The sequence below is a fragment of the Stenella coeruleoalba genome (genome assembly GCF_951394435.1).
Source record: "Stenella coeruleoalba genome assembly, chromosome: 14".
Taxonomy (NCBI): Eukaryota; Metazoa; Chordata; class Mammalia; order Artiodactyla; family Delphinidae; genus Stenella; species Stenella coeruleoalba.
This window is the reverse complement of record NC_137160.1, coordinates 1578234-1832151: the sequence shown is the minus strand read 5'-3', so window position 1 is coordinate 1832151 and position 253918 is coordinate 1578234. Positions and strand designations below refer to the sequence as shown.

The 253918-nt window shown below is 50.7% G+C and overlaps 1 long non-coding RNA gene across 2 annotated transcripts; it reads right to left on the bottom strand.

Annotated features, from left to right (window-relative positions):
- Positions 1-94194: 94194 nt before the first annotated feature.
- On the bottom strand, positions 94195-248835 carry LOC307197169. 2 transcript variants are annotated; one of them, XR_013831341.1, is made up of 5 exons: positions 248755-248835; positions 217216-217293; positions 189298-189499; positions 183620-183844; positions 94195-94491 (listed from the first exon to the last, which is right to left on the bottom strand). It is a non-coding gene; the product is annotated as an uncharacterized lncRNA (long non-coding RNA). The 2 variants fall into 2 exon arrangements; XR_013831342.1 differs by lacking the exon at positions 94195-94491 and adding an exon at positions 154294-155948.
- Between the last annotated feature and the right edge of the window lie 5083 nt (positions 248836-253918).

Below are 253918 nucleotides of genomic sequence, written 5' to 3'. Positions count from 1 at the left end.
GTTGGGACACCTGAACACACAGCTATTTTTCCTTTCCCTCTACTCTGGGCTGCCTCTGACCGTCTGTCTCTGCAACATTAAAACCCAGCAAGTCATTCTCACACAACCCTCAAGTCCAACAAAGAAGGCCACTCCTCTGGGGAAAGGGAGCCCCAGGCATCCCAGGATGGTCTCCTAGAGCCACAGCAGGTGGCAACACCAGGAGGCCAATGCAGCCAGCTGCTGCCCTGCTGTATTCATCTGGAAGAAAAGCTAGAAAAATAGGAATCCCTTTTTTGTTCACAAATTTTCAGAGAGTCCCAGAGAGGAATGAGAGAAGATGAGGGAGCACGAACACCTTCGCTTCATGGAGGGGGTGGCGTAACCTAAGCAGGTCCCGTCCAGGGATCAGCTGAGAGTGGAGTCCATCAGCCTGCCCGCCAGGTGCCCACCTCCCTCGAAATCACCTCCTCGTCACCCGCTGTGCGCCTTCATACACTCCGCTCAGAACGTCTGCGGTTGGACAGCAGCTACAGTGTACAGGGTGACGTGTGCAAATCCCCCCGCGCTCCACTTCCTTCCTTTCCCCTGCCACCACCAGCCCCTCCAGACATGCACACACACACGCACCACCAAACACACACACCAGATGCACACGCAAACACACATAAATACACACACAAAACACACACAAAACACACGAACGCACACACATTTAGCAGCTTCTCTAAAAAATGCGAAATATCTGTGTGGTTACCATCTCTGAACTTAGAGACCAGTAAGTTAAAAAAATGCATACGGATGAGGGCTATGCATTTTAATTTTGCCACTAAAGGAACTTTTCAAATACCATAGTTTCACACAGTTTTTATCTTCTTAATTTTTTCCAGCTTTACTGAGATATAATTGACAAATAAAAAATTATGCATATTTATGTGTACAACATGCTGTTTTGTGTATACATTCTGAAATGATTACCACAATGAACTAACACATTCATCACCTCACATAGTTACCATGCGTGTGTGTGTGTTGTAAGAACATTTAAGATCTACTCTCTTAGCAAATTTCAAGTACACTATACATTATTATTAACTACAATCACCATGCTATACATTATATTTCCAGAACTGAACCATAACTAAAAGTTTGTACCCTTTGACCAAGATCTAATATTAGTTTAAAATTAAATAGAATCATGACATCTACTTTGTCCTTGCCCCTCACTTTCTCTTCCCTGCTAAAATAAAAGGGTATTTGGATAATTAATTATTGCTCTGAAGCATAGAAGACCCTTTCTATCAATTACTATTTGTGTGTTTAAGTATGTGTATGTATATACAAAGATTAAGTAGATGATAGAGATCATAGATAGATAGATAATAGATGATAGATAGATAATAGATCGATAGACTGCTTCATAGCTGCGGCAGTAAATCTTCCTACACATTCATTTGACTTACAGTCTATAAAATGCCAAAGTTCTGGAAACTACTCAGGCAAAGAGAAATTCAAATGATAAACCAGTTTATTCTGAGCTGCACCTACCTTTTCCAGGCATATTCCAGTAAAAAGTTAATCTGACAATGGTGTGAAACACAGAAGAGAAATTGGCAAACAACATGAGTAATGGCTAACAAGCTGCAAATTAAACGCCAGGTCGATAGGCATCGTGTAGGAGAAGCAGAATACATCAACACTTGCTGGGCCGTATAGAACGGTGCTGTTAACACGTCACTGCCAGATTTCCTTTTGGAGGAGGTGACTTTGGTAAATGTGGATGTTTCTTCAGCCCAACTGTGCAAGTGCAGAGAGGCCCAGGAGCGCAGAATGCAATGTAGCAAGTATCCGCCACGCCTCCGCCCGCACGGTGACGGTGACGGGAGTCGGGAGCAGGTTGACGGGTCCTAACTCCGAGTCCGGGCAGCCTGGGAAGCAGGCTGTGATGGCTCAGAAGGAGAAAACGAGATCTATTCCTCTTAATTAAGTATAGATTAAACTAGAATCAGCAAGTCACCTTCTGGAAAATATGCTCATCTTGACACATAAGAGGTTAGCAACAAAGAGAGATGGTTTCAGCCTTTCTTTTTTTCCTTTTCTTTAAATTTCAAACTTGGTTTCAAAGCAAAAAAAGAAAAAAAAAAATCAACCAGAGTTTGTCTGTGTCCCAAAGCAAATGAAAAGCTATTTTCTTGGGGGAAAATGGTTAGCCTTTTACAGGGCTGAATTCTTCAAAGAGATTTGTGTTACTGAACAGACAGAAATTGCAAAAGTTTAGAAACATATCAATAGATAAAGCCTGTATTCTCTGGAAATGGATGGAAAAACTGAAACAGATTTCCAAGAAGAAATAAGATGAATAATAAGAAATATAATATGAATAGGATTATATGCCTATTTCAAATTTATTTCTACGAGTAGCAGAGTTAAAATTTAGGTTTAATTCTCAATTAAACGTTAACCTAACTCTCCTTATATCAAGACATACTTAATACCCACTTCTCAGGACTGTTCTCGGGGTTAAGTGACATAACACGTGTAAATCACCAAGATTAGAACCTGTTCCACAGCTGGTGACAATAAATGAAACTTCTGAAACTCTCAAATATAAACTAATGTGGTTTGAATTTAAGAAAGAACTGTGGGAAAGGCTTCAGTAGAGCTGGAGATTTCCTAAAAATGATAAATCGTGAATGATATCATTTACTGGAGACTAAGTTTCTTCTCTTAGTACACATTATGCTCTGTTAAAGCTTTCAGGCATCAGAGAAGTGCCGCCATGACTATCTGAGGACCACGGAGACACTGTCCCAGGTGAGTGAGCAGCTTGTGGTGCATCCACCTTTGCTCCACACAAAAATCCCGAGATAATCGTAACAGAGCACGTCACTAATGATGAGCCTGTTGGCAAACAGCATGTAACACCCGCTTCTCACCACACAGGAGTCCAGGCGGAAGGTCCTATGTGCACTTCTACATCCCCGTCCTGCTCAAAGCTAAGGCACGATGGATCCAACAGGCCATCAATCTCATTTCCTTGAGTTTATGTTCCTAAAACCTTCCAAACAAAAGTAAGCTGCAGAGAGACCCTCTTGACAGAGCTTCGAGAATTCTGGAAATATTCCATAATCTGTGTCATCAGAACCTGACGTCTACTTTCCAGCTAAACTAGAGAAGCCCTTACCCTGAAAATATTTCTGTGCTTACCAGCCCTCTTGGAGTCATTAACGATCTGTTAACATAGGAACCAATCCCAGTGCATCCTGAGGAGGTGAAATGCTGGGTCTAGATTACACTGTGGAGCATGTTTCCTTCGTAAAGGATGTAAACGTTTTGTCTGGTTTCTTCTCAGCACAGACCCGGTCCTACCATAGCCTTGGGTAGCAGACCAGCTTCCATTCTTCCTTTGCTCCACCCTTAACCTCTGGCAAATGTAAATCACTTCCTACTTTTTCCACAGCTATCTCTTTTTTCTTTTCTTTTCATATCACGTATTCAAAAGATAGCAGCATAGTATATGTACTTAAGGTTCTTTAAAGTATGACTTTGAATGTTTGAGCAGATGTATCTGGGTGTGCGTGCCCCTCTGTCCATCTGGGGCGCGCCCTGTGACAAGGCAGTCTGATTATGTCCTGGACTCACCTGGGCTCCCCATGGTAGTCAGCACCTCCCCATGGTGACCAGCCTGAGTCATGAGATTGACCCGGGGCCCTGGGCCTGCACCAGAGCTGGGGCTGGGCAGTGGGAGAAAGGATGTCGCATCTAGCTCAGCTGGGAATTCAAAGTCAGTCATGCAGTGTCCTCCTCGGGGGTCCTTCCACATCACTGCGAGATTCACTGTGTTTGTCAAAATGCTATTTATTAAGTTGTTTGTTTTATTAACCCAGACAGAATAGAAAACAGGTTCTTTATCTCCAGCTGTTGGAGACGGAGCCTGAATTGGTATGGATACTTCTCCTAACACATTGCAAAGGAACCTGTCTAGTGGGTCTGCCAGCATGAAGGTCATGACTTCTCCTTGTGCCCCTCTGGCAGCAGAGCATGTCCCACTGTACCTGAAAGATACCTGAGAGATGGTAACCACTCCTGGCTCACCCCCTGCTGGCCTGTGGGGGGTGACAACTTGGTACAAGCTTCCGGGGAGCAGGTGATAATGTCTGATGCAGGCTAATTCCAAAGAAAAGCATAGGATTGTTCAGTCTCAGAAGCTTGCTATTTCTACAGCACCGTTGACCTTCCAGTGTGGGGGAAGGAATCCTAAAGTAGGCAGGGGTAAGCGTGAGATGACGGCTACCAATGCAGAGCACAACGTGTCACCATCGTCTACAGATTTGTAATGACTTTATTCCCAACTACAAATAATGAGGAAAGGATGACTGACAAACTATTGGAGGGAAAAGAGTGCTTATAGGAAAGGGCTGAAGAAATGAACGATTGACTGGAATATACGTTGAACGCATTTATTTTCAATAGAAAAGGTGGTATAGACTCCAACCCCGTTAGGCTGACCTGAGTCACGCTTTGCTGTGTAGCCTGACGTACGGAAACTGCAGTGGGGGCTGCAAAGGCACCCCTTCCGAATAGATATTCCTGCAGGTGGTAACCCAGCAACACTGGGATTCCACCCTCATTGGACTGAGTGACTGCTCAGAGTCGTTCGTCAGAAATGACTATCTCTCTTATCAAAATGGAAAATTCACTGCTTCTCCCTATTTCCTTCTGCTTGTCTTTTTTTTTTTTTCTTGGAAAAGCACAGATAAATCCCAGTAGCATAATTAAAGCACTAGCTAAATATTACTTTGTTGGGCTTAACGATAGATTACAATGTGTGCATAATGACCCACTTCTAGTAATACCATCTGATTTAGTGAGGGAATCAGAGCCCGCCATATGTTCACCAACAAGGTCTCAGAGATGCTTCTTCCCCTTCGTGATGGATCAGCTATAACAGCTGCAAGGGTGACGCTGTTTGGTGCTGAAGCCTCATTTGATCACCAAGCGCATCAGAGTCTTAATCGTAACACGCATCTCATTGGACAACTTCCCGAAGAGCGCGGGACGCGAATTAACAACCTGTCATTGGCCTGTTGAAAGTCCCTTTACTGTCACGAACTGATTCATGCATCCTCTGTATATTTATTTACTAAACTGCATGCTGATTTAAAAAAAAAAAAAAACAGAAAAAAGATTCCAAAGTTGAACACAGAACTTTAAAAAATCAGAGGGCTTCCCTGGTGGCGCAGTGGTTGAGAGTCCGCCTGCCAAGGCAGGGGACGCAGGTTCGTGCCCCGGTCCGGGAAGATCCCACATGCCACGGAGCGGCTGGGCCCGTGAGCCATGGCCGCTGAGCCTGCGCGTCCGGAGCCTGTGCTCCGCAACGGGAGAGGCCGCAGCAGTGAGAGGCCCGCGTACCGCAAAAAAATAAAAAAATAAATAAATAATAAAAAATAAAAACTCAGAGCTCCAAAAACTGATTACAGTCCCTCCTTCATGTTAACGGAATGAGATGTGGTTGATAAAACAATCTTTTGCAGTTTTTAAATCAAAATTTAAATGTTGACTCTGGAAAGCTCAATTTCAGAGTAAATATAAATGAAAATTGTGTTACCAAGACACAATATCTATCTTAGCTTTGTTAGAATTTAATGAGACAAACTACTGATCCATTTAAGTCCGTATTCATGAAGAAATAAGAACAATTATTGATTTAATCAAATATTCTCAATAATATTATGTCATCATTATGCAAATTATTTCACATGCTTAGCCAAAATTGAAACAACGCACTTAGTTTCCACAAAAATGGAAAAAGTGCCTATAGTGTATTGTTGTTTGTCTAAGAAAACAGGTATATGTTAATAAATACTTTTATTCATAAAACAAAAATGGAAGGATGGACCACAAAATAGAAACAGTAAGGGGGATACACAGCAGACTCTTGAACACAATGGGTTTGAACTGTGTGGGTCCACTTCTAAGTGTTTTTTTCTCAGTGAATGTGCATGTGTACACGGCCCGCACTTGGTTGTATCTGCAGCTGCAGAACCGTAGACACGGAGGGCCAACCCCAAGTTCATATGTAGATTTTTGACCTTGAGGGTCAGCACCCCTAACCCTGGCTGGGTCGAGGAACTGTACTTTGAATTATCAATATTACTTTCGAACTGAGTGAATATTTTATATGATAATAAAACAAAATTTGATTTAAAATGTAAATCCCAAACTATTAAAAAATTTGAAAATCTGAAGCTAGAAGTGCGGAGCTGAGCTGTGGGCCACCACTGACTTCACAGTGAAAGGAGACCACCCAATGGATTGAAAAGTGGTTTTTAGTAAACTCTGTTTTTTAATTAGCCCAAGCATTTTTTAATTGAAGTAGAGTTGATTTTCAATATTATATTAATTTCAGGTGTACAGCATAGTGATTCATAGATTATGTTTACAGATTACGCTCCATTTAAAAAGCAACAAGGATATATTGTATAGCACAGGGAATTATGGCCCAAGCATTTTTTTAAACTTTTTTTATTTTATACTGGAGTATCGTTGATTAACAATGTTGTGAGAGCTTCAGGTATACAGCAAAGTGACTCAGTTATACATACACACGTATCTATTCTTTTTCAAATTCTTTTTGCATAATATTGAGTAGAGTTCCCTGGGCTATACAGTAGGTCCTTGCTTGTTATCCATTTCAAATACAGCAGTGTGTACATGTCAATCCCAAACTCCCTACTTATGCCTCCCCTCAACCTTTCCCCCCGTAACCATAAGTTCTTTCTCTAAGTCTGTGAATCTGTCTCTGTTTTGTAAGTACGTTCGTTTGTATAATTTCTTTTTAGATTCCACTTATAAGTGTCTTGGCCGGAGGCTGTAGTCACAGCTGCAGAGGGAAAAGGAAGTCTTTGCGTGGATCTCCACGTCATCAGCTTCTGCTGATTTCAGTGTTGATTGCTATCGACTCGGAAGAAATAGCCAAAGCGTGAAAATTATTTTCGATACTTAAAAAACTTTTTAGTTAGTAGACAGGGAGCATTTACTTAAGCCATTTCTTGGTTCTTCTAACCTGTAGCCTCTTAGCATAGGTGTCTCTCCTGGGTTTCACCCTTAAGCAAAGTGACGCAGCAAATCAGCTCTTGGGTTCTGTCCGGTGCCCATCCCACTGTCACTGGCTTCACCTAGTTTCCTTGGGCACTTGTCCAGTCACTGTTAAAGCTCGTGAACATCCTAGAAGAAGCTGGCTTGAGCTTGCTTTATATCGTGTGTGGGTGAGATGAGTATACATCGTCAGGTGTGTTCCTGGTTCTTGCAGTAACTATTCCGTAGGGACATATTTAGTCTAAAAAAACAAAAAACAAATAAATACTTTTCCTGCAGGATTTCTTGCAGTAATTCTTTTGAAGGATGAGATCAAACATATCCCCACAAAATACCTACTACAAGAAACAGAGCCCCCCCCCCTTTATTTTTTGCGTACGCGGGCCTCTCACTGCCGTGGCCTCTCCCATTGCGGAGCACAGGCTCCGGATGCGCAGGCTCAGCAGCCATGGCTCACGGGCCCAGCCACTCCACGGCATGTGGGATCCTCCCGGACCGGGGCACGAACCCGTGTCCCCTGCATCGGCAGGCGGACTCTCAACTGCTGTGCCAGCAGGGAAGCCCCCCAACATCATCTTTTGCCGTAGACTCCTAATTTGTCTCTCTGATTCTGCCCTTAACCCTCCTCAGACTATTCATAGCACCAAAACACCACAACCTGGAGAATTCTGTAATTTGTACCTCCCTTCACTCCTCTGCTCAAAACTGTCCAATAGGGCTTCCCTGGTGGCGCAGTGGTTGAGAGTCCGCCTGCTGATGCAGGGGACCCGGGTTCGTGCCCCGGTCCGGGAAGATCCCACATGCCGCGGAGCGGCTGGGCCCGTGAGCCATGGCCACTGAGCCTGCGTGTACGGAGCCTGTGCTCCGCAATGGGAGAGGCCACAACAGTGAGAGGCCGCGTATCGCAAAAAAAAAAAAAAAAAGAGCCAGTCCAGTGGCTTCTCACCCGAAATTCTTCAGACTCAGATGATGTGTCCTCTGAGATGGGATCAGCTGTCCCAGGTCCCCTGCCCTGGCACCACTAAGGGAGCCTGTGGTCGGCTTTCAAAGCAAGAAAAAAAAGTTTGAAAAAGCGTAAAAATGAATGTCAAAACACAAACGCTAGCGGTTTTTCTCTAAAAGTGCAGATACTGGCTGCTTCACTTCCAAATGAAAACCCCATGTGGCAGGACTTGGAAACGTTTTTGTTTCCTTATTTTGACACTGAGCTCTGAAATAATACTGTTAACTCTTAATTTTTTTTTTTTTTAGAAATTGTTTTTTAACACTAGACAGCTGGAAAATCCAAAAGGTTAGCCTAGATCTGATACATCCACTTCAGATACAAATGCCAAGTTTCCTTCAAGACTTTTCACAGGTCAATGAAGCAATTATCATAGGAACCCAAACTCTGTGATTTACTGAGATGGAGAACCACACAGAAGTTATAGGACAAGATGGGGCTTTTTTTGTATTACTCAAGGAGTTTATACCTAGAAACACCAGAAGATCCTTAATCCCAACAGCCCAGCTTGCAGGCAGGGTCCCAAGATCAGCCTGGGCTGCCCAGCACGTTCCTGGTGGTCACGACAGGAGCCAGGACCAGATGACCCAAGTTCACGGGCGGGGGTGGGGGCAGGGAAGGTGCTTCTCTAAATGGAGTCTGGCTCTACAAAAACAAGTCTGTTCATGGGGAAGCCTTTTCCAAGTTTGATAAACTGCACTGCGAGCTTGTGATTGTTCATCTGAGTGACTGCTAATCTAAAAAGAATTGTTTCGAGAAGATAAAACGCAAGTAAAATAAGGTCAGGTGATGGGAAAGGTGACCATCTATTATTAGCGAGCTGAGCACCGTCTAGCAACAGACAGTGTCTTCCTCGATTTTCTGCAAAGCCAAGCAAAGAATGGTTCTGCTGGAGAGTTTTGCTAAATTGAATATGAGGAGAGGGGGAGATGGAGGCGGTGGGAGACCCATCACAGCCAAGGAATTGGCAGCTCAGTTCAGCTTAGAGGAAATCTTTGACGGCTTGACAAAAAACTACCCCTTTTCAACATCCTTCCTTGTCCTCTCTGGCAGTGAAGCTTCTTATTTGTGTAATATGGAGTAGAGGACTTCCAGGGTTTATGTTGGAAAACAAGCTTCATGTTTTCAAGAAGTACAGTTTCCTCTGGGTTCAGGACACTGAGTAACAGATGATTTACCCGTTCAGCTCCTGGGGTTCCTCAGTTCCCTCCAAAGCTGAGCTGCAGGAAGCTTGACCAGAGCTGTTGTGTGCGAGGGGCCAGGGAAGCTGGACGGGGGGTGGGCAACTGGACCGTTGTCAGGGCTGGGACGAGGCCCCGCGTGTGGCTGCTTCTCATCTGAGCTGTCTCCGCTGGGGCCGTGCTTTGCACACTTAGGTTCGCGCCGTCGTTCTCTGGATATGAACACATGGCTGCATGTACTCCTCGCAATATGTTATAATATTCATTATGCCCCTGCGCTGTGCCAAGTTAAAACTAAGTGACGTAAATCTGTGCAACACACGTGTGTTTACAAACGTGTTCCTAGTGCCACCTCCATACCTTCCTTGGATCATGGGTTCTTGCTGGGAAAGTCTAGACAGAACAGTTGGGTGGCTTGTCCCCTCTGGTTCTTCCCCCTTGTGCTATAACCAGCAGACGTGCTCAATAACACAGACGTTTCCAGACGGGCGCCCGGGCCAGGTCGGGCTGTGAAGGGCACAGTGGTGGACCCTGAGGCAGGAGCAGGGGCATGAGACAAGTGTGGCCTCGGACTTCTGGGGAAACAGGAAAAAACCCTGAACAAAATCATCATCGTTTCTTATTTACAAACGAGCCGGGTAAAAAGCCAAGCCGTGGGAAAGTTATTAAAGATGATTTTGTGTCACCAGAGGTATATACTGTTCCCATTTTGAGCATTTTGTTGTATAGTCTTCAGATTTGTTTTCTATTTGCATGTAATGTGTAGGAGCTAGAGGATAGATAGAGAGATGATTGATAGACACATGGACAGATGCTCAGATGCATAGATACACAACGTACACACATACAGAGTGGATACTCTACACCTGACTTGTTTGTTCAGCAATATATGGTGCAGGTATTCCTGTGTCAATAAACAAACACTGGCCTCAGGTGTTTTTTTGTTTGTTTGTTTTTGCGGTACGCGGGCCTCTCACTGTTGTGGCCTCTCCCATTGCGGAGCACAGGCTCCGGACGCGCAGGCTCAGCGGCCATGGCTCACTGGCCCAGCCGCTCTGCGGCATGTGGGATCTTCCCAAACCGGGGCACGAACCCGTGTCCCCTGCATCGGCAGGACTCTCACCCACTGCGCCACCAGGGAAGCCCTCCCCCTCCTTTTCACATTGACCACTTGCCTAAGAAATAATCGTATTCATCAAAAAATATATTTATGAAATTGAGCCCTAATTTTCTAATTCTCCAATAGCTGAGAGCAATACATGTGAATCTGTACTTACTAAACTTAGAAAAATGCAGGAATTGCAGGGAAAGTAACTGCAGCACATTTATGGGTAGGGAAAGATTGATAAAGCCATAGTCTCTACTTCAACAGTCCCCGGTGTTTTACGAAGAGGCTAACGCAGCTACGAAAGGAAGAAATCCCAGCGCTATTTTGCATGAAGCGAGGAAGCTTGGAGTTTCCCCTCTGAGACGATTTCAAGTGTTATGGAAACTGATAACAGTTGGCTTTATTTTCTGAGTTACGCCTTTCCCTTTCAGGGATCAGCTATAATTCTGTTAATTTCATTCCCAATCCTTTGGGGAGAAAGTTGAACTGGACTGGAAAGTTTGGCTCAATGGTATTTCCAAACTTGCTCCTGACCTTGGGCATTAAAGTCAACTCCACGCGGCAGGACGCGAGCTTCTCCTGACCTACACGCAATCGGTTCCCACTGCAGTCAAGAAGGGACAAGTAAACGCCAGGAAGTTAAGAAGGGAGGCCCCCTGCATATCGAAGTAAACCAGGTCTGCAATTACGGTTCAGTGAGTTAGACCCAAGGAGATGAAATCACTGTGATGGTTTCCGCTCTCCCGAGATCACACAGAAATGAAGACAAGGGGAAGCTAGGGTCAGAAAGCCTGCGACAGACCCGCAATCAGTGTGGTGCAGGGGTGGTGGGCAGCACACAGTGGACCCCTGGCCGTTGCAGCAGCCCTTGAGCCCAGTCCCAGCTCTGCCAACGCTAAGGGCTTGGTCTGAAGGCATCTCCCTCCCCACACACACGGGGTGTGACTGCACCCCTGACCTTCATGGAGTCCGTTCAAGCGTCACCTCCAGCCTCCACTGGGCCCCAGCCCCGCCCCCTGCTGAACCCAGCCTCAGTTTGCCGTGGACCCGGGCATTGCCTCACTGCAGGGTCCTGGTGACTCTCTGTGGCTCTTTCTTCATGGTTCTTGACCACATTTAACCCCTAGATACAAATTCAAAGTCTTCATTTTCCCCACCCCTTAGGCACAAGTCAGATCCACCCAACTTCCCGTCCCTGGCTCTGGAAGACCCAGCCCAACCTAGCGCACTGCTGACCCTCTCGACCGGGATTGCCACTCAGTCTGAAGGTCATGGACGCACCGGGGGCAGGTGTTCCATCCCAGGGAAAGCCAGCATCACCCGTCACGTTCCCCACGTCACTGAGCTTTGGGGCTTCCTGCTAGGCAGTCACTCACACTTACACCGTTTTCCTTGTACAAGGCACTGATGCTAAGTGCATATCGCGACTTCAGTATCATAGGAAGTCACTGAGCTCATGGGGAACGCTTCTCTCTAGAATGAATGGCTCTTCTTTCCCATCCTTTTGAGAGGAAGCAAAAGGTCTTCCTCCCCCACCAAGTAAGTCCTATTATCCCTGCTCTTGGCTCCAACCGCAGAGGGACCGTCACTCACGGCCTCACACGATTTCTCTGGAACTCCCTACACCAGCGTCAAGCTGTGTGAAGGGGTACGTAAGTGTCATTACTCTCAGGGAGTCTACAGTGCTGGAGGGACACACAGTGGGGGCAGGGGGCACAGTAGAAAGTCCCCTGTGCACCTGGGAAACCGAGGACGGTCCTGGGTAGGGAGTGACTGGACGCCATTTGAAGGGTGGGTTAGCGTTGCTTGGAGAAACGCGAGGAGGCACACGTATAAAGGCATAGAGAAAGAGAGGTGATTAAGGACGTGTGCTGTGACTCCACAAAGATCTCAGATGTGCTGGTGTGAGAGGTACGGGGAGAAGGTGGAACAGGCGCCTGGACGAAGGGGGCTGGGACGTTGCATTCTAGGTAAGGACTTTCTGACTTTATCCATTGGGAATAGGGAAGAAGGGATGGGGAAGAACTGGGAATGAGTCTTAAACCTTGGGTCAGTGTCTTGGTGGGTCTGAGTGGGAATGACTGGGGCAGGGAGACCAGTTACTAAGTTGATTCCTTGGTCCGTGGATTCTCGTCCTAAAGCGCTTTCCCATCTCCATTAAAGCACATACCCTGTTTCTCCTCTTTGCTTCCTGACAAAAAGTTATCACAGAATATATCCATAGACATATTTTTTCCAACCTTTTCCTCCCTAAACTCTTGGAATTTTATTTCCAATTTGAACTTCGAAAGTGTAGTTTCTGTTGAAACCTAGTACACCATTCTGATGCTCACTCTACTTGGTGTGGCTGGTGTATTCAGCCAGTCCCCAACCCCTGAGGTCCTGTTGTCTTTGGACCACACTGCAGAGCACCGACCATCCAAGCTTCACCAGGAGTGTGGAATACACAGGCTTTGGAGTCAGACACGCATGGGCTTGTTACTAAACCTCTCGGAAAGTTGGTTTCTTTACTTGTCAGCACTAAGAGGATTACATGAGACCACACACACACACACACACACACACATACACACACACACAGATACACACAGACACACACACACACAGACACACACAGACACACACACACGGACACACACAGATACACACATACACACACACATACACACAGACACACACACATACACAGACACACACACACAGACACACACAGACACACACATACACACACAGACACACACAGACACACACAGACACACAGACACACACACAGACACACACAGACAGACACACACAGACACACACACACAGACACACACAGACACACACACACACACACACACACAGACACACACACACACCAAAGCTCCCAGCACAGACCAGTCGTTCGGCACACTGTGGATTCCTTCTCTCCACACTTATCAGGACGAATCACAAAGTAACTGTGTTGATCCTGAGATGCTGCAGCCAGCCCCTGACCAAGTTTTCACTGATCGTTAGAGACATAAGAACTATGAGAACAAAAATGTTTAAATGTTGTTTGTTTTTCAAAAGCTTGGTGATAATAGATCACATTTCTGTTTTCAATGTGTATCTAATGTTTTTCATCGAAAAGACTTGACAACTTGCTGAAACTACATCAATCTTTTTAAATTTTTTACTCTACTTCGTCATTAAATCCAAAACTTCGAGGGGGCAGGTGAGAATGACTCAACTCTCTGATCCACTGTTCTCAAAGTGTCCTTCAGCACCTTTGGAAGCTGGTTTTATTCTTTCAGGAAACTTGAATTATGCCAGAAAGACTGGAGTTCATTTCATTTCATTTAAAATTTCATTTAAAATTAAGTTCATTTCATTTAAAATTAGAAAGTATTCACAGGTATTTATCATCAGGTATTTATCATCAGTACTTCCTTTCCTAAAACTGTAAGTATACACTTAGAAACTGCGTAGGTATCTGTAGAGATTTACTCAAAATTCTACTTTCAAGCAAAAGTACAGAATGAGCCAGAAATCAGTCGACAGCATTATTGCCTCTGTGAGTCCTCCACTCTGTGACAAAAAGCAACGTGAGAAAACGACTGGAGAAGGATGGAGAACTGAATTCTTGTTTGATGTGTCCTGCTGTAAGTTCCCTACAGGACTCTTTGCGTGTTTACAACTCCAGTAATAGTTTTAAAAGATTTCTCTGTTAGGAACTATTTTAATATATTTTCTTTTACAATGTTCCCAGGAATTAAAAAGAACAGACAAGCACGTGGCTGTCACCAATAAGTCTATATTTCACGAAACAATCAGATCACTGTTCAAATTCCTGAGAACTGAAGTAAGGTCTATAGAACTAATCAGGCTCTTTCCTTCCATGTGTCAAATTTAGCCTTAGGATCTAGTCTGATAGGAAACCTGTAAGTCATTTTTGGACCCACGGAGTTGCTGTTTTGTCTCCACCATCTACCTTGCCAAAGGAATTACTTACTGGATGTAAATAGTGCCTAAAGGTGTCGTTTGACTACTGTACTGTCAAGCTGAATTATTCATTTCCATTTGTAAGAAACACCAAAAATGCAGTGAACAGATGTTTGCAGGGGACAAAAGAAAGCAGGGAAAATAGTAGGAAAGGTAAGAAGATACTTAACATACTGAGGAAGTTGCTATATATATATTTTTTGCTATTTGTGGGAAAAGAAATTCATTTGATGAATCAAAAATTATGGTGAATTATCACACATAATGTAGATGGATGACAATTTTTCAAAGAAATGTAACATCATAGATGTCAAGTTACATAACTGGTGAAGCACCATAGACATAAAGCTATGTATCACCAGAGATGTGATGTCAGCAGAGTAAACTATTGGCTATAATTTAATCATCTGCTGTTCACTGGTGTATGCACATAGAGAATGTCACTGAGGCAAAATTTTCATCGAGGTGTACTTTGGAAAGTGCCAGCTAGGAGAATTCCAGCTGGCAAAACTCCAGCTGGTAACAGAAATACAGCTTTAGAATAGACCCAGCCTAAATAGAACTGGCATCCAAATTAAACTATATTTGGTGCCAAGACTTTTCAAAAAGTCTACTTGGCTATAGACTGGCAAGTGAATTCAAAGCTGTCACCATTGCAGAGTCTGATAACAAATAATGTTTCATGGTAGGATGCAAGATTAGCTCATACGATCATATCAATTAAAGCAGAAAAAGCATCTGACAAAATCCAACACACATTCACGCTAAAAACTCTTAGAAAACAAGGACAAGAGGGGAATTTCCTCAACTTAGTAAGAAACAGGAACAAAAAACCCACAGTTAAGACAATTCGTAATGATTTCCCCCTAAGACTGGGCAGAAGGTAAGGATGTCCTCTCTCACCACAGCTGTTCAACATCACAGTGGAAGTCCTGGTCAGTGCAATAAGACAAGACAAAGAAATAAAAGGCATGTGTTGGGAAGGAAGAGACAAAGTTGCCTTTGCAGATGGCATGCATGTCTATGTAGAAAATCCCAAAGATGCAAAAACAAATCAAAACTCTTAGAACAAATAAACAAGAATAGCAAGGTAGAAAGCTGCCAGATCAATATGGTAAAGTCGAGTCTGTCACATAAACAAGCAAAAGGCACCTGGAAGTCACAACACTAAAACACCGTTTATAACAGCACCAAAACATCACTCCGGTGCCAATCAAGGTCCACATTGGCAGTGATAGGTCGTGTAGATAGGATCTGATGAGAAGGGAACTTTGCTCTGCTGGTCTTCCTCCCAAAACCCACAACCCCAGTCTAATCACGAGGAAGAACATGAGACAAACTCAAATTGAGGGATATACTACACACTTGACCACTGTTCTCAAAACTGTCAAGGTCACCAAAAATAAGGACATTCTGAGAAAACGTCACCGCCTCAAGGAGCCTAAGGAAACATGATAACTAAATATATTGTGATGTCCTGGATGGGATCCTGGAACTGAAAAGGGACACTAGGTAAAAACTGAGGAAATGTGACTACAAGCGTGGACTTTAGTTAATGACCACGTACCGATCTTGCCTCGTTTGTTGTTACACTAACATATAACACTACCGATAGGGGAGACACGTGCGGCGTATACGGGAACTCTATGAACTACCTCCACATACCCTTTTTTCCATAAATCTAAAATTAGTCTAAAACTAAAGTTTACTCAGAAATATTATTGAGACTTCTATGTGGAAAGCACTGAAATGGGCAGTCAGAAAAATATGTAAAGAGACGTTTATGGATGAGGGGAGATTTGAGATTTTTCTGCTCCGTTAGTTGCTTTTTTATTAAAAGGTAAAATGTAAAAGCAATTTTCATGATAAAACTTCATACTTTCCTCATTTAAGTAAATACCACTTTTTATATATTTTAGCTAAAGGCAATAATTATGCTTGGAAACTGAAAATTTCTTACTAGCCTAATATTTAGGTTTTAGAAATTATTAAGGTGACATAAAAGACACAAATTTAACTCAAAGTAAACTTCAGTTTAGACTAATGCACAAAGTCAGGAACAACCTCAGGCAAACATATTCAAATTACCTTTAATTTCTGTTCAAAAATAATAAATATTAAAATGCACACTTGAATATTAGAACTTTTCCTGCAAAATTTCTGGTCTTGGGTACTTAGGATAGAGCAGTGTCTGTGCTTACAGATTTGGTCTTTTCTTATTGAGAAACTCTCTCTGACAAAAGAAAGTAGAAGTCCTATTCTTTTCTTTGTTCTATTAACAGTGTTTTAAGTGTACAATGTAGTGAAAGATCGAGAAAATACAATTTGAGAGCAGGTTGTGGTTATTCTCCAGAAATGTCATCCCTGTAAATTCTTTTGAATAAATAAAATGTATCTTATATAAGCTACTCCACCTTATCTATGAGATGTAATTAAAATGTATAATTGTCTTGGTATAAACTGTTCCTTTCTAAATTATTAGTATTTAAGTGGGGCCCTGTTTTGCACTGTTCCCATCATATTGAAAAAGAATGAGTTCAGGTGAGTTCCTGCTGTTAAGAATGCAACTGGACATAACAGGGACTAATTACTTGCATTTTCTCTCTTTAAAAAAAAGGCAAAGGGACAGTTTCAGAGAAGAAATCAAAGGGTTTTTATTGTGTCGTATTGAGCGTGGAGCGTTGCATCCTTCTATGGACCGAAACGGTGCCCCTGGGCCCTGAGTCAGTCGGGTCTCCAGGCCCCGGACAGCTGCTGCATGTGTGGAAAGGAAGGTTTCAGAAGGCTCGCCGGGGAGCGGACACCTGAGTCACCAAACAAGTGGGGATCAGATCCTCTCCCGTTCACTGTGACAGCACAGACGGCACGTCCTCTGAGTTCTATTCTAGAACAGCAGGAGGACACTGGGAGAAAACTTCTAGTTGCTTCTGCCAGGTGCTTTCTGTTTCATGCCTGTGATGATTCCAGAAGGATGTATTTTCACGTCACCAAACAGGAGACGTGCAGCCCTTCAGAGGGTGGGGATTGGGTCCCTTTGCTTCCAGGAGAGAAGGGCCCCGATTCCCACGGCAGCAGACGCTCACAAGCATCTTCCCACGCAGAGATGAGAATTTAGCAAAATTATCCTTGACGGCATCGTGCCCCCATCCTCAGTGTGGCCCGTGCTCTGTCTCTAAGCTGACGTCCAGCTCTGTGACCCAGAGGGACCGACTAACCCAGCCGATGGGCTGCGCGGACCCGTGTCTCTCCCTCCCGCCCCGGCAGCGACCGCAGAATCTCCTCCTTCCCAGCCCACGTGCTCCAGGCTCCGCGGGGCCGGCCTCAGCCGGGGGCCGGGGCCAAGGGCGGGCAGGGCCAGCTGAGGGCGCGGTCGGGCCCCGCGAGGAGGCGCCTGTGTCAGAAGCGGCAAGAGGCGGAAACAGGCGGGACCGACCAAGACGATCATCCAGAACGTTCCAGCGTGACCCTGACGCCACTTCCTCTCCTCCCTGGAGAAACGGACTTTTGCAGTCAGTCCCTTAGAATTTTACTGCAATTACGACTTCATTTTCTGATATATTGTCGGGACCGTGGCGCATTTTTTACGTGAGTGAACATTGAAAAGCGTCGAACTGACAGGAGAAAACGAAACCCCTTAGCGACAGGATGGCAATTAAGAAATGTCCATTTATTGACAGGCACATTGAAGATGCATTTTCTATTTATTTATTTGGATATCTTATTTTTCATTTTCCTTTCATTTTTCATCTCCCTCGACTAAAAGCAAAAGCCCTGCTCCTCTCACTGACAAGTTTAGTGTGTAATTTTTCAACACATGAATGTGTATCTGAAGGGCATAGGGCATATTCCCAGTCATTTTTCTTCCTTTTTCTTTGTTTTTCAAAAAATGTTTCTGTGATGAATATAGAGTAGTTGTACTGAAAATAACTTACGTTAAGGATAATTAGTAAGTGGAAATTTCAACGTGAAACAGCAGAAAGGATAAGCGGAATCTAGACAACGAAAGAACACATGAACCCCGGACTCTGGCTGAGATTTTCACTTGTTTTTTTTTTTCACTATGATAAAGATCATTCAAATATTTTCTTAAACTTTAAAAAACCAAGTGAGGCAACTGTTTTGACGTGATAACTCAGCAGCTCCCACTTCCTGTGTATTTTTCTGGGAAAACGTTGCTTTATTTCTCCATGGCACCTTACCAGATATGCTGGATGCTGGGCGGTGGGTGCCCTGGGCCCCTGTCTCCTCACATCCGCAAAGCCCCCATACCCCCGCCCCTGCTGCCGGCCCCTCCCTCCCTGACTTCCCCCTGTGTCCAGGAGCCCCTGGGCTCACACTCTAACCCCAGCACACACCCTGCTGCCAGGGAAAATGGACTTGTTTTCACTTCCTTTTTGGATTCTCATGTTAATGTACAGAAATACAGATAATTTTGGTACATTGATCTTGTATCTGGCAACCTTGCTGAACCGTTTACTAGCTTTTATAGTTTTTGTGGATTCCTTAGGTTTTTCCATGTGCAAGAGGATGTCATCTGCAAATGGACATAGTTTACGTCTTTTTTCCCCAGTCCAGATGCCTTTTAGCTCCCTTGCAAGCTACCTGGCCTGGCCAGAACCCCAGCACGACGGAGAGAGATGCCCTTGCATTGTACCCGTTCTTCGTGGGAAAGCTTTCAGTCTCCCACCCACTGAGGTGTTTCCAGATGCCCTTTATCGGGTCGAGGGCTCCTCTTGCAGTTAATGAGGATTTTATCAAGAATGAGCTATGGATTTGTTAGGTGGTCCCGGAGCTGTGATTAGTATACAGGTAATGCTTCCCTGCATCTGAGGAAGACCCTTCTCAGAAGCCGAACTGAGGCCCCGATCTGTGACCTCTGCCAGCCCCGTGGGAGGTGTGACGTCACTCCTCAAACCCTCTCAGGTGGCTCTGTCTCCAGCCCCAGGGATCTCCAAGTGCACATGCTGATGCTGACGACCGCTGAGCTGACTACTCGTGGTCCTCTGGCCCTCGGAGAGCACCCTCGAGGGAGACCTCAGCTCCACCTGCAGCTCCAGCTCCTGTCTGGCTAGATGCCCAGCGCTGCCTCTTCCATCCAGGGTGACCACAGGGCCGTGCCTGGGTGTCCCCTCCCCGGGCAGTGGCTCCGAGACTTCCTCCAGGCAATAGACTGGGGTATCCCAGCGCCCACGTCTTTCATCTCCCATCTTTAAAGAATCACTGTCTTTGTTGCATGTCATCCAATGTCTTCAGTACCATTTTTTTCCACATATTTTGTCATTTTTTTTAGTTGTTTCAGCAAGAGGGAAAACCGGGTCCCTGGTATTCCATCTTGAATTTATTTATTTTTCAGGTAGAAAAGATGTGTTCATGTTTAATTGTTGGTGGGGGGGCTGGGGGAAAATACAGCAGAAAGGAAGAAATAAAGATAAAGGCAGAGAGAGGGGATGAGCTCCTGTGGAGATGGAGGGACTGGGTCGGGCTCAGACAGGAGCTCCTCTCCCAGAGGATGCAGGGGAGGACGGAGGGGAGGGTTGAGGGGAAGATGGAGGGGAGGGTGGGGGGGAATGCAGGGTAGGATTCAGGGGAGAATGCAGGGGAGGATGGAGGGTGCAGGGTGGGTGGAGGAGAGGGTGGAGGGGAGGGTGGAGGGGGGATCAGGGGGCATGCAGGGGAGGATGGAGGGGAGGGGGGAGGGGGATGCGGGGGGGATGCAGGGGAAGATGGAGGGGGGCACTGGGGCAGACGGAGTTCCTCAGTGCCGTGGGTTTGTGCCTCTGGAAGTTGGGTCCTTTCTGTCCTCTGTGTGAGGAGAGGTCGTGTCTGCACAGGTGACAATCGACCAGGCAGGCTCAGGTGTGAGGAGTGGGGTGAAGAGTGAAAGGTGGGAGGGAAGTGACTGGAGAAACATGGGAAGATTCCGGGTCACTTCCAGGGCCCACTGAACCGGGCAGCTGTGAACCCATCCTCAGTGTAGTTTTCACGATGCTCCCGGGGGCTCCTGCGCAGGTGTGGAGCAGGTAGACGAGCTGATCCGGGGGTGAGTCTTGTCGAGAGCTGCACCATGGCAGGACTGGTCTGAGTGCTGCAATCTTGGTGCAGTTTGAAGGGGACTGAAGGCCACAGAGACAAAAATTTAAGGAGAAAGTAAAGGAATCTGGGACATAGAGGCCCAGGAAAGTTGAAGAACAAGTGAGTGGGAGAAGTGATAGTAATACTCGCTGTTATTTATTAAAGACTTACCATAGTCGTATCTATTATCTGTGCTGTAAGCACCTTAGAGGCATGGCCTGCTGTGTCCTTCACAACTGATTAGATAACGACTGCTACTGTCCCTAGTTTACAGTTGGAGAAATGAGTCAGAGAATATTAACAAGACAGCCGAAGGTCGAATCATGAGTCAATAGAACGGTCAAGATGCAAACCCAGCTCTCTCACCCTCCAGTGTGTCAGGACCTGGGCTCTCAGGCCAGACACTTGGTCGTCAAGTTCTAACTCTGAACCTCCCGCCCCAGATCCCGTTTCTCATTTACTCTCAGGCAGCTTGCTGTCTCTATCACCTAGTACACTGCCTGGAAAAATAGAACTCCATGTGTACTTTTTTTTAAAAAAGGATGGATTTCGATGCGCTATTGTATACCGCTAGGCACCAAGATCTAAGGCTGCATCGTGTGGGCTGGGAAGCAAGGCGGCAGAACATTCCTAATAGATGCACCACTGGACTTTCTGAGTCAACTTCCATAAATGGAAGAAGAAATCATTAGCAGCATATTCTCTCAGAAGGAAGGTTTTGCAGTTCTCGGAAATGCTGATCTGTACATTATTACGCTATTCCCCAGAGCGGGACGTGAGGGTTGCCCCTCTGTCCCAGATCTGGTTCCCACCAGATTAAGAGCAAGACGCTTTCCTTTCGTGGCCTTGCAGGGTGACCATGTAAAGCGTTACCTCCGTCATGACATTTTTGAGAGTGAATGGCGTTCTATTAGTAATTGCACCAGAACAGCAGGTGTAAGGCTGGGCTCTGGGCGAGCAGGACATGAGATCCCCCTATTCACAGGTGTCCCGGCCATATTTCCAGGACTAGAAGGACTTGCAAGGGTCTCAGGCTATGGGACACTGGTGTCAGATAGGGGTCGACAGGGGCTGAACTGGCACTGGGTTACTAGGAGCTGGAGGTGCTCAACCTGACCATATCTGTGGTCCCATGCCCACCTGCTCTCTTCTCGAAAACACAGCATCATTTCTTTGATGTGCAGGAGAGGAAACATTCTCCGTGGATATATGTCCAATTTGCTCTTCTTACACTTGGACCATGGCCCTTGATCTGGAGAACCAAGTGTCCAGGTCTTTTTCTGGTTCTAAAGGGGCTGGTCTATGTCTTCCTGTCTGGGTGGGAGGGAGTAGACTCTCAGGGAGGGGGGACATTCTCTAGGCAGTAAAATAATTCAGGTAAATACTTCAAAACAGCACCATATATCTAAAAATACACCTTTATACCATTATATGATACCGACAAACTTCATTATATTTGGGTAATTCTTTAGAACTAGACCAACCCCATCCTCAGGATGAAAATAAATGTACGACTCACATGACAGACAAATGAATAACATATTTAGGCGTCATCTGTAAGCACACAGGAGCACACGGGTCACCAAACACTCTGGTCCCCAACACCACTTTAATATCCAAGCGAACTTGGCCGGCGCCCCATCTGATGTGCTCCAGCTTCTGGGAGGCTGGGCCCCGAGAAAATCCCTCTTCACATCCCATTCGTCTCCATCTCCATTCCAACACTTCTCCATCGGTCCCTCATCTAAGCATCTCTGCCGCCCCACCTGTGTCCACGCCCTGCTGTCTCTCCACACCGACATGTCTCTGATTAAACTTCTACCTTCCAAGCTTGCCCCTCTTCAACCCAACTTCCCAAGAGACTCTGGCATAATTTTGACTTACATATAAATCTGGGCTTGTCACTCTGAAGCTTTAAACCTTTCAAGGGTTCCCTGACAATTAAACCCCTCACTGTGACCACAAAGCCTTTGTGACCCTTTTCCCCAAACACCGCAGGCCACTATCCCGCCACACCCGAGAGCAGCCACCTCCTTGCCCTTCAGGTCTTTCTACCTGAGGCGCCTACACCACTTCCTGAACCCGTGGTCCCCCTGCTGGTCCTTCCCATCCTCCGAGTCTCCGAGAACATCCATCTGAAGTATTATTCTTCCTTATAAACGCTGGCTTGTAGAGCTCGTATCACAATTCATGGCTCCACATTCATGTGCCTGGTATGTGGTACCTGCATCCCCACAAGACAGCAAACTCTATGAGGGCAGGGAAGTGTCTGTTCTGTGCCCGACTGTATCTGACATCCTGCAGGGTCCCCGAACCTGCTTAGGCTGAGACCCCTGTAGACTTACATGCAGCTGCAATAACAGCACAGAGAGATTCTGAATATACTTCACACAGCTTCCCCTGTGGTGACTCCTTACAAAACCACAGACCAAATTCCCAAACAGCATGCAGACATGGTCCAGACACAGAGCATCCTTCCCCCTCATGGCTCCGTGGCCCCTCTCCATCCCTCCCCGGCCCACCCCCTGACCTGACCCAGCCACCGCTGGTCAGTCTCCGTCTCGGTACCCCTGTCATCCCAAGGACGGTGTGTAGACGGAATCACTTCCACGCATGTAACCTTTGGGAGATGCCTCTTCCACGCATCAGGTTCCCTGGGATCCGCCCAGGCTGATGCTGTGTTTGCCCCTCTTTACCGCCACGTAGTTTCGTGGTGAGGATGCCCCAAGGTCTGCCTAACTGTTCACCTGCAGGAGATAACCTAACCTCTCTGTCAGACTAGCAGGGCTGTTCATTACAGGCCCTGGGTGTGCTGGGTGACTTTTGATTGAACGCTGACAGATTTACAGTATTTGCAAATACTGGACCCTTACTGAGCCTGTGTTTCCAGCTGCCTCCCAGCCCGACTCAGCCTTCACGTGGAGGGACCACATCAAGCCACGTGCAGGTCAAGCCCGGCCCCAGCCCCCCTGAAGAGCCCCCCTCTTCGGTAACAGAGCAACATACACAGGGTAACCCGCGGCATCACAGCACATGAGTCATCAGGCGCTGCTCAGATCCATTGTGCGACAGATCACGTGTGCCCTGAATTTTAGGGTGTTATTATCTCTGTTGTGAAAATTCAAACCATACAGAGCAAAATACTTCTCCCTGTTTTCAGATTGGCTTCAGACACTCACAATGGTTTGTTCTGTAAAACCCGCACTCCAAAGGGATGCGAACCCAAACCCTGCGGGGGGCATTCTATCGCGACTCTTCCTAGATGTGTTTGCCCAACACGATGCGATCACACGCCTTGTCTAGTGAAACAGTCGCTGGACCCTCTTATAAGCCTCCATCCTTTCTGGATATGAGTCACTTCAGGTGGATTTTGCTTCCTATCATTGAGGGTGCATTTAAATTCCCATCATTTGTTTGTTTTCCAGTTTTGGCGAAAGGAACAGGAAACAGAAATAGAAGAGCTGCATGTGAATGCCATCCGATGACCTCTGAGAATGTTCCCCTTAGGTGCCAATGACCCAGACGTTCTTTGTAGTTAGAGAGACGGACACACGGAGACACGGAGACAGAGATGCAGCCAGCGAGGGAGACGCTCTGGGACCCCGCTCCCCTCCCCCACCCCCACCCCGCCCCCGCTCCTCTGCAGCCGCAGCGGTCGGGTGGCCAGCTTCTCCCTCCCAGCCGCGCGTGCGTGCACCACGAAGCTGTGAAGGTTTTGGCTGCCCTTTCACGGCTTCTGTTGTTTTCTTGGGGGCTCAGTGGGGTAGATAGGCTGTGCTGGGGCAAGACATGCCAACAAATTGCATCACTTCTGCCTCGGTGACCGAGGACAATGGCATGCCATATGCCAGCGGCAGGAAACGAATGGGGCTCATTTCCACTGGCACCGGCCCGCCAGCATCGGTCTTCAGAGGCTGCCCTGGCAAACGGGGAGGTGGCAGAGACGGGGGACCCTCCAGACCGCCGGCACCACAGCGGCCAGGGCTCTGGGCAGGTGAGGGGACACGGAGGAGGACACCCCTCCCAGCTGTGCTGTCAGCCTGGCAAGGTCAGAAAAGGAACCTGGAAGCATCACCATCCTCCGCTCCCCCTGCACCGCACGGAGAGAGGAAGGAAAAATTGTGCAGCGCGTTCCAGCTGCAAGGAGGAAACAAAAACCCAGTAGGTGTCACGCTGGTGCATTGAGAGCAGTTTGCACAGAGCGGCGGCCACAAAGGCCTGGCCCCGTGGCGACCCCGGCGCATCCACCCACCCGCAGCCACACGGCTCATGTTTGACCTCCGACCTCGCTGGCAGCACCGAGACAGATGAGAAGGTGGACGCAAAGATGGCGGAGCCACGTCCCGCTGACCGGGGATGGGGCGAGTCAGGGTGCCCACGTGGCGCACGGGCCCCTGGTCCCTGCGATTGTGTGAGGGCCCGTGCGGACAGGGAGGCAGCACACGCCCCTCTTCTTCAGAATCGCTGTGATTGGCACCCTAGTCAGAGTGGGGCGAGCTTGGGACACCTTCTTGGCAGAAAGGCTCACTTTATAAATAATAACGATAACGACTGGCATCTGAAGGGCCTTTTATCTGATTTTAGAGCACCCCAGGGAGAGTAATTAACTCAGTGATGCGACACACTGGACACGGCACCATGAGAGCCTCCGAGGCGAGGTGGCCAGGCGTCTGGTACAAGGTGACCTGTCCCAGGTCCTAGGGAGATGCATGGCTAGCTGTCCAGGGCAGCTTGACTCCAACTTAGTGAGCCCATGGCAAGCTGCGTGTCATCGACTGAGACCCAAAATATGATACAAGCGGTGCTGAAAAAAGATGGAGATGTGCTTGTGGTCCCCAGATGTCTGGACAGCTCCTTGGCTGTCCACCTCCACCCTCAGTCCCTCCAGCCAATCAGCTGACGCCTCTTGGTCCAGGACCCCGACTTGGAAAGAAACAGAAACTTAAAAGAAGGATGGTCGCTGTCCGGGACCCAGGCTCCACTTCTCCTTTCCAATTGGTTTTATAATGATGATAAGTAACGATTTCCCTGGTTTTGCCCTCATAATAAATGCTTTTTGAGCAAAATCACGTAATTTTCCTTCTAAGCCAGCATCTGTACTCAGTTAGAGGTGGGAGGAAACACATCCAAGGCCCCAAAGAGAGTTGCACCCCGACAAGCTCGCATCTGGATTTAACATGATGAATTGCTTTCCCATCTCTTTCTCGAGCAGCTAGAATTGTCTCACCCTCAGGCTCTTGCTGGCCCAGAGGCCACGTGGCTTCCCCTCTGCTCCTCGGGAAGCATCGTCGCTGTTTCTGCTGCTTCCACGCTGTGGGGCTGGCTCAGGGAAGAGCTGTTCCACTCTTTGTTGGGAACACTTTGTCCTCATCCAAATCTCAGAAGAAGCCTGCTTCCTCGAGGAGCGGGGACCAGGGGAGACTGGACGCATAATGCGATCCCTGAGTGGAAGCCCAGAGGTCCGGGCATGTGTGCACTGCGTGAGTAACCCTCCCAGCCCCTCATTAAGCCCTGAACCGCAGGCTGTACTCCATGACTCATGGCCCTGAGCAGTCGTGCACACCTGTGTGCATGTGTACACAGGGCTGCACATGTACTCATGCATGTGTGTTCAGGAGGACTCGTTTATTTGCAGCAGAATGAGTTTCTGGATATAAATCGATTTTCCAGATAGCTTAAATTTATTCCTTTAAGGGCTTATTTTCCCAAAGGTGCTTTGTGGAAGAATATCTAAAATGAGGTGTGTGCTTTCCTGCCTTCCGAAATAGGTGCTCCGGAACGTAGTTTAATTGTGCTGTTACGAAGTGATAACGTCAGTGAGCCTAGTCTTTGCAATCTACAGTTTTTGTCTGCCAGCTTTCATTTTTCTTTTTTTTTGGTGGGGGGGGGTGGGAGTGGTGTGGTGGAACAGGGGTTGGGGAGGCTACTGGTAATAACTAGTTCTCTAACACTAATACTTGCTGCTGTGCTAGTTCACTGCTTCCCCATCTCCTCTAGGCTGGTAAACAAGGTAACTAACCTGTTAAAAGACCACGAGAATTAACCTGCTTCTCCCAATGCGAGTCCTCCCTGGCTGTTGCCAGAAGGGTTTTTGTTTCATCTTCTTTCTGCATGATTTGCTGTGTCCTGGAGTTTTGCAAATGGAGGTGATGCACTGGCGTGAACGCCCCTCTCCTCTCCTGCTTGGTCGCACTGTCCTCACCTGCTCTGCAGCCTCCCTGGTCCTGCTTCCAGCCCTAGGACACCGACTATAAACCAATATATCTCATGAATATGGACATAAAAATCCTCATCATAATATTAGCAAATGGATTCAAATAATGCTTTAAAGAATTATTCACCATGATCTAATGGATATTATTGCAGATATTCCTGGCTTGTCTGAAATTTAAAAATCCACCATTTACGTTAGACACACTTACCCTCCTAGGGAATAGAGGGGAACTTCCCCAAGCTGATTAAGATCACCTAGAAAAACACCTACTGCTAACATCACACTGACAGTGACAGACTAAATTCTTCCCCTCAGACTGGGAACAAGACATGGATGTCCTGTGTCACCACTCCTAGTCAACATTGTATGATAAGTCCTGGCCAATGCAATAACACAAGAAAAAGGAAAAAGACATACGAATGGGAACGAAAGAATTACACCTGTCTTCATTTTCAGGGACATGATTGTTTACACACAGAAAAAGTCTCAAAGACACTGCAAGAAAATTCTGAGAACTAGCATGTGAGTTCAGCAAGCTCACAGGACATAGAAACAAGGTGAGCACTCAAAAGTCAATTGTACATTTGTAAACCAAAAGTGAGAACACAGACACTGCAATTCAAATACAATTGCTCCAAAAAAAAGGAAATACTTAGGCTTAAATCTAACACAACACACACAGTATTGATATCCTAATATTTAAAAAATGTTGATGAAGTAAACCAGAGACATACATAAAAAGACAGATGCTTTGTGTCCATGGGCTGAAAAAGTTAACACAGCAAAGATGTCAACTGCCCTAAGATTGATCTATATATTTAATGTCATCCCTTTAAAAATACCTGTGAGGTATTCTTATAGATAAGACATAGACAAGTATATTCTAAAATTTATATGGAAAGGGATAGAACCTAGAATAGACCAAACAATTTTTTTAAAAAGAAGCAAAGAGTGGGAAGAACACATTATCCATGTTCATCCTTGCTTTACGCTGAAGCAGAAGCAGAGACACATTGATTAGTGGAACAGAACAGAGAACCCAGATACTCCTGCATAAATAGACCAAGTGATTTTTGACAAAGGTGCAAAATGGCTTGAAGCAATTGAACAGTATGGACAAAAGCAAGTGAACCCCAATCTAAACCTCACACGTTATACAAAAATTAACTCAAAGTTTATTTCAGACTTACATGTAAGATGTAAAACTATAAAACTTTTAGGAAAAAAATAGAAGAAAATATTCTGGATCTATGGCTCGGCAAAGAGTTCTTTGACCCAACATCAAACACCATCTATCGAAGAGAAATTGAAGAATTGTGCATCATCAGAATGCGGAACCTAAAAAATGTCGAACTTGTAGAAACAGGAGAATGGTGGTTGTCAGGGCTGGGGGGTGGGGGAAACAGTTATTGGTCAAAGAATACAAACTTCCAGTTATAGGATAAATAAGTTCTGGGGACCTGATATACAACATGGAGATTACAGTTAACAATACTGTTTTATATACTTGAAAGCTGCTAAGAAAATACATCTTAAATGTTCTCACCACACACGCACACACAAAAGTAATTACATGAGGTGATTCAAGTGTTAACTGACCCTATTATGGTAATCATTTCACATTATATGCGTGTATCAAATCATCACACTGTACACCTTAAACTTACAAAATATTTTATCAATTATATCTCAATAAAGCTGGAAAAAATTAATTCTATCAGGATGTAAAAAAAAAAAATTGTAAACTTTTGCTCTTTGAAAGATCTTGTGAATAGGATGAAGACCAGCAGCAGACTGAGAGGAAATATTTGCAAACACTTGTCCGACAAATGTCCATACCTAGAATATTTTAAAATTCTCGAAGTGCAATAGTAAAAAACCAAACAACCCAATTAGAAAATGGGCAAAAGACATGAATAGCCATTTCACTGAAGAGGATATTCAGAGAGCAAATAAGCACGCGAAAAGATGTGCAATGTTGCTACCCATTAGGGAAACACAAATTAAAGCCACAATGCGACGTCCCTACAGACATGTTAAGAAAAAATAAAATAAAATCAATGACAGCATCAAATGCTGGTGGGATGTGAAAAAAACAGGATCACTATACATTGCTGGTGGGAATGTGAAATAGTGCAGCTACTCTTGAAAGCAATCCGGAAGTTCCTTAAAAATATGAAGCTGGACTTCCGCTATGCCCAGGAATTGTACTAACAGGTATTTACCACTGAGATATGAAAACTTATATTCACACAAAGTCTGTACACGGGGCTTCCCTGGTGGTGTAGAGGTTAAGAATCCTCCTGCCAATGCAGGGGACACGGGTTTGATCCCTGGTCCGGGAAGATCCCACATGCCGCGGAGCAGCTAAGCCCATGCGCGGCAACTACTTAGCCTGTGCTCTACAGCCCATGAGTCACAACTACTGAAGCCCGAGTGTCTACAGCCCGTGCTCTGCAACAAGAGAAGCCACCACAGTGAGAAGCCTACGCACCACAACAAAGATCCAATGCAGCCAAAAATAAATAAATAAATGAAATCTATTTTTTAAAAATCTGTACACGAATATTCATAGCACCTTCATTTGTAATAAGCAACAACTGGAAACTACCTAGATATCCTTCAAAGGGTGGATAGATTACAAATGGGGATCCATCCATACCACGGAACACTACTGACTGTTGATACACACGGCAACCTGGATGGCTCTCAAGGGAATCATGCTACACGGAAAAAGCCAATCTCAAGATAAGCATACGGTATAAGTCCACGTATTCATCATTTTGAAATGACAAGATCATAAAGATGTGTGAAAGATCAGTGGTCAGCAGTGTGGAGTGAGCTGTGCTGTGAAAGGGGACAAGCAAGGACCCTTGTGCTGGAAACTTTCTGTCTGTCCATTGCAGCAGTGGTCACACACGTCCGCACATGTGACAAAATTGCAGGGAACTCAATAAACACATGGTGTGTGTAAAAGTGGTGGAACCTAAGGTTGGTGGATTGCATCCACGACCATTTCCTGGCTGTTACACTGCTCTGTAATCATGCAAGATGTGACCATGGGGGTAACTGGAGTGCAGGGTACACCAGCCTCTCTGTAGTATTTTTTACAACTGCACAATTATCTCAAAATAACAAGTTTGCAAAGTAGTGCATTTTTTGTAAGTTGTGAATTAAAACCATCTTTAAGCTATAATTGATTAAATAATTACGTGTTATAGGCTTTTATTATAAAATTCCATTTGCTGGATGAGTCACAAAGATTTTAACATAATGAAACCTAACAACTGTGTATTTCTATAAAACACAAAACAGAGTTTTGACTGGGTGAATTATTTGCTGGGATTGAAGAAAGAAATGTCACCATTAAAGATGAAAAGGTTGAAGTATATGATTAAGTCTTTTTGTACAATGGCGCCAGATTTTACATAGATATTTACCTTTTAATATATGAGTATAAAGAATTATTACCTCTGCTTAAGGTTTGATATAATTTTGATAGGCATACAATTTCTATTTTTTGTTGAAAATAGAAGTTAGATAAGGTAATCGTTTTACCACTTCCAAAGACAGTCCTTCATTGCTTGCAGGTTAAAGACTGGACACCCGTTGCCCTCTGGGGACAACACCTCAAGGCATGGTAGGACTAGAGAGGGCTGAAAGAAAGGAAAAAACTCTAAAAAAGTCAAAAGTGGATTTTGAAGTTCTGAAATAGAAAGTGATTATAAAAACTAAAAATTATAAAAATATCATTATAAAGTGAGGTCCAATTTCAATAATAATGTCATACCATAAAGCCTGGATTTTATTTCATGTTAGAAAAATCAAGAACTAGAACATAACCAGAAACTTTCAACCCAGCTTCATTGCCACTTCCTGTTCACTTCTCAGAATGTGGTGAATCACAGGGCGTTAGCAGGGCACCAACCTTGAGAGAGTGATTTCTGTTTCTCCATGAAATATCTGTGGTGACGTGACCTTGGTCTAATCATTACCCAGCCTGAAAGTCTCCAGCAGCTTCAGTAGCTCTGACAGCTTCAACTATCATCATCAACATTTATCCCAGACAGAGATAATTCCAGGGACTCCAAGCTCAGTATTTGGTGACAAAGACAATACACCTCATTCAGATTTTTCAAAACGCATCTGCCGGTGCAGGTACAACTTCTGAGTAACAGCAAAGTCCCTCCCATAACCTGAGGCTAAGACTTTATCAGTACAGTGATATTCGGGACAAGACAGTCAGTGCAGGACGCGGCATATGCTAAGAAATCATCTTGAAATGGGTGAATAACTTTGGGAATTCCCAGATTCCCTGACCAGGGTAAGGTGTCTGGAGAGCAGGCTGCATGTGCCTGTCAAAAGCAATCGATAGGTTTGCGATCTAATTGGTTTGCGATCAGTGCCCTGCTAAAGAGATGATGTGCTGACCACAGGCTCTCCCAAAACAAGATTTAGCTCCTTTTTGCTGTGTGTCCCTGACAGCCACGTGAGCCTTGCTGACTTTTATCAACAAATATGCGTACGCAAACCCCTCAGAGATTACTCTTCTCCGTGCATAGCTTCTCACGGCGGAAACGGTCCAGTAGTGCTCCCACACTCAGAGTGTGGGATCCTCTGCGCTGTTGAGGGGTCCCCCGCTTCCCTCCCCTTTAGACGCGTGTGCACAGGTTTGCTCCCACCATCAGACTGAGTTTGGTGGTGATGCAGAGCATGTGGACCTGTGCATCTCACGGATTGATATTAACAGGCAGATAATAACTTGAAGTCAGAGACACCTGTTCCACACAAAACACTGCAGAGGAAGTGGCAGCTTAACTTGGACAACCAGGAACAGATAAACGTCAGAAGCACATAAAGCAAGTAACTGGCTTCTTTTCCGTGGCATAAGTCAACCCAATCCGCAAAGACCAGGTTCTGCAAGATATCGCATTCACACCTTTCCATCCAACCAGCGGCAAGGCCAGTAGTTAGTAAACCACGACAACCAAACAGAAAATTAAAGGGAGTTTGTGTTTCGTTCCACTCAAAACAGTAAGTAGTATCTGTTGAGAATGAACAGACTTTCCTTAAATGCTCCTGCCACTCAGTGAGGACTTTTTTCCTAATAAATGACTGATTTGCATCATGAAATCAGCTTGTAAGCAATGTTCCAGGGGACAGTGACTGGGGAACAGAGTCTGTCTTGGACTATTGGTGCATATATGAGTCACCCGAGCAGGGCCAGCATGCTGGCCCAGCACAAAGTCGGGTGGTCTGTCTCCTTTGTGGGTGGCCTCGGAGAACATAACTTGCAGGTAGGTATTTAATGCAATACAAGTTCAACAAACCCCAATACTTTTTGCAATTAACTCAAATTGTGCATCTGAAATTAATGCTTCCGCTCTCTTTTTTTCTCCAGTCAGCACATAAAAAGTCAAGACCTACAACTTAATACATGCTTTTAAAAAAACTGTAACATCATTAAAATCAATTACTGGAAGAATCTATATACCATTTGAAAAACTGTTATTAACTTACAATTCTATTTTCACTTCAAAATGGTTTAATATGTAGTGAAACAATAATAGAAGTCATGACAATAACATGGGAAATAGAAATGTAATGAACTGAATGTTAGCTGTTGGGGAACACATGTATTACTTGTTAATTACCTACCCCCATACCTCCTTCCTGCTGCCCTTGATCTGTGGCCACCGTGAGGCCATGCTCGACCACAATGCTGTACATGAATGTGGACAGAGCACGGGGTGTAGAAGAAGCCCAAGTCCCCTCTGGCCGTGCCCTGGGAGATTGTGTGACGGAGAAGGTTGTAACTGTGGCAGAAAGGACGTCTGCTATACTCTTGAGATTTTCATTCCCAAGGTCTCCGTAACCATAACTAGCCTAGGTTACTAACTCGTGATGTTTATCTACCATAGATGAGAGTTCCATAATTTTCATGAGAACTTCTCCCAAAACTGAGCTGCAGCAGCTACTGGCAAGCATGCATTTTTTAGAACAAAGGATGCATTTTCGGGTTGGAAAGAGATCACATGTATGTGCCGTAGGCTTCCTTGATAAGCAGTCCAGCAAGGGCATGCACCTGTTCAGGTGGTGCACCGCCAGGAAAATCCCCCAGCAAGTAACCGGCAGAGGCCCCACAAATGGGAGCCTGGTTCCAGGAACATCCCCTCCGCGGTCACTGACCGGCTCGGGCGGGTCACTCATCTCCCTGAGGCCAGTTCCCTCACCTGCAGGGAGGGGCCCACGCCCTTCCTTCCGGACTTTCAGGGGGCATTTAATGAGTTCCTGCATGTAGAGCACCGAGCAGACACCTGGTCTCAGTAATGTTAGCTGGGATTAGCCTTAAAATAATTTCCAACTAGCTTTTTAATGACAGCCTCTAGGAAATGGGAAGGGAATTGGTAGTGAGAGCTGAGTGGTGGATCTCAACTGTTCCTTTCAACCCATAGATGTTGTGACCCCAAGCAGATCAGAGGAGGACCAGCCTCCACCCGGAAGTTATCACCAACGCCCCATCATCAAAGAAAGATTCATCTACTCTGCTCACTTCACAGTTTTAATTCCTGGTGAAACGTCGATGTTTCTTCAATGGGTATTGTGCAAAGTACAGGATTTGGGGTCAGAAACAGCTCTACGTGGGTCCAGCTTCTTACCAGTCCTAACTGGGAGAGCACCAGCCAGTTGCTTAATCTCTACAAGCTACTTTCTTCCATTCCAAAATTTATAAAATGATGTACCTGAGTGTGAGTATCCTGGAATAACATACGCAAGGTACCAAGATTTAAGTGATAATTAGGGGCTCTATAAATGCACGATTCTTCACCCCCTGCTACAGCGCCCAGAAGGAGGAGAGAACTGGGAATGAATGAGCCACGCCCATCACTCCACGGAAAGCCTGTCTGCTTTGAGCAAAGTTGCAGAATATTGGTCCCAAAGATGTCCATGTCTGAATCTGTGGAACCTGTGAATAGGTTAGGTTGCAGAGCAAGGGGATTAAGCCTGCAGATGGAATTAAGCATCTCACCAGATGACCTTAAAATAGGGAGACAGCCTGGATTACCTGGGTGGCCCAACGCAATGGCAAAGGTCCCCCCTAATGTGGGAGGAGAGGAGGGAGAGTCATGGTCAGAGAGACGCCGGGTAACAAAGAGCCCCCCACCCACTGCTGGCTTCGCACATGGAGGAGGGGCCACGCAGCAAGGAACGTGGGCGCCCACCAGGGCTGGAAAGGGGAAGAAGATGGGTTCTCCTCCAGAGAAACCAGCCTGCAGACACCCTAACCACAGGCTAGCAAATCTCACTGGACGCTAATAAACCTGTGCTGTTTTAAAGCCACAAAATATGTGATATTTGTTACAGTAGCACAGGAAACAGTCAGCAAGTCAGGAGCCTGGGGAAAGACCCTTCCAGGCAGTGCTGTTGCTTTGGGGCAGCAGAGGAAACCTAAGCAGAGGAAAGAAGCCGGGACCAAAGCAAAACCGAGAGGGAAGACAGCTGAACCCAGGAGAAGAAGGAAGGCGATGCATGGAGAAGCTGGGGGGAGGGGCACAGGGCGGAGCCTGGGCGGGGCCCCGTGACACCGTCTCCACGGCGACAACACCGCCAGGCTCCCTTCTTACCCTCCAAACCCACCAAGCTGCGTCTGGAAACTTGACGCTGGACGTGAATCACTACCTCCGAAGTTGGAAACTTTACTTTGGAGGAAATTGTCCGCTGCCGTAGAAATGTGTATTTGCATTATATCTTAGGCAGAAATGACACATTTCTAAATCACAACATTGCATGAAATTCTGCCGTGTTCATAGCAAGTTAAGCACTAGAAATGTAGGCATGCCCCCCTTTCCCTTGTGACGTTTTATGTGGCGGTTCTACTTGTTGCAGAGCAGTTTTCAACTTCCCACCACCACCTGCCCCTGACCCCAGAACAGGCCTATGTGTGTTTATATGGTCTCTAAACTCTTTTCTTTTCTGCCTTTATGAACTGAGCAGGAGAAGAGGATGGGGGCTGTTAGAACAGGATACGGGCAGAGATACGGGCTCCTCTGTGGACCCCAGATCCGTGAGGAGCCAGGGAAGCAGACCTGTTCACCCCCAGCCGCCCGGCCCCTCCTCCTGGGCTCAGAGCTGGTGGGCTCAGCGCTGGTGGGCTCAGCGTGGGCTTCAGGTGGGCAGTGGCCACCCAGCCTCGCACGGCTGTCTTACCAGCTCCTGGCCAGACGGTCAGTCCTCAGAGCTTCAGGAGCAAAAGGCCTTGGAGCGCTTCACGGCCTCTTCAGGCCTGAACCTGGCCAGGCTGGGCGTCCAAGGGAGGAGCCCTAATGGCGCGGAGCACGAAGATGACTCCATAGACGTCGGACCCGGCCTTCTGGCTAAGTGTCGATGACGGCCTCGTGATTCCCGTGGACACCAGTGCTTCTGGTGGTGACCCGGCTGTGTCTGTGAGGCCTGGTCCAGTCAGTCAGGTAAGCAATCCGGTTGACCTTCCAGCTGCTCGTCACTGAATCACTTTGCAGAATGGCGCATGCGTAGCCACAGCCCCCACGGTCAGAAAGAACAGAGACAGTTCGAATAGGCGGCTCAGAAAGGGGAAGTGGGGAGTGGGGTCTGTGACGATCGCTGTCTCTGTTTGCTGAGACAGGCGCCGCCTCAGTAAAGTAAAATCAAGTGCTTTAAACACATAAAGGCTTCTGTCTGACCATTTGAAAGCAGTACATCAAAGATCAAAGCAAGAAGCTGCACGTTCGGAAGCACCTGTATTACCAGTGGTAAAGGGGCGAGGACGCTGTGAGCCCTGCCTGGGGAGGATGCCGCATCTCCGTACAGCGCTTCCTGGATGCCCTGAATTTTCTGTGCGTCACATTCAAAAACACGGCAGGAAGTGGGTGATCTTCTGTTATTGAAGGCAACAACCGCCGAGTGAAGCTATGCCGGTCTCCACAGCAGAGGGACCTTGTAAACACCGAGACCTCCACCCCGTCCTACCCCGTGAGCCCAGGACCCAGGTCCCTTCCCAGGAAGACCAGTCCCCTGGTGACAGTTCAGGAGGAGACTGAACGCTGACCCCAGTTCTGCATGTGGGAAGTTTGCACGTTTCCAGTCACAGGCTTCAGACCCCAGCAGCACCTGTAAACCGGCAGCATGGCCGAGGTGCGTGATGTACACGGCTGATTTTGGAGCCTCTGGAAGCAGTTCCGCTGGCTGGCGGTGGGTCAGAATCGGCGGCCCGGGTGAGTTTAGGCTCCTCTGCAGCTTGAGGGTGGCTGGTTTGTAGTGAAAGCGCCCGGCAGAGGGGGGTGCCCCACGTGGCTGCCCCCACCACTAGCCAACCCGGCTGGCTGTCCCGGGCTCTTCACAGCCTGCCCTGTGCTGTCTACTTGCAAAGTTATAAAGAGAAGGGCTTCCTGGCTGTCAGGACCTGGGAGCATCAACTTCATCCCCGGGCGTGGACCCCGTCCTCACCTGGCAGAGAGTAACCAACACGCGATGCCCCGGGTACCTCCTCAGCGTCCCTTTCATCAGAACCAACCGTCATGCGTCCAGCGGGAGAACTCCATCCTTTCCAGCAGGTTGATTTGTACAGATAGGAAATATTGTTAAAGAAGCTCTGAGAGACCAAACTTCCCTTTCCCTCAGTTGAAGCTGGGGTTGCCCTCCTACGGGGTCTGGTCCAAATAATATGTACAGAACCTTTGGTCCCGGGCACCCAGCGAGTGTTCAGTGTGGGTTGAATGAACCCATGCACCCTCTGCACCTTTGTCACATCAGACTTTTACTTATTTTCATTGCTGGGATATTACCCAGTGTCAGGAATATCATCTCTCCCTCCTTCTATTTCTACAAGACTTTCAATGAACTTCTAAATCCCCATTATTTGCTGCAAGGGGATCTCTGTTTTGAAGTTTAAATAGCATATTGACTGAGATTCCAAATTGAGCTTAATCATGAGACAATGAAAAAGCATATTATCTTCAACCTAAGGAATCGACGTGGGCGCTCAGTCCTGTTTGGTATTGTTCCACAATACACACCATCTTGGTGTAAACTTTCCAACGTCATCATCCACAAAACATCCGTTCCGTGTCACGGACTCGGGACGGTGCCAGGACGGGGTTGGCTCTGCCTGGCGTTGGTCTGCCGGGCACCTGCCTCTGCCCTGGCTCAGTGGCAAGAACCAGACTGGGTGGAGAGAAATCCTGCACCAGCTCTGGTCACTCGGAATCTCAGGTACAGAGGAATATGGGAGCAGTGATAGGCGATAATGTGACTGCCAAATATGGATTTGCTCTCTGTCCACAAACCCCCGTCCCTCTAACACGCAGTGTCCTCATCGGGGTGGAGTTCCTTGATGTTGACAGATGAGGGCTATAACTCTCAATTCATAAAGAAAAGAAAGGAGCAAAAATAATTAACTGGACTCCCACGTGAAATCAATAGTGTGGTGGCTCAGATGTCAACTTTGTTCCCTCAGAAATGCTCCTCCCATCAGGTCACCCATCACACACGGGAAACAGGCAAGAATAACGACGTGTGGGTCCTGAATCCTCCTCTTACTTACGGTGTGAACTTGGGGAAATCATCCCACCTTCCGGAGTCTTTTTCCTACTGTACAAATGGGGATAATGACCCCCAGATTGAAGTACTCCATGAAAGCCTGCTTTGTGAGTTCCAGGGAAGGCCCACCGAAGCCGGGGGGCCCTATGCATAGCTGCTGCTCAATAAACATTTAACTGAATTGCTGTTCAAGAGTCTGGCTTTATTCCCCTTCAATATGTGACTCTCATTTCATATCTAAGTTACATGTTTTCCCTCTGTGTTTAATTCCAAGGAGCCAAGTGGTCTAGGGTGGGTGGGTGCTTTTCATTTAAAAACAGTTGCTGGGACTTCCCTGGCGGTGCAGTGGTTAAGAATCCGTCTGCCAGTGCAGGGGACACATGTTCGAGCCCTGGTCCGGGAAGATCCCACATGCTGCAGAGCAACAAAGCCCGTGCACCACAACTACTGAGCCTGCGCTCTAGAGCCAGGGAGCCACAACTGCTGAATCCGTGCACCACAACTACTGAAGCCCACGCACTTAGAGCCCATGCTCTGCAACAAGAGAAGCCACCGCAATGAGAAGCTCGTGCACCGCAAGGAAGAGTAGCCCCCGCTCGCCTCGACTAGAGAAAGCCCACACGCAGCAACGAAGATCCAACACAGCCAAGAATAAGTTAGTTAATTTAAAAAATAAATAAATAAATAAAACAGTTGCTAATTTATTTCTCCTCTGACAGGGTTCTTTGTATTTTGTGGAAGTGGTCCAACAAATAGAAGTCCATAAATGCGGACGAGCATAACCATGTCCAGATAGAAAGCTTCAGCCCCACTGCCCCCAACAGGAAAGAGTCCTCAGCGCCGGCAGGGCTGCCTCTGTCTGCGTGGGGGCTGCGTCGTTTGTCACCGTGTCCCTGGTCCTCCCTTTCAGGGCCCCCCTGAGCGCCACCATCCCCACCTCCTCTGCTCAGTCCCATCACTGTAGCCCTGAACGTGGCTTTCATTTTTCTTTCCTCGCAGACTTGCCAAGATCTCATCTTTCTTTAGGATCCCTTCATATCTCGCTTCCACTCCCTTAACCCTGCTCCCCCGCCAGGCGGGGGTCCACGCACGTCCAGTGCAGCCTCTGCAGTGCCGCGTGGGGCTGGGATGCACCCAGCAGACGGTCCTGAACGTCTCTGGGGTGTGGCTGACCCCGGGGGGCTCCTGGAGTTTGCTCGGGGTCCACACGATGGCTAGTCACACCTGGAAGAGGCCGAGGGCAGGAAGGACAGGTTTCTGTGGGGGAAAGGCCTGGACTCCATGGCGTAGGGGGCCTTTCAGCACCCCTTGGAAGGAGGATTCTTCTCCCTCAACCGCAGATCAGAGCTCAGGACTTGAGATCAGCAGGTGGATCCCAAGGGTGGGAAGGGGTCCGAAACAGGACACAAAGCTCACAGAGGAGTAGAGCTGGGGGCAGGCGGGGCAAGAACAGGAGGGGGAGGCTTTGGGCATTTTCAGCAAACAGCTGGCACCCCTGGGTGGCCGATCAAACAACGAGTCACAGAGTGACCCGGGAGGAGCTGGCAAGGTACGTGGCGGCCGAGGTGAGCAGGGCGCAGTGGACTCGAAGGGGCCGGCTTTTCCCGAGGTGTCTGGACCAGCAGCGGGGTCCAGAGGCTGTGAGCGCTCCCAGCGCATACACGCCTCCTCTTGGGCCGGCACTCCTCCCCGCCCCTGTTTTCTAAGCTGACCAATGCCCGCAATTACACACTTTCCTAAAACAAGTGAATGTCTTCAATCTGCTTACAGCTCGGTTTTGCTCACTTAGAGCTATCCTGTCTCTTGAAGCGACCTTTGCAAATCTGGGATCCCGTGAGCAATGAGGAATCAACGTTGTGCACATTTAAGTTCAAAAGCCAACACTGCTCTCCTGATTTCCAGGATCTTAGACACACGTCATTGTCGTGACAGAGCCCCAAAAGTCACATACAGATACTGAAGGAGGAGGTATGGCAGGTGTCACGGGCGCCTCAGGAAAGAGGACAGCGCGCGGAGGGGAGAACCACGAGTCCATTTTCCCTCAAAGTCAAGGCCCCGCCCAGGACTCAGCGCCCGCAGGCGGGGGCGACGCAGCCCTCGGAGGCCAGAGGCAGATGATGGGGAAGGTCCTCCGTCCTTCCCCAGGCCCCTGGGGGGGGGGGGGGGTCTGCTGAGACCGCAGGAGGCGAGACCAGGGGTGAGCAGAAGAGTGCAGGCAGCGCAGGACAGCGGTCCCCGCAGAGGCTGGAGGAGGAAAGGCTCATACCTTCCAAACCCACAGGGCTGGGTGTTGAGGGGAAGACAAGGGGGGCACTGAAACGGTCTCTGCAGGCCCCATTCCTACAGGCTGTGTCCCTTGGCCACTCAGCAGTGACCACAGGGTGCCAGGGCTCACGCAGGACCGTCTAGGGACCCGGTCCTCGCTCGGCTGGTGGTCCGCTGGGTCGTGCCGACCGCAAAACAGATCCTGCAGCAAAACGCTCAAACCCGAGTAGGGCCGTGGGAGACGAAGGCGGGGGGAGCTTTGCCGGCCCCCGGGGACATCAGAGCCAGCCCAGGGCCGGCCAGGCTGCCATCCAGGCTGCTGGCACCTCCAGCCCTTCACCTGCTCACTTACGCCCACGCATGTGCCAGGCCGCGTCCCGGCTCAGAGGCCCCGGGGAGGCCTGGAAGCTGTGCTTCCATTTCCCGGAGCCTCCGGGGACGGGCTGTCGGGCCTCCTGCAGGGTGGAGGTGGGGAAGGTGTGTGCGCACGTGTGTATGTGTGAGCGTGCGTGAGTGTGAGTGAGCGTGTGTGCGCGTGAGACTCTGCAGGTGTACGTGTGTGTGTGCGCGCATGCGCACTCAGTGTGCGTGGCTGTGGGCATTGGGCCCCGGGGGACACGGGCGGGAGGCGCGCCCTCGCGGGGGGCCGGGGGTCTGCACCGGAGCCGGCACCGCTCGGGCCCCGCTGACCCCCTGCGGCAGCTCTGGCTGCAGCCCTGGCGGAGGATGGGGTGACCGAGGGTTGCCGAGACCAGAGGCCCCGTGCGGGGGGTTCAGAGGGTTGTGAACCCCAGGGCCTAGGCAGAGGGGTGGCCGGCGGTCTCTCCGGGAGATGAAAAGCCGGCTTCCGCTGCAGGCGCATCCGGCTGGGTGACAGGAGAGACGGGGGCAGGCTGTTGGTGGAGAGGGGCTTTGCGGGCAGCCCTGAGGTCCAGAGCCTGTCTCTCCTATGGGGACACTGCCGGCTTTGTCCCCGAGCCCCAGGTAAGCCGGGATTGAGGCCGCACTTTCTGTCCCCTGGGATCCCTCATCTCGGCTTCCAGCGGCTGCGTGGGGACAGTCCTGTTTCGACCCCAAGGGGCCCGCGTCCCCGGCCCCTACTGGAATAGCCGCGGTGCAGAGTGACACTGCTGGGCTGGGCTGAGGGGGGTGCATCGGGACTTACCCCCGCTGATGAGCCAGGGCACCCACTCTTGCGCAACGCGCGGGAGACCGATTTAAAGGGAGCCCGTCCCCGCTGCCCGCCTGTGTGAGCATCTCTGGCCGCGCTGGTCATTTACCACCAGCTTAGCTCCCCACGGCCCGAGAGGCCCTGAGCGGCGCTGCCCTGGGAGAGAGGAGGGTGGAGGCGGCGAGGGTGGCTGGTCAAGGGGCCGCGGGGGGGGAGCTCGGTAGGGGGGCGCACAGAAGGGGGGCGCGCGGTAGGGGGGCACCCACGTTGGGCCCCAGGGGTGGCCGCTTATCTCCCACGACCCTTTCTATTAAAGTCAGAGAGCTTTTCTAGGGCAGTAGGCCCGTGATCCGGGTGTGGGCTCAGGTCCCAGCAAGGCTGGGGGATGGGTGAGCCAAGGACGCTGGACTGAGAGGCCAGCCGAGGACACTGGGAATCTGGGGGTCTCAGCTGCTCAGCTGCAGGCAGAGAGTGCGTAGGAACAGGGGTGTACCCCTGAGGGAGGCCGGGAGGCAGAGGTAGGGGGTACCAGGCTGCTGAGCGAGATGGCCTCCTGCTATCTGCCCTCTTAAGTCAGGGTGCCAGCCAGTCGCTGGCGACAGAGACCAAGATTCAGCCCTGGGACGGGTGTTAATGAGGGCGCACGGGCATGGAGTCTGGGTGCAGGTTGGGCTGCAGAAACCAGTGCGTCCGGGAGAACAGACCGGGCAGTGTGGAGACCACGTGGATGCCCGAGGCTTCCGGAGCCAATCTCAGTCCCAGCCCAACTCATGGGGGGCGAGGGGGGCGGTGCCCAGGTCTTTGCAGGCCACGCCCACCACAGCTGGGAACCCACAGCTGAAGTCATCCTCAGACACTTGGTAACTATTCAGATACTCATTCTAGCCCGGACCTACGATGACCTTTTCTCCCTGGTGTTTACCTAAGAATTGACACTTGGAACAAGACGCCGATGGTCTCAGGCCCTCGGAGATGAAGACAAAGCCAGCGTGCAGTCTCCGTCTGGTTAGAGGAGGAGTCCCTGATGCTCCCTTCACACCCACACCCCCTTCCGAAGGGATCAGTGACATCGTAGCTGTGCGTCACTAAAGAGGAATTTAAAGGTGGCTCTTCAGGAACGAGGAGCAGTCTTCCCAGCTGCCTGACCTTTTCCTTCCCGCAGTGGGGCCCCCAGCTCTCCTCTGCACCCTGGTAGGCTCAGCCCGATCCTGGTTTCTGGGTCGTGCTCGGTCTTAAGGAGAATAAGTGCACTTGGTCAAGTGCAGTTCTGCGGCCCCTCAGGCGGGTCCAGTCTTCCACCAGCTCTGACTGTTGGATGTTGCATCGGGCATGCGACACTGGAATTCGATTTCTCAAGGACTGTCCATGTTGATAGACTCGTTGTTTCTTGGTGGTTGAGAGTTCCAGCACACTGGGAGGCCTGGTCGATGCGTCTCTGAAATCCCTCCCCGAAAGTAGCAAGTGCCCTCCTCTGTCTACACCTGTGTTCCTACCTGTAAAATGGAGACTGTGCCTGAGTGATGGTCTTGTGAGTAGAGAAGAATCAACAGGCAGAAGGGATGGGTGTCGTGCCCAGCGGACGGTTGCTGGTCCGGGGCATCCAGGGCACAGAAGTCCTCATGTCTCGGTGGACCCGGAGCAGGGCCCAAAGGGCTCAAATCCTAGGGTGACTCTGCAGGCTGGGAAACCTGTGGCACTTTTTCCTATTGTCCTTTCTAACGCTGCTTCTGAGCACAGTTTTACTGTAGCCTTAGCAATCTTCCAAATCAGACCCCAAAATAGCTATTTTGACTAAATACAGAGTTTTCAAATAAATGCTTAAAATGTAGGGTGCTTCATAAAGCTGTGCTTACAGTCACATAATTCTTGGTGAAAAATAATCCAAAACCTTCCTAAGCCTCTAATTTAAAAACTCACAATGAACTAAACTTCTACCCAAATGCCACGCGTCAAACAATAGACGACTGGGAACATGGAACATTCATACTCCGAGTATTCATGCAAGGCTCAGAGCTGTTCTGACAAATTGCACACACATTCAGAAAGTTGTTGGCGACAGTTCAAATCAGCTACAGCATAGCTTTCTGTTAGTAAACCCAGTGTGTTCTAGTTACCTGCCCCTACGTGAGACGCATGATTGCACTGGAGACACTTGCGGCCTGGTGCAAAATTTCACCCTTCATAATTTTGTAAGCACACATTGCTTTGACCATGAAAGAACCAATGAGTGTCTACATCTAAAAAACAAAGATTTCAAGAGCAAGTTGACACTAATTTTTTCCCCATTAAAAAGACGGCCGTTCTGAAATGCTTCAAGACCTATCTAAAAATCCACAAATTCTACTTGGATTACTGTTCTTACAGTAGACAAAAGTACAATTTTAAAAAACGTAGTGAGTTCAGTCGCTGACAGGGTTTTTGAGGTGTTCGTCCATTCTTCTGCCAGCGTTTACAGCTGTAGTGAACAGTTTGGTGCAGCTCTAATTTCTAATTATGACTTCCTGGGAATGGAGGAGATTGTCAGTTTTACTCGGCCCGTGGTGAGAAACAAAATGATTCTATTTTCTCCTGCCAGCCAAGTCATCCTATTCTTCAGCAAAGCTAAGAATAATCATCAAAATAACAAAAATCAACAGGAGTGATTAATGTTTTAGGACCGGCTGCTACTGACTTTTTCAAAGAGAGGCAGTCAGGGAACTCGCATTCAGAGAAGGTTTTCAGAAAAGTCTTCTGAACTTCCCGGGGCAGGACTTTCCCTCAAGCTCTGAAATACACGCGGCCCAGAGAGGAAGCCAGTTACCCTCATATACACGCCCTAATCCAACAGCACACAGACGCTAAAAGGCTTCTGGCCCCTTCTCCCCCCAGGATGGCTGAAATAAGGAAACCTGAACAAATTAGACCCTCGTTGAGTTATCTTTATTTTAAGGCTGGAGATTCTTCTAGTGTGGTGAGCAGGTGACACGTGGGGCCGAAAGGCTGCAGCAGATTTGTGAAGAGCAGGACCAGGAAATGCTATTGGGACCAGCAAGGGCTTCTCATTCCTTCAAAGCAGAAGAAAGAAAGGCCGCAATGCAGAAAGAACACCCCCGAGGTAGACCAGCTGTCCGCCTCTGGAGCCAGCAGTTCTGGCTTCTTTCCTCCTCTGTGCTGCCCTTAGCACTTGACTGGTGAGCTGGTTGGGTGCAAAGACCACCTGAGAGGTCTGGGACTATAGCAGCCTGGTCAGCTAACAATTGATCCCAGACACCAGGGATCAAATATCAGAGTGATATGCATTTCAATAACTCTGGGTTGATGCTTTAAAGAGGAAAGACATGTTCGCAGGAGGGTGACCAAAGCAGATTAAATATTTATGCTGAGAGCACCTGTGAGGGACTCTCCGTGACCTCGGTCACCAGCCTCTCGGGCAATTTCCCTTAGCCTAGCCTCTCACCTTTTTATCTCAGAAGGTTAAATACATATATTCTTCTCAAGAAGAGCGGTGGGAAGTCTTTTGTAGTAGCTGTGGAAGGATTTTCAGCCAGCATCTCTGAGGCCAGTGGGTACTGCTCACCACAGTCTGGTCCCACTGGGCTCCCATGGACTCTCCCCAGCCGGACACAGGACACAGAGCTCCCTGTGCCAGCGAATGAAGCAAACAATGACATTCCTGTGCTCCAATCAGACACACAAGCCAACACACTCCATTTCTTCTTTAAAGTGAAAAAAATCCAACATTTATGCGTGTTCTCAAATTAGCGACGTCCTATAAGAAAGATTTGGGAAGAATCTATAAGAATCTCATGAGAGAGATGTGCAAAGATTTATCGTGGTGCACATACGCCCGTTCTTTAGATGAAGATGCTTCGGGGTGATGTCTCCCCTGTAACCTTCCCTGAGTATGAATACGCAGAGTCGCTGTACCTATAAATACCTTTACCTTATTTTCACTGTCATAAGCGTTTACGAAGACCCCGTGGTAAATTTGCAACGAGATCTAAAACACACGCTTCCTTTTCATTAGTCACTTGTGTGCACCCTCTTCATGCCCAAGAAACCATTTGAAAATGGATTCCTTGCTTAGCTTTCAGGAATTTGTTAATTTGGGCGTTTTAACACAAGAGGATCAGGTTACGCTGAAGCATGACCTTACTTGGCAGGAAGCATCATAAAAGTTATACAAAAGGGCCCCATTCACAAGGATGCTGGTGGTGTCGCCAACCCGGATAATCAGAGTTTACTGAAAAGTAAGTGAACACAGAGCCAGTTCTTCTAGCCATTCATTCTAAAATTAGAGCCTTTCAACTGCTTTCTACAAGAGGCCACACAGTGTGGTCAGGTAATAAAAATAACAACCCAACATGGAAATAAACAAATAAAAGACGCATTAGGGAGGGAAGATTAATAGGATAATCTAAACAGTTACGTGGCTGTGGTGGCGTGTTATGAGAAATTATTTAAGTCATGATTTTCACCCGGGCCATGTTCCACCACAGTAAAAATTCTACATATGGTTAGAGCACAGGGATGCAGGTCTGTTATTCCTGCTATAAAGTTTACTTTCTTGTAAGAATGTAGTAGCTCGCATTGGGGCTAGACCTCATGTGTGTAGACATCTGAAGTTAAGAAAAGCATTTCCCTTTCAGGTAATAAGATTCCAAAGTCCCAAACCATATGAAGATTAGTAAATGAAACTACTAATATTTTTGTCATTTGTAATGGAAGCGATAAATGACCACTGCAGACCTTGATCCGACGTACAATCATTCTCACCAAATCCCTGTAGCATAAACCTGGGAGCGCAGGAAGTGAAATGAGAAAGCGGACCCACTCGGGTTGAACTTGCTGGTTTGAATGGGAGCCAGGCCAGCTCCAAAGGCTGTAGGGATGGTCCAGACCATCTCTCCCTTGTGGGTGGGGTCCCATGAAAGCAGACAGGAGTGAGAACTTCAAGCTTGTAGCAGTAAGTCACAGGGAGCCGGACCTGCTACTCATCACAGAAGAATTACGGTGCAGCTGTGGTTCATGCAGGAGACGGAAGCACAGGCACCGCTGGACCACGGCTCATGTCCTCAGGAGCTCCTCCTTCCACAAGCCTGGTCTCAGCCTTCTCTATGCTGCCTTCCTCCCAGACGGCACCTGCCCATTCCCTGGAAGCTTACATTTTTATCAGCTTAATGACTTAAGCAGAAAGAGCGTCTGTTTCCCAGGGGTTTTAACAAAGCCCGGGGCTAACTTGCTCCTTTAGGTTAAGTCGTGCTGTGTGGCCTCTTACTTCCTCTGAATGCATCGCTGTTAACCTGTGCCGTCTATGCTGGGTTGTGTGCTCCTTCCTGGAACTGGGGCGGCGGGGTCAGCCACACAAAAGCCACAAGGACCGGTGACATCAGGGAGGCTGGCAGATAAGGGCCCTTGAATCACATTACAAAAGTGCTCGATCTCCTAGTCATCATTTTCTTATCCACAAGTGAAAACACTAATCACATCTTATGATATTCATGTGTATTAAATCAGACAACACAAGGCACAGGCTTCTAGTAAATTCTCAATAAATGTTAGTTCTTCCGTGACCTCTGAAATAATAAAAGAGTGTTCAGTTAAGAAATGCAATGCAAACTATTATATACAGGATGGATAAACAACAAAGTCCTCCTGTATAGCACAGGGAACTATATTCAATACCCTGTGATAATGGAAAAGAATCTGAAAAAGAATGTATACCTATGTATAACTGAGTCACTTTGCTGTACAGAAACTCACACAACATTGTAAATCAACTATACTTGAATTTTTGAAAATTTTTTAAAAGAAATGCAAACTAGAGGGCAGGTGTGGGGGCTAATGGGACAGCTCTTCTAACACACCATGTCTGCGTTTTGATATCAAATGAAAGTGTATAGATAGATGTGATCGGGAAAAATGCGACTAAAAAATGACAAATGTTTATTGAGTTATGTACTGAGTACTTTAGCTTATCTCTTTTCCTTCCACAACCCTAGGAGGTAGATTCTATTAATAGCCCTGATTTTCAGATGAGGGCATTAATGCTCAAAGGAGCAAGTTCCATCTGTAGGATGAGCTGGTGAGTGAGCCCAGAGCTCTCGCACGGAACATTCCCTCAACTAAAAGATTAGAAAACAAACATTGAACTAGATGTGTGCCTTAAACCAACATCTCACCGCGTATCCTGAATGCATTGCGCCAGGCACGGGGTGGAGACGCCCGAGCCACCACTCCTGCGGCAGGGGACCGTCAGTCACCCGCGGACCCGCTCAGACAGAGCCCGGAGAAAGGCGCCTTCTCGCGGGGGGGCGGGGGGGGGGCATCTAAACAGCACATGTTGCTTCCTTGAGGATCCGGAAGGACACAAATTGAGGTCACCGCTGTTCGTTAGGAAGGGCGCTGGGAGGCATGTGCGCTGAGTCCTGACCCCTAATAAACACTCGGAAATCATGGTCTGTGCCAAGTGACGACGGCCAAGGGATGACTTTCCGCGAATCTACACGTCATGGGCTTCCTTTAGCAATCGACTCCTAAGGGTCGCTATGCAAGTCCCCTCCACTACCTAGAAGACTCTTCCCCTGTAAGGGGTGGGAGTCTAAGGTTTTACCTCCAATGGAATTCCCATAATACTTTTAAAAATCCAGTCATCAGGGCTTCCCTGGTGGCGCAGTGGTTGAGAGTCTGTCTGCCAATGCAGGGGACACGGGTTCGAGCCCTGGTCTGGGAAGGTCCCACATGCCGCGGAGCAACTGGCCCCGTGAGCCACAATTACTGAGCCTGCGCATCTGGAGCCTGTGCTCCACAACAGGAGAGGCCGCAATAGTGAGAGGCCCGCGCACCGCTATGAAGAGTGGCCCCCGCTCGCCGCAACTAGAGAAAGCCCTCACACAGAAACGAAGACCCAACACAGCCATAAATTAATTAATTAATTAATTAATAACAACAAAAAAAAAAAATCCAGTCATCAGCTTCTTGCTGACCAGTGACGGCAGTCCGCATGGCGTGTGTTTCCGGTGGCCGAGCATCACGGCCACAGCCTGGATGAGTCCTACGGATCAGCTCATCTGAGACCCGCTCCTGAGGAGCGCAAGCTGTCCCGTGCACGGCTCCGCTGTGGAGCTGAGCTGGGTTCCCAGGATGGGAGCGTGGCACCTGTCCATTCTCCCAAGGGTGCTGACCAGGGAGAGTGTCCCCTGGTTATGCGCACGTGGCAGGTGTTTCCACAGAGCTGATGAGGGGAACAAAGGAGAAAAGAGTGGCGTGGAAGAATACTACTGTATATATTCACTATCCCTCTCTCTTTAGACAAAGACAAAAAGACTTTGTATCGTTTCTAATGGGGACACGCTCTCTCGTTAACCAAGCCGGAGGAGTTAGTGGTGATAAGCACCTGTACTGGTTGCCAGCTGTCGGTTAAGTGACTTAATCTCTCCAAACCTGTTTCCTCCTCTGGAAAATGGGCATTGAATGTCTGGCACTCACAGTGATTCTAGGAGCTAAAATTCAAAGCAATAAATATTTTTTATCTTCCAGTGGGGCTCATTTCATCATAATAAGTTGCATAATCAGATCTCTTGTTCAGACTGTGTCTCAGTTTTCAAATTTAGAAACATGGAGATAATGTCTTCCTACCCTGGTTTCACTGCAGAAGTTGACACTTTCCACAAGGAAACTTTTTTTTAAACAGAAGCACCGTATAAGTGCACAGAGTAACGATAACTCATCACTGTAGCTGTACGTATTTTTTCCATGAAATGTTTTAAGTTTTTATATTTATCGTTAGCTTTTTTCAAGGATAAATATAAAGACATCATGGCAAGTGCTATATTTAAGGAGCTCCATGAAACAAAATTAGGAGGTGTTCCATGAGAGGAGAGCGCGAGAGAAGAAAAAACGAGAGAAAGAACTTCCGGTGTCTGTCAGGATTGAAGTTACAGAATTTGACAAAGCCACTGAGAAGTGAGTCAGAATCTTGGCATTTCTGCAAGATGCTTTTGTGAACAGGAGTGTTTAAATAGTTTATGATGTGATCACCGTGAACGCAGAGAATCTTCTGGTCTCAAAAAGAGAAAGGAAATTAAAAACGCAAATACTGAGAAAGTGTCCATACGTGCAGAGCCCGTGATTTAGTGATGCTCTTTTTACATTAAATGAGCCAGGAGATCACAGACTTGAAACACTTAAATATGATTTTTCACTTAATTATGCTTCACTCATAATAGTATTTAAATTGCATTTAAATTGCTTATTCATTCATTGGATTTGTCAGATAGAAAATGTATTTTTACCCCGGGTTGTGCTGAGCCTGGCCGTGAAAGCGCTCAGTGCGATCTCTGGGTTCCAGGATGAGTTTGCAAAGATATGCAGGAGGAGACTTAAGTGTGCAGGGCAGCCTCCGTCATTGGCGTGCTGGGGCGGGTTTTGAATTTTTAAACAATCTTGCTAAAAGTAATCGCACCATCACTCTCTCACCTTTGTATTTTGCTAAATAAATATATTGTAAACCTTAAGGTATCAAAAAATGTTAGGATAAAACAACTTTAAATAGAATTAGAAAATAGAGTTCAATCTCAACTGCAAGTCATAACCACTAGACAATCTACAGAAAATGTTCCCAAAGTTTAAGTAGAAGTTCAGACTTAAGAATTTTTTTCTGTATACGTTTAAGGGAAAAATTATGAAAACTACTGAAAAGGAAAGAAAATGTCATGTTGATTTGATGAAACGCCTTAAATATGGACCCATATGGGGGAGTCGTTTATGAAGAGATGGGAAAAGCCCTTCACCTGCTGCCCTCAGCCAGGAAAAGATAAATATGGCCCAGATAAACTTGCTCATTGAGAAGGGTCCTTATGCCGATAGAAGCTGGTCGTGGGTCACATTCCTTCCCACATCCTTACAGGTGGGAGGGTGGTGGCCGAGGTTCCCATGAACCTTGTGCCTTAAGGACAACCAGCCTGAGACTGTGTCTTTCCAAGGCTTCGATCTACGTTGCTCCTGAGATGATACGAAAGACACCGTCACTCCGAGGACATCAGCGAGCCACCCCTTTTCTGAAGGTTTTCTTGTGGCCAAGGCCCCCCTTTTCCACTTCTGGAGTCCAGATCCCACGGGTGGGGTCACACCTGCAGGGGTGGGGAAGTCAGAGAAGTCTCAGCTTCCCAGACACATGAAATGTCCCCAAATCCATACCAGCGCAGGTATGCGTCCACCGGAGGTGTGCTGCCCCCTGTACACTATTTGTTACCTGCACAGCTACACACACACACACACACACACACACACACACACACACACACCCCTACCTGCCCTAGAAACCTCCCCTCTTATCAATGCAGATCGTAGCATCTTCGTCACTGGGTTTCTTCTTCCAGGAGACGGAGCCCGCTTGGAGAGTAAGGACCATGTTCTCTTTATTTAAATTCACAAGGCCTAGAACACAGCCTTGCTGACAGTTGGAATGTTGCAAATATTTACTAAACAAATCAATGAACTGGAAACCAGAGTCCCGTCCCTCTGCTTCATTCCAACCCCCGGGTCCATCGCCAGAGCAACACAGAAAACGGAAGCAATGATGTTCATCTTTAAAGCTGCTGACAACAAAATCAGGTGAGGAGCAAAGTCTCCAGCTGCATCACCAGCGACAAAGAGCAGGATATGGGGCGGGAGGGGCCGAGACAGGATTCTCCCCGAAACTCGGGGACCAGGCGCACGGCCCAGCGTTCATCTGTACTGTACGCATCTTCTGGGATAAGAGGATCATTTCTAACGCTAAACTTTGTGAGGAGGGGAAGAAAAGCATCAGCAAGTTGGACTGTGACCCCCTCAAGCTATGGTAGGACCACGTCTTCAGGGCAGAGGAAACACTGGAAAAGAAGGTCTATCCAGGGAAGAGGGGAGACCAGAGAGGTTTCCTGCTCCCAGATCAGCCTGTGTTCTCCCCAGCATTTCCCCTTGGCCGCTTCTCCTCCCGACCGTCATCTGAAGTTAATTCCCCACGAGGAAGGATGCTTTCCCGTGTCCTGGACCAGGGCACATGGGGGCTGCGTAAGGGTTTAATCACGCTGATCATAGCACAATAGCCGTGTCTGCGGTGGGGATGAAGTTACTATGCTTAAGTGTTTGAACAGCTTATGTGAACCGCTCACCAAGAAATACAGGTCTCGGTACACTCGGTACAGGTTAAAATAACTTTCTTTTCCTTTGCCTTTTTTTTTTCAACCAGATTTGGGGCTTTAAGGTCTCATGATGTAACCTGAATATTTACAGAGCAGAAACTGAGAAAATGAGGAGGTGTATTCTTTCAAAACCCAGACTCCAGCCAACAGGAGGGAGCAGAGTGGAGAATGTCAAGACAGTACAAACACTAGGAACATGGCTTTGTTCCCTTCTTTCTCTGGGTTGGATTCTTCACTTTTTGATTTATGGGCTCCAACAAACGGAAGCGGAGACTAACGGAGGCCCTCTGAACACTTCTTCTGTGACTGAGAGAGTGAGAAAGTGAAAATAAAGCTTGAATCAAAATCTCCTCCCCTAAAACTCCAAGAAACCACTCATTGAGTATATTATCCTCAGCTTGGGTTGCTCACCCAGCAAACCTTGCCTCCTGAAGGGAGAACCTCGCTGGAGCTGTGTCAGTGCGTCTGTCCAGAGTGTCACCTCTGTGGACACGGGAACACCGATGCTGACACTTGCTAGGGATACCGCCTCCATCCAGCATCTCATCAGACCCCTGAACCTCGGGCCAAAGCAGGGTCATAGATGCAAACATGTCTAATTCCAGATACCACGTGTCCCAGACTCACAGGAAGACTCGAAACATGGATTTCCCAGAGCCTGCAGAGCCCGCCTCTCCATCCTGGGCCCACCCCTGTGACCACCCGGTGAGCGGAACACAGATGCGTTACCTCCAGCTGGGGCTGCTGTTAGTGAGCACACGTGAAACCTGCTGATAAATCTCACGTCTGGTATTTAGGCGACTGGAACTATTAGAGAAAACTCAGACCATCAGCACAGTTCACGAAGATGACGGCAGAGCCTGTGAAAGACCAGGGGTAGGTGTCGATCTCCTGGTCCATGCTGAGACAGTCTATCTCCAAAGTGCTTTGAGGCAATAATATTGATGAAGGTGGTGATGATGATGAAGATGGTGGAGATGATGACGATGGTGCTGATGGGTCATGACAGTCGTGGTGACGGTGATGCTGATGGTGATGAAGAAGATGGTGAAGGAGAAGGTCTCCCACAAGTCTGCTCAGAGCCTGCATCCCAGAGACGGGTCAGTCTGCGAGTGAGAAGCACGGGGACTGAAGGAAGAGAACAGCTGTGTTCAGCTCTCCAGAGGCCCGGAAGAAAGAAGGGGAACCCTGCCTTCAACCCCGAGCGCTCGGGGACCGTGTTAAAGAGCAGACAGGTCATTCTGGTTCCCAACGTGGACCTGCCGCTCACAGTCACGTGGCTGGACGTCACAGCTGCTGACCGTCCCATTAGCTCAAACCCCAACTCACCCAGAGGCTGCGCAGGACAAACGCAGCTCTGTGCCTAACAGGCTACAGAGAACCGAGCAGCTGGGCCCAGCAAAGGCCGGCTGACGACTCCGCCCACCCACGAGGCCGTGTCACGGTGGGATCCTCCAGACGCCACGTTCCCTCTTCCTGGTCACCCTGAGCCGTGGGCCCAGGCGATTGGAGCTGCCACGAGCATCGGTCAAGCAGGCCCTGGCTGTGCCGTCGCTCGGGGGCCCCGGGCCCTGGGCCCCTCTGCTCCCTCCTTTTCCCTGCTGGGGGGCCCCGGGCACTGGGCGCCTCTGCTCCCTCCTTTTCCCTGCTGGGGGGCCCCGGGCACTGGGCCCCTCTCTCCCTCCTTTTCCCTGCTGGGGGGCTCCAGGCACTGGGCGCCTCTGCTCCCTCCTTTTCCCTGCTGGGACGGAGGACGGCTGCCCTGGGCTCCTCGGGCCCCTGATCCGCTTCCCCACGTTGGTGAGGGAGTACCCGCAGGAGGGACGTTTGAGCCACAGGTCTGCCCAAGCTGCCCCGGCTCTGGGTCCCCTGTGCTCCCCCTGGCCCTCAGAGCCAGCACTCAGCTGCAGCACAGCTCTGCCGGGGCCGTTGCTGACAGAGGCCCCATCAGACGCAGTGAGCTGGCAAGGCTGCCGTCCTTGGCGGACAGAGAAACTCCCACTGCAAATCCCTGCTCAGGCGAATTCACGCCAGGACACTCCAACTAAAGCTCTGTCCGCCAAGCCAGTCAGCCTCCTGCAGACACGAGGCCTGCCCCACCGGACACCTAGATCTTCCAGGCTCGTCGCTGAGGCCTGGGGTGAGGGCACGTGCACGCACAGTCATGCACAGACACGCCACCACGCGTGCACAGAAATGATCCTGGATGTCCTCTCGTAGCACCACCGTTTACACGTCCCTCTCGAACAATCACAGTAAATATTCGTGTTTCCTTTGGCTGGTGAACTGGGCAGACAGCAAAGTGGCAAACGTCCCCCACACTGGGCGGCCTCACACTGCGCGCTGTCTTCTTCACACGCTCCCCTTGACACCGGCAAGGAGTCCTTACTGTCTTCCACAGCCCAACCCTCGAGGCCAGATTTTAGGGCGCAAGCCCCTGGGGCTCCAGAGGACCCTTAGGCCACGGAACCGGGGATCGCTGTCCCTGTGGTCCGCGTGGTGTCGGGGAGTTCCTACAGCCTCCCAGGTCTTCCCGATGCAGAGAAACGCTCTCTGGGGACCCTGCTCTCTTTCTGAAGCTGGCTAATAAATTTCTTTATGGAAACAAAGCCTATTTCTTAATGAAAATAAATTTCTTTGGCACAAGATTCTGTTACGATTTCCTCTTTTCAGGCTTCCTCTGCTCCCCACGCCACCTTGTACCCTGGTCAGTCCTCACTCTCTGGTGAAAGGCATCTTCATCCACCACTGGTCGTTTCTTTCCTGCTTCCACTACTCTAAGACGCTTGAAAAGTCTATTCTTAAATTTTCTTTTTCCAGTTTCACTTAAGACGCTCTTACATGTATGAACGTAAACAGACCATGTTCTCATGACGTTGGTGTCACTGAATATTATTGTTTTCATTCTTTTCTTATTTCTCTTTCCTTTGCTTTTAATGACCTCTATCTGTCACTACACTTAGCATGTTCTGACTGACACACAAAAGGCAAGGTTTACACACACACACCCACAGGTACGTGACATTACAGGCTTCTTTGTGTGGATTTGTCTCACATAATCATGACGTCTGCCATCACCGTTGACCTTCATAAAAGTTTTATGTCAATATTGGACTCTATAGTCCAATATAGGAAGGACTCACATTACCAATCAATCCACAAGTATTTGAGGACAGTCCACTCTACCCCTTGAATTCTACAAGGCATTGTAAGTTTCCTGGACTCAAAGAATTCTCTAGCATAGTGGAGAATCCCAACCTAACGTTTGTAACAAACAAGTGACAGCAAACTGCATGATCTCTTCTATAGAAATTCTAAGGAGGGATATATACACAGGGCGGGGAGGGCAGCCTTCACGGAAGAAGTAACTTCGGAGTTAGACCAGGAAGGATGAGAGGATGAGATTAATTTGGAGAGATGGACCCAGGCATCATGAGATTGAAGCAGGGCCAGGGGGTGGGGGAACAACCAGAGAAAAAGAGGAGACGGTACTGGTTTGTACTGGGGGGAGAAAGGATGCAAGGACAGCAGCCGGGCTCCAGTGATGGGGATGTGTTAGGATGGGGACCATTTGGTGTGAAGCTTCATCTTACCCAGATGTTTTCCCCGAGCCTTCGTGTAAAGCAAATTTCAGTTCTTACAGAGCCGACTGCACCTACAGGGATCGCAAAATACTTCCCTGCCACGACCCTTCCCGCCAAAACACACCAAAGCTGGTCTCCAGGAACGTCAGTGTTGACCATGATGAGATCAGACTCTGATTGCCCCACAGAGGGACCGAGTCCTGAAACCTACCGGCTTCTCTGACCGCACGTTGCCCTGGGGTCCTTCCCGCCGACATTTGCACACAGGAAGCTCACGCCCATGCTAATTGTGATTGATTTCTGAGCTCCGTGTCCATCACCCCAGCCCCAGCGAGCCCTGATGACCTTGCAAAGACCACTGCTCTGAGGACAGCCGTCTCCACGGCTCCGGAGGGCCGAACAGGGAAGGAGCAATTCCTAGTCATCTTCACAGAAGTGTAAAGATTGCCAAGAAACCCATGAAAAGCGTAAAACCGCCTCCTAATTAAGTCACTTCCTAGAAGACTAGGCTTTACTCGCTGCAACCGTTCCCTAAGGAGTGTTTCCGCGCCGAGAGGAACCAGGTGTGCCCATTTCCCAGGACATAGGGGAGGTCAGAGGTGCGGGAGGTTTGTGCTCCCCAACCTATCGAGAGCGCTGAAAGCGCTTAGAGCGCTAATCAGTAAGTCGCATTACCCGGACCTAGAGTGTTACCACCCACAGGAAAAGCAAACGTTGTGTTGCAAGGGGACTGCTTGGCAGACTGCGTTGAGGTTTTTCTCTGATGTTAAGCATGATGGTTCTATCTGGGGCTCTTTTAATTAAAAACAAACTCTGCAGAGCAACATTCTAGCTCCGCCTGCCCCGATTACACAACAAGATGCACAAATATCTGTATTTGTTTGAGCTTGATGCTAATTTACGTTTTATGTTATCCTGATCTGACCAGTTAAACAAAACATACCATTACATCCTAAAGGATATTCAATGATGAGCTTGGCTACTATTCTTTTCGGTGTCATCATTTATAAGGGGTATAATTTAAGGCATATAATTCATTCCACGATCTTTTATTTACAGCACACAGCGTGTCATGCTGGATGTTAAGATATACACAGAAGGAAATTGAAAATACATTTTGAGCACAACCAGTTTGCTGTGGATGTATCCAGTTCCTCATAACGTTCTCCTAGTGGTCGTAGCTTGTTCTCCACGCTGCTGGCATCCACCAGGAGGAAATGTAAAAAGCCAGATACTGGTAACGATGACCAATATTTCCAAAGTGTAGACGGATATGTAAGTATTCGTTACTGTCTACATATTTTAAAATAAAGTTGAATTTAGATAAGCCCGAATGGAAAATTCAAAACATACTGTTTTCATGGTTTTTGACTTAAAAAGGCCATGCATATTGTACTTTGTATCTTCCGCACAGGGAAGCCACAAAGCACATCCCTGTGTGTTTCCTCTGGTCCACTAGGACCTCAGGCCAGTTAGTTACTCAACGAGGCTGGCTCTTCACAGACCACCTTTTTTTTTTTTTTTTTTTGGCGGTACGCGGGCCTCTCACTGCCGTGGCCTCTCCCGTTGCGGAGCACAGGCTCCGGATGCGCAGGCTCAGCGGCCATGACTCACGCAAACACCCAGACAAACTAAAAACTATATTAAAAACTACACTCGGATGCGTTTGCTGCTGCTGCTGGGGGAATGGCTGGCATTCAATACCTAATAATTTAATTCATTTACAGCGACGGTAAATCCTACCACGTGAGTTGGGTGGGGACTAGTTGTTTTTCCCTATACTGTTTGTTTGGTCTTAATAGGCAGGCCCTCTCTTGCATTAATAAGGAGATTGTACTCCAGTCCGAATCTCAAGGGAGAGCCGGGGCTGTGTTCAGTGACAGTGACGTTCTCCGCCACGTCCCCGTGCGTCCTCACGGTGTGTCCTCTTCTGTCCACACACACGCGGACACACACATGTGCACACACACATGGACACACACGGACACGCATCATGTGGACACACACAGGCACGCACATGTGGGCACACACACACAATGGACACGCACATGCGGACACACACACACCCGTCATGACTGCCTAGGTTGGACAGTGGTTCAAAGCTGAAACAGACCCCGTAAAGCTACCTGGAAATGTGAAGTGTTCACTGACCTGCTTTAAGATCGCTTCTTCTCACAGTTCAGGGGTCCCAACCCCACCAGCAAGTCTCCGTCAGAATTTTGTTCCATGAAGCGTCTGGGGGTGTCTCCATATCACTTAATCCCCTCTTTCCCGAGGACGAACAGTCAGGGAGCTTTGAAGGACGTCCTAATCTGTGTGTTTATCTGAGCTGCGTCTTAGACGAGTCTCAAGACATCCGACTTGCAGGTGCAGCTTTTAGAAAACGTAACAGACAGAAGTGTCCCCATGGGCATAAGAGTTAGTGAAATATCATGGAGATGAGAGTTCACGGCTTTCGTAATTCAGTGACCCCTCTCCTCTCAGGCACAACTTCTATCAACTTTGGTACCAGGAAGAGCAGCATGTCCTCCTAACTGGACAATTAATGTGGTTCAGGCTGTGAAAGATGATCCCATAGTTCCAGATGCTTACATGTGGTCATTATGTTTAGATCTTACCTCCTAGGGAGCTAAAAACTTAAACTTATCTTGGAATAACTGAGCATAACAAAAGAAAAGGAAATTAAAATGCATTTGACAGAATGAGCTTGAAGTATCTTCTATGCACATGTTTGCTCATTAAATTTTTAATTGTTAGAGGCTTAGGAGTGATTTTTCCTTTGTAATGAGCTATGTAAGGAAGAGTCAGTCTCCCAGGTCGGGAAGGGGGCTGAAGGGTGACTCCAGATACAGCCAAGTTCCTGGCATTTAATCTAGAGCTAATCTAATTTGCATTAGAGACTTCCTTTGTTCAGCCTGGGAGGGGGTAGTTTGTTTAAGCAGCACTTTTATACTCTCACTTCATAATAGAAGATTTACAGGTATTAATCCAAACTGCAGTCAGTTTGATGCAAAAGAAGGGGTGAATTCCTGGGAAGGAGGAATTCACCTTCCCTCTGAACGCTGACAGGTCCCCCAGCTAGAGGGAGTGTTTCTGAGATCAGGAAAAGCTAACCCAGCCCTACTCCTTCTGGACAAAGTTATTTAAGCAGATCAAACTCATGAACAGTAGCTTAGCACCACGGAGGGAACTGACCAGGAGGTGGGTGAGGCTCAGATCAGGGCTTCGCCCCAAGAGGTGCCCTCTCTCCACTGTCCAGAGGAGGGACAGAGAAACGGTGTGTTCTCCCGAAACCCGTTCAGAAACAGATGCTTAAGTTAATTTGTCTTTTTCACATTTTGTCCTGTCTGTAGTCTTACTTCATAACCTAGTTGGGAGAACAACTTTTCTCAAAATCCAAATTCAATGGTAGGTACGCCGAACTACTCAGCTCCGGGTTGCAGAATCATTTCGTATTTGCGGCACCAAATTTACCCTTTATATGGGGCGACATTTGCTGTTCAAGTGAAATTCTTCTCTGTCCATCGCAGTGTAAGCTTCCTATGGGAAGGGCCCCATTACATTTCTGAGCCCTAACACAGGAGAGCACTTTGCATCACATTAACTCCAACCGGCGTTTTTATAGGCATGTGGGTCCAATATTCATTCAGTCTCTCAGAAACAACTGTGACATGACCAGCAAAGGAATTACCACAGCTCCTTTCCGTTGCAATAATATGTATTATTTCATTAAACCTTAGATTTAGAAATACCTTTAAGAAGGCATTCAACTCATTTCTCTACTTCTAAGTTGATATTGGAAAACATAAAATAATAGCTTCCGTATCTAGTAAGTCCTCTGTGCAGGCGTGGGCTAAGTGCCTTAGACTTTATTTCTAATCCCTAGACTAGCCCTACGGGTGGCTATTATAACCCCCACGTTACAGATCAGAAGACTGAGGCTGCGGAAGAAGTGAGAACACAGAACCACACAGCTGGTGGACGCAGACGTGGATTTGAACTCGGTCAGTCAATCTATGCTGACGTCTGCACTTTTAAAGCAAAATAACTTAACCTGTGACTTCACTGTTGGGCACACATAAAACCAAACATAGATGGTTCCCATTGCAGGCGTGTGTCACTTAAAATATATATAAGATGCATATTTATGTATACGTCATGCACGGATGCATGCACGCATATATTATATAAAATCATAGCTCTTGAAAACAGGCAAGCTTTCGAAGAGAATTCAGGATTTCTGCATGTAAGCAGTTTGCACTGGATTTAGACAAATATGATGAAGACGCGCAGAAGGCTGAATGACTTTCAGAGAAGCTGCGTCACATCTGAACGGTGCATAGTGAGCTTCGAATAAAAATGAATCACGTCACCTAAGCAGCAGTGAGCCTTGCACCAGACTTTCTATAGAGAAAAAGTCTCAACTAATACAGTCATTTTCTTGAAGATAACATATCCTGTAAGTAAGAAGCTGCAGTATTTTCTGGGTGACATTCTCCCGTTCCAATAACTGGAAACAGGTCTGAGGACATCGGCAGAGGACACCCCCTCACACTCTCATGATCACCCGAACCCCATGCCACGCAGGGCACGTCCCACCCGGGAAAGGTGCCCCTTCCCTTGGTTTTCCGGATTCACCTGAACGTAGCCGGTGTGTGGAGCCTTACTGTACACACTGTTTACATATATGAACTGGACAGTCTATCCAGGCTCTGTATCTGCTGTGTAAGATGTGTTTTCCATAAAAACTCATTTCAGCCCTCATCAGGGCGCGTCCGCTGCCTCGGCCACCAGACGTGAGGATGCCTGCCTGTACCTGGTGAGGCCTGAGCGGGGTCGTGACCGGCTCCCTGGCCACAGGACTCGGGCACGCAGCCCCTCCCCCTCGGTCCACCGTCCCCTGCCCGTGGCCGCCGCTCGGCAGGGCCGGGCGCACGCCTGTGCTCCTGGCTTCAAGTCTGGTGCCCTGTGCCGTGGTCTCCCCGTCCTCTGTCCTAAACTCACCCTCCCCCCACCTCCCCACCCTTTCGGGACATGCCAGTCAGAGCCCTCTGGGGACACAAGCCTCGAGCCCTGTGGGCTTCTGCCTGACCTCCAGAGGTGGCTGGGGTTTGATTTTCTTTCTCTGGCTCTCAGACCAAACGAATAGCAAGCCCTCCTATAACTTTCACAGCAGATCCTTCCTCTCCAAGATGCTCCTGTTTTCCTCCTGCTCTGTAGATGAGGAAACCGAAGCGGAATGATTTGCTCAAAACTTTCCAGCCCCTGAGGCGTAGACCCCAGGCATGTCCAGCTCCAGAGCTCACCCCCCAGAGCTCCCGTGGCCACAGCTGCACGTAAGGGCCTGAAGATGCATAACCCTGCCTCCCTCCCTGCCTCCCTCCCTCCCCAAAGCCTGTGCTTCTGACACATAAAGGGTGAAGACACTTATCACAGACAGGCGGTGCACGGGCAGCCCCTGCCCAAGAGTCACCACCGCTTTCCCTCATCCTCGAGTCCCCCAGACAAGAACAAGGAGGGAGAGGACTGCTGGTCACGTGAACGGGAAGGGGCAGAGGCAGCCTGGAAACCAGCACGAGGACGCGGCCGCCTGATCCCACGCCAAGCGTCAAGGCTCATTTCCGCGGCATCATCTCTCACCGGAACTTTTATAGAAGTCTGAGAAACTCCCTTTAAGCATGTATGTAATGTATGCTTTTATGGGACTGTCTCGGTGAAATTGTATCTCAGTCACAAATCTCTGCATCTGTAAATGTCAGACAGCATCAGTCCCCCGATACTCGGTAATGCCGGCATCCCAGCTCCATCCCATCTCCTCGAGGAGGACCGGCACCCGGAGCTTCCTGCTCCAAGCAACAGCACGGACTTCCCAGGAACGGGCAGAGCTGCAACCATGGGGGCCGACCACCGCTGGCCCCCTGCACCCCCTCTCCAGAACCTTCCATCTGCACGTGTGAGCTTCTGCGTCCCTATCCAGCTGGGTTTTGAAACGGCCCTGCTGCACCCATTCCGCCAGGGACACCACACGGCGGGAGCCCTGCCCGGAAGCGGAGCTCACCCACCGCTGGCTGGAGAACGTCCTGGCTTCCAGTGAACCGCTTGTCCAACGAGACCCAGGACACAGAACTCGGGGAAAGGGAGCGGTCCCGAGAGGGGTTTTAGGGTGTCAAGGTTACCCTGCGGCCCCTCTAGGCCCTGCTCACTGCAGAGGCGCCCAGACTCTGGGCAGATGGCTTGTCCATCCCTGGAGGAATTTTCCAGAAGTCCTGCACAGCCTCCCACACTTGCTGCAGAATATTTCAAGTGGATGAAAGAGCCCAACAGACATCTTTTCTGGATTCATATTACGGGCCTGAATTTAATTTGTTCAATATACCCCACACTAACGATGCCCATTTAAGACATCCTGTTAAAAGCTGATAACATTAATTTAATGGAAAAATGCCAATATCACTCCAAGAACTCTATTAGATTTTCTCCCTGCTAAATTAATGTTACTAACTTTTAATGGACGCTGTAATTAGATGTTATTATTAACGGGAATATTACCCAAATTAAAATCAGACCGTGCGAGAGACACAACGTACTTTTCTAAGGGCGTGAAGTGCGCTGTCTGGACGTCACACGTGCCCCTGTGGGTCCCACGGCCCGGGCCCTGCTCCTCGGACCCACGGCAGGACCAGGCCCGGGGCTGGGCACACAGGGCCTGAGTGGGGTCCGAGCCACTACCCTAGTTCCCACTTCGGAGGGGAAGCGATGGCCCGCACCCCCTGAGGTGCGGGGGAGCCCTCCCCCAACTTCACACGCAATTTAAAGGGTCGCTCTCCATCCAGCCTGATTGGGTTCGGCAGTTTGAAATTGATTGTTTGGGTTGTAAAGCTCGCCTGCCTTCCCAGCCAATTTAAAAGAGGCAGCTAAGCTGCTGGCTTATTACGAGCTGGACGGCAGAGCCAGGAGTGCCGTGAATTCAGAGTTGCGGGGTCTGACCCCGCCAGGCCCTATTACTCTTCAGAGGTGTCTCCTCAGGACCACCACCCAGCCCGGGATACAGAGGAAAACCTCCCTCGACACCCCCTACTGGTAGAGGCCACCAAGGGGCAGCTAAAGCTAGGACGCGGGGCGGGCGGAGGGGGGACAGAAAACCCACGTCTGCCAAAGCTTCTCTCCTATCAGCTCACCGTGAGGACCCGGGATCCCCCTGCAGAGCCAACCTGCGTCTGACAAAGCAGCCCTTGCCGCTCAAGGGCTTTGTTTCAGAGACCAAATAAGCACAGTTATCTGGGATACTGGCTCTCTGTCCCGCAGGTAATGTGAGGTCCCAGCGGAAAGCAAGGTCAAGACGAGGCTTGGGGTCCCTGGACGGAGACCACAGACCAATCAAGGCCACAGATTTTCTGAAAGCATCCAGCCAGCATTTTAACTCAGCGTCCAAGTGCTTCATTTGTATTTCAGCTTCTTGCATGCTTTCAGCCTATGTCTAGTAGGAATTTAATCATCAGGAAATAGAGAGCAGAGTAGGAGAATCAAAAGGATTTTAAAATCTGCAGATCGGGTGATGAGCCCAGAACAACTGCCCAGGTTTTCTCTCCTGGGAGACCTTTCCTCACCCCGGCTCTCCACCCAGAACTCCACGCTGAGAAATCATCTTTATGTTTACATCACACTGTACCTGACGTCCGTGTATCTCCATTTCCCAGGTTAATTATTTTTCAGCAATGATGTGAGTGTACGCCCATCCATCGGCTAGGACAGAAACTGTCTATATCTTATTGAATTTTCCCGTGCCTGGCATAATCCCTGGCACAGAGTGTGCATCTGATCACTTGAATACATGAACTTGTACAAAATGAGTAAGAAAAGTTGATTTTTACTGTAATGACAAAGGAGAGCAAAGGAAGTTTCTCATATCGTCGTAAATCTGAAGAGGGTCGTTAGGAAATGGATGGCCGAATTGTGATATTTTAGGAAGAGAGCGTGCGTCTTCTAAATTAGAATTCACCTAGCTATCCAAGGACTTGAGCACACTGCCCGAAAAGAGCAATGGCAGCGTGAAGAGGACGCCACACCCCGCAGGCCTGATCCTGGCTGCTTTCGAGAGTAGGGATCGTGAGAGAGTCCTGCTGAGGTGGTGTGGTCGTCGGGGGTCTTCTTGGCACTGACACGCCCCAGAGCACTGCACTTCCCTCCACTTGGGTGTTCTAGCTCGGGGGGCTTCTGTTGAGGCCACTATGGGTTTGGGTGGGATCGACTTCATCGCATTCCCAGAGCAGGCCCTTAGCTGGGCCATCCCAGCCCCTTTGTCTCAGTGAGGGGTCAGGGACTCGGAAGGCCCGCCTGGGGAAGAAGCAAACATACGTTGGGGGGGTTGAGAAAAGAGTGGTCAAGAGAGGCTGTTGGAGCCGTAAGAAACCACGTGTTAGACTGAGTACCACTGGGCTCGACACGTCCCACAAGCCAAGGACTTCCCTGCATGTTTTGAACCAGTTAGAGCTGGGTTTTTCTATAACTTGCCATTAAAAACAGTCTAATCATTCAGTCATATAAAATGAATAATGGGAAAATCATAAAATTCCCTATACGTTCTTTGGGGAAAAAGTCAAATCAACATTAAAATCATGATCTCAAAGTGACTGATTTCTTTAATGAATTAAAAACTTCCATACATGTTTGGATGTTATTTTTTAAATTGCATTTTCATTCCTAATTCCATTTTGTGCAACCAGGAAGAATTTGCTTCTAAATCAGAAGGAGACTCTGGCGGACGTGAAATTTTTAATTAACCACGAGCAACTGAAATTCATAACCCAGTGGGAAGTTAGTATACTTCTCACGTACCTGCTTCCCGAGCTAGTATTCATCTATCCATGGGTAGTTTCCTCTGTTTTACTGACTGCATTTGCCTAGTGTGTTAAACGGCGTGGGAGAGAGGGAGGCTACGACGGCAATGTCATAATATACTTACTGAAAAAGGACCCGTCCAGAATAGTGTTAGCAATGCAAGGATGGTTCAACATTCAAAAACTAATCAATGAATTATCAGGTTGACCAAAAAGTTCATTCGGGTTTTTCCATAAGATGTTATGGAAAACGCAAATGAACTTTTTGGCCAACCCAATATACCACATTTGTAGAATAAAAGTCAAAAAACACATGATCATCTTAATAGGCACAAAAAAGCATTTGACAAAATCTAACACCCTTTCATGATTTAAAAAAAAAATGCAACAAACTAGAGATTGAAGGGAATTTTCTCAATGTAATAAAGGCATCTGCAACACACCCACAGCTAACACCATCCTTAACGGTGAAAGAGTTTGTAACAAGACAAGGATGCCCACACTCACCACTTCTAATCAATATTGTACTAGTGGTTCTGGCCAGGGAAATAAGGCAGGAAAAAAATAAAAGCCACCCAGACTGGAAAGAAAAATAACTGTTAGAGTTAATAAGCAAGTTCAGCAAATTTCCAAGAAGCAATGGCAAAGTTTAGGTCTAGAAGTGGGGAGTGACAGCTAATGGAGCAGGGCTTCCTCGTGGGGTGATGAAAATATTCTGCCGTTAAACAGTGGCAATGGTTGCAAAACTCCGTAAATTCACTCAGATGTGTACCTTAAGTGTGTGAATTATATCTCAATCAAGAAAAATGTGCTAATAATATTCAGCATCTATTGAAGCTTGTCCATTTCCAGGCAGCAAACAACCAAGACAAAAAGCAAGGAAGACAGAAGGGGATTCACTCTGGGAGCCAACGTGTAACTTCTTCCCACAGACAAAATCTGATTCAAAACAAATCCTAGAAGCTCATCCTGGGCTAATAAGACCAAAAGATAATCCGCAAATTTTAACAAGTATTATTTGATTTTTCATAATCAATCTCTGTCAAAGTCAACTTTACAGAGGAGCATTCTCGTTTCCACCTTCTGTAACACATGATTTTACAGAATAATAGTTATTTCTCACTCTTCAAACATTCTGATCAGTCCGTGCAAGACTTTCCACTCGGGAAAAATACGTTTCATCCTTAACAATCATTTCTCGTTATTATTTTAATCACAGACACTAAACAAGCCCTCGGAAAATGCAAATCAAATAGTGCACTTGAACCAGCCCCAGGCAACAACAGACCTTACTCTGCATATGCGTTTTTCTATTCCCTTTCAAGGGCAAACTCCCAACAGTAAAAGATGCCTTCTTTTAAGTATTCAAGTTTGAAATGCTAAGTAAGAGAGTTTATCAAACTTACCTTCCACGTTTACTGTTGTGGACTTCTGAGTTTTTCCAAAATCAAGGTTTAGTCTGCAAGAAAAGAAAAAAAGGTGAGTTAAAACATAATATAAACGTGAGCGTGGTCTATGGGCTGTTTTCCTAATTCTTTTGCTCTTATCTAATTCCGTACAAACGCACCGGTTCGCTCTTTCACTCAGTCATGTTTCTCTGAGTGCACATAGTGACTGCAGGATCCGTAGCACTGCATCAAATAACTCTTGAATGAATGCAGGAAGGTACCCAAGCTCAGAATACAGGGACCCCTGAGGGGCATTTTAGGGGAGAAATAGGGGCCCCAATTTGGGCCCTCCATTCTGGTGCCCGTCACACAAGCTCTGGGGTGGCCAGGACAGGGGCTGGTCCTTCGGTCCACGTGTTGCTTAGAGCCCCTGGTGTGGGCGAGGCGTTCTGGTAGATGCTGACATGTGATACACACGTGTGCTGCACACAAGCTGACCCAGTTGTGTGCAGCGACACAGGCGTCAGTTCCCTGCCCATGGAGCTCCCAGAGCCCCGCAGTCCTGTTCAATCCCATCCCATCTTGTGATGGGTTGCTGGACTGTCCAGGCCTTCCCTGCTGGTGGTGGGCAGTGTGGCGACCACCCCTCACCCCCAGGGCTCCCCAGCGCCCAGGGCTGGCACTCAGGCGGCAGGTAATCCTCTGCTGCAGGTCCCTACTCGAGCCCTGCCACCCCAGCACAGAGTCTGGCCCCAGCAGCAGGGACCCTCCCCCCCTTCCTTCCACACGTCCCAGAGCTGATACGTGGCGCAGGTCTGGACTTTCTGTTGGGTGGCCACACTCGGCCCCAACTCCTCCTGTTTACCTCTCGCTGAGCACGCCAGCAGGACGCCTCACCCCCAGGCCACCCATCTCTTTGCTCCTGGGCCGTCATGTTCCATCGTCTCCCTGCAGGCAGACCCCTCGGCTGCCCCGACTTTCTTGAAGGTCATGGAAACCTGGACCCCTGGCTGGTAGCTCAGCACCGTCTGCTCTTAAGGCAGCCAGCACCCCAAGCTCTTCATCGCCCGGCTCTGGCGCCAGCCCCAGCTGCAAGGACAGCGTCCATTGACCACTCCGGCCGTGCGGGCTCCATCCCCAGCTGTGCACGCTTGTGACTCAGACTCGGCCTCGGGGAACGGGGGTCTCCGGCCCACCTATAGAGCACAGTCCGGGGGGTCTTCTGAGACCCGCTTCTGAGCACGCCCACTTCACAAGCATTATCCCTCCTCCCCCCGTCTGCAGGAGCCCAGGGCTCTCCCTTTCTCAGCCTGGTGCCCCCGGCTCCAGGCTTCTCCGAGCAGGCCGGCTCCAGCCCAGGTTCTGCGCTACGTGTCACACCCGGGAGTGTTGAGAAGCGCCTCGGGTCCCCCAACCCTCACTCATGCAGCCTGACATTCTCCCCGAGGCCGAGATTCCTACCTTTGTCTTATAGCCCATGTCTTCCCTGGTCACACGTGACCCTTTGTGCAAGTCCAAGTCCTCTCACTGCCTGAGGTATTTCTACCGCCCCTGCCCCAGGCTCAGGGCCGCCTGAGCCCCTGGTGCAGGTGTCCTCCGTGAGGGCCCGCGGCGCGCCCCTCCTCCCCCGACGCGCATTCCAGCGGCCGCCTCGTCTGTCTGCCCAAAGCGAGCCATCTCAGTGGGTCCCTGCGGGAGTGGACAGCATCACTCAGGACTAGGTGACCAGGTGGGTCGGACGGGACAGCAGGGCCCAGGCAGGTGCTCGTCCCCTCCCAGCCTTGACCCCTGCTCGACCTTGGACCCGGTGCCGCTCCAGGGCCGGGACAGGAGCCGCGAGTCCTCTGGTATTTCGCTTGCGCCATCGGTGAAAGAGAACATCCTTCTTCAAACACTCACACCCTCCCCACAGAACAGCAAGCAGCCCAGGCTCGCCTGTCCTGCTTTTCTGTGACGGTGAACGAGGTGCCAGCCCTGCCCTCAGGGGCGTCACCTGCGGGTCACCGTGTCACCCCAAGCACGTGCTGTGCGTTCTTAGCGGGTGATTGATGGGCGTGTCCGTGTTCGGTCATTGTATGTTCTTAAGTGAGTCTTCAGGAATTGCGTCCTCATCACCTCCGATAGCACGAATCAAAGGTCCGGAACCTCATACAAGTCTTGATGAAGGAAAGGAAGGAGACGGGACTCTCGCCCGGAGGTCTCAGCTCCCAGGGGACCCATTCGAGGAGGTGTCAGGCAGCAGGGTCTGGAGGACAGGAAGAGGGACTCGGTTTCCACCTCGGGGTCACTTTCCCAAGCAGCTTGGGGCGGGAACGCGCAGCCCTCCATCACAGCCTCTGACGCCCAAGGCCAGCAGCCACGGGGCTTAAGAGAAAGACCTAAACAGAAGCCTGCTTCTCACCCTGGGAACCAGTCTCCAGGGACAGCGACGCGGACCAAAGCCGACGTTTAACCAGGAAGGAAGGAGCAGCTCAGTTCGACTCAGCCCCTTCTTTATTTTTTAATTTTTACTTTATATTGGAGTATATTGGAATAAAAACGTTGTGTTAGTTTCAGGTGCACAGCACAGCGATTCAGTTATACAAACACACGTATCTATTCTTTTTCAAATTCTTTTCCCATTTAGGTTATTACAGAACATTGAGCAGCGCTCCCTGTGCTGTGCAGCGGGTCCTTGTTGGTTAGCTGTTTTATATATAGTAGTGTGTACATGTCGCTGCAGGACGTTTGCAAAATACTAAAATCCAGCCTCAGAGAAACACGTGGCCCCTTGTTAGGGGCCCAAGCCATGACAACACGGTAACTCAGGGGCATTTCCTGTCCAGCCCCGCGTCGCGGTGCCCACGCCAATTAACACCTCCCCCCCCCCACCCCCCGCCACCGACGGGGCTTGTTTAGCCCAGGATGCGGCCATCACCTCTGAAGGAAGCCCTGGCAGGCAGTCAGCACCACGTCGCGGGCCATTGGGCCGCCTGCTGACCCGCAGCACCTCGGCCTGCGCTCTGACGGCCACCAGGAGCCTCCCACCCTCAGCAACATCCCGTCCTCAGCAACATTTACAAGAGTACGACCCTTACCTAACGGGTCATGGGAAAGGACCCAGCATGTGGACCGCGGGCCGGGAGGGACAGGCCTGGAGGCGGGGTCTGCAGCTGCCATGGCTGTCGTCTTTTTCTCAGACGCTGGACTTCTGTGGTCGCCTTTCAGGTGCTAAAGAAAGATTTACGTGGAGTTTGGAGTAAACCTCGAAAATCCACTTAAACACGTTGAAGGACTCGGTTAGTCAGGCCTCTGAGAGCTCTGTGACCCCTGTGAGCAGCTAAAGCGAGCTGCGAGCCCTGGGGCCGGTCGCCTGGAGAAGGACCCGCAGGAAGCAGTGGCCGCTCGGGCTGCCCCCCAGGGAGGAGGCGACCCTCGACTGGCTCCACGGCCAGCACCCTGGTCCTGGGCAAACAGGGCCCCTCGAGTGGCAGAGACGTGATTCTGAGGAACTGCAGGTGAACAGAGCTCAGGAAGCAGCGCATCCCCAGCTGCGGTTACGCCAGACACAGGGCCCCGGGGGGAGGGACACAGGATCTGTCAGCCAAACAGTGAATACTCAGAGGATCCAAGTCTATCCCACGGGAAAGATGAGCGCAGGGCGTATCGTGGTGGGCAACGTTCCAGCAGCGAGACACGACCTCAGGGGTCAAGGCTCTCATCAAATCTAAGGCACCTGGTGGACGTCCGGTGCTGGGACCACGACTTGAAAAGACTGGAGGACAGTGAGCCCCACCCCACACCCTGCTGCTTTAGAGACAATGAATTCCACAAGCCGCCCTGGGTATTCGGGGATTCACCCGCCCGACTCTTTTGGCTTTGATTTGCTCTCTTTTCTTGCAGTCTTTGCTAGGATTTCTTTCAGTTTCTTTGCTGGCTTCACTCTGGGATTCGTCTGTGTCACTGCCCCTGCGGGGCCGTCCCTGGAAACAGGGGACACGCGTGGACACAGATGACAGGATGACATGTGGGCGCAGGGGGTGTGCCTTCAGCCATTCCGCTCACTACAGGCCGCACCCACCGTGGCAACGGAGCAGGGTGTGCCCAGGGCAGCCCGTACCCGGCCCAGGGGGAGAGGCAGTGTGGCCAAGTGAGGGAGGGCCGCCAAAGTGGCCTTTGGGGTGTGACCTTCGAGCTCAGGGTCCTCACGCCCATCGTGGTGACCTCTGTTTCCCTTGTGCCGCAATGAAACAGCTGAATTAGCACCCCCGACTGCAGGAGGATTAGGCCAACCAGCTGAGGAGACGGGCTTCACGCAGAGGATGCCCACTGCCCCGGATGGGGTGAGAAGGAAAGCAGAGCTCCCAGACTAAGCCCCTGGGAGCCATTCTTCACAGAGGGCCCCCCTGCAGAGGTCACCCGGGCTGACCTCACAGGAAAGAACTGTTGAGCGTGACTGTGTGTATTGGAAAAACATGCACTTGACAATATTGGTTCTTCCGATTACACAAGTTTCTGGGCCCCCAGCGGGATGCGCAGCGAGGCACGCGAGAAGCAGGCCTCAGCTCTGCAGCTGGACGGAAACAAGCATGTGGGGAGAGCCCTGGAGGGGCCCGAGACCCCGCACCACGTGTGCCGAGCATATGTCTGGAAACCTATTAAACGAGAGTGCGGGCAACTTGTCAGAAAGTTTCAGATCAGCCGCTCACTCTTCCCGAATATTTTTTAATTGGTCAATTAGTTCTGTTAAGTGTTTGGGGAAGGCATTTCTTCAAAGAGGCAGAGTGTACGGGTCTGTCTGAAATTATCTAAATTCTGAATGCCAATCCTGCCGGCTGGAGTCGGGCTGTGTCTACACACTCTGACTGATTCCACCGTTTGGACTAATTGGCTTGTCACCAGCCAGGTGTCTGACCAAAAAGGCCATCGATTCTGAGGAGGGCGTGGGTGGGGTCCGCCTGATGGCTAAACGGCTAGCTAGTGATTGGTCCACGGGTTGAGAAATGGGAACCACAGCAAGTACGGTGAACCACAATACGGATCTAGGCTAATACTTTTATTTGACTCTGTCCAGGGACACATTTTAAGCAGCTGTTTCTGTGATGAGGCCATGGCCACCCAGACTGAGGACGGCCATTGAGACACCGGTGGTACAGATGCTTCTGGAAATTCTTCACCCAACAACGTCTGCATCTTTATGCTAATTATTCGTGAGCAGATACTCTATCTGAACCATTGCAAACTGCTTCCCCTCATCTTTAATTGGATTTTATTAACTCGCATCTATTGTTAAACTGAGACAATAGCGTGGAAGGAGCGGAAGGGATCAGTGTGAATGGCAACCCCCTTGTGGGGAGTAATTTGAACAGGTGGGCAAATTGAAATATTTAGTGAGGTGCTTTGTTTTAGCTCGCATTGAAAAGTTTATAATGATCCAGTACTTGTTCAAAAATACACCCGTAAATGGAGTTTATCTGTAGATTTTACACAGCCAGGCCCGATGAAATAAGTAAACGCTACCGTCAGACAGAAGGCATTGAAGTGGTCGTATGTCTGTGGGCGAGGGAAGCAGAACTCCTGTTTCTGAAATAAGTGGGTGGACAGCCCCGGCGGAGAGTCTGCTCTGACTGCTGATGTGTCCCTGGAGGTGACTGCGTCAGTGCAGGTGGAGTGGAAGGGCCAGGATGCGTGCGACTAACACTCCCAGTGTTACAGGAAGAAGGGCCGGTCAGTGTTAAAATCCTCCCCAAGGCCCGTCTGGAAGGTCCACGAGCTGTGTCCCAGGGATGGGGACTCCCTCGGTTGGCATTCGAGGCCGCACTCTGCGCGCTGCCAGCTGGGAGAATCCCCGCCTGGTTCCCGCCCTGGGCGGCCACGTGACAAGGGGCCTCGGGAGAGGAGAGGACCGTCTGATGGAAGATGCCCAGGGAAGCATTGCAGATAAAGGGTCCAGGCAGGGCTTAAGGAAAGTGTCCCAGCTCTCGGAACAGACCGTGGGGAGGGCGTCCATCAGGACAGGGAGCCTCCTGAGCTTCACGGTCGCTTCTGGTGAAAAGTGATAGTGATAATCACCCTCACCTGTGTCCACACCTGCAGCCAGACCGAGGGCAAAGCTAGTATGGTGCTTCGTGTTTAACAGAGATTGGATCCAGCTGGGGACGCATCCTCGAGGACATGTGTCCTATTCCAGAACCATTGTGAACACCTACGTGCTATAAACACATTGGTTCGTGTGACTATCCACAAATTCTCCCCAAAGCTGCCACTCGCTCAAAGCTTACTTCTCCACTTTCTATTACAAAACAAAAAACCAACCAAAAAAAGAAAAACCAAAAAGAAACAAAAAGCAACAGCTTTTCCTAAAAAAGCTTACTTTTCTTTAGAGGAGTTGCTCCAGTTTCACCCATAAAAATTTCTGAAACTTTCCTCATCCCTATTTTCCACTCTTCTGTCTGCTACATGTCGATTCATCCTTCCCTTCTGCAGTGAACTTAGCCTCATCGTGGGACTGGTGTGTTTCCTCCTTCATCTAACTCAGTTTGGTCTACACGCTTGCAGCTCCACCACATAAACTTTCAGAGTTTTGTGCGTTACAGTCTGGTTAAATCCCAAGCGCCTAACACAGACCTTATGCAAGAGATGACAAGGGAGATGGTGACAAAGTGCTAGCACCCTTCTCTCCTCTGCAGGGTTCCCTAGGCCCTGAATTCCAGAGCGGCAGAGGTCACCTAAGCTGGTGAGAAACCCAACACAAGCGTAAACTACGCTGTCAGGGTGCTCAGAGCATCTCTGCGTACCCAGCAGATGCCCACAGTCCACACCAGACATTATTTTATTTTTATTTCTCCCTGAGATTATCAGGGTGCTCTGAGTTAGGAGCACACTGATTTCCTCTTTTCAATGCTAGAAAGAATGCTTTGCATCTTGATCAATTACACATTAATTTAAGATACTGCTCAATAACAATGATTTTCTGCTGTTAAGACTATATAACTGCTTTGAATCTCCCCCAAAGATACAGGTTAATGAAAACCAAATGACAAGCAGGGGAAGAAATGAAATGAAATGATAATTTTGTAATTCGAAGTTTTAAAAACTCTTAGAAGAAACTTGATCAGGGAAAATCACATGTATACACACAAATGATACTGTGTCAAAAATATATATATATTTTGGAACTTGTGTTTTATATATATTTATACATATGCAATAAAATAATACAACATATTATTAAAGGTTATATAACATAGGTTATAAAACCAAAGACGCTACTATCCTGAATTTTTCTTAGAGCACACAAAATATATGTATTTTTTAATTTCCAAATTGCTCACCTCCTACATAAACAAATAATGTAAATCACTGTGAATTAAATGTGAACATTTTCAATGACACCGTAGCGCTTAATGGTTAACAGTCACTGTCAACGATGCTAATTTTTATAATGAATTTTCCCCTCTGAAGATAAATCCACTTATCTTTAAGAAAAATAAAGACATCACGTTCTCAAGTAACTGTTTGGAACAGAAGGAAAACCACACGGAAGCTTCAGGTCCATCCCTCACATCCGGATGGACAGCCACACGCAGTGCGTTTTCATTCTCACCATAAATCAATTGGATAGTTTGCGCTGTAAGTGCAATATATGATTTTCCCACTTTTTAAAAGAAGCAGTTCAAAATGCCATATTTCTATGTATCCCGAGCAGTTTGAGCGACTTGATTTCAAAGTTACAGAAACTGCTATTCTCATGCTGTAATTTGAAAAAATGATTTTGACAAAAATAGCCGTTGAAATGAGTCAATTTAGCAGCGACAAAGAACGCTTTCGACTATAAATGCAGTGTTTAAGCAGTTATTTTAACAGTAGACTTGTCAAGTTGACAGAGCTGGGCATCATAAAAACTGTTTAAAACTGTAAATTTAACTGTTAAAATTAGCAGTTACACGGTTGGCTGCTAAACATGGTGAAACTAAAGCAAAAATGAATCCAAGCAACAGCAAAAAGTGTTTTCTTCTAATGTCATTTTCTGGTCGTTTATTTTTACTTTTCTGAGGTTTGATATAGGATAATATTTTGAAAGGGGAAGGAAATATTCTGGGAAATTTGCTAGCAACAGATGCTCAGTTAGCACAGAGGAAGGAAAGCAGATGGGGGGTTAGCTCCCGGAGGGGGCGTCCTCCAGCCATGGCCCCTGGGACACGCTTGCCCTGGTCCATCAGGCCACTGAATCTTCAACGCCCCGTGGGCAGCTTCCCATCTGAGAGATGAGCTGGTCACCTTCCACCTTCCGCGTGAGGACTGTCCTTCATGAGCAACAAAGGCTCATATTCGCATCAACGGCTCAACTCTGCAGCTGGGAAAACACACTTGGCGAGAAACGATATTCCAAGGAAACAGCAGAGTGTGACGCTGGAATTTGTACTGCTGGGGGTGGACACCCCGGAGGGTCTCCGGGAGCCTGGGATGAGGGGGGGAAAACTCAGTCACCCAGAGGTTCCCTCACCGGAACTTCTCCACATGCCTTGACCAGAGCTGGGACATCGTCAGTCAGGACCCTCTGACAGTGTCGAGCCCTGGTGTGCTGGTAACTGGTTAGAAACGAGTCCTCCACCTAGCATGCCAGACTAGTTAGGACCTAATCCCCCAGAGTCACACGTGCACAGACAAACTTATGTGTACTGTTTGCTGGTTCCCATGGTGGGACTATTCCCACGGTGGCCGATTTGGGTACAAATATGATGTCAGGTAGGATGGAGGTGGGAGTTGCCTCCAGTCCCCCAGGGATCATGGCTGAGGCAGCAAGAAAAACATCACCAGTCCCGAGCTTCCCTCGGTGACGGTCCTTGAAGGGGTCCGACGGCCATCAAGAAACCGCGTCCTTCATGCTGCAGCTGCCAGGCGTCCCAGGCCGGGTCCCAGCGGCGTCCCAGGCCGGCTGCCAGCGTGGGTCCGCTCCACCTGGGGGCCCAGGAGCCCCTCTTGCTCACCTAGACCTGCCCTCATCCGAGGATCACGTGAGGCCGTCGCCGTGGACACCACGTCCTCTGGAAGCCCCCACCTCACACTCTCACACGGGGATGCGCACCCTGGCACGTGTCCCACAGTTAGCCCTTCTGCTACAGACTTCAGCTGTCCTCACGCCTCCTTCCGAGCTGGGCTCGGTGAAACTGTCCAGGAGCTTGGGGAACAGTAAGGCCAGCCCCATTACACAAACTAGTTTAATTGGAGAATAATGGGAGATGCGTGCTGGTGAGCACTGAGGCCGGCTGTGGACGTCCTCAGACACCAGGCCCACTTTTTGTAGCAGTAGGGAGCCACGGAAGGTTCTTGAGCTGGAGCCTGACATGATTCAAGGGTGTTTCGGGGAAGCCGTGACCACAGTATACAGTCTAGAGTAGAAAACAAGCAGGTGGAAAGAAACTGAACTTTGGAGACGCCTAAACGAGGGGTGATGGGGACCAGGGCCGTGTCCTGAAGGTAAGAGGGAGGCGCCCACGCTGGACAGTTTGGAATCGACAAGGCAGCGGTGACGCTGGATTTTAACGCGGTCGTGGACCCAAGCCGGCACAGAGCTTCTGGGTTGTTGATTGAAGCTCTCGGACGGGAACAAGAGCCACAGCTGTCAAAGGGGAGCTGAGGACGGATGAGTCCAAGGGCATCCCAGGAAGCCTTCCGGAGACCCCAGACACTCTTAACAAGGAAGCAGTGAGAGGGAGCTCAAGGTCAGCAGGGTGTGAAGGGATCCTTCCATCGAGGACCGTGGTCCCTCAGGGGGCTGGAGCGCCTCGTGAGAAGATGCCCGGTGGGAGGGGTGCAGGGCACCAGCGCCAGGCATGAAGAGCCTCCAGGAGCTTGGGGACAGACATTGGGGGCACGCCGCGGCCACAGCACACGCCCCAAGGCAGGCGGAGCGGGCAGCCTGAGGCAGGGAGACCAGCTGTCCAGACTCGCAGTCATGCGGGTGGGCAGTGCCAGAGGTCGGGGCTCAGGCGAGCGTGGGCAGCAGACAGAGCAGGGGACAGAGGTGAAGCCGCACCGCGCAACGGAGGCGGCCCGGGGGCCAGGCTGCCCCACGGAGGGCCCGCCCGGGCTTCCGCCCACGCCCCTGGGGTCCTGTGGAGGGGGGCACGGTCCGTATAGTTGTCTATAGTGTTAAAAAAAAACAGGCTCTCAGACTGATCCTGGGGGTTCCTGAAACAATAAATAAAAATTGAAATCCTCTCTCCCTGGCGGAGGAAGACACTGACGGACACTGAGACGCAGACGCCACGTCGGCAGTTACAGGACTGATGACGCCCATTAGACGCTGATGAAGCTCGGGAAGTGTCGTGTCCGCCTTAACATTAGGAGCTGTTCCTGGCTGCCACCTGTCACAGGACAGCCTCTTACGACAGCACATCATCCCCGCGGCCTCGGCCACAGGGCCCGCCTCTGAGCAGGAATCAACACTGGTCTAACAGGAGCTTGAAAAATCCCATCTTTCTGGAAATAATGATACCACCACCTTGCCTCATATACCTCTTTGCTGTCAAAGACCTTACGGCATTTTCATGGGTATTTTTCCCCGCATACCCAAAAGTTTGTACCAAGGAGTCTGGCAAAGGGCGTTTTTGCTATTTATTCGTAACCACAGCACGTCCATTTCCATAGTAACTAAAAGGAAAATGAAGAAGCTGGGCTCAGAAAGACCAGGAGGCTTCTCGAAGGCCACAGGCGTTTGGAGGAACCTAAGCCAGTTCACAGCACTGACCACCAGCTCACAGCCACCAGCACTGCGGTCGTCACCAAATACACGGGACGTCTGAATTCTGCACCTTCCAGTAAAACAGAAATGCTGAGAAGTACAGGTATTTGCCGGTTTCATTGGGAGCCCATCAGATTAAGAAGCAGGCCTGGAGGCCCGGTCCACGCCTGTGTTTCCTGGGTCTGCGGGCCATCGGGGCCGCCCGTGAGATGGAGATCCAGGTCCACACCCCCAGGGACGGTGAGGGTCAAATCTGACCATGAATATTAAAGCCAGCAGCACTTTAAACAAACGTGTGTTATTAATCATCATCATATAGGAAACTATCGCATATGTTGGACTAAAATCAATGCAGGAAAAACGACCCTCCCTGGAAACGTCATTTGTCCTAATTCTTCCCTAAATATCAATTGGCTATATATACGTGCACAAGTGCGTTGACCATTTTGAACCCAATGAGTAATTACTAACCAATTATTAAGTAGTAAACATGTGGCCACAGCTTGGAGATTCTTTCTAATAAGATGGATGGAAATTGAATCCGTTCCCTGTGAACGTTTTCGATTATTTTTGCCATAATTCTAAAGCATTAAATATGCCGTTTTCTGTGCTGTGGAAATGCCGTAAGTCAGACCTGCACGTCATGGACGTACTTCTGGTTCTAGCACTGGGCCATGAATAGAATGGAACAGAAGAGAACAGAATAGAATAGAATTATTTAGTTTAAAGGAACTTGGACGTTGATTTAGTATCCAACTCCTTCTTTCTATACTTTAGGCAACTGAAGTCCACATAGCCTAACAGATTTTTCACAAATCATCCCATTATTTTATTCAAATGTATTGACCAAAACGTGTAATTTCTCTGTTGATGTGACGGAGTTTCTAGCAGCTCAAATTTGACATTCCCAACCATGATCAAACAGACTTACCTTTTTAGTGGACAATTATGCGAACCCTGGCCCTTCCTCAACCCAGGGGCAGGGCAGTGAAGTGGGAGCAGTAGGTGCCCACCCAGGTGAGGCTTAGGGGGTCTAGAGCCCCTTTTCCGGGAAAAGTCTGTATATGTACGTTTCTCCAGGGGCTGGAAGAGCTGTCCTCTCATCCCACCCTTCTTAACTCTCTCCCCAAAATCGACTTAAAATGCCAATAATAACATAAATGTCATTATTAAAATGCCCTAATTAAATGAGTGCATCCTTAAGTAAACCCTGGGACCTCGGAAGCACTGTTTTATTCTCTGGTCAGGTTAGGGAGGAAATTTCCACAGTTCAGTTTCTTGCCCTCACAAGTTCAGGCCACGTCCCAGAATGTTTGTCGTGTTCCTTCCCCGCCCCTGAAGGGCGAGACACTGGCCTTATCAGATTGTAAGACAGCAGATGAACGTTTTGTACATTTTACTGTTATATAAAAAGGAGCATTAGCCCTTTCATAAAAGGCTGACGGGAATGCTTGTAAATAAATGTTGGTAAAATAAAAAGTATTTTCCTTCATGTTTCTGCATCATCATATTCTGTGACCCAGGCTCCGTCATCCCGTCAAACGCCCAATCAGTGAACATTTGTGGGCACGGCCCGCACATCAGAGAGCTGGCTGGGAACGTGCGTCCCTCTCTGCAAAGGTCCCCACGGCAGGGACACGGGCGGCTCACAGGGAACCCGAGATGCAAACCAACCTTGGAGCGTCCAGTCAACACATAGCACTTACGGACGGGGGTCCGCACACTTCCCAGAGCCTCGAAAACCTGCCAGCGAACCACACGGGGGTCCAGGAAGCCCCGAATCCGGGGTCTCGGTCTGCAGCTCTGGCTCTGGTGCCCCAGGCGCAGGAGGGCAAGGTTTGCTGAGTGAAGCAGAAACGTCTCAGCTGCTGAAGGACTCCTCCACGCACAGCTATGACCCAACCCGCAGAACCCAGGGCTGCCACGACTCACTGTCCCAAACGCAGTGGACGGGGCTGGCGTGGGGCTTTGATAAAGTCGACACCCGTGTCTGACCAAGCCGACCACGTGTGCCTTCCACACTGTTACTGATTAAATCCTAGGACTTATTTTGTGTCGCAGCGTCCTGAAGTGGCCCTTAATTTGAAATAAGAAGCTGCTTTGTCCACAGGGAGCAGAGCCCTCGGTGCCCCGTCCGGGGTGGACCATGCCCACGTCTTCCTCCCTCGGGCCCGGAGCTGACCCACTGCAGCAGCGCCTGCGTGGACCCCAGAGCCCCGTGGAGGCCACATCCGCCCATATCCACGGGATCCCCGGACATCCATAAAGGAAGGAATGGCAGTTCAATTACTTTTTACAAACCTCATCTTTTTCCTGAACCAGAAGTGATGACTCTGTCCCTCCCGACGGTTTATCGACGTTCCAGGGAAGGTGAGGGCTTCCCTCCAAGCGGCAGCCTGTCCTTCCCAGTGATGGAGGCAACACCCCCAGCGGCGAGGGGGGGTGGGGGAACGGGAGGGGAGCTCTGTCCTCCCCGCTCCGCCCCGTCCACACTCGGCAAAGGCCGAGCGGCGGCAGAAAGATGCGCCCACCGCCCCCAGGCCCTGTGGTCCCCGGTGCCAGAGAAGCACTAAATCCTACGGGAATCCTGCGGCACCGACAGTCGGGGCCTCAGCACGGGGTGGAGAGGCCTCGCTCACTGGAAACCACAGAGCTGGCAGGCTTTGACACCTGAGGGAAACCCAGCTTAGGATTAAGTACTTGGAACATTTTAAGGAAAAGCTGTCTATAAAAGAATAAAGATTTTTTGAGGTCATAGCTTCTTTCTTGACATCACGATGCATCCTGGCTCTTTCCTCTGCATTCAGGGTTTCCTCCCTTTCACAGCTCAGACATCTCTGCTTGAGGCCCCCTAAGAAACAGCCTGCTGGGCCGTGCTGAATGGACTGGGGTCTGAGCGCGGCCTCCAGAAACCCTCACCAAGGAGCATCCCCACCGGCTCAGCGCCTGCGCACCTGCCCTTGGAGCAGCCCGTCTGGAGCACGGGCTACCCCAGCTCGGCGTCATGTCAGCAAGGCCTGAAACTCACAGCTCCCAGCGTAAGTGACTCTGCCCTCTGACCTCGTTGCGTCAGAGGTTAGCCCTGAAGGGACACGGACGCTGCGGATTTTTGTGTGAGGAAGGAGGAAGCCTGGAAAGTCGAGGTTATAACTGCACCACTACTTTCAGGTCATCGTACAGTTCCTTGGTCCCAAAGCAGACAATAAAGACTTGCGTGGCTTTTGTTTTCCCTTAATCTCTGAATCAACAGTTTCCCTCCCCCTTGCAGACCCCTGTTTCAGTTGTGGAATTTATGATTTCCTTCAAAACAACGACTTCTGCTGTTGGGTAAGCAAATCTCCTTCTGCTGGTTAAAGGTTCTGCTTAGGGCGACAGCTCACGCCCCACCTTGCTTGGCGCTTTGCTCCATTTCTGGTGGTGTTGAAGCTTCGGCTCCTGGCAGGGAGCTCGTCCTGCAAGGGCCAGCCCGGGAGCTCCAGGGGCCAGGGGGTCCCTGCCGGCCCCTCTCGCCGGCCAGCTGCCCTACTGCCTGGACGGGCAAACTGAACAAGTAAGAGGGAACATTGGAGCTACCTGGACAGCGCAGAGAGCAGGCGATGGGGTAAGATGGGTGACTGGAATTTCCCACCAATCACCAGGCAGCGCGTTGGCCGCGGCAGGGATTGATGAAGGGTTCGGTTGTCCATCTCACATCACGGCCTTGCTGCAAATGCCCACAGAGGGGCTGACACGGCCACCATGTCAACAGAAACTGGCCTGGCTCCAAAACATAAGGAGAGACCTCGAGTCCACAATTTGCCGTCTTACAAGGTGTTCAGTAATCACCCCGGATGGCCACTTAGCTCGCAAATGTTCCACGTCAAGTGTCGGTGCGCTTCGCCCCGACTTTGGGCCGGAGCTAAACTTACACGTCTTCACTGGGGGAAGGTTACCTTTTCCTTTAGGTTCAGTTGGTTTTTCCTAACTACCCTCAAATAGGAACTGCTACTTCAAGGGCTTTAAGAAAAGTCCCGTTGGGGTTCTTTTAAATGTATTTTAAGTGTCTACCGAGTGTCAGAAACGCGCTGTCTGTTAAAACATCCCCTTAGGAGGACAGTTAGCGAGAGCGCGGTCAGGGCCCCGGAATCGGGAACACGCTACGTGCCGAGGAAGAGGCAGCATGTTCCCCGCGTGTGGCCTCACGGACAACAGCCAAGAGGGCACCTGAAGTGAGAGAGGTCTGGGATCAGGATGAAAGGAACGTTCCTGTTCACCTGTGATTTCTCCCGTCCCAACACCCCGTGGGCACCAGACAGATAGCTGCTGAAAGAGCAGAGCGAAAGTGAACAAACTCATCTGCTCTGGAGGAGGCTGGACCCCGAGGTGCTCGCGGGGGTCCCTCAACCGAGCGGGGGCTACAGTAAGGCCTCTGGGAATCCCTTCCGAGTATGAGACGCAAGATCTCGGCGTCCCCAGACACGCGCCCACTTCGTCCTGCGGGCGGATAGAAACTCCCGGTGTCTGTATCTCCGTCAGGAAACTGAAGGGCTTACTGAGCAGGAGAATTTTTCCGAATCTGAGATGACGCCCAGCTACATTCTCTGCCCATCCTCTGCGGGGCGGGTCCCCTAGCTGAGTAACAGACCAGCTCTGGGCCCTCCGCCCCCGAGCACACGTGGCCAGCCCACACTGAAATCTGAAAGCAGATCTCACAGCAAACACCGGCCCAGCCAGGCCCGAGCTTGCAAGGGTATTTTGATTTCGCATTTCCTTTCTGAATCCATTAATATTTTATGAGACCACACAGAGGGCTCTTGCACTGCACGTTCCTCCTCTCTTTTTAATCATGTGACGTGCTGTAAGGCATGAGATATTGACAAAAGGAGGGGGACGGAAGGTGGTTTGGCTCTGGGAGGGGGAGCAGACGTGTTCTGAAGGGCTAGAGGGCCGTGCCCCTGCCTCCATCCAGTCACTGGGCTGGTCTTGACCAATGAGCCGCTTCTCCTCCGGTTCAAGTCTTGGAGTCGTGGACAAGCTCCTAGCTAGGGACACAGGCCACTTTCCAGGACACACGGGTCCAAGCAGCAGCCCCCACAAGCCGCCAGGAATGCTTTCCCTGACCCCTGCGTTCTCTCCGCCCTCATTCCCACCAGTCACCACCCCCCCCCCCCCGCTTCCGGCAGGCTTCCCAGGTTTGCTATGCAGACGCCCCTACAACTGTCACAGTCCACACTCCCTGCTTCAGTCCCCACTTTGCTGTGTCCGGAGGAAAATGGGAGGGATTACCTGCATGGTTCCAGAGAGTTCGACCCCCCCTGGGAGCTAGTTTACAGGAACATCCCTGCCATTGTCCTAGGTACCACCTCACCTGTGCGTCGGGGTGCATGGCTGCTGGGTAGTAAGGCAAGCCCTGCAGTGTAGACAGCTGACAAGGGTAATAGGGTGAGCTCTGCAGTGTAGACAGTTGACAAGAGTAATAGGGTGAGCTCTGCAGTGTAGACAGTTGGCAAGAGTAATAGGGTGAGCTCTGCAGTGTAGACAGTTGGCAAGAGTAATAGGGTGAGCTCTGCAGTGTAGACAGTTGGCAAGAGTAATAGGGTGAGCTCTGCAGTGTAGACAGTTGGCAAGAGTAATAGGGTGAGCTCTGCAGTGTAGACAGTTGGCAAGAGTAATAGGGTGAGCTCTGCAGTGTAGACAGTTGAGAACATTCAGACTCTATTTAAAAGACAGACCAAATCTCACTTCAGCATTTTTATTTTAAAATGAAAAAATGCAGTAGTCTCGCAGCGTTCATGGGTAAAACTTGATCGTTTCCAGTAGTCTTGAGCGATCCAAGCTTCTGGGTAGTGTCATTGTGGGTCACCCTGCGCATCAAATCTGGGGTGAGGTTGGCCTGTGAGAGGAAAGGCAGGCCGGGGCCACAGCAACTCAGCCTAAGAGGACTTTTCTTCTCTGCTCTTTGTCGCGGGGATGTTTTCCCAGTGAATTTATAAGCTACGGTGACGGTCGCAAAGGAGAGAATTCCAAAATGCTAAGGATCAAAAGCAAGATGATAGGAAGAATCGTGCGCACATGGTAACGGCAGAGCTCCAGGGCACAGGGAGGGTGCGGGTCAGTTCCGACCTCCTCAAGGCCCGCAACAAGCTGATGTTCACGACGTTCTCATGTCGTCTTCAGTGGAAGTGAGTTGTGCTGAATTCGGCACACCTCTCCTGGTCTTCGGAGGAGAGGAAGCCCTCTGATCTTCCAGGAGACGTGAGGGCCTCCTTTCACAGCGTCCTTTGTGATGGTCTCAATAAACTCACTTTGAAGAACCACACCGGCTCCTGCTCTGCATAGGATGCCTCCCCCAGTCGTTACAAGCATTTGCAAATCCATTTGGTTGATGTGTCTGTCCTGTCAGAAAATGCTCCCAATACCCATCTCCTCTTTCTCACCAGATTTCATTTGGAGTGGCAACATGCCCAGCCTTATATTTTATTTCCAGCCTCTCTTGCACCCAGGGAGGAATTTTCAATACGTAATTTGTGGTCATTGGGTAGAATTTCCAGAAAAGGAAACGACTCATGCCTCTTTTGCTTTTCTATACATCGTTCTTCTGAGCTAGGATATAAAAATAATGCCTAGAAATCAGCAGCCGTCTTGTGAGCATGAGGCAACTTGGAGAATGGAGGCACGCATGTGCTAAGAACAGCAGAACGGAAAGATAAATGGAGCATGGGACGTCATGGACCTACCACGCCAGCCCCGAGCTGCTTATCCCCAGAAAAACAAACCCCTAATTTCTCTAAGCCATGGTTATTTAGGGTCTCTACTGCTCTGCTATAGCCAAACAAAATTTCTAAATGACACACTGTAGTTTTTAATCTCAAGGAAGCAATGGATATAAACTTTCATATTCTGTCATCATCATCATAAAACTGTAGCAAAACCTAAGCTTCAAAGTCTCATGATCTCGGGGCTGTTTCATGCTAATGTAATGATGGATACCAGCGGACTAATCTATCGCTTCTACTAATTAGTCGTTATGTTTTTAAACAGGGTCTTCAGGAGTAACGGCTTTACCTACAGCAGTGAAATTTGATAACTTGGCAACCAATGAGAGAGTTGTGGGTCTGTTAATGATTAGGCCTCGTCCAACCATGGCGTGCAGGTGCCACCTTTGTTTTCTCTATGTTGTTCCAGCCTCCAAAGGGACAACCTTGCCCCCAAAATGATATACCCTGATTGAGCCGGACACCCAGATGTGACCTGAAGCAGGGCGACTGGCAGAAGTGTGGACAAGGCAGATATCACTGGAATTTGAGGAACTATATCATTTCTCATATTACCACTCTCTGTCCGAGAGCTTTGACCAGAAATAGAGTTTTGTTTTCTCTTTCTATTGTGATTAACAAGCACCGGACAGATAGACAGTTAGTCTATCTGTAGATAATGTGTCCGTTTCCATCAGGAAGACGGTACAGATGTGGAGGGGCTGGATTATAACAGGGTGACTAGTTGGGGAAGATGAACGCTAGAACAGAAGAGTAATTTTCTGCCATGCATGAAAAATCCATCTGGCGGATACTCACGGGGACTTGCCAAACCTACTTTCAGAGTTTGGACCGACCCTAAGTGTCACACAGATCTGACATTCACAGCAGCCACAGCAAGTGTTCCCAGTTCAGAATCCCTGAGAACCCTTCAAGTATCTGGCATCCATGTGTTAAACAAAATATGTCTCGTAGCTGAATTTGTTTATAAATTATGAGTGAGACATTAACAAAGTTTTCTGTTGACCACACAGCATTCATTAACCAATCACAAAGGTTTCAAAGGCGGTTTATGACCTTAGGAGCCATTGAAAAGTTGAAAGGGAAAACAGCGCTGATCTAAATGCTCAGCTTTCTTGCCCTTTGCAGAAACAGGTACTCTATCTCCTCTTAAACTGAAGCTTAGCCCGACGGACTCACCGCTGAAATGTGATGCTGGTATAAACAACGTAGCATCACAATCAGCGGAGCAAGGAAGCCCCCTGGAGAGGCTGCCTTTGAGGAGCTGGTCTTCCCACCTGAAGAAATGCAGGTTATGGACATGGAGTGACCACCAGGCTACCACACAGCAACCTCTGCGTCCACTGGTCACCTCGGAAAGAAACAGCAGGTACACCTCCCGTATCAAGAATCTGGCTCCCACCGCACTTGGCCACCTTCTTTCCATTAAATGACAAGATAACCAATTTCATAAATCACTGGTTAAAAGAAAAGCTACCTTTCAGAGGTGTATGAGCTGCAGAAATCATAGTGGGTGTTCTAATGGAATTTAGAAATACCAGGGAAGTTAGAATAAGAGAAAGTAGACATTCCACTAGTGAGTTTCTAGTTTTCTACTTGTCTGAAAGCAGGGATGATAACGACGGTAAAAAAGCATATTTGACCTTTTAGGACTGACAAAACAAGTGTGATGTTTGACAGTAATAGCTATTACATAATTCACTTTCCACTTAAGTTTTCAATAGCGCTCACAAGGTTAGTGCGAACTCGACGGCATGTGTATACACACGAAAGGAATGGAGGAAAGCAAACCCGCTTCTCAAATAGTTTACAGTGTTTTGATCGTTTAAGAAGACTTCAAGCATTATTTTCCTAGAAATTCTGACAAAATGATTCTATCAAATTAACTACTTGCTCCAAATTACATATTGTGTCATTAATCCCGAATATAGGTTATATTTACAGGCAATCAGCTTAGCCATCCTGTCATGTCGGAATCTTCTATTTCCAAAATTCTCGGGTAAGACATCTTGCAGAGGATCAATATTATCTCTGCTTCTAAATTTCTATTATCTTCATCCAATAAGTGTGAATGAATTAGATGCCTAGTGCCGCATGAATCTCAAAAATGAAAAATAATATCACCCTTTGTGTCCTAATTCAAGCTTCAAGTGTAAGAATTCATTGTTCCTCAAGGCAGGGCAGGCAAGGAAGAGCCAGGGGCAGGTGCCAGGACATGTGATGTCCCATCTCGGATGGGACAGATGCTGGGAAGTGGCGGGAGAGCCAAGGCTGACGATTAAGGAGAGGTGGGCGGCGGGGACGCATCAGCTGGGGAGCACTGGGCTCTGGGAGGGCTCTAGCCAGAGCAGCACATCATCATCATCTCTGTCACACATGATGCCGTGGACGTGGCTGCAGGCCTGTGGGCCCCCGTCTGTACCTGTCGAAGGGATGATGGAACATCGAATGGAGAGAGACATTGCCCATCCAGGCACCCAGGGGCGGAGTCCAGAGGACAGGACACAGGCATCCGGAGCCAGGAGCGCCGGCACCCTGACCCAGGCCTCGCAGGCTCGGCGCGAAGCCTGCTGGACAGGGGATTCGGGCTAAAATAAGTATTGAGTCTTCGTAGACTTTGGCCGCAGTCGCGCAGGCTGGGGGTCTGGGAGAAGAAGCAAAGATACGGGGGAAGTCCAACTCCAGAGTCCGTACATGCGCTGGAAATATGCCTGGCTTCAAACACTTTATATCTTCCTTGATAGCTGCCCTCCTTCCTGACTTGTCTCCATGCGCAGCATCAGAAAAACGAGTTTTTTCCCATAACAACTCGCCAGTTAGATGTGAAATCATAAACACACAAAATACTTTCTGATCCAATCCAGAGACCCACACTCTGGTTTGAAAACAAGGATTCCCAGAATGGTCGTGGGTCTGGGTGGGTCCAGGCGGCGTCCGGTTTCCTTTCCTCAAACAGAGCCAAATCCCAGTGCCCGGAGGCCCTGGGGACGCTGAGTGCCACTCCAGCCCCTGCCGCCACTCTGACCCCACCTGAGGTCGGTCCAAGGGCACGAGTTCTCCCCCTCCCTGCTCCCTCCTGAAGCCCCAACGCTCAGCCCCGCTTCCTGAACCTCCACTGAGAAAGCTGAATTCCTCGATCTATGTGCCGTCTTTCCCCACGTGCAAATTGAAACTTTGATCATAACTAGGAATGTTCTTTTGAAAGCTGTATGTTACATAACCCAGGGAAAACTCAGTCCAGAAGGAACTACTGTAAGTGAAGGTCAACGTCAACCTCAGTGGAAATAACTCATTTCAGCACCCGCAGCTGTGGAGTCATCAGGGAGTTGTCTGGCTACATGGTTTCTTCACATCTGTCAGTTAATTTAAAGAAATGAACGTACACTCTTTCATTAAAGCGAATCATGGAGATTTGCACCCCTCCCTTGAGTGCCTGGAGTCTATACTTGATAATATTACGTGGGGTCTGGAATATCATATTTTCAACTCTAATCAATAGACTTTACATACGATATAATCTGCGTTACGTAAGAGTGTAGATGATTTTTCAAATCAACAGTCTGACATTTAGGGACATTCTGGATGAATGAATTTAAATCCATACCCAAATTAAGATAATTAGCTTCTTTTATTTTGAGGAATGATGTTACTGTACAGGTAATATTCTTCTATATCATGAGTTTCGGACCAATAGCCAGCAATGGAAGTTGCCCAATAAAATGTGACCTTGCAGCATTTTGTAAGGCAAGGCAATTTTGAAGGATGACCCTAAACATCTTTGCTGAAATATATTTTGAGTCACCGATTTGAATTTGCTGAAGAGAATGACCTAGCTCATTCATTTTTGCCATGTTTTTTCTGCCCAGCACTTTCTCCTCCCAAATGGCTCTAGAGTTTAAAAGACTGAGCAGATCCAGCTAAGAAGATAAGGAACATTGCAAGTATTAACCAGTTTCAGTAGCTACTGAGCGTCCCGCACTCAAAACATGGCTGGAAGCCGGTGGTTCCCATCCCCGCAAAGCCTCAAGCTCCTTTCCGCTTGACATGTTGTTCTAATCAACACTCCGACACCTGGAGGCTCAACAGGCTGGAACCCAGGACAGGGACCCCAATTGCAGGGACCACCTCTGTCATTCTAAGTTTTATATATGGGTTAGCAAGGGTCCCCATCCTTCCCCGCAGCCCCTGCACGGGCGGCAGCTCAGGCTGCTCTGTCGTCCTCCATCACCTTGGCAGACTCTCTGGTGTGGCCTTGACCCTGACTCATCCCGGGCTCCCCCCCCAGAACAAGGGGGACTGAAGATGCCAGCTCGGCACCCCGAGAACTTCCCGGCATCATATGGAGGAACAGATGCACAGGACAGATAGATTTCTTTTTTAAAAATTTTTTATTGGGGAAGGACACTTTTTATTTGCTTGTTTGTTTCAAGAATGCTGAAATAAAAGAGCAGAGAATTCGACACCGGACGCCCAGCACTATGTCTCCATCTGTCCAGCCTGAACCAGGTTGGGGTCCCCAGGTGGAGGCAGAAGAGCTGGGGTCCAGGAGCTGTCACTCTGGAAAGGCTGAGAGCCCCGGCACATGGAACATTTCTGTGCCAATGGTGCTGAGCAGCTAACATCATCTCATGACGCCCCAGAGCTTGTTTCTCCCTTTAACCCCATCAGAGATAAGAAACACTTGAGGAAGGGGGTCGGCTAACTTGCCAAAGCCAGACACGTGTGTCAGCAGAGCCAAGAGTTGAGGCCAAGCTGTTCAACTTCAAAGCAGGAGCCCTTAGTCGCCACGGAGCCACCTAGGCTGAGTCTAAGGCACCTGGATCTTCAGTCGTCTGATCCGAGGTCGGGTGTATATTTACTGTGCTGTTGGGGGCCCAGCGATAGTGTGAGGTACACTGTTAAGGAAGGAGCCTTCTCTATTTAGGGGCTCAGCCACCACCCCGTTAGTTCCCTACAGATTGGCGGCTGGGGAGTTACTGGCCAACAGTACTTCTGGCGGGGGTGGGGAAAACAGTGGAAGGAAATATGTCTACACAAAGAAGGAAGAGGAGAATGTGGCTTCCTGGAGACCACAGCCACGGAGACCACAGCCATGATGACCACAGCCATGAAGACCATAGCCCTGGAGACCACAGCCCTGGAGACCACAGTCCCGAGGACCACAGCCCTGGAGAGCACAGCCCTGGAGACCATAGCCATGGAGAACACAGCCCTAGAGACCACAGCCCTGGAGACCACAGCCCTGGAGACCACAGCCATGAAGACCACAGTCCTGGAGACCACAGCCATGGAGACCACAGTCCTGGAGACCACAGCCATGGAGACCACAGTCCCGAGGACCACAGCCCTGGAGACCACAGTCCCGAGGACCACAGCCCTGGAGAACACAGCCCCTGAGGACCACAGTCCCGAGGACCACAGTCCCGAGGACCACAGCCCTGGAGAACACAGCCCTGGAGAACACAGCCCCTGAGGACCACAGTCCTGGAGAACACAGCCCTGGAGAACACAGCCCCTGAGGACCACAGTCCCGAGGACCACAGTCCCGAGGACCACAGCCCTGGAGACCACAGTCCCGAGGACCACAGCCCCTGAGGACCACAGTCCTGGAGAACACAGTCCTGAGGACCACAGCCCTGGAGACCACAGTCCTGAGGACCACAGCCCTGGAGACCACAGTCCTGAGGACCACAGCCCCTGAGGACCACAGTCCCGAGGACCACAGCCATGGGGACCACAAGTGTGGAGACGTCCCTTGGAAGCCCCAGTAGTAACTGGGAGAGAGACCTGGGGGTGGGGACTGAAGTCCTGGAATCACCAGGGATGTCTCAGGTGCCCCCCAAGCATTGTGCTCTTGTGACCACATTTATTCATGGACAGCAGGTAAGAGACACTTTTCACACCTGTCCTGTGTCACCTGGGCAATGAGGAAATTAAAAGACCCCATTGCTGGGCTTCCCTGGTGGCACAGTGGTTGAGAGTCCGCCTGCCGATGCAGGGGACACGGGTTCGTGCCCCGGTCCGGGAAGATCCCACATGCCGCGGAGCGGCTGGGCCCGTGAGCCATGGCCGCTGAGCCTGCGCGTCCAGAGCCTGTGCTCCGCAACGGGAGAGGCCACAGCGGTGAGAGGCCCGCGCACCGCAAAAAAAAAAAAAAAAAAAAAAAACAAACAAACCATTTCTGAGGTTACGGAGAAAAAGGGACTTTCATTCCTTGCTGATGGGAATATCAAAGAGTACAACTTCTTTGGAAAAGAGCTTGGCAGTATCCTCAGAAGTTAAAGGTGCAGCTGCCACATGCCCCGTCCTCTGCACCTTAGGTATTCACCCGAGAGCAGTGGAAGCACGTACAGACGAAGGCGTGTACACAAATGTTCTTTTCAGTTTTATCAGTAACAGCCAGCAAGTCCATCAGAAGGTGGAAAGATAAACTGGTGCATCCGCACGGTGGAAAGCCACTCCCAACGAAAGGCGTAAGTCTGGGTGCAGGTTACAGCACGACCAACCTAAATAACTCGCCAAATAAAGGGATCCAGGGCCAAAATGAAAAGTGCATACTTTCTGACTCCATTGATAGAAAATTCAAGGAAGTTAAAACTAGATTAGCAGCTGCCTGGGGACAGGAGTCGGGAACGTGGGGGGAGGTTCGGGGGAAAGGGATCGCAAAGAGACACAAGGGAACTCTGGGATGAATGAACACCCTCCCTGTCTTCACTGTGGTGATGACTTCACAGACAGACGATCAGATCAAATTGGCTCAGTTGCACATTTAAAATATGTGTAGTTGATTAATGTCAGTTACACCCCAGTAAAGCTGTTTTGCAAAGTTGCTCATCTGGTAGGAAAAAGGGCTTCACGGGTAAAAGAGGAGATACAAAGAGACTGAGGACTCTGCCCAGCTCAGAGCCGTTTCATCAATAAGTGGAGTCTGTGCTCTGCACGCGGGTCCCCCTTCCGACGGCCCCCGGCCTGGCCACGCTGCTGCGGACTCCGGCCTCTTACGGCGACCGTTAACCCTGAGTGACATCTGGTTATTTTCTGCACCAGCCCCTGATCTGCGCTTCGTGACGACAGCACCAGCTCCCTGGTAACAGACGGAAGAGCCGCGGCATTTCCCCTGGTTTCCTTGTGCTGATGGGAGAACGAGGTTCGAATGGCCGGCGTACACGGAACGCCCTCCTCGCCCACAGCTTATATTCACAGAGCTGGCCTTTCTGAGTGGCTGAACACGTGGGAAATGCCAGCTTCCTTTGCAGAGGGTGGCAGCTGGGGGAGAGAAAGCAGGAGGAGGAAAGAGAAGAGGGAAGGGGCCAGGCAACCTGTGCGAAGCTGCGGCCTCGGGGGGGCAGGGGGCACCCGCCACACGCCCCGGGCACACCCAGGACCCCACTGTGCTCAGCGTCGCGGAAGCAGACGACCAGCAGGTGGGAAAAGCGAGGGGCCCTTATGCAGGCACGGCCTGGCCCCAGGGCACCAGCGCCGCAGCAAGAGCGTTTCCATCTGGGCCAGGGCCGGGCCGGGCAGACACACCCCAGGGAAGGGACTCGCAACGTCACACGTCACCTAAGGGAGGCTGGACAGCAGGCTGAACGTCGAGGCTCAGCAGCTCGCCGTTCCTCAGCCTCAGAGCAAGCGTGTCCTCGTCCCACACGGGCAGAGAGCATCGCCCGGCTCTGTAGAAACGGTACCAAAACCAACCGTGCCCGTCTGCTCAGTCACTGAGAGAACAGGAAGTGAGGGCCACGCTGTACTCTTCACCCACAGACAGCAAGTCCTGAAGCCTGAGCTCTCAGCGTGCGAAGGGAGGGGCTCCGGGCAGGGGGCAGCGCCCGGCGTTACAAGCATGGGGCCTGGCGGGCTCCTCTGGACATCATGGGGAGGTCACTCTGTCCCTGTGGGTCTGTTGGCCTGGCTTCTCCAGCTCCCCCAGGCTGGAGGTTGGCCTGTGGACAGCTCATCATGTGTCCTGAGCCCGTTAGACTTTCTGAAGGGCACCGCCAGGACACCTGCACTCAGACTGCCCAGGGTGGACCACCCCCTCCCTCAGTGACCCTGGCAGACAGCCACGGGCTCCCCTGCCCAAGAGCCTGCCCACTGCCGCCGTCTGGCACAGTCCTCACGTGTGCCACCCTCCCCGGGAGTGGGACTGGTCCCTGGTCACCTGACGCCCGCAGGACTGGTCTGAACAGCAGTGGTCAGTGGCTGGAGAATGGGCTTCCCTCCCCAAGGGGGCACGAGTGCCGGGTCCTCCTGGGGCCAGGTGGTGGCACTGCTGCCTTTAGGCATCTACGGCCACGTCCTCGGGCCTCCTCTCAGGGCCGCTCCAGAAGCCAGTCCTCGGAGCCCACCAGGCCATACACACCGTGGGGATGGAGCACCCTGAACCCACAGGACCTCTAGAGGTGAGGCTGTCTCCTGACTCCACAGGGCTCCCCGTTTTGAAAATCAAACAGAGTGACTGGCGGTGGCCCAGGGGCACCTCTCTCAGCCTTAGCCCTCCCTACTCAGCGCAGGACAAAAGTACCCTCTGCATCTCACCCACGTCCTGGGGAAATTTTGTGGCAATTTAAAATGGTGCCTATTATGCAATTTATTTTTCCACTTCTCTTATGAGGAAAGTTTCCAAAAACCGTAACAGTGCCAGAGCTGATTGGAGGCCAGCAGAAGGTTTCTTTGTATTCTTGTCCTGCTTGCCTTTATTTACAATGCACTCCGTTCACTTGCCTGTTTCACATCAGGAACGCATCTTCCCATTTCTCTCTGTGAACGCCCACCCCGCTCCCAGAGAGGAGTCCCTTGGACCCAAGTCTTTCCCGTAGGTTTCCTTCTGCCCAGAGCAGCTCCGTCACCCTCCTTCACAGCCCCCAGCAGACACGTCTTCTGGAGCCAAGTGCGTTTTCACCACGACCAAGAAGGACCCATGAGGGTCCTTTTTAAAATGTCCTGTGCTTCTGTCAGCGTCACATATCTAAGCAATAATCATTTCCATTTGATTCTTTAATGTTATTTCTTATCAATTAAGTACACTGTGAGGTCATGTTGATCTATTATCTGTAAATTTAGAGGCTGGGACCACTGACAAAGAAGACACAGAGAAGTACACTTTAGACAAGATTTTATCTTAGGAGATGCAGAGGACGGTGAGGGAAGTCAGCACGGGGACTTCCACCAACGCTGAGCTGAGAGCTCACAGCATCCACGTCATGGGTCTGTGTGGATAATGTCCAAGATGCTGGTCCATTCAGAGCACACGCTGAGTTCACCAGAGAAAACGGGAATGGCAGATCCCTGCGAAAAATGCCCCACAATCACGGCAAATGGTGCAAAGAGCCCCGAACGCCACGTAACGCAAGTCAGGGAACATAGAACCCAGAGAAAGAGGAACGAGGTCACAGCGCCCTGTCCTCCAGCTCGAGACGGAAGATGCAGGCAGAGGCCTTCAGGGCTGCCCCTCCGCCTAAGCCCGGCCCAGCAGGGCCACAAGCAGAAGCTGCAGCATCCTTGCACAGAGAAATATCAAAGTCAGGGACCATGGATGTTCAACTAGGGGGCGGTGCAGCCCATCCCGTTCCGGCTGGAGCTGATAAAGGCCCAGGATTCCACAGAACTGGCCCTGAGCTCCCACCCCTGACTCGCCAAACCGACCCTGAGGCTGTAAGGTAGGTCCCCGGGGCAAGGTCTCCGGGACGACACGCACCCTTGTCCCACCTAGGAGACCATGAAGCCCAGGCCCCGAGTGCCAGGTGTGTTGACCCCCTGTCTGTCCTCTCCCGCCCCCAGTTCAAGTCCCATCTGAGAAGCTCGCGAGGGGGGACAGAGGCTGAGGCAGGAGTCAGGGGTCCTGGGTTCCCGGCCAGCCTCTCGCTGCCCTGTGATGTGGCCGCGGAAAAATCCCAGCGCTTCTGGGCCTTGCTTCTGCATCTGCAGAGCCAGAGAAATTATGTGCACGCGCACGCACGCTCGTGCACACACAGCGCTTAGAGCCGAGGGGTTGATAAGTGACGCTCCGGTTGGTGAGGACGGGGCCGAGGAGTGGGCGGGGCCTGCTGGGGTGGGCGGGGCCTGGAGAGGGGACGCGAGGGAAAACCAGGAGGAAAGTGTTTCGGGAAGGGGAGCAATCACCGCCTCCAGAGCTGCTGAAACACCAAGAGCATGAGGACAGACCTGGTGATGGCCCGGCAAGATGGGAACCTAGGGTTACGAACAACCAGAGCGAAAGGAATGTCACCTACCGTCGGGCGGAGGGGACGGCAGCTCCTTACCCGGCATCCGCAGTGAAGACCACACAGACAAGCCCCCGCACAGTGTCACTGGGCCACAGAGGCCTCCCAGCGGGAGAGAGAGAAAGGCCCTTCCAGGCAGGACGCACTTGCGGGGAGATGGGCTGGAGATGCCTTTCACCCGAGAAGTCAGAGATGTGATGAAGCTCCAATGGAGAGCCACTCGGGGCTGGGGAGGACTGAACCCCACCCCTCCACGAAAGCACCCCACTCCCACCCACCCCTCCACAAAGACCCCCTCCCCAGTCACCCTCCACGAAAGACCCCTCCCACCCTAGACTTCTCTGAGCAACCCACTGACTCATTTGCTCTCACAGTCTTTGCTGAGACTTTATTCCTACATTATTCTGCAAAATCCACTGCAAGACTCAGATCACGGGAAAAACCCTACCTGAAAATAGCTTTCCCGAGGCGTGATTTTCTATCAGGAGGGTCTGGGGCACGTCCAGGGCTCCAGACACGAAACTGCTCTGCGGTTCAGAGCCTCCTGACGCACGACGGTGGAAGACTTTTTGTCCAAGTTTTCAAGGGTCACTTTGCACATCTTTCCCCTTGTTCACCGAAGCCATATTTCTGGTGTCATTTTAATAGATTCTGTGTGCATTTTCAATATCTGTTCAATTCACAGTTTGATTAAAGGTATAACGAATCGTTTTTCTGTCACATTCAAAAAGAAATGCGTTCATGAACTCGCACACAATCTGACTTCCCATAAATTCTCTTCTTAGACATGCATTTGGTCAGATTCACGAGAGCTTAATGTCAGATTATTATTTCTGGCACTCACTCATCAGTACCTCCCCAAAAATCCACCTCAGGATGTGAGTCCCGGATCCTGCACCAGAAGTAATTGATCCTGTGACATTCCCTGGTTAATGGAGACTTTCCCGTTCTTTCAGCAGCACGTTCAGTCAGATCCGGGTACCAACTGTGTGATGACACGGCTGTGAGTGTTTCCACTGAGCTGGAAGTGTGTTCTCATCGAACAGGGGGAAGGAGTTCTCAGTTAAAGATATGAAGCTGACACCATCTTTTCCGCCTTCCAGTCTGTGCTCCGTAGATGCTTTTCCCAGTGTGACCTCCCCCTCCCCAATTCCAAACTGGTGCCTGTCCTCCTCACAGGGTCTATGCTGACCCCGCCTGGAACGGCATCAGATTAAAGGGTCGCGCACGACACAGCCCGGCATCCAGCACTTCTTCTCTCTGGGTTGTGTACTTTCCTGCAAGGCAGGAATCGCCGTGCTCTGCAGGAACGGCTATGACAACTTCCACATTAATCTCCTGGTTTTAAAGAATACAGGCTTTTCAGACTCTGTATCTTTTCCACTTTTCGTTTGAATTTAAATGCATTGATTTATGGTCATCTGAATGCAAAGCAGAACGCGTATTATATGAAAGAGGAGGCTTCACCTTGCCTCCTGGTGACCTCATCCCAGCCACACGCCCATCCCACCTCCATATAAAATGAAGACACAGAGCAGAGCAAAACACCAACTTGTCCTGTGTTTTCCCTTAAAATGCAAACTTTTCTTCACGTGTAAATTCCAGGAAGCGCTAAGCTAAGTGTAAAATAAAGGTGAGAGTCCTTTGGTTCAAAACCGCAGCCATCCTTCCCACCCAAGCAGCAGGCTCTGGGGCCCAGGCAGAATTGACAGCAGCAATGACAGTGCCATTTCCTGGAGGGGTCAGGAGCCCCCCAGGAGGCAGGGAGTTCCAAGATCCTCCCTGAGGGTGAAACGCAAACTCCGAAGGTTTTGTCAGCAGCCCCTGGAGACCCCACCCCTCCTTCCCGCCCTTAATCCCCGGAAACAGGGAGCTTCTAATTCACAAAATCCACTGCAGCCTGGACACACGCTTGCCCTGCCTCTGACTGTGGTCCGTTTATCAGCGCGGGACTTGGACATTAATTAGGGCTTTATTTGCTGCTGGGCCCCTTTTTCTACAAATATTTCCTCTGGGCCATGACAGCCACTTCCTGTCCTTTGATCTCGCCCCACAAGTAATTGAACCATTAGCCTCGTACCTGCAAGAAGCTGAATAGGGGCCCGTTCTGGGAAGGGCAGGACGGCTTCACACCAACACACATCCTGCTGGTCGGACGGAGCTCACGCCAGGAATCAAGGGTTGGACCCAGGTGAACATCGCTGAAAATAAAAGGAATAAAATATTAGAAAGTGTAAAAAATTAATTTTGCGTGCTGCCTGTTAGGGAAGCTTCAGGGTTTTCAGTTTTCAGTTTGGAAGACCTGAGTACCTGTAGTTAAGTAATAATAGTAAATTAAAGCAATAAGTAACACTAATGAAGTGTTTACTGGGTACTAGACACCATTCTACACTCCGATCCAAGACTCTCTGGCTGGGCCGTCCCCTGAGGGGACAGGAGTAGGGCCCCCAAAGCCACGCTGCCCTCAGAGGGAAGCAGGACACACAAGCAACACACGGAAAACCTGCAGACCACGTGAATCGAATGTGCATCCAACAGGATGGAGTCAAGTGTACAGCGTGTGGGCAGCCACGCCCAACACCGGGGACAGGCTCCATCCACGTGGGCAAAACGCGGAAGGGCCCCTGTTCCACTGCGGACCTTAGGGCCCCAGTACAGACTCTGGAAAACTGAAGGAAAAGAAAAAAGGGGTTTCTAACCTTTAAGTTTAAAATTTAGTTTCTCAAGCTGTCAGTACTCTAGATGTTTCCAAGAACACTGGCACAGGTTTCAGCCTCAATTCACACAAGTAAAGTCCATTTCAGATCGGATCAGATGTTCATTTCAGGTCAGTTAATTTATTAAACCGACCTTAAGAAGTGGAATAAAACTGGTGTCTCTAATTCTGAAGGCGCCCCACTCAGATGCAAGAAGAACGACTGAGATAGAGCAAGACGCACACCGTTTCTGTCTCTCGTGTGTTCTTACCCTGCTGCCAAAAGGTGGAGGAATTTGAAGAGGACATTGCTGATAATCGCTTTGCTCAAATGTTTGGGGTTGCAAAGACCGTCGCCTACCGAGAAAGAGCATGTTCTCACTCAAGTATATTAACAATTATTATTTCAGTGCGGAAACTTCCACAGGAAAACATACAGAATTTATTCCACGTTCGAGGAGGTGAACCGTCTCCATCTCCTCGGGTATGAGAATCTGTTTCTTTTCATCTTAGGAAGTAAAATCAGCCACATGTAGAGTCATGACGTTCAAGAACTTTCTTTCTGATACAATTCTGCCTGAGACGCTGAATTTGTGTATTTTTATACAAATGTAAAAGGTCTTTTTAGTGCAAAAGGAGACGTAATCGGAACTATTTTTCTTTCTCTATGTCCCATTTTTCCAGTGGCTGCTTTAAGTTGTAATGAACCAGACAGGCGGGCAGTTCTTCGAAACCAAAGAAAGAGGGGAGCAGAGGATGCAACTGGGGCAGGGGGGTGGACACGATGTCCCCCAGCTGCAGCGCCCCCTGGAAGAGCCCACAGGTGCTCGGTGACAGGGAGGCTCATGACCCCGTCCCTGGCGCAGGCCCTGCTGTCTGCCCACCAGCCCTCAGTCTGCAAGAGAGGAGTGAGGACCCTTGCACAGAGGGCTGCCTGCCCCACCCCGCCTCCCCCTCCTTGGGGTCCCTGGCAGGTGGAGGAACAGGCTGGCAGAGGGCTGAGAGAAGAGTTCCTTTCCCTCCCTGATCCAGACACGGGCACCGTGGTCAGAAGCTAGGAGACGGCCGCCGAGGGGAGGCAGCGGCCCAGGGGGGATGGGGAAGTCCTGGGCCGAGCTGTCCTGCCGGGCTGGTCTCCAGCTGCGGTCAGAGCTCCCGCCCGCCCCGTCCGGGGTCAGAAGCCAGGAAGGCCAAGGGGCAGGCTGCCCGCTATGGGGTTGGCGCTGCCACTCCCCGGAGGCAACCAACACGGCCAGAGAGGCCACGGGATGCCACTCAAAATAGCCCAGGTATCTTCAGACCAAAGTCTGCAGCCCGTGGACAGGCCTGCTGTGTGTCTCGGCCACCCCCAGCCCAGGCAGTGGCCTCACCTGGGCCGAGGCTGACCCGGGTGAGCCTCCCCGTCCCTCTCCGCAGGTGTGCAAGGAGTGCGGACGAGCCCAGGCCCCTCGTCTCAGTGTCTGAGGTCGCCTTCCTGCGAGATGGGCTGACCTTCCCTGTCTCCTGTTGGTCTCCCAGGGCAACCTGACTAATTATCACAAACCTGGCAGCTCAGAGCAGCAGAATTTATCCTCTCTCAGCTCTGGAGACGGGAAGTCTGGGATCAAGGTGCTAGCAGGGCCGCACTCCCTCCAGAGGCTCCAGGGGAGGAACCTTCCTGCCTCTTCCAGCTGCTGCGGCCCTGGGCCCCCATGGCTGCGGCACATCCCTCCGGCCACACGGCCTTCTCCCTGTGTGTCTTCTTGTCAGGACACCAGCCAGTAGAGTTATGGCCATGCTGCACACAGGACGACTGCGTCTCGGGATCCTTAACTTAACTAAATCTGCAAAGACCTTAAATAAGGCCATATCCTGAAGTTCCAGGGGGGACACAACTCGGGAGGGGTCGGCCCGCTGCAGGACACAAGGCAGGTTCCGTCCCCAGAGGAGAAGGAGCTGCGGGCCGTGTTCTCTCCACCCTCCAACGCCTGCAGCTACTGATGGCAGCTCCCGCAGCAGGAACGGTGGTAAGCCCTCTAGATTTATCATTTCATTCAATTCTCATGATAACCCCAAAAGGAGACACATTAGTCTTGTTTCAGGAGCAAAAACCTGAGCTTTGGAGAAGTTAAGAAGAGTAAGTAGCAGGCAGGGCTCCGACCAGGTCTTAAGCTTCCACTGCCCACAGCCCGCCTTGCATAGCAAGGAAGGTCCCCACCGGGGCCCCGTCCCGGCCCCTTGTGGGTCTCTGCGGGGACGCCGGTCACGGGGCGGAGCGGGACGGGCCCTGACGGGGGCCGAGGACGACACGGGGACCCCAGCCTGAAACTGTCCCGCCAGCAGCGAGTCTGGGCCTCCTGCTGCCTGGCGTGGCCGGTGAGGCTTGCAGTCAGAGGGAGGCGCACGTGAATTAGCTGTAGCAGATGTTTTTTCTCTGGGAACTACCAGACCTTTCTGGCCGCTCATTTATCCTTCAAGGGGATAAGACTCTAGCCTTCTATTATGCGCTGTCATTGGAGCATTGCACAACTTTATCAAACTTTTTATTCTGGAAACTGAATTAATTTTCTGCAAGGGGTTTTTTGTGAAGCTCTTTAATCACATTTACTGGAGAACATGTGTACTGTACAGCTGGGGAGCCGATTACGGCTTCCAGAAAGGCCACTTTCAAAGGAGATTGCCCTCGCAGCCGAGCCCTCCATCTGAAGGTCCCCGGGTTTTGTGAAGAGGAAAAAATTAATTACTATTTTAATAACGAAGCCAAGCCGGCTGAAAATCCTCTTAGAGGGCGGCGGATGATGTAAGGGCCGGCGGGGGGGATATTGAAAGCTCTGATCACACGTCCTCCCTCCTCGCTGCTCCTCACCCTCTGTAAGATGATACGGGCTGCTAGGTCACACATTAGGGAATTAGACATATAATAATAACACTGTTTTTTCTTGGGAAGGGGAAAGCTGTGACGCTGCGGCACAGGCTGCTGGGAACTCCCGTCAGCCTGGCCCCGGGCCGCGCTCCCTCCCCGCCCCCAGTCTCACGCTCCAGCCGCCTGGAGTCGCCCGGCGGTCATGGGGGCCTCGGGGTGAGGCGGGTGGTCGTGGGGCTGGCCGGGGGCTGACGTGAGCATCTCCAGCTCTCCCCAAGCCTTTCCCCTCTGGCTTCCAGAGGAAAAGGTTGAGCTGGGGTCTTTCATCTGCTGGCATTTCTCCTGGAAAGTGAAAGTTTTGCACCAGAATGCTGACGCGATGAGGCAACGGCCGAGTGAGCAGAGGGGGTCCCAGTGATGAGGGACCCAGAGCACTACGGGCACCGTGGCCAGCCACATGCAGATGGAAGGGGCCCGGGAAATACACAGCAAACTGCGTGCAGGACGCATGGGAGGCCTGGTCCAGCCAAGGGCTCCCTGATTTCAGATCCATCCTGTTTAAGAAAGGACACCACCAAAAACTAGTAGAGAGAAAGAGACAGAGAGAGAGAGAGAGAGACTGTGTGTGCATGTGTGGCGGCGTGGGGACCTGTAAAAGAGATGCAGGCTTAATCAAAGAATCAGGAAAGAATTCTCAGACCTGCAGTAGATGGCATATTGATGACGATTCTGCACCAATCACATGAGCGTATATTAAATAAATAAGTTAGCCCTCACCAGAAATATTTTATAAGAAGTCCCAAAAGAAGGCATCGCCCAGTAAGAGAGAATTATTAATAATTGAGAAGACATGTGAAGGGGTTAAGAAATCGCAGAGGCTGCTGTGATAAGCAAACCAGTTATGTTTAAAGCGAACGTGCCCGAGAAGCTTCAGAGCCGGGTGCAGGCAGGGCCAGCGCGCGTCTGTGGGACCGCGGTCCACCCAAGGATGCCCCTGCACCCTCGCTGCCCCCACGCTGCCGGCTGGCCCTGGGCAAGACCGAGCTGACGGGACGTGCACGCGGTGGAGGGACAGCAGCTGCGGGGGGAGGTGGCATCGCGGAGGCAAACGCTGCGGCGCATTCAGAGCTAAGGAGAAGAAGGAAGGAAAGTCGAGGCGCGTCCCCTGCAGCCTGGGGCTGCGGAAGGTGCTCAGGTCCCGGGTGAGGGGCAGAGTCGAGAGAAACATTTCAACCCGCGGGAACAGCCTCAAGCATGATCTCCTCCACGAATTAAACAATAACCTTCCTGAGTGTCTGGGGGTCTCTGAGCTTTACCCCGAAAGGGTAGAGACAGTTCTATCTCCCTTATGACTCTAAGGGGTGTAAGGACCCTTCTCCCTCCTGGGAGGTATCAGCTGACCCGAACTATTTATGCAAATTTTTAACCCACCCCCAGAGAATTCAACTACGTTTCACATCACCTAAACTGAGCTGGGATCAGTGCCTCAGTGACAATGTACACACAAAATGGCATTTGAAGAAATACGACTGTTCACATGTTCCTCACTGGCCATGATAGCATGACTATCCTGTGGTCCATGCTCCTTTTTGTTTTAAAAAAAGATAGAATATATGTATATGTATAGCTGATTCACTTCGTTATAAAGCAGAAACTAACGCACCATTGTAAAGCAATTATACTCCAATAAAGATGTTTTTAAAATTAACTAATTAATTTTTTAGAATAGAATAAAGTGATGGTCGTGTCTTTAGTTGAAAGAATTCCATACATGACCCGGCTCCTGCTGTGGATGGAAGTGGGACCCTCTCAGTCCCGGTCTCTGCTTTCTCTTCACCCACGAGGCAGCATCACCTGGTGAGAACAGGCGAGGCAGCCACGCCCCACTCACCCGTCATGCCTCCTCTCCACTTTCTTTCTCACGGTGTTTCCTTCCAAGTCAGGTGATCTGTCTCAGCCACAGGCCAGGCTGCCAGGGTGCATTAGGAGAAAAGTGGACAGGACGGAGAGAGACAGAGAGACAACAAAACGAGAAGTTTCTACCCGTGGGGCAGTAACACCAGCCAAATGTCTGAGCGCTGCCGGCTGAATTCCCACCAGTGGGCCCCAAACGTGGCCCCGTCCACGCAGCCACACCGCACTAAATGAAGCAGGCGCCCCAGCAGCACACGGCACAGGCTCTCCTGCCTCCAGGCCCTCCCAGCGCTGAGCACCCTGCCTCAGTCACGGGGCGATGCCACCACGCTGCCGAGCTGTGCAACGTTGGGCGCCCACCCGGATGGGCCTCAGAGACAGCGGGACCCAGCCGCACACCCACCGGGAGCCCCTAGTGCAGGGTGGGCCCCGCACCCCGCGCAGGCTGGAGCAAGGTTGTGAAAGAGGAAAGGACAACCACCGTCCCTGCCTGGATCCTCCACCCATTCCAGCTGAGGGCCCAGCAGCCACCGTGTTTAGACCCCCAGATAAGTGAGGGGCGTCCGGAACCCAGCCCTGCAGAGCAGTTCTGGGGGCACGTGTCTGCAGGGCATCTGCGCTCATGGCCTCTGTGGTTCCCTGAGCCGCCCTGGAAGGAAGGGCAGGAGCCCCACTGTACAAAGAACCCATGACATCCAAGCAGGTCGTTTCAGCGCAGCTCGGCCAGTGGAGCACAGAAGCGGGTCAAAGCCCAGCAGCCTGCTGCGGAGCCTGCCCTCTGTCCAGGGGTCAGCACACGGTGGCCCACACGCCAAATCCCGCTTTTGTGCCTCCCATGAACTAGAATGATTTTTAAGTGGTTGAAAAAATGAAAAGAATCATCACATGTCAGGACACGCAGCATCGTATGAAATTCATCGTTCGGGCACATAATCAAAGGTGTTTGGGGGACAGACCGAGGCCGACGGCTGCTTCGGCACTGAGAGTAGCTGAGTTGATGCAACAGATGCCACGTGACCAGAAAAGCCTAAGCAGTTGGTACCAGTCCCTTCACAGCCCGTTCACTGACCCCTTTTGTAACCCACACAGGGCCACGCAGCACAGTCCAGCTTGGAGCGGACTTCAGCCTTCAGCCCAAAGCCTACAGTCTGAAAACCCAAACGCCGACAAACCCGCCCGACTTAAACCCACAGGAGGACGTGCAGGTGACTCTTGAGCTTGTGCTACAAGCCCTTCCCCTTCCTGCAAACTAGGATTTCTCCAAAGCCAGCAGGAGCCCACGACTCCATCGAATGGAAAAAGAATGTATCAGGCAAACAAATGGCGAAGTTTTATTAGCTGTTTATAACCTGTACTTTTTTCTAAATTGCTAGAGTTAGCATAAAAGAGACATGTCATATTGATGTGAAGTCTCCCAGTTAGGATTATGAATTCTGTGACTGCATGATTGCCTTGATATCAATATGCTTTTTCATGAATTGCAAAGAAAAGCAGGTGTATAAAAATAAAACTCACATAAAATATAAATTATCATCGTGTGAGTTAATTCTATACCCTCAGGACACAATCGCTCATGCACTTTATATTTGCAAAACTGTTTGTGAGTTACTTTTTCCGATTTATTTATTTATTTCTATTTATTTTACATGTTTTCCCTTTGCTGAGAGAACTCTGTGAGATAAACATCTTATTTCCATAACCGTCCCAGGAAGACAACAGTCATAAAATGTTTCTATATTAACCTTGATATCCCAGATAAAGTGACGCAGAGTGTCATGCAAAATGCAGACAACGCTGGAGGCATCGGATCTTCTCCTTAGAGGGGGTAGGAGAGGAGATAAAGAAAACAAATGTTTCTCCTTATCAGAGCTGGTGCTGTAGCAATGGAATAAATGCGTGATGTCGGGGGAGAAGCCTTGCTTAGCTGCTAATGACACTGACTGATCTAGGAGGTAGTGTAACCCAATGGCTAGGGCACTGTTTGTATCTGTTGTACAAATGTCTTAACGTTTTGCATTTGGGGCGGGGGGGAAAGGGATACAAATTTCTTTCTTTTTTTTCTCCCAGGTTGAGATAAAATTGACACACAGCACTGTATAAGTTTAAGGTGTACCGCATAAGGATCTGACTTACACGCATCATGAAATAATTACCACAATAAGTTTAGTGAACATACATCATCTCATACAGATACAACATTAAAGAAATAGAAAAAACACACTTCTTCCCTTGTGATGAGAACTCTGAGGGTTTACCCTCTAACAACTTTCATACGTAACACGCACGTGTTCATTCCATTCATCACGTTGTACCTTGCACCCCTGGTACTTATTCATCATGTGACTCAAGTCTGTACTTTTTGATCACCTTCATCTGCTTCCCCTCCCCCTACTCCCACCTCTAGGAACCACATATCTGATCTCTATTTCCCTGGCTTTGTCTGATTGTGTCTGAAGTGTAATTGACCTGCAACCCTACGTCAGTTCCTGGTTCACAACGTGGGGATTCCACAATTCCATACATTTCAAAATGATCACCACGACCAGTCTAGTTACCCTCTGTCACCACACAAAGGTATTAGGTATTCCTAATTCAAACAATATTCCCCTCACTGTACATTTCATACTCATGACTCATTCATCTTGCACCTGGAAGTTTGTACCCCTTAATCTCTCTCACCTATTTCTCTCACGCCCCCCGCCACCCTCCCCTCTGGCAAGCACCTGTTTGTTCTCTGTGCCTATGACTCTCTCTTTTGTTATGCTTGTTCATTGTTTTGTTTTTAGATTTCACATATAAGTGAAATCGTAGGGTAATTGTCTTTTTCCATCTGACTTATTTTACTTAGCATAAGTGGTCCATCCATGTTATTGCAAATGCCAACATTTCATTCTTTTTTATGGCTGAGTAATATTCCATTGTTTATATATACCACATCTTCTTTATCCATTCATCTGTCGATGTACACTTAGATTGCCTCCAAATCTTAGCTATTGTAAATAATGCTGCAATGAACACAGGAATGCATATATCTTTTCAAATTAGTCTTTTTGTTTCCTTTGGGTAAATACCCAGGAGTGGAATTGCTGGATCATACGGTAGTTTTATTTTTAATTTTTTGAGGAAACTCCATGTTGTTTTCCATAGTGGCTGCGCCAGCTTACTTTCCCACCAACAGTGCAAATGTTCCCTTTTCTCCACAAGCTCGCCAACTCTTGTTATTTGTTGTCTTTTTGATAATAGCTATTCTGACAGGTGTGAGGATTGTGGATTTACTCTCTAACAACTCTCATTGTGGATTTGATTTGCATTTCCCTGATGATTAGATGTTGAGCATCTTTTCATGTGCCTGTCGGCCATCGGTGTGTCTTCTTTAGAAAAATGCCTATTCAGGTCCTCTGCCTATTTTTTAATGGATTTTTTGTTTTTGATGTTGAGAGTTGTATGAGTTTTTTGTGTATTTTGGATTTAACCTCTTATCAGATACATCATTTGCAAATATCGTCTCCCATTCAGGAGGTGGCCCTTTTGCTTTGTTGATAGTTTCCTTCGTTGTGCAAAAGCTTTTTAGTTTGATGTAGTCCCATTTCTTTATTTTGGCTTTTGTTTCCTTTGCCTGAGGAGATAGATCCAAAAACATACTGCTAAGACTGATGTCAAAGAACACACTGCCTAAGTTCTCTTCTAGAAGTTTTGTGGTCTCAGGCCTTACATTTAAGTTTTTAATCCATTTTGAGTTTAATTTTGTATACATTATAAGAAAATAGTCCAGTTTGATTCTTTGACATCTGGCTATTCAGTTTTCCCAGTACCATTTATTGAAGAGGCTGTCTTCCCCCAGCATAGTCTTGCCTCCTTTGTCATACATTAATTGCCAGTATAAGTGTGGGTTTATTTTGGGACTCTGTATTCTGTTCCATTGCTCTATGTGTCTGTTCCTGTTCCAGTACCATACTGTTTTAATTACTGTAGATTTGTAGTATAGTCTGAAATCAGGGAGCATGATAATTCTGGCTTTGTTCTCCTTTCCCAAGATTGTTTTGGCTATTCAGGTTCTGTTGTATTTCTGTACAGATTTTAGGATTATTTGTTCTAGTTTGTGAAAAAAGCCATTGGTATTTTGATGGGGATGGGGACTGCATTGAACGTGTAGGTGTCGGTTGTAACTTCTTTTTCATTTCTGATTCTATTTATTTGGGCCCTCTCTCTTTTTTTCTTGATGAGTCTAGCTAAATGCCTATCAATTTTGTTTCTCTTTTCAAAGAACTAGCTGTTAGTTGCTTTGATGTTTTCTATTATTTTAAGTCCTGTTTCATTTATTTCTGCTCTGATCTGTATCATTTCTTTCCTTCTTCTAACTTTGGATTTTGTTTGTTCTTCTTTTCCTCATTCCTTCAGCTGTAAGGTTAAGTTATTTGAGATTTTTCTTGTTTTCCTGAGGTAGGCTTGTATCAGTATAAATCACCCTCTTAGACCTGTATTGCTGCATCCCACAGATTTTGGATCATTGTGTTTTTGTTTTCATTCACCTCCAGGTATTTTTTAATTTCTTCTCTGATTTCTTCAGTGATTCATTGGTTGTTTAGTAGCATATTATTTAGCCTCCATGTGTTTATGGGTTTTTGCAGTTTTTTTCTTGTAGTTGATTTCTAGGCTCATAGTGTTGTGGCTGGAAAAGGTGCTTGATATGATTTCAATCTTAAATTTACTGAGACTTGTTTTGTGGCCTAGCATGTGATCTATCCTGGAGAATGTTCCATATACACTGAAAAGAATGTGGATTCTGCTGCTTTCAGATGGAATGTTCTATATATGTCTATTAAGTCCATCTGATTTAATATGTCATTTAAGACTTGTGTTTCCTTATCAATTTTCTGTCTGGATGATCTGTCCATTGATGTAAGTGGGGTGTTAGAGTCCTCTACTATTATTGTGTTACGCTCAATTTCTCCTTTTATGTCTGTTAATATTTGCTTTATGTATTTAGATGCTTCTATGCCAGGTGCATATATATTTATAATTGTTACGTCTTCTTCTTGGATTGATCCCTTTATAATTATGTAATGTGCTTCTTTGTTTCCTGTTACAGCCTTTGTTTTAAAGTCTATTTTGTCTGATACAAGTATTGTTACCCCAGCTTTCTTTTTATTTCCATTTGCATGGGATAACTTTTTCCATTCCCTCAGTTTCAATCTTTGTGTGTCTTTACGTCTGAAGTGAGTCTCTTGTAGGCAACATAAATATGGGTCTTATTTTGTATCCATTCAGCCACTCTCTGTCTTTTGAATGGAGCATTTACTCCATTTACGTTTAAAGTAGTTGTTGTTAGGTATGTACTTACTAACATTCTGCTAATTTTTTCTGTTTTTTTAAAAGTTCTTTTTGTTCCTTTCTTCTTCTTTTGTTGCCTTCCCTTGTGATTTGATGACTATCTTTAGTATTATGTTTGGATTCCTTTCTCTTTGTTGTGTGTGTATTTATCATAGATTTTTGATTTGTGGTTACCACGAGGTTTATATATAGCCTTATGCATATAAAGATATACATAGCTAGACAGACAGATATGGTTCTTTCAAGCTGATGATCCCTTTCTCCCCTGCTGTCCACCCTGCCTTGTAGCCCATGAGACACTTGTGAAGAGGCGGCAGCTTTTAATCTTTGGCACAAAGGGAGTCACTGGACTAAAGTCCTGCTGGGTGAATGGACGTGAGTCTGAAAGCAACGGTGCAGAGCAGGCGCAGCCTGCACACCCATGCCCTCCCCCACGGCTGATTCCCACAGGTGTTACATCCTCCCTCCTGCAAAGCGTTCACACCATGCCAGACGGCTTTCACAGCCAAGGCTGAGGCGAGAACTCACGCGACTCTCACCAGAAAGTCTGCCTCCTTTGCATCAGGTTGGGGCCGTGGGAATGCGTTTACTCAAGGAGAGGGGGGCAAGGTTGTGTTTGTTGTGCTGTGGCTTGATTCTAAGAGTCTTGTGTGATCAGCTGCCTAATGAAAAGGATCTGGGGGGCTTTGAAGATGCCCCATGTTGAAGACAGTGGCCCCCAGGAGGAGGAGCCCAGACCTCTGAACCCACAGTCCCAGGAGGTGCTGCACATCAGTCAGTTGTCCCCAAGATGTGGTGCTGCTCTTACAGCCGCTGACACAACTGTCCTGACTCACACAGGACAGATTCTCCCCATCAGCCTCCCACTTACAAGAACCATGTCGTGTGCTTTCCAAAAATCTAATTGACTTCCTGCTTTCATTTCCATTTCCAGATCAAGACAGTGAAAGGGCATTTCCCCCCTTTCTGAGTAACCCAAACAGTTTTGCTCTCAGAGAGGACAGAATCTATATTTGTGAGCACAGAAGCAAATGTATAAGGGAATATGACTGATACTTTAATTAAATAAATTTTCTCTGAATATTTCAGACTGAGCACTCAGGGCAGAAATGCTGATACATGGAAAACCTCATCTGAATGTCCAAGCTCATCTTCCTGCCCCTTTGGCCACACCGATCACATCCTCCCTCTATTATGCATGATCAGACTATTATATTCGAGTTCCTTAGTAACGGAAATATATTTTGTATACCCCATAACACCTAGCACTGTGCTTTGGCCACTGCTGACACCTGATAAATATTTAATTAGCCCACTTATACAATATCAATCCTGCTGGAATATGCTGTCTGCCAGCCTTTTTATGGGGAGTTCATTTCTTAATTATATTGATCACTCATATCATGTGAAGCATAATTGGTTCTTTTCTTCCGACAATATATTTTTAATGAAGTGCTTTGACCTCTTTGTATCTGTAAAGTATGTCTCCTGGATAAAGTGGGTCACTTACACAGGAATGTTTGCTGTAGACTCAAACTGAAAGTTTCAGGGGATATTTGCCTGTTTTTCCATCAGGAAAACTGTCCCGACAACCTGGTGCCCTGCTACCTGGTGACAGTGCGGTGATGTGACAACAATTATTGGGATCTTCAGATAAGGGAACTGAGGCCCAGGGGATCACACAGCTGCTGGGGGCAGACACCCCCAATGGCCTGCTCTTAACCACATGTGATGCTCACCTCAAACCCAGATCTGACAGAAAGGCAGAGCTACAGCCTCAGGAAGATACTTTTTATCTTTATGTCTTTAACTGTCTTCACAAAAGTGACCACAATCAAAATGTTCCTTTGTGGTTCTTCTTGGGCCTTAACTTTACTGGACTCCAACCTGCTTGAGACTGTCCGGTGTCTGGATTGGCGTGGTGACCTTATTTCTCCCCTCACCCCACCCACCCACCTCCTGTCCTCACACAGAACATCCTGGGCCTCTCCCCCAACCCACAGCAACACACCAGCCACTCAGAACCTTCAACTTTCCTAAAACACTTGGGGAGCAAGTGATGTTGGCCCCACCAGCGTTCCTTGTCCTGTGGCTCGAGCTGAACCCATGCTTGTCTACCGCCCACCCACCCCCAACTTCCTTCACCATCAGCTGAGGATATTCCTTGTTAATCACATGAAGTAGATGCTCTCCTCCCTAAGAGAGTTGGAAGCTGACTCCGGTGTGGGGGTCTTGCCAGCTGGACAAGGTTGGTATTCCCTCCTGCAGTCGCTGGTCAGGGATGCAGGCGGGGCAGGTGTGAGAGCTGGTGCAGTATCTCCGTGTTTCAGACGGATGGAAACCAGGAGGCAAGAGGACGCAGAGCTGGGGGAGGCAGCTGAGGGCCAACAATACGTCGAAGAGACAACATGACAGACCTACTGACCGACAGTTCAAATCAAAGTATAGAGGATCACATACCCCGCCCTTGCAGCAGGCAAAAAGTCTCTCATCCAGGCATCTGGAGGTCAGACACAGGACGATGCGGCCCAGAGATGTCAACCTACCTGGCGATGGCTTATGGGCAAAGTAGCCCCACATGAACCCTGCAGCATGGGCACCCACTCACCACGGCTGGTCAGCCATCATCCTCGCAGGAGGCCACCCTGCCAGCCACAGAGGCCAGCGCAGAGCCCCAGCAAAGAATGGCCTTTGAGCGAGTCCAGCTAGCCGTGTGTCTGCAAGCCAATTCCATGGGGCCCTCCATTCTGGGAGAGGCAGTGTCCCACTCTGACCTGGATGGACACAGGTTCTGGATGTGGGCTTGCTTTCATCACATGCACCATGGCCACTGTCTGAGGGCTTACAGAGGCTTTGACCCTCTGTCCCGGAATCAGGATGAGACCCATGGACCATGAGAGCATCCTCACAGAAGAGGGGCTGCAGTGGTGGGCGTGGCCTGGAATCCCTGCCCCTTCATCTCCCCATACACGCACATGCACACACATGCATGCACACGTTCACACATGTGAGCGCAGACACACACATACACACATGCACGAATTGTACCAAACTGGTCCATAGCTGAATGGACGACAGGAGAGGGAAAAGCTTCTTTGTTCCTTTCCCAGATGTCTACACAATCAGACTTACCTCACCTCTGAATACATGGGTCTACTCCGGGATTGCAAGCCTTGGGGTCTCTGCAAACACTGCAGAGGAGATGGTAATGGCCAGGTTCTCGAGAAGCCCGCCAGAGGCTCTGCTCTCAGCATGATGCCACATAACGGCCAGGAGAGATGGACCAGTAGCTATGACACAGAGCTAATGTTCTGTGTCTGCCACGAAGCAGGGGCTGCAGGAATTGTGGGTCAGGCAGGAGAGTGGCTCTCTTTAGAAGAACAACAAAAATAAGACACAGTCTCTAAGATAGATGGTGTTACCATCCCGAGACTCGGAGCACAAGGGCTACGTGAAAGCTAGTCACTTATGTGGCTTGGACTCAAACCCAGACGTCCTCCGCCTTCAGGCCTGTGACCACTGAGGAAAACAGGCTCACACACAGCCTGTCATCATGTCGTCATCAGGGGATCTAAGTCAAATGAAGGCTTCTTCCGAAAGCCACACTAAGGCATGAAACGACACCATCATCCACTCACTCAGGCACCCGTCCAACAACAACAGTTTCCAAGCTCTGTACAGCTTGCCTGGGATGCAAATGTGTAAAGCACATTCTCTGTGCTCAGGGAAAGTAGAGTCCCACCATCTCTATTTAATGAAAAAGCCAGAAATGTAACTAAAGGAGATCCAGTGTAAAACGCGGTCTGATCCAGGTCGAGCCAGGGCGTCCCCTAGGCGTGGGGCGGTCACGGCAGCAGCAGAGCCTCCTGGGGAACACAGAGCAGGAAGAGAGGACGGTCGGAGGCTCTGCGTCCCTGCAGAACTGATAGTGTCGAGGACACGCGGATCACCGCGGGCCGGGAAGGGACTACAGATGACACGGGTTTGTGCCGCAGAGCAGTCACAACACTAATTTAATTTGCTCTTCAAGACAATTATAGGAACAGCTATTTTGTCTGTGCGGCTCATTTTCCAAAACAAAACTTGGCGACAGAGATTGGGATCTGACAGACGGGGCCGTTTCTGGGAAGGAAGGGCGTTTGAAAGACGGTCTTTGGGAATCTCCCATGATGGCCAAGTGTGCCTCCCGTGCCTGCAGAGCTCATTTTTAGGAACCAAGATATAACACACAGTTACAAATCAACAATTACAACTGTGAGGAGAGTCTGTTCCTTGAGTGCCCGTGGTCTGGGACCACGCGCGCTGAGCCCACTGCCCGAGGGCTGGACACAGTAGGTGCTTAATAACAGCGTGTGAGATTGAAATGAAATCACTAGGTGAAATGAACAAATGACGTCAAACTTGGAGCCGGCAATGCCTTTGTTTAGAGCAGAGACATCCAGACGTTACTCGAGACGTCTTATCTGGGGCTCATCAAAGCCAGGGATGCATTTATTTCTTCAATAAACATAATTTGTCGTTTACTTTCTGTAAGTCAGGGGGCTTGGTATGGGGGCAGGATGGGGAGGAAACTCCAGCACAGCTGGCTCCTTCTATCCATGAGAAGGAGGCTAACCTTGGTGCCATGCTTCTGTCTTCCCCTGGATAAACTGCAGAAAAATTGTGATGTGGAGGAAAACCGAAAACAGAATCTCAAAATATGCCTTGATTCCCTTTTCTATGAAATTTGAGTTTCCTGAGCAAACGTTCTCTTAAAAGAATTGGAACTCCTCTTTAGGGGCAATTTTAAGGGTCAGGATTCCCTACCAGGTGCCTCACATGCTATTAACAGGGAAATAAGACAAAAATATTTCAGTGGAAATATTGGCTAACTTTTCCATAACGATTACTCTAGAGGAAGAAAAGTACAAATTTTTTTAAGAATTTGCTTTACTTCTATAAAAATTTCATCATTAAAAGTATAATGAAGTGAGAAAGAAAAGAATTGAGGTAACCATTTGAACTACTTTTAGAAGAATAATAGGAGCTGATGATTTGATTTTGAAAAATTATTGGTCTGATCAACCCAAAACTACTAAATAATGGTTTACTTCATTCTTCCCTCTACTCATAGCAACTCCACCCACAAAGGATATCGCTGGGCTTCATTCTTTGCAATACGTTGTTCTATCATTTTATGATGCTGTTTAATCTTTCATTTAGCTTTTAAAATAATTCACATATAGCAACTTCAAAAGGAACAAAGCCACGCAGCAGAGTTTCTCCCACCTGTCTGCCAGCCCCTCTTCTTCCTCCCCAGGGGAAGCCAGTGGTGACCGTTTCTCCCAGAGCTACTCCAGAGCTACTCCAGAAAACGTGTGTGTTAGTCCTCTTAGTTTTCCTCTTGCCCTTGGCGCCAGACTCCAATTAGCCTTAGAGTAAAAAGTTTCCTGTTCTATTGTAGAGAGAGTCACAAAACTATTCTCCATAACTCAGGAGTGTTTATCATTTATAATTATTTAGCTTTCTCTTCTCCAGGGTGAATAACCCCAATTACTTTATTTCTACTCACTGGCCATATCCATGGGGAGGACTTTATCTTCTCAGTGTTGTCTTCATCCCAACTATCTGATAGGTCACAAAACTGGCAAGAAGGTTGAAAATATGACAATGGTTGAGCTGATCATAACTACCTTAGAGCCCTAATGCTGGCTGTTATCTTCCATCGGGGGGTGTAACATCTTCGGGGGCGGGGTGAGACTGATCTCAAGATGAGTTTCTTTGGAGACTTTACTGCCTACTCTATGGAGACCAGTCTGACTTGTGCTGAGTCTCTCACGATCCCTGGCACACAGGCACCTGGGAAGTGAGTGTTTGCTAAAGGGACAGAGCTTGAGAAGGGTCCCCCAGTCACCCACCAAGACAGTCCTGACTGGCGCCAGGTGGACATGTCCCAGTTCTCTGGGAACGGTGGTGGGTATCCTGACCCATCCACACTCTTCTATCGGCCCCCGCACTGGTGATTGGCAAGGTCTGTCTAGAGGGTGAGCAGGTTCCCAAGCCCCGTTCCTTCCACTTACCCAAATTTCTGAAACCCCAGCTTGTGAGACTAAAAAACAAAACAACAGTAACTCATTGCTGCAGAAAGTCACAAGATTTTGATTCAGCCCTTCAGAGACATTTCCATCGGGAAAAGTGGATAAACGCTGATTTTCAATTTAATTCTGTCCCCAAAGAAAAATTACGGCTTTGGGTTTGGTTTTGAATTCACTGAGTCTTTCTCTACAGTACTCTTCCAGAAGGGTCTGTATTCAGCAATGTTTTTCTGTCTCGACTAGTTCTTGTATCTGTGTGTGACCTTTTTCTTTCCTTGGCGCTCTGTCCTTGAACTTGCCTAGAATGTTTCCTTAGTTAAGGGAGACTCTTTGATCTCAACGCCACCTCATCCAGCGAGGGTCCACGGGGCATATTTACAGGCACAGTGGCAAGCTGGAACTCTCCAACACCTCATGAGATTTTTGTTTTTGACGAAAATTAGATTTTTGTTGTTGCTGTTTCTTTTCATTCAGTCACCAGGATGTTGATTTTGATTAAGTAACTTTCATTTGGGGAAAACAAACCTTCCAAACTCTGAGGAGACTGGAGATGGGTGAAGAGAAAAAACGGAGGCAGAAGAAAGTTAAGGAGGCTTAATGGAAAACTGAAAGTCAGGAAGAAAAGCTTTTTAAAACAGAGGAAATTGTTTCTGTTGTATTTCCAGAATCCACGTGGCGTGTGCAAAGATGTATCTAGAAAAGAGACAACACAGCCTCCAGAGCACGTTTGCTCTGTGATCAGAACCCGAAAATGAGAGTCAACACAGATACTACGCTCCACTGCCCTGAGTGCAGTCTCCATTAGGTAAACAGCACGCACACAGGCACCCGCCGCGTGTTTCGATCCACAGACTACGGGGCACATTCTTCTTTCCATGTCTGGTTCATCCTCAGCACTTACGCAGCTATTTGAACGGGCCTCGGTGGGCCTGTCCTGAGGGCGCATCCGTTCTGGACCACCTGTGCCTGCAGGACAGTCCAGGTGATCTGCTAACGGGCCCCGGCCTGAACTAAGGACACAGAAGCAGCAGGGGGTCTGCGTCTCTGTGCTAGAAAATTAATGGTAAAGCAAGAACTCACTCGCAGTCCCAAGGACCTTCCAAGGACGAGCGCTTCTCCAACTTTAACAGATACAAAAATCACCTAAACGGCTACTGAAAACTCAGACTCCTGCGCCTACCCTGAATGCCTGATTCTGTAGATCTGGTGAAGGGGCCAAGCGATGGCGTTTAAACAGATGTTGTGGGGGGTTCATGTGCAGCCTGTGCCCAGGGCTCTGAGAAACCAGGGCTAGTCAGCGCCCTACCCCACCGTTCCCATCTCCCCAGGACCCAGCACGGCCCGCGGGAGACACCCCGTGTGCTTGCTTCCAAACAGTGGATGCTAAGAACACGATGGACCAAAGACCAAGTAGAGGGTACGCGGTCAGAGAGCCCCGTGAGGAAGGGCAGCGGGGCCCAGCTCTGAAGAGGGACCCCCTGCACCCAGGCCTCCCACACGTCCTGCCCCACAGAGGCAGTGAGGGCGGGCCCTGCATGTGACCGCTCTTTACAGACAGGGGGAGGGGCTCGGGGAAGCGGACCTCTTGCCCACGAGGCACAGAAGTGGCTGGAGCTGGAGAGGTGAGATGCAGACCCGGGTCTACACCTCACAACACGCGGTGTGTTCCGCCTGCAGACGGCAAGACCCCAAAAGGCGACCGGGCTGCGAGCTACGTGGTGGGCGTCTTGAAGCTGGCGGATGAAATATGCCCAGAGTCAGCGCCCCGGCAGGCCTGCGTAAACAACATCCTTGCCGTATTCCGGACCATTCTGGGGGGATGCTGTAAGGTCTTCTCTAGCCTCCTTTCCTAAGAATACATTTGATTCGGGTGGAAGCCAAAACAAGAGATGATCTATGACTCAAGCTCCTGGCGTGGTGCGGGAAGGCAGAAAGGAGCGGCAGATGACAAGGCACCTGAGCAGGATAGTAGGTGGTCGGCCACTGCTGACGCCTGGTGCCACTTTGGCAGAGAACGCTCACGTCCCCGGCACTAAATTGCAGCCTCTGAGAAGAACGGCTGGAGCCGCAGTCAAGGCCCTGGATTAATGGAGCTCGAACAACTTCAAATACCGCTGAACAAGTTCCAACCACCTCTTGTAAAGTTTCTCCTCTGCGGGCTAGGTAAACAGAACACTGTCTCTTTAACTGATTTTATTTTTTTTTCCCTTTCCTTTCCTTTTTTTTTTTTAGTTTAAAGATTACATTTAATATCTATTTCCCAGCAGTGTACAAACTGACATCATCTACTCATAAAAGCGGAATGCTTTGCTTTTTTAAGCTTCAAGCTGAATAACAAATTACCACGGATGACAGCATAAAAGAATAACAGAATGGAATCAGAAGAAAATTCATCGCCAACAGAAACCCCCCGCTGAGGAATTTCAATTTCATATAGCTAATTATCCCTGTCAGTTGGAAGAGCTGACAAAAAGCAGCCTTTGTTCTCGTTCTGCCTCCTGCTTTCCGCTCTCAATGAATCCCGGCATACAAATATGACTAATTGTCTTTGCAGCGCTCGAGAGCGCTGTGTATAAATGTTCACGAACTGAAAATGATTTGGAGGGTATTCACGCACTGATTTATGATATTTGAACACAACAGACATGCATAATTCAGGTGACCAACGTTAGCACCCTCACACGCCCGTATTACAGAGATTAAGCAAGATTCTCTTTTCACGTCCCTTTTTCGTATCTGCTTTGTGACAGTAACTCACTTTGCACCTATTAAAAGAGGAAGCATTATATGTCTGCCGTGGCTCATTGAAATTAGCATGAACAAGATTATCAGCATTTAAATAACATACGGGCAGTGAAGTGACTTGGGAGTGGGGCGTTTGGTGGGAGCAGAAAAATATTAGGGACTTTTGAAAAGCATGACAAGATCTCTCTGTGAAGGTTAAAGTTTGAGGGTTTTATCTCAGTTTATTGGTGTGGTTTGGGGGATTTGCTTTGTGTTTTTGCTTTGTTTTGTTTCTTTTTTTTTTTTTTTTTTTGCCCCTCGGTCTTGATCAGTGTCGTCAAAATGCTTTTCCGTTCATGTAGCTAATGCTTTCATTGTCTTCTTTTAGTCAATGAAGGTAGAGTTTTCTCTCACTTTTTTTAACTTCAGCAACTGAAACTTTACGCTCTTTGTGGCAACAGCTGAACAAAATGTAAATGGGATTCAAAATATAATAAAGAGGAAATAACATTCAAGAGGACAAAGGTTTTTGTCACTAGTAAACGAACGTTTCTCAAAATTACGTCTTCTCTGTTTTTTAACAAAATCATTTTTGTAATTATAATTTAAAGTTAACTCTAATTCAGAAAATGAAAGTTAGAGTTCTGTCCTAATTATGGCAGCCAAAGAGTCTGTTCAAACAAACCTATAAAACTACAACATTTATTAACTGTTACCAGATATGTGTAATTGCATGCTTGATCTAAACATATATTTTATTATCATCTGTGCCTTTTTGTTGCAAAAAATTAAAAAATGAAGCATGCTTTGGTCAGAGCTGAGTAGCCTCTTTAAAGTTTAGAGAATGAAAGCTATTCACTAACAAGTAGACATTTTTTGGAGTCTAATCATACTGTCAAGGTTACTAATAAAGGACCAATATGACATTCTAAAGGGCTTAGTATAAATTACTCCCCCAAAAAAGTGCTTTTGAGCAGTGAAAGAGATTTTTTTGTAAATTGCTTCTCCTGAATTTTTTTAGTGTGGGAACTTTAAAAAGTGTGCTTCCGGGGTAATTTTTATAGGAAAAGCAGCAATTCGAGATACATGCTTTTTACTCAGACAAACACTGCCAGCAGCTGCTTACCTGTTAGAAACAGCTGAACGACCACCAAGCTCACATGCTCTCCTGTTGTCCAAATATGCGTTAACCAGAATCCTGCCCAGATGCAGAAAATGCCTCCTGGACCGTCCCCCCCGTTACCCCGCCCTCTGAACGTCCGTCTGGCTCTGAGGTGCTGGCACCTTCTGTGCTTCTGTTCACATCAGCCTCATGGTCCACAGAAGAGCCTCAGCACTGACTACAGAATTCCCTGTTCAGGGAATGAGTAGTTTAACGAGAATTTTTAAAAATACGAGCACCAGGGTCTCATCAAGATCTGACTTTGGACGTGAAGTTGTACGCGCTGGCCCGCTGCCGATACTGCAGAGGGAGAATGTCGTCACGTTGGTTCAGAATCTCTATCTCTGTGCTTCTGTGTTTCCGCAAGGAAAAAAATACACCTGTGTGTGTGTCTGTGTGTGTATGTGCATCTCAGCACAAAAGATGTTTTGGGATAAAACGTAACTACATCCCTGAATTCACTACTAAATCCAAAAAGACAACCCCCTTGGAAAAGAAAGAATATCATGAATCCAAGTGGATCCTAAGTAGGGATGAAGGCGCAGGACCGACAATCACTACAGGTCTGAGAGGAAGCGCATGCCGGCGGTTGGACGCGTACTAGTTTGAGTGTGACATTTGACAAAGTGTTCCCAGGGTAGACTTAAAGGAAGAGGGCATCCTTCTCCGAATTTCCAAAAAGCAACTACCATCCTAAGTGTCACTGTCAAGTCATTCATCTCTTTGATAGAACAACAACTATTCATGAACTTTGGGGAAACTTTCCGAGAGCTCGAGTTACGAATTCCCAGAACGACACATTAAAACAATACAGTGGATTAAAGCTCAATCAAGAGAAAACAGGTTGGTTTGTTCTCAAAAGACATTTCAAGTTACCAGACGGAGTGGCGAGTGTTAGAGAGAAGAGTCTACTGTCAGAGGGAGGCTCAGGGCAGCCATGGAAGCAGAGGCGCCCGGACCGTTCTCAGCTCCTGTCTTCCTCCCCGAACACAGCGCCATCCCCCGCCTCCACAGCCTGAGCCTGGCCGTGGTGACGCACCAGCAATGTGAACTGGAGGCCAGCAGTGGCCAAAGGACTAGGGCCCTGGACCGTCCAGGGGGCCGAGAACGGAAGCCCCAGACATGCGGGAAAACTGTGGGGAAAAGCACAGGGTGGTGACCTTCAGCAATGGTAGGCAGCCAGAGCAGGCGTGGGGGGGGGCAGGGTGACAGTGGACAGCATCCTCCCTGAGCACCCCAGGACACAGTTCATGCCAGGGGGAACTGGGGGCGGCCCGCAAAGTGAACGAGGAGGCGATGCTCCGTCTCCCTTGGTGTTCCTGCACGTGATATTTCATACATGGGCTGCATGGAATTTTCTGTTAGTTAAGCTTTTTGTATAAACATATAATAAATACACTCAAATTTGCCTAGTCCCAGAGTTGCTGGGAAGGGGGAAGCACGGCAGCTGCTTCTAATCGCCTGGGAAAAATCAAGTAAAAAAATGTTTGATTAAGGTGCTTTATAAAAGTTACACATGTTCAACTCTAAGCATCTAGAAGGAAGGTGAGCCCTACAGGCAGAGCCTCCACGTAGACACGTGATGTGTCATGTAAAACGCCGTCACAGAGCTGTTTTCACCACACACAACATATGATGACGCTGACGGTCAGTTTTACCAAAAATGATGGAACCTCGTTCTGGCCCTTTTATTTGCATGGAAACTGTGGTTACTGGAAATTGTGTTTTCTCCTGAGGCAAGAACAGTGCTTGGTAAAGATGGACTCGTGAGAGCAACGTGTTCCTTGAGAAAAACCTCAAGGATTCCCAGAATCGTAGACTGTTTTTGTCAGAAGGTGATTGAAGGTTTAGCTCATTAAGTTCAACTATTTGTTTTTACAGACTAGAAAACTGTGGTCTGGGGGGTGCTTCCCAAAAGCCACCCCGTTGGTGGCCAACTAAACTCCATCCCATGGTTCTTAACTTTTAGTGCAGTAAGAGCCCCGCAATGACGTCCTGCCTTATATTAAAGTGACAAGGACTTTAAATCAAACTGCGCTTATTTTCAAAGCTAGTGAAACTCCCATAGGTTTTGCGTTGCAAAGCTGTTTCATCACTTTCTCTGCCAAGGTTCTAAAAATTTAAGGTTGTAATAGAACAATTGATCGCTGGGCCCCTCCAGGATGTATTGCGTTATGGCTGTTAGCAACACGAGGGCTGAGTGTCCAAATCCGGGCAAACGCAGACCACAGCTGGAGAGCAGGCTGTGTTGGGGGTGTTATTAAGGTGCCAACCATTTTAATGGGACTGACTGCATTTTGGAATTTCATCTCAGGATGTATGTAGAGACGGTGTGGCTCTCCCATGATAGGGTCGCTGAGGGTCTCGTGAGCATGAGGACGCAAGATGCCCCATTTCTGCCCCTGGGAGAAGCCGGCTGTTTGAAGGAGGGACTGACAGGGCAGCTCTGGGTCCGTGAGGACCGCGGCAGCAGGCGTTGCCCCGGCCCCAAGTCCTCCTAAGCCAGCCCCTCCCCCAGGGCAGCGCCAGAGGTCTCTGCTGTGGGAGGGGAAAGATTAATGCGGGGAGTGGGGAGAAATAGAGAGACCGCTGAAGCCTAAGTCATTAACTGGCAACCTCCAGATGTTTTAACTGCAAAAATAAAAATTTGCTTTTCTTAAAATTATTTAAAATTTTACATTGTGATCATTACAGATTCATGTGCATTGTAACACATAGTACAGAGAGATTCTGCACACCCGTCCCCTAGCTTCTTCCAGGGATAACGTCTCACACACGCTAAAACAGCATCACAACCAGGAAACGGACACTGATGTAACCCATCCACCTGCTTTTAGATTCCACCAGTTTGACATGACTTAGACGAGTGCGGTTTTATCATACGAGCATGTTGCTGGGACCAGGGCTCAGTCAAGATCAGAACAGCTCCAGGACCGGAGCTTGTCACCACGGTCACCTCCCTCCGTGACCCTAAGCCCTGAAACCACTAGTCTGTTCTCCAGCTCCACGGGCTTGCATTTCAAAATGCCATGTGAATGGAATCAGGCAGCTTGTAACATTCTGAGATGGACTTTTCACACTCAGGGCAACTCACTCGAGATCCACCAGGACGTTGCACGAATCAGCATCTTCTCTTTGTTGCTGACTCGTGTTCCATGGCCCAGGGGTGCCACACTGGGCTTAACCTCTCACCTGTTGAAGGATACCTGGGTTGTTTCCAGTTTCTGCTGTTAAAGGGAAAGCTTTTGGGAACACTGTGTACCGGTACCAAGTGAATGCAAATCTCCTTTCTCTGGGGTAAGTGCCCAAGGGCAATTGCTGGGCTCGTGATAAGCATAGGTGTTGCAAGAAAATGACACCTTTTTACTTTCAATCTGCCTATGTCACTGTATTTGAAGTGAGCTTCTTATAGACAAATGTTAGTTTGCCTTGTTTCATTTTTTAAATCTCTTCTGCCAACCTCTGATTTTTAATTTTTGTATTTAGACTGTTTACACTTAATTATTGATCTATTAGGGCTCAAGTGAGCCATTTAGTGTGTTTTCTGTTTGTTTCTCATTTTTCTGTTTCTCTTTTCTTATTTTCCCATGGGCTACCTGAACATTTTTAGGAGTTCACCTTGATTTATTTACAGTGCTTTTTAGTATATCACTTTATATAGTTTTATTTGTTGCTCAGTATTATAATATACATGCATAATTTATCGCAAAACTGGTATCAGTGTTTTACCACTTTAAGTATTGAAACTTTAATTCCACTAGGTCCCTTTAAATATAATTATGTTATTTTCTCTACATACATTGAGCACCACATCACATACTGTTATAATTTCACTTCAATAGCCAAGTGTGATTTAAGAGCTCGTGAAGTCAGCATATTACGTTTACCCTTATTTTTCTCTTTCTGGTTGTCTTTCCTTTCTGAAGTCCCGAGCTTTCTTCTGCTATCACTTCCTCTGTTTGGAAAACTTCCTTTAGTTGTTCTTTAAGGGTAGGTTTTCTAGCACCAAATCCTCTCTGTTTTCCTTCGTCTGAGCATGGCTTGATTTCTCCTTCATTTCCAGAGGATATTGTCACTAGACAGAGAATTGAAATGTGCTGTGCCTCTTCCTTCTGGCTCCGTGGTTTCAGATGGGAAATCTGCTGTCCTTGGAGCTGGTGTGACCCCAGAGTAATGTCCTTTCTCTCTCGCTGCTTTCAGGATTTTTTCTTTCTCTTTAGTTTCAAAAGATTAATTAGAACGGCTTTTGGTGTAGATTTCTTTGGATTTATATAACGTAGGATTTGTTTAGCTTCTTGAATTTGTAGGTTTGTCTTTTGCTAAATTTGGGGGGTTTTCAGCAGTTATTTCTTCAAATACTTATTCAGTTCATTCTTTCCTCTCCTTCTGGGAATCCAATGATATAAATGTCAGCTCTTTTATTATTGTCCCACAGGCCCTGGAGGGTTTTTTTACAGTTTATTTTCTTTCTTTTCAGCTTAGGTGAATTCTATTGATCTGTCCTAAAGTTCACCAATTCTCTCCTCTGTCATCCCCATTCTACTATTGAGCCCATCTACCTGGTTTTTTGTTGTTTTATTTTTTATGATTGTATTTTTTAGTTCTATTTTTCCATGTGGTTCTTCTTTATACCTTCTACTTCTTTGATGAGATTTTCTACTTTGTATTTTTATCAAGAGAACCTGTCATGATGTGCTGAAGCATTTTCTGGATGGCTGCATTTAAGTCCTTGTTGGGTCATTTGAATATGTGATTCCTCTCAGCGTTAGTGTCTGTTGATTATCTTTTCTCATTCAAGTTATGATTTTCCCAGTACTTTGTACGATGCGTGATTTTCAGCTGCATCCTGGATATTTGGGAGACTATATTATGCCAGTCTGGTCCTGTTAAATCTTCCGTTTATAGCAGGCAGTCACATGTTGAGATGTAGTGCAAGGGCCAGGTGGCTGTGTGTGTGGTTTTCCCCTGGGCCCTGCCAACACCACCCCCGCAGAAGTAGGGAACTGACTCCTACTGTATTGCTCCTTTCAAGTGGGGGCTGGAGCCCCGGTCCGTGCTGGCCACTGGTGACACCAGGTGGGGATTGGAGGGCATTCACACTGCTGAGCAAGGTCGAGTCTCTGCTCCCTCCTGAGTTCCACCAACACGATCCCAGCAGAGCAACTGGAACACACCCTACTCCCACTGGCCGGCAATTGAAAGTTAGCAATGTGCTCAGCCTCACAGACACCACCATGCAGCCTGCTTCACGGGAGTGGGTGATGGGGGTAAGGGGGGTGTAAAAGGTCCAAAGTCTCAGGCAGGAAGGAGCCTGTGTGGTTTTTCCTGGTTTGGCTGGAGTAACGTTTTCTAGTGCTGGCCATCCTTCGGCGGCCCTTTGGCTAAGGGGACCTGGCTTTTCTTGGAGGCTTTTTGTCTGTGCCCATTGGCAGTTCTGGGCTGGGGGCTCTGAAGTGTCTGCGCATCCTCTAGGATGTCAAGTAGGCAGTAAGGAATTCACTGCCACATCACCCCAAGTCTCAAGCTCTCTAGCCAGTCTCACTGGCTTTCTTCTGTCTACCCTTTAGAGTCTTCTTATACTTATTTGTTGTGTTATGGTCAGAAATTTTACTTGTAAGAGGGATAAATTAGGAGGAATGGAACTATTTCCTCTTGGCCCAAACCAGAACATTTCCTTATAGTTTTTAATCCATTAAAATAAAATGCAAAGGAAATAAAGAGATGTTGCCCATGAGTTAAATTTGCTACAGATAAGCATTTCCAAATCTCAGCAATACTGACATTTGGGGATACCTGATTCTTTGCATGAGGCTGATCTGCAGCCTTGACCTCCACCCATTTGATGCCAATAGCACGCACCACCCCCACTGTGACAACCAGACATGTCTGCACACATCGCCAAGTGTTACCTAGGAGGCAAAATCACTCAATACTGAGAACCAGGAATTCTGATCAATTGGAAATGTTTTATACACATATAGACATCTATATCTAGGGTATTTTATTGATGCTCCTGGAAAAAATAACAAATTATGGCAATTTTCTCAATATTTTTAAAATGTATGATAAATCGTTATCTTGCCAAGTTATCTGAGAAATGTTGTACGATGCAAGAGCTCTTTGCTGGCTGGCTCTGAGACTGTGAGCCCCCCATCAGGGACCCTAAACCATGTGCAACATTAGGTAACACACTCAACTAAGGGTCGTAAGTTTCCTTGCATGTCTAAGCGAATGGTGAGTTCAGCTCTCCTCTTGACATGAACCATACCAGCAGTTATAACTTGTCTTTAGAGCCCAGCTAGCCCACCACCTGCCCCTTCCCTCTGTCCCCAGGGCACCCGGGTTTATCTTCACTTGCACCATCTGTGCAAATGGGACCTTCCCTACTAAACAAATCTGAGATGTTGCCCCAGAGGTTTTCACACCAACTCCTGCAGAAGAGATTTCCACACCGTCGTTAATTTAAAGCTGCCAGTTTCCAGAGAACCTCTGGTCTAAACATGTTACATTCACAGAAAACAAAAATACACTCACAACCCCTATCAAATGATCAATCCCCTCAGCTCTGTCATATCAGAAGAGCCAGCACCTGAGGAAACACACCCAAAGGTAAACAAGAGCCACCCTGATGAAGCAGAACGGACCCTGCATTTGGGATCAGAAGGCCTGGCTTTGTGTCTTTACCCCTGACAGTATGACATTTTCTCCCATGAGCCCCACTTTCTTCATGTGTAAAAGAGCATAGTAATACCACCTCCGCAGCTACAGTGACGTTTAGATTAAACAGCAAAGGAGACACGATGGTCTAGTCCACAGACAATTGTTCGAGGTGGGTTTTCTCCCCCACTCTCCTCAAAGCCCCCCCACATTTACATTGCAGTGTATTGGTGGCTAAGATATATTATTCTATTTAGCTGACCGACGCATTAATTAATTAATTAGTGATGTCACCAAAACAACATTTTTAATGTTTCAAATGCAGAGAGTTGTGTTAAGATATCTGCTAGGCTTGGAGATATAAAGTTACATAAGTCACGGTCACCGTCTCAAGGAAGTCATAGCCGCTCATTCATTTCTCCAAACTAATTATCATTGAGCACTCTTGTTTACGCCTATGAGCATTGTCCTGGTGCTGGGAACAGATAGAACAATGGTCAAGACAGAGCCCTCCCCGCAGAGAGCTTACAGCACAGGAGAGGAGAAAGGCAGCCTGGTGAGTGTGACAAGAGCGGGACTTCATGGTAAGTACTATAGGAACACCAGGCAAAGGGACAGGCCCCAGCCCAGGGAGTCAGGGAGGGCTTCCTGTAGGAAGGGAGACTCCAAATACAAACAGGGTTTAGGCAGGTGACTATAGGGGGACAGGTCATCTGGATAGATGAAAACCAAATAAAATGTGTAAACACAGAAGATACCCAATAAATGTGAGACGAATGATTGATTTGACTGACTGATTGGCTAACAATCAGATAAGCTTTCTTTCCAGGAACTGGAGGAGAGTAGGGTGGGGAGGGAAAGAAAACGGCCTAGGGTCTCAGCAGCTACTGACAACAGAAGAGCCTAGATTAAAGAACAACAGCATGAAGGGTCACAGGGACGAGAACCTAGAAAAAACAAACCAAAAATATACAGAAAACCAACGGGTCCTAATCTCCCCCATCTTCTCCCCCCAAAAGTCAAGAAGCAGTATCTGCCTGGAGAAGATGCTGTCCAGGTCGCTGGCGGTGGGAGTTCTTACTGAAGAAAACACATGGCAGGAAACCCAGAGGCAGAAAAATCATGTTCTTAGATGTCTAAGACTGAAATACGCAAACATAAATGCAGGAGTCAGGGCAGGAAATTAGAGGACAGCCGGCCGGGAAGGCTGGCACCAGCGCTTGAGCAGGTGAAGAATCATTGAGAAGAAAAGGGATCCCGCCCACCTCGGTGGCTGGGCAAGTGTGTCCGCGCATCTGAGAGAGCCCGGGCTCTGTGTCCCCCACACAGCCAGGGCCACTGAAATCCCCCTGGACAGAGACCCGCTGCACCAGCTCAGAGCATGTGCCAGACGGGAGCAGGATGGTAGCAGCTTAGGTTCACCGAACCCTCACCGTACATCAGGCACTTGTCAAGGTGCTTTCCTAACTTATCTCATTTAATTCTCACAACATACTAGTAGAATAGTACTACTCTCACTTTACAGATGAGGAAACTAAGAAAAATGTTAAGTAATTTGCCCAAAGTCACACAGAGGTAGGTGGCAGAGCAGGGACTTCTGTCCAAAGAGATTGACGCCTCTACACATATTCAGACACACACAACATTTGTACATACACACCAGGCACATTTAAAAAGGAAAGAAGAGAAAACCAGAGAATCCCAGCAGCCAATAACCAGGGGTGTGTGGAACAGGAACGGGGCACAGTTGGAAGAGGCGTAACTCCAGAAGGGCGCCCCCTGCCCCCGACCCAGCTGTGCTGCTGTCCATGGTCCTGGAGAGTCTGGCGTCACGGGGCAGAGCTGTGCTTGCGAATCCTGCATCACTAGGGGTCCTGCCCACAGGAATGCAGAACCAGATGAGGGAAGAGCCGCTGCGGAGAGAAACCTGGGAGCAGGGAGGGAGGGTCCTGACGGCCCGGCCACTGTCACCGCACACGGAGGGACAGCTCGTTCTCACATACCCACGTGCAATATTTATTGCTGGAAAAATTGGCAAGAGTACGCCTTTGCTTTTCCGTTTCACTGTCGAAAAATAAAAATTAGAAAGGTGACTCTGAGCCGCATACCGTGAGATCCATGTCTGTGTGCGTTTTCTAGTTTCTCACCATAGCCCTTGTCTCTCCTCCACGTATTGCCTCTGACACAGCATCGTCCTAGTAACTAAAAAGCCAGGATAACACCTCGTTGGATGTATCCAAATGGCTGATTGCAGCCGCTTTGCCTGCGTTGCCGTTCCCAGCCCATCTTCAGCTCCTTGAGAGGTAAACTTTCCTTGTGTCTGTCCTTGAAACAGAGGTTCCGTCCAGGCAGCTCGCTGAGCGAAGAAGCCCAAGGAGGAGGCTCAGGAAAGACAGCGGAGCCTTGCGGACGGCCCACTGCTCGCGCCCTGGACACCGGGCAGATGTACGGATGAAACGGTTGGCAGTGGAAACACAAAGAGAAAGAGCGCTCTTTCTATTATCCACAGTCTTCCCAGGAGCTGTTTGCCTCGTTGCCATGGCACGGGCGGTGAGATTTCATAACTGTCCTCCTGCCTGCCATGTGCTTCCCCGCAACAATGCGAATTTAATCAGCCCAGACAGTCGGTCGGGTTTTGTCCATGTGAGTGGAATAAAACTTTTCTCACCAGCTAAACCCACAAAGTATCTAAAAGCCATAAATAATCGGTAGCCCTCCTAACTTGCACCTGCCTGCTCTGTTTGATCAGGGCTGCGAGGGGCAGAGAACAACCACGGTTCCCATGCACTGTCTGCTTCTCCCGGCTGTGCTACCAATGTGTTTGCAGTGCAAAACATCCATTTTGGGTAGAGAAGTATTATTTCTGAACGGCAGAAATAATTCTGCTGCAAGCGACGATTTTAAATGGAAAAAGCTTCACAAATATTCCTTACACAGGGCAAAGAGAGCGCCCAAAGAACAGAGAGATGAGAGGAAAATACATCAGAAAGAGCATCTGAAAGGTTAGAGATGGCAGGAGTGAATTTCACTTGCATCATTAGAAATGGAAAGAGGACACTGAAATTCCACCCTTTCCTTTAATGGTAAAAGATGCCAGGACCGCTGGTCAGAAGAGCTGGTGACAGAGGGCCCAGAACTGAATTTATTCGTCACACCTGGAGACGTTACTGGAACAATTTGAAATTTTTTGCGTCTTTTCAGAAAATAATCTGCCCTATTTTGAAACGATACCATTACAATGCGATCAAGAGAAACTTCTTCTGTAAACAGTAACCTGATATTTGCATATCTTAAAAGTATGGTGTTAGATTTAAATTTACAGTAGTGGATATTTGGATGTGTTTGTTTTTATCTCTGTATTCTGAGACAAGATGACTAAGTTTCCAAGACCCTGTTGAAAATACATTCGCTTTATGGTCAAGTGACCATGAAATTCTTTACTGTGTTTTTAGTGTATCAAAGGGCCGAAAAGTTATAAGATATGAAAAACGCTTCTTTGACACAAAACTAGGAGATGGGATTATAATCAATTTATCTGATGATCCATTTTTCAAATTAGTAAGTGTATTTCCATTATAGATTACCAAGTCATTTCGCTTCTCAGTGAAAGAGCTGAAGGAGAGAGTATTATTTAAGCTATTCCTCAGTTCAGCTACAATTAAAGAATAAGAAACAAATAATGGGATATTTGAAAAATCGTTTCTCTAAGGTGGGAGACTACTAATCTAGAGTTCCACTTTGACAAAAGTCTTTGAAGGAGTGAAAGGCGTTATCAGAAGTTGGGACCCTGTCACAGCTGTCCATGCTGCTGTCTTGTTACTTTACCCAGAGCTGCCCCGCCTCCCCCGAGGCGCAAGCCACGGTTTCCACCCACCTCTTCTGACCTTCGATGTGGCTGCAACTGGTTCCCCATGGGAGACATTAACAAAAAGTATCCTCGTTTTTGAGCTGAGATCCTGCCCAGGGAATGTTTGTAAAGTGAGGGAAACCCCTAAGCCACCTGTGCATCTCACCTGGAACCTGGGCGCAGCATGGGGTGACCCTGTCAGACCCACATGGGCTTGAATCCTGGTCATACCTGAGCAAGCATCTTCCAGACGGAATGTGGTAATGATCAGCTTCCCACAAAGCTACAGGGATTCTGTGAAATTAACCCACTGATTAAAGCCAAGTGAAGTCAGGGACGGTATCCTGAGCGCACCTCTCAAAAGACACTGAACAGTGTTGAGTGACCTTGAATGAACAGCGGTCTCAGGGGGAACACTGAGATTCGATACTTAATATCTGGCCCATAGGACATACCCATTCTGCTTTCCCCGTAGAGTTTACATGCAAGTGAAAGGAAATAATTTCACCGGCAAGCGAGCTCTCGACTCCCATTTTGTCTGTGTTTAATAACCAGGAGTCTGGTGAACTGTATCGCTGGGGGGGAGAGATATACATATTCAACATGATTTCCGCTGGAGTGCACCAGCTTTAACTTGTGGATTTTTGAGCAACGAGAATAAAAAGGAGATTGGCCTTCATCTTTCATTGTCACCTTGGCCAAAGTCTCCCTTGAGCAGGAAGGCAGAGAGGGAAGGAGGGGAGAGAAAAGGGGGGGGCCTCGCAGGATGGGGGCAGGCGCCCACTGACGGTCCTGTCAGCTTTAGGAGGCATCAGTATTCCCACCTGCGAAGGACGGAGCTGAGACCCCAAACGGTTAAATAGCGACACTTGGGGCCACGAGTCACATTTAACCAACATGTCCGAGAGCACATTGATCTTCAGTTCAGACGTGCTCCGTACCCCTGTGGGCTGTGTCTCCAGCCTTCCCCTGGGCAGATCTGCTTCATCCGTTCTAGCAAACGCTGCCTGTCCAGGTGACGGTCTGGCTTGGTTCTTGGGACGCACAAGGTGCTGCCTTTGATCAGCGTCTTGGAGGATCAGGAAACACAGAGACAGTCGGGAGGGGAGGGGAGTGATGGCTCCGCCCAGATTTAGGTAGACACGGAGCCAGGCCCTTCCAAGGCAGGTCCCATGCCTCCTGCTTGCACCTCCTCCAGTCAAGGTAAAACTCTTCCAACTCTGTCCCCCGAAAGGCGGCAGCCGCAGGGCCTCGCCGCTGGCCTCACACCGGCGCTGGGCAGCCGGAGCTGCAGCCTCCAGGGGCTCTGGTCCCGTCAGGCCGGCCAGGCAGTGAGCCCCCAGGCCCCCCGGTGGCCCACTTTCCTCCTACCTTGTCATGGGCGCCCAGAAGGGGGGCAACAGAGACACAGACCTGCACTTCTGGGGAACGTGTCAGAGAAGCGGGGGAGATGAGCTCAAGACAGGCCAGTGGAGGCTGAGAAGACCACCAATGAGAAGCACGATGTCCATCTCCCTACACCACATGGCATCATGGGAAATAATTCAGAGAGATGCAGTTAACAGGGGAAAATTCTGTCCTGAAGAAGCGCAGTCCTGTCAGCATAGGTGTTGCTCCTCTGGCCAGCTGGACAGGTCAGCCCGCAGGCCGGTCCTGCCCCAAAACTCCACCAGGACGCACCCTCCAAGCGGTCTGCAGGAGAGTAATTAGGGCCCCAGCTTCCCACCAGGGACACCCGGCTGCCTGGAATGGCCCAAGGGTGGCACCCTGTCCCTTTTGTGCTTTGCTCTAGCACCTGATAAAAACAGCCCCCCGGGCACAGTCTCCACGTGCACAGACGCTCTCGCTGAGTGGAGGGGCAGCAGCTCTAACTCACAAGCCGCCCGTAATTAAAAGCAAGAGGAAACACCCCTATACAACTAGCCCCGAGTCTGGTCTCACCCATCCTCTTGCTGGGCACGAAATCCAAAGAGCCCCACTTCCTGGCGGCCTAAGGAGACCCCACCTCTGGATGCACGGCCATGGTCTCCCTGAGGCTTAAATGGGTGAATGGAGGCTCTCAGAGAAGCGCTGCTGTCCGTGTTGGGAGCTCAACCTTAGGCACAGAACGCTCCTGTACAGAAAGGCTGTTGTTGCCTGTACCACAGGGTGCTCCGTGTACCGCAAGGACGCCCCCTGCAGGGACCACCCTGGCTGTCCAGTGGTTAAAGACTTCACCTTCCAATGCAGAGGGTGCAGGTTCGATCCCTGGTCGGGGAGCTAAGATCCCACATGCCTCAGGGCCAAAAAACCAAAACAGAAGCAACATTGTAACAAATTCAATAAAGACTTTAAAAATGGTCCACATTTTTTTTTTAATCTTTAAAAAAAAGAGAGAGAGAGAGAGCGAATGCTCCCTGTAGAGCAAGGATCCTCCCCGTAGAGCAAGGATATTCCCGTGCAAGGATATTCCCGTGCAAGGATGATCCCATAAGTCGAGCTTCGCTTTGGCAGTGCCTGGACGTCAGCTGCTGGGGTTCTTTTGCAGGAACTTCCTTGAGCTGGGATTTCTGACAATGTTATGTCTATGTTTTCGTTGCTAGGGCTGCAGTAACAAACTATTTCAAACTGTGAAATGTATTCTCTCACGGTTTGGAGGCCAGAGTCTGAGATCAAGGTGCTGGCGGGGTTGGTTCCTCCTGGGACTGAAAGAGAGAACGTGTCCCAGGCCCCTCCGCTCTCTGCTGGTTGGCTGCTGGCTGCGTCACCCCAGTCTCAGCCCTCACGGTCATGCAGCGTGCTGACTTTGTGCGCACGTGTGCCTCTGGGTGCAAATATCTCCTTTTTATAGGGACAGTCATGTCGGTTTAGGGCCCCCCCAATGACCTCATCTTGAGCATCTGCAAACACCCCATTCCAAGTAAGGTCACATTCACAGGTACTAGGGGCAGGACTTTTGACACATAAATTTGGGGGACACACCTGCACCCATAGCCGGAGGTAGGAAAAACCCCTGAAGTAAGAGAACGGAGACGCGTGTGAGGGATTTCCACTTCAGAGATCCTGGGGGGTGTTGAAGGGTCCCCTGGGTCTGGGAAGGGCATCCTGTCTGCCTTTCAGGCCCCAGCACTTTGAGGGGCTGCAGCCCCGCACCCTGAGTCGGCCCACTGGTAACACAGCACCTTAGTGACAGCAGCCTGGCGAGGGCAGGACACCCAAAGGAATACGAGAAAGCCCAAACCAGCTTCAGACGCTCGGAGCGCAGCAACAAGGTGGGTCCCAGATTCCAGAAGGATGGCATTCCCATCTTGACACCGCTTTGCTATTTATGAGATTCTAGTGTAAAAAGTCAAAAGAACCTGTGAAAAAAGCAAGGGACCCCTTCCTGTGGAACTGTTCCTTTTTCACTCTTTTTACCCCACCTGCTCCTGCAGACTTCACACCACCCCGAACCATTCATCACCAGGGAGGGGCTGGGGGCAGCTCTGTGGCTTCTAGCGTGACAGGCACAGGAGGGGGGCAGGCTTCCGAGGGCGCGGTGCGGTGGCCAGCGGTCAGCGCTGCCGCGGCGCCCACCACAGGGTCCCACGGGCCCCCGCAGCTGCCCTCCTGCAGACGCACACAGTCACAGGATGGGCACCCCCCAGGAGACTCTGAACGGACGAGGAGAGGGGAAGAGGGTCTCCTAGGTGGGCTCTGAGTGGGCCCAGCCCCCGCGAACCACGAAGTGAGATTAGGGAACGGTCTCGGGGACAGCAGCAAAGACCTAGAGAAAGAAATCTGGGGCCCTGGCAGGTCCGACTGTGAAAATGCGAGGCCTCCTATCTCGGCCCACTTCACGCAGCCTCCGGGCCAGCCAGGAAGACTTACCAGCCACAGTCAGGAGGCTATTCCCGTATTAGCAATTCACTGTCAAACGGTAAAGAGTTTGCCAAAGAATAATAGATGCTTTACATTTTATGCATAACTAGTTCTGAGACCAGGGCTATAAAAGTTTTCTATTAACATGTAAGCACCAAGACAAGTTTTTTTTTAACTTGATAAATATACATAACTCCTCCACAATGGGGCTCTTGTGTTGCTAATGGCGACCCTTAATGGGGAGTTATATTTCCAGGATTATATCTTTATTCAGTTGCAAATGATTTTTGGGGGGGGGGCAAGTTTTAATACTCTGCTCCCTCTATGAATAATAGTATCATTTGAATGCAGGGGACACCTGGTCCCGGGAGGAGGACAGAGGGGGCCTACACGGACCTGGCAGCGCTGCCAACTTTGCATTTTCCCAGCCTTCCCTATCCGCTCCATTCAGCATCTAATTTCATTCTCCCTCAGCAAAATGCTAGACACTTGTAACTTTATTCTCCCTCTGCAAAAACTTGCTCTCTTGTAAGGAAAAAATCCTGGAAAAAAAAAATTCTCTTATCAATCTCTTCTTATATAGAGTCTAGTAATTTGAAGGCTGGCTAAAGTTTCAGGAAAAACCTTCCAATTAAATACTGTAAAAAGATAAAATAACAGTGGCCTTGCCTCTGCCCAATAGCTTTATTGAAGCGCTCTTTTGTTGATTTATTGTACATTAGCCACTGGGCCGTGCAAAGAACATTACGTTTCAGAAAGAGCTATTCGTATGCGGCCTGCGTCCACTCCAAAAACAATCAGGCCTGTATTGCGTTTTGCAAATTTATACCAGGATGTTGGTTTAGAGTGTTTCCCTGAAAAGTTTTTCAAGTAAGTGTCTGCTTTCATGGGCGAGAGAGATTGAGGCACACAAACAAACCTTTGTTTCAAAACTCACAGATGTATGGCCGGGGCTGGGCTTTGTTTTCTCTTTAAGAAGTATTCTCAGATTTTTGTTTTGAGCACAACACAGGATTGTACCAAAAAAAAAAAAAAAAAAAAAAATCAGCTTGAGGATGAATGTCTTGTATAATCTTCGGCTTTCCCAGATTTTCCCAGGGTTAATTTTTCTGCTCCAAACTTCGTGTGTTGGGTTGGTTTGGGTGCTTTTGGGTTTGTTTGTTTGTTTTGTTTTTTAAACTCAGGCCCACAGTGAAAAAGGAATTCTAGCTACTTCAGCTTCTCATGGCTTCGGGAAACTTCATTCCAAAGCCATTCGGGGGTTTGCAAGCTCCACAAATATACTTCCGTCGGTGCTGTGATCTGCCTGTTGCTCTCCCCCCGCGCGGAGCCCTGCCCGGGACATCTGTGGGCACCAGGTTGGGTGTCCTGGGGGCAAAGGAAAGCGGAGGTGACAAAATGTTTACACTCCAAGCCAGGCATCCTTGGGGGCAGGAAAACAACTCTCCCTCCCGAAGAGCACAGGAGGTGTTTTTATGTTCCACATGGTCACATGTTCAACTAAAAAATTCTTGTGCATAAGTGGTCGGGGGGGAGCAGTTAGGAGAAGAGTCTCAAGGAGGCAAAGCCAGGCAGCGGGAGGTCGTCCGCGGAGCAGGGAGCTGTCTGATGGGCCAGGAGCTGGCACAGACGGCGGCCACCCCAGGCGGCCAAGGTTCAAGTCTGCATCCAAACACAGGTCAGGCACCCTTCCTCCTTCAGGTCAGGTCTACAGGACAAGCCTGCAAAGGAACAAGATTCTTGGGTGTCCAACCCACGGAGCCCGGGAGCCTGCAAATCCTGGCTGTGCTCACCTCCAGCTGACTGGGGGGGGGGGGGGGGGGGCGGTGTCTCCCTTTGAAAGCATCCAGGTGTGAAAGGATGTCCCCTCGTGTCAGGGTGGATGGAGGGGGAGGGCAGGTGTGGGCGAGACGCAGACACCAGACAGCCGGTGAGGGTGTGTGAGTTTAGGGGCAGCCGACTGAGCTGGGTTACAGCTGAGTCAAGGTTGGGTACTGTTCAGTTGCATTACACTTTAGTGACCACTGCTCATGTCTGTTTGTTTCATACTCCTATTTTATTTAGTTATTTTTATTTTATCTGACGCTCACAGCAACCCTACAAGGCTCAGATTATCAATCCCATTTTCAAGATGAGGAAGTTGAGACTCGAGGGCACTTAAGTAATTTGCCCAAGGTCACCCAGCTGGTATTCAGCAGGGCTGGCTTTCAAACCCAGGTCCTTCTAAGTCCAAATTCAACTTCTGTCCACGACGTGAACTCCCTCTGAGCTTTCCAAGTCCAAGGCAGGTGGGCAGTCGTTCTCATTCCTCGGACTACGGACGTGTTGGCTTTCATTTGTGTAGCTTTTCCTTTTCTTCCTCATCCCTCACCCCCGAAAATGATTTACTCAGCTCCTAGCTCTTATGGGGACGGCTAATTCTGGCTCTCCGTCAGCCTGAGCCTCTGCTTTTATTGTTTAAAGACCATGACTAAGTCGGGCTGTGCAAAATTGTACTGTGGTGTGAAAATTTAGTGTTGCTTTGTGACTCCAAAACTTCATCTCCATCGACTAGCAGAAGAGTTCTGTTCTCTTGGGATGGTCAGAGACACTGGTAATCGTCTTTGAAGTGTTACCTGGGACAGAACGTTACGTCTAGAAGTGGGGTGTTGGGTTAGTCTCTCAGAAGAGACAGGGACCTGGCAGGTGGCAGGTGGACCACCAGGTGAATGTACGTGGTCAGAACCCGGAGGGGGTGAGCCCCAGGCTCTCGAGCTGACGGGGCCCAAGGACGCAGAGTTGTCTCAAAGGAGAGTATTTCCACGCGTGTCAGATGTGGTAGCACTCGCCCCTCGCACCTGCAGGCTTCGCTAAAAACCACACAGGGGCATTCCCTTCTCAGTTACTGATGGCAGCGCCACGAAGTCAGTGAGTCTGAAAACAAATATCTGAAATTATGAATAAAATTTCAGAAGAGCCAAGGGCCCCTGGAAGCATTTGCAAAGTTAAAGCCAGCCCCCGCCCCCCGATAAAGGGCTTGTCCAGGAGTCGTGAGCAGGGCTCACATTCCTAGAATCACCTTCAGAACTGCTGGACACTGCACGTGGCCGCCCTGTGATCACATCACCTGCCCTTCAAGTCCTGCCAGCTTCGCTGAAACACCTGCTCTCCTGACCTTCACTCTCTGACAATTTGGGGCCTGACACATCAAGTGATCCTTGTCATTTAAGTCACTTATTGTCTCAAACCTGAGACTCATGTCCTTCAATCTTTCTCTTCAGGAAACTCACACTCTTTCTGTGGAAGGTTAAAAAAATAATTTTGTACTTCTACATTTTATAATATGTTGTTTTCGAAACCCCAAATCTCACCACCCACGTCAGAGTCTCAGAACCCCCACAGCACTTCCAGCATCTTCCAAGGATCAGAAGGACACAAGGCAGCCCGAGACAGTGGAGACGTCACAGAATGCAAATCTGACCCTCCCTCAAGTTCATACTCAGAATTCCAGGATTGCACTTGGGAAATACCTCGCCTGACATAATTTTCTGAGTTAACTTGCACTATCTCCAACACGAAAGCAAGGAGTTTCTTATCAGCTAAAAGTCAATTTTCCAACCATGAGCCATGTAAGGAAAACCCCTTTTGAGCGCCGGGTAAGAATAAGGACGGATATCGGGAGCACAGAAATCCATAATTACTGTTTTATTTGTCGCTTTCAAGGAAGAAACCAGGGTTCACTCTCAAAATCATCGCTCATCCTCTTTGGTGGCAGCCCCCCTCAAAGCCAAGGGGTCACACAGAACGGGCTGGCTCCCAAGCCCCCGGTCATACCTGGCCGGACTCCGGCGCCAGGGCAGCCAGTGTGACTGTCACACCCACACACGTCCTCCGTCGGCTTCTGGGTCTGGGGCCTCAGCAGCCACCGCCTGGCTCTCCCCTGGGCACCCGAGCCCCTGCCACCCACCAGCAACTACTTCTGCTGCCTCCCGCCCCCTGCCCCTGGAACACTATGACCCTATGTCACAGCCCCTGTGCCTTTCCAAGGTAACACTTAGCCAATCCAGCAAACCGATCTCTGAGAATGGAAAAGGCCGAGGAACCCACCAAGCCCCCAGGTGACACCTGTGCAGTGTGTGCTGTTCCCTCAGACTTGGTTTCAAACCACACACCCAGTCATATCACCCAGCGGTCGCCTCCCCCTGTCATCCTCACCCCTGGCTGCTTTCAGTTCTCACCGTATTATCAAGTGGATTCATTCATCCAGTGGGTCCTAAGAAAAGCCAGGATGGGAAGAACCGGGGTCATGGGGGGAAGCCTGGAGCAAAGCAGGCATCCTCACCTGCTGGAGGGGGGCGGGGATTCCCAACTTTCGGGGGGCCTCCCCAAGGCTGCGTGCCAGTGAAAGAGCGGGCCGTGTCACGTGCTGAAGCCTGGGGCCTTGCAGCGGTGTCTCGAGGCTGCGACCCTCTGGGGCCTCATGTTAACACGGGAGGGTGTTTTCTTCTGCCGAGGGTCCCTCGTTCCCCAGCCAAGTGCCATGACGCTCACCTGTTCTTTGCCCTTATTCCCTCCCTGCTGTACTGGAAGGCCAGAGCTGGGGGCTTATATAAAACAGACATTCCTTTCTCCCAGTTCTGGAGGCTGGGAGTCTGAGATCGGGGTGCCGGCAGATTCCGTGTCTGGTGGGGACCCTTCCTGCACCCTGGGTGGCGTCTCCTTTCTGTGTCCTCGTGTGGAAAAGGGCAGGTGCTCTCTGGGGTCTCTGTTATCAGGGCACAAATCCCATTTGTGAGGGCCCCACCCTCATGATCCATCACCTCCCAAAGGGCCCACCTCCTGACACCATCACCTCAGGGGTAGGATTTCAGCACAGGGATCTGGGGGAACACAGATGTTCACTCCATAACAATCCTCACTGCCCTGACTGCCTCACGCCATCCACCCCCTCTCAGAGAGGAGGGAGCGGAAATTTATCAGTATTATGCCTACGATTTTCAGTTCTGATAAACACAGATGTCCCAAATGATCCCGTGACCCTGTGGCATCACAGGATCCCCCGTGCTGGGTGACAGGTGACTGGTGGGCGCCCAGCCGAGCGGGGCTTCTCCTCAGGACGGAGAGCGTCATGTGGGGCTATCAGCATCTTACCCTGAATCATTGGCTTCTGTCTTGACACCTGTATTTTAGCCAACTTGAGTCCTGGAAAATCGTTTTTATTCAGGTGACATCAGTGATAAAGAGCCCATCAATAACTATTTTCCGCCTGAGAAGTGTGCTCAGTCCGCTCACTGGAACAAGAAACCACGCGTGGTGCAGCGGCCTGGAAGGTTCAGGGGAGGGAGCCTCGTGGGAACACGGGAACTGGCCTGGTCCTCACCCGGGGCCACTGGCCACTGAGGCGGTGGCCGTGTGGCAGCACAGGTGGCAAGCCACAGTTCCTCATCTGCTGAGGACAGGCCGAAAGAAAGTGGGGTCTTCGGTCATCATGCTGAACCTCATGGGGCCATCATCCTTGACCCAGCATCCTGGGTCCCTGGGACCTGTGAGGTCCCAGCACTGACCCCATATCCCCGGGTATGAGCTCCCAGCAGCACTGGGACTGGCCTGGGTCAGTCTGTGCCCCGGTGAGCGCTGCCCCCTCCAGACGGGGTGAACAGCAGGTGGCTTCCAGGGTCCCTCCAAGCCTGGAGACTGAGGTTCTTTAAAGAAGCAGGGACGGGTCTATCTCGCTCCCAGGACTGCTGAGTCTTACCACGCACCCGCACCCCTCCCCGGCCTACCTCACAGCAACAGGAGCCCCACTCGGCTTTGCAATGGCTGTCAGGGGCCTGAGTCCATGCTTCACAAACCTCACAGGCTGTGGCTGTCCTTCGACGGGTTCCCTGACAGCCCAGCCACCTCCAGACCGCCCACCCCCACTTCCGTGCTTCCCAAGAGGCCTCACCTGCGCCTGTGGTCGTAACTGCCCCAAGATCATGTCTCCAGCCCCCATCTCTCCCCTACACTCCAGCCTCACCTGCCCCATCAGGTCTGACACGCCCCACCCCACCCCCCGCCCATCCCCTTCTCCCCGGCCACGCCCAGCTCATAAGCAGCAAATCCCCTCTTCCTGTTCTGACCCAAAACCTGACGATGCGCCTCAGTTCTCCTCTCAGGCTGCACGGCAGATCCCGTGCTGTTTGTCTCCAGATCACATCAGGCTAGGACCACCCCTCACCCACCCCTCCAGTACCGCCTGGCCGCAGCCACCCCCCTCACTTAAATATTCCAGACGCTGCTTGACCTTGCTCCACACGGCGTCTCGACTATCAGGTCTCCCTGCTCCGCAGCCAGACCCCCAGCTACCCCGTCTCCACCCTCCCCGACCTCAGTGCCTCCCTTCCTGCTCTGTGGTTCCCCAGACTCACCAATCACGTTCCCCCACCCCGTGTCTGCACCTGCTCCCCCGCCCCGCCCAGGTGCCCCCGATTCCCCGGCGGTTCACTCCCTCCTGCTTGGAATGTCACAGAGCCCTGCTGACCACATCCCAACCCCACACATCTCTCCCGCACAGACCGCCTGTGTCTCTCACGCTCATCAACACGGTCCTGCCGTGCGTTCCTTGGTCTGGTCACGGGCAGCTTCTCTTCCCTGTGGGAACACACGTTCCAAGAAGGTCGGGACATACTCCGTTCACTGCTAAATCCTCAACACCTAGGACCTGGCCCCTCCAAGGAGCTCGGTAAGCATCCGCCCAGTGGACAGATGGGTGGACGGAGGGCGGGAGGGCGGGTGGCGGATGGAGCTGGGGCTGCACACCCACGTCACAGGCAGCCAGCGGGCAGTGCAGTGGGAGGGAAGTTCGGGGCCTGGGTGGGAGAGGTGAGGGGAAAACACAGTGGTGATGGACGGTGCGGACTAGGGGTGGGCGCCCCTGGGGCAGGTCCACGGGGAACCTGCTCAGCGTCGAGCCCCAGATCAGGCCCAGCAAGCTGTGTTCAGGGGACACTGGGGTCCGATGCTCCAGGCCAAAGTGGGGAAAGGAAGACCTCCATGCCTCAAGCTACCATCTGAGAGGGTGGCTTTGGTCTCGGCCACCAGACTCACGATCTTTCCACAGTTCAGGTAGCGGCCTGCACGCAGCACCGTGCTCACGCTCACAGCACAGCCACGCTGCTCACCTGTGTCCACAGTTCAGGTAGCGGCCTGCACGCAGCACCGTGCTCACGCTCACAGCACAGCCACGCTGCTCACCTGTGTCCACAGTTCAGGTAGCGGCCTGCACGCAGCACTGTGCTCACGCTCACAGCACAGCCACGCTGCTCCTCTGTGGAGCTTTAACGAAAGATGCAGAACAGCTCCTGGTCAATTCAACTCTCAGAGAATCCCACATTAACCAAGAAGCTGGGCGACCGAGAAGTCACCCCAGCTGTGGTTCTGTAGTGACCTTGCTGAGAAACACAACATCCCCAGGGCCAGGCACCAAGACCCTCTGCCCGTGTGCAAACACCTTCCTGCTACCCTCAGGATTTAATTGGGAAAAGCACAAACATTCCAAACAGAACCACTTCTAAGAAATGAGGTTGATTCATTGAAAAACTTGTTCTTACAGCCCAACAATAAATGTCCAGAGAGAGGTTGGTCATTTCCTAGATGTTGTCCAGGAAATAGCTGCTTCTCCAGTCCCTGTTTTATATTGATTATTTCATGATTAACAACCTTAGATCTACAGGAGTGGATACCACCATTTGTTTATAATTCTTTGGGTCCAGTTTGGGGAAGAAAAAAGGAGACGCGTATGAGAGAAAAACAATTCAGACATCGCCCTCCACAGGCCCACCCTGTTCTGGGAAAGAGGAAGAAGCAGCCTGGTCACAGCATTTCCATATAGTTAGGTTGAAAATGTGCATATGTAACACCCAGCAATTCTACTTTTAACTGTTGACCCTGGAGAATGTCTCACACAGGCGCATGGGGAGTCATGTAAAGAGTATTCTGTGCACAACTGTTACAGAGAATGAAAAACTAGAAACCGTCCAATGTCCTTTGGTAGAGGGACAGATCACAGTTTTCCAGGAGGTGAACTATGCAGCCATCAAAATGAATAAGAAACGGGGCAGCGGAGGGGGGAAGCGAGAGGGAGTGAGAGATCTACAGAGACGACCCTTCAGAACCTACTGTGGGTTTATAAAAGTAAAGCTTCTGAGAGCTTCCCTGGTGGCGCAGTGGTTGAGAATCCGCCTGCCAATGCAGGGGACACAGGTTCAATCTCTGGTCCGGGAAGATCCCACATGCCACGGAGCAACTAAGCCCGTGCGCCACGACTACTGAGCCCACGCGCCTAGAGCCCGTGCTCCGCAACAAGAGAAGCCACCGCAACGAGAAGCCCACGCACCGCAAAAAGAGTAGCCCCCGCTCGCCGCAGCTAGAGAAAGCCTGCGCGCAGCAAGGAAGACCCAGTGCAGCTAAAAATAAATAAATAAAATAAATAATTTTATTTTTTAAAAAAGTAAAGCGTCTGAGAACAGCACGCTGTCTGCAGGCTCACAGCTTTACGGGTAGTTTATCTTATGCCTCTTGTGAAGTAATAGGGCTTCAAGGCAGAGTGTAGTGAGTTAAATACGTATGTCATAAACCCAAAAGCTAATACTAAAATAAGCAAAAATAAAGTTATAGCTGATTAGCTAAAAGGAGATAAAGTAGAATGATTAAAAATTACCTGTCTGGTCCAAAGGAAACTAGAAAAAGAAGAGAGAGGAACCAACTAGAGCTGGGCATTGAATCATACACTTCAAATGGGTGAATCGTGTGGCATGTGAATTACGTCTCTGAAGCTGTTCTTAAAAAAAGGAGCAGGACAAAAGTTGCTAACAGGTCTCACGACACTCCTCGGGGATGGGGGGGAAAAACGTGTACTCCAGCCTCTCCAGCCAGAGGGGAGGAAAGTAAGCCTCAGGCTGGGTGGGTGAAGCCGCAGACACACCGAAGGTCCAGGCAGCGCAGGGGTGAAGGCTGCTGGGCCGCTGGCTCCAGGCCGAGGACAGGGCCCGGAGGGGTTTCATGCCCTCTGCAGCTGCTTCACGCTGCTTCAATGTGGTCTTTGCTAAAGTTTGTTTAACGAGCACAGCTCCTGTGTTTACCTGGCACGGCGAGCACGTGACCAAGGTAAGAACAGGAAAGCATTTTTTAATTTTATTTAATCAGTTTTAGCATCACAATGATGCCCCGCCCCCCCCTCCCCCTGCCAAGAAGGACCTCTAGCTCTTGATTATTATACTCTCTGCAAGTGCGCTGTGGGGACACAAATCCAAGAGCAGGCCCTCGGCTCCTCCAGGACCAGGCAGGTGCCTTCTCAGGAAGGGGATGCGGGAGCACGGGCATCCACCCTCTCCCCACTTTCCCCACGCCCCCTTTTGCTTTCTCCATCCAGACTAATTCTTGCTTGGGGTGCCTTTGAGCTCCACCGGCCTATGGAATTATATTTCTAACACTAGACCGAATTTGCAATGAGCCCCCAGCCCCCAGGGTGGGAAGTTCCTAGGAAACCAGCCGCACGTTCCCTGACGATCAGTGCCCAATCCAGCCTCTCTGGTACTTTGTCCTGGCCGACGGTTTGACCTACTGCCACTGTGGTTATCAGATTACAGCGTGATAAGTCATCCCGGGAAAGGAATCTGTTTCTTCATTGATGAGGTCTTTGCACGGCGAGATGGCTAGCTTAGGACACGCATAATGCAACTGTGGTTTCCCTGAGAATCACCAGAAAACCGAGCTTTTTTAAAAATGAAAATTCCTAAGACGGCCCTACAGAAAAGCACACGACCCCTATGCGTGGCCGTGTAGGCTGTTGTCTCTCTTGCATTCCACCCACACCCCATTCATAAGGCAGCTCTGGCCGGTTGAGGGACACTGTGGAGACATTCTGCAGAGGCCACAAAACAGGCACCTTGAGAGCAGTCCTACCCTGAGGCCACGGCGATCAACTCCTCATTCTGCCACATCCACCGCAGCGCCCTCTCCTCATCCCATAAATCCAGCAAAGACTTGGACCTTTTCTACACGCTGTCACCACGCTTCCTGAAATTGTCCATTCTAGCAAAACACCTACAAGAGGTCTTTAAGTGCAGCTTTTTTTTTTTCTTTTTGGCAAATGGTGAAGGCCAGTTAGAGCTGGTCCAGGAAAACTCTGGTCTCATCAGCCAGGCTGCACATCCCAGTACAGACGGCAGAAAACGGACCGTGAGTGCAGTGTGTGTAGACCACCGGCCGGGACACCTCCACACCCCAAATTCTGTAGTTATAAGGATCTGCCATTAAATGCTATTTACAATTCAATTATTTTAGGAGGGCAGCCCAGGATGTGGTTTCTGTTTGTTGCTTTTTCCCTTTATTTTTAATCATAGAAAAATATACATGACAAAATTTACCATTTTAACCATTTTTAAGCATACAGTTCAGCCTTGTCGTGCAGCGGTCACCACCTTCCATCCCCAAAACTTTTTTTTTTTTTTGCGGTACGCGGACCTCTCACTATTGTGGCCTCTCCCGTTGCGGAGCACAGGCTCCGGACGTGCAGGCTCAGCGGCCATGGCTCACGGGCCTAGCCGCTCCGCGGCATGTGGGATCCTCCCGGACCGGGGCACGAACCCGTGTCCCCTGCATCAGCAGGCGGACTCTCAACCACTGCGCCACTAGGGAAGCCCAGAGCCTTTTTTTTTTCTTAGATGCAATACTCTTGATGAAATTTTTCAAAAGATCTAAGGTGTTCTGAGCTCTTTTCATCGATGCTATTGCTAAAGGAGGAACACCAAGGTCCGGGGCTAAGCCAGAAGGTCCAGTCCACGTGCTGTGGTGTCAGGGCTGAGAGGGACGCCTGCTCTACCCGCTTCCATCGGAGCAGGGACGGCACTTCGGTGGTACGCAGAACTGGGCACTTTTATGGGCTTTATACACAGGGAGTTAAATATGCAACACGCTGTGCTCCGCGTAGGGTCTGACCAGGAACGCTTGGTGTGCAGGATACTGAATATCGTGCCCCCGGAAATGGGAGTTTTTGCCTCAATCTCCTAACTGCCCCCCTGCATCCACTCCACCCCCTTCACACTCCATCCCAGTGGTCCAGCCTTAACTCACAAGCAGGCTGCCGGTTCCCTCAGGGATGCAAATGTGTTCCCAGCCCCACACGTCCCCTCCCTCGGGAGACCCTTCCTGCCCACCCCTCGCTCCGCTCGACCTCTCTGGGCCTCAGTCCTCACCTTCACAATGGGGAAAGGCCTCCTGTCTCTCTTAGGACTCCGTGATGCTACATAAAATTACGGCTTAGCGAGGCCTCGAGACCTTAGCCCTGGGCTCCCTGCAGCCCACGGCCTGACCGGCTCCACAGCGTCTGATTCAGTTGCCGGCCCACAGCGCGTGAGCCGCACACTGAGACGGACCAGCAGCGTGGTGTGTCGCTGTTACTGAGCGTGTCCATCCAGGAGACACATTCTTACCATCAGATCGGGAGACTGTGCTCCCAGTCCAGGGCACACACAGCATCCCAGGCTCAGGACCAAACCTCACAGCCCGACCTCCCCTTGGCGAGTGACGGGTAAGGAAACTCGGCTCCCTGAGGGCCAGGCCCCTTCCAAGATCAGGGCGGTGAATCCCACGCAGGGTCCCTGATAGCAGGTGGGGGTCTTCCCTCCACACCTAAGTGGGACCCGCCTCTAACCTGGACGCACAGCGAGACCCTGCCCAAAGGAGTCTGGTTCACTCAGACCCACTCGAGTTCATGCCGCCCTGAATCCCAGCTCCCTGATCCCATTCACCAGGCCAGCCTCAGCTAGAAATTGTCATACAAAGACCTCAGACCCTTTATTCCCCAAATAAAAGTCTTTCTGAGGACACAACCAAGAAGGGCAGCCAAGCTCCACCCCTGGGAGCAGGGGGCAGGTGATCACCCCGATTCTCGCAGGCCCTGCCCTGGAGCATTTCCTTACAGCCTCAGGATATTTTCATCAGCCAAACTGAGAGGAAGACTCCAGTTCACCTCCTTCACTGGCAGGTAACACCAGCTGGACACAGAGAAGGCAGGACCGCGCCGCGCCCAGGGTCCGATCACCCGAACGTAAAGCCTCGCTGCCTTATTTGAGGCTCGAGCGTGGGGGCAACTGTGCATCAAAGACTGACAGCGTCTTCGAGCTGAAGCTCTCTTGCAGGGGAGAGTGGAGACGCTCAGGCTGGTGTAGCTCCCGGGGCCGCAGGAGAGAGACCAGCCCAGGACCAGCCTCCCCAGGTGCGAGCCATTTACAGTGCCCCTGTCACAGGGGAGTCCTTAGGGGCAAAAATACATGTGTGTATAAAATTGCATGTAACTGGGGGGTGGCATGAATTGGGAGATTGGGAGTAACACATACACACGACTATATACAATAGATAACCAACAAGGACCTACCGTAGAGCACAGGGAACTGACCTAAATGGGAAGGAGATCTAAAACAGACCGGATACATGTGTATGTATAGCTGATTCACCTTGCTGTACAGCAGAAACCAACACAACATTGTAAAGCAACTGTACTCCAATACAACTTAATTAAAAATTACACATAACTGCAGTATCACACAGTGTGTGCGTGAACAACCACATATTATACATTTACAGACTTCGGGGGCACCTGCCGTCACACGCGACCTGTTCCTCAGCCACCCAGAGGAGCCTACGTCCTCTGTGCCTCTGGTCCCAGGGTGCCCACCTTGCTCTCCGGGGTCTCAGTCTGAACACTTTACGGTGAGCTCTCAGGAGCCCACGGAGCCCTTGGGCCCAGCACACCACCGCCACAGGACGGCTTGTCCGGGGTCACAGGGTAGTACTTTGTGGGTCTGGGCTGTCGGCTCAGTTCTGCATCTGTCCCTGAACTTCAGCACCTACAGGGTCGTTGAAAACACAGCTCTGGTGAGAATACTGACGATACTCTTGTCAAAACTCACGTCACAAATGAGAACTCAAGTGCTTTGCCAGCGGTCACAGCGTGAGCTCAGAACAGAGCTGGATGGGCTGATCTCTGCCTCCCAGACCAGGAGAAGAAAGTCCAAGTGAACATCACGACAGGCCTAGGTGTGATGCCACGTTACACGAGTGAATCATGTCAAAGGACTCGGACAAAATAATTGCAGTGACAACCACAGCAGTGATAATAACAATGCTTTGCAATTTGGCAAAGAGCAGCTCATGGCTCACAAACCCCCGTCTCACTGACCCCTCTTCCACACTCTGAAAGGCCCCCATCCACCCGTCGGACCTGGACCAGAGATCCTGGCCAAGGTCTCCAAAGGGGTAGATTTGGGGTTTGACCTCAAGGTCTTCCAAGCTTGTCACCACGTACTTCGGCGATTCGGTCCCCCTGGGGTCACCCAGAAGAGGCCCGTCTCCACACCTCCCACAAGCCACTGTCCCGTAGTGAGGAGACGTGCCAGTCAGATAAAGCGGGGCACAACGTGGGGCGCTTTGTGGGCTTGTATTAAAGGCGCCGGAGCCTCCCCAGAAAATGGCCAGCTCTGGACTCAGCGGGATGCTGCCCTGGAAGCCGTCCAGACGTCTCCCGTTACCAGCCCAGAAAGGCAGATACAATACCTGGGATCCACACCGGGGTCTCTGGGGATGGTCCCGAAGACGACATGATAAAGCGGCTCCCCTCACACAGACGACGGAAAGGAAAACCACCGTCCCATCTGGGACTGCAGTGAGGGGACAGCTTCCACGCCTGAAAGGTAAAGTTGTCTGCTGTGAAGGAGCAGAGGACTTGGCCAGAGTCACCGTAAAGGATGTGACAATGCGTCTTGTGCTGGTTTACTGCACGCGTGGCACGAACACCTCCAAAACAGAGGCCAAGGTCACTGTCCTCTGGGAATGTCAGTGAGAAACTAAGAAGGTAAAATCAGCGGTGCCTGCCGGGCGTCTCCTCCTGGAGGTGGGGCTTTGGGGTGTGGGCGGGGCTGCTATTTGCACCGTATTCAAGTCCACGTGCTCCTGAGTCTCATACGAACCAGCCCTGAGCAGGCGAACCCCTCCCTCACCTTCATCTGAGTCCACAGAACAGCCCCGCAGAAGCCCAGGTGGCCTCCAGCTGCGTGGAGGGCTGAAAGGCCAGAAAGAAGAGGGGGATAACCGTACCGCAAATGCTGCAAAGGTCTGAGATGTCAACCCACAAAATCCACTTTTCTGTTCCACGGGTCGGATTCTGTAGGAAAACCTTAACGAGGGAAAGAAGTTCAAATCCACTTTCAAGAACCATTTCTCCTCCTTCCTAGCATCTAGCAAAACACTTGGTGCCCCAAGTGGCCTTTCTGTCCACACTGAGGAATCTGAAGCCCTTAGCTTCAGTCCTGGGCATCTGCTGCTCACGTTTCTGTGTGTCTCAGAAGCGCACGTGAGAGCCAGGAGCACGGACCCTCCCCGTGACAAGGCCACTCACCGCCCGCGTCACCCAAGCGTCACCGACATCACACCGCCCCTCAGGCATCAGCATCTCGCAGACGGAAGACCCTCACCCTCACCCCTCACACGGACCGCAGTGTGGTAGTCAGAGGGTTCCCGCCGTGGGTGCCAGGCAGGGTCCCTCACCTGGGGAAGAGCATCTCTGTCCTTGAGGAGAGAGAGGTGCTGCCGCGGGCGCGGGCCCTGGTGTGGACGGTCAGCAGGACGGGGGAAACTGGCTGCCTGCCACCTGAAGGCCACCCACCACCTCAGCCACGCAGAGGACAGCAAAGTCAAAGCCTGTATCACGTTCCGAGGACTCAGCCCTGGCGCGGACGCAGCAGCGTGTCTCTCCTTCCTGCGAGCGCTCCGAGCGAGTCGATGATCAACCTGGCAGCGGTCTGAGGCCTCTTCACCAAAGCTTCTGAGCATCACAGTCGGGACAGAACTGGGCAGCCGCAGCCCTGCGCTCCCCGACCCCCCAAGCCCCGGGATCCCGCCTGAAGGGCGTCAGCGTGCACCCTGGGGGGACGGGTCGCCCCCCAGAACCAAGGGTCGTGTTCGGCCCTGAGGCGTCGGTTACTTTCCCACTCCTGCTGCAATAACTGACCCAGCAAAAGGCTGAGAACCACACACACATCCTCTTAGAGGCCCGGAGGCCGAGTCCAAGCCAGACCCACTGGGTCGGATCCAAGGCGGCACCGGGAGAGCGCCTTGCAGAGGCTCTGCTCCCTTCCCGGCTTCCAGGGCCGGTTCCGTGGCTCCTGGGCCTGCACCCCGGCGACCCTGCTCCCTCCCCCCCGTGATGACCCTTGTGATGACACTGCTCCTGCCTGGACGGCCCAGGGTCATCCTCCATCTCCAACACGTGCGGTGACACAGCCACGGCCGCAGGGATTGGAACGTGGACATGTCCATCCGCCACGAGCGATGCGGCGATGCCTCCGCTGCAGCGCCCCGAGAGAGGCAGGGCTGCTCCAGCCACAGCTCCTCTGCAGCATGGCAGGCCCCCGTCCCACCCACCTCCACGACCCCGTCCCCGGCTCCGGGCCTCAGCGGGGAGCCTCGTCCCTTTGACCCGCCGACCACAGCATGCCCCTCGACATCATTTGCCACCGGCTTTCCCGAGCCTTTGACCAGGAACCGGGGAGCCTGCTGTGAAAACCCGTCTCTCTAAGGCAGTGGGTCCCAAAATTACTTTGGAACTTTGGTTAAAAAGAACATTTTTTTCCTAAAGAAAAGTTGAACAGAGCTCTAATACATAAAATAGCTCCAGTGCCGCTGACCTGGCTGAAATGGGGGAAGACGTGGGGTCTTCCTTGCTCTGCCCCCCGCCGCTCACCTGCCCCACCTCGGAGGCCATCCGTGGGCACTGCCGACAAACCCAGGGCTCTGGAACGAACCTGGAGGACCCTGTTCCAAAGGAATAGGCGGTGCCGCTCTGTCGCGACGTGACCACCGCACAGGTCCCCCTGGCAGCCAGACGCGGACTGCCCAGCAGAGAAGCAGCATCTCATCAAAGGCGTCTCTGAACAGTTACATCTTGTGGGGGGGGGGGCGTCTCTGGAGCATGGGTGCCAATCCTGACACTTAGGTAAGGCCGTGGACACCACACCTGTCCTCCGAGGGCAGAGACCATACCCCTATTGGGCATTTGACCCATGTGTGAGGGGCGCGAAAGACACTCACCCCGGCTGGAGGCCGAGGCCCCGGCAGTTAGGACTGTGGCTCTGGGTTTGAATCCAGCTCTCACTCATGTTAACCTGGGTCTGCACATACTGTCAACCCCTCTAGGCCTCGGCGTCTTCATCGGTAAAACGTGACTTGTTGTGAAAGCTGAATGAGATAAACTGCTGAGACGCTGTGTGGCACACAGTATGAACTCAATAAGTATCAACCATCGTTTCTTTTTCTCGCTTTTCGCTCAATACAAATGGCTCCTCCTCTTGGCGCCAACAACAAGCAGTGCCCGTGGCTGAGCCCCTGCCTCTAAGGGACCCAGTGTCGTCAGCTCCACCAGAGGTCTGGGTGTGAGCGCATCCAGCCACCTTGCAAAACTGATCAAAGTCTATGACCAGCATCACAGACCTCCAGGTGGACCTGCTTCTCAACCACACCAACAGCAAGACATCAACAGAATCTGCCTCTGAAAGTTGTCTTTATGGGGAAATCACTCCTCACTTTCAGGGAGACGTCATGAGACTATTCAGACCCCACGACGTGCAGCTCCCCTACGGCTGAAGGTGTGGAGGTGATGGTGAGAGCTGATGGGCTGTGGCCTGCAAGGGACCGCCACCCAGAAGAACGTGCCAGATGACAAGCGACCCTACGCGTTTCTTTACAAAAGGAAGTAACAGAACCCTGAGCTGAAAGTCCGTTGTTTCTAAGACCACTTGGGAAAACCCTTTGTGATAGTGGCAGGTTACTCAGTAGCTCACAGCCAGGACTCAGACCTCCCTAGGATGGCGACAGCTATGAATCAGCTATTAGCGACATGTGCATTGTGGGAAACTATTATGCCTGACAGACGTCCACATTCTTCTCAGCTGGCTTAAGGAACTTTTAAAGAGGGCTCTTATAAATAAATTAATTAAATAAAACAAAATATTTCTAACTAAAAAAATAAAAATAAAGAGGGCTCTTAAGAGATCTGCTTTCAGCCTCAAACATCATCACCTTCAAGCAAATATTCACAGAGAAAGCACAGCAGGAACCACTAAGTGCCCCCGAAGTGAGCAGAATTGTCCACTGAGCTCCACACAACCCAGTTATTACTTATGTTTATTGCCCGGGACTGACAAGCTCACAGTGTCAAATGATACCACCAGGTCTGTACAGAAAGTAAATCTTCTCCCCACCCAGCCCCCTCGCTGGAAGAAGCCACCGCGGCCAGTTTATGGAGAATAATACTCCCAAGAATACGCGTAGAAGGGTTTTTCTCCTGAAATAGTTAACACAGCGCGCCACGTGTATTTTGGCGCTTTTGTTTTCTTGGCGATCTTCCCCTGCGAGGGCACGTAGAGCTGATTGAGATTTTTTTTAGCACCTGGAGAGGGTATTCCAAAAAATGGATGGACTATGAATTATTTCTCAAGCCTCCTCTTCATGGACATTTTTACTGTTTTCATCTTTTTCTATGAAAAATGACACAATGAATATCCACGTACACCATTTCACACATGTTGAAATGATGTAGTCAATGGGTCAAAGTATATGCAACGTACATGCAAATTTGTAATCTCATTAGACATTACCAAATCGCTACTGATAGACAGTGGACCAATTTATATTATTACCAACAATGAATTAACCCACCTGTTTCTCTACACTCTTTTGCCAAACCATTATGTTACCATTATTTTTGGTCTTTGCATATCTAATAGGTGAGAAAAATCTCTGTAGTTTTAATGCATTTCTCTAATTATGAGTGAGGTTGAGTCTAAGATCCATTTGTATTTCCTTATATATAAACCTTTCATATACATTTTTCTACTGGGTTGTTCTTTTTTGTTTGTTTGTTTATTTGTAGGTGATCTTCACCTGCTAGGAAAATGAGCCTTGTGTCTGTGATGTGAATTACAAATATTTCCCCTAATTTGTCATTTGTCCTGTGATTTTGTTGTGTGTTATATTTGTCATTAAAAATGTTTGATTTTAATGTAGTCGAATTACTTAATCTATTTTTTTATATCTTCCAGGTTTGGTTTCATACTTAGAAAGACCCTCCCCATCCCAAGATTCAGAGAGAAAAATACAAAGTTTATGTTAAATACTTTTACAGTTTTATATTTATAATTTAAATCTTTGGTTCATTTGATATTTATTTTGGCGGGAGGTATGAAGTATGAGTCCCATTTTATTATTTTTAAAGGAGTGCTATCCAGTGTCCCAATATCTCTTATTGAGTTCTCTGTCTTTATCATGTAATAAATTGCAGTGTGGACTTGAGACTATTTCTGGACGCTCTCTTCTATACCACTGACAACACCTAACTATCCAGTATCATTCAAGCACCACCTAACAGTAAAATTGAAAACCCAGCAGTGCTAGATTGCACTTATCTTTTCATGTATCCCTGCTAATTTTTCAATATAATTTTGGAATTGCCCAGTGTGTTCTGTTGGGATTGTTACTAAGATTGCATTAAATTTGTAGGATAGTTTAGGAAGAGGTAATTCCTTACGATGACTCTTCCCAAGTAGAGATGCTTTTCCATTGTTCGATTCTTCTTTTGTATTCCACACTATGTTTTAAATGTTTAAACATATAGACTTTGAGGGTTTTTTTAAAGTTTATTTTTAAAGTTTATCTCTTGGTATTTTTATGTTAATGGTTGCAACTTCAAATGGGCTCTTTCCTCCAATAATTCTAACTGGGCGTTTTTGGTATATACGAGCGGCATTAATTTCTATATATTTTATTCCTAACCACCTCACAAAATTCTCTTATTTGCAGTAATCTTTCAATCTATTTGCTTGGATTTATCAAGTAAACAATCGTATTTGTGAAAATGGTGATAATTTTAACTCTTTGAGATTTTCAGAACTCGTCTCCTCGTCTCATTTAATTGTATTAGCTGACGCCTCCAGCAGAGTATTAAATAATAGTGATGATAATTGCTTTCCCAGGCTCACTTTGTTCCTGCCTTAATGGGAAAGCTTCCCGTGTTTCCCCATTACACACAGAGCCACATACTTAAAACCTATGTTCCCACACTAACGAAATATGTATCCGATCCCACAATAAAAGAGATATAGAATCATCTGCTTTAAATCATGTATGGAAGTTGGTATGTATTATGTAGATGTTATATATATTATAAAGATGTATTAACAAGTGCTTTTTTAACACCTACGGAGATTTTTATTAATGTAGTGAATAATGTTAAAAATCTGTTAATATTGAGCCCCTCATGTTGAATTTTTGGATTCCTGAAATAAATCTCCATTGGTTAAGTTACATTATTTTTTAATATGCTACTAGACTCTGTTTTCTAATATTTCGTTGAGAATATTTGTTGCTTTTTATAAGTGAGACTTGATCTGGTTTCTTTTATTCTGCTATTTTTGTCTGATTCTGCTATCAATTTCTTTTTAATTTATTTATTTTATTTATTTATTTTGGCTGTGTTAGGTCCTGATTGCTGGGCCCAGGCTTTCTCTAGTTGCGGTGAGTGGGGGCTACTCTTCATTGCAGTGCGCGGGCTTCTCACTGCGGTGGCTTCTCTTGTTGCGGAGCACGGGCTCTAGGCACACGTGGTTGTGACACACGGGCTTAGCTGCTCCGCGGCATATGGGATCTTCCTGAAATAGGGCTCGAACCCGTGTCCCCTGCATTGGCAGGCGGATTCTTAACCACTGCACCACCAGGGAAGCCCCTTGCTATCAATTTTTAATCCATGAGAAGAATCTGAGAGTATACCTTGTGTTCCCACACTGTGACACAACCAAGTAGTGTTGCCAACATCTATTCATTAAAGGTTTAATGAATAATCTTTATTTTAATGAATAATCTATTTTAATGATGAATAATCTATTTTAATGAATAATCTATTCATTAAAGGTTTAAGAGAATTTCCTGTGAAACCAGGTCTGGCATATTTGTTCTGTTTCTCTCTGTTTTCTCTATCAATTGGTCCATTTATATTTTCTATACCTTCTAGACTCAGTGTTGGTAATTCATATTTCTAGAAAGTTCATACATTTCATTCAAGCTGTCAAACTGATTTGCATGGAGTTGAGCAGTTGAATTCTGAGTCTTTGCGTCTTTTCTCTACGAGCCATATGTCCATCTTCTCCTGGAGCAGGGCTGGTGAGGGTGATGGGAAGAGATTATAAGTCATTTTTACCATTTTTACTTTTTCTCCAAAAGAGCAACCTTTGAAAATATTTACTGATTTTCTGGTTTAAAATTTATTGATCACTACCGTTATCTTTAATTTATTCCTTTTGCTTTCCTAACATTTACATAGGTGCTAATTTTTCTAAATTTTATGTTGAGTACTTAATTTACTTTAATCTTTCTTATTTATTTGTATGGTATAATTATTTAAGATTATGAATTTTCCTCTGAGCACTGCTGTAGCTATATCCCATCAGTTCTAACATATCATTTTTATAATCATTATTTCTGAGAGATTCTGAGATTTCAGTTTTTATTCCCTTTTTTACCTGAGTTGTTTTTAATTATTTTTAATTGTTTTTTAATCTTAATTTTCTTGGTAGTGAGATTTTTGTCTGTTTATCTTATGATTTTTGTGGATAATATGTTATGATTTTGTGATTAATTTCTAGCTTTATTGCATTATGACCAGAGTATATAATCTGAACTGTTTCTTTATATATATATATATATATATATATATATATATATATACTCTAATGGGTGTGAGGTAGTATCTCTTTGTGGTTTTGATTTGCATTTCCTCGATGATCAGAGATGTTAAGTCCCTTTTCATGTACCTATTGGCCATTTGTATATCTTCTCTGGAGAAAGTTTATTAAGGTCTTTTGTCTGTTTCTCAGTTGGGTTATTTTGTTATGTTTGGAGAGGTTGTTTGTTTGTTTGTTGTTATTGAGTTGTATGAATTCCTTATATATTTCCGATATTAACCCCTTATCAGATATATGGTTTGCAAATACTTTCTCCCATTCCAGCGATTGTTTCTTTTGCTGTGCAGAGCTTGTTAGTTTGATGCAATCCCTCTTGTTTATTTTTGCCTTTGTTGTCTGTGCTTTTGGTGTCATACCCAAAAAATCATTGCCAAGACCAATTATGAAACTATTTTCTGATGAATATTCTTCACTTGCCATTTTTTCTATTTTTTCCTTTTTATAGTCTTTTTAAAATATAACCAGTGCTACCTCTGTCTTTTTATACCAAATATTTTCAGAAAATTTGTGCAGAGGAAAGACAAGGGCTGTGTTGCAGAGTAACAGAAATTCTTATGCAATAAGGCTATGTGTCTGTGAGTGTGTTATTTTGGCTCTCACTTCTCACAGATAGGCAGCTAAAGAGCTACTCAGGATACAGAGCAGCCCCCTTAACCTACTCCGTCAGCAGACAGTTACAGCCAGTGTGGTTTGCATGAGTCCTGTCCCCCCCACCTTCCAGACCTCATCCAGCCCATCTTAGTCCAGAGAAGGTCAGCAGCAGCCCCTACACCTATTTCTTATTGTTGTTCCAAACTCAACACCTTGCCAGGTGGGTTCAACTCTGCTGGGCTTGCCTGAGACCTGCCGCCATGCATGGACCCAGTTTTATCTTCATGACACTTGGCAGCCCTTCCTCACCCGTCATTCCTCGGGTTGCAGGTGTCTTCTGATCTCACAGAAGATGCCATTTGTATTTCTGTTTCTCAACATCCTGTGTGATTTCTGAGAGGAAAGAGGAATAGGCTGTCCATATATGCCATCCTGTCTCAATGTTCAGTAGTTACAGCCAATCCCCCTGAATTACGGGGGCTAACGGTCTGCCTCATCTGGCACAAAACAGATGAGCTCTGAGTAAGAGTCCTTTCCAGATGCTACCCTGCCTGATTCCAGAAAAGAGAGACCTAGGAGGTAGAGGTAAGCAGGAAAAGCCTGGCAAACACCTTGGAAAAGATAAAGATACTGCATGTTTGTCCATAAGGGAGGACACCCTGGCAAAACACAGGCTTCCGGGGAAGGGAAGGAGCTCGAGGGGCAGCCCAGAGCTTGTGAGGCTTTCTTGTTATCCACGTTGACCTAAGGTTGTTTGCAAGGTTGATGCAATATTTTCCCCATTGAATACCTGCATCTGCATCCATCTGCAACCACCATGACATCAAGAGCGGTCAACATCTACCATCTAAGCTACCCTTTAAAGCAGCAGAACCCCTCACGACAGCTGGGCTCACGGGGCTTTTACTGCCAAGCTCTGCGTCTAGAAGGTGCTCTTCCCATCGCTGAGCTGATCCAGGCCTCCCTTCCGCAGCGTCTGCTCTGGAAACGTCCGGCATCATTTCTCCACCAGCCCTGCTCCAGGAAGCCTACATCTGACTGTTTGCACCTGCTGAGTTCCAGCTCCCGACCGTTTGCACCCAGAGGGCAGAATCCAATGGCGCAGCCCGCAAGGTCGAGGTCACAGGCGAAGGGTGGGGGCTGGCTTGGCTGAGATCCTGCTGGCTCCATGGGGTTTGGGGACAGGGCTGCTGCTTTTCCTGCTCCTTGACACCACGTTCACAAGCAGGTGACACCTAATTGGCTTGTTTAAAGCCCTGGTCAGAAGAGTCTGCTGGTCCGCTCGGCGCCCAGGCATGAGACGCGGGCTGTGCTAACTACCCCAGACAAGAGATTAAAATCCGGGCTCGGGAAGGCTGAGACTTCATCAGGTCACATATAGTCTGGCTTGAGATCAAATTGAAAAATCACTTTAAACAGAACAAAAAAGCATGTCTATAATGCAGGAAAAAACCAGGGAAGCAAATTACGGCTTCTCTTTGTAAGCCATCTCTGCCTGGCAAGCCCCCTTCCTCCTGCGGGGTCCCCCACTCCCATCTTGGCAACCTGGTTGTGAAGTTTGGCGGTAACAGATTTTCTTTTTCTTTTTTGCTGTTATTAATCTTTCATCGTGTAGCATTAGTGCACAACATGTCTGACACCCTAACTGTGTTCTACAATTAGTTTCCGAGTGACCATGTCAGTAACACTGACATTAGCGTGTTCATCTGAGGATTATGCTGCAGTAACCTCCTGGCTCAATCTGGTGTTTGTAATTAAAGGGTCTGGATCTCTGTGATGCGGGACATGGTACCCCAAGGTAAGGATGCAAAGATGTATTTCTTATCCCCAAGACCCCCACTGCCTCTGAAAGTCAGTTAAACAGAATTTTACTGTTTTGAATACTATTGAATAGAATATTATATTTTTCTCCTCTGTGAGAAAGTTGCGAAACCTAGTTGAGTCATTGATATACAGGATATGAACCTAATAAACATTACCTGAAATTGATTATACTATGAATCCACTGGGAGGAACAAGAGAGTAATTGTCAATGCATTATTAGCTCCTGGCAAAATACTGTATTTTACATTTTACTACACAGATTATCTATCCTGGCACACGCGGTTCTATTGCATTTGTTTTGTTTTGTTTTTGTTTTTGTTTTGCGGTACGCGGGCCTCTCACTGTTGTGGCCTCTCCCGTTGCGGAGCACAGGCTCCGGACGCGCAGGCTCAGCGGCCATGGCTCACGGGCCCAGCCGCTCCGCGGCATGTGGGATCCTCCCGGACCGGGGCACGAACCCGTGTCCCCTGCATCGGCAGGTGGACTCTCAACCACTGCGCCACCAGGGAAGCCCTACTGCATTGTTTATTCGCCAGCTTGGTAGTTACTTCCGCAGGTTTTCCATTGGTATGACCCTGGATTGCAAAGCTCAATTAATACAATTTCTAAAATAAGGGTTCTAGAATGATGCTCTCTAGACAGGCAAAGATGGTCACTGTGTAATACACTCCAACCAGTGTTCACTAATTACTGCTTCAAAGCATATTTCGTCTTCAAATAGTTCTTTTCTCAGAAGATAGTCATTTTAAATATGATTTCTAGCATTTTCTAATCTTTCACAGATATTCCTGTGCAGGGAATTTAATTTTCTAAGTACAATCCACAAAGAATAGAAGGAAAGGATGCAATTCCTGCTCCAGGTGGCTCCAATAAACAGGGGACGCAATGGGTTCCCGACTCAGATTCATGGACCGCGCAGCGTACAGACGGACTCACATTGAAGGAAAAGGAATTCAGTTGAAGGAAAATGAGTTCGGCACACAGCTTGTGGTGTCAGGGCCGCCTGGGTCCCCAGCCTCTGCGCCCTCTGAGTTCCCAGCTGAAGCCCTGGACCCTCAGCTGCAGACCCCGTGACCACAAGCAAAAGGCACCACGGCTGCTATGGCCTCTTCTTCAGGGCCATCCTCACCTGGTGCCAACCTGCAGTCATCACCTGGGACCCAGCGGTCATCGCCTGGGACCCAGCGGTCATCACCTGGGACCCAGCGGTCATCAGTGTCCCAGGAACCAAAGGCCCCACAGCCCTGGCAGCTTTCTCCCAGGAATATTCTCGAGGATGAAATTTTGTCAGCATATACTAAGAATTTTTAAAACAAAAACCCAGCTTACTGTGAGCACCTCTGTGAACATTCTGTTGAACAGAGTCCAAATATATTTTAAAACTCCAATTCCATGCACTTTACAAATGACTTTTTGTTGTTGTTGATGTGTGTGCTTTTTTTATTTTTGGTAATGCTTAAGCATGTGGTTCCCTCTATAGGGTTTTTCTAAATCTTAGTCCCTTCAGCTGCCAGAAATTAAAACAAAAAGACTGTATGACTCTCTTGTTCTGATTCCTGAGGTTTCAGAAAGGAAACTATGGTTAACGGCAAATTACATTGAATAACTCACTTGGTATGGGTTTTTCACTCAATTCTAATTATTAATAATTACCTTAAAGTTTTGAGCTGGGTGTAAAAAGGAATAGCCTTGTTCCTGCACAGCCAAAGAGCAGGCCACCTTCCCTTCCCGCCCCCGGTGGATCCTCCCGACAGAAAGGCAGGGGAGGGAGTGGTCACATGCCTTGTTTTATGAAATGAATACAGTCGTGGGCTACGGCACCAACTGTGCCCTATTTTTTATGAACCGGAAGAATGAACAGGACCCCAGCAGTAAATCCTTTGATGCAGGAAACACTCTTTGCACATAATCATCCTTTAACTCATCTGGAGGGTTTTAATCATATTTTTGTGTGTTGGGTTTTAGTAAAGTAGGACAACTCCATAATGAAGCATGAATATTAGGCAGGAGGATCCGAGGAACCTGCCTCGTGGGCCTGGGGGCAGCCTCGGCCTCGAACTGTGGTATCCGGAGCGCCCTGACACAGCTGGCCACCCCATGGCCCGCTGCAGCGTCTGGAGCATCACGCTGGCCAGCACAAACTGAGGTCCGAGAACTGTCCCAATACGCGGACCCCTTCTAGCTTCCAACAGCCACATCCATTAAGAACACGGACTCATCTTGGTTCAGATTTGGAATCTACAAAAATGTAAAACAAGGTGGAAGTTACTCTAGATGCAGAATGTTCAGTTCTTTAAACTGTTTTCCCAAAAGAGAGGTTTCCGTTGATAGTGCATAGATGAAGTTTCACAGATTTCGGATTTTTGCTTTACTTTGGTTTCTTTCTTCTTCCTTTTTCTTTTTCTTTTTTTTTTTTTTTTTTTTTTGAGTCTATCGATTTGAACCAGACAATGGAGGTGAGAACTCACATGGTCACCTCACAGCTCAGCAAGCCGTGAGCCAGAAAAGAAACGGCTGCGAGCAGTGATGTGTTATCGTGACAATGACAGCACCACACCCGCGTCCTGCGCTGAGACCCTAGTGGGGCAGTTGGCAAAAATGTCACCTTTGAAGGCCCGAGCCTTTGGCGGGAAGCTGCCAGCCAGGATACGCCGCCTCTGGGCAGCATTTCAGGGAGATATGATGAAACTCAGTTGCTGGCTCTGATCGGCAGAATCGGAATTTATGAGATGAGTGGTGGAGCGAAACTGGCAGAGTTGTTCTGCTACAAACCCAGTCAGAATGAAAGGGGAAGCTGAGACTTCTCCTCGTTTTCCCTCCCACTGCTGCAGCACTGTATTTAATTGACTTACAATTTTTCCCTAATATCATTCTTTATGAAACCTGCCTTGAGCAATGGATCCGTGATTGTTCACCGAGGGTCGGGCCTCATTTGTTCCTGTAGATTGTGCCTAATTAACGTTAACTTGTCTGTACATAAAAAGTACAATAGGCTGTCCTTTCCAATTTAATTCCGACAGTTTAATCGAATCTGTATTCTTTCAAAAATAATTAGATCATTTACACTTCATTAACATGTAATGTAATGTTGAGACATTCATCATAATGATTTCTTATTTTTCTTGTGCAATATTATCTCCTCTAATGAAACTGTTAACGCCATGCATGCCTTAATTAGCTGTATCATATCACTGGTGATTTCTGAAGAAAGCCACGTTTTTACAGATGAAATTGAATTATCTCGGTAGGTACATTTTCGGCAGAATCTGTTCTTTTCTTGTTGAGAAACACCTTCCGGCCTCCCAGCCTCGGTGCTGCAGGCGCCCTCACGGTGGCTTCACCCAGGCCTCGAAGGGAAGAAGGGTGTGTGCTTCTCCACTGGGTCGCGGCGGAGCAGACCCCGCACCCAGGACACTCCCTCGCAGGCTGCCACGTGCACTGTGGCCTGGAGGGCATGGCTGCCAGGTAGCAGGCCTCGCGGGGCTTAGAGAATGGAGAGGTCAACCCAGTGGAGATGTGCATGGCCTCAAGCAAAAAGATGAAGCCGCAGGTTCCCCTGGCTCAGGAGTGAGGCCGCTTAGCAGGCTGTGGCCACCCTTCACCGCGTGCCTCCTTACACTGCGTACCGTGTACAGTGTCTTCAGACACCGGGACAAGGAGCCATGGGAAAGGCCCCACCTGACCCGGAGCGGAGCGCTCACCTGGGGCTGGTCCCACAGGACAGGTGAGTGGGTGGGAAGGGCCCCCAGGTGTTCAGCCATAGATCAGCTTGTTTAGGAGGAGGGGGTGGGGTGAATAAGCTGCCCCTCCCAGAAGGAATAGCTGCTGGAGAAACAGGGTCTCCACTCCTCAGACACCCAAGCACACCCGCAGCCCTCTCCTCCCTAGCCCCCAGCGGCCCCTGTGGGAGCAGAGAAGCTTCTGGGCACAGGTGGATGAGGAGATGGGCCTGAGCTGGGCAGTGAAGGGGCCCAGGTCTCACTTCAGAGACGAGGGTCCTGGGGTTGACAGCATGACCTCTTACAGCTCAGTGACCTGGACAGCGACCAGGAGGAGTGCCAGGCAGCTCAGGCCACAGTCAGGCTCCTCATTCTGGAGAGTTCCTTGGCTACTGGCTAGAGGCCAGCCCCACTTCTCCCAGGACAGGTGGACGGACGCCCCGGAGCGGGGTCCACCCAGCGCTTCAGCTCAGTGCTGCCGCATGAGAATGCGGTCCGGGTGGACCCTGGATTGCACACCCGGGGAACACGAGCCCCTGTCACCTGAGAGCCGCTGAGTCTGGAGGCTGATTAAGAGGAGAAGCATCCTATGAAATCGCATCTGAGCACAAGCGGAATGTAGGCGACGCCCGCGGAGAGGTCCGGCCCTCTCGGTCCCTTGGGCTGAGGACGGACGCGGGAAGCCTGGCTGCATCGGTGCAGGACCCCGTGTCCCGCTCAGGCAGACACCCCCTCCCCAGGCGGCAGACGTGCGCTTCTTCAGTGAGTTTAGGTTCAGCCTCTGGGCACCGACGCCCCACGAGCGTCTGGCCTGTTCTGAGGACCTCAGCCGCCCCGGGCCTGCTCCGTCTCCCATATCCTCGTCCCTCCTGCCTTTCCCTCCGCTCTCAGACACACCTGATCTCTCCAGTTAGACAGGCAGCCTCCCCCGACGCCCCCGACCCCCCTCCCCACCCGGCTCCTCCCCGGAGCCGCCCTCCAGCCCCACCGTCAAATTCAGCCTTGCTTTTCCATCCTCACCCCCTTGCCTCTTCTCCGTTACACCAGGGAGCCAGCCTCCTTGTTCTAACCCTGCTCCGTCACTTCCCCGTGCTACCCCTCCTGACTCCCCACCTCCCAGCATAGGCCACACCCTCCAGCACAGGCCACACCCTCCAGCATAGGCCACACCCTTCAGCACAGGCCACACCCTCCAGCACAGGCCACACCCTTCAGCACAGCCACACCCTCCAGCACAGGCCACACCCCCGTCTGCCCTGGGGCATCAGTGCTGCTCTGCGTCCCAAATTCCATGCTCTCCCCCAAGAGACACCGTCCAGATCCAGAGCTTTAACTACTTCTGTGCGATCGGCCCCCAAACACACTTTCCAAGGCCCCCGGCAGACCCTGCATGCTCTCTCACCGGCCGGATGCTCCACGCCCACCCACGCCTGGTCTCCTGGTGAACGGCAAAGGCACCCCAGGGTCCCGTCCCGGCCAGGAACCCAGGGTCACTGTGACTTCCCCCCCACACACTCCCCCTCAACCAGACTCCAGGCCCCGCAGGCCACCCCCCTCCCCAATAACCCTGCCATGTTTTACACCTGCTTGTGCCTAACTGAGTGACTGCCCCCCTGTGCTCCGATCCTCCTTCTATCGAAAGTGCAACTTCATGAAATCGATCCTCTGCCAGCGGTCCCTCAGCGGCTCCCCATACCCCTCAGGACAGAATGTCACCCCCGACTCAACCCCCAGAAAGCCCCCTGCTCGGACCGCTGCCCACCTCTAGCTCAGCCACATAAAGCCTTTCCTCCTCGCCTCAAGGCCTTCACAGTGCTGCTCCCTCTGCCTCAGAGGCCTGGCCCCGGATTATTACCCAACACCTTCTCCTCCTTCAAAGCACAGCTCAAATGGCGCCTCCCCCACAAAGGTTTTCCAGGCGTCAAGGCGAATTCGGATGGTGTTACTTTCTCCAAGCGAGCTGTTCAGAGGAAACAGCTGTTCAGAGGAAGCCGCTTTTCTTACGCCATCATTTAGCTCCTGCGTCTCTAGATACGAATCGGTAAACTCTTAATATGAAATGTGCTCTGGACTCAAATGGATTTTCCACACCAACTAGTAAGAAGGGAGCACAGACAGCCCGAAGACGTGGATTTAAGTCCCAGTTCTGCCCAGTACTACCTGCTGTGTGCCTCCCTTAACCTTTCTGAGTCTCAGCTTTTTCATGTGTAAAGGGGCATTACAGTATCTACTCAGGACGGGTGGAGACGGGCCATGTCCCCCATGTCGGGAGGTCGTGTAGTCGTGTGATCTCACACCTGCATCGTATTCTGGTCAAAGGGCGTGAAACCCGGGGGCCTGCCGTGGTGCCGCCCACTCGGCACGAGGCGGGAAGCAGAAAAATCATGGCCAGGAAAAATCTGTTCTTTAACCTAAAGATGGTCTATGCACACGCTGTCTTTTCTGTTCTGAAACTGGCATGAAAAGAGCAAGGCACGTTCACGCCATCCTGGGTCTGCGGCTGCCCTGGTGTCTGCAGACACGGCTCTCGTCCTAAGACGGGACCTCTCCATCCCCATCAAGCTGGTTACGTGCACATGATCTAAAAGCACAAAAGCGGGGAAGCAAAGCCAACGTGGAATAAAGCAGGAACCCCCGAGACAATGTGCTAACCCTAAGCCCGTCTTCTCTGTCCAGAGAAACGCATGGTCTCGGTGGGGTGAACACGTAACCACGCCGTCACCCCATGGCTCCCTTAAATTTGCCGCTGGAGTTCTTGGCTCTGGGGGTGGGACCACCGGACACGCTGACGAATGACAAGTGCTCAGACCCGGCCCGCATGTCGCGCCTTTGCCGCGGCGTCTGCTGCTTCCAGATCTCCTTCGACTCACTCCATCCTTTGCCCACCACTAAATAAACAAAAACCATAAACAGAGTTTTATTTGGGCAAAGGCAACAGAGGACAGTGTGGCGTATGACAACTGCAAGGTTATTTAGGTGCTTTTTGTTTACCTTCTCTGCCTTAGCTGGGCGCCAGGAGGAAAGCAGGGTGACCAGAGGATGGCTCGCAGAGGTACAGCCAAATATCTCCCCCAAACACGGAGCCCTTCGAAAGCGGCACAGCATAATTGTCCTTCACAACGTTTGGAGAACCCAGGCTACTAATTAACGGCTAGTGCATCAATTAGCTACAATAGCTGTAATAATACACAAGCAATGCTCTGAAGTTACGCACCGCTGTGCCGTGCTCTCCATTGGTGAGCTTTTCTTCTAAGCTTTGGCTTTGAAGATTTAAGTTAATAATTTATCCCTAATGAATCTAGCCTTTCTGTTTCTCCAGGACGCAGGGTATTTAAACGACTGAAAGAAACCATGCTATTAACACAAGTTTGCTTTAAAGAAAACTTTCACCATTAAGAACAATATTTTCATATGGATGTTTGCATGTTCAGTTTCCAGAGGTGTGTGGATGAGGTTAGCTAGTTGGGCAAAGACATCGGAAAGGGGTCGGGGTGGCGTGAAAATATACAAACTTCATTTGTCTTTGGTCGGTGATTTGACATTTCATGCAAATTTAGTTCATCTCCTATAAGATCTATAAACTTATGCAACACATAGATAATCTGTGAATAAAAGTAACTCACAATAAAGCAGAAGTGTTCATAAGCGTAATTTTTTTTTTTTTGGATGGGAGAAAATGATCAGAGAAGTTAAGTATATTGACTGAAACGAATTCCAAATAATAAAAAAAACCTTCCAAGATGCAGCTCCAGCCGTCCACGCGCCAGACAGACTTCCTCATAAATGGGAGCCCGGAGCCGGCTCTCTCTCCTCTGCATCTTCCTTTCCTCCCCACTCCCGGCGCCCCCAGGCCCGTTCTGATGTGCACCTGTCCCTTCTCTCTTTGATGAGCCGGCGCATGAAGTCAGGACCTTCCGACTGAAACACAGCCCACGCACCTGTGTTCTCAACGAAGAGAGAAGCACAAAATCCCGCACATGAGGAGGCCAGACCGGGACTCAGTGGGCAGGCCGGGGCAGCCACGTTCAGAGAAAATCCGACTCGGTAGCCTTCAAATACTTACATCACCAAATTCCTACGCTTGAGAAGTGTGTTTAGAACAGCGTGAAAGTGCTCCAGTGTGAAGCTGGGGGAGGCCTGGGTCTGAGTGAGGCCCCCGAACTTCAGCCCCCCGTGACCGTCCCCACCCTGAGGTCCCGCTTCATACGTAGACCTAAGTAAGCAAAATAAACACAAACCAGGTGGGAGAGGATTTAGTTTCTTTAAAACATTTTATGTGGAAATAACTATGGATTCCAGGAAACGGCAAAGACAGTACAGAAATGTCCTTACTGGTTTTCCCCTTTTTACTGAAGTGTAGTTGACATATAATACTGTATTATTCTCGGGTACACAACATAGCGATTCAACATTTCTGTGCATTACCAAGTGATCACCACGGTTAAGTCCGGTTACCACGTCACTATGCAAAGTTATGACAATGTTCCTGACTATGTTCCCTAAGCTGTGACTTACTACATCCCTGTGACTTGTTTATTTCATAGCTGGAAGTTTGTGTCTCTTAATCCCCTTCCCTTATTTCATCCAACCCCCACCCCCTTCCCTCTGACAACAACCTGTTTGCTCTCTGTATCTATGAACCTGTTTGTTTTGTTTGTTCATTTGTTTTGTTTTTTAGATTCCACGTGTAAGTGAAATCACACAGTGTTTGTCTTACTCTGACTTATTCACTTAGCGTAACGCCCTCTAGTTTCATCCGCGGTGTTGCAAATGGCAAGATTTCATTGTTTACGGCAGAGTAATATTCCATGGTGTATAAAAGCCTCTTCTTTATCCATTCACCCATCAATGGCTTTAGCTCTGAAGTGAGTCCCTTGCAGGCAACATAGATTTGGGTCTTGTTTTGTAACCATTCAGCCACTCTCTGTCTTTTGATTTGAGCACGTGGTCCATTGACATTTAAAGTAATTATTGATAGGTATGTACTTATTGCCATTTTGTTGATTGTTTTCTGGTTGTTTTTCTAGTTCTCTCATTCTGTCTTCCTCTCTTATATACAAACTCTTCCCTTATGATTTGATGACTCTCTTTAGTATTATGTTTGCATCCCTTTCTCTTCATTTTTTGTCTATATAATGGAGGTTTGTGGTTACCATGAAGTTCACATATAACAACCTATGTATGTAGCCATGTGCTTTAAGCTGATGGTCACTTACGTCCAAGCACATTCTAAAAGCACTAACATTTCTGCTCTCCCCACGTTGTATGTTTTGGACATCATATTCTACATCTTTTCGTTGTGTGTATTGCTTAACTAATTATTTTAAATGTAGGTGATTTTCCTACTTTTGTCTTTTAACTTTTATACTTTTACAGGTGGTTGATCCACTATCTTTACTGTATGTTTGCCTTTACCAGTGAGACTTTTTTCTTCCATAATTTTTTTTTGTTTCTAGTTATGAGCTTTTCTTTTCTGTTTAAAGAAGTTCCCTTAACATTTCTTGTAAGGGCAACTTAGAGGTGATGAACTCCTTTAGCTTTTGCTTGTCTGGGAAACCCTTTATCTCTCCTCCAGCTCTAACTGATAACCTTGCTGGGTAGAGTATTCTTGGTTGTAGGTTTTTTCCTTTCATCCCTTTGTGCTTGTTTCTTCTGACCTGCAGAGCTTCTGCTGAAATATCAGCTGATAATCTAATGGGGGTTCCCCTGTGCAATACAGCTAGTGGTTTTTCTCTTGCTGCTTTTAAGATTCTCTTTTTATCTTTAACTTTTGACATTTTAATTATGATGTGTCTTAGTATGGACCTTTTTAGTTAATTTTGTTTGGGACTCTCTGTGCTTCCTGGACTTGGACATCTGTTTTCTTCCCCAGGTTAGGGAATTTTTCAGCCGTTATTTCTTCAAATAGGTTTTCTGTCCCTTTCTCTCTTTCCTCTCCTCCGCGACCCCTTTAATATCAGTGTTAGTGCCCTCCATGTTGTCCCAGAGGCCCCTTAAACTATCCGCATTTTAAAAAATCTTTTTTTTGTTTTTGCTGTTCCAACTGGGTGATTTTCACCGCCTTGTCCTAGGGGCCGGTGGTGGAGATGGGGGTCCTCGGAGGGTGAAGCCTTCCAGGGCATCACGCAGGGTCCTCCTGAAGCCTCATGTCTTGGGCGTCGGGTGAGGCTGCTCCGGACATTTTATCTGAGAACAGGCTTTTTCGGATGTGAGTCCCCACACACGTCACTTTGTCTCTACTTCAAAGTGTGGCTCCCAGTGGCACCTCAGGCCCATTGGTGTCACAGGGTAGAAGCTGAGTCATCACTTTTAATCCAAACGAAGAGATTTCAGTGTAAGAACAAAGTATTTGTCCACAACCGCAGTGCAAGGGAAATAACATTAGCATCTGTCTGTTGGGGTCACACAGCGTTGAGAACTTATTATATTCACTTTTGCAGTTTTCTGTATTTTTTTCTACTTTTCAAGATAACATCACTTATATGTGTATAAGCAATTTATATAGAACGGGCCTGGGCCTCAGGAAGGAGAAGAAATAGCAACGCACAGGCACGGACGCATCGGGACGCACTCGGTCTCGTACACTTGGCCGTTTGCCTGGGGCCTTCCTGTGTTTTTCAAACAGAGAAGAAATTCCTCGTCCACCAGAGGGTTTGCCAGGCCTGCTCTGCCGAAGGAGCTTGACCACAGCAGAAAAAGTGGAAAGAGAATCAGAAGGCCCGAGGCTCAGTGGGCCCGGCCCCATCTGGCCGTTTCCCAGGAAAGGCGGGCCACGCCTGCAGGGACTCACACGGTTCACCTTTGCTCCAGCTGAGGCCCTGGGGAAGGAAGAGCAGACGGTCTTCGTTCTCCTTTTCCCTTTTGTGTCTTTGCCCTGCTAACCCACACAGGTGAGGCCTCTGTGCGAAGCTTCCTGGGCAGGTGTCCCCAGGACAGCTGGAGGGGGGACAGGAGCCCAGGGACTGGGGGCGCCCTCTCCCACCTGCTGCTCCGTGTGCCACGGGCGGCCCCGCAGACGCGGCTTTCTCTGTGGGCCGGAGGGGAAAGCATCAGCAGAGACACCCCAGCATCAGAAGTGACGGTCTCTGGTCCTGAGCCGGGGCTGGAGCTGGGCCACCACCCGTCCTGAAGCAGACGAAGCAGACGCGTCCCTGAGCATCAGCTCCTCCATGAGAGCTGCTGGCCTTACCTCTGCTTGTAACTCTACTTTCCAAAAGCGCGTTGTCGATTTTACCTACAGTGTTCACACTCCTCTTGGAAAGGACGGTGGAGGTCAAGACAAGGAGGGGTAGTTCAGCCCCTGTGGGCATTGCGCGGGGCCCAGGTGGGGACGGCACCCTGAGCGCCGCAGCCGCTGACCAGGACCCGCTCTCACCCAGGAGACCCCCGTCCTCCCACTGAGGCTGTCCACCCCCAAACAGCCTGCAGTCACCACAGTCCTCAAAGAATCGTTCCCGGAGTGTGAAGATGGGGGAGAAGGTAAGACTTAGAGAAGATAATTTAAAACAGGTGAGAAAGAGAAGGAATATTTTGGAATGTAATGAACATTATGAGATGAAAGACCTGTGACCTGTGAGCCTGTGACCTGTGACTGATGAGCCTGTGACCTGGCGACCTGCGCCCCACGGCCCCAGGGCCTCCCTGCCTGCTCTGCAGGTGACCCCAGCCCCTGTCCATCAAGCTCCCGGCCCTGCTCTCTGGGTCCTGACGCCTGGCTCAGTTGGGGTGAAGGCTGGACACGCCCCTAGACGGGGTCTCTCAGCCCCCTGGGCTGGAGACCAGGGGGAGCACGGTCCGCCCATCCCCACCCATGTCACCAGGCGCTGGCCCAGCCCTGCTCCCCCTACCCCCCAGCTCTAGGTTCTGTGCACACAGCCACGCTGCCAGCGTGCCCTCCAGGAAGGGCCCGGCCACGTGACCGGCCTCGCCTGCGGCGGGAGCATCCTGTGTACTGAGGTGTAGGCCCTGCTCCCCTCGCTCCGTCCTCGCTGGAGCTCGGGGACCTCCTGAACCACTGTGGAGCCACCAGAGCCCGGGAGCCTCCCACGCAGTGCAGGTGCTCCCACGGTGACCCCAGCCACCCTGTGGCGACCAGACTGCAGCCACCTGCAGCTGACGGCAGCTCCGCAGTGGCAGCCAGAGAACGTCAGGGGGGCCCGAGCTCTGCGGCCCCAGCACGGGAGGAGGGGCCCGAGGGTGCTCACCGGCCCTGAGGAGGTGGCTTCACGCCCATTTCCACCCATACTTGAATTGGGAACACCAATTCTGCATTGGATGTGACCAGAACCAAAGGCCCAGGTCTCACCAGATAAAGCGGCCACGGTAAGACCACAGGGCCACGGCCCTTCCATGTGACACCCAGCAACCTCGCAGGCAGCTCCTTGCACGCAATTGATTTCCCACAGAGTTTTGTCTGAAAGATGCTTCTAGATTACGGCAAGGAAGCGTCCTCTAATCCTCCTGCCAATGCCATTATGTTAGCAGACAGGCCTCTCATGGCTGATTGATAACACGTAACTCCCAGCATATTTCAGCTCCAGGCGCAGCCGCCGGCCTCGGAGTGAAGCTGACCCCGCGGTCCGCGTGTTTGCTGAGCGCACGCCGTGTTTGCGGGGGAATTTGTAAGGTGGGGATGCGGGAGGCTCTGATGGATTTGCTGTCTCAGCCTGAAGTGTGGGCTGCTGATTATGTGATTAAATCGATCATCATCTCTGCCCGGATCCCGTGCTTCCTGACCCATCTCCTGGCCACGGCGGAACCGTGAGCTCCAGCACTGGGCCTGAAGCGCTTCGTTGCAGAGAAAATGCCGAAGTCTTGGCAGGCGGCTTCCGAATCTCTTTAGAAAGCAAAATATTACAACAGGCCTTCGGGTAACTAAGCAAGCGGCCTTTGTCGTCAGGAGGGAACGTGGCAGGTGGGGGGGGGGGCCGTCTGGTCGATGGGACTGTTGACCCCGGTCTTACCTGGGGCCATGCAGAGCCTCCGGTCTGTATTCAGGAGGTAGAGACACTCTCGTCCTACGGACGGGATTTATGTTGCACGACACGGGGCTCACTTCTGCACCCAGTGGGTTTGCAGGAGGGCACGTCATGGCTCACAGTGCCCCCCCTTCTTCTTCTCCAGTCTCAGACCCCAGAGGAGGGAACCCCAGCCAACCCAGGAGGGGAGTGCGAGCCCCGCCCCAGGGGACACAGACATTCTCCCTTCTCGACTTTTTGGCTCTGGACCATCTCAGGCGGGCTCGACCATTTGACCGCAAATGGCATCAGAAATGCCATCCATCATCTTTCACGTGTCAGTCTGTGCTCAGCTCAGCTCTGGGGACTTTTCCCTCCCTCCCGCCCCTCCCAGGCTCCCAGGTAACTGAATAACTGCACTTTGCCAGCAAGTTGGACCTCTCGGCTCTCAGCAGGAAAATCTGGGACAATTCAATCTCCCAGCAGAAATTGCTGTGACCCCAACAGATCTTCTAAAAATCAGAACATCTGGTCAGTCACCTTCTCCCACATGGGTGAACAGAGCTGAGTTACTAAGGCCACATCAGGAAACTGGGGAAGCAGGTAGATTTAACGCTTACAGGATGGCGCTGGGCTAGTGTGTCAGCCCCGGGAAGGCACGTGGGGAGGGAACAACTGTGCTCATCAGTCCTTTGAAACAGCAAATCGCTCACAGGCATGAAAATATTACTTTAAAAAAAAGTAAGACAGCTGCCGGGGCTGTGCTCCTTGCTTTGGAAAAGGCAAGCTTCCTGAGCTTCCTGCACTGAAAATCAGTTCAGCTTCTATTAGGCTTATGCAATCAGCATTGTAATCACTATTTATCTATTGGAAATTGGGCTTTTTTTTTTTTAAGTATTATTTTGCTACAAGAGGGGACCAGGGGAGGGGAAGCTTCTGTGGTTCATGACCCAGAGGCCACCCCCAGGATCCTCGAGTTGGGAGTCAGAGGTCCCCTCTGCCCTTCCCAACAGGAGGTAGCTGCTGGGTGTAACAAGCAGGACCGCCTTCCCAGTGCCCGCAGGAGGCTGGGCTCTTTCACTCCAAGCTGGTGGTGTGTTTCCATAAAACAGAAGCGTTTCCGGGCGGCTGACCACTCCAGCACTCTGGTCAAGCTGTTTCTCTCGGCAGCGTCAGGTCACTGCAGGGCCCCAGCCGCTGCCTTCCCACTGTCCTCCCAGGCCCCTGTCCCCCCCGCCCGCTCCCCGGGGTCGAGGGCTCTGCCCCGCCCCGTCCCGCCGCGTGCGGAGCACAGGTTTGAAACATGTCTAAGGACATCCCCAGACAGGGGCCGTCTTCCCCCAGTGTGTGTTTGGGGGGGAGGAGGGATGGCTCTTTGTCACTTGTTTTATCAAACTCTACGGTGAGTTAGTTGACACTCCAAGAGGTCACCTACCCTTTAAGATCGTCCACGGTCTCGGTAAGCAGCCGTGAGGGACCGAACTGCAGAGCAAGTACCTACACCAGCAACAAATAATCTAAAACGAAGAAGGAATCCTGTCGCTGAAAACTCAACCGATAATCTAGAACTTTTTCTCTGCAGAGATGGCATCTGGGCCCGAGTGGCCCCCAGTGTGAGAGGCACGGGGCCTAAGAGAACCCAACCCGTGGGTCCCGCTAGGGTTTCTCTCCTCCTCTCTCTCCTTTCAGACACTCCCCAGGGACAAGTTTACAGCAGCACTTGTCTCAGATTTCCGGAGTCGGCCTCAGCGCCTGTCGTCGGGCCGGGCATCCCCAACCGTCACCCAGACGTCCCCAAACCGGCGCCCGTGGGAAGTGGCCCGAAGGGTCACCTGGGTCTTTCAGGAGCCCCACCTGGACCCAGAGCTTGAGGCCCGCCCAGAATGAAGGCGGAGGGAGAGGAGACCCCCTTGCTGGGCCCCCTCTCCCCCCGTGACCCCTTCTGTCTGCCAGCCACCCTGACGGTCGTGGCACCCAGAGTCCGTGGGGGGACAGAGCCAGCGTGAGGAACCCCGTCCACAGAGGTTAACGCCAGGCAGCCGCACTGCCGCTCCAAACAGTGAAGACGCTCAACCCGACTCAGCCTTCTAGCGTCTTTCCTTTTCTCCATTTCTCTCTGATGAAAGCTCACGTTGTCCACACTCTAAATCGGGAGTGAAACTAACTTGGCAACTCTGCACCTCTGGGCTGTATACACACACACAAGTGTAACGCAGATACAGCTTCTGATGAGTCCCGACCAGCCAGAGCCAACAAGGGCTGTGCCTACTCTGACCCTTTTCAGGAACTGTGAAAACAAGACACAGGATTACAAATGACCGGTGCTGGGCACAGTGACAGCAGCATCCTGAGGAAACAGACGACCCCAGCCTTGCCCAGCCTAGCAGCCCGCCCTGCTTCCGGACCCCGCGCTTCCCAGTGCACGTGACCCCCGAGGGACCCCGCCCCTCCCAGCACGTCTCTAAGGAGGGGCCTGCTGGCCTTTGACCGTGTGGGTGGCAAACCAATGATAAGATCTGCATTGGAATAGCTAAAATAAATAAGGCGCATCTACAAAAACAACGGCCTTTCACTCTTGGAGACCGACTGGGTCCATGTCGCACTCACCACTGCTCTAGCTCTCCTCCAGTGCGCGGGTTCTGGCACCACTGCTCTAGCTCTCCTCCAGTGCGCAGGTTCTGGCGTTTACTTTAGGAGCCAAATAGCACATTATTTGGCAATTGTGTCACTCCAGGTATAAAAAAAAATCTTCCATTATTGTGTGTCATTTGGTTAAGTCTCCATCAAACCTTTTTCAAATTCAGAGAGCCAGCTCCACGATAAGTAACTACAGCCCAGAATTAGTGATCACGTTTTTTTCCTCGGAGTTAATTGAAACTGATGTGTTTTGAAATCATAGTGGGGGTCTCTCGAGAAAAGGGCTGTGTGTTATTCAGTCGGGGGCATAAAGCAGCCGGAGTCAGCACGACTCCGCCACCAGGACCGGTCCCGTTGGCACCGGTGGGCCCCGCACTGCAGCCTCTCCCAGTGGATAAATATTTAAATTATATGTGTGTCAGCGTACAGAGCAACGTGAAAGGAGCCTGTTCTTCCTCCTGTCATCGGGCTGTGAGCCCCGAATAAATCTCCAGGTCAGCGGAGACGCCCTTTCCAAACCACAGAGTAGCTGACCTCTTGGGGCAGACCTTCCCTTCTTCGCCCTGAGACTAATTTCTCCAGCCTTAGAGGGGCATTTCCAATGAACAGCAACGTCATTTTTGATCACAGCTTTGCACAGTTTCAACGCTAAGGTGTAAACATTGGAGCACTCAGCGGCAGTGATTCACAAGCGCAGGAAGGGAAGTGCACGCGTCTCATGGGCTGCTTCCAGCCAGGTCCACTTGCTAGAATTCCAGGCCAGCTGCACTCCATACATTTTTCACAATGGTCATGAAGCTCCTTTTATTTTATTCTTATTCCTCAGCCCCTATGGTTGCTTCTGGAATTTCTTCATGACACGTGAAGTACATCCATGCTGCAAAATCCGTTAGGAAACACTTCCAGACCCATCACAGCACTTTTGAATTTGAATTTGAATTGAATTCATTTTGAATGAATGGAACGATACCCCAGCCAGTTAATGTGAGGATAGTTGAGTCTGTTAAGCACCACAATGGCCAGGTCCCATTTCCAGCACTGCACAGGTAAACGGATTACCTGGCGAGCGGCTCCATCTTAACGGGGTGTGGTCCTTCTGGTGCCGAGCCCCTCTGTGGGTACCACAGTACGCGTTTGGGGAGAAGAGATTTGGTTCTTAGCGCAACCAAAAATACCCAGAGAGCTGGGGAGGTTGGGAGGCTGGGAGGTGCCCATGTCTGGGGCGCTTCTGAGAGATGTGATTGGCTCCACGAGCAGATAGAGAGCTGGGGAGGTTGGGAGGCTGGGAGGTGCCCATGCCTGGGGCGCTTCTGAGAGATGTGATTGGCTCCACGAGCAGATAGAGAGCTGGGGAGGTTGGGAGGCTGGGAGGTGCCCGTGCCTGGGGCGCTTCTGAGAGATGTGATTGGCTCCACGGCAGATTTCAGGTATTCGATGGAGAAGGACCCGCTTTGGCCTCGTTACCAACGGTCCGGGATTAAGCTGACGTGACCTGCAATGTGCTCAGGAGATGCTTCTGGGACTCAGGTCCAGAACCCCCAAAACTTCCTCCCTACCCAGAAACCAAATAGAATTCTCAAAACCTTGTCACCACCTTGTAAAAAAATCTTTACTTGTTCAGGTTGCAGGGTTCATCCTCCTGTCTTTGTGGATGAGGTCGAAGTTGGAGTGAGTACGAAGCCGGTGGACGGGGCCACAGGCAGAGCAGGGATCTCGGTCGGGAGGGGCTGACGGGGGCCCCCACGGTCCCTACTTACCTTCCTCAGCCACCACCCTCCGTGCAGCTGCAACGAGGAACTCACACTGCGTTTTGTTTCACAAAAGGATGCGACCAGGTGCTCACCTGGCCTGTGACACAGGAGAGCAGGCCCTGGGGAGGGTCCCCGTCATCCGCCCACCCACAGGATCTAGGGGCCCGAAGTGCTTCCGAGATGCTCAGGGCGCGTCCGCGGTGACTCTGCCTCCTGGAAACCTGGTTGCTGCGGTCCGCTGAGAAAGGGCGCCTCCCAGCGCTGGTTATCTCCGGGCAAAACTACAGCTTCATGGTTTTTAAACGTAAATAAACTTTATAGTTTAGTTTTTAATTTAATTTAACCCTCAATCCTCACCTTCCATTGAATGTCAACCAAGAATGCAGTGGTTTCTATTTTGGACAAGAGCAGAAGTCCAGCCCGAGTCTTTGCTACAAAATGCATGTTCAGCCAGAAGTTGTTTCTGGGACTCTCTCCCCTCCCCACCCCGTCTCCCATCCTCACCAGGAAGGTCAATGAGACGGAAAGTGCGCAGCGGATACAGAAGCTGGTGACGTTGTTAAGATGTAAATTCTCCATCGGCAAGACTGTGTCTCCGGGACGTCCCAGACTATCCTGTCCCTGCTCAGATAGCGCAGCTGTGAGACAGCGGAGCCGGTGGCCAGCTCCCGGGCGCCGCACGAGGCCAGCGTCAGGCGAACGCGTGGTGGCAGGAAGGGGGTCATTGTCTTTGGCCCTGGCGTCACTGATTTTCAAAAAGCTGAGGATCTCCTGGATCGGAAAGCAGTTGTCAAGAAACTGCTCTCTCATGGAGATTTTCTTTTAAGAGACAAACAGGCACGCATGCGCGCACACACACACCGACGACAACAAGTAGAAATTAGACATGTGAGTGTGAAGGTAAAACTACGCAGACGCACGGAAGGCAAGCATGACGGCAGATAAATGTCCAGAGAGTAATGGCGGGGGGGGGGGGTGGTGAGGAAGGTGAAGGACGCAGAGGTCACGGGTGTGACAGTCGCCTCCCCTGCCATCCCGGGGGAGCCAGCATCTCACCCCCGCCCATCCTGGGGGTGCTGTCGGCTGAGAGAGGCCTTTCCGCACACGAGCCATCAAGATAGGCTGGGACGAGAAATCTCCCATGGCCTAAAATCCCGACTGGCCCATGATCTGAACAGGTAAATGGCATCCATCTTACAGACCCCACACCACTCGGTGTGCGTTCAGCACTGAGCACGGTGAACCAGCAAAACCCCACACCACTCGGTGTGCGTTCAGCACTGAGCACGGCGAACCAGCATTCCCGAGCTTCCATCCTACTTGTCAGCAGTCACAGAAACCACCGCTCACTTAGGAGGGTTTTCTTGGGGGTGAGGATGGAGACATTTGCGTTTAGCAATTTGAACGCACTCGTGAATTGTGATGAATGACTTCCTCACTTTAGGGGAATTCAGACAAGTGCTTCTAGGGGGTTATATTTATGACAAAACCATTTAATATAACTCGTACCTTCGCTGACGAACCAAAAGTTATCGTTTCTTCTCAGCATAAATATTTAACAAATTAGTGACCTACTGTGTGGTCCATGTAATCTCCTGTTCACGATGGTCTCGCTGACCTGGCAAATTTTATCTGTAAATTAGCAGCATGGCCTTTCAGTCTCCAATTTATTCTTTCGGTCTGGTTTGGGTTTGGATTTTTAATTATAACACCAGACTGGCTTGCATGGAAGAATTTGGCCCATTTTCACTGTTTTAATTTGATTGTTGTTGATGGACTTATACATACTTGAACCTATTCCAATTTTTATCATCTCAGAGTTCACCAAAATCCCACCCCCGAGCATTTCAAGAGTCAAATATCTCCACCAAGAAAACCGCGGAGGTTCATGACCCAGAGTCAATCCCGCAGCAAAATGGGTGTGGACGTGCCCCCAGCCGTGCCAAAGCTCCCAAGAGGCAGGCGTCCCTCCTGGCAATTCCCATCCGAGGATTCATCCCTGTAGAGCACATAGCACTCAGTCACGAGCCGGCCTTTTTATTGTTAAAAAGAAGAAGATGCTCGGTGAGGGCGATGCTGAACCCCAGCATGGCTCATCACGGCGTTCGGAAGACCTGCTGGAGGGGCAGCACCTTCTATGCTGTTGGTCTGGGATACGGGCCCCCGCCCCCAGGACTCTTTCCCAACGTTACTCCTTCCAAGGGGCAGCGACGCCCTGCGCAGCCTTCTCCGGGCAGGTGATCCGTCTCTCTCGGAAAGTGTTCCTCGCTCTCAAACACCTCTCATGTGTCCTAGCCCAGCGCTGACTGATGAGACAGCTGATCAGCTGAGCCTGGGCACCTGAGGGGAGGGAGCCTGGCGGCCAGGGGATCAGATGCAGGGGCTGCACGTGGCCACTGTCCCAGGCCAGACGCGGTGTCCGGTGCCACTGGCACAGCCGCAGCTTCCTGGGCCGCCTTCCTGCGGGAGTGTGGGTGTGGACAGAGGGCAGGGCTGGAGCCTCCCTGGTCCTCGGTGGGTTCATCTCATCCCTGCAGCCCCTGGCACTCGGCTCTCCCAGACCCCGCTGCACCGTGGCCCCTAGAGCAGCTCGGGGTGGGGGAGAGGGTCACCACTCCCAGACGCTTGGACCTGGGTCCCCCCATCCCCACCCCGTCCTTCAGTCGAGGGTCTCAGATGTCCTCTGCCTACAGCCCTCGGTACACAGTGAATCTTTACGGCACCCTTAGGCCCCCCAAAACAGCAAATGGTTCCCTTTATCAAGAGGCCAGGTCCAAACAACTGGACGCGTGTTCACGTCCTAAGAAGTAGTAGCCGTTTGGGAAAACAACACACGCAGTCGTAAAGAACAGCTGTTCCTTCCTTCTTAACCACAGCCGCCTACGACGGGGCGTGTGCCCTTGCTGGCTCCCTGGCAGGTCCTCGGACCCCCAGGGCACCCACCTCAAGCCCCGCCCCCGCTGACCGTCCGGCACCAGGTCTCTATCCAGAGTCTCCACGTGCTTCCAGCACAAAGGCGCTGGCTGAGGGCCGTGTCCGGAGTGCGGGCTTTCCGTGCAGCCGGGGAGGGCGGGATGGTGGCCTCGGTACTGTATCCTGAGACAAAACTGAGCCAGGGGCAGGGCAGGAGGACGGGCGTGGCCGACGGGGTGCAGGGCTGGGAGGGCAAGGAGCCAGGCGGCTCACACCTGGGGGAAGGCGGCTCCTGAGAGGACCCCAGGGTCAGAGGCGGGACAGGCAAGACCCTTAGACTGTCCGCAGGCAGCTTCCACGCATCCTCCCTGGCCCTGAGAGGCTGGGGACTGGAAGGCCCCATCCACTCACATCACACAAGGGGGCTGAGGCCGGGCGGGGGTGCTCTGTGCCCGAAGATGCCCCTTGGATTATTTCGAACCTGCTTAAGGCGACGCCTAGATGAACAGCGCCCTGGGAAGGCAGGGCTGCGTTTCCTTTCGTACAACCTTAACAACAAAAGCTGCTGTGCACACGACGACCTCCCAACCCTGAGCCTCCGCCCCTCTGGCCTCGGGCGCCTGGCGCCAGCGCCGCCCTGACCTTTTCAAAGCACAGGCCTGATACCGCGTCCCTTGCCGTGACCTCGCGGCAGCTCCCCAGCGTCCTGACAGTAACGCTCCCCTTGTGGCTCTGACGTCCCCTTGGGCCCCAGACTCCTCTTCTTCCAGCCAACAACTACAACGAGATGCAGAAGACCGCGTGCTTGTTCCCACCTGAGCCGGCGCAGACAGCATTGCATCGTTCACTCTCAAATCCTAATGGCAAGAACCAGAAGCATGGACATGTCTAGGTAGCAGACGGGGCAGGACACGCAGCCCCTGGCTGGCGGCCACGTCTGAGGACACGGTAACACGCGGACGGGGACACACAGGCATGGGGACAACTGCTCATTTCTGCCACAGCCTCTGGCCCTGGACCACACATACGACCCTAACTTCATCACCCAAGTCCTAGCTCACTGCGTCCAGCTCAGGCCCCAGGCTCTCGTGCAACACGATGCCCCATCAGGGCCCAGCTGTGCCTCCCGCTGCCCAGAGGCCTGTGAACCCCAGACGGGTGTGGTCGGCCCCTGCCTCCACCTCAGGGACCCTGCTGGGCCCATCACCTCCATGGCCACATCTGAAGTCGTGCTGGGGAAAGGAGCCCTACTTGTGTAGGTTTGGGGTCCGATGGGGACGCTAGGCTTGGGCTCTCCGGGACCTCTCAGTCTGGGTGTCCTGGCCCTCCCTGAGCAAAGCCCATAGAGGATCGCCGACGTGGGCCTTCCGGGTCCCAGAAAGAAGCGGCGGGGGGTCTTACACACTCCGCGGGCCCGCTGTGTTCCCTGCTTGTCTGCGCCTCCCCCCACCCGCCAGCCTCCGCCTTGAGACCCTGAGACACGGGCAGGAGAGCGCTCAGCCCGGGCCGGCACAGAGCGACTCATTCTGTTCAACAGAGAAGTCTTCGTAATCCAGACTACTTCTCAGTCTCATCTCTTACCTTTTAGGATCCAGAAGCAATTTCTTCCAACCCCGTAAAGCTCTGACGCCTCACCTGGGTTTTTCTTCCGTTTCTACTTGAAACCCACCAGCTACCATCCGAGCTCACCTTCTGCTTGTGACGCCTCCCTGGCGACGGCCGTGGCAGCCAGCGAACGCTAGCATCTTGGGCCTCCCCGGAGACTCCCCTGCGGCCAGAGGCTCCGTGACAAGGAGGCCTGCCTTCCAAGACATTGCGGGCGACGGTTCTGCCTAACGTCCTGCCAGGGCTTGATGGCCTCACCAGTCCTCTGGCCTGCAGCGCCAACCTCACCATCCGTCAGCATACCGCCAGAACGAGGCCGTGGTCTTAGGTTTTCATCACACCTGCACCCCCTTCCAAATGTCCGTGGCTTAACCCATCTGCCTCCTATTCACTTAGCAATCCTGTAGGCGAGTTCTGTCGGCTGCTGGCCGCCCTCCACATGGCCATTCTGGGAGCCAGGCTCCCTCCGCCTGTGGTGTAACCCTCCTCCCCGGCTTCAGATGCCCTTCACAGCCACGGTGGGCAAAGACCACCAACTTCTTATCACGTTGGCCTGGAAGGGACAGACGCCACGTCCACTCCACTCCGTCAGTGAGAACTAGTGCTGGGCTCCACCAAGACGCAGGGGGTGGGGTGCAGAGCTGCAAACGAGACCCCGTGGACGCTGTCCCGGCAACAGCTCCCGCTACACCGTGGACGAAGAAACCCAAACCTCTGAAGCCATCTCTGCAAAGAGTAGCATAAAAAAATTCAAAAGAATGGCTGCTTGTGCTTCTCAAATTTTTCTGTGCATAAGAATCAACATAGAGTGGAAATAAAAATGCAGACCCCTGACTCCATACCCAGGGGTTTGGATCCAGCAGGTCTGAACCTGGGGCCTGAGCTTCTGCACTTTTGACTAGTACCCACAGGAGGGTCTGCTGAGGGTACTTCGAGAACGCAACAATAGGGAGTCTAGAACGATTAATAAAAGATCGATAAATCGCGCTGATCCACAGAGAAGAGGACGCACTCGCTGCGGCTCCAAGAGCGTTAGTTTCTGGAGGGCCCAGCATGGTCTCAAGGGTCTCTCCTGCTCTGTGCCTTGTGACCTTGGGAAAGAAAGGGTCGTTCACGGCCACTTCGGGGGTAAAGCCTGGAGACCACAAGGCCACCTCCTCACTGGGAGGATCCGAAGGGTGCACATGTAACTGCGTGGCCGCACTTCCTGCTCACGCTTTGCGCAACACTTTCTAAAGAAATGCACCTTCCTAAGAGCAGCTCCTGCCCAGCGAGGAACATTGTGCCTGCAGACTTCAAAGTACATCCAGTCTCTTCGTGGCACACAATGAACACCTGACAAATGCTCGGCCGTGTGTTAAACACAGGAGCCAGACAGAGGAAAACCAGATTCGCCCTCGGAAACCAAGTCTTCCAGGCAGGGTGGACCGCAGGAACCGGACGGTGACACAACAGGTGCCGGGGAGAAGCACGAATTACGTTTGGGGAGACCGGCAAGGAAAGCGGTGTGTGCGGTGGCTTAGGAGTTCGTGGGATGTTCGTTAAGCCTCACTCCACGTGGAAAGGGCACGTTTACCTGTTTAATGACAGTCAGTACCCAAGAGCGAAGGAAGGTATCAGACAACATAAAATGACAAGTGTATAGTGTCAACCAGGCAGAGAAATGGGAAATTTTGAGAAAGGGATTTGCATTTTTCATTATTTCTAGGCAGGATGGTATCGCAGTGGCAACATGACATCTAAAAATAAGACAACAGAGAAGAAATTCCTTCCAGCACCCCCATCAGCAACTTGCCGTCTTTGGACGACTCACAGCTTTGGACAACTCATCTCGTGCATCCCTGTCTGTTGAACAGAGGTGCTAACTTCTTTCTCCCGTGAAGATGCTGGTGGGGCGGGGGAACGACGGTAAGGTAACAGCTGGATTCAGACTCTCTTTCCATCCCCGGTCCTCAGTTTGCCCTCCCTTCAAGGTCTTCAGACCCTTTTTCTAGCCCTGGAGCTGTCCGTGGTCCTCACGTTCTCTGGGCACATCCTCTGAAGTATTGACTTAACACTTCAGCTAAACTTTTCTTTGCATAAAATGTAATTACCCGTTCCCCTAACACAAGAGTGCAGAAAACATTAGTAGGACTTCCATGCGGGTCGAATCGCAGCAGAGGTAACTGCTGGTGAACCTGAAGGATTGGTCCTCTGGAAACTTTATTTGCTATTAATCATCCAAGCAGCAGGAAAATAGGATAGGAAGTTTTAATTATCCTGACAGCCAGGGTTTCAAAGTGTGGAGACATTTGAGGCTGTCTGACAAGAGCATCAGATGAGCTAAAGTCACCAAGGAGAACGAGCGCGTAAGTGCAAGAAAGGATGTTCTCTTTTTTAAAAAAGATGGACCTTGATGTTTCTCCCCCATGATTTCGGGCAAAATGCACCATTACAGCCTGTTTACGATATACTGAGAATGTAAGCGAGTGGAGACTGGTTCTTTACGGGGCATCTTGGGATATTCAAAAAATTAAATCCTTTCTATGTCTATCACGCAGAAACACGGCTCTGAGATGCGGAAGCAGAGGGTTTACGTGGCAGTGCTCCTGAGAGGGGGTGAAGAGGGACAGCAGAACTCCAACCACAGTGCAACAGCCCCAGAGACCCCCGTGTGGGAGGAGCTCTGCAGAGAAGACGGCCCTGAGCATTGCCCCAGTAAAGCGAGCGGGCACTTGTAGGCTGCGCCGGGCACCTCCATCACCCGGTCTCTGGATGGGGCTGCCCCAGGGCGGGTCCCTGCGCGTGTCTACCCTCTGACTTCTTACCGCTGTTAGCTGTCATCTGTTTCTCCTGCTGTTAAAATCACCTTTCAGTGCACTTGCCAAAACTTCCCCCAGTGACTGAGGAGTCTGGTCACTGGAGACCTCCCTCTGCCACCCATCTGGACCTCAAATCCTCCTGACTGGTTAGAGTTCTTTGCAATTGTTCTCAGTCAAATAAATGGAGAATGAAAGTATCTTCTTCTTCTAATGTGATATTTTATGTACAAAATTATAATAAAATATTCTCCGTGCTCAATAAAACAGCTGATTTAAAGCTTAGCAGGAAATATCTTGGCTTCCTGGCTAAGACCAGCTGCTAAAGGACAGTAAAACATTTATATGCAGGAGAACACACACCCAACTCACCCCATCTTGCAAAAATATTCTTTAATATCCATGTGTCATTTCTTTTGAAAGACTGAGGGTAAAGATATACGGTGCCTGTAAAGATGTTTTTTCCAAGAGTTTCTTTTTTCCCCATTATTTCTAAATTAGCTGATTCCACTGACAATTTTTTAGCTTTCTACATCTAGAGATTCACCATGTCTCTATTTAAATATATGAACTTATAATGACACGCTATAAGATTATTTCAAAAAATTTATATTAATATTTGGTTTCTGAATCACAAGACAGTGTTCTAAATGGACAAAAATCTTAGAATAGTCCTTTTAAGTGGACACCAGTCAATCACATTATTGAGTTCCAAAGGCACAAAGAAGTGCGTGAACTTGAAGAGAAAATAAAATGACGCCGGACATGTGAATATTCCCTGGATGAATCCTGGTAACAAGATTTAATTTCAACAGACATTTTCAGCCAAGCTTTATACAGGAACTGTGTTGATACATATTAGGACCAGTATAAAGGTTCCTAACTCCCACCATGAATGATGGGAGGAAGGGGTGTCACTTCCTTAAGGAAAAAAACCCAATTAATAAATATAGAAGAAGTGAGAGAAACAGGAAATCACTATTCCAACACCTCATTAATGATGGTCACAGGCAAGCTCCATCATGAGATGTGAAATTGGTGAGAAAAGTTTCAGAAGAAACTAAATATTTGTATAATTTCAAGTTTCACCCCCTCCCCAAGGTATTTATTCTTACAAAAGGAAAGATAGTTACTTTGCTGTGGAGAAATCTGGCAGACGCCACCTTAACCGAGAGATCAAGGTTACCTCACCCGCAGCGAGACACAGAGACACCACGTGCCTTCCGATACGACGCCCTGAGAATCAGACGCCACCCCCTGGGCACTCCTGCCCAAAATGCATGACTTCAATCTAATCAGGACGAAGCGTCAGACAAACCCCAACTGAGGGACCTTCTGCAAAGCAGCTGCCGGGATTCGTCACAAGTGCCGAGGGCGCGAAAGACAAGGACTTTCTCCCGCGCCACAGACGGGAGCCTGGGAGCTGCGACCCCAAATGCAGCAGGGGACCCAGGCCTGATCCCAGCCAGGAAAAGGGCGTCCTTAGGAAAGCCAGTGAAGTGGGGCAGGGTCTGCAGGTTAGTGACGGCCCCGCATCGAAGTTAAGGTCTTCACTTCACTACTGCCCCCTTGTAGCGCTCAGCAGCAACATCGCGGGGAGCACGCGGGAACGATTTTTGCAACTTTCTCTAAGTCTAAAATGATTTCAAAATGAAGAAACTAAACGAGCCGAACACCTCGTGCTGCAGCCACGCTGACTTCCGGGGAGGCTCTTCAACGTGATGGTAGGGTACGTCGCCACAGCGTACTTTATCCGGGAAGGAAAGTGGTTCACACCACGGCAGGGAGAGGAAAGGGGCCGCTGAGGACCCCAGATAACGTCTGACTGCTGACACCCCGAACCACAGCAGGAGCTGCTTCCCCTCCACTCCGCACCCTGCAGCAGAATTTCTTCCGCTCCCACCTTCGAGGGGCGCGGCCGTTTTGACTGCAAGATGGGGACAAACACACCAGTGGGTAAAAGGGAAAATGGGAGTGGAACCATGGCTGATGGAAACAGGACATTCAGGGGGAGCCAGGACACAGCCAGACCGCGGGTGCCCCTGACTCGGGCCCTCGCGCACCCTGGGTCCCTCACTCGCCTCACAGACGGCAAATGCCGGCAGGAGCTTCAGTTAAAAGGGGAGACATTAAACACGGCACCAAGCACATCGTGGCGCATGTTCAGAAGCACTGGAGAGACAAAGTGCCTTTTTATCCCATCGAGAAGGGTCAAAACAGTGTCACTTCCGAAACGGGGGCCAGAGGGCCACACGCCTGGGGTTGAAGGCATGTAGAAGGCTGGACGCTGGACAGCAGGAGGAGAGAGAGGCCATCGCTGACGCCCTCACCCCGGCCCCCCAGACCCCTGCAGGCGCATTTCAAACAGGCGCCACCCAGTGACCTCCCACGATGCTGACGACGGTGACCCCACCCGGTGGGGCCCGGGACGTGGCTCGGCGTGGCAACGCCCACCCCGAAGCGGCTTGTGTTTCTAACACGGGGCACAGTGACCCTCAGACGAACACTCAGAAATGCTGTTTCCAGATGATTCAAATTCCACCTGCAAGAAATGTGACGGAAATGCGAGCTCCGTACCACCCCCGAGCTACGGCCAGCAGCTGGACCAGACAGAGGTGCTCATGGGTGCATCTCTACAGGCACCGGCTGAACGGAGACGAAGCCTTTCCTGCGTTACTCGAAACAAAAGGAAAATGACATTTTCAAAGTAAAATGCCTCCAAGTCTGTCCAGTAAAGGAAAACTAGCTCCATGGAGACCACACAGTTTATTGGAGGATGTTAAAGAGATGCTGCTGGTCTCTGGGCCTCTAACATCATATGTGGCAAAAGGGAGAAACGCTGAAATATTTATATGAATATAAGATGAAACTTAACCAATGGGGCCTACTTCAATTACAGGTATTTTCATGTTACTGCTAAGCTGAAGTCCTCTGTCAATATTTTATAGGCTGCAAGTCCGGCCTGGGCACCGTTACGCCCCTGGCTCCTACCACAAATGCTGCCTGTCATTCACGATGTGACAGATGTGCCGTTGGAAGTTATACAGAAAAGAAAAAAAAAACCACTTTCACATTTTACGCTGGGATATTTTTTGCAGTGCATTAGTGATGTGAAGATGATACTAGATTTGTTGATAAGTTTCAGAAAATATTTTTCTTCCAAAATATTTCCATAATTATAAATAATCAAAGCATAGAAATTGTAGCTACACTGACTCTTTTTTAAAATTTTTATTGGAGTATAGCTGATTTACAATGTTGTATTAGTTTCAGGTGTACAGCAAAGCGAATCTGTCATTCATATAGGCCATTACAGAGTATTGAGTAGAGTTCCCTGTGCTATACGGTAGGTCCTTATTAGTTATCTATTTTATATATAGTAACGTGTGTATGTCAATCCCAATCTCCCAGTTGATCCCTCCCGTCCCGTATCCCCTACGCTGACTCTTTAATTCCATACCGTGTCATTACAGGTTGCTTTTCACCGGGACTCTTGATATGGTTTCAATGCTAAACACACCCCTTGGTCCTTTTCAAAGACAGAGAGAGAACCTCTTTGAAGAAAAAGGAGCCCAACCCTCCCACAGAACATCAGGTCGGTCTTTGCGCCGAGGGAGGGTGCAGGGGACAGTCTGCTCTCGATGTCTCCACCTCTCCCTAGTTAGCGTTACCGAGAGTCACACATGCGTATCCCAAAACAGGTCCTGTAACGTTTCAGTTAATTTGGGGTAAATTACAGTACAGGAAATATCAATGCCTCTTAAAATGAATTCAACAAGCTGCGAGGCTCTGTCACCAACACAAGTATTAGAAACCCAGCTCGTGCCCAAGGCCGTCGCCGCCCCGCCAACCCCTCCATGGCCACGAGGTCCGCTCACCCGGCACCTGCTGGGGTCAGAGGTCAGCACTGGCATCACGACCCCAGCGGGCACCCCGAGAAGTGAGCTCGTGGCCCGGAGCCCCTCGACATGCGGGGCCCCCGCGCACCCCGGGCCTGGCCTCCTGCACCTCACAGCCTCCCTGCCAGGCTCAGACAAGGCGCCGCACTACTCAGAGCTGGAGTTTTGTCCTACCCTCCCGAGGATAACGGCGCCTCAATCCAACACTCCCAAACCAAAGCTGTGGTCTTCCCGACAGCACCCAGAGCTCTGCCCCGCGCATGGTACCCAACCCGAGATGAGATGCAGAGGAACGCCAGGACCACACGTCTCATCGACTTCTCCTGCCCTCCCCCACCCACTCCCAGCCAGTCTACACGAGTGCGCTTGGCTTTACAGCCTAAATTCTGCTGAGACCGATTTGGATGGAAATCACCGCAAGGGGCAGCCCACGGCCCCTGCCTCTCGGCTCAGACCTGAGGCCAGGAAAGCAGGTCTGCTGGGCCCACCAGCAGTGATACAGCCTCAGGCCCTGTGCTCTGCGTCAGGGACAGTCCGCCACGACGTCCAGCCTCACTGTAAACGACAGAAATGCACCCTGGGCTACAGGCAGGCCACGAGGCTCAGAGAAGCCCCCAGGGTGGCCTGCTGGCCGATCCCACCTTGCTTCTCTACTTCCTTCAGGAGAAGTTACCAAGGAAGATGCACCCAGGCCACTGGGTCAGGACCGTGTGTCGGGAGAGCAAGTCAGAAGGAAGAAACGTGCTCCCCTGAGGAGCCGCCAAGGGCAGGTGGGCGTGCGCCAAGCCTCCGCCCAGCCCACCCTCAGGACAAGAGCACAAACGCCGCCCCATCCTGAGGAAACAGGTAAGGAGCTCACCTTGATCGTGACCTCATCCCCCTCATGTCCTATCACCCAGCAACCGCCTCCCCTGAGAAGTCATAGGAACTTGTTCATTCATCCGACAGATTCTCACAGAGCTGCTCTTCGCTGCCAGCCCCGTTCTAGGCGCTGGGAAACCACAGAAGTAACTCGAATGTTCTCACAGAGACGGACAAGACCAGGAGCAAGTTGGTCTCGGTGGTGACGTGGTGCCGGGGGCTATAAGGAGGTGGAACGGGAGCCCCGAGAGCCAGCGAGTGGGAACGTGGGGCGCGAGCCTAACCCCAGGCACGGGGCCAGGTGGCAGGAGGGAGCGGCCCAAGGCCCCAGTCACCAGGAAGCCATCAGGGCTGGGCTGGGGACAAGAAGAAGGAAACACACAGACCCCACAGCCTTCTCATGGACGCCAAGACAGCTCCCTGCCCTCGGAGATGCCCCAGGCCTCAGGGCATGGGCGCTTCGGGGAGTAGCGGGTGAGTCCTCTCACTGCCTGTTCTTATGTGAACGAACCCACATTGTGACGCCCTCAGGCCTGAAGAGCTTTTCCATACCCGCACACGCCTGAGGTCAGAAGGCATGTCTGTCTTGACACCAGGGAACTGGAGCTCAGAGGGGCCACACTCTCCAGGGAGCCACAGAGCCGGGCTTCCAGGCCCGCATCCGGGTTCTGACCCTGTGCTCATGCTGGCATCTCCCCGCGTCTTCCTAGTGACTGCCCAGTACATCCAGCTCCAGGACCCCATGGACCTGTCTACACAGTGGTCATCCCACCAGGATGAGTCCGCCCATATCACCCAGACCTCCAGGGTGAGGAGGGTGCGCCCTTCCTCTTCTCAGCTCACCTGGCCCACAGGTGCCAAGAAGCCCTGCAGAGCACAGATGAACTGATCTGAGGACGGTCGCAAGAGGAGCAGCGGCACCAGCGGGGCAGGGCGCATCCCCAGTGTGAAATGCGGAGCAGACTGAAGGCCAAGGGCTGGATCTGAAGGTCAGTGTCTAGAAGGCAAGCTCAGGGCGGAGCTGGGAGGAGGGCGGAGTGGACAGAGGGCCACGGTCCTCAGGGAGAGGCTGCTCAGTAAAGCCTCCAAGGCCAACGCTGATGGGTCCCCACCCTGACGCGGGCTCCACCCAGATCCCGAAATCCCGCGGTCTCTGTGCCACCCTCACCTGTTTCCTGCACATGTCCAGGGTCCTAGGAGGTGTGCACTTCCCCCAACCAAAGAGCTTTAGAGTTTGCCAAGTACCAGCTGCAGGAGGGGGATGGTCATGTATGAAACAAACAGACACATTTGCTGTGACTCCAAAACTGAGTACATTCCACACTTGGGAAGGAACTAGGTCTGGGGAAAATCAACTTAATGCATTTTCCAAAGTCTCCAAAAAGGTCCTTGGGTAGAAGAGTTACAGTGAGACTTGCCCGCGGTCTCTCCCTCCCTCCCTTCTTTCTCTGTGGTCTCCCTCATTGCTGGGAACCTGGAACAAAATGTGGGACCAGCACCTGCAACCTGGTGAGGCTGTCGGGGGCGGCCTCTGCCCGGGGTCCCGGGGCGGGTGGCAGCTTCCTCTCAGGCGGCCCCCACGTGTCCCGTCACGGAGGAATTGGACACCATGTGAGCCGCAGAGGAGACAGCTGCCCCCGTGGCCCGGGCTGGCGCCGAGGAAGGGGAGTGAGGTCGCCACCAACGGGGCTGCCACTCAGGAGCAGACAGGACACAAACATCGCAAGACAAGGAACTCCCGCTCGCCAGGACGCGCCGTCTGGCTGACGCGCTTTTTTTTTTAACGCTATCGATTCTATCTGCCAAAGGTCACGAATTACAGGAGGAATTATTCTTAAGGTATTTGCTGAGCCCGACCTCTTCTAATGATTTTCCTACCTCTGGCCGGTGGGTCCAGGAGGATTTTTGCTGCTCAACTGTTGTTAAAAGCCCCTGCTCTCTGTAGTCACCCAGCTTCTCGGGGAAGATGCAGATAAGTCCACTGGGTGGGGGGCAGGTTAGCTGGATAAACCGTGTTCTGTCCACAGCCTGGGCTCAGACGCTCCCCTCCTGGGACACAGGAGGCCTCTCTCAGCGGGCATGGGTCTCCTGAGTGTGGACCCTCTGCACAAAAGAAGCACACGCACTTGAGACACTGCAGAGCCTGACACTGTGGTTTCACTGCAAACACAAGTACAAAAGGCCTCAAATGTCCCCAGAAGGCCCAAGTGAAAGCACGTTGCATAGAATAAGGCCAGTTTCGGCAGGTCACCCAATGGAGAACAGATGGCAGCTCAGAAGTAATGCTGAGTCACTCACTGGTGTCTGGGGGGCTTTCACTCCCCCGAGCTGTTTAAAACCAACACGTAGAGCTCCGGTGGAAGCAGCTGAGGGAGGCATAGTCCGATGCGCCCACACAGACACTGTCCTAACTTGCCCCCTGGGCGAATTGCGGAATTTGTTATCTTTATTGTAAGAGGCTTATTATGTTTCTTTTTGTGATCACTTGAAGTTTGGTAAATGATACAATACAATTTATTATTTATACAGTGCCCTTCACAGAGAGTATCACAGAATGTTTTGCAGGAGGGGTGAGACAGAGAAGCAGACAGCTCTGCAGAGTTGGCAAGACCCTCCAGCGATGGGGGTGGAGGCCACGGGGCGGCCCGAGGGGCTGCGCTCTGTCCTGTGTCCCGGTTTCCATCTGGGCGCGCCCGTCGACGCCTGTGGGGACGCAAGCGTGGGCACACCCGCGGCGTGTCCGCCGCCTTCGGGACTCAGCCAAGAATGGCGTCCCTGAGATTCATCCACTAAAACAAGCACCGAGGTAGGCCTTCGAAGCTGTGAGAGCGCCGCCCGACTCTGCGGGGTCTTTGATTTCGTCGTCGTGGTGGTGTTTATCCTCAGAGGCAGATCAGATTAACTTTACTGCAGCTGAAAATCATGCATATATCGTTGAGAAAGACGCGCTTATTCCTTACTGCTCTTGCATACGACACAAGCAGCACCCCTCCAGGACGAGCGCTGGCGGGCATTTTCAGTGTTCCTCCATGATACAGTACATCATGATGTTAATTTTCCACATTACTTTATTCCTGCTCCAGACCATATTTTACAACAGAGAAAACAAACTGCCTGTAATTACACCGCATGCCAGGACAAATTAAGTAAACACACATTTTTTAATGCTTCAGGCTGTTAGGGTAGAAAACAAAGGACTTCGGTTAAGGTCAATATTAGAGTTATGCAATTGCCCAGGGATACAGAAGACAAGCCCTGATTGAATGTGGGCGAAGAGGAAATGGTTCCATTCAACGCCACAGAGCTAGATCCTCGAAAAATAATATACTGCCAATGAGGCCAGGGTGTTTCTCCTATTTTATATTCATTTTCTGGGAGATCAATGCTAATGCCAATAATTAAAAAATAGTAACAAACTAACAGGAAAATCCATTGTGTCATTAACAAGGACATAACTAGAAGTAAGCCCACTGTCCTCTACACCTGCCTCTGGAACTTACGTCTAAACAAATACGTGCGATCAGTGGAGCCCACAGACCTGAGCAGCTATGTTTTTCTTTCCTGTTCCTTCCTGCAAAATACTGACGATCACACCGAATGTTCAGAGTTGAGGAAATGCGGAGTTAAGAAAGGATCCGGGGGGCACGGGTGATTTTAACAAGCCAGTGCAACGAAAAAGAACATTGTAAATGCCCGGCAAGATTGGGGAAGGTCAGAAATAAGTGTTTCTGCTTCTACGCATCCCGCATCCCGCCATAGCAGCCAGGACAGAAGGAGGAAGCGGCATCGCCAGGAAGGTGCGGAGACAGACACGAAGGCTTTGGTGTCACCAGACTGATGAGCTCACACGCAGGCCACGCGCCTTCAGTGGCCGTGGCCGCACTCTCATCCTCACTCCAGCTTCGCCAAGACACGTGCTTTGGTTTTCCCTAGAAGACAGAAATATTTGCCTTCTCCTCCTACGCAGGAGCTTCCTAGACATCAGACACAGCCCATCCTCTTGGATCATGGATTCCGTATTTGCAATTCACTCACGCCCTAAAACATGCCGTCACCTCAAATCAACGCTCAGGGCCTCACGGTCCTTCGCAGACACACAGAGACGCCGGGGTGCCCGTCCCAGCTGACAGCGAACAGGTGATGCCTGCCTCCTGCACCAGCTCTTACACGGGAGACACACGTCCTCTTCAGGGTCCATTCAGGGCCACGTTTCTCAAATTTTCAAGCTTCTTCTTGATGATTTCACTGTTTACAAGTGTCCCGTGTGTGATGCTGGTGGGTGTTCTGAGCACAGGAAGGCCGTGACGTCCCTCCTGCTGAGAACACGTGTGTTAGATGAGCCTCCCTCAGGGCGAGTTGCAGTGATGCCGGCCATGAGCTCCGCGGGCGTGGATCCACGGTACGTGCTAAATAAGGCGCCCCGGGGCCCTGGACCCTGGCTGTGCAGCCCTGAGCACCGTCACCCAGCTCTCCTTCCCAACAGACGCAAAGAGCAGCAAAAAGCACTGCAAACTGTCTGCACTGGACTCATCATCACCACTTAACATACATCGTATATACATAACATTACCTATTGTGTCCATTACATATACATACACACAGAGAGAACCTGCAGTCCACATCCAATTTCAAAGCAAGCTCAAGCAAACTCAAAATAATACTTCCCCTTTGCCTGTATTTCATTACAGCCTTAAAATTCACTAAAACCCCAGGTCAACGTTGCTCAGCTAACTTCTAGGTCCAGGATTTTCAGGTGTTTTATAATCCCATAATTGGCGATTAAATTTGTTTTTGCAAACCGACATGCAGGTCCCCGCGTGGGTCCCCGGCAGTCACACAGGTGGATGCACGGCCTCTTCTTTATTTGACCGCCCACTTGATTCTTTAGTTTCACAAGGCAAAAATGAGGGTGTCTTATCTTCAGTAATGAGGACAAAGCTGGGGTCCACAATGAGGAATTCAGCTAACGTGGGTTTCCTTTTAGCCGTTTACACCAGACCCTTCCTCTGTCGAACAAGGACCTTGTTGGTTTTGCCCCATCCTTCCCTAGAGAGTCATCTGATTCATTCAGGGCAAGGAAGACTTGAACTTTAAAAAAAAAAAAAAAAACTCCACTGGCCATTTCTCAAATCTGCAAACTCCAATGGAAAGGCTATTTAAAGAATTGAGCCTCTGGAAGGATCCACCCAGAAGGCTCAGCACGGTGCCAGGATTTGAAGTGGTTTGTCTCAGCTCCAAGTGTTTTCTGCCGTCCCCAGTATTTTCCAGCCTGAGAATGTGGGCATGAAAAATGGTCATTGTGGGAAGACCAACTCCCTCCAAATCACTCCAGCAGGCAGTAGCCATAACAGCATCACTGTCACGTTGGCCAGGGTCCTGCACTGCTCTACAAACGGTAGGTCAGGATGTGCACAGCGCCCCCCAGAGCATCACGACAGCTCCCAGGACCTGCGGCACCGCCTGCCTGCTGCAGGAGCTGTTGTCTTTGTGAGATGTGACCCTCAGTTACTTAAATTCTTACCTCTGAGATAACAGTATTTTGGTAATGGATACGACACAACGCCAGATAATATGCAGCGGAATCAACCCCGCCCAATGGCACGTACACACTCATATATTCACACACATGCACGTACACACACGTTCACATACATGCACGTACACACATGCACACACGTAAACACACGCAATGCACATGAATGCATATACACATGCGCATGTGCGTGCACACACAAACACATGCACACGTGCACATGCAGACACACATGTACACGCAAACACACGCACGTGCACGTGTGCATGCACACATTCACGTACGCACACATGCACACGCAAACACACATGTGCGCACACGTACACAAACACACATGCACACGCTCACCTACATGTATGTACACACATGCATGCATACACACGCACACACATGCACACATTCACATGCACGCCCATACACAAACACACATGCACACACATACACACACGCAATACACTCACACATACATGCCCATACACACACACAAACACACATGCACATACACACGCTCACACATTCACATACATGCCCATACACACATGCACATTCACACACATGCATGCACACACACACATCTATCTGTCAGAGGCGAGTCAGCTGTCTTAAAACAGCCGAGGGATGGCGCTGATCTGAGAAATGTTCTGTGCACATTTGAACCCTCGCAGGTGGGGCGGGGACCAGGCAGCACCGCTCGGGGCTGCGTTTAACCCCTCTGCGTTGTTATTATTACCGCACAGGCCACTCCTAAAGCGCGCCCTGCGCTGGCACGGCGCCAGAGGGTCCTCGCACTTTTCCCACGCCTCGCACCGTGTCGCAGGGCCTGGAGTGACTGTGGCTGCTTCGTGGACGAAAGCCCCGCGACCCAGAGATGGGCAGGGAACCGGGAGCCAATCTCCCCTTGGCAGGCTCAGACCACAGCGGCCCCTTCCAGCGTCGCCCGCGGTGGCCGCGGCGTCTGTGACTCACACCCATCCCCCGGGGAAGGCGAGCGGTCCGTCAGAGCCCTAAGATCTCGGAGAGCTCAGATCAGTCTGGTTCTGCTCCCTGACACGCCTAGTATGCACAAAAATACTTTACCTGGAGAATCGTCTCAGAATTCTATCCATCAAAGAATTTGCCAAAGATTCGCGTGCACGGAAATGCACCAGACGCACACCCGATATGATCGCAGGGCTACAGGTGAGCGCAGCCCCTGGGGACCTGCCGCTCCGGCAGCCTCACCTTACAGACGAGGTGAATGAGAACCGAGATAGCGCCATCAAATACCCCCCGCCCAGATCTTCTTCTTTCCTGGAGGTGTCTGCTGGGAAAATGTCACTTCGGCCATGCGATAAAATCAGAGTTTCCTGGGCCCAGCACGACAGCAGCCTCAGATCATCCACGCAGACAGGACAGAATTTGAGACCGAGACCTGGGGAGCTCCTGCAGCCCCACACGGTTATCCAGAGACGTGCTCACAGATACTGGCAAGTCCTGTTCCCATCTGCTCCCCGACTCGGGTAAACAGAAACCTGAGGACTCGTCCCAAGGAAAACTCTAGAACGGACCTGAGTCCTGTTTCACTGACCTCGTGAGAAACCCAGGCAAATTTCAGGATCAGAAGGGGATGTGGAGCCACAGATACTCGGGAAGATGAAGAGCCGGTGTTCTCCTGTCCAGAACCCGCTGGCACACGGACTCCCCTTCTAAACCTGACCCTGCGGGTTTGCACAGTACCCTCCCCCGCTCCCCCTTCCCCCCGATCCTGAACCGCATGGAGCCCCAGGCACCTCACACCCGTGTCTCTGCGAAGCTGCCTCAACTGTCCCAGCCGCTTCTAATCCTGGGACACAGGCCCGCTGGCACCCGCTGGAGACCCAGGGCGGCTCTCTACCCCTCCGGGCCCCCGAAACCCCAGCCAGGGTTTCACCTGTGCTTTCTGCACCCGTCAATCATCTTTAGTGCTGGGTGGGCCAGGCTTTTCTGCAACGTTCTGCTTCTCTCTCTCTTTTAAAGCATCCACTCCTTGAGACTAGGGATGTACCTTATTTATTCTTCTCTTTCCAAGGCCAAGACACGTGGTGGTCTCCGCAAATGGTCACGAAGAGTCAGGGTGTGGATTAGCCAGGCCCTCTGCTCCACGCTGGGGCGTACGGCAGGTCCTGGAAACCAGGAGGCCGGGTGATGGCTCGAGTCAGGCGTTAATTCAGCTGCATTCATTACAGTTCTCCGTGGAACGCCGCCAGCTAGACATTCAGAAGATTAAGGTCAGGATAAGATTAAAAGAGGAAAGAGTGAAAAAGGAAGGAAGAAGGAGGGCGGGATCTGCCGATCTGTTGCTCAGAGACTTAACGTCTATCAGTGAAAAATGTTTACAACATGTACAGAGAGAGAGAGAACTTAAAATATTTACCGCACACCTTCTCAAATATGCATCCGGTATTACATAGAGAAACTACGAAAGGAAACAAATACAAGAACAACAATTTACACTTCAATAAGATTCTATTCTTTAAAACAATATTACCTCAAATTTCTTTCAAGGGAGAAAAAAGTACGTTCCCTAGTAAATATGAGATGCAAAGCACGGTTTGTTTAAATTCGATTTACACACAGCTTTTCTGGGGACGATCCGTGAGGGACAGGGCGAAGCCCACGCACCAGACATGCAGCAGTAAGGGTCCTGGCCTGAGTTGGGGGGCGCGGGGCATGGCCACTGGAGGGGCCTCTGCTGGACTCCGAGCCCAGGGTGTGGACGAATCCTGCGGGACGGCCCGGGACTCCAGGCTGTTGGAACCCAGAGTCCCTGCTGGGAAGCATCGGTCGCTCACTCACCAGCCCTGCCCCTCACCTTCCAAGGGGCTGGGGTCTTGGCCGGCCCAGGTGGCCTGGATATCACAGTCCCTTTAGTGCTTCAGATGGGCCGGCGAGCGTGGGCCCCGTCCAGCCAAGGACACGGCGAGGTCTGCGCTCCTGCCCGGGCTCACGTCCACTCAACCCACTTCCTCCTCCACGTGGGAACACTGGTTGAGGTTCTCCTGTGGAACGGGCATGTTATGCACGGCCAGCAAGCCCTGCGGGAAAGGGGCTTGGTGAAGTAGCAGCACCCAGAGAGTCGCATCGTGACAAAGCGCCACAGTGACACTGAACGGCAGGGTCGCAGGAACGGCCGAGGTCCAACCTGGTCCCTGCAGGTGACACTCAACGTACAAAACAAAAGCAGAAGCTTTCTGAAGAACCCGGTGCTCCGACACCTGTTTCATCCTCGTCCGCTGCTTTTTATTTTGTTTCTATGTAAATGCTGGTTGCGTGCACCACTGGGTCATGAGCCCAGTAGTTTGAAAATCACGGGCTGGGGTGACCTGGGAAGTTTTCCTGGGGAGTCGCTGCTCTGGGACGGTGCCCAGGGTTGGGGTTGTGTGAGGAGAGCCCCCGGGGGCTCCGGCGCCCCCCGTCCCCGTCCTTCGCGCTCCTGAGGATGTTCCAGCACGTTGGCTCGGGGGGGGGCCTCTCCCCGTGGGGTCAGCTGCCTGCCTGAGCCGGGGGTCCCACACGGTCCTGGATCTGCTGGCCTCCCAGCGCTCACAGACAGGCGGCCCGACCTAGGCCTGCTCGGTGGAAGTGGGCTGAGGTCATTGCACAAGCTCCCGCCTCGGAGGTTTGGGGATGGAAGAGATGACCGGTGTTGCCAGCGAGGCCAGAACCCGCTGCAGGTGCTGGTTATTTAAGGACGGGATCGTAGGTGATTTGCCCACATTTCCAGGACCAGCCAAGGGGCAAGGCCAAGAGCGGACGCTGCTCTTTCGGCCTCTGGACGGCGTGTTTGCTGCCCCCTCGGCTGGTTGAGCTCCTGTTGCCGCTATAACCGACCTCCGCGTGGACTCTCTATCCTCACACGGTAGCATCGTCACGGTTCCCGTCACCCTACCGTCTCCCCACCACCCTGCTCCCCCCCGGAACCCAGGGAGATCACCGCCAGCTGGAACGGCATACTTTGGAAATCAAAGTCTTCTTTCATCTGTCATTGGACAGCTAGTAAGTTTTCGAAGTCAAAGATATGGCTCAAATTTTAGCAACTAAATACACGTGAAGAAGAAAGTTATTACTCATCCAACTAATTGAATTTTGGAAGACTTGGCTTTCCCACTGAGTTGCATGGCCTGATGTTGATTTTGTCATAGATCCTGTCAAATAACACACTATACCGTGCGTCCCATTATGGTAACATATTTTAACATAATCGGTCAATCTCCTGGAGGTTAAAAAGCACTAAACTGAAAAACCCAGAGCTATTGGGTCTTAAGATGTATGGATGGCATGAAGTTTTTAAATTTTTGTCCTCTAGAGCATTGCTGATTTTCAGAATGGACATGTCCTGTTTACAAGAAACTCCCAAGATTCACGCAGTCTTGTGACGGTGACGGAAGAGGCCCCTGCTCGGCCCCCTCGACGGCTCCTGGAGGGGACGGCACCACCGGTCACTACGTCTCGTCCAAGAGGTCGTCCGAGTCGCCATGTTAACGAGAAGCTGCGTGGCCCCCACTGCCCAGCAGGTCCTCACTGAGGCAATCACTGCCCCAGGACCTCGAAAGACAAGAATTCCATTTTTTAAAAATCTAGTTAACATATCAAAGAGCAGTAAATGTGCAAATTGCTGTTCCAAGGGCTCCTTTATTGCCTTTCCTTCTCAGATGTCCTCCGGCCCCTGCACCCGGCCCCCTGACACGGTTACTCACTGGCGGGAAGAGTGAGCTATTTATACTCCTCAGATGTTTACCTTCGTAAAGACACTTCAAAGAGTGCTTGCGGGGCTCTCCCTGGCCCAGCAAACACTTAAAACCTATTGCTGTGATGGATGGAGCCTCTCCCCAGATTTAATAAATAGACACCGCGGCCCCTGCTTCTCTCTCAGGGCAGCTGTTCTCCTAATGGGCTCACGGGTGGCCTGGCTGGCCCGGCTTGAGAATTAGGCGAGGCTGCAATGACGATCCAGGGCCTCCTTTTTATTTCTTCCCCCCGAGTCTCGCGTCTCAGAGCCGGATGGTCTGTTAATGTTTCCCGCCAAGCATTCCACAATATTGACTTCATCTTTCTATGGGGGATGATTCCCATAAAGATTACTCGCTCTTCTTTTAATATCGAGCTGCCCCAATGGGTCAGATGAGCAGCCTTGATCGAGTAGAGAACGTAAATACATCTAAACTTCGCCTCACCAAACACGTAAGTTGCTCCGAAGGCTTGATGCCATCAGTAGCTCCCAGGAGGATACACGAGGGGCGGAGTCCGTCTGAACGACACAGACTTAAACGCTAACTAACACCAGCCAGGCTTCCCTTCTGCGGCCGCAGAGGGTTTGGAGAGGCACACGAGCAGGGGGCTTTGCTCAGGCAGTAAACAGCATCGTTTCTCGACGTCCATCATAACCGAAGGGCCCGAGTCACACTGTACCCAGGACCCTTTGGGACACTCACTCAGCTTCCTAATCTTTATATTATTAGCCCCTTTTAAAAATAAAGAAACGGAGGCTGGGCGAGGTTAAACGTCTTGTCCAGGATCACTCAGCAGCCTGACATCCCAACAAATTTCTGACCTTGGAATCATGCTCTCTGATCACCTGACGCCACGTCCTCCACGTGAGGATGACTGAGAAGAGGGGCGTGCCCTCCAGCCACGCTCAGCTCCGAGACGCTAGTTTCAACGCTAACTGAGCCCCGTGAGACGGAGGTGTGTTCCCTACGAGGACAGGCGCCCCTAAGATGCTTCAGAACAGCCAGGGCTGCGCGTTGCAACAACGCAAAAGAATTTTGAATGGAGTCTATCATTTCCAAAGTTTGTTCGTTTCCTGGACTGAAAATCAACACCCAGCTGCAGCCATGCGAGTCAGATTCTGTGGAGGGTTTTTTGCTTGACATCAGCTGCCTGGTGCTTCGGACTGTGTTTCTGTTCCAGCTGCAGAGCCAGGGTTCCAGGAAGAAGCGTGAAGCCCGGTTACTCTAGATAGTTCCACCAACAGGAACCCCACCAGCGGGAGGACGGGACAGCACATGGCCGGGGCCACAGCAGACACCCCAGGAGGGGTGACTCGGGCAGTTAAATCCTCCAGTGCCTGTGCATTGAGGGCAACAGAAGAAATTAATTCAGGAAATAAATGATGCTTTTGTGTCGTTTCTACGTACTAGCTAGTTCTAAGTTACTTAGAAATGTAACCACAGATGAGAAAAACTACAACTTGATCTTCCAAGAGAAAAAAGAAACGTTTGGCCAACCGGTGGTGGGTCAAACCCTGAAACCTTGATCGAGAGACCTGGCAAATTCCTCCGCAGATCCCTCCACCCCCGGCCTGGTCCGGCCTCCAGCAGTGCTCGGGCAGAGCTGAGCCTCTTCCCAGGGACCGAGTCACATCCAAGATGAGTCCCCAGGTTTTATTCAGAGGTTTTCCCGTGACTTTCCATCTTGGAGTCACATGTGTGTGAGGATTGGGAAACGGATGGAACGGGGACTGCGTGTTCTCGACTCTGATGTCCCCTCTTGGGGTCACCAGGGTGGAGCAGCCCTTGGTACTTATCATCCCGTGACCCCAGCCATTGCAGTAGACGCACCTTCTAGAATAAAACCAGGGGCCAAGGCCACTGCTCTCGGTGTGTCTGGCACTGTCCTAGATTCCAAGAATAGGAACCCCACAGACCTCACAGGGGGTCTGTGCAGTGGGTCCTGTGCTGTGCCCCTTTACACGTGGGGAAACTGAGGCACGGAGCTTAAGCCATCTGCCCGGGGCCATGTATCTCGTGGCAAAGCCAGCATTTGAAGCCAGAGGTCTGGCTCCTAGGTCGGTTCACTTAATTGCTGTGCTAGGCTCGTGAGTGATCTACTGGCCTAAGTGTCTGTGTCCAGAACCTCCATCCACTGGGAGCTCATGTGCAGACTAACCCCCAGAGCGTCCCGACCTACAGAGGTGAGTGGGTTTCCCCGGGCTGCTGTCACACAGGGGACATTCCAGAAGCTTCCTTCCCTTACCTCGAGGCTCCAGGGTGCACTGCGGGGCTGCAAGCACGCCAGCCATCCCCCCTCATTCCACCACGGCCCCTCCTCACGTCCAGGCTGCACCTCAAGGTCAAGCTGCCGTCTCCAGTCCCCTCTGTCCTCACATGGCTGTGTCCCTGGAAAGAGGCCTCATCTCTGTGGCTCCAGGACCCCCCATGCTGGTCCCCCCCCTTCTATGGTCTGTCCTCCGTCCGCTCAGCCCACATACCCCACTGGGCACCAACTGTGTGCCCGACACCTTACGGGCAGGAGAGCAGAGCCCCACTTGGGAGGGGCCCTCAGGGCCCCCCACAGAGGCAGGCGTGCGTGTCCTCTACCCTGTCAATGGCAGGGTGACACTGGGGACATGGGAACAGAAACCAGGGACCTGTCTCTGTGCCCAAACACAGGCCATTAACTCAAATCTTCAAATTAGTTCCGCCAAGTGGTGGTACGTTGTATTTGACTACTATCATCCTAAAAGAGAGAGATGGTTAAGATATTGTATGTGGGAATAAAATCCAAGTCCTACAATAGCAATTTTAAGACACTGTGATGATTATGTGGTTAATCCTATTGTCATTCAATAAACAGTATTTGTTTTTCTTTAAGAGGAAAGCTTGGGGGAAAAGGATATGATAAATTCAGTGTTAAGACAACGCTCTTTCGGGGGCAGCTGCTCTCGCAGGCCGCACGTTCTGCTTCAGGTGCGTCTGATGAAGGCATAAGTTGTAGTATCGTAGCTAAATGACAAAGTGTTTGTCAGGAAGATCAGTTTGTAATTGAAATTCAAATTTAATGAAAAAGAGAGAAAAATCCTCATCACATTCCTAATGAAATGAGGGGTGTTGTGTGCATTCGGCTGAGAACCAGCCCTGAAGAGTCTCTAGGAAAATGCGGGTGTTGCTCCCCAAAGATGTGCTTCTTCTGACTTTACAGAAAAAGGAGGGGCTCCTGATGGCCGTGTCCTTTAGGGCAAGTTGGACGAGAAGGGGCAGAGCGCTGCAGCGGCGCCTACACGGCCCACACACCTGCCCAGGCCTGCCCAAGCTCTTCCCTCCACCATGCGGACCCACGCTGCTCGCGCTTCCAAAACACTTCCCAGGCCGCTGCCCGAGGGCCACACCGCAGCCGGGCCAGGGCCACGCCCAGCGACCTCCCTCCACGAGACCTGCTGCCCGCTCCCGTAATGCTCACTGTCTGTGCTTTTCCCTGGGTGTTTGCGGCCTTCCCTGTCGTCTGTGGGCAGAGGACCTGGAGGGGGCGCTCACCAGGCGGCCAGGGACAGGCAACGCAGAAGCTGGCACTGAGGTTTGCTGTCACCTGAGGCGCAGGTGCGAGATCAACCTCATGAAACCCCAGCAGGGCCTCTGCCTGGAAACGCTGGTGACCAGCATCACTCCTCGGGTCCTGCACCTTTGAAAACCCAAAGCCAGAAGCCTCCTTTCACGAGGACCCGAGGACAAGGACCCTGGGTGTCACGTGGAGCTGTGCAGGGCGGGCGGGCCAGCTGGGGGGGGACGCTGGGGGGGCGGGGCCTGGAAGGCCGCCAGCGGGGCACCAGCTCCGCCCCACGCTTGGGCCATAAGGAAGGGGCAGGAGAGCAGGCATCTCCAGAGGGGCCGGCCAGCACGGGCTTGTCCCCTGGACGTAGCCCAGTCCCACCATCCTCCACAGAACCTCGTCCTGGAAGCAGGAGGTCCCGTCCCCGACAAAGCAGAAGCTAACGAGAAGGGCCTGGCCGGTGCCTCGGGGGACATCAAGGCCCCAGGTTCCACTCCCCAGCCAGGCCCACCCCTGGGTCTGGTAAGGATCCAGAGGGCCTTGCAGGAAGGTCTGCGGAGTCAGAGGGACGTCCGGGACACCGGCGCCCTGCCCCGCGGAACATCTGCATCACAGTGCCATAAAAGGTCAGTGGCATGAGCGCAGCCCGGCCGACGCGGGCCAGGGCCTGTTCCTGACCGGAGGCTCCTTCAGGACCTCGGGCTCACGAGCGCGGGCCCCGCCAAGGGACCCCCTCAGACACCGCACAGGCTCAGGGGATGGTGTGCAGACACCCCCAGGGATGAATTCTGCACGGGAGAAAATAGAGGTCATTTTTGTTTCAACTGAACTGATCGGTTGGAATGCAGGTACAGCCGTCAAAATCCAAGACGCGCAATTTTTTTTAATTTTTAAATATATGAGAATTTGCTCATCTGCACCAGAGGTGCCACGGCCCGGCCTCAGGCCCCTCCCCTCTAGCCCCGACCCTGCCCCACACACCCTCAGCTCCAGGCAGCCGGGGGCCAGGCCTCGGCCCGCGTGACAGGCCTGGCCCGTGGCTGCGGTCGGAGCACTTGCTTCCCCACCTTCCTAGGGCGAACAACTCGAACAGTTCAGATTTGGACACACGAACAGCTGCCGTTTCCGCGTCCCCTCCCTGTGGCCTCCGCCAAGGCGCCTCCCTCACTGCCCCCTCCTGTGGGTTTCTTCCTACTTCTCCTCCGGCCCCTAATCTCTCTCTTTTTCACTGTAACACGATATACTGCCTTTTTTTTTAAGGGCCATATAATCTTATTTCTTCTCTTTTGTGACTATTTCAGAAAGAACCTAATAACCATCTATGACCTAACAGCTCAGGATAATCAGATAATAGACACAATCTCGTGGAACTTTTTTTGATTTCTGGGAAGAGGAAACGTGTGGTGCTTTGGGGGCTTGGTTCCAGGATCTGGACCCTGCCCCAAAACTCCCTGGCGCAAGCCTGATGCTCAGAAAACTGCAGAATCCAGCTGTCTGGAGCCCTCGTGTGGGTCCCTAGAGGTGAAGTGACCTGGTGACATCACGCACACGACAGCTGCTGACGCACGAGCCACGGGGCAGGCGGGCGGCCAGCCACAGGGGCACGGGGAGAGGGTGGGCAGCCCACCGCAGCCTGGCCTGAACTGGCAAAGCAGCGTCAGCACAAAGTCAGGAGGGCCCTTTCGTTTGAGGGGAGCGATGCTGTCTGGGTGAAGCGGCCTCCAGTGCGATCATCCCCAGGGGTGTGTCCGAGAAAGCGTGGGGAGCACATCCTCTGCCCCGCGGCCTCTCCAAGCTCCACCGGTAACTGGCTGTTTGTACCTGGGCTGGGATCTTCGAATGCAGGGCTGAGCTGTCGGGAGCTCGGGGTGCAAGGCTGAGCTGTCGGGAGCTCGGGGTACAGGGCTGAGCTGTCGGGAGTTCAGGGTGCAGGGCTGAGCTGTCCGGATCTCGGGGTGCAGGACTGAGCTGTCCGGATCTTGGGGTGCAGGGCTGAGCTGTCCGGATCTCGGGGTGCAAGGCTGAGCTCTGTCGGGAGCTCGGGGTGCAAGGCTGAGCTGTCCAGATCTCAGGGTGCAGGGCTAAGCTGTCCGGATCTCGGGGTGCAAGGCTGGGCTGTCGGGAGCTCGGGGTGCAGGGCTGAGCTGTTGGGAGCTCGGGGTGCAAGGCTGGCCTGGTGCTGTCGAGCTCCTGTGCTCTTCAGCGGTCAAGCCCCACCTTTTCCGTGTGTGTGAGCTGAGGGACCCTCCTAGTCCTTGGACGCAGCTCACATCTAAACCACCTGTTCTGTCATGGGAACCTCCCCGCAGGGTCCTCCTGGCTGCCCGCAAGGTGGTCGCTGACTGACGGGGATCAACACATCCATCTCAAGTTCAGGACACACATAGCAGCAAGTAGCATGGCAAGCAGAGCTCCGAGGGCCAGTGTGAAACCACACAGCCCTGGAGACCAGGGGTCCCTGTGTCCGAGCTGCGTGCTGGTCTCTGCTGCCGCTCCGTCCACGAAGTGATCCTCGCCCTCGTGTGGGAAGCAGCACTTGCGTCGCCACTCAGTGGAAATCCATGAGCTCGCTGTTCCCACACGTGCACAGAGCTCACGTCCTCTTTAGTCAAAACGAATCCCATTCTATGTCCCGAAGGTCGCTCCTCATTAATGGAATCATTGTAATTAAGAATAGAAAAAATAAATGCAAGCAATGTAAAATTCAGAAGTCCAGTTGCCGCTGCAAGATGACTATTAGCTTCCTGATTACATCCACTTCTCACCTATGTCCCTGGCCGCCTTGTCATAGCGTGGCCTCTTCCCATCATCACTGGAGTCTGAGATTTACGAACAATGAACTTCCTGAAAGTGAGAGCGATTATCCGAGCTGCGTCCACTTGACCACAAGTGAGCCCAGGAGTGAGGCCAGGAGTGACCCCAGTTGCCAAAAAGGAGTCATGAAAACGGGGCTGGCGTCGGGGAGGGCGAGCGGGCTGTCCCCACTCACCTGGGAGGCCGTGCACCTGGGCATCAGCATGGAGGCGGGTCACTCACATTCTGTACCTCTGGGAAAAGTTCGGCTTCTTTCAGGTGGTTTACTAAATGCTCATTCTTTTTAAAAACTCAACTTGCTTCCCACTCTATGCCCACTGTTGGGTGGACGAGGGCTCCCAGTTTGCGACCTGGAGACACCACCCCTGCAGAGCTGCCAGGTGTCAGGGCCCCACGGTCCTGCTGGCGTGGCCACCGTCAGCTCACTCGAGCGCACAGGGCCCTCGGAGCCCCTCCACCGCCCCCCGCCACCCCTGCAGCCCATGACAATTAAATCTGCGGGTGGAGGGAAGTCACCGCACGCCTCTCCACTGTAATTGTAACTTGTTGCCGATGTCAAGCTCCGACAGGCTCCGTCTCGTCTGCCCCTCGGCACCGTGGCATTTATTTATAACCTCAAGAACATCTCAAACCCAGCAGCTGGCACGGATGCCAGGGTGGGTGATGGATACACCGTGGGAAGTTAGCCAGGCAAAGAGCAGAACAGTGGACGGTCGTGTAAATTTCCCAGAAACGTCACAGGTGGCCTCGGCAGAGACGGGCACAAGGGTGCTGCTTCCCCGCCTCAGCCCACGTCCACGGGGTCTGCAGCTCAGCCGCCTGCCACCCAGGCCCCCGTCCCTGCAAGCGCGGAGCTCTCCCCCTGGCTTTGAGTCACCTGCCCATCCTCACCCCACCTTTTCTCTCCTTTTTCTCATGGGCTCCTCTGCTCGTGACTTGCAGCGCCAACCTGCAATATTTTATATTCCCTCTACCCGCCAAGGTGACGCGTCACAGACCTGCCACGTGGGAAAATGGTCAAAGACGCCACAGCCTTATGCAGAAAAGAGCCTGGCACGGGGCAGGTCTCAGACGCTTACAATGAGGATCAAAGCAAGTGATTCCCGCCACGTCAACCTTGACGGCGAACACAGACCGAAGATTCTATCCAGTCCTGCTTCGTCTTAAATAAAGCCTGAGCCATGTAATACCCCTAAGAAAATTATGAGAAGTGAGGCCAGACGCCAGGTATTTGAAAGATGAATCACTCAAATTACAAGAACATTTGCATTTTACGTATAATATGCCACTTTCAATAACTTATTATTGAGCTTTGCAAAATCACACTTTATCCTATAATTTAATGCATAAATTGCTACTACGCTTCCCGCGATTGCATGGGCATCTTTGGAGTGTGAGAAAGAGAGCACAGTCTTTGGGACAAATGATTCCTATTCCTGCCGATATGCGGGTTAGTGTGTTCATCTGAGAAACGGGTTCATTGCCCCCAGCCTCAGCAGCACATTGCAGTGGCCTCTGCTGCTCCGAGAAGGGCCGTCCGTCCGTTCTGAGGCCCCTGTGTGTCCGTATGTACTTTATCAGGGCCTCGGCTCTGAGGGGTAGTCAGCCAGCTTCTGACAGAAGCTGCTTCCTTCTGCTGGAGCACGGTCCTTCACTGCGTCTCCAGGCAAACCACACTGTAGGAGAGCGTGTAATGGTGGGAAAGGCTTACAACACGGTAAATGGTTAGAGCGGGAGCCACGTTCCCAATGTCACAAAAGCACGAAAGATGCAAATGCACACGTATAAGAAGCCCTGAAGGAGATACAGCACATCCTCAGGTCGGCGTCTCTGCCCGTTCCTCCTCCTTTGTGCTTCCCGACCTCTCGAGACCTCTTTCTTGCCGCATGCAGTACCTTCAACCAGAGAGAAACAGTGAACGTCGCTGGGTGTGTTTTCCAAAGACCACACCTCCTCCTGTCCCCATCCCATCCTCCGGTTTGAGCAGAACCCCGCGGATTTCTGCATCACTGAGAAATACTCTTATTAGAGCTCGATTGCTGAAAGAACCAAGAATATTATCCTTCCTTCTGCCGTAAGAACAAGCAGAGCCCACTTCCTAGCAGAGCCAGAGACCACAGGAACTTTGTCCGCCGGGGGCGGGTGCCGGTCCGGAGGAAGCAGGCATCGGAAGTGGAGAAATAGGCCAGGGAGGAGGTTCCCGGTGGGACCAGGAGAGAACATCAGGGAGGAACATTCTGGTGCCTCGGGGGGCCTGGTCCGCACTCCCTGCCACACTGGCTCGTCGTCCCTGTCAAGGCCGGGCCGCAGGTGTCAGACGAGCTGGTGATGGGGGTCAGCTTGCACAAAGCCAGCCGCCAGGCGTTCACAGCCTCGGTTCCAGCTTGAGCACGAAGGGCCAGACACGGACAGCCCAGCACCCCGTCCAGCCTGGGTCCCCAGACGCCCCACCTGGCCCACAGGAGGGATGAAGGTGAAGTCGGGCAGGTGGACGAGAGGCCCGGCGCAGGGGTGCGTCTCGTGCTGCGACCAGTCTGTGCACATCCTGGTCCGGCTGAGAAACCGATTCAGGGCGAAACAGACCTCGACTGGTTCCCTGGGAAGTGGCAGGGCCTGTGATGACACAGTCCCAGTCTTGGGGAAATGGGTGTTAATTGCCGTCTAGACGTTTTATTACACAGAGAGGCACTGGTCACTGACCATCTCTCTCTTTACAGAGAAACCCTGGGTCAGCTGAATCGTCTGTCCCAAGGATAAGAGCCCAGGCCCGGAGCATGTGGACTGAGAACTCAGAGCCCCACTCACCAAATTCCAGGAGAAAAGCAGGGGCAGGTTGCCTTGGGGCTGGGGACCAAGTCCATCCGTGGGTAGAGATTTCCCTGACCGTGAAACGCAGACTAACCCACTGTGGCTTCCAACAGGTCCCAACACGCGTGTGGCTTCTTCTCAGCTTCCGTACTGTTTTCTTCTCATCCTTTGTGCACTAGTTTTTTTTAATCACTTTTCAACCACCCACTCCAGAGGCATGGGCCTTGTTTGGAGTTTGAGATGTAACGGTGAAAACCGTGGCAAGGGGCTTTTCTTCCTTCTCAGACAGGGTCGGGGCCGGCCTGCCCGCTCCCGGACACTTACCCTCCACACCGCCCTGCTCTGGGCCCAAATCACGGGAGGGACCACACCAGGCTTCCCGTGGGTTCTTCCTCCTTCGAGCATAACTGCAAAAGAAGAGGCAGGAGGGAGGCCGGCGGCGGGATCTCCGGCGAAACAGCACGCGAGCCTTTCCTGCTCCTGCGGGGTCTCCTCAAGACCCTCGCCCATGAGGGCCGCCAACCACACCCGGGGACCTGAAGCGAACTGGAGCCTTTCCTCCACCTTAAATGAAGGCCCTGTGGCCACTCTCCAGGCCTGACCCCCCGCGGCCAAGCCTCTGGCCGTGGCCCACAGGACACGTCCTTCAGGGCTCAACCGAAGCTCTGCAAGGCCTCTGAGCAGCCCGGTGCTCCCAGAGCCTCACCCCTGAGGCGGCCCCAGGCCCCAACGTGCACGCGGAGGGTCCCCGCCAGCCTGAGGGGTCTCCCTGGGCCACTGCCGGTGCAGACCTCACAACCGGTCAGGTTGCTTTGCACCCACAGACTTGGGAACCCCTGTTCCCTTGGCCCCTTGGCGATTCGCAAGTGCCAGTCAGCAGGGGTGCTGGCATCGATGCGGTGGAATCAGATTGCATTCCGGGGTGCTCTCGGGGATGGCAAAGGGCGAGTCACAGGTCTGCAAAGCCATCTCAAGACTGAACATCTGTAAAACGCTGTAGGCCCCCAAAAGGGGGACTGAGATCAAGGAAAGGGCCCCGGGGCCCCGGTGGTACCACGTGACACCCAAGTACTTCTCCCCGACTTTGCAGCTGGCAACCCCGAGTCAGGGTCCACAGGCTCCCCATGACCTCAGCCACATCCGCTCTAAAAACAGTGCAGGTTCTTTGTCCCAAGCACCAGAGTTCTGGGTCTAGTCCTGTGTCGCCTCTTGCGTACTGCGCCTCCAGGGCACGTGCGACCTCGTCACCCTTCGGTGTGAGGCCGGGCATCTGTCCATTTCATGGAGAACCCCGTCAAAGGCTGTGAACGTGTTCCGGCTGGAAAATGCCAAAGGCGGTGGGAGAGGGACGTGTCTCTCAGATTATCCGCAGAACGAGCGTGTCTCCTCAGTTGTGTGAAGGGCAGAAGAGGCCAGTTCTGAGGGTCCTGCCGGGAGCGGGGACCCTCCTGCAGCATGCCCAGGTCCTGTCCAGAGCCCCGCCTTCAGGAAACCCACCTCAGGTGTGTGTTTACTGCCTGAAAGCACTGAAGAAAGCAGAGAATTTTTTCACTCAAAGAAAAATGCTCTTGATTTATTTGGACTTTTTCTTGTTTTTAACAACTTTATAATAATATAACTTACAGTCAGCCCTCTGTATCAATGGGTTCCCCATCCATGGGTTCAACCAACCTCGGATGGAAAATATTCAGAAAAAAAGATTCCAGAAAGTTCCAAAAACCAAATTTGAATTTTCCGTGTGCCGGCAACTATTTCCAGAGCATCGACATGGTATTGGGTGTTACGAGTAACCTGGCGATGACTGGGTGTCATGTAGGTTAGATGCACACACTGGGCCGTTTGACCTAAGGGACCTGAGCATCTTGGGATTTAGGTACTCAAGGGGATACTGGAACCGACGTCCCACAGACGCCAAGGGACGACCGTACATCCCATAAAGTCTAGCTTCATGTGCACGTTCAAGGTTTTCAGTATGTTCTTGGAATTATGCAACCGTCATCACATGCTAATTTTAGAATATTTTCATCACTCCAAAAAGAAAGTTTATACCCATATGAGCAGTCACCCCCATTCCCCCACCCACCCTCTGGGCAACGACTAATCTACCTTCTGTCTGGACATTTTATAGAAACGCTGTCACACAATAGATGGTCTCTTCTGGCTGGCTTCTTCCCCTGAGCAGAATGTTTTCAAGGTTCATTCCTTTTTATGGCCAAACAATACACCACCGTACGGACGGAGCCCGTGTCGTTGATCCTTGCTCAGCTGATGGACACGACATCTGGGTTGTCTCGACTTTGGGGCTCTGGTGAGTAAAGCTGCTGTGAACGTTCTCCTGCAAGCTTTGTGTGGACACACGTGTTCGTTTCTCTCAGGGTTCTCTCCTCGGAGTGGAATCTCTGGGTTGTGCAGTAACTCCACATTTAACATTTTGGGGAAACTTCTGTTGACTTTTATAGCTGTTGAACTCCAGGACTGCCAAGAACACCTTTCCTTTTGCGAGCTCTCTCTGCCTCTCTCTTTGTCTCTCTCTCTCTCGGTCTCTCTGTCTCTGTCTCTCGCTGTCTCTCTCTCTGTCTCTTTCTCTGTGTCTCTCTGTCTTTCTGTAACTCTCTCTGTCGCTCTGTCTCTGTCTCTCTGTCTCTGGTCTGTGTCTCATTCTCTGAGAGATCAGCCCCTGCTGGTCTGCAGCTCTGGTTCTCGTCTGCACAAAACTACAGCAAGACCCTCCAGTTCTGCAGCACGAAGTCTCTGGACGCCCAGGGGCACAAGTCTCAATTAACCCGAGTTAACCCAAGTGTGGCCACAATGGCCCAGGACAATGGGTGTTGTTTTATTTCTTAATCCTCCGAGGGTCCTGAGAATGGGCCCCAGCTTGAAATGACCTGAGAGGCACTTGCCCCAGACCCAACTTGAAGCGTCTCAGTGACGCAAGGGCTTTTATCCCTAAGCTCTGTACATTCCTTCTACGCATAATCTGTTCCTAACAAGGTACCTGCTTTTGCTAATTCTTTTCTTCTGAAAAAAGCAGTGGAAAAGGAGTTGATGTTTTACAATTCATGTTTGCAGGAAGAAAAATTACTTTTCAACAAGCAAAGAAGACGAGAAAGGGGGTGACTTGTGCTCAGTCTGAGATGCAGCGATTTTGTAAAATCCTTCTTTTCACTCGCAGCTTTGCAGAAACAGCCCCTCCCGGCTTGAGTCCTGCAAACGCCCTGCTTGCTGAGCCGCTGTCCTGAGCCAGCAAGCCCCTTCCCAGCTACCGAATGTCAGAGTTTTTAACCAAGTCATCAAGTGAGTAAACGAAGTCATTGTGCAAATAGGGCCACCAGCCGCGGGATGGTTTCTGTCGCTGGACAAGGAATCTTCCCAGAGCAGCAGTCACCGTGTGTGGGGGTGGAGCCCACCTCTGTCCCCACGGGGCCCGAAGCTCCCTGGAGAGGCAGGGTCCTCAGGAGCTTCCCGTCCACTGGGCATCCTGTCCACTCCTCTCTGGACCCCAGGTCTCCAGGGAACCAGTGTGAAGCCCTCCCCAGCTGTTCCCAGGGTAAGGCCCAGCATGCGACCCCACAGAGGCCACCACAGCCAGAGGCCCCAGCCTCACTTGGGTGCAGAGAGGGTCCCCACCCTGGCCGGGCCGCACCAGGGCCAGGCCCAGCACGTGCGGGCTCCTGGGATCCATCCCGGACCAAGCAGCGTCCTGCCCTCGCACAGCGTGTGTTTTAGCGGCTTCACTGGGGTCGAGTCCTCTACAGCCTAAGTCAGTAACGTACCATCAGGTGACAGTACCCGCAACAGTAACACCCTTGGTTCATGTTAATAGAGCATCTGCTGTGCACGAGACCTTCCAGCTCAGTTCTGACAGCAGGCCGTGGAGTGGTCATTCTGTCCATCAGTGGGCCTTTCGTGCTTCCAGGCTCCCCTCCACACCAGGGGAAAGAGAGGGACAGGACCGCAGCCTCTGTGGACAGACTCATCAACAGAGTAACGCAGGAGTGTCTGAGCTGCCATCCTGTCCTCAGGTTCTCCACAAACGCTCCCACCCCCATGACATAATCACCTCCCAAAGGCCCCACCTCCCAACGCCATCACCTTGGGAGTTGAGATTCCAGCCTATACATTTGGAGGAGGGGCCACAAACACTCAATCTATGAGAGCCATACCCAGATATTTGGTCACACGCTATTCTAGATGATCTGGGAAGGTATTTTTTTGGAGGAGATTAACATTTAAGTCTCTACTTTGAGTAAAGCAGGTTGGTCTCCATAATGTGAGTGGGCCTTGCCCTGTCAGTTGAAGGCTAATCCCCCAGAGAGCAGGGACTGTCCCAGCAGACAGCGGTCAGACTCGAGATCTGACCTTCCCTGGTCTCCAGCCGGTCCTACCGATGTTGGACCTGCAGCCAGAGCTACCCAGGCCGCTCAGTCCCTCTCTCCCTCTTTATATACGTCGTTCTCTCTCTATATAGGCTCTGTTTCTCTGGAGAACCGTTGCTAATATCTTCATATGTACAAGATTTTCCTTAAACCATCATGCTTATAAAATCTAAACCAAAAGAAAGCATATCAAAGGTAAAGGAAGTAATTTGAAATCAAGATGTAAAAATGGACTACATATTCCATTGTCTCAATGTTTCTTCTTTAATATTTTCAAAGAAGAATGTAAAATATAGATAGGTAATTTCTGATTTCTCTTAGCTTAAATCATGTGTGAGATCACAACTTTTGGACCAGAAACTTTTAAGTTTCCTTTCCAAATTAAGGTTCTCAGTTTTATGACTAACTGGGTTTAGGTATTAGGTAGTATTGATCATTAGAACTTTTTTAAGTGAGTTCTTTGGAGCAGCAATCATTTTGTAACATAGAGAAATATCAAATCACTATGTTCCTCACCAGGAACTAACACAGCGTTGTAGGTAAATTATACTTCAACAAACCAACCAACCCATAAAGAAAGAGATCAAACCTGTGGTCACCAGAGGTGGGGAGTTTGGGAGGGGAAACTGGGAGAAGGTGGTCAAAAGGTACAAACTTTCAGTTACAAGATAAATAAGTGCTAGGGGTGTAATGTACAGCATGACAAATATAGTAACACTGCTGAATGTTACACATGAAAGCTGTTAAGGAAATAAACCCTGAAAGGAAGAAGTAGTTTTTCTACTTTTATTTTGTATCCGTATGAGATGACGGATGTTCACTAAACATACCGTGGCCATCATTTCCTTATGTCTGTAAGTCAAGCCGTTATGCTGCACACCTTAAACTCGCAAACTGCTCTGTGTCAATTTTATCTCAATAAAACTGGAAGAAAAAAAGTGAGTTCTTTGGAGGATGTTTCTTTCCCTTTCCCAAACATGAATCCAGAAACTTAAGAGTGTTAATAAACAAAAAGATAAACATGAAATAGCTGGACTACCGCATATCTCATAGTTTATATCTACCTATATATTATCTTTTCCCCAGAAAAGATTTAAGGCAACTAGCAAAGATGCGTACAACAGACCAAAACGTTATAAATTACTAAAAATGAGGAAAATGAAATTGAGAGGAAATAACGTGGAAACACACAGCAGAGCGAGGAGGGAAGGGGTTCCACTTGTCTGGGACCCAGCTCCTGTCCTACAACCGTGTCGGGGCCAGGCGTGTGGGTGACGGGATGCCCAGGGGGCACCGAGAGGGAAGAACCCGCGAGGCAGAGCCGGCGTGGAGAGAGCCCGGTGTCCCCACATCACGCCAGACACGGCCATGCTGGGAGATAGCCCCCAGGGAGACGCGTCGCATGTCAGCAATTCCATCTCCCCGTCACCTCTCATTGGTTTAGAGGGGGCTCCTGACCCAGTCGAGAATATCAAAGCCTGACCACCGACCTACGACAGAGATGCGCGCCTGCACACTCCTTGGCTACGTCATCTGAGTTCAGAAGTTCCAAGAAAAGGGGGCAGTTGACAGTTGGAGCTGGAAACCTAAGGCATCGGGTGTTGGCCAAGCTGTGAGGTGTCGTGTGGGTGAGGTGGGCTTCGCAGAGGCAGGAGAAAGAGGACGAGACGGAGACAGGGAGAGAGACGCAGAGCGAGACAGCAAGGGCCAGCGGAGACGAGGAAGCACAGAGCGAGACAGCGAGGGCCAGCGGAGACGAGGAAGCAGGGGACAGCCTCTCAGGATGCCCTCGGCTCTGGTGCTGGCGTCAGGTCCTCACTGCCCCAGGAAGAAATGAACAGAGGCCATCCTCCCCCGACGGCTGTGCGGCTCTGCTCGCGCCTTCGAACGGCCCGATGAACGAGTTAACTATAGGAAAGCATGTCCTGGGAAGATACAGACCACAATGGCAGGCGTTTCTCGCTGGTGGAAAATGTGATTTTTATTCTTTTTGTCTCTCTCCTGCCCCTGTACTTTATAGGTTGTCAGTACCTTTGTCATCAGAAGCATCAAGTTCTCTGAGCACGAGCTGTTTTTCACTCTCGGGACTGAAATCAGATGTGCAGTCGTGCAATCAGGGCAAAACCCACGTGGATTCGGCAGCAGCTGTGAGCAGCACCCCCGGGGCACCGGGCGGGGGCGTGGAGACGGGCGCCACCCGGGGAAGCCAGAGCCCCGGGGTCACTGTCAGGAATGGCCAGTCAGAGCTGGGGACATGGGTGTGGATGGACACTGGGGGCAGGAGAGGCCGTGACCACACGCAGGGCAGGAGGGGGGCCACCGCGGGGCCAGAGCACAGGCTCGGGACACCGCCTGCGGACGCCCACATGGGAGGGGGTGGGGCCGGGGGTCCCGGGGGCCTCCACGCCCCCGCACAGGGGCCCGTCACCCGTGGGATCGTAACCGCAGGGGAGGCAAGTCCGCAAGGCCTGTGTGAAGAAAAGCGAGCCTGAGGCTACAAGTGCCGACCACGCCCACCATGGGCCGCGGAAGGGAGATGACAGCGTCCGTGCCACGGTGAGCCATCACACCCGGAACAAGTGCCTGAACGGGGACAGCAGGCTGGGACCCCCGCCCAGCAGGCAGGTGCACATGGGCTCTCACGACAACGCCACGGCTGACCAGGCGACAGGCCCCATTATGACCCGCAGATCACAGATGAGGGAACCGACGTGCAGTGCGTGCCCAGGGCCACCCGACCGACGGCCCGTGGGGCCAGAGTTGAGGACAATTGAGAGGAACTCAGAGCGGGTGCGGGGCCCCAGATATGAGCAGCAGTCGTTCTCACAGAGCCCTTCCTTAGGTTCAGAGATCAGCCACCTGCCTGACGGCTGGTTCATGACATTCAGATAAGGACAAACATGCCTGCGAGATCGGGACCCACATCTTCCAAACCCGTTTGGCCTTGAAGGTCCTTTTCTCTGCAGTGACCAACACCTGCGTGCTGAGCAACAGTCACCCGAAACCACCGCTCCCCCGGGACCCCTCCCAAGGCCCCGCACAGCCGCCGGTCCAGGCTTTTGCTGAGCAGCGGCCTTCCATCCCCGGGCACGTGTGTCAGTAGGTCAGGCTCCCAGGAGAGCTCTGTCCTTGAAGACGATCACTTCCGATTGATTAGCCTCAGCTCTGACATTGGCTAGTGACAGAAATCACGTAATAACGTCGGAAATCTTACAGACAGCTTGTCAGCATCCTACAGGAAATCCTCTTTCCATCACAAGAACCAAAAAACAATTCTGCTTCCATGCCCCACATTTACCTTAAAAAGCTGTGAGTAAAATCGTCTCAGAGAGTCAGCATGAGATCATTGACAAAAGCAGATGCTTTAGAATCAGGAACCCCAGGCCTCGTCATGCCTTGGACAAGGCCCAGAACTTCCATGAGCCTCAGTTTCTTCAGCTGTAAAATGGACACCTTCCCTAAATGGAAAGGCTGTCATGAGGACGAGAAATTATATATATAGTGTGGGAGGACTTCTATGTTTTATTTTTATTATGTGCATCAAAACTTGTAAGAGTCAAACTGCATGAGTCTGAGGTACTCTTTTCATGACAATCGGGGATAATTTCCTAATTGGCCACATTTACATATTCTCACGCATTTAAAGTAAAAGGAAGCACACCGTTGCCTCACTGAACATTAGTGATCAGAGCAGTTGAACACTTGATGTATTCACGAATACTTCCCAAGTTATGTATTTGTATGCATGTAAAAACAGATGCAAAACATATCTGGAAGTTCTCTGTCAAAGGAAATTTCCTTCAACTGTACTGAAAATGTTCCAATATGTGATTAAAATGTTTTTGCCATGTATATTGTCAAGCTCATCACTTTACGGTCTGTGGGCATGTTTAGGGTGTCACAGAATGGAATCCCCTGTCATTATAACTTATGATGGATTACAGATAAACAATATGATGTAGGTCTGCTCAGAGCATTCTCTGTAAGCAGCCAGACTGTAAATCATCCTGATTTATGGGTCGAACGTCCCGGTCGCAGCTATTCGACTCAGCTCTTGTACAAACGACACATCCATGAATGTGTGGCTGTGTGCCAATAAAACTTTATTTGTGGACACTGACATGTGAACGTCACATAATCAGGAAATTTCACATGTCAGGAAATTTCATTCTTCTTTGGATTTTTTTCACCCATTAAAAAAAATTTCAAAAAATCCTTCTTAGTCTGTGGGACGTACAGAACCCAGCAGCTGGCTGCATTGGCCACCCACCAACCCAGAATATCGTTTATTATATGATCAGATTCTCTGTAATGTTCCTCTTTCATATTTGCATGAGCAGAGAAATGTCAACTTTTACATGGATTTCTTCAAGGTGAAAATGTAAGAAGTCTTACCATAAACTCAAGTTATCCTCTACAACCCGATAAAGCAAACCCCTGGTGCTGGCAGACGCGTTCTGATTTGGACCCTCAGGGTCGGAAGTGGAGATGCTCCGGTGGGTCCTGAGCTGAGGGGGGAGGGACTGCGGGAGGCGGCACAGCGGCCTTCACAGGATGGAGAGCTGAGGAGAGGCCGGCCCCTCCTGCCTGCAGCTCTGCCTCCGCGTCCGACGGCCTCACCCTCCTGCCCTGCCCAGACTCCAGCCATACAGTCCCGGCCGGTGCAGCCCACCCACCCCCACGCCAAGCCCCCCTCCAGGAGCACAGCCCATGAGGCCCAGGGGCCATCCCCCCTGTCACCCCCGTGCGCCACAGTCCTGACCCAGCTGGGGCGTCAGGGCTCCGGGCGCTCACGTCTAACAGGCCAGAGCGAGGCCGACACCTCTTGTGGCAGCTCCCTCCCGGGCGCATCCTCACATCGCCAACTAGACGGCTTTGCAAAGGCCTCAGTTAAAATCGGAAAACGTTGCGAAAGCTTTGCTAAGACGCGTTGCTTTCCTGGATAATTTAGCAACTGGGATGTGAAAGAGGAAAGAGAAAGAACAGTAAGCAGAAAAACACAGAAAGAATTACACTGAAATTTAAATTGTGTGGAACAGGTTCAGGCCTTTTGAGAATTAATAAAGAGCAACGAGCAAGGACATCTCCTCAGGGAGTGTGTGTGTGCGTGCGCACGTGTGCGTATAAGAGACTCCACGCCCCCCTCCCCCCCCCCCCCCCGCAGACCCCCGCCCTCCTGGTCCCCTTACGGCCCCGCCCAGCAGAGGAGAGCCTGCCGGGCCTCCGCCCCACGCCGTTGGAAACAGAGTCACAGAGCCTGGGCTCTCGCTCCTGGGCCGTCCAGGGTGTAAAGGGGAAGGTCGGTGAATAAATGTGCGGGGAGGTGACAAGTGACCTGAACACTTGAAGAAGTAACAGGTGACTTCAGAGGACATACGGGCTGCAGTCGAGAAGGTCGGGAACGTTCCTACAGGAGAGGGGTCCCTAATGGACCTGCTGGACGGGGACGGGGACAAGTGGACACTGTGCACAGAGGGTGGAGCCAAGGGGCTCACGGTCCCCTGTCCTCAGACAAGGGGGGATGAAGGGACCTGAGCGTCCTCGGGGGGCAGCCTCGCCAGGACAGTCTCAGCGCCTTCCGGCTCCCTGGGCAGCTGTGACGTGTGACAGGAGGGTCATAGCTCAGGTGTGATGAGCGAGACCCGCCAGGTGGCCACGCGCCTGTGGAGTCACGGGGCCTGTGACTCTGGCCGCGTCCGCGCACCCACACCAGCCTCTGGGGTCAGAGGCAGAAGGTCCCCCGCGTCGCGGTGGGGACACAGGACGAATCCATCACCAACAGGCCCCCGAGCAGCGGGCGCCATCCGAGGGGATCCGTCTCCCGGCGCCTGCCCGGCCTCCCGTGGGCTCTGGACCAGGGACCCGCTGCTTCGCTCCGGGCCCGGCCCTGCGCCCTTCGAGCCGGCCAGTGCATCTCTTGCAGGACTGCTCAAGGCCGGCGCCTTTATTCCCGTGCAGGGCGTCTGTATCCCCGTCCCAATTGTTCCCTGTCTCCCCGGTGACACGGAGTCACTCGGCTTCAGCTGGAGACGCAGCGGAGAAATGCAAAGCGGCTTAGCATCCCTCAGCCTGCAGATTAAGTGTCTCTTCAAAGATGCCAGCCCAGATGTGGCACGGCGCGCCTGCTCCCCCCGCAGCAGCTGGGAGCCACATCCGCCCCCAGGGCAGGTTCCCCACGCGATGAGCAGGAATGAAAGTTGCCTTCTTAGGGGCGGGCGTTTGTGCGGACGCATAATTTTCTGTTTATATTACAAAAGGGCAAGCTTGAGGGTTTTCATTACGGACACACAGAGAGAGAGGCAAGGTGTTCTCCCGTCAGCAACTCCTGCCGTTCGCAGGCGACGATGGTGTTTGCATTAGTCGGAGTCACCCTCCGCACGCCCCACCACACACACACGCACACACACCCACACATACACACCCACACCCGCACACCACGCACACCCACGCACACCCCTCCCACTCCCCCACATCCCCCGACAAGTCACTCCACCGCAAGGACAGTGAAATCAGCCGTCAGCATCCAACTTCACATCCGAGCAGGGCGCACTGCTCTGTGAAGCTCGAAAAGCGAAAAAGAAATACTGTTCTCAACTCTTTCCTGCCGGCGGATTCCAACAGATAGAAACTCAAGCGTCAGAAAGACGCTGATGCAGTCCTGGGCGGTGAGTCAGATTTTAAAAGGGTTCAGAACTACTCGCTCCCATTTAGATCAGTGGCAACCACGGTGCACGGTCTCTGACAACCGCCCGTGTTGGGAGAATTTCTTTGAAGTCTGAGCCACAAAAGCCACATCCATTTGTAAGCTTTGGTCTTGCTGCCAATATGAGCTGAGACATCTCCAATCACTGGCTCTGGCTTATGGCGAAGTTGACTTTTTTGTCTGTAATCCAGATGTGATCCTTAGAAACGAAGTTATTAGCTACACTCCTGAGGAAAAACTCAGAAAATGCCTATTCAGCTAGCAGGAAACCTCTTTAGGCCGTTTCGAATGTGCCACACTTTTCCAAGGGCGCCTCTTTCTGTCCCCAGAACCAGGTATGTGGTCCACGTGACCACGAGTCTAACTCTGCTGCTGCCCGCTCTTTCCCTGGTGGGTGGAACGACGCTAACAACGCGATTCCCATGAAAGATGATCGTGTGCGACACAGTTCTCGGGAGAACATAGTGTCTGGTACCCGCAGGACATCTATCCAGGGAAAGTCGTCTGGACAAAAATGCCCCCCAAAGAAAGACACGTTTCATCTATTCCTGGAATCAAAGTGGTCTCGACTGCACATCAGAGGAGACTCAAGGGGTCCAGTGATGACCGAGTGAAACCACTGGGGAGAACTTAGTGCCGTCACACCCTCCACCCTGTGCCCACACACACACACACACACACACACACACACACGATGAGACAGACGAGAGGATTTGAATTTGCTCTGATTCACATCTCCAGAGCAAAGAGGCGGCACTCAGGCGGGTCCTGTCCTCTGCTCCCTGTGCCAGGCGGGGCTGCCACGCAGCCGGTGACCCTGCACTGGAGCATCGCGGCCGGCAGGGCTGCTGCAGAAAGGGGGCTGCGAAACAGTCCAAGGATCATGCGGAGGCCAGCAGCACGGTGGGACAGGACCTGAAGCCCTCCCGGAACATTTCCGCAAAAGCCACACAACAGGCGCTAAGTATAAGAGACGGTATAACTGAGTTCGATGAAGCAAAAGCCCAAGGACAGAAGCGTGGTGTCTGCGCCGCTCCTCCACGGACGGAGGGGGGAAGCGTCAGGAGCTCGGACGCCCTCCCGTGCAATCGACGCCCCAGGGCACCAAGCGCTGGCAGGACACGGGCCTCTCCGGCACCGTCTGCCTCTTCCCCACGAGACCCCGTGAGGCCCTGGGAAGAAACACTGGGTCAGGCCCCCCAGGCTTGGGGTACTCGGAACAATGTGCCCCTCAGAGCCCTTTCTGCTGTAGAAAGTGACTTTCGACTGAAAGCTGTTCTGGGGCTGGGTCTGGTTTCCAAACAAATCCAGTTTCATGGAGTGAAAGGTTTCCATGTGGATGAAAATCAGTACTTTTGAACAATTTCTCCCCAACGAGCCAGTGATATCAATTCCCTCGCAATTTCTGCAGATACACATTTCCCAAAGCGGATGCTCTGGGTGGCCCGGGACATATGGGGGCGGCTCAAAAACTCCTCCTCTGGACAAACGAGGCTGAGAACTAACCAACTTAGTCCAACCAAGTTAACCCGGCCGCGTTCACACATCCAGTGTTGCCACAGGTCGGACGTAGAAGAACCGGCTGTCTCTCTGGACCCCATGGGCACGGCCACTGCCAAGGGCGGGCACAGAAAACGAGGAGGGACAGCCGGACGCCCCGGGCACGCGGGGCAGAGAGGGGATATGTTTGGGCTCCACGTGCCACTCCTGGGGCTGATGCACTTCATGGTGACGGCGGCTTTTCCCTGAAACCTCACTGGTGCTTAATTTCTGGTTTCACGTCACTGTTTTAGTAAGACCATAAAGAACAGAGCACAGGGCAGAAAAACCTGGATCCAAACAATGGATGGAGAGGATTCCCTCTCCATCTGGCCAGCGAGTTTCTGTGTGGCCCTAAAATCACTTCTCTCTCGCCACATCAACATCTCTATTATTTCATCAGAAAAAAAAGAAAACATCTTTATGTCTCTCTCTCTCCCTCATGTGACCCTTAAGGACAAAAAAGTCCACAAGGAAGGAGATCTGGCCCCAGCCCAGCCTGGAGCCCGGGCCTCGGGAACCCCTGAATGTCACGAGCCTGCTTCCTTGTCTGTAACCTGGGACTCACCGCGCCGGCTCCAGAGACCTCACATCACAGGAGATGCCAGAGACGGGCCCGGGAAACAGCGCAGTGCCATACAGAATGCGTCTGCTGTGATTAAAGGTGACAAGAACCAACAACGTCTCAAAGCGTTCTCTCGTCCCTACTGGGAAGGCTGTGCACACGCGTGTCTGTGTGCATGTGTGTATGCTTGTGTGTATACATGTGCATATGCCTGTGTGCATGTTTGCACGTGTACATGCGTGTTGTGGTTCATTGTTTGTGCATGCATGTGTGTCTGTGTATATATACGTGTGACTTGTGGATGGTGTGTACATACATGCCCGTGTATATACATGTCTGTGTGTAGATTAACATGTGAGCATGCATGTCTTGTGTGTATGTGTGCCTTGTGTGTACGCATGTGCACGTGTGCGTACCCGTGTCGGTCCCCACGGCAAGCGCAGGGGCTTGTGGTCCTGAAGACCGGCGTTCCGGCTGCCCGGCTTCGGTGCCGTACCCAGCTCTGGACTTGCCCTGTTTCCACACGTCCACCGTTTGGGGGATGCTTCCACCAATGGTCTGGACCCCGGGAACTCCCTCTGGTAACTAGTAAGTCATGATAAATCATACGGCGACATTTTAAATCACCACGAAGTCCAGTCTTTAGTAAGAATGCCTATCACGACATTCAGTGAAAAAGCATGAGACGAGAGTAACACATGGTCTCTGCTGTGCGTGAAACAGAAAAAGTAACAGAGATAACACAAGAAAACAGGTTTGTTGGGAGATGAACAATTCCTTTCATTTTGTTCTGCCTCTGAGAATGTTGTAGTTTTTATGCAATGATCTCACAGTAACGTGTTACAAAAGGAGAAAGCAGAAAGCCACTTTTGACGTAGGGGCCGGGGAGCATGTGCGGGAATGGAAATTGGGTTGGAAGAGCCAGGCAGCAGGGCACCCTCCCTGGGGACCGTGCTGGGGCAAGTTCACGTTGAGTGAGAGGCAGAGGGCCAGCTGCGCAGGGGCAGGGAGCCGTGGGGCCCAGGTCTGTCCTCTGCACCTGCCCGTGGGCCCAGCAAAGAGATTTCATGTTATTATTTTTTGCCCCCAAGCTCACTCTGACACCCGCTCTGCCACATTGCGTGCGAATGTGAGTCGGACTCTGGCCCCTCCCATCACTGTCCCTGGGGAGTGAGGCCTGCTGCTGGGCTCCCGCCGGGGCCACACTGGGGCCACACTGGGCCCACCAGCGCTAGAGTGGAAGCAGCAGGTGCCAGGCGGGCGCTGAGGGGCGGCAGCAGATCTGAGGCCTCGGGGCCCCCAGCCAGCGGGGATTCTAACACACGACAGGGCCCTCGCCCCACCACAGAGGTCCTCACGCTGCTACCCGACGAGCCCTCCCTGGGGTCACCGTGGACACAGGAAAAGGAATTACTGCGGCCATAAGCGGACAATGTGTCCCTCCCAGAGGCCAATCTGCAGCTGAAAGAGGACAGGACGATACTCCCTGTCCCCAGGGCGCTCGTTTCCTTCCCAGGTCCCCCTGCCACGGCACCCTCTGTCCGTCATAAACCCTGGTGCCCACCTAAACGGCCCCGAGGGTTTTCATGCCAACTCTCTGAAGGGCTGTTTATTTGCCTCAACTACAAACCATGTTGACGACACTCCCAGTTTGGAACAAACATGCGAAACAAACAAAGTTACCCAGGAGAAGAGCATGATTTTTATTGCAGGAATGGCACACGTGGGGCGGCATTCAGAAAGCTGTATCTGCCACTAGTTCAATCAAGCCTTTAGTGAGCACCTACTGCGTCCCACCATCATACTGGGTACCGGGCATGAGAAGATGAGCACCTACTGCGTCCCACCATCATACTGGGTACCGGGCATGAGAAGATGAAAAAGACACGGCAGCCCATCCAGAGGCCGAAACACACACACACACACACACACACACACACACACACACACACACACACACGAATTGCTGCGGCTCATAAATGCCACAAGGAGGGAGTGTGGAGGCCGAGCCAGGGCCTGGCGTCCACACGAGGGGCCCGGGCTCCCGAGAGCGTTGCCCGGCTTTTTCTGAGTCAAGCTTAAGTACAGAAAAAGCAGATTGCTTCAAAGAGGATTTAACTTTTTAACACTGACCATTTCTGAAACCAGCCCTTCCCACCTCGTGGAAATGTCAGCTGGGTGCCCCGGGGTGGACACGCCTGGCTCTGCTAAGAATGAGGCTGCGTCTCGAGGCTCGAGGGGCACGAAGCTTCATCAGACACACGCAGCATCACCTCAGCACCTGCGGGATGCCGGGATCCCACGGCAAGCTCGATTACTAAGTGACAGAGCGCCCTTGGCCTCTGCAAACGCACAATATCATAACCCGTGCTGGGAGGCGGGGAGGCACGTTTAATACCTAATGCTCTAGTGGTTCCCCATCTCAAAGATTTCAAGAGACAATCAGGGAAAACAAAAGCAGAATGGACAGTTACGAAAAGCAAATTGGAGGGTATAGACAAATTGAATTATTCTAATAAGATGTCTCTTTGAGAGTTTTCTTCATCAGGCCCAAACCTGACTGCTAATTAAGTTATTCCACTGGAAAGGAGAACGTGTATCACTTTTTTTTTTTTTTTAAAGAACCACTTTATAACCTTTAGTCCCATTCCTGCTTTGGGCCACAGGGGTGTAAACCTGTAATTAACAACTTCTTTATTGCTTCCGCAGTAGTGATTGCCATGTATAGCCCTAAGGCAGCGAGAATAAAATCCTTCCTAACCCTCCTCCACTCTCCTCCCCACGTTCAACCGGGCACCCTGGTTGTTATTCGATCTCGCCAAGATTTCACCTTTCACGAAACCTCGTGCTCACCGGGCAGTTCCCGCACCGTGACCTCCCCTCAAGGCGATCAATACGTCCGCTGTAATAATTCCCTCCTTGCAGAGAAGCCTGGAAAGAAAAGGGGGAAAAGAAAAAACATACAGGCCGGGCTGAGATTAGATTATCAATTATCAGGAAACTGTCTGCAACTTCAAAGGGCCGGGAGCTGGGGAAAGCACAGTTTATCGTGACTGTAAGAGTCCTCAATTATTTCCAAGCGGCCCAGATGTGGAGCAGCGTGGGGCCAGCAACTCTGGTCGGGGGTAGGGGGGGCTCGATGGGGAAGTGGGGAAGCGGCACTTCCTCTGGAATGTGAGTTGTCCGTTCTGGGTCAAAAGTGACAACACGGGGACACTGGGTGTGCCGGCGCCTCAGCCCAGCCACTCAGGTCCACGCGGGGCCAGCACTGCTTCAAGGACACCAGGACGCTCTCATCCCCTCCCTGAAACTCCAGCTTCACGCTGGTCAACAGATGGCAAAGAGTATGTCCAAGGATGATGCCTCCACGGTCCGCAAAGCTTCAGGACCTACGGCCTGAGGACGCAGGCGGCGGGGACACACCAGCCTGGGAGCAGAGCATCAGTGACTGACATCACTTTCTGATTAGAATTCGGCGGAGTTTTTTGGGTTTTGCTTATTTTGGGCTTTTTCCAGTGGGATTATTGAGACCTTGATTTGACCCACGGTATCTCAGAACTAACCAGAACAATGGAAAATTAATGTAATGTTTATCAATACAGAGAAAAGTCCTCTGGCTAAAAAGATACCAAATAAAAAACAATTAAATTCTCCTGCGGTCACGGGGCTGGTTAATGAACAGCCCTTGCTGTGTGCAGAGCACCAGAGTGGAATTCCTTCCACAGCTGCTGCCAGCCGGCCCGGCCTCTGCTTCTCCAAACCCACCTGCTCTGGAGGGCGAGCCGTCCACACTCAGCAGAGCCTGGCCCTGCCGCCCAGTAGGAACCCTGTCTGAGCAGCGCGTCGTCTTTTGTGTGTCTGGGGCGGGGCGGGGGGTCCTTTCAGAGGGAGAGCACATTCCCTCCCAACAGAGAAGAGCCAGCTTTCAGTTGCCCTCCCCCAGTTTAATTTTCACGGACTCGAATTCCCAAATTACTATTTTTTAGAGCACAGCCTCTCAGAGAGAGCACCCTTCTTGTTCTGATTTCATCATTTGTTTCCAACTTTTAAATTCACTGTGTGTGTCAGTGTAGCTTGAATAAATGAAATATATAGAACCTTCCGTTCTCATTTTATTTTTGAGTTGGGGGAAGGATCTCTACCTATGGGGGAAAAACACACAATTATTTCTAAAAACTGAGAAAGGATAAAGCGAAATTCTTTTTAAGACCAGCCATAATCCCAACATCCAGGGGCAATCCAGGTAATACTCTGTCGTATTTCAATCTTCTTTCCAGTTACTTTTACATTTTGACATCATATGGTTCTTATCATTTTAACTCTACTTTTTTCAAAAAACTTTCTTAAAGTTTTCCATGTCCTTGAAAGCTCTACAGATAACTTTAAAGACTATGCAATAGTCTGTCATATAGAAAGTAGTGGTTAGAGCCACTCAGTACTACCTTGCATCAGTTACCCCAGGAGGTGGCCGCTTTCCTGGGCCTTTCTGTGATCTGATCACAGGTCTTCGCGAGGACCCGATAGTCCCCGTGTAATAGATGAGAGACTGTGGAGCAAAGATGTCTCGTCCAAGATCTCACGGTAAGTAACCAAGATGCCTGCAGGGGCTTACGGTTCCCAAGCCAGCTCTCACCCTCCATCCTCAGCCCGGAGTCAGCTCCACCCTTTCACTCTGTTTGAACATCCAAATTGTTTCCAGTTTTTCACTGCACAGATCTCATTTTCATGTATCCAACTTCTTCCCCACTACCCAAAATGTATCCAGAACCATAGAGATGTAGCCAGGCTGATTTGTTTTACTTCCTTTCTTGTTTCCCCTGGCAACAGTGAACTGGCAGTGCAGTGGGTGGGGCCCAGGTGGAAGAGAGAAACAGAAGCAAAGAACCTAGATGGTCTATAAAACAAAGAACCACAAAAACAAACAAAACAGAGTCCTTGAACTGACCAAGGCTGTGACCTGGGCGTCAGGGAGAGACCCGTCTGGCCTTCTGCAAGTTGTAAATTAACTGCTACACGGTCGCCGGACACCAGGCCCGTGAGGGGACAGAACCACCTGTGACTTCGGGGCAGAAAGGGCCACTCAGACCTCTTGCCTCTGCCTGCCTGGGGGCTGCCGGGTCTGTGCCGTCAGAACAACACGCTGGCAGATGTGGTTTCAGACGCTGCTGCCTCACTTTAGAATATCTACAACTCGGATTTTCAGAAGGGCCAACCAACCCAGAGGAAAACGAAGAGCAGATGTTACTCTGGAAACCAACCCTTCAGCCGTGTGTCAAGAGGCCACCGTCGCCAGGAAGTCCCTCACAGGTGGGCGTCCACATCACCAGAGCTGCAATGTAATGGCTACCAACCGACATCCTTGTTAGCATTTCAAGAAAAAGTATTCAAGCGAATGGATTTCCCTTCACACTTTAAAAATAATGACAAGGCAGCACAGAGATGTGTCTGTGTTTTCTGAACAGACGCGGCGAGCATCCTTCTCTGGCCTGGCAGCCGTCTGACATCTTCATAATCCAAACCACTAAAAATTCTTACAAGACCAAAGCTCAGTTCCCTCTTTTGCAACGACTTTTTTTTGCTACCTTTTAATGAGCCGAATTGCTAGTCCAGACATGCTAGGGAAGGAGCGAGTGCCAAGTGGAGAGACCCTTGCCTTTATGTGCGCCTCTCTGAGATAAAATAAAATGATACGTAATCTTGAGTTACGTCACGATGCAAAATGCTGTGGTTTCCTGGAAAATGTGGAGCTAATCAGTTATTCATTAGGAATTAACTAGAGCATCAGTTGTCAGATTAAACTCCTTTAAAATTCCCAGTTTCCCTTTCAGGGTGTTAACACTCTAAGTATACTGAGTCCTTTGTGTATATTTAAGCAGGAAAGAGGAGAAGGCTTTCTCATGCGCAAACGGAAAAAGAAAACAAAAGTATCCTTTGCTGCTGTTGTCCAGCCAGCACTTGGTGATTTGCCGCAGTGGCTCAGACTCAAAGCCGCAGACACACACTCGGCCACATGTGTGTCCGACAGGCAGAACCGTCAACTGCCCCAAAGGGCCAGAGGCGGATGTCAGTGGGGGATTATGCCCTCCTCGGCGTCATTCTTCCCTGTGTCCGCCCCCAAAGCCAGTTAATCGCCGCGTCCAGCTCTCCAACTCCCCACCCCACTTTCTCCGCAAACTGTAAACTGTAAACACGCTTCCTTGATGAGCTTCGTTGCTTCAAAACAGCCCATCTTAGCCCAGTACTGTCTTGAAAGACATAATCTAGAAACTGTAAAACATCACACTACTTACTTTTGGCAAAGATGTTACACGATTTTCTATCGCTACCCATGCAATAGCCATGTCTACACAGGTATTTTATGTGGCTTCAGGTGAGAACCACGGATTTTCCTTTTCTGTGTCCATTTACTTGGTTTGGCCGTGTGTCCTGAGTGTCTTCTAGAGGCCATGTGTGCAGGAGAGGGGAGGACCCTGACTGGCGGCTGCGAGCTGCCTGAGTGGAACCAGGGGACCAGGCATAGGTTTTGATTCCATGATTTAGTGTACACTCAAGAACTGTGGACAAAGATTTCAACTTAAAAAAAAAAAGTGTTTCAAGCGGCTGGAAACATTTTAGAAATTTCTGTACTTTTTCTTCTTCCCCCCACATATTTAGTTGGGTATTTTTAAAACTTTGTAGTATCTCCCATGTTTTGTCTAGATGCTTTTAAAGAAAGAATTTCTTCCGAAGTTTGTGAGCCTTTTGAGGGAAGCCTGGCTGTGTCTCTCCTTGTGTGGGTGGCACCATAAAAGTCCCTTTTTTATTCAAATCTCCCCAGGATCGAGTAAAGCTCTGAAGCCACCGGCAGAGAAGCAGTAACAGATGTGACGGGCGTAAGGCGTCAACATGAGAAACAGGAGTCTGACCTAAGGCTTTTTAATATAAATAATAATTCGCACTTGCTGAGAGCAACTGGGTTAAAACAGTCCTTATATATGACACACAAAGGTAAAAACCTGGCATTAAGGCTTCGTTTGTCAATCATCCTACGAAGTTCCAGCACACAGAACAAGACACGTACAAAGTTTATCCACCTAAGTGTATGGTGAATATTCATATGTTTTTGCCAGCGTGTCACTGATGACGAAATACTGGTAGTTCTTTTTCCAATCAGTGGTCGCTGACATCACAGGGACACGTACGTGCACAGGAGATCTGGGCCCAACAAAGTGGTAAACGTTCTCTCTGTGGATGTCATTTTCCTTCCTGGAGCTAACAGCTCACTTCATTTTGACGTGGTAAGCATTCCTAATAATGAAAGTTAAATCAGAACCCACTGGGCTGGGAACCAGAGTGTCACAGACAGAGATCAATTTTCTCAGTGTTAAAAGACCACCACTGCTTACTGTGTGTTAACCGAGCGTGCCTCACGCCTACCACAACAATACCACATTGCATATTACTTATAAGATATGATTGTATTCACAGTAACCAAGACATGGAGACAACCTAAATGTCATCGACAGATGAATGGATAAAGACGACGTGGTACATATATACAATGGCATACTACTCAGCCATAAAGAGAATGAAATAATGCCACTCAGGGCAACATGGGTGGACCCAGAGATTATCATACTAAGTGAAGGAAGTCAGACAGAGCAAGACAAATACCATATGATATCACTTATGTGTGGAATCTAAAATATGACACTAATGAACACATCTAAGAAACAGAAACAGACTCACAGAGGTAGAGAACAGACTGGTGAAGGGCGGGTAGAAGAGGGATGGACTGGGAGTTTGGGGCCAGCAGATGCAAACCAGTCTGTAAAGGGAGGATAAACAACAAGGTCCTACTGTGCAGCACGGGGCACTGTATACAATTTCCTGTGATAAACCGTCATGGAAAAGAATATAAAAAAGAATGTCTATGTGTGTATAACTGAGTCACTTGGCCGTACAGCAGAAATGAACACAACATTGTAAATCAACTGTACTTCAATATAAAAATAAATTAATAAAAAAAGATATGATTCTGAAGCAACGAGACTAACAGGTTTAAACAAATGCACTGATTTCAATATGCAAACACACAGTTATCCGGGAAGCCGGGTGGTCTTTCTGTTTCTCTCCTCGAACCAAAGCCACTCCAGGGAGCCTGTTTCCAAGTCGTCCTTAGAGCCACCGGAAACCAGCCTCCTCTCTCACGGCCGCCCTGGAGCTGGCCCAAGTGGTCCCGCAGCCTCAAGGCGCCCTGCTCATCACAGCTGGTCCTGGGTGCCTCTGTGCCCACACAGTGTGACACTCGGCCCACAGGGCTCTGCCCGCAGCCATGGGCAGCGGGGCTGCTCTGCATTCAGATCGTATCCTTGGGCAACGGAAGTTTCTTTTGACCAAATGTACAACCAGGCTCAGAAGTGATTGTTCTGAAGAAGGCTCTATTTGGATGCATAAATTCTATGTTTGTTAAGTAAACCTGTCTCTTTGTCGTCATACCTTCCATGCCTTCAGAAAGCCTATACGGCGGAGTGAGTATTTCATCCTAATTTCAAGATTTCAATTACTACTGTTATGAATACATTATTGGTTTTATTATTAATGATGAAAACAGCAGCTAATGTTGAATAACACACTAAAGCACTGTCCACACGTGCCCTCACTCTGTCCTCACAACGACCCCGTGAGACAGGAATCCCAACTCCCCCCACTTTTCACAGCAGAAAACTGAGCACAGAGGCCCCTGGACGCCCCACTCTGACGTGGGCAGGGGGCGCAGGCGGGGGAGCAGGGAGGCCGTCCGGGACACGGACCCACCCAGAGGCTCAGAACCACCCACGGGAAAAAGGAGCAGCCCGCGGTGGGCAGGCCCTCCAGGGTCACACCAGCTCCCGGCCACGGCCTCGCGGGCCAGCAGACGGGACAGGTGGTGGTGGGCTCTCCTGGACCCCGGCCGAGCTGCAGGAGGCCTCTGGTCCCCAGGGAGTGAGACACTCGGGGGGCGCAGGGGCCGAAGCCTCCGTCTACACCCAAGTTCTGCAAGCTCAGCTCAGCCGATGGAGCCAGCCAGCCCCCAAGGACCCCCGGGTGCCCGTGGGAGACCAGATGCCCTGGGACTCTGTGCTAGTCTGTGAAGCAGCATCAAGGCCACAGCAGCCAAGACACAGGGCTCAGGGCCTCCCGGCACCTGTGCGCTGACGACCGGCCTTAGAGCCAGAGAGCCGGTTCCTGTCCCGCCCCCTCACCAGCTGTGTGAGGTCCAGGCAGCAACACCCCGAGCCCCAGAGTCCTAGCGGTTGGATGAGGTGGACGAGGACCGCCCACCTCCCGGCGCTGCCGGGTCAGGGGAGAAGTGATGCACGTACGGGAGCCCACGGAGCCTGTCGCTTTGTGGGTCCTCCGAAGACGGCCGGCCCCAGACCGCAGTCCTTTAGCGGTTGTCCGGATCACGCTACGCTGAACTCGGACAGTTATGGGGTAGGAGAGCGCGACTTTTATTCATTCAACAAACAACTGTAATACAAAAAGTGCGTTTGACACCGGAATAGTCCCCGAATCAGCACTCTCTTCACAGAGATTCAGATGCTCGGCCCCAGGAGACCCGACTTCTTACAATGAAACACTTCAGTCTTCAGGCAACTCAGCCAGATCCCTTTAAAACAAACCCTATGCAGGACCGCTCTACAGAAGGAAAGGGTAACCTATTCCCAGCAGAGGCCGCGCTGGCTTCGAACAGGACTCAGTGCGGCTACGTTTCACAGGCACCCAGGACGCCGAGCCCTTGGGGTTTTGCCAGGGGGTGACGGTTATTTGTTTGGTTTTTGAAAGCTCTTAACCTACATAAGGCTTGGGAAATCAAGGGCCTAAGAAAGAAACTAGAGAAGCCTGTGGACCCACAGTAACGGCATCAGCTCCATTAACAGGTCCATTAACTGGTGATACAAACAGCGAGGCAGCCCAAGGGGGGCTGCCACCCCCAGAGCACGTGTGTTTGGGCCGAGCCGGGACCTCGGGGGGGCGGAGGTCCCTGCCTGAGCTCTGCCGGGGGGCGGGGGGGGCTCAGGGAGAGGCTGCTCCGAAGAGACTGACAAACGTGAGTCAGGCCCCCCTTTATTTAGTGCCGAGTGATAAGCAGAAAAGCAGCCCGCTTCTCGCTCGTGGGAGAAAGGGCTCCAGGCTCTCATTCAGAAGACCGGGCTCCGGGTCCTCTACCAGAAGCGATCCCCCCACCCGCGCCACGTCCACCTACCAGGTAGCAGTTACCTTATCTGTGAAATGACAATAACCAGGTGAAGTGGAAAGCCCAAGGCAGACCTAGGTCCTCGTGGCCAGAGGGTCCGGGGCTGCCCAGACCCTGCTGGGCTCCTTCCTGGGCCTCCGTCCCAGGACGCTTCTGCAGCCTTGCTTTCAGTCAGTGGTCAATTCTCACTTAGCTGCAGCTGAGAACACACCCAAAGCTTTTCTTCCCAGAGTTTACACACTTACCAGAGGCTCTTGTTTTTGTTTTTAAGGCTACAAAGCCTTTAGGTTTCAAATAAATTAATACCTGAAGAAATGATTCCAATAATAAGCAGGGCATACTTTCAGTTCAATTTAACAAATTTCAAGGAGCGCTGTCTATACAGGGATGTACATATTTCAGGACACGATAAGAAAGGGCAACGCTTTCTGCCTGCAGTGAGTTTGCGATTTAGGGAAAAGCAGTAGGGGGTGGGGAAGCCAAGATAACACACAGGCGAGAGGCAGAGGGAGATAAACGCCCTGAAGGGAGGAGACAGAGGACACCCAGAGAATTTGGAGGCTCACGAGTCGCCTCCAGCCAGAAAACGCAGCAAGTGTGGACAGGGGTCCGCACGTGCCGAGGGGCCCGAAAGCGGGAGACGCTTCCTAAGTAGAGGAGGGAGGAGACCAAGGCCCCCGCAGGCAGGCGAGAGGAGGCTCCCCAGCTCCACCCACCCTCCTGGCCATGCGGGTCATGCCAGGAATGCTCCTAGCGACAGCAACTCAGGTAGGAAAACAGGTGACGGCAGCAAAGGCAAGAAGCCTCTGAAATCAAAGGTGAATGAAAAATGCAGACAGCAAAACTTTGTTAAGACGCTCTCCTCATCAAACGGGCCCCCCCAAAGCACTGACTTAGAAACTGACGTGCTTCCATACGACCAGTCTTCTCAAAGAAGTTCCAAGGAAGCCCCTGATTTCGTTCCACTTTCTTAGTTATTTCACGCAGAAGGGCAGGGGCTCCAGGGCGCCACCCCAGGAACTCATTACCTGCAGTGAAATCCTCGGTTCTCTATTTCACGTCCACCTCAGCAGAACATAAGAAGTTATTCACGCTGCACCTGTGAATGCTGAGTGGTACACACTTTGCAGATGTCTGGGAATTGTGCAAATATTGGGCCTCACTGTGAGCAATCCTGAAAGGTGCTCCATTAATCCCCAGGCCCTGATCAGGACGATCCCAGGAGCGATGCCACCGTTTGCAACAGGAATGGTGGAGCTTTGTCATAAGAGGTGTCTGGTTTAGAATTCAGCTTACCTCGGAAACACGCACCTACGTGGAGTAACAAAGGCAAGCAAAGAAACCGAATGGCAAGCATGCAAAATGACAAGGGAGCTTGTTCCTCTAGCGTGGAAAAGGTTCTAAAGCACTTTCGCTGCAATTTGCATTGCAGTTTGTAAGATTTATCAGTTCTCATTCAGGTCACCAAAACTACAGTGGAGAATTTGATATTAATTGGAACATTAATACTGCATTTCTAAGCTAAATGATGCCCCTGGGATTCCAAAGGAAATTTCAGAAATGCGTGGCTGAAACGCTCCACGTAACCAGACATGCCGAGCCCTGCATCAGGTATTCATTCGAATGGATTTTTCCTTCAGCACGTCCACGGGCACTCCGTAAATTGGTGGATAAAGCAAATGCGTTCGTGTAAACTGGTTTGATTAGCACCTCTTGCCCTTCCAAATGAGGGAATAACATTCTGTAATTCTCTAACAGAAGCTATCTCAATCAGGTCTATTCAATATGCACTGCATCCCTTAAAGATTCCAGTTTTATTAAAAGCCAAACAATTACCTAACCCAGGACATTCCACAAATGAGAAGGAATCGTTAGGGTTTCCTTCTTCGCAGAGGCTGTGAATCAGTGGAAATGTATCCCCCAACGCGATGAAATATCAACAGCGTCGAATTCTGGGCGTTATCTCACCCCGAGTGCAGAGTCCTCAAGGCACTGAGCCCCAGCCTGCCCTCTCTCGCTTTTACCTTCTGCTGGGTTACATTCAGCCTCAAGCTTTCACAAGTTCTCTGAGAAGACGGACCTTGTTTGAAGCTTCCCTGGAGCGGCCCCAACAGGACCACAGCACGAAGGGTCGGGTCGGTACTGCGGCTCACCTGGTTGCCACGGCAGCAGCACCTCCAGCTCAGGTTGGAGCTCCTCCTTTGCCCTCTGTGCCCACAGCCAGGGAGATGTGGGCCCGGGACAAGGGGGCCCACTTCTCCCACGGCCACCGAATGTCAAAGTCTGAGGCATGGGGATCACAAGAAAGCTCTTGGGTCTGAGTTCAGCCCAGATGATTCATCCAGGTTCCTTGTCCACATGTCCCATCTGTCTGTCCTTCCCAACTGCCTGGTCTGGCCGACTTCAGGCCCTAACACCAGGTGCAGGAGGAACGGCCCTTTTTGACGGCGTCTTACCAGCTCCACAAGTGCTGACGGCCAAGCCCCATAAAACAGCCCCTTATTACAGATCCCTCGCAGCGGTTCTCACTCTCTGCTTGGACCCTGACACACGTATTGCTGAGGGGCAAAACCTGGGAGTGAACCAAATGTCCTTCAGCTAGGAGAAGGGCTGAGTACTTCCTGCTGTATCTACGTTAGGAAGAACACAGAACCTCGAGAGGAAACGAACTGCAGCGAATCACCACAATGGGGTGAACTGTGTCATCACAACGTTGACGCAAGAAGCCAGACCAAAAAAATGCACACTCCGTGAGTCACCACGTTTAGTCCCCAAACCACAAAACTGAGGCAGACCATCAGAGGCTGGGACAGCGCTTACCCTTCAAGGTAAAGACAAGGACCCAGCTCTGCTGAGGGCTCTGTGGTCCCCTCCTGTCTCGGCCGTCGTTACACGGATCTTAACTTTTGGACAATTTACTGAACAAAAACAAAAGCCTGTGAGGTGGTGGACCCCGTACGGACAGGAGCTCTGCCCCCTGCAGAGTAGAGGTGTGGAGGGAAGGGAGAGGAGGCTCCTTCCCACTGTCCCCGTCCGGTGTGATCTGGGTTATCTGCCCTGAACTTAATCCTGCTCCGTCATCCTCCTTCTCAGTTTTCTTCAGCGTCGGACACACTATGAATTTGTCAAAACAAGCATTCATCTTACTGTTTTATATAATCCAAACAGCAGTTTTATATATTATATAAAATATAGTTTATATAATCCAAATGAAATACACGAGGAGCGAGAGAATAAATACCAATATTTCTCATATTTGGAATGGAGCTTCCGGCTTCGTTCAGATTCAGGCTGCCTGAACTACCATCTCTTGGAGTGTTAGGAAGCTGTGTAACAGACCCTACACAGAGCACTCAGGAAGCGTGTGTGAACACAGCTGCGGTATCAGAGCTCTGGTGGTGGACGGCGCCCAGCGAGCCTGCTCTGGGGGACAGACAGCGGCCTGTGCGCTAGGACACCTCCCCCCAAGGCTCGCTTTCTTTCCAATGTATTCTATCGCTAATTATACTAATATAGCTAAGGAGAAACATCATATAAACACGTCCAGAAGTGCTCAAGGCCTTTGACAAAATTCAACCATCATTCTTAATGGAAACACTCAATGAAATACACATAGGTGGGTATCTCCCCAACATAATTAAATATATCCTAACCCAAATGCCAACATCATGCTTTTTTAATAAAAATGGTATGTACTTAAGGTATACCACGTGATGTTTTGATATATATATACATTGTGAAATGACCACTACAGTCAAGCTAATTAACACGCATCATCTCACATAATTACCATTGTGTGCGCATGTGCGCGCGTGTGTGTGGTGAAAACACTTAAGATCTACGCTCTTGGCAAATTGCAAATACGGTATTGTGCCACCATGCTATACGTTAGACTCTAGAACGCATCCATCCCGTGTAACTGAAACCCTGTGCCCTTTCACCAGCATCTCCCCACTTGCCCTGCCCCGACCCCTGGTAACCGCTGTTCTCTGCTTCTATGAGTCTGACTTTCTCAGGCTCCACTTTAAGTGAGATCACCCAGTATTCTTCTTCTGTGTCTGGCTTACTTCACTGAGCATATTCACAATAGCCAAGATATGGAAACAACCTACATGTCCATCAACGGATGAATGGATAAAGAAACTGTGATAGATCGATAGATACACAGATAGAGAGAGAGAGAGCTAGACAGGTGGAATAGAATATTATTCATCCTAAACGCAGAAGGCAACCCTGCCATTTTCGACCACAGGGATGAAGCCGGAGGACGTTCTACTAGGGAAGCACTTTTGGAGTCTAGCTTCGTCACGGGGGTAGATGCGTGGTGACTGCAGAAAGCGCTACTGAGGACCGAGCAGGGGAATGACAGCACAAGCACCTTAGAAAGTGCCTTCCGAATGCAAGGGGTCATGGTTGGTAAAACTCAGCCCCCAGCCCGTAACCCACCGGCTCCCAGCTAAGTGGGGAAAAGGACGGGTTTCCCCCGGCCCTGTCCAGCTGTGACCTAATTCCCCGTGTGCTTTTTTTTTTTAAACACCTTTATTGGAGTATAATTGCTTTACAATGGTGTGTTAGTATCTGCTGTATAACAAAGTGAATCAGCTATATATATACATACGTCCCCATATCCCCTACCTCTTGCGTCTCCCTCCCTCCCACCCTCCCTATCCCCCCCCACGCCCCACATGTGCTTCTGATCAAACCTCCCGTATACACACGACTTCTCAGGTGCAGTTTTGACCTGGGGCTCTGGCCCTTCTCAAAAGGTGTCGTTACTTTAGGAAAATCAAAAAGTCACAAGAAAGAAAGATAACAGAGACAGGAAGATCAGGGGCTGCTAGAACAGGGAGCTGGCAAATCACTGCAATGTCATTAACACAGACGGTTACTCCAACTGCAAGATTTTATAATGTCGTCTTGATCCATAGTCACCTTTTTATACTTAAAAAAAACTAGAATAAAAACCCAATAGTAGCATCATTCATAATAGCCTAAATGTGGAAACAACCCGAATGTCCACCAGCTCACGAACGGGTGACGGTGCATCCCTACGATGGAGCGTTCCTCAGCAAATAACAAGAAGGAACGAAGTGCTGATAAATGCTACCAAGTGGATGAACTTTGAAAACACTGTGCTGAGCAGAAATCGGCCACAAAAGGTCCCACAGGATACGATTCCGTTTATGTGAACTGCCTGCAATGGGCCAGTCTACAGATACAGTTGCTCGTCACCAGGGGCTGGAAGGTCGGGGGTCATGGGAAGTGACCGTGAAAGGGCACGAGGTCTCTTTTGAAGTGACGAGCATGTTCTAAATTCAACCGTGGTGACAGTTGCACAAACCCGAGGAGTGAGCTAAAACCCCGGAAGTGCACCCTCTCAGGGGTCGAACCCCACGCCGTGTGGGTTACATCTCAATAAAGCTGTTACTGAAATAAAGACAAACCTGACTCTTTGACTCCGGCCTCTGTGGGGTGACTGTTATCAACTGATGTACAGCGTCTGGAATGTTTGACAAACAGATTTTTCTCATCCATTATACATGTAACTTAACACAGTACTAACGGGCACCTGCAAAGCACGCAGGTCCCTCCGTCACCAGGGGTGAGAGCTCTGCAAATTAACCACAGGACGGTTCAGTGAAGCAGGTAATGGGCCGTCTACAGCACCAGAACCTCTGGGGAGCGCGTGTGGTTACCCATATGGGCTGGCTCATTACGGCCGCCAGGAGCAGTGGCGTAGGTGCCCTGAGAACCGGAAGGCAAGGCTCCGCACCGGACACGGAGGCTCCGCTGCCACACGCGTCTCCACAGCCACACGCGTCTCCACCGCACGCGCCGCGAACCGCCGTGGCCGTGGCCTCCACGCGCGCCTGGCACGCCCAGCTGTGAGCACAGTGTACACGCTGTCTAGGGTGGGGGGCGGCGAGCGGTCAGGACATCCTCTGTCCCCTCCCACGGTCTACCCTCTCCGACCACAGCATTTAAGCAGGTGCACACGGTCTACGGGGCCTGACGGTTCGTGGGTTTGTTTCCATGGCCCCAACCTTGGCCAGAAGTTGGTGCGGCCTCTCAGGACCTTCCCCGCAGGAATATTTCCTTGGAAGAGCTCCTCGGGGGGTTTCTGGCAGCAGCCCCTCCCCGGCAGACAGCAGACCGGGCCTCTCAGGGCTGGGAGTTCCCTGCACTCGTAGAGGAAACGTGCCAGCACCTCTGGAGATGGGACAGAAGGACCTGCCCGCGAGCTTCTGAAATAACTTGGACTCAGGATCGTGGCCACTGTTGGCCGTCGGCTTTGCTGCCACCAACACAGGCTGCCAGGACAGGTGCCCTGGGCCATCCCAAACCCAGGCTTTCTCTCTCTCCTTCCATGATTCCCGGGCTCTGGTCTGACCCCAAGTGAGCCCAGAGCTCTGAGAAACCAAATCCCCGCTTGTAAACCAAAAGGGACCCGTGACAAACTCGAAGCGCAGCGAGCTGGCCCAGACCCCCAGCCTTCAGGCCTCGTTAAGACAAACAAGCCCCCTCTGCAGCTGTGCGTCCATTAGGGTTCCAGCCACTTCCCAACAGCACTCAGGTCTGTGGGCTGTACGGGCTCTAAAACTCAGGAGGCAAGCCTGCCCCCCCCACCCCCCAAGTCTCCCCCCCCATCCCCCCCCACCCCGCCCTCCTTTGTCACACGTGCCAAGCATCCGCCATCAGCCACCCCACGCACCTGGAGAACTCACTTTAGCTCATGCACCTTTGGTCCATACAAAGAAGGATACAATTAGCAACGTGAGGTTCAAAGCAATGGACCCACCATCATCTTCTGCAAACAGTGGTCTGACCTCCCCCAGGCGGCCACCCCCAGGCGGGAGCAGAGAGCCAAGCAGAGGCCCAAGCCCCAGGCCCAAGGGGGCGCCCGGCTGGCTTCTTGGCCTGCAGGCCCAGGGGCCTGGTCCAGGCTCCTCGCCACCGGAGGGAGAGGAGAGCGAAGAGGCAGAGGCCTTGGCCTCCTGGACGCGAGTCTGGATCCCAGCCCGGCCATCATTGTGGGCACGATGCTAACTGTTGGGTCGAGTCCTCAGGCTTCTTCTCCGTAACCAGGAATGTGAAGAATAAAAGTGCAGCCCCGAGGACCCAGGCGAGGGCAGCACACACGACGGTTCTGTCCTTCCCTGGGAGAGAACGGCTTCCAGAAAGGACCCCAGAGCCACCGCTTCTACCCCAGGCAACGGCGGGCGAGTGGAGGGGAGGCCGCGCTCCTGGTCCCGTGTGGCCTGACGGGCTGCCCGTCCCCGTGCGGCTGGCAGGAGGCTCTGGTCCTCACCCTCCCTCCGTCTACAGCAGCAGCAATTCGATGCCTGGAGCAGAGGCGACGTGTGAAGGAGTCACAGGACGTGGGGAGAGGATACACGGCACCAAGGGCGGTGCTGGGAGACACGGCCGCCCCGAAACAAGGGTCAATCAGCAAACGTCGGGCCAGAGACGTGGGAGGCCCTGGTGTGAGGCAAAGTCGGCAGACCCTCGGGAATTCAGAGCTCAGCAGAGGCAGCACCACAAAAGAGCCACCGAAACGGTCACGACCCAGACGCTGGCGCCAAACCGCCCCGTGCTCCGATCCGCTCGTCCGGCAGCTTCTCCAACCCCCCAACCACCCGGAAAGGGGGGCACCCGCTCTGCAGGGAGAACAGTCCCTGCTGGCCGACCACCCAGGACGGTGACCGTCGGGGCTGGCTGACCACCCAGGATGCTGACCACCCGGGACGGGTGACCGTCGGGGCTGGTCGGCCATCCAGGATGCTGACCACCTGGGACGGGTGACCGTCGGGGCAGCACCTGCGCAAGGACAGCTGCAGGTGTTGAGGCTTCTCAGCACTCTCCCAAGTCAGGCGCTCTCCCTGATGCCCAAATGCCCCTCCGCTCACCTCTGAGGACTCAGCCCCACAGACGTCAGCATCGCAGGAGCTGCTGTCCGTCTACTCACGTTGCTTAGACTGGCTATGAAGCGGTCACCTCTCTGGTTCTGAAAACCTCATTCTAAAGAAGCTGGTTTATTTCAGGATTTCAAACGTTTCATAGAGTCTTTCCCCTACTCTTTTGTACCCTAATATATCAGCAAGCATAGAAATAAAGTTACTACAGGCAGCTGGCCTAAATTCTTCTTCCAGCCCCTCCGGGAGCACTTTCTGTGGTTGCAGAATGTGCATATTTTCTGCGCTCCACATTTGGCTGATAGACGCTGCTGTGGGCACTGGGTGGGTAAAAATGTTTCTCTTTCATTTCTGAGTCTTTAATTTTATGTTTGAGCTCGGCATAAAAATAGCTTATAATTGCTTTTTGACAGTAATAAGCCTAAGATTGTGACTCAAAATTTTGAGATATTATGTTCTTTTGTAATTGTATTCAATGAAAACATAGTTCAATATGGAACTTAAAAAAAATTCCAGCTTGTGCAGTTCCTATATTCCACTGACACCATTAAAGTTACAGCGAGAGTTGGCACATCAAGAGGATGGAGCAGGGTCCACGCTTACTCTCTAACGGAGCCCATTTCCACCAAGAGAAACGCCTTCCTTGCAGAAGCTGCAATGGATAAAGGAGAACATTTAGACCCTTCCACCACCCTTCCTGACACCCAGCCTGTGTTGCACCTGCGGCATCATAGAGCCAGCAGCAGCAAGGAATCTAAGTCTTATTTCCTCTAAAGGACAAACTGACTGGAAAGTTCACATATTGCATAAAAGTGTACAATGTAAATAAAATAAGGTCAGAAAGTAAAAGCCAAAAGTATGCAGTGCCTTCCACGCATGAATTGGACTGATACGGCTCTAAGCAGCAAAGACATTACCCAGAGACAGTGTGAAGTACAGAAATCAAACAGAGCAGTCTAGGAATATGAGAGCAAAATCTATCGTGACGTCCCATAGACATCAATTCTGCACAGACGTGTCATTTCTTCTTTGTCAAGTTTCTTCCATAAAACACAGGTGCACAAGTGTCCCCCCCCTTACATTTCAATGAACAGCCTTGGTGGGAGGGGCTGGGGAATGGAACCTAGGAAGCCACCAGAATTTAGAAGCTGCCACTCTCATATTTATTACATTCACATCATGGCCATTGTTCTCAGTAGCAAGATATAACATGGAACAGTTTTCAGATACATAGACTATCATCTGAAAGTTAGGAGAGAGAGGTGGTATTAATAGCTAAAGTCCAGGAGAATAAAGCCTTTAATGAATAATGTTTTTCAAGGCCAGCATCTCTGTTGTAATGGGTAGGTTCTCTGCAGACAGACAGCTCAGAGCCACAGGATCTGTGTCCCCGTTTCAGACCAAACAAGCAGGGTTCTGCCACTATCGGCCACTTGCATCACAAACTGAACAGAGCAACCAAAATTCTCCTTTCTAAGCTTCAAAAAGCAATGGAGTGATTGTTTTCATGCTCAACACAGGGAACAGTTAATGAGAAACAATTCATTTCCAATAAATTACACATTTTTAAACACTGGGAGTACATAAAATGAGACAATACTGGCAAAGAACAGAACACACATGAGGTGGCACCCGGTGGCATCTGTGGTCAGGACGGTGGTGACAACGATACCCATCTCAGGGCTGGCGGAGCCCCCAGGACGCGGTCAAGCCTGGTGTCTCTGTCTGGGGTCTCTGTTCATAGGCAGATGCCCTGAATTTGGGCAGTTCTGCACTTCTTACACCACTGATGTCAGCAGCAGTGGAATTTGAGGTTCCAGCTACTCTCCCGGCTTTTTTTTTTTTTTTTGGCCATGCTGCATGGCTTACGGGATCTTAGTTCCCCAACCAGGGATCAAACCTGCAGTGGAAGCACAGAGTCCTAACCAGTGGACCACCAGGGAATTCCCTCTCCTGGTTTCTTCTTAAAAAGTTTGTTTGGTTTTTTTTACTCATTATATTAGGTAATGCTAGTTGCCGTTTAAAAACTAACCCATCTTCATAAATATAACTTTCTCTAACGTGCCAAATACCATCAACCTCTTTAGGTATTCAGAGTTTGCCCAGAATTTTTTTCAATAACAAGAAAACGCTTTTTTTTTTACTAAAATGAACAATATTGAGTTGTAATAACTGTCTGCCCTGAAGAGTTTTGTCTGTCTCACCGGCACGCATGTCCCCCCTCCCAGGGCCGCGTCACCCGCACTCTGTCTGGGGTGCAGCTGTTCTGGACTCAAACGCACAGCAGAGAGATGAGGCTAATTATCTAACAAGGGAATCACTCAAAATTTTATAAACATTAATATAGACACAACTTCCATTTCTTTGAAAGTTGAGCAGGAAATGACAATTCTGTTCATACCAGTACCAAGTGTTCACTGTTACACAGGGGTTTTACAGTGTAGGGGACTGCAAATCTAATGCCATATTCGTGCTGCAAATTACTCTCCTGGGCACTGAAATATCACCGCAATGAAACCTGCCGCAAAGTGTTACACAAAAGCCCTGTTTCCAGCAGAAGCCTGAGGCTCTCAGGACACCAGGCATTGAAGGCCGAGTCATCAATTCTATCCTCACTTTTATTACCGGCTCAACAGTTCTCTATAGTTTGTTCTTGACTTTCTGCAGCATGGGTTTGCATTCCCCAGGGCCAGGTCCACTGTAGAGAACCCAGGTATTCCCCGCCCCCAGCCCGATTTCCATGATCCATTAGGTATACACACCTCTTCCAGCATCTACACACCAGGCCAGGTACATTTCACCACCTTCCAACTCTAGGAAGCAGGTGATTTCAGGTCTTAGAACTATGTTCCCAATTCCTTTACCGTCAGATCAGGAAGCAAGTCACCTGGCACCTCCTGAGTGCTCTGCGTTTGGGACACGAACATAAGAAAGACAGACGCAGCCTCTGGTCTCGGGAAATGTACCTTCTAGTGAGGATGAGTGACGTCAACCCAAAGAGCAAGTGTGCTGAGTCCCCTGTGGGCAAAGAGTGGAGGGAAGCGTCGGAGGGCGCAGACGGGTCAGCAAGCGCGCACACCACGTGGGCAGAGCTGGGACAGGCCGCAGTGTCGGCTCTTGGAAAACTCGCTCATCTGCTCACAGAGGGTCTGGCGCCCTGGGAGATCCGGCTGAGAAAGGACCCTTTCAGCAAATACTGGGTCCTGCCTGCTTTGTTCCACCCCGGTGCCCAATCCAGGACCCTGACGGGCAACCTGGCTTCTGTCCTTCCTCTGGGTTCCACCTCCAGTCAGCCTCACCCCTCCGTCCTCTCCCGGGATAGCCTCCACCTGCATGCTCTCCCCGTCTGAGCACTGTCGCCTGGACAGCTGCCTCGGTCTGAAGCTGCCCTTTCCCCACCATTCTTGCCCTCTGATCTACCTTCCAGCCATATGGACTATTCTAGAACACGAATATCCCGTCACCCTCCCCGCTCAAAACCTTCCCGTGGCTCAAGATGACTCCAAACGGAAGGCACACCTGCCTCTCCGGCTCCTGACTCACCTGGCAAGTGCGTCTCACGCCCACGTAAAGTGACTCTCGCCCAGGGTCTCCCTGGTCCCTGTGCCTGTCGCCCCACTGCTCTGTTATTAGAGGTGAGCACGTCCAGGTGCGTTGGTCAGAGAGCAGCTCCAAACTCAGACTGCCTGTGTTCACAGGCTCCAGCCTGGCGAGTGAGTGACCGTGGACAGGCACACGGCCTCGAGTGCCTGGGCACCTCCATCCTGGACCAACTGGGCAACAATCGACGTGTGTGACCATCACTGATGCATAAGGTAATGTCCGTGTGCGGCTGTCAAACCCAACGACCCTGAGGGAGGGAGCAGGTAGAGCTACGGTTCCCACAGGAGGGTAAGCACGGTGGGCATCCCGCACAGGGCACCTGGGGCCTAACGCACCCAAGAAACTGGGCCACTTCAAACCCAAATGCCCCGTTATCCCAGGACCTGTAGCCTACCAAGCCCCAAGACCTGAACCCCAGCCCTGCTGCCCCTCCCCTCACACCTGCCTAAGCCCCAGCAGGGCAGACACTGGAGAGGCACAGCCCTGGAGAAGCCGACCGTGGGCATCGCTGGGCCGTGAGGGCTTCTGCGCGTGCGTGTGAGGGTGTGTCCTTTCTCTTCTTCTTTTTCTTCTTTATTTCTCTTTTTTGTTTTTGAGAGAGAGAGAGAACAATAAAGAGAAACTTCTCCAAAATGGCAATAACTTGTTGCCCTCCTGTATCTATCAGATGCTGAATTCCCACAATAGCTTATGAGATTTAAATCCAGGTCCAAACACTAGGTTTGCATCTGTGCCAGAGGGAAGTTCGAGGCCAGGTGGTAACCAGAGCTTGAGAATCCTGTACTTCGTTCCTGAACTTGCAAATATATAATATGGTATAAGAAGGAAGGAACAAAGAGATAACGAATCTTCTGAGATTCTCAGCAGCAAATTCAAACTCAAACCAGAAGCCACAAACTCAGCCCCAGGACTGAGCCGGAAGGACACGCACAGAAGGACCCTTCGAGAGCCTTCCCAGATGCCCCAACGTCATTTCCAATGGCTCAGTAAGAAGCAGCTGTGGCCTGCGAAAGGGACTGAGAGTCATGAGGGATCGTGGCTCCAGCAGCCCAGTGGGGGCCCCGAGTGCCCTGTCCACTGAAACACCATTTCACATCACGTTCTGCACTTACAGACGGGGGGTAAAAATTAAAAGGATCCTTTTAAATTCTCGAGACTCTACAATTTAAACCCTGGGAAAAATAAAGGGACATGAAAAGGGTTCCTAAGGGTGAGGACGACACAGCAAACTCGGAACAAACCCCTTCACTGACCCACGTCTCGAGCTGGGGGCAGGCTCACCCATGTCGCCGTGAGCCGTGTGTTCTGGAAAGAAAGGGCAAGCGTGGGGATGAACAGCACACGCCGCGAAATTTCAGGATGACACACGAGTGAGTCGTAAAACAGATTCGGAAGGTTCAGCCGGAAGTCGGGAAAGCATAGTGCGAACCAATACACTGGGCAGAAACGATTTAAAGTATAAAAACAGGGGCGGGCTTCCCTGGCGGCGCAGTGGTTGAGAGTCCGCCTGCCGATGCAGGGGACACGGGTTCAACCCTGGTCCGGGAAGATCCCACATGCCGCAGAGCAACTAAGCCCGTGCGCCACAACTATGGAGCCTGCGCTCTAGAGCCCGCGAGCCACAACTACTGAAGCCCGGGCACCTACAGCCTGTGCTCTGCAACAAGAGAAGCCACCGCAATGAGAAGCCCGCGCACCACAACGAAGAGTAGCCCCTGCTCGCCACAACTAGAGAAAGCCGGCACACAGCAACGAAGACCCAACGCAGCCAAAGATAAATAAATAAATTTTAAAAATAAAATAAAATATATAAACGGAACGAATACAGCTAAGAAAACGGGACGAATGCTGCTAAGGGAACACAGGCGTTGGGAGGCCGTGCAGCCCAGACGTCGCTCGGCGTCAGCCGCCATGAGGAGGGGAGGGATGTCCTGTCTGTTGCAACCTGTCTCACCGACGTCTGGATATCATCGTTCAATTTGGGAACAAATCAAAGGAAGGAAAACTAAACTTTAGCAGGTTTGACATATTGATGTCAATTTGGTTTAAAAAAAACAAGAGAGAACAGGAATGGCTTAGTAAGTAATAACTAGAAAAGTTGTATTATCACAATATCAATGAATCTCTAAAGCAAAAACCCCAACCAAATAAAAAGGCTCAGAGGCTGTCACCAGAGGTTAACAGCACGGCTAGGATGAAATGGAACCCCAAAGTCGGCACCAAATAGCAGAAACGTTTCCTCGAGAAAGACTATTAGTCTGTTTAATTGTCTTCGGCAGGAAAAGAAAGAAGCCCCATAATCTGCAGGAGTTTTCAAAGTGGGTCAAATAAAACCCCGGAATAGGCTCTGGAAGAGTCCAGCACGGGAGCCTGAGGGACGGAGCCCACGACCTACAGTCCATTCCCACTGTTACCGGCTCTGCTCCTGCAGCTTCAGGGTACCCACGCTTATGTACCAAGGATGGAAAATTGTGCTTAAGGATACAACACAGTGGATCTGGGAGGGTATCCTACTTAAAGGAGAGATTTTTTTTTCCATCTCTTCGTTCTTTGTACCTGATGTGTGCTTTCAAGGTGCTTCTATCTGAGATGGTAATAAAATATTTGACGAGTGTATCTGTAGTTGGTCTACAATTAGACATGCAGATAACATGGAATTCCAAAACAAATACAGATTCTAATCATTTTCTGAAATTTAAATTTCCCTTAATTCCTGCAACAGTTTTGAACCTTTTCCACAGACTACTGGGCTTTTATGATGCGACTCTGAGTTTAAAAGATAGCTTCCTTACTAAAAAGTACAAGAAATATATTTTGGTAATGTGCACAAACGTTTCATAGTCTCAGCGTCACTCAGCTGCATGTGATAAAGCTGAGAGTGTACTACTGTTTCAGATATAATGTAAAACACATATGAAAATAGATCCAGAACATACATAATAAATCTGGTTTTTAAAGTTTTGGGTTTTTTTTTTTTAATCGTTGTTAGACTGCTTTCCAGGAATTTGAATCTTTTCCACTTCAGCAGAAGTTACTCGTCAGGAAATCCAGCTGAAGCTACGACCCCCTGGATGGACAGGCTTCTGAGACGCTGATGCTTCGCACCAGCTCTTTGTGTGCCCACATCCTTACGCTGGATTTTAAATCCGTTTAAAAAAAAATGAGTAGCTAACTAAGCAGTTGGATTTAGTTGGGGTCATATTAAAAATTTGCATGTGCTGAAACAAAAAGATGTCTTTGGTTAAAAAAAATTTTTAAGGAAACAAACGAATAGTATTATATGACATAACCCTATTTTTTTAAAGTGTGAATGTTGAATGCATAGGGTAAAAAGTCCAGAAGGAAACACATCAAAATGTTAGCAGTGTTATCTTTAGATTGCAGTATTTACCTGTGTGTCTTTATAGCTTTACAACTAGGAAGGCTGAAACCTTTAGGTTCACATGCGAGGCCCTGGAAAAAGCCCTCCTTTGCAGCGTCTCACCTACCCTTGTCCCCCTGGAATCCTCCACGGAGCTCTTTCCCTCTTAGAAGCGCCTATCAGCCATTCACCTTCCTGCAGAAAATCCCAGAACTCATGGAGAATCTAGGGGGCAGCAAAAATAGCAGCTCTGTGCTTTTGCCCCTTTAAAAAAAGAGCCCGTCCTTCCTAAGGCTCTGCTCACCTGAGACACAGGAGAAGGCGCCGGGGTCATCAGGGCCCCAGGCACAGGCGTGGCAGCTGCATCCCGGTACGGTAGGTCGGACAAGGGCTGGAAGGACAGCACGGCCCAGCCTGTGTCTGCCGCCACCTCGCGTTCTCACTCCTTCTTTTAACCCTCCACCCTCACCCCGCAGAGCTTCATCACGCGCAGGCGCCTGACGGATCGAGTGAGCGTACTGAGGCACCCCTCATGTTGGAACACCCGTGGAGTATCTGGACGGGAGGGCAACCAGCACCCACCATGGGCTGCCGGCCACCCCTCGCTCCACCCAGACACACAACGGGGGCGCAGGGGGCAATGAGACTCAGTAGGGAGTGCACACCTGTGATGATGCCAGGCGACAGGAAGCCCCGTGAGGGATGGTGGCTTGGAGCAGGACAGGGCGGGACCCGCAACCCCAGAGTGGCCCAGAGGCGGCTCCCACCCAGCCCTTCCTTCCCCGACTCCAACCCCGGACCCGTCGGTAGCCGGGATGCTGCGCTGCGGTGCGCACGGCTGGGGGGTGGGGGCAGGAACACCCCTCCCCGAGGACCCCCTCCTGCCACATGCACTGGGCGGTCACATCAGAGAGTGACTGTCCCTGGGTAGGAGCGTGTGGGCAGAGGGTCTAGGAAGACCTGGTGTCCCCCCACCCCGGGATCCCCTCACCTCAAGTCACCGGGGGAAGGTCTGCCTTGTTTCCCACCCAGAGCGTGTCCACTCCCAAGAGACCAGAAGGTGAGTTCACCAGACGTCGGAGGTGCTCCAGGACTAAGGAAGACAGACAACGAGAACAAAAAGGAGAAATACACGAGCAATAGAAGGAGTGAAACCGGCAAGAAGAGCTCAGAAGAAGCACAGTCGTTCCCTTCGAAGAACCAAGGGAGAGGTTAGGAGGAGAGACAGAGTCAACATCAAGATCGCGACCCCAGAGAGCGGGCAGGTGGCACGTCCCTGTCAAAGGAGAGAGCTCACTGAAGGGGCGACCAAGGGGCGTCCCCGGGGGCCCCGGCCGTGCACCTCCCAGCAGAGGCATCCGAGGGGCCCAGCCTCGGGGGGCGGAGGGGAGAGGCAATGACCAAGACAGCCCAGAGTCGGGATACAAGTCCTCCAACTAAAAGGGTGTGTGAAGCACAAATGGGAAAGATGAGGGGAAACCTGCCCTCACCTCCACCGTCAACCAGGACCGTTTGCGGAGAGACCCCAGGACCACAGGCGGGGAGGCCGAGCCCCCTTCCCACCCCAGTCCCGCAGCCGGTGACCGTCTGTCTGACGACCCTGCAGGCAGGCAGGACTGGCCTCGGGACCAAGAGACCCTGTGTCGGAAAGTGCTTGGAGTTTTGGAGATAAAATGAGAGGCAAATGCGAAACAAAGTGTTTGCTAAATCACAGCCATTTCAGAGAAACGTTCGCCGCTGGTGTATCAGCCGTATTTCAGCGTCTGCCCAGAGTATGTGTTTCCAATGGAAACAAAATTCTACGTTGCCATCACCTTTGAAATTAAAGCTTCCAGAGCCTTACAATGAAATTTATGTCAAATTAATTTCTGGGACTCAATGAAGCTTAAAATGAATTCATAATGAGGTGCATTTAAGAGGTGTATATAGGGGTTTGGAAGGGCTGATCAAAGAGGTCCCCGTCCTGCCATTAGCTCTAATTTCATGATTATGACACATTTTACCCAGCACACAACACATCATCTAAGAAATGATATGCGTTTACAATTACTGTACATGCAGAACGTGTGACCAAATGGAAGCTGAATATTGCTACATTATTATTGTCATTATTAGTTAATTGAGTATCGACAACGTGCACTTATAGGAGATACAATGAAGAGAGAGCTCCTGTGCTGGATATTTATATTCTAATTTAGACATACTTATAATTCCAATATAACATGTACAACCTGAGAAAACGATTGTCTCAAAAGTGCAAGATTTCCTGAAATATGTGCTTACAATCGTCACGCTTCCAACTAGATGTCGACAGTTATATTTAAGAAATTCTGCTTTCAAATAAAATAAGGTATTTTCTAATCTTCATATGCAAATATTAAAAACTTTAAAAGCATATCTTAAATAAATTCAGCATCTTCAGAAAATGAAACGTGGGGTGCTATAGAGATAGTGGAAAATGTGCACAATTTCCGAATCCACTTCTCATGCATTGGATACTCTGATGTCATGATTACTACCTTTAAGCTGAGAAGCTAAAAATGGAATATATTGTTTAATTTAGTTCAGACACAGGATCCTAATGATATAGACAAGATTTGTACCACTGTGTATTCCACCTTCCTAAACAACACACATTCAAGCAGAAACAGACAAATGATAGCATCTGTGGCCTGAGCATAGTTACATAGACCATTTCATTCCATCACGATCTGGAGAAAATACCCAGTGACGGCAGTTCCCAGCTACTCCAGGACACAGACGGCAGGAATCACCCGGCTCCAAGCTGCACCCTGAAACAAACCCTCCCCAACCGGAACTGACTGGGCAGCCCCTCGGGTTGCCAGGTGGCACCCCTGCCTTGGGCCCCCAGAAACAGGGTGTAGGAAACAAGGAGCCCATGTATCGCTCTTTCAAAGACTTGTGGGTAAGAACCACATATTCCACAAGAAACACAACATCCTCTCTGCCAGGAATGATGTACTTTTCCCTCCAACATCGGGACTGTGCTTTCACAGAACGATTGTTATTTTGTCAATCATATAGCAGTGGGATGTGATTCACATTCATATATTTATACATACAGATCCAATGTTGCTCATATAAATAAGAAAGAGAATTAGATAATCATCTAATCATACAGAAAATTCACAAGATAGATGTGAGTCTTGAAAGTGACCACCTATCACCTGTGTTGAGCACCGGGAAGTCACAGCCGGCTGCCCAGGGCCCTGGGCACGTGGGCACTCCCTGGCCTCCCTGCAGGGATGCCCCTCCCCACCTCCCCACACCCTCCCGCCCCGCCTTCTCTTCCCCTCAGACTGACACTGTCTTTCTCTAACATTTTGTTCTTTTAGCGAAAACCTGGAACAAGTCATGATATAAATACGTGTAAAATTAGCTAAATAAAACCTTAAACGCTCGTTTCATCTCTACCATGAACATTAAACCTGCTGAATTTTTTGATTAACTGGAGGAGTCATATCTTCACTTCCATCCTTCAAAATTTGCAAAATCTAAATTAATAAATATTTTATTAGAAGTCTATAAAACATCATATCAACTCACTTCATTAACTGTTCAACTGGGTATTCATAAAACTTCATTGCTTCTGAGAACAATTTATACATTGGTTGGATATCCTCACCTCCCAAAATTCCTGAATATGCACCAGCATTGCCAAGAAACCGGGCCAATTATCATTTAACCAGGTACCACATTTTGAAAAGTGATTGGCCCTTACATATTTACAAATTAAAACATCATTGTTTCTGGGCATCAGAACATGACACTGGAAAACAAAAAAAAGCCATGGTTCACTGAGATATAACACCCATGAAATCGGCAAATCAGGGCATAAAATATTCACATGCCTCCCAGTGGCCATGCAATAACCCTCTGGACAGTTCCTCCTGAGTCTCCCCTGCTGCCCCAGGTCATCCTGGTACGAACCCAGGACTCCTGTTCTGCCCCGGGTCTGCACGATATGGAACCGAGGTTTGGAATTGGTGGCAAAGGAAAGCCTCATTTTGAACAATTCTTTTCTGCTGCAACAAGACATATTTGCCCCAAACGTTCTTAAAACAAAAGCCAGTAAAAATATGCTTCCAAAAAAATCCTGCAACCATAATAGATAACAACAAAAATTGGCTGGAAAAATGTTTTCTGATACATCCAAATCTTCAGAGTTTGGGGGGTTTTTTTCATCCAGCAATGGAAACTGCTGAAACTACTCTTCATCTCCAGAAGCATTCATCCTTTCTACCCGCTCCATGTGAAGAGAACAGAAGTAAAGAGCTGTGAAGGGGACATTTCCAGGTACAAAGCAAGACTGCAGACACGGACTGTGAGACAGGCTGGGACCTGGGACCTGGGACCTGGGACCCTTTGCTGCAGTGCTGGCCCCTGCACAAACACGAGGCACTGCAAACAGCCGCATGGACAATACGACACAAAAAGGCCAAAACCCAGCCGCCGCTTCTGAGGTGCTGGCGGCAAACGCAGGGCACTGCGCACGATCCCTGCACACGGCGCCACCAGGGGGGCGGGCAGACCCCCTAAGCCAGCCCTCCAGCCCCACCCTCACGCCATTTAAGGGAGCAGCCCGCCCCCCCTCGGGGGGCAGCAAGGGCACCTGTTACGTGGTCTCGCTGCTCCCTGCTGCAGCAGGAGCCCCAGTAAAGCCTTGCCTGAATCCCTCATCTGGCCTCTTATCAATTTCTATTGATTAAAGAGTCCAAGGACCCAGGTGGGTAACAAAGCCCCCTCCTGCCACCCCACACCTCTGCCCTCATGGGAATATAGCAGGTCAGCCCTGTACACACCACAGAGAAGTGGTCGGCCAGCAGCTCACACCAAGAACTGCTCCCAGGGACACGCTGATTCCCTAATTTAGTGTGTGGTTTCCCGTGAAGGCTCCTGTGGTCTCAATGCTGTGTCCCCCAGAATTCAGCTGCTGAAGCCCTAACCCCCAGCGGTGGTGCTGATGGGAGGGGGGGCCTTGGGGAAGATGGAGCCTCACAGTGGGATCAGTGCTCTTACCAGAGAGACCCTCACTCACCCCCTCTCCATGTGAGGGAAGGACGGGGAGTCTGAGCCCCGGAAGAGGGTCCTCGCGGACTGGGTGGGCGTCCTTATCTCAGACTCCGGCCTCCAGAGCTGGGAGCAGGACACGTCTGCCGTTGCTAAGCCCCCATCTGCACTGTTGCGTCACCGCAGCCTGAACTGACTGAGACTAACGGTGGCCAAAGCTCTTCCATCCAAGATGCCAAACTTGTGTTTTCATTTCATGTTAAAATTTGAAAACCTGCGGGACAGTTGGACCGAAATCTGCTGTTGACATCTCAGCAAAATGTCCACACCACCTTCCAACGGGGAGCCCAAGAGGACAGCCCACCCCCAAAGGACAAACGCGGATCGGGGAGGGGTTTGATACCGGAAGATGAGGAGAAGCCTGTGGGGCCCGGGAGACGGCCCCCAGGGAATCTGCGGCCCCTGCGCAGCCCACCCATGGCCCTTTCCCTCCTGCCTCCAGGCAGCCCCAGGCTCGGGGTCACAGCTGTCAGGTGCCTCCGGGAGTGACTTCGGCCTTTCCCAGAGCCAGGAGCTCCGAGCCCGGCCCAGGGTGAGGGCTGTACGGCACAGCCCTCCCGCCGGCAGCCTGGGCCACCCCGCGGCACCTCTGCCGGCTCTGCTCCTGGCCAGTGGGCGGGCACAGAGGGTTCTGGAACCTACGGCCCAGCACAGGAGCCTCCCACAGGGCCCCCTTCTGCAAGCAGACCTCACAGCCCCACCTGTCTCCTCTCCCTGTCACAGGTGTCCCCCCAACCAAGCTTTTGGTGTCTTTTTCCCAGGTGACCCGGAAGACACAGATGGGGGAAGGCCCTCTTCACATTCACTAACCTCCACGGAGATTCCAAAGGACCCTCGGTTTGGGGAGCAGATGGCGAAGAAATGCAGTGGCACCAGCAGGGCCCATGTCTGCATCCGAGCTGGAAAGCACGGCCCCTTCCTGTCACTGGTTCCTATCCCCTCGATAACCTGTAACTGGAATCCTGATGCTGGTCGGTATGGGAAGCTGTGGTGACCGCGACCCTGGCTGTAGGTCTTGCTGTGCGATTACTGGTTAGAAGCGCATATATAGTACTCTTATATACTGTATGTAACACCTTGATTCTCACATCTTAATAACTTGGACTTCAGTATAATTTGCTTCCCTTGAACTCGTACGTAAAGGCACAGGTGGTGGTCTCAGACTCCGCCCTGAAGCCGCCACGTTCACCTCCCTGCCGCCCAAAGGATGGGGAGGGGGGAAGAGATGCTCAGGACGGCTGCACAGGACAGCGTCTGCAGGAAGGCGAGGGAGCTTATGCTCCCGATTCCTCCCGAGTCGGCCCCAAGCGCAAAGGCAGCACAGAGCTCCCGCCAAGGCCCATGCTCTGAGCTGGACGGGGAGCTACGGGAGCCCCCCAGGCGCTGCACCACCTCGCCTGACATCCGCGGGCCCCCGGGCCCCCACCAGGTGCGGCCCGCACTCGCGGGGCCCCTCGCGCACCCGCCCGTCCACCCGCCCTCGGGGCCTCTCTGGGGCGACCAAACCGCCACGTCCCCGAAGGGCATCCCTGTTCAACCCCAGGACCTGCTTTCCTGCTTCAGGGTGCCCACGCTGGCCCCGGGAGCAGCAGCGCCCCCAGTTCCCCCGGCTCCCCCTCCTGAGGGCTTGCCCAGCGGCTCTGAGCACGTCCTGGGCTCCGGACGGAGCCACCCACAGAGGCGGCAGCTTCCAAGCCGCTCCCAGCAGGCCCCCGTGCTCTCCAGGCTGCAGCGGGCGTGCCAAGGGCACCGCCCCGCCACGTCCCCTCCACCCACCCCGGGCCTCGCCTCATCTTCCTTTGCCCGGGCTCGCTCACCTGCCTCTGCCCCGCACCTGCTGTGCGAAGCGCCCGCGGCGCCTGGTGGGCCGGGCCCACGCATCAGGACGGCGCCCCAGGTAAGCAGCTCATCCGTACATCCGTGTGGTGCCCACGCACCCGACAGCCCATGTGCGCGTCCTTCCTGAGTGTCGACACCACACAGCAGAGAGCAGCCCACCGCAGGCTCGATCCCGCAGTTCAAAAATCAGCGCCCGTCCTCGTTCATGGAGATCTCCAAACGAGCCTGCGAACTTGGTCATCTCTGCAGGACTGCTGCACAGACCCAGCCCCTCCAGTTCAGAGCGAAGGCGCAGAACCTCTCAGGGAGCACCAGCCCCTCCCCAGCCTCCACGCCCACCACTGAGCGCGGGCTGTGATGGACCCGATGCCCGTTCCGACTGTGTGGAAACTAGGTGAGGCCTTGCAGAAGGAGGCGGGTAGTTAGCAGAGCTGTGCGATGGCAGCCCCGTCACACCGCAACGTCGGGATTTCCACACGTGCTGGAGCCAAAAGGCATCAGCTGAGATAGAGAGTGCATCCTCCAGTCATCGCGGAGGCCTCTCGAACCTCCCCTCCTGTGTCTCTACCGCTGGCCCGTCACGACCAAACGGACTTGACCCCCGTGGCGCAGGCAGGGCCCCCGACACCTGTCCGTCTGTGTGGCGTCCACACAGCAGCAAGAATCGGCTGTGAACACCCAGAGCTCATCGCGGGGCGGCCGGCCTCCCGCTCGAGGTGCACGCGGGCCTGAACTTCATTCACCCTGGGCGTGCGAGCCCCAGCGGCAGGGCTGCTCCAGACGAATTCGAACCTGGGCCCCTGTCCCGAATCTGACCTCTGTTGCCTGGTTTCATCCCCAGCCTAGCAGAGGTGTTGCAAGGCTGGGAGAGAGCCCTGCAGGGTCCAATGCACGTGGGCACCCAGCAGGACACAGCGCCGTACAGCATCGGCCCCAGAGCCCAGGGCCCCTGAGCCCCTTCCCTCCAAACTGACGCGTGTTTCTGCTCTCCTCTGTCTTCCCTGAACCTGAGAGCTACGAACGCAGGTCCCTCACTCTTACGCAGTGAGGAAGTGGGGCACACGGAAAGGGAACCAGGAGTCCAGGCACACCTGCATGGAGGGCTAGCGTTCATGCTGCCCCGACCCGCAGCGGCACCTGCAGTACCGACCTGCACCCCAACACGGTGTCCAAGACACCCCCAGTCCTCGGCACCTGCACCCAAGCAGGGGCCAGGCGGGGGGCGAGGGGTGGGCAGCCTTGTGGGACTGAGCCCTTAACCTGTGGCTCTGACTCCGGGTAGACAGCGTCAGAACCGAGTTAAAATATAAACTGTACAATGGGTGTTTCATCGGATCCCTGACAAGTAGCTGACATTTTCTCTAACAAAATAACATTTCAGCTTGCATTGCAGGTGATGAGAGGGAAACTGAACTATAAATGAACACCTTCTATTTCTTTCATCTCGGAGCAATTACGCCTCAAGTGCATCAAGCCAACCACCTAACGAATCCCATGGAAGCTCGACGGAGTCCTTAAGTCAGATACCTCCCATCCCCCCGGATTGGCGGAGAAATTAAAGGAGAATAGGGGGTACATTTTATTTCTCCACACTTCCCTCCAAACCCTCCCCCCAGTTAGATTTCCCATCAATGGAGAGAATTATAAACGCATTCACCTGGTCAGACACCTGTTAGGTAATCTCTAAGCTGAGATACACCTGGTTCTACTGGACTCTAATCCTCCCCAATCCAGAGACGAGAGAGCTATGCCTTCCAAACCCGCTCCGATGACGCCATACAGCCCGAACGGCGCTTGCTCGGGAAACCCTGACACCCTTCCGAGGGGCGATTCTGACGCCCATTACAAAGATTCGTTCTCAGTACGACACGTTATTAAGTCGCTGTCCCCCGTCTGCCTCAGGAGGAGGGGGCCCACAGGAGCCACATCAAAGCTAGGCCAAGGGATTCTCAAGTTAATTTAGTTTAATTATGAGAGTTGAAAACTACTACAGGTTCTGTCCTGTCAACAGACGCTCCTGGTTAATGAATGCTTCTCGTTAAATTGTAGCTCTTTCACCAGTCGCTTTCTTTCCTGCAAACTTCTCCAAAAAACTGCTGAGTCACAACCCGCGTCCGCACCCGAATCATGAACTCTGCTCACACGCGCTCACGGGGAAGCAACTGCGGGGCACTGGTTAGGGTGGCGGGGGGGTGGAGGAGGATTTTTATACACAAGAAAATTTAGATTTCACCCCCTCCTTGTTCATGAATTTGGACCACTCTCCCCACATCAAATACCGTAGACGCGTGGACAAGGCCCAGACTCTGCCGCCCGCCCCCGGATTTCTTTTACCTTGGGAGCAGCACAGGTGCCGTCAGACTCACCTGAGTTAGGATGTTCCTGTCCCTTCCGCGTCGCACGCCTGGACTCCTCAGGGTTCACCTCCTCCAAGTCGGAGACTCCCGGCTGCATTCCTGCTGAGTCACATCCGGTAGAGGCCACGCCCCTTCCCGAGGCCACGCCCCTTCCCGAGACCACGCCCAGCTTGTCTGTGTGGACCACGTACACGTGCTTCGGGCATCCTCCTCTTCAAAGAATAAAACCCACAAACGTCAAAGCCTCGCCCCGGGGCCCACCCTCCTCACACCCCTTCACCGTCCGCCCTGGGGGCAGCCCTGCAGCTTACGCCCCAACTCACACACCAATTTCTCCACCAGGTTCTCTGGATTCTGCCTCCAAGAAAGCCTGCTCCGTCCTCACGTCCCTGGCCACCCTGAGCCCCTGATCTGTGGACCCTGCCATCCGTCCATCGTCCTTGGGCTCCGTGGGCTCCGTCCGGGTTGCCCTCCCAGTGCTGACTTCTCTTCCCTCGTCCCAACGCGGGGACCCCTGCCGCAAGCCTCAGCCCCGCCGCCCTCTGGCTTTCCCCTCCTCCGGGGACTCATTGACTCCGAGGCTTCAGCCACTGCCCACTGATTGACGATTTTCTAATCTGCTTCCGCTGTCTCAAACACAGGCCACCCCGATGCCATGCAGACACATGAAGCTTAACACGTCCCTAACAGACATGTCACCCCCTTTCCTATAAATCTCTCCTTGCAAAGTGGTACTCGAGCTAAAAGTCTGGAGTCACTCGTGCGAATTCCCTATCCCTGACCTGCTCCCCAAATCATGCAATGATGACGTCATGTCAGTTCTCACCCCTTAATTCTCTTTCATTTCTGCCCTTCTCTCCATCACGCGGCCTCTATCATCTCTCAGGTACATTAGCAGGTAGCCTCCTAACGAAATTCTATGCACTATTCTTGTCCCAATCTAATCTCTGACAAAAGATCAAACACCATCCGATCACATCTCTCCTTCTAAGATCCCTCCGGGCCGTCAGGGCAAACTGATCCACGGGCCTGCGGCTCCCAGCCTTGAACCAGGTCCCATCGAAGGAACCCTGCAGCCTTTGGGCCAGTGCCCCCGGGTTCCTCAGCTTGGAATCCCCTTTCTGATTTCTACCCTCCCTACTTGGTCTGCATGCCTTTCAGTGGTCCTTAAACCTCAGCTGGGGTCGCATGCCTTCCAGGAAGCAGGCTCGGCCTCTGCCCTCCGGCTGAGTTGGGGACCCTGGCCAGGAGCTGGGGACTCCAGTCCATCACCGGCATTGCACCTGGTGTGTGGAACCCTGCTCTAGATTTACCTGCCTCCTTCACCAGACCCTGAACCTTGAACCCTGGATTCTTGTGTTTCTAGCCCGAGGCTTCACGCCTGGCGCACGATAGTTGTTCAGTGAATGTCTCTTGTATGGATGTGGGCTGGTGGGAAGGGGGTGTAGAGGTTACTGCAGCCACTTGTTTTGACTGGCAGAGACTCACAGGACCCCCTATTCTATGCGTTTCTCACTTAGAGTTGACTCATCTTTAACCAGGAGATGCCTGTGCACCAGAGACAATGGGCCGAATGCGGTGCTTAGCTGATGGCTTTGTTTTGATTAAAAGCAAGCAGTTAGGCAGAGACCCCACAAAGGGGATCTCTCACAAAGGGCTGCCCTGAACACAAAATCTGCCCTGAGTGAGATTAACCGGGCGCTTTGATGCTAAAACAATGAGGGTGAATCTGTAGCTTTCAAAGGGTTGCAAGACGGTCTTAAGGAATCAACTTCCAGATCCTCAACTTACAGTCTTACTCTCTCCTAAAATCGATCTGCTTGAGAATGAGCCTGTGTCGTGAGTTCCTGTCCCCACTTTCCTTCCGTAGCAAAGGCTTGTCACTCACTCCTCCAAATGGACTGTGGCACATGCCTGGGTGGAAAAGCATCTCTGGCCAACAAAGGAACAGTTGCAACATCATCGTCAGCTCTGGAAACGTGAGTGACGCCAATGACTACACAACAAACCCTTTTGCAAGTCTGATGGTTTCCAAATCTTTGCCTTCAGCAAAGTTGAAGGAGGCCCTTAACTGAGTCTTGAGGTGATAGATCACCGAAAACATTTTTTGATCGATCACCATGTGCCTATTGGCATGCAGCTCAGAAAGAGTTGGAAATATTGCATGTCACTGCTACAACAAAGTTTCTTCCATTTCTACGGTGAATTTACATTCACAAGTTTCTTAGCAAATATATCTATAAAATCAGAAAACAGGAATAGATTTGAGGAGGAACGCCATCCCATTCTAGCAATGAGAATATTCATCTACAAAGATATAGCTAAATAGAAAAACAAGCTATCTGCATTGCATCTATAGATACACTTCTGACTACTGTGTTTAATAGTTATTAACATTTATTTTAAATGATTAATACTTATTAAATTTTATAATTTATTTATTTTGTTTTGATAGACTATGTCCTTACAATAATTATACTAAAAAATCCAGAAGAAATCAGAGCTTCATGAACACAAAATTCTTCCAATTATTTTAATTTTAAGCCTATGGATTTGTTTTTTACAGAGAATCATGATAAGATAAAGGACCAAAACAACTGAAACATAATATTATATAACATGAGGGTAAACTCCTATTGGGAAGAGAAACAGAAATATAAATTTAAGGGAAAAAATAATATTTAACTTCTGGCTGTTAAAGAAGAGTCTGTTCCTTGTCTTTTTATTTTTTCATTTACTTTTTTAATAAATTTATTTATTTTATTTATTGATTTTTGGCTGCTTGGATCTTTGTTGCTTTCTCTAGTTGCGGTAAGCAGGGACCTCTTCATTGTGGACGTGGCCTTCTCATTGCGGTGGCTTCTCTTGTTGCAGAGCGTGGGCTCTAGGCATGCGGGCTTCAGTAGTTGTGGCTCACGGGCTCAGTAGTTGTGGCTTGTGGGCTCTAGAGCGCAGGCTCAGTAGTTGTGGGGCACAGGCTTCGTTGCTCCGCGGCATGTGGCATCTTCCCGGACCAGGGCTCAAACCCGTGTCCCGTGCATTGGCAGGCAGATTCTTAACCACTGTGCCACCAGAGAAGCCCTGTTCCTTGTCTTTTTAGATTGATAGTAAAATGTACCAAATTGCTATAGTACTTAGACTCCATGTGATTCATTTTAAGGGTATTATAGAAGTTTAATTTTTAAAGAGCAGTAGATATTAATATAGTGGAAATGACATCTGTGTAACTATTTAAACTTCTGATGAGAAAACGCAGATGTCAGCTTAAAAGGTGCAAAGGGGTACATCGTTTTGTGATGCTCTTCAGGGACCCAAGAGAAGAAGCTTGAGGGTTGGTTATTCTGTGCCTTTGGCAAACTGTGTGTCCCAGGGGTCCCTCTGGGTGCTGGGGAGACACTCCCACCCTGCAGGATGGGAGCTTAGAGAAGTGAACAATTAACATAGAAACAGTGGGAGATCAAGGGGGCCTGAGGGTCTTGCAGGGAAGGCTCCATCCAAAAGAGATCTCGAGTCCTGGGCTGTGAAGTGAGTCCAGGAAGGTCTCCACGCAGGGAGGAGGTTGAACAAAATGCCAGAGTTGGGAGGCCTGGGGTGTATCGGCCTCAGGGCTGCAGGTGGAACAGAGGCAGAGGCAGTGTCCGGAGCTGGGTTGGAGAGGCTGGGCCGTGGGCAACAGGCGAGGGGTACCCCTGGGGTCTTCACAGAGCAGGGCATCGGCATCGGGTTTGGACACTAGGAGCGCCTCTCTGGCCGTGGTGGGAAGCTGGGCGGCGGGGAGCCCAGCTGGGAAACGCCACACTGTGCAGGGGAGATGGGAACGTGGAGCAGGGAAGCAGAAGGAAGTGCAACCCCCACCCTTCTCGAGGAGCCGGGAAAGGGCGAGGATCAGAAGGAACGGGGCTTGGGGGGCGCGGGTGGTGATGGGACAGTGCGGAGGAGCTGGGGGTGGGAGAGGGGATAGAACAGTCGAGCGTGTCCCGGACCCGGGGGTGAAACAGCCCTGGTTTACCGTGTATGTCCCAGTGCCCAGCACACCTGGATTAACTCTTAATCCTCACCGCAGTCCCACAGGGGAGGAAGGGCTCTTTGTTAACTGCCTTTGACAGATGAGAATCGAGGCACAAAGAAGAGGAGGAAGCGCCCAGGATGGTGGGACAGCTGCTCAGAGAGGCTGCGTGTGGCCAGCTGCGTCCTGAGGCCGCCCGGGGCAGCGGGCCCGGCTTGTTGTCCAAATACAACGCGCCTTGTAAAACATTACTTGGACAAAACCCAAGTGCCAAACGAAACGCATCTGCAAGCTGGCCTCTTACAGACCTCAGTCCTTGACTCGCTTCTCTCGGTCAAACAGGAAATTTGTATGAAAAGTGTTGTGGTGGGAGAAGCATTTGGAAGGATCTAGGATGAACCCCAGATTTTTCACCTCGGGAACTGCAAGCTCTGGGGTGCGGTTAGAGTGAAGATAAAGACTCAGCTTCAACCACACAGAGGCCCTCGTGGCATGGCTTCGAGAAGCCACAGGATGGCCACGGGTGTCGCTCTCCCCACGGGGACTCCATTCAGGAAGTGTGGTCCCCTCGTCTTGCTGCTCTGCTGTCCCTGGGCCTTGTCCTCATTTGCTTGGTCCTTCCTTTCCCGCCTGCAGGGAGGGGTGTGAATCCAGGGCAAGGGCCCCTTTTACTCCAGGGAGGGGAATTTCCACCCAGCACTTCCGCTCATGTCCAGCTGCTGAGAACCTGTCCCACAGCCTCACCTTAGCCACAGGGAGGCGAGGACCCTTCATCTCTGGCCAGATGGTCTTATCCTAAGCAAGAAATAGAGAATCAATTCAGGAGGACAGCTGGCCATCAGCCCCAGAAAAGCCTGGAGAAAGAGCTGGTTTTGTGGACGTGAGAATGAGTCCGTTTCTAACGCACTGAGCTGAGATGCTCTGGGGGCATCGGTGAGGATGCCCAGAAGGCGACAAAGCTGGACTGTGGTGCGCGGTGGTCAGAGACACAGGGTGACAGCCGCACCACTGGCGCTCACGCCCTTCTTGCCGTGCACAGTGAGGAAAGAGGGGAGAGCGGGCACTCCGTGTACCTGGAAAGCAGAAACAAATTGTGTACCGATGGGGTCATTTCTCCAACTATGGACAAAGCCCCATAATACGTCTCTACCAGGTTCAGGGTTCAGC